This window comes from Ammospiza nelsoni, chromosome 17 (assembly GCF_027579445.1).
Source record: "Ammospiza nelsoni isolate bAmmNel1 chromosome 17, bAmmNel1.pri, whole genome shotgun sequence".
Classification (NCBI taxonomy): domain Eukaryota; kingdom Metazoa; phylum Chordata; class Aves; order Passeriformes; family Passerellidae; genus Ammospiza; species Ammospiza nelsoni.
In genome coordinates this window covers 8,575,486-8,800,453 of record NC_080649.1, presented here as the reverse complement: position 1 = coordinate 8,800,453, position 224,968 = coordinate 8,575,486, and the positions used below count along the sequence as shown (strand labels likewise).

The following is a 224,968-nucleotide window of genomic DNA, read 5'->3' as shown; positions in this document are numbered from 1 at the left end:
AACAAATGAGCGAGTGTTTGTGTGCGCGGGAGGCAGGAACACGCCTGGGGCGCTTGAGAAAGTCCCTGCTTGTCCCGGGTCCCTTGCTATCGATCCTGCCCGGGATTCCCGGGCTGCAGCCAGCTCTGCCCCATACCGCAGTTTCCTGCAATGGTGACATCATGCCGGGAAGGGGATGAGTGGAAGTGTCTAATATTTCATAGACTGCGACACAGACACCTGACCTTGGCCGGGAAAAGGGCACTTTGGGCTAAAGATGTTGGGCTGGCATTAAAAATAGATACCTGCGCTGTCTCGCTGCTTGCTTTTGCAGCAGAGGTTTTTTGAATTGAGAAAAAAAAAAAAGGATGAATGTAAAACTTTTCCTCTTTTAGACAATTTTAAGGTCAATCACGCCTTTAAAATTAAGGAGCGTGCTGGCTTACACGCTTAACACCTCAGAAGATGCGGAGCCTTGTGCATGTGACTGTAGGTGCTTGAACATGGACAAGGGGGTGTTTAGCAAGGCAGACGGGGAACAGGAATAGGAACAGGACTGGGAACGGGAATGAGATCAGGACCGGCAATAAGAACCAGACCGGGACCAGCCGCGGCCGCCGCCCCCCGGCGCCTTTTGAAAGTCACCAAAGTTTCCGAAGCGCGTTCCGGCGGCGCTGATTGGCCGAGCGCCCCGCCGCACGTGACCGGCAGCCAATGGGGCGGCGGCACCGGCCGGGCCGGGAGCGGCGGTGCGGGCGCGGCGGGAGCGCGGTGAGAGCCCGGCACGGCCCGGGGCAGCGGGACCGGGACGGGACCGGGGGGACACGGGACAAGAGATCAGGGACACGGGAACCTGGCCGGCTGCGGCCCCGCGCGGACCTGAACCTCCTCCTGCTTCGGGAGTTCCTCGTGCGGGCGCAGGTGGGGCGGGTAGTAGAGCGTAGGAGCCGTGCCCGCCGGTTGAGCCCCCGCCCGGGAATGGGACTGGGGAGCGCTGCCCCGCTGAGCTCTTGGCTTGCAGCTGGAAGCACCAAGGTCAGGCGTTCCAGCGCAGAACCGTGTGGGGTTTCCTCAGGAGTCACTGGAAAGTTGGAAGTTTGGGAGCTGGGCTGGTTACTGAGGAGGGGAGGGTTTTGCTGAATTCAGCCTTTTGGTAGAGAAGCCCCGGAGAAGCCGATAACTCTTTTCAGTGCTGGCTGTGGGATTCTGTGGTAATCCTGGTGCTCCCGTGACCTCTCCCTTTTCTTTCTCTTTTGTGGTGATTTTCTTTTGTATGGCTTAAACAAAAGAAAACAGGCCCATGTGTTACAGGAGGACCCTTTCAAGGGGAATATTTTAAGCAAATCTGAATTTCAGAGGATGGGAAAGCTACTTTTCAGGAGCAAAGAGCTGGTTTGTTTTGGTTTATATTTAGGCAAATAATGTCTAATAGGAGCTTCATCATCTCTGTCATGGATAATTCAGTAGTATTTGTGGTACTGTTTCACTTTTTTATTACAATACGAATTTCCTTGACTTGGACCATTAGGCATTGCTACATAAGTAGGCCAGCATTGTTCACCGAACAAAATGTTTTGTGAAGGAAAAAGTTCAGTATCGGGGTCGTTTTGAGTCCTTTGTTCTAGGACTGAAACAATCTAGGGGCCCTCATGAGTTTAGGTGAATTCAGACTGATTCCCAAACTGAAGTTCCTTCGATAATTTTGTCTGTTGTTTTTCTTGATGTTTGCTTTTTCCTGAGGAGTTTTGCAATTCTGCTGTCGCTGGTATGAAATTGTTTTCTGCGACGTTTATGCTGCCGTGCTTTATTGCAAAATTCCAGTCCCCACCCATGTTCGCTTCCACTTCCTGCATGATGTGGAGCTCAGTAATGCCTGTGACCGGGCAGGAGGCCTGGCCAGATGTCTGCTCTGGCTTCATGTGTGCGCAAACAAGCAAGGTGCAGCCAGTGCGTGCCTTTTACAGACTCTGACTTTCTCTCCTCATTTTTTTCAACCTTTTCCAGTGTTTAAAAAAGCATTGCTAAAACTTCCTTTACCCCTCTTTGCTCACCCTGCTTTTGTAGTGAGCCCAGACAACGAGGAGTTCCTGATTAATTTCTCTTCAGGCATTTTGCATGGTGTCTCCAAGTTGTTAAAAATCAAGGGGGAAGGCAGCAGGGGAAAACCAGTCATAGCCCTACCCTTTCTAAGGCAGTTTAACAAGACTTACATGATTTTTATTTGCTCTCTTCTTAGACAAATTTCAGAAAAAAAAGTTTGAAAAAGCTTTAATACTTTGTCTCAAACTTGGAAGTTTTCACTTTCAGTTTGTATTTTTCGTCTTTGGTTAGTTTGAAATCCCTTAGTTTGAGGTAAGGTGTAGCACAGGGACGGAAAGTAACAGGTCTTCCTTGAATATTGCAGCAACAAACATGTGCCTGTGGCACAGGACAGGAGCCACGTCGGTGGAATAAGTACAGGTCCACTGTCCTTCTGTGTATTTGCGGTTAAACAATTAATTTTAAATTATAAGTACTATTTAGTAATGGTGACCACGATGGAGAGCAAGCTCTTAATGGATGAATCCTCAGCGGGCCCACACCATAATCTCGTGTTCATAGAGACATCCCTGGTACTGAGGGGTGCCACCCCTTTGTGCTGTCTGAATGTTCACAGGGTTCTCTTGGATTGTGTTGTATCAGTTAAGGAAAGTTGTTCTCTATACACCCCTACAATCTCAAAAAATGCCAATTACTACAGTATTTCAGTTCTTCCAAAGTGTAATGCAAAAACACAGGAGCCAGATCTGCGTATTCAAGATTTTGAAGGTGATGGAAGCTGCCTTTTGGTTCCAAAGGGTTGTTTGAGAGCTTTTCAGAACACGATGTCTTGCAGTTCATCTTTATTTTTCCTGAATTATTTTTGTTGTTTGTCCAAACACAGATATTTGATTTATTATCATGCTTGTGTGAGAAAAAATCCTTTTTGGATTTTTTTTCTTGATGAGTGTGCTGCAAAGATCAGTATGTGTGTACACAGTGCCTTGAGCAGAAGGACATGCTTATTAACATCAAAGGCACTTTCAGTTCACTTAGAAATAACAGAGGAGATGTGACATAAACTATCCTAGGTCAAGAATGTTAATTATGCTTGGTCATGATTTTCTTTTTAATGGGCAAGAGTGCTATTTGGAAAATCACTCCTTACTCACACTCCTTTTCCTCTTTTTTTGTTCAGTGTGTTCTTCAGCCTTGAGACCTTATGCTGGAAATGTATCAATACATTATACAGTGCTTTTGTTTGAAGGAACACACAGCTTTGGCTAATGAACATTTTGTGTCAAACTCAGTTATAAAAACTAAGGTTTAGTAACTTTTCTCCTGACCTGGCAACTCCCCTTTTAAATAACATAGTAATTTCTGTGTTTGTGTTGCTGATACTGTGCACTGAGGTATGCAGGCACAGCCCACTCAGCTGTGACGCTGCTTACTCCTTGCTCAATAATCTGATAATTACTTGGGCTGTGAAGAGGAACTGGGCTTTGTGGCATTGCTTGGGTCTGTAGGAATTGGGCTTTAGATTGCCAGACTGCTTTGAGTGCTTTTGTCCATAGTAGAGGTAAGAGCTACTTGGGGTTTTCTCAGTAGTTACTAAGTAGGTGGCTGTTACTCAATCCTATTTATACCTGATAATTTTTTGGAGAGCAAAGTCTTGATGGAGGTTAAAGATATTTTCTTTCATAGAGTTCAATAGATGTGCAGTGTGTGCACATTTTCTTTAGCTAAGACATGCTGCTCAGTGGGTCTACTCCAGCATTTTATGACTATCATAAATAAGAGTAGAAGACAGGGCTGGCATCTAAGTGATGTCTTCAGCCATCCCTTCTTCTTTGTTCCATTAGAATTACCTCTAGGAAATGTTTTGCTCAGCAGAACTGGAATTGAAATTTGGTAGAACTTTGGAACTTGGTGTTTCTTCAGTTACTAGATTTCTGTGATGCAGTTTTGTGACAACTGTCACTGTCCTGAATTGTTCAATTCCACCTCTATTTGCTCTTCTTGATCTTATTTGGTTTCTTATTTGGTATCACCTTGGTTAAATTGATAATGTCAGAGTGGAATCTTTGCCTCACCTAGGGCTGGACATCGGCAGATTATGCAGAACATTAGGTTTGATGTTTCTCCATTGTCAAGACTAACTAGTATGAAATTATATTTGTTACTGACCCTTTAACAGAGAGTGTCATACACATCACAGGGCATTTATTTTATTTAATTGTAGTGTTTAGATACTTAAGTCCTCAAGTGGGAGTGACCAGCTTAAGGGACTTGATTCCCCTGTGGCTCTTTAGTGTGTCGTTCCCATTTGGGACTGTGTCCTGTGACTGGGTTTGTGCTGGCACAGGGACAGCTGGATTGTCTGGATTGCTGCTATCTTAACTGCATACCTATCCCAGCCAGTGGTATCCTGCTAAAACCTCTGGGTAGCTTTTACCCTCCCTTCTCCCATGGCTCTCTGAGGTATCCAGATATCTTGTAGCTATACGTGGATTTTGATAGTTCAGGTTTAAAGTTGGGTAGTTTTGTCTGCATTGACCTAGGAAGAAATTTTCCATCTGTCCAGCAGTTAAGTCCATAAAAAACTTATGTGTTCCTTTAAATGTTAACTCAAGAAATAAGAATCTTGAGTACCTAATCTCTGTCTCTTTGAAGTTTCTCTTTAATTTCATGCTAGGTGTCTTTAGGGTTGTTGAATTGCAGCGTGTTTGGAGCTGAAGTTGTGCCTGAGCCTTCCTTCCCTCGTGTTCTCTGTGCACTGGCACAGCTGCAGCTCAGGTTTGGGGTTTGTGTATCCAGAGTGCCAAAGGTGCTCACTGCTGGGAATGTGGTGAAAGCCTGCAGCAGCTTTGGGAGAACTGGGGAGACTTAGCAGGAATTCTGTCACATCTATGGTCTGTGTGACAGAGTCCTATCAAGGCTGGGTTTTAGTTTAGTCTCCAGCAGTGACTGTGTGGGAGGAGGGGTGTTCTGCTCTGCGGCAAGGAGGATGAGGCTGCTCACTGCCTCAGTTCCCACACTTGACCCTGTTATTTTTCAGGGGGGAAAATGAAACAGGAGTTTTAGACTTTGAGGACTCATTATGGAAGACTCAGAAGGACATCACTTCAGCTCAGTGGAAGAGGAAACCAAATACTGGAAGGAGTTGGCAATGAAATACAAGCAGTGGTAAGGCAGTGGCTTCATTCCTCCAAGTGGTTGGATAAGCTTCATAACACTTCATGCAAAGACACAGCTCTTTCATTGCTGCTTGTTTAGCTTGTTGGAGGATTATTTCAATAGAATTGTTCAAGAAAATAAAACACTTCCTTTAATCTTTCTCTCTGTTCCTCACTTTTTGTTATTAATCAATAACAGCTTTCTTTATATTTCCAAATAAATAATAGAATTGAATAATGGAATAAATATGAGATGGCAGTGAACAATTGGCATACTAAAGAGATGCCACATATCCTCAACATCTACAGTGTGAAAACAGACTCTGGGGTTTTTCTGTTTATTTGGACTTATTATTTTGCTATGGGGTGACTTCCCATGCATGGCAGGGGAACATTTGCATGTTTCTCTCTTCCTGTTGAATACAGAGAAGGGCATACAACCTTCTGTACTCAACAGCAGTGTTGTTTTTACCTTGAGTGTGCAAGAGATGTTGTTTCCATGGTTCATGATGATGAGTTCTGTTGCTGAATTTCTCTCCAGTGCTGAGAATACCCAGGAGGAGCTGCGTGAGTTCCAGGAGGGGAGCCGAGAGTACGAAGCTGAGCTGGAGGCCCAGCTGCAGCAAACAGAGTCCAGGAACAGAGACCTCCTGTCAGAGAACAACCGCCTGAGGATGGAGCTGGAGTCAGTGAAGGTCAGAGGGGCTGCTGATGCACCTGGGGGGCACATCCTCAGGGCAGGGGAGAGCAGGGCAGGTGTTTGCAGACTCTGCCCCATGGTGTCACCTCAGCTTTACAGAAAAATGGACCAGAAGACTGCAGAGAGGAAAGGCTTGAAAATAAAGAAATGTCAGCCTGTTGTGTGCTCTGAGGATTCTGTGTTCCTTGGTAGCGTTCCTGGAGCCCTGTTCACAGGTTGTGGCTCTGTGTCAGGATAGATTTCATTTGGGAGAGAATTGTCCACAGTGGAGTGGAGAGTGAGTGTGAACACAACAGAGCTGCTGTTCTATTCCTTCTTCCATCTATTTAGTGCTTTTGTTCATAGCTTTCTGCTGTCTGCATCATGCAGTCACAGATAATATTGCAGAGCAATCCAAGTACAAACACTGCAGCTGTGTTTTTGCATTACGTAAGGAAACTCAGTTTAAAACCCTTTTTACATAGTTGTGTATTTATTATCTGACATTTCAGATAAGCTGGGAAGCAGCAGCTGGTGGGTAACACATAGAATTGAGAGTCATAAAACAGTTTCAGTCCTGGTTTTGTTATTGAATCTGTCTGTCCTTAGGGAAAAATGAGTTTTTATTTTTGCACTTGGTTAGCATTCTATGAAAATAAGAACCAGCGGAAAGGCATTAACTTCCAGGACTATAAAACATAAAGAATATGAACTTATTGAGATGGGGCTTCTTAACATAGCAGCTTAAGAAACAATGAAGCTATCTAGAGTATGAGGAGTGATGAGATGGTACTGTGCTGATTGACAGGTTCAGGAAATACTGGTAAGTTCTCTTAAGTTTGGAAAAAAATCATCTCTGAAATTGGTGTGACTTTTGAAAGTTTTAATTTAGCCTTTTATTTACAGATGAGTTACAGTCACCCAAGAATACTACACTGTGTTTTGTAGGGCTAGCTCAGTCTCTGTGGAAGCAGAGGTTAATGTAATTACACTTCTTCTATTCAATTGGATGCAATAATGAGCTAATGGGAGTGAAGGTGTGATTAATCACTGGATGAATCCAGATTTGCAATGCCTTTTGTTTAAACTGTTGTCCAAATTACTGTCTTAAGGAAATACTCTTCTGTTCCAGGCAGATGTCCTGTCACTCTAGCACTAGCTTAGCCATTTCCTCCACTCCCTGCTTTTTGATAGCAAGACTTCCAAGACTTGTTTTATTGTATTTATGTTGCTTTAATCCCTGTTCTTGTTGTAGCACCTTAGAATTATTAGGGGTTGTGCATGTTGTATGCAGTATTGGTCTGCTGTTCCAGGTAGCCACATAAACCCATGGAAGTTGATGGGTTTGGCGAGAAGACAAAAACTTTACAAATAAAACCCATAGTTCATTTAACTGAGGAGTGTGTAGATGATTTACTTTATCTAGAGTAGTTGGGATGAGAGGAAAGGACAGTGAACCAGGCAAAACTGTGAGGAATGAAAATAGTAGGAAGCAATACAGAGCCTGAAAAAGTGGAGGGTAGCCATATTTTAGAAAATCTGAAATGATTCTTCACAGTAGATAACTTTCTTAAAATAAATTCTGCTTGAAATAAACCATTCAACAATTGGCTATTCATGCAGCCTGAAAACTGCAGCAACAGCCTGCAGTGAAGGAACAGAGCCACCATTGAGGGCCAGATCAGCTGATAGTTTATTACAATTGGCTAAAAACAAAGACTCAGACCTTGCAGTTCTGGTCTTTTATCTGAATCAATTCAAGAGCAAAGCATTAATCTTATGAAGCTATTGAGCAGCAGTGTTAACTGAGCCCATCAAGGGTTGGGATCTGCATCTAGGTCAGCACCAGTGGACTTTGCCAGGCCCACACAGCTTGTGGCTCTGAGCTGACCAGCCCAGTGTGTGTGCCTGCTCCCCCTCAGAAATCAGAGCTCACACTATCTAAAACTGATGGGAATGGTGCTTTGCAGAGTTAGAGAGTCCTGAGAAACTAACTGAAAGTAATCTCCCTCTTGGAGCTTAGAGGCTCTTAACTGTGTTTCAGAGATTTGAAATTACAGCAGTGTCACCACACTGCAGTCAAATGAGGATTTCTTAGTTCAGGATGGATATCTCTTCCCCTTCTCCTTGTCTATGCATTTCATGTGCTAAAATAGTTGTCTTTACATTATCATTCACACTAGACTACTTGCCATGGTTTTGAAATTCCAGTGCATGGATTTGTTTCCAGTGACTTCAAGTGTTTTGTACTTGAATTCTGTCTGGAGAGCACTTCAGGAATGTTGCTTACCCAGTAGTCTTGGAGTTTCCAAAAAAACCTGTGGCATATTGAAGTGGTCTGGTAGCAAGGTGGTTGAGTATAAAGCATTGTAATAGTGTGCTCTGGAGCTTTCCCTGTCACATACTGTGGAACTAACTCCACATTTAGTGGCAGTGCAGGAGAAGATGTGGCAGCCAAGTCTTCCTCCCTGCTTATGCCTGTCTTAAATGTACCCTTGTATATGTGGTGTAGAGGAAGACAGAGTTTGGTTCAGGTTCCCAAAAGTGTACCTGTACTTGAAATGTTCTAGAATTCTGAACCTGCTTTGGGCTAATAAAGCCACATGGGCAGTGCAGAATCTTGCTGATTCCACAGCAGCATGTAACAGGATCACACCTGGAATTTTTATTTTATTCTTCTTACTTTGGCTCCTAAATATTGCCTGACTTCATATTAGGGTTGAAAATAAGTGGCTTCTCTTGTGTGCTTTGTGTATTGCTTAGAAACTGTGCTGAGCCAGGCTGTCTGGTAGAGGCAAGGAATGGCCTTGTGCTGTGAATGTTGGGAACTGTTCCCCAGCACTTTTGTTTGATAAGGAGTGACAGGAAGAACTCTTGTCTGCTGGCAGCCCAGAGATGTGTGAGCAATTGAATTTATTGGCATTTTACTATACAGAAAATGATGTTTCTCAAAAATTTTCAGAGTGTCTGTCTTTGCCTTTCAAGGAGCTCAGACAATGCTGCAAAAAGAACATGTGTTGCTAAGTACCTGATGTGCTGTTTGATTTGCCTTTGAGTAGGAAAAGATTGAAATGCAGCATTCAGAAGGATACAGGCAGATCTCTGCACTGGAAGATGACTTGGCACAGACAAGAGCTATTAAAGAGCAGCTTCAGAAATACATTCGAGAACTCGAGCAAGAAAATGATGATTTGGAAAGAGCAAAAAGGTGATCTGCTTTTTTTTCCACCTCTATTGTGTCCTGCAAGCGCAGTGATACTGTGCTGTTTGTGACACTACTTGTCAGCATTGCCATTCTGAACTATCACTTGTCTGATGATTGTGTTGAAGAGATTTGTTGTAGATGGCAACGTGATAAATTTTTTTACCTCTTCCACTCCTATGACTGCACTCTTTGATATAATACAAGCTGGAAAAAAAAAAGAAAGCAAATTAAACAAAAATGCAAGTGTCCATTTTCTTGTGAGAGAGGGAGTCCTTCTACCTCGAGTCCTCTGGTAGTGACACCTAATGCACTCTTTTTCAGAGCCACTATAATGTCCCTGGAGGATTTTGAGCAGCGTTTAAACCAGGCTATTGAAAGAAATGCTTTTCTGGAGAGTGAGCTGGATGAGAAAGAAAACCTTCTGGAGTCTGTGCAGCGCCTGAAAGACGAAGCTAGAGGTTAGACAGAAGTTATTTGTATCTTTTCCTTTCTCTTCCACTGCCTTGTAGCTGTTCAGTCCTCTCCATCTGCCTTAGAGCTGGGCTTTTAACTTTGCTTCTTTAAAACTTGGTATCTGAAATGTAGAAACTGGTAAGGAAACTGAAGAACATTCTGACCCCTCCTTGAACTCCTGACATGATTCCAGAGCACTCACAGAAACAAAAGTCTGTTCCAGCCTTCTCCTAATCAGGGCTTCAGGGAATTGAGCCAGTCCAGCTGGGGCATGTGCTGGTGTCTACGAAGGTCAGCTCTAATACACATTAACCTCATTGTTTCCTGGGCTGTGGGAAATGCAGCCAGTGAAGCACTAATGGGGAAGTAAAACAGGTGGGCTGTGACTGACTTCTGGTTGCCTTGGAATGCACTGACTTTTTGCTATCTGTCAACAAGGCTGGGTGAGAAGAAAGACCCTGGAGCTGGATGAATATCTGTTTTCGGATCTTGGATTCTGTGCCCTTGAGTGGTATCCATAAGCTACAGCCAGGCTGTGGGACAGAAGTGCTCTGTCCCTGGGGTAGATAATGGTGTGGCTTCCACCTGGCCTCAGCTCAATTTCCTTCATGTGGAAACCAGGATAGAAAAGGATAGAACAGGTAGGATCTCAACCTTGCAGGGATCCAGAATGTAGCCAAGGTGTGCCAAGTTCAGATATGCCTGGAGTAAGCTTTTACGATGATCAGTGACTTTACCTCACCTCCACAAGAAGAAAAATTTTTTGACAAAAGTTTACCTATTTTGGTTTTTATCTTGGTGGCTGCATACTCCAGCACTTGCTTTGTGTTATTTCCTTCACAGATCTACGACAAGAGCTTGCAGTGCAGCAGAAACAGGAGAAGCCCAAAACACCAATGAGAGCTCCCCTGGAAGCAGAAAGAACAGACACTGCAGTTCAGGCCTCCTTATCTGTGCCCTCAACACCCGCAATGCGCCGGACACCCATCAGCATTCCCACTCCTGGGACCTTTAGGAGAGGTGACTGGCAGGGAACCAGCCCACAAACACCATTTGATGCTCTTGTTTTTGCTACAGTTTGCTCCCTTTTTTTCATTCCTCCTTTAGCCACAGAATCCAGTGTGTAGTGTAGTGTCACCTAAATCAAATCACCACGGTCTCAGTATTCATAGACTGGGAATTTTTTGGGTTTATTCTTAGTCTGTTCATTTCCAATTGACTTGAACTGTCTGGTAATAATGAGGGATAAGATGAACAGTTGGGACTTTTTATTAGTTCACAACTGTGTCAGAGGTGTTGGTCTGATTTAGGGGAAAGGTTTTAAAAACCTGTGTGATCTTTAGTCGTGTTCCTTGAATCATTTTCTCTAAGACAGTAGGGGCAATTTTATTTTTTTCTTTCCATGAGTAACATATCCTTCTTTAACCTGCCCTGCAGGTCTTGAGGACAGTTATGGTGCAACCCCTCTCACACCAGCTGCAAGAATATCTGCACTTAATATTGTGGGAGACTTGCTGCGAAAAGTGGGGGTGAGTGATTTTCCAAAAGCCAGGCAATGCTTTTGGAAAGCTGGAGCTCTTGGAAACTGCAACCAGCACTACTGTTCTGAGAAGACTGAAAAGAGTCTCTTGCCCCCAGGTTAGCTAAGTGTGGCATTGGGCTTGGTCTGGACTTCAAACATTTCTGACCAACTCCCAGATAAAAATGGACCATGCTTGTTTTTTAAGTTCTAATCCAGATGGGGATAAGATCTCCCTCTATGAATTTCTGGAAGTGCATGTGCAGAAAAAATATGTCAGCATGAGTAAATTGAGATAGGATCTGTTCCCATGAAAGGCAGAGAAGTTAGCAGGGTGGTACCTGCTGTCCAAAAGGCTTCTGGTTAAGTTTGCCTTAAGAGTCCAGTGGTCTTTTGAGCAAGGCCTAATGTCCTGCTAAGCTGTAGTTTGACATTTAAGTACTGCTGATGTTGGGAAAGTTATCTCATGACTTGTGTTACCCTTCTTATGCCTTGGTGCTGTGTTGTTACAAACATTTGTATAGGGCTTTGATGGGAGAGCTGCAGAACTGATACAGCCAGAAAGCAACTCAGTAAAGGTGGAGTGATTTAGAATGGGAGCATGTGATGGAGAATAAGATATCTCTGGCTCATTCCCTCTGGTGTACCACCTGATACATATCTAGGGAAGCTGATATCTCATGAATTTCTAGTAATCTGTCCTCTACTGGACAGCTCACTCTTAAAGAAAGAAAAATATCCCAAACCCACACACTTCAGTGCCATTTTGGTGTGGCACTGCCATCTTCTGAAAGAGAATGGTCAGTCTGACACTTACCTTGTCTGTTTACTTCAGGCCTTGGAGTCCAAGCTTGCATCCTGCCGAAACTTTGTGTATGACCAGTCTCCAAGCAGACCTTCAGTGTCCATGTACATGAACAGAGATGTCTTGGAAACACGTCTGAGTCCTCATCAGCCTCTGTGTGACACAGGGTGAGTGCTGGGCTCTGCTGGTGTCTTAGTGACAGCTGTTGGTGTTGGATCTTGGGGACTGATATTTATTTGTTTTGGTAGAGACATTTTCAAAGTATGTGAAATTCAGTTATTCAGAATTATGATTTGAATGTTTCAGGTCAGTTTAAAATCTGGAGTCACTAGCTGCTGAAATTCGAAGACTAGCTTCAGTCAAGTTTTGAATACCTCAAATCTGGAGCAAGTGCAAGATGTATTTTATTATAAATCAGTTTAACTGGGACAAAGTACAACAGTTTTTGCTTATTGGTTCAATTTGTTTTATGCTTCATGTTCTTGTACAAGAGATGTCTCAGGAGTGTTATGGCATGTAGGGACACTTCGCTTATCATAGTTAAGATTCTCACATGTGGGAGAACTGGAAAAAAGGCGAATAGTGGGTCCACTGAGAATGAGAGTTGCTAAAGATGCTTTAGCGTTGCTAAGATGTGTTTTTAAATAGCTATTGACAAGAAGTTACCTTACTCAATGTACACATTTCTCTGAATGTTTGAACCAGTTGTCTTTTTGTAATCAAATGAAGAAAAACCAGCAAGGTTATTGCAAATTGCCATTCGGTATCTGCTTAAAGTCTGCCAATCCTGCACTTCACGTTCTTTAGGTTCTGTGTTTAGGTAAGTGAAGTGCCCATAGTACACTTTGTTTCAGACTTAATTATTTAGCCAGACCCTTGTGCTGGTTTGTCCTGGTACCCAGTGCCCAATGGTGTTGTTTAGAAGGAATGTTCCACGTTGTACTTGCTCTCCTAGAAACTTCATGAAAGCTTCTGCAAGAAAGCCTCAGGGCCATATATTTCCATATGCATGAGCTGATTATCTGTCTGCTGCTGCATTGCTAAACTGAAATTCCAGCACCTGTAAAAGATAGTGTTCATTACTCAGAGTGAAATGGAGCCCTGTGTTACAGTGAAAGCTCAGCCCAGTTAGGCGGTGAGTTCTTGCAGTGCTCAGAGTGCTGTTCACTCATCTCAGCTGAGTGGATTGTTCTGGAGGTGAGCAGTTATTCTGAGCATGGTTACACTGAGTGAGAAATGCCCTGACTTCAGTTTTGCACTTGCAGGTTGGTGAAACGCCTGGAGTTTGGAACGCGGCCGTCACACGTTCCAGGAGCCGTGAGCCATCCCTCACAAAGTGTTGTCAAGATGCTGCTGTGAAAAGCCTGGCTGGCTTTGGGAAAGGAGAAGAAATGTGTATTTCAAACTTTAGTTTTAAAGAGAATATCAGTGAGCAAGCAGACAGCAGTGTCAGGGTAGGTGAGAGCTGAACAAGCAGTCACAATTTGCAGTGGCTTCCAGTGTGGCCTCTGGGCAAGTTCTGTGGGTGACAAGGTGTGACAAAGCAATGCTGACTGTGTGAGTGCAGGACTGGGAATTCCTTCCTGCATCAGCTACTGTAAATAGCTCCTTGAAGGTTGCTTCTTTTGACACTACCAAAGCAATTGTCCTGCCTACAACACAGCAATATTCACTGTGCAGCTCCTCAGGCTTTGGCTTTTGGTGTTAATACACCACCAGTTCTGGCTGGAATTCTGCTTTCTACCATGGGTGTTTTGTGCTGCAGTCACCCAAATTAAAGAGATGTTTTTATGTGGTGAAAGGTGTATTTCTGCAGGGAAGCTGCTCAGCTCCCCATGGGGTGCTTGCTGACCAGAATGTTGCTGCACAAAAACCTGCCTGTAGTGGCAAGATGTTTCTGTAAGCAATGATTTCTCATTCAGAACAGGTCATAGTTAAAGGTGAGACATGTCTAGTGCTGAGAGTGCTCAGGAGATCCCAGAGCTAATAGCATGTAGACTTTTTTTTTAACCCCATAGTGGCTTATAAAGCCTGGTGGTTGTAAGAGTCCAAACTAGATCAAGTTTCTAGTTCTAACATCTTGATAGGTGGGGTTTACTGCTTTATAAACCTCCCTTCACTAAGGTGCCTTGGGTGTTAGTGATTTTTTATTTTTCTATATGAATATGTCAGCTGTTACTAATTTAGAAATGCTTTTTTAACCTGAAAAGCCCTTTATGCTAGAGAACTGTATATGAGTAGAGAATGTTTTTTTTAAATAATTTTACCCCCTGTAGAATATTACTGCATTTGTTTTTTAAATGGAGGAGATTCATTCCCAGTGTTAATGTATTTTATGGGAGCCTTTACTTGCAAAAGTAATCATGACTGAACAATTTTTATGGATTTTTTTTTTTTTTTTGTGGCAGGGGATGGGGAGAGCTTACTTGACAAAAGAATACATAAATGGGTTTGATGTTTTTTGGTCTTTTTTTTTTCTTTTTTTTTGGGTTTGTTTGTTTGTTAACAAAATGCTGTGAAAACAGTCACTGAGGCATCTATTTCTCTAGAATATGTAAATCACAGATGATTTTCATTTCTCAGTCCATCTATGAAGTTGGTTAAACTGGGGAGCAGAATAAAGCTTATTTTGAATTCGAGTTGTTGATGCATTTTGAGTTTTTTGGCAAGTTATTACTGTGGTTTATACATGTTCAATTTGCTGGTTCTGCTCCAAGCATTGGTGCTTAAAACCATTTAATATGGTCTGACTTGCTTGTCTTCTGGTTCCCACCCATGCAGGCTCACAGAGTGGGTTGACAAGCAGCTCTTGAGCATCTTTACAGCTCTGTGCCTGATCAAGCTATGATCAATTCTTATCCAGTAACTCCTAACCCCTGTCTGCTCAGCTTGTCATCTTTATTGCTCTAAATGGTTCTTCCTTTACTCTTTCATGAGGAGAGAGAATTCTCTGGGCTCTGGTTCTGCTGGCTGAATGGTGCCAAGTCTGAATCACCAGTTCTTGATCTCTGCACTTGTGAAACAATGCTTAGATTTAGAAGATGATGGCTTTAGCTGTCAAGGTGGATGTTTGTGCATGATTTGCTCTCCCTGTAGTCACACTGCTTAAGGTTCACTTGCTGTTCAATCAAAGGCATCAAGTAAGCTCTCTGCACTGGATTTAGAGTGATTTAGCATCCTGCTTTGCTGGGCATGGCTCCCTACTGCCCCGGTGTGACCACAGAGCTGCTGCTGTCTGAAAGTGCTTGAGCTGCAAGGGCTTGTGGTAGGTCCTGGTAGCTCCCAAGAGTAGGTTGTGGTCTTGCTGGAGTGCTCCAAAAATAAAAAGTAACTGCATGCTGCTCCCTTAGTGCAGAATAGCTTGGCTTGGATCCCTGCATTCAGTGTAGGCTGCTGTTTCTAATGGTTTCAGCCTGCTCTAGAGGCTTGGCTGGAAATATTTCTGCATGTAACAGACATCAAAGGCTGGGTTCATTGCCCACAGACAGACAGGTAGGGCCCCCACTGCTTTCCAGCTCCTGCACCTGAGTGCTGTGAGTCTCTGCAGGTCCTGTGCCTGTCAGCCCTTGGATGCATCCCAGGGACCTCAGCACTGAGTGTCCCTGAGGGAATCAAACCTGTTCCTGTGGTTTTGCCATTTTACTTCCAGCTCAGACTTCTTTGTATTTCTTCAAAAGCATTACTTTGAAGAAAATCAGGGTTTTGTTCTAAAGATTACAGATGAACTTTTGTAAGAAGTATTTCAGTTTTAGAGAAGCTCTGCTGCATGCCCCCTTCCCTTCAAGTGGCACCTGTACACAAGAATAGTGAAGTCATTTTTATAGCCTTTTATTAGTGTGTAAGCACATCCATGGTGCATATAAAACTGTAACAGTTGACTTAATTTGAACAAATGATATTTTTCAGTAAGTGATTAAAAAGGCACTTCCACCTTGTGAATTGTGCATCAGGGGTGTAGTAACCAGGAGAAAACCCTATATTAATTGAATACTCAAAACAAAATGAAAGTTTAAAAAAGATTAACTGACCAATGCCTTTTTTTCCCCTGCAACAATCTCACAAATCCTCTGTAGACTGTTAAAAATCCCCACCTTTTCAAATATGCTTCATGGTATGAAGAGTTTTGGAGTACTTTTAGTGTCAATCTATACATTGGAGACAAGGCAGTTGTGCTTTTATCTGTCAGAGGAGTGGGTGTATGTGACCTTGACACTAAGAGTAGACTTATACAGTGCTAAATATCATCCTCCCTCCCCCCCCTTGCTGCAGTGCAATTTTTGAAGCGTGTTTATTCACTGGCTTTTGTTCCATTGAAATCTGCATCTCTTGCATCCATTTCATTATCGATTCCATCTGTTGCATTCTCAATTACTCTTCTGCCTCCAGATCTACGGGGTGGGGCAAAAGATGTTGGCTCATTTCCCCTCCTGCAGTAAGAGGGGAGAAAAATAGAAAAAGAAAATCAGGTGCTTGGTCATTTGGAATCCTCACAAATAAGTAGAATTTTGTAACAGGACCTGTGGGGCTGGTGGTTCTAAATGCAGAAAAGCCAAGAGCTGTGGGCCTCTAATTCCACTTTCTGTCCTGTAACTTGTAATTTGTGAACAGGTTGAGACTTCAATTGCTTGGAAATTAGATTGGTTTCTTGTTCTTGTGCTTGTGTCTTTTTCCTCCTCTAAACATCGGCCCCAAATCACCCCCACTCTTCCCCTCATTTCATTGTTTTCCCCTAAGAGAACTGCAACTGAAGGTACTTGAAAGGAGTGAAGAAGGGAGTGCTCACACACCACAGCAGAGGAGTGTCCCTCCTGTCCCTCTGGAGGAGCAAGCAGGCAAAGCAATTTGTACAGAATTTCTGGCCCCAGTTCCTGCAGGGCCTGGGGCAGTGCTCTGGATGGCAGCAGACATTTCTGAGCCCACAGTGCACAGGCTGCACTGGTCAGAGCACCACAGGTGCTGTGACAGGAGTGACACCCAGGCTCTCAGTCACTCCAATCTTTCCCAGCAGAGAGAGGAAACAGTCATTGCTTTGGAACTGTTGTAACCCAGGGACTGATGCTTAGCAGTGCAAGTGTCCTACAGGAAATGCTTTTCCCACTTTATCCCCTTTTCCTCTCCCATCTCCCTCCCATCCCCATATATTTCACAGGCACATCCCAAGGCAGGGACACTTTGGTCCTCAAGGTTAATTTTTGGGGAGGTGTGAGCAAGTGAGACAGACAATGGGTTTGTCCCATGGCCTCCATTGCTAATGTGCTGTAAAGCATTTCAGTTTTGTGACATGGCGTCTCACTTGCCCCTCATTAAGCAAACCTTTGTAAAGGCTTGAGACCACAGATATAAGCAATAAAATAAATTCATGATTACTGGATATTGTGCCAAAAATACTAATTTGGTGTTAAATAGATCCGAGACTGCACTTTTGGGTACAGCAATCATGCCTAAATATTTAAAGGCTTGTCTTGTCCTTGCAGAAGACTAAGCCAGTGCCCTTTCTGAAGCAGCTATTCAAGTCCAAAGTTCCCATATGAGGGAAGAGGGTAGGAACATTGGTTGGACTAACTTAGTTCAGAGGCATGAATCTGCATTTCCAAGATGGAAATGTGACATGTAGTCTGTTTTCCATAATTCTGCCATAAAACTTACTTCAGTGTGAGCAGGCAATTAGCTAGCTAATAAAGCTTCGTGTAAGACCTGCTGGTAATTAACCATGGTTGTGTTCTGGTGCTGATGGCATGTGTTGAGCACAGGGGTGTATCATTTCTGTCCTGGTGTGTGCTTGGCACGGTCTAACAGCACAGTCTCTTATTTTACAGCACCAGAGATTTGTCATTATTTAGCAAATAGGTTCTAATTAGGTTAATAGATTTGTTAATTCTTGTTAATAAAGGAAGAGGTCTCCACCCCCTTGGACTTGTTTTGTCTGTGGACTTGGTTACCCACAAGTCATTTGTGCTTCAGTAATTCACTGAAGTGCTGTGAGAGAACATGGGACTGGAGGGAATGACAGCAAGAGTCTCACCAAATTATGCACTACAGTTATGGCTACAAAGTGAACTCTTTATCATATACTAACTACTTATTAAACTGTTGCAGTATGCATAAACTTACCAGTTCTTTAAACTGGTATTGGCCCTGTGGATAAACCATTTTGTTTATATCTGTTCCTCTTCAAGAAGTTTATGTGTTTGATAACATTCAGGTGGTCATTGGTATTAGTACCTTTAGAACAGTGTGTGTATCTGGGATGAGCCTTCAGCACCAGTGTTTGCTCAGCACCTCTGTATTTAGTCTGCCTTTGAACTGGTGCTGCTGGAGTGGTGCTTGAGTAACAGTCTGACTGGAAATATTAGGCTGACTAAAAGGCACATGCAAGGACAAGACATCATCTTTAAATATTTGTGTATTCATAGCAAAATCCAGCATATGTAAAATAGAAAGTATACAAATATTACAAGGCAATAGCTCTTTATTTTTTGCAGTGCAGGTATTATTCCTGTGTCCAAAGAATGTGCTAATAAGTATAACATAATGCTGTGCTAGGTTACAGTGTCAGCTTTAATGTCTGTGTCCGTGCTCTGTGTTTTAATACAGTAAACAAGCAATTCAATGTCTGTAAAACAGCTCTAAAGGCCTCAGTAATAACTCTCTGTAAGCAATACAGGCACAGAGTGCTATGTAATGAAAGGCAAGGCTTTCTCTTTTGTCTGTGATTGTGTGGTGTGTGATAAATCACATGCAAGTACGGTCTTCCCAAATCTCAGGTGCATTAGATGGGCTCTTACCTTAGGTCAGCATTACAGTAGGCACAAGAAATACTGTGAAATTCTAATGACATGCTGTGACACTCCATATTCATTAGTCCTTTTAATCAATTTTACTAATCAATGGTGTATTTTATTTGAAAAAAACTTACTTTTCATGGCAGTGCACAAAGATGATGTGCAAAAAAACCATTCATGCAAAAAAAATCAGAGTACTTGCTTAGGTACTCTGGTGGTAGAGCTTGTGAGAATGCAACGTTGGTAAGTCTATGTCAGTACATAACCTACTTGTAAGAAAGATGTATCACTGATGAACAGCTGATGGTAGCTAAATTATTGTAATATTTGTCTTTTTTGATAAAACAGATTAATGCCAAGATATCCAAGCCTTCACAGTTTGCAGAAACCTCACATAATTTTAACCAGGGCCAAAGAAAATGGAAATTTGTGCAATACAAGCTAGCTGCAAAGTTGAAGGCATGGTACCTGCTTAGTCATGCGAAGGTTCCTGTGTCCCTCTGAAACAGAGATAAAGAGTCCTGGGCAGTTAAACTAGGCACATGGTCATGATCAGAGGTAGGTAATTACTTTTAAATAATTAAACAAAGTACATTACAGCCAATTACATTACATTTAGATAAAACAAAAATGAGCTATATAGTGTTCTATGTAAAAGGGCTGGACACAGCCACTGCTTCATAAAGCAGCCAGGAGCATGTAACTACCCAAGGTGGTGCTAGTGGAAAAGGCTGCTACATCCATAACCCTTCACTTGGAAGGGAATCCACATCCAGGAACACTGAAGCACGTTACTGGTAAGTAGTCTGGCAAACTACTTTGAGAACACAGGTAGCCAGGTTCTTGTGTTTCATCTGATGTACTATTGGTCTTAGGTAGAAGGCAAAATTTTATCGTGTAGTGATGCAGATAGAGCAATTTCTTTATAACTCAAGTCAGCCTCTATTTCAGTGAGCTCATGTTTTCAAACTCAGTGAGTGCAGAACTCAGGGATGTAGCTGACTGATCACAGCTTTATCTTTTTGTCATGTAATTTTAACAAGAAAATGCAAAGGGACGTATTAATCTTTTCCTTGGTCTGATGACACTGAACCCCATAGTGGTGAAGTCCAAAGAGACTTTGGAATAAGAATAATTTAATGTGCTTTGCTTTTTACTGCCTGTGATGTCGAAGACTGTTCACAGTCATTATGTGTGAGTTGCGCATGTGTGAAAGTGTGAAAAGCACAAGCATTTCTACACTTTTGTGACTGCTTCTGTACAAATAGATACAGCCATTATATAAGGGGTGTTTTCAAAAGCAACCAAGCCTAATTCTTTTCCAATTGAAGCCAAAAGGATTTTGATTAGAGCAGAGTAAGGCCTGTGCCATGTTATCACAGTTCATCTCAGCTGAAATCCTGATGCTGCTGCAGTCTATGAAATGCACTCCACTCCTGACTTGGGCCTTTTGTTCTGAGTGCCAAGCTAGCACAAGGAGTGAGTAACTTTGCAGCATTAGCAGTGCCTGTTCCTCACCTCACAGATTTTTTTCCCACTTTTGTAGTTCAGCTCTAAATGTCAAGGCTCTCAGTGAGTGGGAAGGGCTATCCCAAACAAAGGTACTCTACCTGAGCTTGCTCTTTAGTGCTGCAACCTCCCTGCCCAGGGCTTCATTGCTCTCATTGGCTTCGTCCAGCTCCCTCTGCAGCTTCCTGCGGTTGGCGTTGATGCGCTGGGACTCCTCCTCAGCCTCCTCCAGCTGCCTTTTCAGCTGCTTGAGCCGTACGTTGCCCTTCTCGGCCTAAAGGGAGATTTCAGAGTAATGCTTTAATTTGTAATACTTTATATTCCTTGTTTTAATTTCATGCTTCCATTGGGAGTTGTACTGAAGCATGACCCAAATCAAAGATGGAAGCTTATAGCCTGAAAATAACTTGGCTTTGTGGGAGTTCATTTTGCTGATAGCTACTGTATTCAGACACAACCTCATTGTTTCTTTCTCTGCATAGTCCTGCCTCTGATTTTCTGGCTTGCAGATGGATTTGCATTAGTGAAAGCTAAAATTTTAATGTAAAATATGTTCAGCCTCTCTATTCATGTTGCACCAAGAGTGTTGTGCACAGTCCTGTTTGCTGTGCAGTCAGACCGTTGTATCTGGCTGATTACAAGGACTGTGCTTTGGCACTTGATGTAGCATGGAAGAATTATATTGTCCCATCTTTTAGTAATGGACTGTATGGCTCTCCCAGCATAGAATCCAAGCACACAGTCTGCTTTCCAGAAGGGCATTTGCCTGAGGCACAACATAGAATCTTCCTTTCTTAGGGCAAAACCTAAAACCTCCTGTGCCCTTGTGACATGGTCTGTACCTGATCTTTGTACTGCTCTGCTTGCTTCCTCTCGTCCTCCACCTGCAGCAGTGCATCCTTCAGCTTCTTGTCCTTCTGGCGCATCGTCTTGGCCACTGTCTGCTTGTCTCTGCAATGATAGGGCAGTGTTTGGTGATGTGGAAGCTCTGTACTCTCCACCTGCCTTGGCCTTGTGGTTCATGAAATCAGCACCAAGGGCCCCTGTGTTAAAGGTCCTACTGAATTTAACAGGTGAATTTGAATTCTAAGGAAAATTTTAAGGCATATTCTTCTGAGCAAAACAAAACCAAATATATGTCTCTGCTGTATGCTAGAGGTGCTCCAGGAGATGTGTTCTGAAACACAGGGTGATTTCCTGAAGGAATAATCCAACAAGTGGCACAATTTGTTATGGCAATTAATCTACCAGAGTCATAGGGCAGTTACTCTAAAATGTAGGGGAGCAGATCCTTGCCTATGGTACCAGAAGAACTTTTCAGCAATAAAATGGATCTTAATCAGAAACTGTAGCAACTCCAGTTACTTGCCATATGTCTCAGAAATGTTAAGTGAGAGACTTTACCAAGTTTAGTGGCACTGAGAGCCTGCTGACACAAATCCTGCTTGCCTTTGTTTATTTTCTCTCTGGAGACCAGTACCTGGCTTCCTGTTCCAATTGCTCTTCGAGAGAAGAAATTTTGGCCTCCAGAGCAGCAATTGTGGCTTTGAATTTGTTCTTCACAGCTCCCTCCATCTCCTGCAGCTTGCTCTTTAGCTCTTTGTTCTGCCTCTCCAGTTGCTGCCGAGCGTTTTCGTTCTTCTGTGCAGTTGAGCGCTCTGTTGCCAGCTCATTGTTCAGCTGCTCTGCCTGCAAGGAGGAAAAGGATGCTCTCACAAGTGCTGCATGCTTTCAGAAAAATGACAGGTGGCAATTTGGGAAGGCAGTGCTTCAGATACTGAGAACCACAAGCAGCTTTTGCTGGAATATGAACAGAACTGTGTGCTGGAATGAGCTGTACCTGCTGTACTGCTTTCCTCATGCGGTCATTCATTGCCTCTATGTTGCCTTGCTCCTCTTCCAGCTCTTCCTCCAGCTGAGCAATTCTTGCCTCCAGGCGCCGTTTCTCATCCTGAAGGCTTGTCCTGGAAATGTAAATTTGAAAAGTGAGTAGTTCTGGCTCTGACCATATGTTATGATTGTTTTATGAACTGCCAATAATTCAGAACAGAACTAGATATTTCAATGGAAGTAGTCGTATGTGTGCATGTTGTCTTGTCAAGGGCAGATGGCTGTTGGGAACAGAGCAAAACTTCTCTTGGCAGCATTAATAGCACATTCAGAGCCTTGTGTGTAATTTGGTGTGTTCCTACCTTCCAGAGGCAGCGCTTGCAAGTTCCTCTGCCATCTCATCTTTCTCCTGGTCTGCTTGTTTGCGAGCTCTTTCTGCAGCAGCCAGGTCCTAGAGAAATGGAAAAAGCAGCATAGTAAGGAAATGAGTAAATGTTCAAGTAGTTATAGCATGATTCAGAGGACTGTAAATTTTCTAAAGCTGGTATGAGATGGATTGTCTTGTTAACAGAATAAATTCTTGTCATGTCATAAATCCTAGGGAAGTACCATGAAATGCACTTTATCCAGCCTGTCAGCGGGTTTCTGTTTTATTTGTTTTAGTCACAAGATGGCCATTTAATACAGGTAGGAATAATAGCACTAAGCCCTCAAGAATTTACTGCTATTGAAAACAATTTGTGTTGGATCATACAGTTCATTTCCCTTTAAGGCTGGGGATCTGTACCTTCTTCCAAGGTGATTTTTTTCAGCTCAGTCTGGCTGTGCTCAGATGTAGATCCAACAGCTTTAGTGGAGTGTGTGGAACACATGGAACTTGTTACAAGTTCGGTCCCTAAGACCTGTTAGATTGCTTCACTGCCAGTTCTGTTTTGCTACTGAAGGCCATGTGTAATCTCCTTAATTCTGCTGTAGGTTTCCCACTTTACCTCCTGAAGCTGCAGGAGTTCTGCTTCCAGACTCTTTGCTTTCTTCTCATTTTCTCTGGCTGTAGAAAATATTTCTTCTCTGGCAGCCCGTGCATCATCCAGCTCTCGTTGGTAGTCCTTCATCTGAGCCTTGTTGAAAATAATAACAAATTTGTTACAATTTCAGTTGAAAGAAATGTGGATGGAACAGAACACATACACAGTTACATTGTCATAATGCTGCTGAAGTTATTTTTTTGTAGAGATCTGTTAGCACATGTTGGAAAGATCTGAAATGCTTTTCCAAGGAGGGCAATGCTGCCACTTGAACACTGCATCTTTTGTAATGCCTATGGTCCTCTGAATATTTGAGTACATGTAGAGTCTTAATGTTTCTGATTAAGAAAATTTTTGTTGTTTAGTTGTTAGCATGTGACAGAACAGTTGATATGGAGGTTTAAAATATAAACAGGAACATGATAATTCAGAGACAACCTGATTTCCGAACATGCTCTTTTATGCTCAAGAGTCAAGTGTTAGAGCCCAGATTGAAGCCTTGTAATAAATTTTATCTTACACTCCTTTCTTTTCACGTGAATCTTTGTTTTCCTCCATATGGGTAAGTCAGAAGCATGAAATTCAAGATTTTAATCATTTGCCCTGTGAATTTTTCCACTGTCATTCAAACTGAGCATTCAAATACTGACATTTGAATGTGGCAGTCTAGTTAAAATTCCCCTTCTGACCAATCATCTGTAATGGGCATCAAGCTCACAGATGTCACCCAACTTCTGTATTCTGGCTGTATAAGACACAGCAGTGGCAAAAACTGTCTTTTTGGGGTTACTTACCTGTAATTTGCGAAGCTGTTTGATGGCTTCTTCCCGACCTTTGTTGGCAGAGTCAGCCTGGCTCTCCAGGTCTTTAACATCCATCTCCAGCTTCTTCTTGGCAGCAGCTGCCAGGGCACGTTGCTTCCGCTCATCTTCCAGTTCAGTTTCATATTCATGGAGCTGATCATTAAGGAAAACAAGTTCAGTTTAGCAAAGTCCTCGGGGACTCTTAAACACTCTAAATAGTGGGTACAGACCCCATATCTCTGTTAACTGTGACTTCCCTGGCAGTTAAAACAGATTTCCATTTTGTCCCAAAATTAAAAGCTTTTGAAAGGACTCAGCAGTTTGGGTCCTGTATTCATGGAAATGTGTGTATTATAAGATGATGACTACAGCAGTTGTCCTTGCTGTCACAACACTTCTGTACGAATAAGTTTTATCCAATAAGTTTTATCCAAATAAGTTTTATCTCCAATGCTTTTGTATGCATCCAGTGTACCTTGGGGAAGGCAGATCTATTAGAAGTTGTCTTTATTCACTTGCACTGACAATACAGAGAATGTAGTTCTGACTGCCAGAAATAGTGATTCATATGTTTTATACTATATTGATTGTAAAGTTAAATAGCTACATTTGTTGGTAACTGTGCATCTGCTATTGAAAAAGGAACCCTCCCTGCCTTCTTTAGTACAATAACCCTTTTTTCCTTCTTTTTTTTTTTTTTTTTTTAATCACCATATGTTCAAGGCAACATAATGTTTTGGGTTTTTTTCATTATAGTTAGTGAAGTACTTTAATAATGGCACTAGGTTGGGGCCTTTCAACTGGCTTGGTTATATATTTAAGTTGGGAATGGTACCTGTCTGAGGAGTTGTCTTTTCTTCTCCTCATTCTGTTCATCTCTGGCTTGTAAATCTCTTTCAAACTGGCCTTTCAGAGCCTGCATGTTAACTTCCAACCTGAGTTTGGCATCCTCTGCAGCCTGTAGCTCATCCTCTAGCTCTTCTAATTGTGTCTTCATCTCTTCTACTTGCTGTTCCAGGGTCCGTTTAGATTTCTCCAATTCATGGACCTTTCAAGCAATGAGAATTTAATATATTTGTTATGACAAATAAGAATAATTCTAGTTATACACAGTACATCTGCAGTGTAGGCCACATTTGAAACTATCAGGTGTGGACAATGAACCATCTAATTTACACTGAAAATGCTAAATTAGTTTCATTTTGTACTTGCAAAACTATCTTAAAATAATAAGATTCTCTTTATCCCAATCTTTCATTTTTCATCTAGTCAAATATCATAATTTAATTTATTTAGTATTAGAAGTAATATATATTTGTAATAAAAGTAGTGATTGACAATGCAGAAGTGGAAATTTGCTGCAGTTATGTAAGTAAATATAAGCCACGTGGCAAAGTCAAATATAACTAATAAAATAAGATTTGCAGAGTTTACCATTTCAAAGAAGTGTAATAAACTAATACATTATTTAGAAATCAGTTAGATTCGTCTTCATGCTTGAAGTTATGTTAAAAATAAACATAGCCTACAGTTACTTTGCCAAGTCCCTTGAAAGTTTGGACACAAATGGAAAAACCTTTGAATTTTTTATGAAATATCTGATCTTGCTGAATGGATTTGTGTACTGCAGAGAATTTCCCACACTGGAAACAATTATATTTTCTTTTAGCTGCTATTTTAAGTTATTGTTGTGGAGATTGTTCTAAGGCCAAAACTTACATTCTTGCCAACATCATCTTTGGAGCTAACGAGATCTTCCATTTCAGCTTTCAACATTTTGTTTGTTCTCTCCAGTTCTTCTTTGGCTTCCAAAGCCTCTTCAAGTGCTCGAGCCAAGGACAGAGCCTTTGTTTCCTTTTCTCTAGCTTCAGCTTCTGCTCTGTCCCTTTCATCTGCATATTTTGAGGAGATGTTCTTCTCTTCAGCTAGCATCTGTGAAAAGGTAGTGTGAATACAGGAGGTCATTAATAACAGGCTTTTCTATTGCAGCTGTTTTGTCAGTTGTTAATGACAGAGAAAAATCTCTGGTTTTGATAAAGGCACATAAATACAAAATTAAACATTTCTTGTATAATTAAATTTTAGTTAATTTTTTTGTCCCCTTGTCCCAATAGACTTTCTGTGAGTTCCAGACAGGTGATAACACAGCAAGGGAGAATCTGAAGTCCATACCTGATCAAACTTCTTCTGTTTCTTCTCCAGGTTAGAGACCAGCTGACGCTGGTTGTCCAAGTCCACCACCAGGTCATCCAGCTCTTGCTGGAGTCTGTTCTTGGTTTTTTCCAGTTTGTCATAAGAAGCAGCCTTTTCCTCAAACTGTTGTGTGAGACTTTCAATTTCTTTCTGAAGTTTCTTTTTGCCTTCTTCCATGAACTCTACTGTGGTGGTAAATTCCTGTATCTTCTTCTTAGAGTCAGAGAGCTGAAATTTGAATTCAGAGGACAAATCTTTGTAGCTGTGACAACAAAACTTGGTAGACAGACAAAAGCTTGGCCAGGAGACAGCTAAGACCTGGAGCTTTCCTAGTCTGACCTTTGTGAAGTTGGTGGCAGTTACCCATCACCAGCCTCCATAAAATGAGGCAGAGCACAGACCTAGGATGCACATAGAGGCCTTGTGTGCAAGACTATGTGTGGAGCTACCTTGCATTTGTACCTGTCCTAGGGATGATATTTTAAAGGACAGGGGGACTGCTGCCTGCATTTTGGAGCACCACTGGTGCCATCTGGGCTAACAGCACAAATTCCCTGAAGGTCCGTGTGCTGTGCCAGGATAATTCTACAGATCCTCTGCAACTGCCAACACAGCTCTCAGTGATGGAGCTAATGATTTCATTATGGCACTGATACCTGTATTGTCAGTGTTGAAATATGTCTCTCCACGTTTTGTTTTGCTTCTGTTTCTTCATCCAACTGCTCCTGCAAGCTGTTCTTTTCATCCTCCAACTGGCGGAGCTTGGTGGACACATTGAGCTTCTGCCGCGTTTCTTCCTGAAGCAGCTCCTGCAGTCACCACAGCAATTGGCAAGACAGTCATTAGTTTAGGTCTTTTTATTGTGCACTTTATGAATCTTGTAGGTGAGCTGATCTTGGATGCAAGTTTACCTGTGTATCTTGTAGCTGAGATCCTAAGGCTGCAACATCTTTGGTCAACTTGATATTTTTGCTTTCTGCTTCATTGAGCAAACTGGTGACATTTTCAACCTCCACCTGTGAGATGCCACAGAGAATAAACTCAGTTATTTTGCAAAGCTTCAAAATCTTCCTTAAACTTTAGTTTCCTTGGGTTTGTCTGAAATCTTATCTAATGCCATTTTTTGCCTATTTACCATAGTATTTATTTTTCTATATCTAGTCATATTCATAAAGCAATAGTAGTATGTTGCTTTCAATGAACTGCAAAGGAGAATGGGGTTTTTTGGTGGATTTCCTTCCTCTTCCCAAGTTTGACAGAAGTTGGTGCACTTGATTATATTTTCTTATTTATCCACCAGCTTAAAATAATAAAGCAAAGCTTACTGCAGCTATGAGCAAGATGTAACAATAAGCTTGAGTAGTATATCTGGACATTGAACACCTACCAGAGAACTATTTAAAATGATCTTCAGTTATTTCTTAAACTGTAGCTAAGTGAGCATTCTCCTTTCATTGTCATCTTTAATGAGCACATGTGTTGAATAGCTATCTAATACATTTCCAAAAGCCACACACCTGTCAATCTTCCCCACCAGCCAGAAATGAACAAACAGAAAGAAACTGTCAGATCTGCATCATGGTCAGTGAATCAGTGATGGCATTACAGACTGCAGCACGTACAGAAGGGTGGTGAGACTAAAAGCTCCCAGTTTCATGAGATGGAGTAGTTTTTAGCATGTAGTAGTTTTTAGTTTTAATCAACACAATTAGTTGATTAATTGTGTGGTAATTGAGGTAGGAGTTTAAGGTGACAAAAAATGAGCATTTTGGCTGCAGGGCTATAATTCCTCTAGATAAACTGGGCTTCTCAGTCCCACGATGTCACAGCAAAGCATCAAACTCCTTCCTACCTGTAATTTATGGACTTTTTCATTGAGTTCTGTCCGAACACGCTCTCCCTCAGTGTATTTGGACTGTAAATCCTGCAGCTGTACTTCCAGCTTCTTCTTCTTGTGCTCCACATCTTGTTTGGCCTGATTCAGGCTCCTGACTTCATTAGCCAGATCAGCATTGTCTTTCTCCAGTGACTGTTTGGCCTTATCCAAGTTTGCTTTAGCCTACAAGCATGTGAAGAAGTGAATAAAAAAAGATGCTTTATAAGAGGAAATTGTGTTATCTAGGAGGTGGTTTTCAATGAGATGGATTTCTGTTTACCCGTTTAAATTGTTCCAGCTGGTCTGTGAGCTCTTCCACAGCCTGAGTGTGTTTTTGCCTCATCTCCTGGACCTGGGCTTCATGGGTTCGAGTCTCCTCCTCCAGGGCTCTCTTCAGCACTGTGACCTCCTGCTCACGCTTTGCTCTGGAAGGTGACACACATCAGTGGAGCAGCAGCAGCAAAGAGCATTCCAGCCCTACTGCAATGCCTGTAAACTGAGCTTGGGGACATCCCTTTTTGTCCTTTGTGCTACATATCCATACCTGAGCTCCTGCTGGGCGGCTGTGGTATCCAAAGTGTCCTCAAGCTCTGTCTTAAGAGCCTCCAGCTCTTCACCGAGGTCTCTCTTTTGCTTTTCTGCTTTGTTTCTTGCAGCTTTTTCAGACTCCAAGTCTTCCTGGAGATCAGAAATTACAGATTCTAATTCACGGATCTTCTTCAGGGCGTTGTTCTTGTGAGTAGTTTCATCTTCAAGCCTTTTTAAAAAAAGAACATTTCATTTTAGAAATTTAAAAAAGTAATAACAAACTATTTCACTTTGAGGAAGTCAGTATACACTGAAGATTTATAAGTTCTGTGCAAGAAAGTGCCAAAGAAAGGGAGACTGATGCAAAAAAGATCAGGCAGCTGTACTTCAGCTGGATGCAATGTCTGGAGATGCTAATCAGTTGATTCAGCAAGTTTTGGTGGAGTGTTTTCCCTCTTAAATTTATTTTAAAAATCCACAGAGATTCTGGAGTGGTTCAAGATCAGGCTCTTAATTAATTTTTGCCTATTGCCTATGAATTAGATTGTTACATTTCATCATACTTGACAGCACTGCCCTTGCCTATGGGAAGAGCAGTTTTCATTGATACCTGGAGGTAATTCAATAAAATAGATTATTTGTCTATGGAACAAGCAATAGCATAATTATTTTTCACAAAAGGACATTTGAAAAATGGGGAAGCACATGGAGGGGATGAACTGAGAGATGAGATTGATGGCTGCCCCTTCTCTGGGGAGGGGCAAGATAAGTTCCAGCCTGGGCTTTCCACCGTGTGCAGACCCAGGAGTGAGTACCTGGCCAGAGCAGCCTGCAGCTCCTCCTCCTTCTTGGCCAGTTGTGCCTTCAGGTCAGCAATTTGTGCCTGGAGCTCTGCAATCTGCTCATGCAGATCATTTGCCTCCCCTTCCAGCTTCCTCTTTGCTTTGTCCAGTTCTTGTCTGCTCTTCTCTTCCTTCTTCAGCCGCACTGGAAAAGGAGGGATTTTGGTCACCAGACTGTGGTAGTGCCAGGAGTCCTTAACCTGGTCTCAAACCCAGGCAACAAATGGTTCTGGTCTCCAGTGTGGCCATGCAATTAACTACAGGTCACTGTGTTTTTGGAGCAACATGTAATGCCTTATTTCTAGCCATCCTGAAGAATAATTTCTTTATCTTTCTCCAACATAAGCATTTTTCCCCTCATTTTCTCTCTACTCTTTTATATATAAGGAATAAAAGATTTCTGTTGTTTGGCAGTGTGGAGATTTGGTGATTATCACCAAACTGGGTTCAGCATAAAAAATTTGGAAATACCCCACACAATTTTAAAAATGTCTCCAGATTGTTGAGGTTTTTTTGTTCTGTGCCAAGGAAAAAGAAGAAATTCTACAAACCCCAATAGACTATTGTTCATATTACCTTCAAGTTCAGAAATCATGGATTCATGTTTGTTCTTGAGCTTTGTAAGATTTTTGGCTTTTTCTTCTTCTTCTGCAAGATTTGTTGTTAGATCACTTATTCTTTCCTCAAGTTGTTTTCTTTCCTTAAGAAAAATAGAATATTTCTGTTAGCAAAAGTGTCTGTCATTGGTGATTATAAATCAACTCTTTGCCAACCAAAAATGTCGAAGAGAGTGTCCTTTTATGCTGTACTTCTTGAGATTGAAGTGATACATTTCAATTTTTCAGTTACAGACGAGCTATGGAGGGGTGTCTATGACTTTTATGTTCTCTAAGCTTCTGTTCTTAGAATCTTGGGCTCTCTCTGATGGCTGCTAAGTACAGGGCCAGCTTACAGGAGCAATCCCTTTTAAAAAGTACTGGAAGACATTCTTATTTTCCAATTTTAATCATGAAGTTTTAGTGAAATTAGTTGAAAACCAAGAGAATTATTTAGTCTGCTCTTGGATAGAAGATATGTCTTCCACTGATTGTGCATGACTGCTGTAAATATTTTGCTTGAAAATATTGTTGCTACAACAGAGTAGTTTTACACAATTTTGGATTGTTTAAATGGGCACAGAAAAATAATCAGAAATGCATTTGATACAGGCAGGACTGATGGTCTGGTGTAACTGTTTCTCTCAACTGTAAAGTTGAGAGAAAACCTTTTTCTCCACTAGAAAACCTTCTTTTCCATGAGATTAGATAGTCAAGAGTGTTCCTAGTGTTCTAGTGGAAAAGAAGGTTTTCTCTCAACTTCCACTGTTTTCAGAGTAAGAAAGTGGACCTAGAACCCACCTTGCTTAACTTGTTATTCTGATCTTCCATTACCAGAATATCATCTTCCATTTTCTTTATCTTGCTATCTGCTGCTACTTTTTCAAGTTGCAGTTTCTGCCTTGCTTCCTCTTCTTGTTCCAGCTGTTCCTCAAGGTCCTTTAGGGGGGGAAAAGAAACCCACAAAACATGAATTCTAGAAATCAAATACTACTTCTACAGTTCTTAAAAAATGCTTAATGCTTATTACTGCATGTTGTAAACTGTGTTGTTTTTATAAAGAACTAGACAATCTGTAATACTTGACAACATAGCAGGAAAGATTTGTTAATGTTTTAGAGAAAATGTTAGGGTTGAGATGAGGAAGAAGAGTGCTCTGGAGGAAAGAGCATCAATTGATTGTCCTTCCTTCAGTAGCACAGACATGCATCCTACAGAGGGTTGATGCAGCAAGCACTGTCCTAGGATCTGAGGTTTTTCTGCCTCTGTTGTGTCCCACTGAGGTCCAAGCTACTGTTTGTATTTGTCACTTATCTCTCCTTACCAGCATTTGTTGTTGCATCTTTTTCTTCTCTGCCTGCAGCTGCTGGCTGCGTTCCTCCTCCTCCTCAATCCTGGCTTCCATCTCATGCAGGACCTCTTCCAGCTCTTGTTTCTTAGCAGCTAAACGGACTCTCATCTCCTCAGCCTCAGCATACAGCTCAGTTTCTGCCTGAAGCTTCTCTGCCAGGAGGTTCTTCTCTTCAACAAGCTGCACAAATAAAATGGAGAGGAAGTTAAACTTGGAGTGCAAGTTGGTTGTTTTCCTGGACATTGCTGGGGTACAGGCAGGCAGCTCCACCACACATTCTTGTGTGGATGTTGGGCCTTTACTGAAGGGACTGGGAGCTTGTCTGCACTGACCTTTTGCTCTGCACCATTGCTATGAAGACAATCACAAGTGCAAAGGAGAGAGATACCTTTATTATAACAGCTTCTAGACATGGTCAAAGAACAGCTAGTGGCTCAGAGCTGTAAATCACCTGTGAGTGTTTCTGTTCCAGCTCCTTCAATTCACTCTCTGCTTTTTGTTGTTTTTCCTTAGTTTTTTGTAACTCTTCATCCTTGGCCTGCATTTCTTCCTCTTGGCGGGTGACTTGCAGCAGTGGTTTCACCTGGAAATGGAAAGGTTTTTTAGAATGTTTCCTGTCAGTATTTGTGTTGCTGAGCATGGACTCAAGGACTGACTGGCACTAATGGTAGTGCTGTTATTGCTCAGGACTGGACAGATGCTGTCCAGCCAAGCTTGATGGGAACATCTTTAAAGCCCCAAGCCTTAGAAGTGTTGCTCTTGGCTGTCTCTATTTTAATTCCTGGGGCCTTGTGAGCACCTCTGCCTCTGATAGAGTCACTTTTGAAATGTGTCCAGGTTATTTTCATCCCTTGACAATGTACAAAAGTTACATCTGCATGGGAAGGCAATGTGCACACACAGCTGTGTGTTACTGCCTGTTTCTGGTTGCAGAGGAGATTGTTATCAATCCAAGTAGGAAAAGTTTTCTGAATCCAAACTGAAGGCCATTCTTGAGACACCCAAGCCTCTTTAATAGGAAAATAGACTTAATTTGCATGGGTTCCCAGCAGGAAGATGCTTAGTGTCCCAGTTAGGAATTCCAAGCTACTTGGTTCCCCATAGATATATCACTCTGGATGTTTGGAAAATTCCATTTTACTCGGTATTCTCATTATCCACCCCCATGAAATTATTTCATGTTGTGGCAATTAAAAAAGTCTCCAAGCATGCAAATGAATTTCTGCCTTTTTATGAATTTCTGCCTAACTAGGTTGTTTTCTTCTCAAGTTAGAACCAGCTTTAATGTTAATGGTATTATAGAACTATCCAGGGTGTCTCTAACCCCAGATTTTGTGAAACTAATGAGGCTCTTGACACCAGCTGCAATGGGCTTTGGAACAAGGAGTGTGCCTGACAAAATGTATTTTGGTATCATGTGCATTTCTTTTGGAAAACTGAGGAGAAATAGCAGTCACTCACTTTAGTAAACAGTCTCCACCACTGCCAGTTCCTCAGCTTCAGGTAGGCAGCACAATTTCTTTGGATAACCTTCATTGCAGTCAACTGTTGCTGTCTCTTGGCAAAGGCTCTGTGATTAAAAACACAAAGCAAATTGGTTCAGTCTGAGAATAGAAGGTGTTTGCAAGGTACAAAGCAAACTCTGGCATGAGACTCTGCTGATGAGCAGAGATTGGGGATGGTTTGGGGAGTCTGGCACAAATTCTTCTGTCGCTTTAACAGTGCCTGTGCTTTCCTGAGGAAGGGTGATAACTGGTTAGCTGTCTGATATTTTATTTTAGTTTTTTGGCTGTTTGCATTCCATGGGGAGGCACAGATGTATAGATCTAGTAGTTCTGGGTGTGAACACCTTTCCAGAGTACACAGGCACTCGGATCTTGCACTGATTATCATTCTTGAGACATATTTCTTTGTCTGGCAATTTGAAAGCCTTGATAGTATGCAGATAAAAAAGGCATTATTGTTGATAGTTTTGTGGTGTACATTAACTCAGATCATGTTAGATAATCAATGCACCACACTAAAGCTGTGGAAGAAATTATGTTTTATAGATGCCAAGGGTGCTGCTACTTGTAGTGCATATGACTCCAGTAAGAGCTTAGAATGCTCCTTTCCTGCTGGTAGATGTTTAAATGAGGGGTCATTGTCAGCTTATTGTACAGAGGGGTGTGAGCAGCCTCACAGTGTAACTGCTTCCCTGTCATTACACTGATCAGCCTTTTCCGAGCTGGAGGTGAAACCTTCATTGGCCACAAGTTCCAATGCAATATAATAATGAAATGTCTCAGTAGCTTCAGTTTGTTCTATGGAACACTAAAGGCCCCTGCAGATTCCCTGCTGCAGAAAATATTCTATCTGTCAGCATATTTTCTTACTTTCTTGCTAGGTAGCCTCGGGACATAGCCTGGAAGGTGATAATAACATCTGTGATCTTCAGATCTCTTTCTTCTTCCAGGTGAGCCAGAACACCAGTTCTGAAGAAGATTTTACTCTGTCCAATTCTGTACAAGTTGGGATCAAGCTCTAGTGCTTTTATCTGCAGGAAAACAGGGATATTTTTAAACTCCAGTGCTGAGGTTTAGGGTACTAAAAATCACTTCTTGTTTCTGTTCAGTCTCAACGCTTTTATATAAAAAGCATAGGCCTGATTATAGTAGGATCAAAAATGCTTTCCTCACCATGAGTATGCAAGCCTGCTTCCCATCCATGAATCCTTTAGGAATGGCATTTGCAGCGAGAATTTCATATCTGCCAAAAGATGCTTATGTTAGGGAGGCTGAAACACACTGGGTGGTTTGGTACAGACAGACAGACAGACGGGTAAAGGCAGAGCTGGGGCTGAGGGCTCGTACCGCTGGCGGAACTCCTGGAAGACGATCCTGTTGGGGAATCCCTGGCGGCAGATGCGGATCCCTTCCAGGACACCATTGCAGCGCAGCTGCTCCAGCACTAAATGGGCATCCAGCTTGCCAGACTGAAAAGGGAACAGAAGGTATTTTTAACACAGATTTACAAAAGTGTTACCATCCATGTGTCTGTGTTTGAAGACATTGTTCAGCTGTGCCACGTGCAGCGAGCAGCTTGATAGGAGTAACATGGCAGGAATCTGAAAACCGAGCATCTGAAACTTACCCTTTTTTCATGATTTGGAACTTACCCTTTTTTCGTGATTTGGAATGATGCAGCGGACAAAGTTGGGGTTGGTGTTCCTTAGGGTGGTCATCAGTTTGGTCAGCTGCTCCTTGTAGAGCTGTCCAACGGTACGGAACATGCCTTTCTTGGTTTTTGAGGCACTGGGGAGTGAGCTTTCACTACTCATCTTGGCCATTTGGTCCAGCCCAACAATGCGGTCCACTGAAATAGAAAAAGAAGAATGGAACAGTTTAAATAAACTCTCCTTGCCTCACATCACACTCGTCACTGCCATGGTTACACTGCAGCTTGCCAAAGAGGACAGGTATATTTTTTATGCAATAGAAGCATTCTGACAAATGTACTAGAAGTCCTTCTGGGTAAATAGTCTACTTCTGTCAAAGATGAAAATGTGGATTTTGTTAAGTAGTGACAGAATGGAGCAACTGAATACCTGGAATATATTTTATTATGTCCATGAATTAAATAGAACTCCACAGATCTTATATGAAATCCTTCATAAAACCTAACAATAACCTCTACTAAGTGAGGTCTACAATTTTACACGTTCAGCAACATTTTAATAGTGTAATGAATAATTTTTATTTTGTTGCTGAATAATATTAAGGAAATTTTTTGATAGTGCTTAAAACTCTCTAATGAATTTTTTCATTAATGATGTCTTTAGAACACATTATTCTTATGTCTTAGCTCAGTCTCTTCTATGCTTATCACGTTCACAGTTGTGTGCTACCAGCAAGGGATGGCTGTCAAAAATTCTGGTAGGAGTTTCTCCCTTTAAACCCCATCAGTGATTTAGATTTGTGATTCATACCATCCTTCCAAAGGTCTGCTACAAATTTGTCTGAAGACTGGTTCAGCAGAGAAGTCACATTGTCATTTAGTGGATCCATGTTCTTTGTCAGCCAGGCAGTTGCATTGTAGGTAACCTGCAGGGAACAGTGAGTGCTACATCAAGAATTTGTTCTTGATAAGAAATCTGGAGTGTCCAAGAACACAGGGCACTCTATTAACACAAAATCAGACAAATAATGTGCAAAGGTTTCTAGGGTTGAGGGCTGAGTATTTATTTCACATGTACTGATGTCTTTAAAAAGTCTGCTTTCTTGAAAATGTTCCAAATTACTTGGATTTTCAATAACCTCAGTGATGGTAATTTTTGTTTTCTTGTGAACTTAGCACAACCATGATTTGCAAATCTTATTTCATGTGTTGTGTAATTAAAACACTTAATAAGCACATTTCATCATTAAAGCCATGTCTCATCAATGCAGATACCAGAATGTTTCTCTTTGATCCTTTGGGTATCAAAGAACAAAAGGTCCCTAAGTCAAAACAGCTCAAGCTGTCCAGTACCTTTCCTGCATAGTGCATTATACAGAATTCTGTTTTGTCCTTGAGTTGCTTGGGCTTCTGGAATTTGGGATGGTTGCCTTGTTCTGCAATTAGTTTCTCCACAAAGGACGTGTCAGTAGCCTTGGGGAACCAGCACTCTTCATCCAGCAGAGCCAGGACACCAGGAGGGTTGGTCTGCAATGGCAGTGGTGTCAGATCAGAATCATCACAAACAGAGGCACAGACAGAGCACCACCTTCCTCACCCCTGAGGTTACAGATCCTTCCAGGCAATAAAGGATCTCATGTTGCACTGACACATAACTGATACCTCTGGAGGATCCCACCCACAGAGAGAGAATCTTACTGGTCTTTCGATCAGCTCAATGCAAGGTTGCAGGTCCAGGCCAAAGTCAATGAAATTCCATTCAATGCCCTCTCGCTGGTATTCCTCTTGCTCCAATATAAACATTGTGTGGTTGAAAAGCTGCTGAAGTTTCTCATTAGTGTAGTTGATGCACAGCTGCTCAAAGGAATTGATCTGTGAAGAATAAAGAGGTGAATTCTTAACATTAGAAAGAGACCTTCAAGTGTGAACTTAAATGACAAGATGGGATTTGCTATTTTGTGTTTCTTTTTGCATATTAAAATAATTAACATTTAAGGATCTATATGGGTTTAATCAGCTTGTGTTCCACAGTACATACCTCAAAAATCTCAAATCCAGCAATGTCAAGGATCCCCAAGAAAGAAGCTCCCTGTCTTTTTGTTTTGTCGAGAGCTTTGTTCACACGAGCCAGGATCCAACGGAACAGACGCTCAAATTTTGCCTTGGCCAGAGCTTCTATGGCAAAGTCTGCCTGGAAAAGGTCAGGGGAGATTTTAAGTGAAAGAAGAAACACACTTAACTGTTAATTTCTGTAGAAATGAGAGAGAAAACAGATATTTCCCTTTAGACAAGATGTAAGGAGAAATAGAAATGGGAAAAGGGAGAAGAGCTTCAGGAGAGCAGAGCAGAGTGCGTGTGGTACCTGCTCTTTGGTCTGAGCTTTCTGGACAACATCTCGTCCGACCTTGATCCTTGGGGTCAGAATAGATCTTGTGAAATCTGTCACATTAATTCCCATCAGGTGGCACACTTTTTGTGCAGCTAGAATAAAAAAGTGAGATTTTATTTCAGACTGAATTGCCTCTTAGCTGATCACTAATATGAGTAGCTCAGCAAGTATGCAGAATTATTTATCTTCCTTAAAATCTTCTCTATTGTATATACAAGAGATGATACCATAAAAGTAACATTTGTTACTTTTATGATCCAAGCAACAAATTCACCATTCATCAATTTATGTATTCAAGATTACCAGAAAAGGTAATGATAACTGAGCTGATTTTAAGCATGGTTTATATTTTAAAGCCTGAGAGCTACACAGATAATAGCAATTAAATAAAAAATATTGATAAAGAGTACTTATTCAGTTACTGTTTTATTAATTTTTTAATATTAACTAAATTTTGAAGTGGAAAGTCATACCAGTATCGTCTGGCATAGAAGCTTGATCAGTATTTCTCTCCTTCTTGAAGACAATATTACCCAGTTGGAGGACAGATGAAACAACTCTCAGAATAGCTGTAAGAGAAACAGATAACATAAATGAGGAACAGATTGGCCATGTTTTGAAAACTCTGTCATCTGCAATAACATTCTAGTGCCTCTGATAGTCTGTACCTTTTTGGAAAGAGTAAGGCTTGTTTTAAAGGCCTGTGCCATAAAACTTGAGGAGTTTGAGAACTGATTTGAGCAAAAATCTTCACAATCTTTGCAGAGGAGCAAATGGGCCACTCTGGGAACACCAGCACCTCAAGTAAGTTATGCTGGCTCCCCAGGCAGATCCCCACATCTGAGGAATTTGTCTCCCACTCACAGTGTCTGCAGCATCCTCCCTGCTCAGTCACTCAAGAGTCTTTAAAATAAAAAATAAATCTGAATTACCAGCAGCTTCAAAAATGTGTGGCACTTCTGAATGTCCAGTTATTCAGGGACATGGGGATATTTAGTTGTGCAACTAAAATCAAATGTATACATATCTTTAAAAGGATTAATGTCAAAATCCAGAAAATGTATTTATTAATGTTTGATAACTAAAACATACATAAATATGATACCACCTAATCTCAGGTAGTAAAATCTACTGATATGTTCCAGATGAGGTTGTATCAATTTGGGGAGTTCTATTTGTTTATCTGTAAATTTATCTAATTTATACAGGAGAAGAATATTGTCCTAATGGGCTTCTTTTTTAGAGCACGAAATCAGAGGGGCTCAGACAGCAAAGTAATGACTCCTGTTGCTGCAGTGGAGAATGCTGCTGTCCATGGCAGTACTGGCAGGAGAGCAGAGCAGTGTGCACCAGCACCATCATCCAGGCTGAGCAGGGCTGGGGTTCTGCTCAGCACCCCTGGGTCACTGATGCAGGTGAGGGATGTGCTCTGCTGCTGCTGCAGCTGCTGCAAGGCTCAGCAATGGGAGGACGCTGCTTTTGCCACCAGGTGTCACTTGGGACATGGCAATGTGCATCTGAGAGCCCTGCACGCTCCCAGCAGCACTGAGAGGCAAAAGCTGTGCAGGTGGATGTCTCTGTGGAACGTCTCCACAGTTTCAGGACTCTTTAGCTGTTGTTTCATCCTCTTTGTTTTTATTTCTCTTTTTTCTGAATCAGTGAGTACATATGAGCTATTTGAGCCTGTTCTGTTTCGTTCAAAAACAAATCAGATTATTTTGCAACTTTTTCATGCTAGTTGGAAAGTTCTGAAAAATGGCTTTAAATGGTCATTACTGTTGAGCTGGCTTAGTCTCAGTAATCTCTTTTTGGATATGTAGGGGTTTCCAATGGGAAATATTCCCTTTCAGAAACACAAATTAGCTTTGCGAAGTGATTATTCTGGGCAGAACTAACCTCTGCATTTGCATCTCTATGTGGTGTCACTTGCAGATGTAAATGTTGAATACAGTGTTGACAACAATTCTCACCTGTCTGCTCCTCATCAGTAAAGCCCATAATTTTCATGGCTTCCAAGGTCTCCTGGAACATTTCATCATCTTGTTGAGAAGGAATAGGCACGTAGCCACTGGATAGAAAGGTGTAATTGTTGAAGTTTTCCAGCAACAAATCATCTAAAAAGAAGAAGAAAAGCTTTATTTAAGAGCATTTACTTAATGCTCTTGGTTCATGAATTCTCCTAAGGAACAACAGAAAAAATCCCAAAATTATCACCAAAGGAAAAATCTGCTTGTATGAGGAGTTTAGGGTTTTGTCAAATATTTTCAAAATAACTATTTAACAACTGTTTTGATGGCATTAATTTTCTAGTTTTCATTAGTGACTGGAGAACATCTCTGCACTTTGGGGCAATTTTGTTTTGTATGGACTCAAATCTGAGCCATTCTTCCCAAAATGCTTTTATTGAGTGCCATATGTAACCTACTCAGAATTGTGCCTCTCCCTGTGGGGATTCATATCCTATAATAATAAAAATGGAAAAAGGTAACAACCAAAGTGGGCCAAACTAACAGACTGTTCAACCCTATTCTATGGCCAACAACAGATTCTTAGGTAAGGAACATAAAAGCCAGGGGAAATACAGAGTAACCCATTGCTTTGTACATTCTTTAGCAAAGAGTGATTTAGGGAAATATGTAATATTTGAACCATGTTCCAATACATCTGAAGCTGTGGCTTTCACAATGTAATAACATGCTGTGCCAAAAACATTCTCTTAATTTATATTAAAACTATGAGCTGATATTCTTGTTGGAACCCCCAATCTCTTTTTTTCTAAAGGAGTTAATAACTCTTCCCAATTTATCTTCTTGATATTATTCAGGATGGGATCTGAATGGGTCTACATCTCCTGTAAATTAAAATATCTTGTAAACTACAAACAACCTGCCTCAAACAGGTGGACATGAATCGAGGCTTTCTTGTAATTCACTTGAGAAAATTTTCTCTAGCTAAAATACATAGCTATTTATATTGCATTTATTTATAGTAAGGATTGAATGACATGTAATTACAGAAATTAAATACTTAGGCAAGCCATTGCTCAGACTATTCAATGAGATAAGAGAATCATTAATAAGGAACTTACTTCTCATCTGTTCAGAAGCTCCAGCAATCAAATAGTAAAAGATGTGAAATGTTCTTTCATCTTTAGCCTGACGAATTGCACGGGATTTTTCAAGCAAATCTGTTTGTAAAGTGTGTTAAAAAAAATCAATAACGTGATTCAGTCCTTTCTTAATTGTGCCATCAGCCTCAGAACCATCAATAGCATTGCTGAAATATTTGCCATGTACTTGTCTAACATGAATATGTGTCTAATTCTGTGGCAGGAGCTCTGGTATTGGTATAATGCTTACCACAATAAGCAGATCAATCTCCTACTTGCTGGTGCCGGGTAAATGCTGGTAATCATGGCAGTAAGCAAAATAGACCTAAATTATTCTAAAATCCAAGATCTAAAACTAATAGTCACAATATAACTCATACCACTTTGAAAGTGAAGCACCAGTATAATTCTTCAAACATACGGTGGGGGCTGCTTGAAAAAAGAGTTCTTGAGGTGAGTTTTGTAGGTATAAAAGTAATAAAATCAAGTTATATTTATGGACCATTTTTGTGACTATAAGCTAATAAAAATGAAGTTATCAATAATGTAAGTATTTCGATACCAGTCAGGGATTCACTCTTTAAAAGCTAAAGTGCTGTAGATAAAACTTCAGTTAAGACCAAAAATGTTAAAATGTTAATGATTTTCTCTGAAGATCAGTTGTCAAAATAAGAACAGAATGATAAACTGTTTGTTGCTTGATGCTACACTTAAGGGATAAGGTACTTCTTTATAGCTGCATCATTTTTTCTCATTTATTGGAGCAAGAAGCTCTTTCTATATGCAAAGATGAGCAGTGCAACACTGAGGAAACCACCTGCATATTCATATGTTCATTAAAATATACTAGCTCATAAACATACCTAGGGAACAGGCAACATGCCTGACAAGTGAGGTCAGACTGAGCTGAATTTCTCAGTCCACTTTCCCTGAAAAAATACATTGAGGTTATTATTGATACACAGCTCACTGCTCTCTGGGTGTGTCATTTGACACAGCAGTTAGTATTTAGCATCCTGGCAGGACAAGTCCTCTGGGCACAAAAACATCCCTTGTCACTGCCTTAGGTATGGGCTGTCCAGTTCCTGAAGCTGTATTTGGGGAATAGCTCCCTTTCCTATAGCTGAGAAAACAGCCCTGGAAACAAAACTGAGAGCAGGACAGAAGCTGATATCAGCACAAACGGGGCCACTTCCTTCCCTCTTTGTTTACAGCAGCCTCAGCAGTGTTTGCCTTAGACATGCAGTGAGCTTGTTTATGTGCCTTCCTCGCAGCCTGGGGCAGTCACTGCCAAGGATACAAGTCTCTATGTTTGCTCCCACAATGTAGCCCGTCACGTCGAAGTTGATGCGGATGAATTTGCCCTGTGAATGAAAAGAAGATTTAATTGGGCTGTTCTCTCAGGAAGTGCCAGGTTTTCCAGTATTAGCCAGTATTTAGCCTGTTCCATAAGATGTGTACATCACCCTCCCTGGAGTAACATGCTTGACTCCCTCCTGCTGGGGTGACCTGTGGAACAGCCTGAAAGGAAGTGACCTTCTCTGATATTCCCTCTGTACAGATTTCCCCCACATTCTCTTCAGGCACTTAGAGGGAAAGGGGTTCTCCCTACTGGACTAGGCTTTGGAAGCAGGGGTAGGACAACATCTTTGTTCCACTTTGATTTCCACAAGGTCAGTGAGGGAACAGGGTTGGATCTGTGAAACTCTCTCTGCTAAAGTTGACCCACAGACCACAGCATTTCTCCTACTTACAAATCTGGAGGAGTTGTCATTCTTCACAGTTTTGGCATTTCCAAAAGCTTCCAGAATAGGGTTAGCCTGGAGAAGCTGTTTTTCCAGCTCACCCTAAAATTCATTCAGAAGCAGTTAACACTAAAATTTGTAATTACTTAGTTGAAACTAACACTCGCACACGGCAGAGAAAGGTGAGATCTAATTTAAGTCTCTAATTTAATTTTTTTTTGTTGTTGAATACTGCATTTAATGTGGATTTGTTTTCATTATCTATTAAACTTTGTATTTATCTATTTGTGTAATTAACTGCTTCCCTGTATACATGACCCTTTTCCAGCTTTGTTGCCTATGACAGATCAAACTCTATTAATTGGTTTAGCATCACGACTGGCCTTCCTTAAAAAAGGGTCATTCAATGTCAATTATTTTTTCCAGTTTAATGTAATTTTTTAGAGGGATATTCTTAAAGGAACCTCTAGCATGTCTTTTCCAAGTTAGTTTATTGAGACCCTTTGCTAGCAAATGACAATGTAATTAGAATAACTTGCTGAGAATAATTTTAATGTAATGCAGCACAAAGCTACAAAGCAGATTTTATCAGGTCTATTAATAATGATCCATGCAAGGCTATGTAGGTTAAATATGGGTTTGCATTGATTTATTTCAAATTAGGATAATGAATTCTCATGCAAACACACAATCTTCATATTATATTGTTAATTGTGGTTAGTAATTGCTAAGGAAACAAATCATGCAATGAAACAAGCATGCATTTAATTCTATATATTTACCTAATCCTATTTCTAAGCAAACCAATGAAGTTGAAAAAATACTTTGCATATGTGTACAGCTTGTCAAAACTTTTCATTCAGCTCTGTCCTATGAGATCACTTACATTCACATTTACTTTGCCACACTATTCTTTGAGTATTACTCTGTAGTAATATGAATTATTTCAAATAACTCACCCTGAAAAGGAAAAAGTCCTTGATAGATAATAAGATAATATTTAAATAATTTTAAATAGAAATTAAGGCAGTATTTCATTTGAATCTATGGCATCTACAATAGAACCTTGTCTGTTAAAATGAGACAGACACCACCTGCTTCTACTGAGAACTGAACTATGCCACAGAGCTGGGGATAAAACTTTGGCTCCAGCACTTTGTGCAGCTGTAAGTCCACCAGACTCTACAAAGCTGCCCATGCCAACCATGAAATAATTTTTATTTTCAGAGAGATTGTCAAAGGAAGTACCAAATTAACTAAGGGGCAACACTGTCACAGCTGAAGTCTGAGAGGCAGCAGTCAGAACGGGGCAAAAAAGACTGCATGAAAGAAAATAAATCTCATTTGCCTGGCACAGGAACACCAAGAATGTGCCAGCAAACCTGCCTGTATTCCCAAAGCATTGCTATGTGTATGGCACATGGAGAGGAGGGCCTGTAACACACCTGCAGACAGGTGCTGCAGTGGGAATCGCTCTGGTACACGCCACAGCTGCAAGATGAGAACATGCTAACTCTTGTGGTGGTGAACAATTCTCAACAGTTACATGGAAATGGAAAATTCCAAGCAATAACACATGGAAAGCATGCCGCCAAACAAATCAAACACCGTGAGGTTTAGCAATTATTTCACAACAGTCCTAAAAACTTCAACCTGAAGCACAGAAAGCATTTGGGTATTTCATTGAGAAACCACACTGTTAAATTTCAGGCTGAGTGGCTCTTCCAGGATTGTGGGAAATTGAATTCAAACTATGGCAATTTGAACACACACAGAGATATAGAAGAGAGTGATATTTGAAAGATGACCCTGCCTGTGTCAGACCTCATTCTTTACCATGGGGCCTGACACAGTTAGGGTTGATTTGTGAGAGCATTTGGTGCTATTGTTGCTTTTTATCATATCATACAACATATTTCAACAAAATCTCTCTTAAATTTTTGGGGTGCAACAATAGCATGCAGATCTACACTCAGTGCCTTAAACACACACCAAACAGTCTAAGTTACTCACGTAGGCAAAAGATGGACCTTGCTGTGTTGAATAACATGGTATAAAACAAGTGTCAGTATAATTTCCATTAGACAGATATTTTTATTGTTTTTCCTGTATTAAAATAACCAGTACAGTTTCCATGCAAATAAACCAGGAATACAGATATGAACAATCTATTGCAAACATACCAAGGGTATAAATACCATTAACATACTTAGAGCATATTAACTGAAGAAAATATCCTTAGAGCATATTAACTGAAGTAAAGAGATGGGATTTGGACCCAGTCTCAGGTGAGTCTCTCAGGACCAGACAAGGGCAAATATTGTTATGACATATCTCTAGTTCTTCTCTGGTGCATTTTGTTATTCATTATATTTTAATGACTGAAATTGCAGTGTACATAGTCCCAGTCACTGAATTACTATTTGTCAGCATGATATTGAACAAATTAGACTTTTTCTCAGCTCCTCTCTGATAGGTATTTGCCTTCAGGTCTGTCTCAGAGCAAATTTGGTCCTGAGGCTTACATAATTACCCAGAGCAGTCTGCAGTTAGGGATGGCCTTGGCACCCCAAGTTCATTTTCCTCAGCTACTGAGCAGGGACTCAATAGGAAGAATTTTTTTTTTTTTTTTGCATAAACTTTAAATATTAAACATTAGTCTTGTACTGTTTCCACTAAATTAAATCACAGATTTCTAGAAAATACTACTCAAAAGGACATCTACTCCCTCCCCTACTCCCAGTTAGAATCCACTGTACATAAAAACCCAATTATCTGTGGTGGAAGAGGGAGGGCTGAACACCTCGTGCTCTGCTGACACATGGGCAGGGGCAGCTGTGAGAATTTTACATTATTTCCCACTTCCCTACTAATTACTTATCTTGTACCCAATCTTGTATTTGTGACACAATGAAATGTTGTCCTGAATTAAGCCTGTTTTGTGATGAAACTGAATTGCTTCATTTTTTTTTTTGCAGAAGTTTTGAGTCACAATTGAAAGGCTGGAAATGATGTAGGACCTGGAGTTGTATCACTGAGAAGAGCAAAGACAGCTGAGAGCCTCAGCCATGGTAATGATCTCCAGGAACTGAGCAGGTATATGGTTCAAAGTAAGAAAATGGACTTTAGTCTCTCAGGCAAGACTATTCACATTTTGAAGGAACAAAGCACTTAGAAACAATTGTGCCTTTCAGAATTGTTACCTCTGACAGAGCAGTAAAAAAAAAAAGACAAGTTTTATACTAGGACTCTTTGCTAGTTGGTAAGAAAACTTACTAACAAATCCAGTTAAAACTTTGGAAGTTTAAATGCTGGCATCCATTTTTGTGATGCAGTTGGACAATGTGTTTGTTACAGGCTTTCCCAAACTTCTCAGTTGGCAGAGGTCAAGGGTAAAACAAGGACTTGAGCCCTTGCAGACTTCAAGGCCTTCATACTGGGATATAAATAGGTACTCTGCCTATGGAAAACTATGAATATTTCTGTTCTCCCTCAGTACATTCTGATTTGATGCCTAAGATGGTGTCAAACAATTTTTTCTTCCATAAACAAAGGGCTGTGACGTAATTGTGTACTCCTAATATGCCAGTGCTTGACAAGCCCCAGTCCCTGAGCTGCAGAGTGACCTCAGCACAGCCCCAGAGGCTGGGGAGAGCTGGGGATGGAGGAGCTCACTTACAGTGACACTGGTGTCCTTCTTGCCCTTGTGTGATGAGGCGACAACAGCCAGGTACTGAATGACCTTCTTGGTGTTCTCTGTCTTGCCAGCACCAGATTCACCTCTGAGGGGAGAGAAAATAACACAAAAGAAGGTAGGTAACCAGTGGAGTCCTTCTGCCATGTACATAGTGTATAAAAACAGGGCTGGAAACTGCCCAGCTCAGTTCTGATTTACCCCAGAGCAGCACCTTCCAAATGCACCTGACTTCAGCCTGCAAAGAATGCATTATCAGAGTTATATCTCTGTCCTCGTAGTATTTTGAGTGCACATTGGGCCATTTAAGGGAATTCTAAAACATGATGCATTTTTGAAGAGCAGTTCATCTTGCTTTGGCAGCATCTGAGAAGTGGAGTTGGCAGGGAGTCTGCTTATATTTTAAGATCAAAAAATACGACATTAACTATGATGTGATACAGCAGTAAAAGAAAACATCAGCAGTAATACAATGGTTTTCTCTTCTGAAACTCTGGCATTAAAGTCTCTGACTTGATCCTGCCTCATCTGAATTTTGTATTGAGATGCTCCTTGAATTCAGTGAGACCAGGAATGGAACTGCCTGAGGTGTCCTTGCTCCCTGGGTAAAGAGGAAAATGGTGGGGATTTGTCTGAGCAGCAGAACTGGCACCCCAGCTCTGCCCATGCAGTGTCCCTTGGGAAGCAGGAAGGCAGTGGTAACTTTTTCTCTCTTGGAAGACTTCCAGGTTAAGTTTATTAACAACTTTTAACCCTCTCTTAAAGTAAAAGAGTGGTTTTCAAACTACAGGTTGACAGAGTCTTTTCTCAGTAGAAATTTCCAGCCAATTTTCCTTTCTAATTGCTACATTACATCATTTTATGCCTTTCAGATACCTCTGGTTCTGATGATTACATGCACAAAAATATTATTATACTGTCCTGCTTAGCAGTCAAAGTGGGTGTGGATCTAACAAACGAGGTCTTTCAACTGAGCTGGGGCTGTGAGGAGGGCAACCATCTAAATTGGACCTATTTTTCTTTGGATCTATAATAAAATGTATTTTAGAATAATAAAAGAAGAATACATTCAAAAATCCCAGAGATATTTGTCAGCTTTTTTGAGTCTGAAACTGTTTAGCTGAATCCACTGCAGTTCTGCTTCTTTTCCTAATTAGGAAATACAGAAATTAATTTTCCCTACTAAAGGACCAGTGATAAATGGACATAAAAATATGGAGAAGTGTTGGACAGAACTTTCAATACAGAATGACATTGATATAAACCTTAGAAGACCAGAACCAATTCCTGCCTGAGGTACAACATGATAAGAACTGTTTCTTCTGGCTTTTAGCATTTCAACCACAAATAAGTGAGATTAATAGATTCCTTTTCACAAGACCTGAGTTAATTTGCACAGTTTAGAGATTGGATTCATCTCTGTCTGGACTTCAGTGCTAAAACACTTCTATGTTTTATTGATAAAAATTAAGTGTCCTGGGAACAATTCCAAACCAAGCACACCAATTTGAAGACCTATGCATACAAACTTTTCAAATAAATCTACCTTACATCTTTGTTTCTTTGGAAAAAAAACAACCAAAACAACTTTCTTCAAACAAACCCTGGGCTTTGAACTATTCCATTTTATTAAGGGTTATTTGTAGTTCATCACATCATCATTGCATTTCCTTTCTCCCAGGGCAACAGTGCCCATCTTTTGGCTTTTCCCTGAATCCCTGTGAGTATTACCATATATGGCATCATTTTACTTGTAATTATCCCATCAAACTGTAATGCTCCTTAACTCTTTGCTTCGGCACAGGCTGAGGGCTTTCTTCTTTTCTGCAGACAGATTTTGAGGCTTTAACTTTCTTTTGAAATAAACAATAAAAAAGTTCCTCAGCGTGAAATAGAAAACACACAGAACTGCTTTAGGTTAATTAGGAGGAAAGTCTCCAAGGTCAATAAGTAATGAAGAGTAATGTCTCTAGCTGATATTTTCAACATATCAGATCAGTCATAAACGTCCATGACAACAGACAGGTCTGACAAACAAGTATCCATTTAACATTAGTAGCCCTGAAACTCTGAAGGATGTATCACAGCCATATGGTGTCTGGTTTCCCCTCAGTGATGAAATGCCATGTTTGTAAATGTACCAATGGGGAGGAATGGCTAGGTCAGGGCAATGCCTCTAAATAGCAATAAGTTTACCCAGGGAGACCCAGAGGAGGAGAGCATGTGAATATCTTAGTTCATAGGTGGATAGCTTCCTAGAGCTATTGAGTTGTAACAGAATTGGTCATCCAGAACAGGCTTTCCCTCTGCATCTGCCTTTAAGTACTATCATTTCTGAGGGGGTAGAAACAACTTCCGTTGTGAGATGTATGAGACATCCCACCTGTTTTAAAATCTGCCTTCTCTCTTGAACTCTGTGACTGAATTTTTAAAGATGGGTCTTTCTTCCCGCAGTTCTTTGCACCTAGCTCAGATGGCCAATGCAAAAAAGAAGATCAAAAGCAAGTTGCACAGTTCTGAGCAGCCCAACAGTAGTACTTCAGCTGCTTCCTATGCAAGTTTTCCTCCTAAGAAACTCTTTGGCTTTCCCAGATTAAAGGGCTCCACTAGACTAACAGGCTTGCTCTCTTAAAAATACCACTCTCACAATGTGGGGTATAACTTCAACTTATCCTTCCCTTGTTGCTTGCCAGTCATTGTTTTAGGACCTCAGCAAGGGATTTGAAGCACATAAACTCACATATACAGTGCTCAGCTATAACAGAGTTTTTTGTACCTCTTGAGCTACAAAATCCTCCATGACTCCATTACCTTCGCCTAAAGGAAAATTATCCCAGCTAGAATAGGTTTCCAAAGAAGAACAAGGTGACACTAGCAGGTTGGCCCCCTTGTTGGGGTTGAGCCTGCAATGTAACTAGGACTCTTGTACATTTGAGAACAACTGAGAAAAATGAGTTTTAAAAGTGTATTTTCTTTTGTTGTTGTTGTTGAAAATTTGAAAGCTTTCCATGTTAGTATTATGATATGAGACTTAGCTTAATTCCTCTTTTGGAAACATCTGCAAAGCAACAGCAGAATTTATTTTCAGCGTTTGTTCAGTAAGCAATGAACCACAAGAATTGCCCGTTCACACATCCCTTAATCCCAATGTGCTGGCATTGTGGGAAGTCCCTGTGCACAGGGCACTCAACGAGGTGCTCTAAATCACATTAGGGCTTGGCAGCCTTTGTCCTGCAGTATGAGATGTGCAAACATCATGAAAAGCTTTGTCCCAGACCAGCTGTACCCCACTGGAGACTTGTGTCAGAAGCCAGCCCACTGATCCTATGGGTTTACTTACAAAACAATTCCCCAAGGACTCAGAGCAGGGTCAGCAGCTCTGCCTGGGGCTGGAGCTCCACAGATATCTGTGTGGGACAGGGGCCAAGCAGCAGCCACTGCCAGCTCCAGCCTTGGAGATTTACTGAGCTGGGAAAGAGGAGTTCAGCTCTCTTGTGGAGGAGTCTCTTGACTAATGGGGCTTTGCAGTTTGGAGATGTTCTGGGCGATTTTTGCGCGTCAGGGAAGGAAATGGGCTGGAGTCCCATGGCTTGGTGAGGCTCTGGAGGGTTTGTCCAGAGAGAGAGAGGGGAAGAAGGGGAAAAGGGCAGGGCACTGCCCCACTCAATGTTTTGTCTCTTCCCATATCAAATTAAGTGGAAATATGACCCTGCTCCTTTCCTGTTTTTATAGAGACTATTCAAACTGCATGCATGTTTTAAAAACCAGAAAGGTAATGAAAAAGTACTTGATTATAGGTACAGGTGTTTCACAAGTACTTGTTTCCATGGGTTTCATAATACCCCAAACACACAGAACTTTCATCAGATTTTCTCTTTCATTTAAGGTAGCTTTTTTAAAAAACTGAAAGTTGTGTACAGTCCTCTAAGCCACATTTGCTTTCCAGAAAATACTCTACCTTCTCTTTCCAGAAAATGGCTAAAATATGATAACCCCAAGATCAGACAGGTTTATGAGGAAATTGTTGAAACTCTCATGGTTAATTTTTAGTAAAAAACATTTTGAAAACTCCAGGAGAATCCACTTGTGTCTTTAGAAATCAAACAAGAGGCCAGAAGTCTCGTTTGAGGGTTTGTGCCTCTACTATCATGGAAGAAGCTTGAAAAGTCACAAGTCTGGTCACTGGCCATGGCCTAGGTCAAGTCATTGCTGATGCACTGAGCTTGCTCAGGTCTCTGAGTACCTGGACAGATTTCTTGGGACTTTTCCTTCAGCAACATCTGTGTTCTGGTCAGTATGGACTAAGAGTGAGTACAGACTATTCTGTGGCCAGCTCAGAGGTGAAACAGGAGAGAGGGCACAGTGGGGAGGCCTAAGCACAGGCAGGAATTCAGGAAATCCCTACAGCCAGGCAGAGCAGTGAAGGCTGCTCAGAACAGTAGAGACCAAGACACAACAGTGGAAAAGTCTTACTTGTCCTAAGTTTCAGACACATAAAAGAGTAAGATTCATACCTCTAGTGCAATATTACGTATTGTGTATGTATTATATATGTTATGCTACGTTGCATTATGGTACGACAATGCAACCACAGATATATTAGTAAACACATGGTATAAAGTTTTTTGTGCTGTAAATGTGCATGATAAGATTTGTGGGATTTTGAGGCTGACTGTAAAGGGCCAGAGAGCAACAGGCAGGGAATGACACCAGAGGATGTTCAGTGATGCTACCCATGGGAAAGAGCTAACAGCAAATGGATGTGTGCGCACAGAGGAGAGGAGGCCAAAGGCAGTATGAGTGTGGTTATTAATGAAATGCAGAGAAAATAATGAAATCTGGAAAGACAGGGAATTCTGAGGAAACACTGGAACCCATGAGCATTGAAGACAGATGGAGATTTTAAACATACCATGGTTAATCACACAAATGTAGGGACTATAAAAGAATGCAAACAGTACTTAACCACATGAGGATAGATTTAATGAGGGTAAAGTCCTGAGAATGGGTGTATTTATAGTCAGAAACACAGAATCAGGCTCAGTTCTCAGATCTGCTCCCCTGCCTGTGTCCCAGGAGCATTTCAGGGGTTCCATATGAATCCTTACAGCTATTCTTTTACAATTTAGGTACCAGGCCTTGGAAAGTTCAAGCCTGTAGCTATTTCAAGAAAAAAATCCTGTCAGATCAATGCTATAAAGTCTTCAGTTATTTTTACATATTTTAGGCCAGAAGACAATTTCTTATAATTTCTAACAATTCTATAAAATACTGCAAATTGCTTCCACTTGACAGCTGCCAAGCTGCAAGCCAAGTGAACTTTCTTCTTTCTGCACAAACAAGGCAAACAAGAATGTTAAACCAGTAGTGGTTAAAGTTGTGTACATTGGCTTTAGCTTGGCCAGTCTTTATGCTTTAGAAGACATGTTAGGACAGTTTTAAGCTATGGGTTATGATGCACATCCAACACACAGTAATTACTCCAACCATCTTGGGGAACCACTTCCTGTGCTGTTTTCAAAATGTGAAAGGCATTTTGTTCTCTCTATTTTAAATATTACTGGATGGAAAAACATTTTATTTTCTCTATTTTACGTATTACTAGTGTGAAACAATTCAGATTTCCAGCAAGATGGTCAGGTAATTTCAATAAATGGTAGCTGCAAGAAGTGGATCCTTTAATGAATTTTCATTAACAAAAAGACATAGATTTGCAAAAGAAAGTCCCTTTCTTGAAAGTACCAATTTTCCAAAGTTAAAAGAAGATTTACTAGTGGAAAAATAAACTAAAGTATAAAAATAGAAGATGGAAATGCATATTGTAAATTAGTCTTAATAACCATGACATGTTTCATCCTGGGAAGAATGTGATGGTCAATTTTTACTTGATCATTGCAGGAATTTTATATTTCTTTGAGTATTAATGCATTTGGGGGCAGATTTTTGATTGGTATACTTACAAATACTGAAGTCTTGTTGGAACAGAGGTTAGAGCTATGGTAGCCCTTGTGATACCAGACACAGGGTACAATTTTTATTTGGTGATAATTTTTTTCCAGTCAGCAGTAGCTGTCAAAAGTAATGTTATGGCTGGTGATCAGTTACAGTGCTTTTTTGAGGGTAAATATATATTCAGCCAGTAGCCACATTTTCTCAGATAACCTAAACCTGACACATTACAGCATCATTGCATGAACCTGCTATAAATAATACACATGCCGGCTCTGCCAATGTGTTAGCATTTACATAGAATCAAATCTAATCTTTTATCAGGAAAACTGGAAAATGCCAAATTTAATAAAGACAAAATTTTGTCAAAAGCATTCTTGATGACATTCAAGCAAATAAAATCAACTAATAAGCAACAGAAGGATGGAAAGAGAATTAAAACTGAGGGTCAAGCAGGACATCCTTGTCCAGTTCAACATTTTGAGTGATTTTTCAAAACAGTCAGGAATGAAAAACCAGTGGGATTTTGTGGAGCACTAACCACACTCCCTAGTAGTTCACTGTAAACTGTTAAATCTCCAAGTTCAGAAAGTCAATTTAAAGAAATAATTTTATGCATAAAAGATTTCCTGTGACACTGATACCTGTTCTTTATCTTATGAACAGATCTATCTAATGAAGTAGGTTTGGGACTGGAGTTCAAGCTTACTGAAGGTGAGGAGAATGTGTCCATTCCATCAGAATTTGAATCAATTTTGAATAAAGATATTGTGACATTGAGATGTACAAAAATAGATGAGTTTGCTTACGTGCACAGGATAGACTGGTCTTCTCTATCTGTGAATAAAGAAAAAAGAATCCATTAATTAAGGAGAATGGCTTTTCTGACAGAAGCACTTATGTTTATAAGGATTTACATTGAACAGCCTAGACCTTCTAAAATCTGGCCAACCATGATTAGTAAAAAGTACTGGGTTCACATCTTATTTAATTTGCCCTTGAATTTAAATAACCATCTCTAATGGAAATATTTTGTACAAAAAATGAACAAAAGGTTAAGAGGTCAAAAATATTTTTTGTAAATTCCATTAGAGATGAACTGTAATGAGGACAGCAAAAAGATCAGGCTCTCTGTAAGAAGATTATAACAAAATTTCAAACCTGAAACTCAAGTTTTTACTATGCTTATGAACTATGGCCAGCAGCCCACTTGAAACAAAGTCTGGACAGATAAGGCATCAACAACTAAAATGTTTTAAGCTGGTCATGCAAAGCTTTGACTTTTGAAAGCAAAGCAGTTCAAATACCTGAATAATTTAGCCTGTTTTTCATTTCAGACTGAGAGACAATTTTTATCAAGAGAACAAGTAATTTCTTTGGGAGATTTTCCAAAGAATAAGACAAAACAAGATGCTTTAGATTATACAAGAGCATGTCAACAATATGTAAGTATTCTTCATGTTTTTTTAGTATGAACAGACCATCAAACACATTTTGGATCAAGATTTATAAAAAGGAGGAGCAAAATTTCCATTTCTGCTAGGTGAGGCATGTGAGAGGTTTCAGCACACCAGTGTCCAGAGTTCTGTAACGCTGCAGGAAGGGTGAGGATTGCAGCCCATCTCCATGACCTGTTCTTGGAGCAATCCTCCCTGCTTATTCATTTGGAGTTGGAGTTTCTCTCTACCTTCAGAACTTTTACACAGATTTTTCTGCCAAAAGGCATGATGAGCATGTTTGCTGAAATCCATTCTAAAGCACAACTGTTTCCTTCACTTGTCAAACACCAGGGCAAGTTTCCCAGAGAGGTGTGGTGTTTCCAGCCCTGGAAATACTTGGAAGCAGACTTAAACAAGGCCTTGAGCAATCAGCCCCAGCCCTGAAATTTGCCCTTCTTTGACTGAGACTCTCAGTTTGCCTTTACAGACTGTAAAAATAATTATTCTGACTTAGGAAAATAATTCCCAGGCAGGTCAAATACATTTTTGAAAAGTGTGCTCAGTTTACACATCTGAGACTTGAGGCAGATAATGAGGCAGAATCCAGTGCTTCTGTATGGTCTGGCATTATTTATCCAAAGCAGAGCCAGCACCAATCTTTGCTGAGAGGTTCAGACATGAGCTCCTTTTGCTCAGTGTGTGGGGTCACTTGCAGGAATACCTGTCTGGTTGCTCACCCTTATTGCTGACCCTGAATATCATAAATACCATGAGATTGTTTAAACCTATTTAAACCAATTGATTAAGCTCTCAAGTTGTAATTGCTGCCTGGCCCACAGCCAGTCTAGGAAAAGCATTAGAGGATTCTGCAATGGCCTGGATTGATATTAAACAACTGTTATACTTCCAGTTCCTCAATAGCTATAACATTAACTGCTTTATTGATCACCACACAACAAATGGTGCCACTTAACTGCTTTGTTTGGTAAATTGGTACAAAATGACTCATTGCTCATTTTTATTGGAGGTATTTGTCAGCAATCAGCACTGCAGGACTCTTCCACATAAACATTTGGGAGGAGAGGAGCTGTGAGCCATGTTTGTTTTTCACTGCAGGGTATCAGCTAGGCTTTCTTTTAAGTTAAAAAAGTGAAAGCATGGAAGAACTTCTGCTAAAAATACATTGTTGGGTAAATAGAAACCATGAGCATATATTGATATTGCATCACTAACCCATAAATATCATAAAGAAAATAAAAGTGACTCTTGATACTGAGTTGCCAGTGGAATTTCTGAGCTCAGGGAACATCAGAAAAAGCTGGTCTCCAAGCCAAGTATTTTCTCACTACTCTTTGCTGCCCATCGCTGCCCTTCTTTTGCTCCTCAGAAGGGGAAGGCTCCCAAAGGTGTCTCACAGACTGGCCCACACAGGGGTTTGTGTGCAGGGGCAGCCTGGGGATGTGTAAAGCAGAGGAAGGATGAGGAAGGTCAGAAGTGGCACCAAATGTCCTCAGGGATAGGTTAATCATGGGAGAAACGCCGTGCTGGCAAACTGTGCTGTGCACACTCACAGAGGGGAAATTCCAGATGTTCTTCTGTCTCCTGCATCAGTTCTAACTGCACCTCTAAGGATGTCCAGTCCAGTCCTATTCTGTTATGGCCTGAGCTGCAGATACTGGCCTCATTTACTTTCAAAGGCTATCCCATTCAATTCATCCTATTTCTGTTCTGGAATGTTTCATTCTGTATAGAAAAGACTGTGACCTATTTGTGAGTCTGCAACTTTATGTGGTCTATCTATCAGAAGAGAAAGAGCTGTAAAAATAAAACTCCTTAAATATAATTCCTGGGGCTTAAAAAGCAACAGAATAGGTCTTCTATATTCTAATATCTTTTTGGTTAATGCCTTTTAAGAAAATTTGACCCTACCTGGAAGAGTATCATCTACCTCCTATATGTCTATATTAGAAATTGAAACATTTATTTTTAATTTTCTCCTCCATTTTTAATAGAGACCTACACTTACATTATAAATCTCACCAGCTTTCCTAAACATGCAGCAGAGTTGTTTTTTTTTCTTTCTGGAATCTGCTTACTTTTTCACCAAACACCTCCAGTTTGCCTGTAAGATTTCCTGCCCCTCTGTTCTTGATAGACCAGTTAGCTCTGCTTAATCACAAACAAAATCAGATGGTTTATCACAATGAAGCAGCAAGTTGGCAGCTTTACCATAAAAGGAAAAAAATACTGAAACCACATTCCCCCACTCACTTACTGCTTCTTTACATTTGTTAATAACTGCACTGCCTAAAGGGGACATTTCTGCACAGTCCTGCTGAGGACACAGTAAACAGATGGCTTCTCACAGCAGCCTCCTTTTCTAAGACCTTGGGAACTGTGTTTCCCTCCCATACCTCTGAGTAACTACCAGGTTGTTTGTTTTTCCATTTTTAACTCAAGCTTGCATAAAAGTGGCTCCACAGAAAATAATCTCCTTGAATCTGCAGAAAGCTGTAATATATCTTCTCCATGATGATTTACTGCCAGAAAACTTAATGAAGGCCTAACCACCTACACAAAAACTTTGTTACTACTTCTGCATAACATGACTTTTCACATTTGTATTGTCTACCACTTATTTTTTGTTTCTGCAGGGAAGATGACAGAAGGCAGCAGAATTGCTCCTCCTTACAGAGCAGTGTCTCAGCTTCACCATCACTGGAGGCTGGCAATGCTGCAGGAAGGGCCATCCAGCTGCAGCTCCTCTTCCCTGGAACGGCCTCTTCCTTGCTGCTGTGACCAGCACTCACAGACCTCACTGTGCCCCAGGAGGGGGGACTCACTTCAGCACAGCCAAACCCAGGGGTGGCTTTCACCTGGAGCAGTTTTGCATCATGGCTGCAGAAAGGATCCTGCTGGCAGTGCAAGAGTTGGGATGGGGATCAAGCCCTCTGTATGGAGCTACTTCATCCCAAACACAGAGAGAGCAGAGGGTGCAGGAGCAGGGGGAAATGTTTTGTGATTGCAGTCTCCAAGTGTAGCAGTAATCATCCATAGCTAGTCTGTAAACTCAGCCAGGAGAGCCCAGTTCAGTGTGGCAACTCCTGGGGACACACACACAAATGCTCTTGTAGAATTCTCAGCCTTTGAGATTAAAGAAAATTACAGTTTATTCTCATTTTGGCTGGAAATGAGCATCCATGGCTGTGCCTGGGCACTGATCAAACTGCATTAGTGACATGGAAATCAGCAGATTCAACAAGACACCCAGCACTCCTGGCTGAGCATGAGACAGCATGACTGTGATTTGCAAAAGGGTTTTAGGTGCTCAGAACCACTTGAAACAAGTGGAAATTTTATCTTTGCCCGGCCAACATCTTTGATAATTCCTGTGACCTGTGAGATGTTAGCTTTTCTGCATATTTGGAAGAAAGTCTGATTATCTGATTGCTGATAGCTGTGGCTAAGTGTTTTTATCAGAAGAGCTTTGATGGGAGTTAAACATCATCCCTAATGAATACATTAACCAAGTAAGTCTCTGAAGCAGAGGAGGAATGCAGTGTGCACAGCTCATGTTTTCTGCTGGATGTTTGTGCCAACACAGGGGAGGGTGAGAATGCAGAGGGCTGTGATTCCCAGCTGATGAACCTGCAGTAGGACCAGGGATCTGCAGACATAGAGGCTTGGCTCACCAAGAGATAAAGGATCCCTGAGACATCTGAACAAGCTGATTGCTCTGGGCCAAGTGGCCCTGGTCATGAAATACCAGAATATAATTCCTCAGTCTCATGAATCTACGACATATTTTACTTTGGCAAGCAGAAACTATGCAAGTTTCCAGATAAGGAGCAGTACTGACTTTTCACAGGGAAAACTTTTAGTGCTCTGATTCATGTTTATGGGTAAGAACTTTTGTTTATATTCCATTAGAAAATATGCTCACAACCCCCTGAAGCTCTCTGTGCCTATATGTGTAGCAGGGCTCACTCAGAACCGTGCTGACGCCCACTTTCAGCACCCCAACGTGAACAGAATTTTGGCTGAATAACCAGAGTTATTTTGAGGGTTGGTTTAGTTTCATGCACAAAACACGAGTAGGTTTTTACAAACAAAAGCACAGCTTTAAAAGCAACTGGGGCCCTGTTCAGAGATGGAGAGACTCCAAGATGACATGTGCAAGTGAAACGTGGGTGTCCTGGGCTTGTGCTGGGAGCTCTGCTGGTTCCACTGCTGGCTGCCGTGCCAGCTGTGCGTGGTTGGGGTGGGAAGCAGTGAAAGAGCATCCTCTTAAAGGTTCAGCTCATCACCTACTCCCTCCTTGTTCCTTTGCACTTGCTCTCCCCCTCCTCTCTGCTGCCAGGAAGAATTGCAGTGGGGGCACATGAATAATGAGGAGTAACTTCCCAAAAGCTTGTAGGGCCAGGAAATCATTCTGAGCACCAAAAGAAGTGAATTGATAAAAACCTGCACTCTTGCTGTGTCCTCCCTCCAGCCATCCTGGGAGGTACACCTGAACCCATGCTGTTCTAAGTGCAGTTAATGGCCACAGTGAGGGCAAACCAGATCCAGTGGCTTCCCACTGCTCAGGAGAACATGCTGGGAGGGACAGGAGACAGTCTGGGTGACATCCCTGTGCTGCTTGGGTCAGGCTCATCTGTGCTTAATTAGTTTCACCTTAGGCAGGAAACTCATGGATTGTCAGGACAAGACAATTCTGTTTCAGCATAGGCTGCAGTCAGTTTTTCCCCCTTTCTTACAGATAGCTTATATTCCTTTTCTATTTTTTCCCCCACCTCATTTCTAGAGACAAGTAAAGGACCCTGCACAACTGATGGTCTGCAGGAGCCAGGAGCTTCTTCCAGATCTCCCCTCAAGGTTTGCTGCTTAAATAAAGGATCAGAGGGAGGAATGGCTTCAGGAGCCCTGGAAGCAGAGCACGGGGCTCAGGAGGGAAGCTGGAGTGCAGATATGTGACTGTGGCTTAGTGGGATGACCTTCTGCCAAGTAAGTTTTTTATAGCTATGATTATATCACATAGTGTGTAGGAAGGTCTGTTTTCAGGATATTTTTGTTGCTTTATTGGTCCTCCTCTGCTGCACTGTAGGTCTGCTTTCTGGGATCCACTTAAATAAAAAGATTGAAGTAGCTCCAAGAAAGAAATGTCATACAAGCCATAGGAAGGGAAAAAGTCCTAATCCTGGGAAGCCCTAAACTTTAGGGCCAAGCCTGTGAATCTTGCTGAGGCATAGTTGTCAGCCAGAATTTCTGTAGGGTCAGGGTCCTTATGAGGACATATAAATTTAAAAGTATTTTGTAGAGCTCCTGGTTTCCTGTAGCACCCAAGGTCGATGTGAGATGGCACCTGGTCATACCCTATATTCTGGAGGTGTTACAGCCTCCTTTATCCATCACTTTAGCTTTTTGATCCCTGAATGAAAGTTTTTCCTTAGGATGAAATCCCCTCAGTCTGTCAGAAGTGACTGCAGGAGGAGAGCTCTAATTTTGGGGATTTGTTTGCACCCTTTGGGGCCCGACTGCTTTCCCACTGCCCATTGCCATCCCTGTTGGGAAACAGCACATCTCAACTCAGGGTTCAAGACATCGGGCTGTAGGGAAAGGAGCCCCAAAACCCTGTTTGAATTTGCTTTGCAGCAATGCTGACAGATCCAGCAGCGCTCACAGCTAACTTTGGAATAGTCTCCACTAGTGGAGAGGGAGCATTTTCCATGCCCGTATTTGCCAAAACTATTTGCTTGACTTTGAAACCTTCCCACATGCCTCCACACAGATGGGTGAAAGGATTGTTTTTCCTTTTTGAGTCACAGCGTTTGTGGACTGCTGCTCCTGCCAAAGAATTCCTCTGAAACTTCTAGAAAGGCAGCTCTGCTCTGTGTGAGAGCTCTCTCCTGGCTGGCTGATGGCAGGAGCCCACGTGGAGCTGCCAGGTGTTTGTGGCACCCAGGCAGGGTGGCAGGGCTGTCCTACCTTGCAGCATGCTCCTGTAGGCATTGTCAGCAATGGCGTAGATGTGAGGGGGCATCTCGTGCCTCTTCTTGCCCTTGTACATGTCAATGATCTTCTCTGAGTAGATGGGCAGCTGCTTGTAGGGGTTGATCACAACGCAGAAGAGACCCGAGTAAGTCTGCAAGGGAATTCAAATAAAAGCTGGGCTTAACATCACCATGTGCCATGTCCAGGCTGGGAAACACAGGCAGGGGCTGCAAGGAATTAATGGGATTTCAGCAGCAGTGCTCCTTTGTGTTCTGCCCAGGGTAACAAAGGAAGCAGGTTTTCTGAATGTATGTGCATGGGTGGTTTCTAAGTGCACAAATCATTATTGCTACAAAGTGAGCTGCTGGAAGCAGGTGAATTCTGCAATCTGTACAAACACCATGACCTGATGTTAGAGCTCCTTAACTTCAGTTATTTTCAGTACATAATCCATGCCCTTATCACACGGAAGGGTATGGTGATAACTGTAATAATTAATATTTATATGTGCATTTTCTTATCAGAATATTATATAAATAACTGCTCAGGTAGGCATCAAATTTTGTAAACTGAAATCCTAGGTAAGAAGATTAAAGGGTTTTTTTAGAAAAAGCCTCCGTGAACACCACGTAACACTGATGACTGATGAGAGTCCTTAAATAAAATTGCTCAAGTTCCAAATAGATATCTTGAGAGACTAATCATGCCTTCACTGCATGACTATTTCTGCAGAAAACTTCAGGAAAAATGTGGTTTGTTTAGAATTTAATGGAGGTATTAATATAAAAATAAATACATAAACAAGAATAGTGGCTGCCAGCTGATAGGTGTTCATCCGTTCTGTCTTGGGTTTTTATTTATATATTTTAAATTTTTCTTTATTTCGTAATATTCCAGCTCTTGACCTGGACCAGAAGCAATACCATACGATACCAGATGAAGAGCCATATTTCACAAACAGTTGCTAAAAGAAATTTCTAAGGGTATTTAACTTAATAAAATTTAAACCCACAAAATAAGAAAATAAAACAAAAAAAACCAAACCAACAAACACCCAATTCTCATATTAGGAGAGAGCATCTCACATTAGGCAGGAGTATTGCAATACTTTAACTGGCCTATGGAAAAAAAAGAAATAATGGAACTGTGCTGTTCCTGATATATGCAGAAGTGGGGTTTTTTTGTTTGTTTTTTAAAAAATATTTATTGTTATTAATTTGATTTTGTTGCTGTGTGTGTGAAGCAGAGCCCTGGGGGTGCCACGCTGAGCCCGGGGCTGTGTCCCATCATGGCCGGAGCTGTCGCTGCTCCCCGGGCGCAGGGATTTCCCTGTCCTGACCATAATAGGGCACAGCCCGGCACGGCCCGGCACAGCCAGCACTTTATATGGTATCAGCACCCAGGAACTGAGCCTGGCACGGCACAGTCTGGCTGCTCCGGGGGCTGTGGGGAGTGACAGCACAGCCTGGGCCTGTGGGAGCCTGGCCCAGGAAAACCTGGCTCAAATCCCCCCTCTGGATCTCAGCATGCCCAGCCTGGCCCAGGGAAACTCAGCTCAAATCTCCCCCTCTGGATCTCAGCATCCCCAGGCTGGCCTAGGAAAACCCAGCTCAAATCTCCCCCTCTGGATCTCAGCATCCCCAGGCTGGCCTAGGAAAACCCAACTCAGGGTGTCAGCACCCCCAGGCTGGTCCAGGAAAACCCAGCTCAAATCCTTCCCTCTGGATCTCAGCATCGCCAGGCTGGCCCAGGGAAACCCAGCTCAAATCCCTGTCGGGTCTCAGCATCGCCAGGCTGGCCTAGGAAAACCCAGCTCAGGGTCTCAGCATCGCCAGCCCAGCCCAGGAAAACCTGTCTCAAATCCCCTCTGGGTCTCAGCATCGCCAGCCCAGCCCAGGAAAACCCAGCTCAAATCCCTGCCGGGTCTCAGAATCCCCAGGCTGAGCCCCTCGGTGGGGAATGGCTCAGCTGGATTTTCATTGGGATGTCAGAATGAACACGTGCTGCTCATGTCAAAATGAGTTTTAGTGTTGCCAGAGTAACACACCTGAAAAGTGACAGTTTTATCCTAGAATGGCCTCCAAGGCCCTTAGGGAAAGGACAGCAAGGCATTTTTTAGTAGTAAAAATAGATTTACTGTACACACTTAACTAATTGTCCCCACCCAAGTAAAAAATTAGGAGAGGAAATTAAGGAAATTATTTAGGCCTCCCTTCCCTGAGATTTTGAGGCATTTCCTGCCTTGCCACATGCAGGGCTGTTTGCACACCCAGGCACACAGTAACACAGCTTTAAAGAGCTAATTTTGAGGCACAAGAAGCAGAGTGTTAAGGCAGAGCAAAAGCTGGAGCTGATGCAGTTCAAGAATCCTCATTTCTAACTGGACTGTGATCTCCTCAGCAGATTTAATGAAGCCCTCTTCATTGAATGAAGCCCTCTTCACCTCAGGAAATTTAATGAAGGCCTCTTATATTGGCTGATTGTAGCTCCAGGTGTATGCTTTGCAAGGATTTGGGGGAGCTGGATTAATATAGATGATATTTTGACATGGCCAAGTGTATGATGGAAAGTGGGGCACTGAAGCTTCCATGCCTTAAATCCTTCTCCCTGGGGCACAGCCTGTCTATAGAGGGGCTGAACCTCTCCACAGAGGGTCTGGAGGAAGAACATAATCTGAAATATCTTAGGGATACTTCCATGGGAGTGCTGAGCTTGGGTGTCCCTCAGATTGCTGCTGCTGGGTATTTACAAGAGATTGGCACAAATACACATCTGCATTGTGAATATCTAGGTTTGGGCAGAAGAGTCCACCTCAGTTCCAACATGCATATTTAGCTCTGGGCACTAAAGACAGCATTTCTCACTGTTAAGTGAAAACTGAACAAGTAGTGCCTATGAATACAAGGAATTTGATTCTACTCTCAAATCCACTGAACTTGCATTGATGTGTTCTTCATGCTTATATAATAATTTTTGGTGTAATTTGTATGTGGATAAAGCAGATTCTTTTTGTTCTGAGCAATGTGAAACATGAGTTAGTGGCTCAGGTTTCTTCTTGCCCTTCTATCTTAATTATCTATGATGAAGCAAAAGGCCAGGGTGTTTTTCTTCACCCTGTGAATTTCTGCACTGAATCCTTTTATTTAATATTATTTAATGTAAATGCAAGGGGGAGATGATTTTTTTTCCAGCTGGATTTATTATTTTTCTTTAGATTTGGGAATCCCCATTTGCATCACTGATGCTCTGGAGAGAAAAATGCTGAGGTCATGTTTTCTTTGAATATGTGGGACTCCAAGAGATGCAAATTAGGCAACACATGGCAAAGTCAGGAGATAGTTGTTTACAGTTAGTCTTGCAAGTGGGAGAGACTCAGATTCTCTTTAGAGGCCCCCTCTGTTTTTAAAAAGTTATGGCAGCATCTAGTAGGGCAGCACTGTGTAAAGCTTGGCAGTTTCAAGCAGGTTTTGCATACTGAAAATACAAATAACTTGTTGCACTACAAGTCAAATTATTGTCTTTGAAACTTTACCATCTTAAAATTTAGTCTCTTGAGAAAGAAACCTTAATTTCAGATGTGCTTCAATTTTTGCCTCCATAAAGAACTCTTTGATTTCTAATTGCATTATCCACTCTTGGAAATTAATTTCCCCTTTCTGTAGAAAATGAAAATTCCATAAAGTAAACATAATGGAAACCCTGGAACAGCTATGCAGAGTGTTGCTGAGAACAACAACAAATACCCAATCCCCCATTTTATCCCACTAACCTTCTACTAATTATTTAAATTCTTGTTACAATGCAGAACACTTTAAGAAAAAGTCTATTTTAATCATTAAGGCTGCATGTTCTGCTATTATAGCACGTGGATCCACATGTTCACCTGCAAACCTAAAATCCAATAAATTCAAATAATGAAAAGATAGGTACTCTAGCTTCTCTCAGGAACTTGATAATGTGCATTTTAGTACATTCCTGAAGGAAAGATCTTGAGCTTAGCTCTTTGAAGTTGCACATAACAAGTAAGCAGTTTCTTTGTTATAGTTCATATAACTATCTTACTTTTTGCTTAATTTCCTACTTTCTAATTCAGTATTTCTCATAACAAGACCTTGACTACTGTTTCTCCTTAAGCTCTGTACTTTCTTTCACTCATCAGTGGTCTGTCATGCAAGTAAAATATTTCATGGATTGTAACTGTAGATAACTTCTGCAGCACAGCAGAGGGATCCTTCATGTAAAATCAAAGATAACAGCTAAATTCCTTGGAAAAGTTTTAGGCTTTCTTACTGTGCTGTTTGCTAACTGTTGATGTGGATAGATTACAGGGTTATCAATATCAAAATATTGTTGTGTTAATGTACTTGTGAAGATTGAAAGACAGAATAAAATAATTTCTCATAAGTCACATGAACATAGACAAATTATAATTTATCCAGCTTGTCTGATCTGTAACTTGATCAACATGAGGGACAATAAGGTTTACTGGATGCCTGACTTTGCTTCAGTGACACACTGGTACATGCAAGTACTCTTGCCTGAATTCCAGTGGGTTTGTCCCTTTATCCACACATAAGGTTTAACTCCAGCATCAACAAACCAGAACTCTTCAGCTACGTTTCAGTTTTGGCTGAGTTTTGCCTGAGTAAAACTGCATGATTTACCTTTTCTGTATGCTCTTTTTGCAAGCTGCTGGAAAATTGTTTAGGTTTGCATTGGATTAATTTAAAAGTCCCTCTCAAATTTTTTCCCCCAAACAGTAGGACTCAGATTTTGTTCCCCTATCAGAGAGTACCTTCCAAGCCAACAATATTCTTTCGGAATCTGTAAATTTTGTGGAAGAAACCTTCATATGTTTTAATTTAGTTAAGTAATGAAGCAATTATCAAAGAAGCAGGAGAATCACAGGGAATAGAGTGAATTTGGAACATTTTTGGGTTAGGATGCCATTGCTGGGGGTTAGTACTTGCAAGGCAGTGTTACACAAGGCCTTTATCCCAGACAGGGGCTGGGATCCACCTCGCTGTCCATGGGGTGTGGTCACATGCAATGGGAAATGCTCTGTGTGGGTTTGGGTCTACTCACATAAATTAGACCTGAGAAGTATCTCTCCCTTAGATTGTGCAGCACTGAAGCTTCATTGAGGCAAGTCAGCTCTGCCATGTCCTCCACTTTGGAGAACTTTGGAGGGTTCATCTTCTGGACGTCATCCTTGCTCAGTGTCACTTTCTTTCCATTTTCTGCCAGTTCAACCACCACCTCATCCCCTTTCTCTTCCTTGATACTCGCTGCTTCAAATCCATGTTTCTCTGATGGAATCCAAACCAGTTTCTTTGCTGACCAGTCAGCCTGGGCAAGTGGGTTGTTGATGAAGTTTTTGTCCACAAAGAGGAATTTCTCATCATCGCTGAGAGGTTTTTGAGCCATTTTGACTCAGCAGACACCTGTTGAGGAAGCAAAATATTCTACTTTAAAGGGATAAAGGAAGGCAAATGTGGAGGTGCTCCAGACAAAACACATTTGTCAAATCTGCCATGCAGTAGGTCCAAATGTGTCATATCTCACATTTCCACGTGGATACTTAGTCCCTGTGCAGTGAGACAGTCAGAACTGCACCAGGGCCACCAGCTGAACTCCTTCCTGCAGCCTCAGCTCTTGCCCATCACAAAGTTAATTGAATTCAGACAAACACAAAATTTCCAATCACCCAAATGCGGTTGGGCGCATACTGAAATATCAGTGCAATAATGAAATAAGCAGTAGAAGGATGATTCCCAGGCTGTGTTCCAGCAAGGACAGAAATGAACCTTTCTTGCAAAGGACTATTTCCAATCACTTAATAATGTTTAATTTGGAGAAGACTATGATTAAGACAAGGTCAACAGAAAAAGCAGAAAAATCATGTTGTTGTCAATACTGCTGGTGAAAAAGAAGTAATTTAGAGGTAGCCCCTCCCCGTGGGTCAGAAAGTAGGAGCTGGTCATTTCTGAAGGGTAAATGTCTATCACATGAGAGAGAGAAGAAATGAAACAAGCCTGGAATTGCCGCAGCTAAAAGATACTCTGAACTCTGACTGGAAGGATGATGCAGCTATGCCATGCAGTTGCACAGGGAAAAAGCAGCTGGATGTATCTGCCCATAGGTGAGAGCCAGTGGGGACTTTAGGCTGCTTTGCATGGTGCTGAGACACCAGGGAGCTGCTCTCCTGCTCTGCCACTAAAATTTGGATGTGCTGATAGTGCTGGAGCTTTGCATGTGCTCTGCTCTATCCCTTGGGAACACAGGTCTAAATGCAGCAAGGAGTACACAGAGGATTTGTGGTTTGCTCCAGGGCAAAAAGAGTGTGCTGGTTGGGAAACCTGCTGTGCAGTGGAGCAGAGAGGAGAGCTAGGGAGGAGCTACAAATAGTGTGTGCCCAAGAAAAACATCTCTAGGAGACAGAGGCTGTTTCATTTCCTTATTGAGAATGAGTTTAATATTTACAGCATTCAAAAAAACATGAATCTGGAGGGAGCTTGGAGAACTGACTGCTAAAGATGTCAGCAGTCAACCCATAAGCAGGACAATATTTGTAAGGACCAAGCTCTGTGGTATGTAGCCAAATGGACACACTGTGCTCTGGGAGTACCAGAGCTTGCTTTCCAAATATTTGTCCCTGAAGCCTTCCCACAGATTAAAGTTTTTTTACAAGGCCACACTGTATGAGGGGTCTGAGAAGGAAACATGTATCATGTGGAAGGTGACATAAAGCTTAAAAACAAAACCAGGATTTTTAGAGGTGCCTAAGAAGGTTAGGTGATATCCCACTGAAATCCAGCGGAAATTAGACGCCCCAGCTCTTTAAAGTCCTGCAACAACAGTTGTCTTAAAAAAAAAAGAAAAAAAAAAAAAAAAAGGTGCTTGCTCTAGAACCTTGCCTGGAAATCCCAAAGAGGAAAATTTGTCCAGATAATCCATGAAGGTGCAGTCAATGTGTTAGGGAGACCTGCTCTCTGCCACTGGCCCCTGAGCAGTGCTCCCTGTGGTCGAGGCTCTGTGAGGGAGCATCTGTAGGATGTGTCCCTCTGCTCGCTCCCAGGAGATTCTTGGAAGACAGCAAGAGGAAACTATTTGACCTCTGTGTGGATTAAGGCAGAAAATGCTCTCTGGCTGCCAAGAGGGCTGGTAGAGCTGCACAGTTCCAATAATGGAGATGGTATTCTCTCCTGCTGAGCCCTCCAGCTGGCGGCTGCGGGGGGAAGCTGCTCACAGGGGAGCCATGGAAGCTCTGCCCATCCCAGAGCTGCAGCTCACAGGGCTCAGGGAGCAGCAGGGGCTGCCCTGGCCTCTCCCACTGCTGTGGCAGCAGGCAAGGCATGTTCTCCACCCCACTGCCCCAGCAGCACGGCAGGAACTGCTGCAGCAGTGGAGACAGGGGTTTCAGCCCATCCCATGGCCAGAAGAGAGCTGCATGGCCATGCTGAAGCAGCAGAAAGGTTGGATAGTGCTGCCTGAGGCTAAATGCCAGGTGACAGCACTTTTATATCAATAGGAATTAGGTACTGCTCTCAGAAACACCAAAAGTGAGACTGAACTGCAGAGCTGAGCTTCATGGGGTGAAACCCTGCTATTCACAGACACCCTGCTGCTCACAGAAAATGATGATGGAAATCAAACTGTCAAATCATCCTGACCATCCACCTCAAAAACCCAGCCATAGCTAAAACTACTGGCCTGTTACAAAGCATGTCACAGTGGGACATCCCAGAGGTTTGTCTGTTCTGCTGCCCAAGGACCAAGGAAAAGTTCCTTTCTTTGTTACAGGCTAAGTCAAAAACATCTTCCACAGATTCTAACATGAAACTCAGAGCTGGTCTGTCTGTATTTGACTATGTTCTCCTACTTCTTCCTGTATGTACAGGTGCAAAGTTTTTAATTCAATCTTTTTCAAAGCAAGATCCATTTGGAAGGTATATAAGGTGGAAAGAACTGCAGAACTTGGAAATACAGATTCTTATTCCCTAGATCCAAACACTAGGACTAGTTTGATTATGGCAAGAATAGATCCCCTACAATAACTAGTGAATAGAACTGGATCCCAGAACTACTCTGAAACACAATGAGGAGAAAACATGGATTTATGTGAAAAGAGCTTTTTGTGACTGAACCTCTGGAATCTAAGGATAAAGTTTTAGCAGCTTCTGACTATCACTGTAGTAAAAAAGGATATGCAGTTATGAAGTGTGGATTAATGGCTATTAATAATTGAATTTTTTTATTAATGTGCACTATTAATTTTCATTATAAAGGAAAGTCTTCCATCTGAATGAAAGGGGTAGAATATAAGCTCCACAAACTCAATTAATTTGTCCTGGTGAGGACTAATGAGCTGCTAATGAGATGCTGAAGGTGATTAATAATTGGCACTATATCTTCTGGTCCATCTCTGATCAAGACTGCACTGACTGATACTGGGAGAATGGGCTAAGGGGAGAGAATCCTTGCAGCCTGCTGAGAACATTCCCTGGGAAGGCACAATTGACCCTTTAGCCAGTTCCTGGGTTTCACCCACAGGGCTGGCTGAGAGAAATGCAGACCCCAATCCATGTGCAAGAGTTGGTCGGAGGTTCTCATCCATTTAGCCCAAATCATGTACAAGAGTGTACACTTTATACCCAGAGATGAGTTATCCTGAGAGTGGGAGGAGGAAAAGCAATCACAAAAATACCACTGCTGTGAAGTTTCTTGCCTTAGAATTGTGCCAAATTACACCTAACCTGATCCATTTGTTGTACTTGTTGAAAACACAAACACACATGGATGCTTCCACAGGTATTCCTCTGTCTGCTGTCCCACTATGGAGATATCTGCCTGACCTTCACTGTCCTTTCTCTTTCCACGTTAATGACAGAAGCTGAACGCTGTCTCTATAACTAGTTTGTCCTGAGTATATTATTTCAAGAATGAAATATAAATATTCCCAGGAAGTTCACTTTAATTAAAAGGTTATTGGCCAAGCAGAATTGCCTCCTGAGTCAGAGCTTGGAGGGGCTGCTTTTCCCCTAAGGAAAAGATAAAGGGCACTTCTCCATTCCTCTGCAGGATGTGCATGTCACTATAAAGCCTTATCACATCTGCACAGGGAATAATTATTGCAACACAGGAACATAGAACCTATTATTTAAAAAAACCAAGTCCTGCTCTCAGGAGTAGTTTCTGATGGAAGAGTGTATCAGTAACCTGCTCTTGACTCAAACTGCATTTCTTGGGCTACAGTAATTCTTGCCTATGATCTTTCCAGTTTCCTTATCTTTTACCTTTCCAGTGCTTAACTGAATCATCCAACTGAGCACTGCTTGGAAAAAAAGATAACCAAAAGATAATCTAGGGGTGAATCCTAACCTTGTGACCTTCATTTAGGAACTGGAATTGCCCAGCACTGACAGCTTTATCATGAGCACTGCTATCAATCCCTCCTGGCCTTTCACCTTTTTTTGGTAATGCATTCTCCATATACTTCAACGTATTTTCTGTGAGTACCTTATTTTATAATAAAGTCATCTCACCTTTTTAATGTGATTTACTACATAACTCTGACTAAACACTTGATTAATTTTCTAATTTTCAAAAGAAATTTGCCCTAGTTATTGCCAGTGTTATAAACTGTAAAAATCAGAAAAGAAGGGGAAAAAAGAGCTAGATTCCCTTTATCTGGAAAATAACAGCTACTTCAAATTCTTGTAATGTCATTCTATTAACTAAATAAAATTCTGTATGTTGATTGTAATTCACAAATAATCCATAATTTTAACTGGATTTTGCACACGCTGGAAAGCTGTCTCTAGCTATTGCCTTCTCCTGACATTAACATACTTAAAAGCCATCAGATTTGCAACTAATAAGTCTCTGTGATTTCCAGAGCATTGGGATCTCTGCATACATCCCCATGCTGCCTTTTAAGGAGATGTTCTGCTCAATACTCTCTGTTCCACAAAAATGTAACGATAACAAATTCAAAACAAATACCTTTTAGGGACTAGTGTGTCAATTGCAAATGAGATAATAAAATTCATTGTTTACATCCAAGTGAACACGGCCAGGGCAGAATTGGGCACTGAACTGAAGTGACAATTTAATCAGAGCTTTGCTCTCGGGGGCTTCATCAACTCAGCCCTGCCTGAGAGGCTGGAGGGAAGGGGGACTTGGGGAGTTGAGCCAGTCAGTCTATCCACACAGTCCTGCTGCAAACTGCCTGCCAGGGCAAGGCTGGGAGTGAAGGACAAGGTGGGCTTGTCTTTCAACAAGTGTAGTTTAGAAAAGGTTTTACTGATATGAATGTATGAGATAGTGACAAGCCTTCTGATTTCTCTTATATTGAAAATATCTCATCATGCTTCTTAATTATGCAAACATATATGCCTTTCACATAAATACCAGCATTTTTATAGGTGTGCATGCACACAGACACAGACACACACACACACATAGGTGAAAGAAGCCCGTGAACCTGTGGGATGGCGCTGAAGCTGCTTTCTGCACTGCCATCTACTGTCGCTTTAATTTACTAACGGGAGATTTTCATAAGTTTGTTGCTTTATTTTCCATTTTAAAAAAAGGCATGTCACCTTTGAAATTACTGTAATTCAGTAAATTGTCAGATTAGTTTTGCTTCAAATTTGTTCCCAGCATATTAAAAACATACATATGTACTGCTGGGGCATTTATGTAAAAGTGATTCTAATTTTTAAGCATTTTTCCTCTTTAAAGAATAAGTTACTGATGAACTGATTATTTTATTTGGTTGCAATTTCTTTCAGCAGTGCTTTATTAGGACTGAGAGTTTAGGAACCTCAGCAGCTCAGGTTTTTCATTCCCAAATGCCCGAGTGATGGTTCCCTGCAGCAGCTGCCAGGACCACCTGCGCTGCTCTGCACCTTGTGGGCTCCTTCTCTGCAGCCTTTCTGGTGTCTTTCAGGCTGGACCCAGCAATGGCAGTGCCAGCAGTGACCTGAGGCAGGCTAGAACACCTGTGCCCACTGTCAGCATGCACAGTCCCTATGCATTTTAAGCAGAACCCAAGCAGTAACACAACCCAGGACGAATTGCCCGAGCACATCTGAGAGGTCTGTTCCCATGCCCAGGTTAGGGCTCTGGATGTGTTTGCAGAGCAGAGTAAGAGTTAACTTGGCAGAGTCCCCCCCCCAAAGTGTGTGAGCCCCCAGCCCTGTCCCCAGCAAGGACCTGGCCCCCCTGGTACTCACAGGTGTCCAATGGGGGGAGCAGAGTGAGTTGCAGACACAGCCACCAGCCGGGACAGCCCAGTCCTTGCTGCCTTTGCAGCCTCCCTATATAGAGGAGGAGAATCTTGTCAGTGGGGAGGGGCCCTGGAAACCACGTCCTGCTGGAAAATCCTTTTGGTACCTGGCTTGAAAAGCACAGCCTGAGCCAAGGAGCTCGGGGCCTAACCCTGGGCTGTGGCCCCTGCCCCAAGCTACTTTTTAGGGAAGAAAGCTGGTTCTGGCTTTCAAAAAGACGTATGAAAGGGGTGCCCCTAAATCACAAGTTCAGGGTTTCACCCTTTTCCCTGCTGTTTGACAAAGCAGATGGACCTTTAACTCCTTCCTGCCTTGGCAGTATCCCTGCCCCTCATGGCCCTATGCCTAGAAGGGCAAAGGACAGGTCATGGCCTGTGTGGCACAGGATGTTCCTACCCACTGTCAGTGCATTTTGTTGGAGCTAAGTCTCTGAGTTCAGGGGTTGCTTGGGCAAAGAGGGCTATTCCTAACACAGCAGGACTGTGGCTCTGGGTCTCTCTGTGTTTATGTGACATTTGGAGCCTGGGGCTGGTTTAAGCCTCCTTTGCCCCGGGAAACAAGAGGGTTGTTTGCCACCTTCCCAGCAGATTTGCCAAAGTTTCTTTCCAGTGTGCAGCTCAGTTCTTGAGAAAGAATTGTAAATACTTGTTCATATTTAAGAAATACCTAGAAATACCTCCCTGTGCCCGTAAATGTAGAAGAGAAGTGGTGGAGAGCTGGGGGGGCACACACAGAACAGGGAGCAGCACCGTGTGCTGGCAGCGAGAGCAGGACAGGCCGCTGGGAGCCAGAGCTGCAGGGGTTAGGGACTGCTCTGGTCCTCATCAAACCTTCCTCACACCCCCCAAACCTGCAGTCCCAGCTGTCCCCCCTCCTTCCTCCCCTAGTAGCCAACAGCCTTGTGCAGTAGGACCTGTGGATGGAGATATCCCAAAAAGGGAAAGCTAGGATCCTCTAGGAATTCCCATGGACGTGCCAAATACAAAATACCGAAACAACCCCCTCTCAGCAACAGACTAAATATGGTGTATACCCAAAGGATCAGAGCACAGGCCTGAGTGAAATTATTTCTCTTAACATCAACAGCTCTGTCTTCTTTGGAAAATAAACCCTCCTGGGGAAGATGGATGGGGCTCATATTGGTCTCATCATCTTAAAAAATACCTATGAGGGGAGGCTGGGCTGAAACCCTCTGCTGTCACTGGGTCAGAAACTTGCAGGTGGGATAGACCTGTAGCCCCTTCTAGTTCTGGCAAGTGGTGAAAAAATCTGGGCAAAGAGGAGAGAGGGAAAGAGCCCTGGGGTTTCTGCTCTGCAACATTTCAGAAATATCAGATGCAGGGTCAAGTTTGGGCCTCAGCTGGAGAAGACCAGATTTGCCAGGGCAGTGACACAGTCCCAGAGGTCACAGACTGTCCTGCCAGAGGAAGGGTTGGTGTCTGCAGAGGTGTGGGGCTGCCACGGAGCCAGGCAGAGCCTTCCAGGACCCAGCAGCGCCATATCAGACCTCTGCATGTGTGACTTTGTTGGAGCAAAGCCAGGGAAATTATCACCACCACATAAATCCAAGAAACTTGTCCTTGTTAGCCAAATGAATGTTCCTCACAGGGCAGGGTAGTTCCCCCATCTTACTTTTTTCCCCTGCAGTTTCTTGATTGCAAACTTAGCTTTTAATTAGAAACACAATGAAATGCAAGGGAATCCTCTGAAAAGTATGATCATTTTAACATTCATCAAAGTTATTCTAAGAAGTTCCTTTTAAACACATGCAGCTGTTTGACAAAAGCAGACACATTATAATAGTAGCTTAAAAAGGAGTGGAAATTATTCTGGCTGCTCTGCAAACCCCTGCACACGCAGGCTTGCTGCCCGAGGAGGGAGTTTAACAGCAGCACTGCTGGAGGGTGATATATGATGTGACATTAAACGGAGCTGGAAAGTCCAAAAAAATATTACTGCTTACTGCTGGGACTGAAAGAGTTTCACTCCCAAGCCATGTGGGGTAGGAATTGATGAGTATAAGCATGGCTTCCACCCTTCACTTAAAAGTTAATGTAAGAATATACTAATCTGACAGCCTGCCTGGGGGTTCCTGAAAGTTGTGGTGTTTGCTTTAAACCAAACTTGCCTCTAAATGAAAACTGTGGATTTCCAGAGGATGATTAGTTTGTTACAAGAAAATAAGCTTTGTTTAAACCCCCTTGATTTGTTTATTTATTTGTTTTAATTACTTTTCTAGAAAGAAATAAAGCATTAAGAAGCCTACCCTTAAACATCTCCTTACTGAATTTGCACTGTAAATATTGTACTTGGGGAAAAGAAAAGAGGACCCAAGAAGGAAAGAAGTGAACTTTCAGCTGCCTTACCATGATGTAACCTGAACACAAGAGAGGGGAAAAAAGAAAAGCACAGATAGTGATGTTAGTTTGTTAAATAAAGCATCAGGTAAGCAATTTTTGTTTTGTTTAAAAATGTTTTTACTCAAGTTTTACCAACCATGTTTCTCCAAGATGACAAATGTAATTAGAACAGGAAATTGTACTTGTGGATTATCCCCTGTGTCAAGCTGTGCCCTTGCAGCAGGAGGGACAGTCTGTGTCCAAGCCAGGACAATCAATCTTGAGAACAGCCTGATGAGGGAAAGCACTCACCAACTGCTTGGTGTTTGTGCTTCTCGCTGCTGCAGGTGTCAGGTGAAGTGTGTGAGGTGCACAGAGCAGGTCAGAATCAGCTGCTGCTGAAAGGGTGTGTTTGCAAGAGTGAACAAAGCTTTTGGGGTTTCTTTTCCTAAAGGTGATTACCCAGGGCTAATCAGTCCTCCGGAAAACTGATCCAGTGACACCGAGATTGGGAGCCTGACATGGGGGTGCTCAGGAAGGAAAATGTAACTGACTCCTCAGGGGAAGCTGATAAAGCTTCAAAAAATCTCCTCTGTGCAGGACAGAAACTAAAACCTCTCAAACAGTACGGCTGCCCTGCAGTCAAGAGACACAATTTGCTCTCCTTTGAGGGGAGAGCAAAAATTTGGTCTTGAAGAATTTTTTATTTTTAAAACTTGTAGGTTAAGTTCTTCCAAAATGCTTTCCAGATCTGATATCCACACCAGACTTCACTGGCTCCTTGTCACCTTCACTTGTGATAATGTGCTGAGACAACAAACAGCCTCTTTTAATGGCATTTCCTCCATAATGCTCTTGGTTAATGTTCAATCTCCAACAAAACTCACAAATGCATTTTGCTGTTTAAAGACCCTAAACTTTAAAAGACTTCTTTATGCTTGTATTTTTTTTAAATTTTCTGTTGTCAGCAGAAAGAATAAGGGCAGTTAATACAAGACATCCCAGGCTGCAATTATGCAACTTCTGAAGTTAACAAAATAATTTTTGTGTATGCTCACCTAGGTGGCAATTTCTTCTAAAACCTGAACCTGTGACTCTAGGCCTGCGAAATATTTTGATCTAAATATTGATCTCACCTTAAAAGTTTAAGGAATGCTAAGTGCATTCATGTGGGAAAGATTTGCAATTCCTCTTCACCCAGTAACAAGGCAGGCAGTGTGACATTTAGAGGATTTGCTGTATGTCAGCATCTTGAAAGATACTCTCATATTTCATGTACTGACAAGATAAGTGCTAGATGATTAATAATATTATTAGACCAGTATACTTTCATAGACATATTTCAAAGCTTTCTTGTAAATAAACATCACTGGAAATATGTTTTAATTTGCCTTTAGTTTGCTTGTACAATGATTATACTTTGAAACAAGAGATTGTTTCTAACCCCCAGATATGGGCTGTGAGGGTATTGGAGAATTAGATGAAATTCAAGTTACACCCAGAGCAAACAGACCAAATTCACCTAGTGTCCAACAGTGTCTGTACAATGGGTGAATCCCCAGAGAAAACAGTCCAAGGATTCCCTTTGTTTCAAATGCATTTTATCTCTGATTTCAGACATACATCTTTACCTCAAAGCTCAGTGAAGGATGCCTTTGTAGCAGCCTCTGCTTTCCTGACTGTGGAGAGAGAGGAGCCTGCTGAGCTGTGTGCCTGGGAAAGGGCAGGTACCAAACATCCTTTTGTCTTCTTCAGCCTAGGCAATTTTTTAAAATTTCTATCACCAAAAATTAATTTCCCAGGGACCTCCATGGCACCTGGGCAGCATCTGAATGATCTATGGTGGGAAGACAGAAAGCAGTAGCAGTGGCTTTGCTTACACCGAAACATTTGCACAGCAGAGAAGGATTGAGCTTTTGTGTTTTCAGAGCCTTTCTTCGCCCTTGAAAAGACAATTCAGAATCCAAATACACATAACGATTTGATCCACTGTTTCATGGAAAACACGGTCTAGCACTGAACTTCCAGAAAATCAAATGAAAAATTCAGGGATGGCTCTTCAGCCCAGCAGCTGAAGGTGACAGAGGTGTGAGCACAGAGCACACAGACATTGCCTTGTCTGATCCAGTGGTCACTGCCACTGCTGCAGGGGACTTACAGACGGATTTGATTGAGGTTTATTTGCAAACACACGTCCTCCCCTCCTGGCAGCACTCCTGAGACACACACATCAGCCAAGGAGGAGCTGCCAGCACTGCCAGTCACACGGAGGAGATGAGCTCACTGCTGAGGCTTCAGATGGAACTGCAGCCTCTGCAATCCCACATCAGAGTACGGGCTGCTGGGAGAAATAAAAAGTAGCCCTGCAATGCTAACTGGCTCAAATCAAGATAAAGGCAAAATTTCACAGTGTGAAATTCACAACTTGGGGTCCTTCACAAACTGCAGGTTCTCCTCCTCTCTTCCCCCCTCCCCACTACCATTTATCTAACAACAAAGGTTTCTAAGGACCTGACTCTAGAGATTTATTTATACAAAACTCCTCTCAGTACCACTGGATGTATTTAAAATTTAGGCATTTTGGTAAAATGAGAAGAGAAAAAAATAGATGTTATTTTTTAGGTATCCCTGCAAGTTTGGCTTTTAAAATAAATTACCATTTCAAAACATGTAAATATCTCAGCTAAAAAAGAGTTCTGGGAATCAGTTATCTACTATCAACTTTATTTTTAGCTTTGCCCAACTTAGAGTTTCATGTTGTTTGGGAAAAAACCCCAGAAGTTCCTTCGCCTCCCATATACCCAGTGTTACACTGCACAATTTATAGCAACTCCAGATGGAAAAAACTTACCCTTGTTTGTTTGCTGGAATGAAGATAAATATAGTCCCCATTTCTGGAGAATTAAAAACAACTATCCCTCTAAATCACTTCAATTCTTCTATTAGAATTTCTTTTCCCTTACTTATCTGAAAGTTACAGCTTCTTTTTAAAAAGAATGATTAAAATGTTTAGTTTGAACACTCTCAAAATACCACACAGAATAAAACTGAAAAATTTTATTCAGAAACACAGGAAAAACACACAAAGATACAAATGTAAGAATTATAAGTTATTATATAAAAATTTATTGGATAAACTCAGTATATTCAGGTGCAATTCTGGACACAGGATTCACTAATGTGAGTTCCTATACAGTCTTCCTTCTATCAGCACTGGGGAAAGAGAGCTTTGCTACCATTTTTAAATTGACAGTAAGCATGACCTTGTCATCCTGTCTCATGAGCAGATGTTACAAGCTAAAATGGTCCCACTGGATTTATTGGAGAAATGTATGAAATGAAGAATGTCCTAAATTAAATCTGACAGACCTTGAAATGAGAAATTAGAAAATGAAAGATATCATCTCTTTATACTTTGTAAAATAAGAGGCTCTTCGATGCTTGTGCCAGCCATCCTTCCTGGTTCTGGAATTCTGTCTGAAAATGAAACACAGACAAAAATACTCTCACGATCTGGAGCTCCAATGCCTGTTATCTTCTACTATTACCAACTTGGATGCACAATATCATTATAGGGGATTTAGGAAATTTTACAGATTAATGTTTCCATACAGCTGTAGGAGATAAACACTGTATTTCACACCTTTTCTCAGGATCCCCAGTCTGCTGGGATACTCATACATCTAAATAAACAAGGTAATTTCTAAAGTGAAAAGCAAGTTAGATGTTAAATAAGAGACTTGGCAGGTTGAGTCTATGAATGGACTTGATTACCTGAATATGCAGCCTAACGAAGAGTAGGATAATTAGTATTTTAAACCCAATGCCTTTAGGTCTCTACTAACATACTCCTCAAACACATGCAGATAGTAATTTCAGAATGTATTTACTTAAAGGTTCAAAGCCTTAAAAATGTAAGTTTTTGCTTAGTTCTAAAAAAGCAATGTGCTGTTGTGTCTCATGATTGATCCTGATTTCTGTAACTAACAGTAACCAATTAAATCTCCACGTGAAGTTATATTGGAGTCAACAGGGCAGGGTGACCCTGCAGAGTCAGCAGAAACAAAAGTTACTTTAAAAACAATTCTCCTATACACTCAGTTTGTTTTAAAAATGAAGAATTTCTGATAGGAATAATTGTTTTCTAACAAAGAGGTAATTTATAGTAGTTTTGCTATGGAAATTTTGTTTCTTCAGCCCCCTCTTCTGGCAGAAGAAAAACATCATTGTCTCAATGAATTAACTGTTAAAAAACTGTTAGTACTTCTCACCCTTTTTAGATGTCAGTAAGATCTCAGGCTTCATACTTTTGAAATTTTTGGATACAAACCAGACAGTTCACAGTATTAACAGGAGAATAATAAATCTGCACAGTAAAAAATGAAGCAATATGCCCAACAGTCTCTTTGAAGGAAAAAGCTGGGCCAATGAACCTTTTCATTCTCTAGCTTGGGTGGTATTCATTGTAAGCAGTCCAAAAGCAGACCAGAAAAGGCAAGTAAGATTTAGCAGTGTTTACTGTAGAGCAATGAACTTTGGGCTTAAGCTCTTGTGGCAAATAGGATCTGAATTATGTTCTCAGAAAAGGTTTATGCCCATGTAAAGAACTGACAGCTGAAGAGTTAAGAACTTTCTATAGAAATTGGGTTAGACCAGATAAGAAACAGAGATATGCCCATTTTTAAATATATTTTATTGAGAATTTAGGTTAAAATATTGTGCTGAATTCCCAGTATAGTGAAACTGTCTCTAGCTGACCCTTTTCAAGTTTATAATAATATAAGGGAGCACAATTTGGCCAGCTGAACATTTAGGGAAAAGGCATTTGGTGTCAGATGAAAGCACTCCTTGCACAGAGGAGGAGGCACACAGTGTCCAGCTGCATGGTTATGCTATTATAGACATATCCATGGTCTAGGAAATCTGGTCACAGATAAAAGTTCTGCAAAAATAACAATGCACACACCTTTTTGATTTCTCTCAGCAAGTGGTTTGCCAAGGTTCTGCTTTGGATAATTCAGCAAGGATGCTTTTGGAAGGATATTCTGGGTACTTTCTTCTTTACCAGCATGTAAGAAATGAGAGAGAATTCCATACAGGAGAGGTCTGCTTAAGGGAGAAATTCAAAAGTAGTCTGTAAAGTCTATAAAATACTGAGCAGTAAAAATACACCCTTCCCCCAGGACTTCTTAGATCTTAATATTTACTTCTACAATATGTACATATGTCTTTAATGACTTAAAACCCATCCAAGAACCATTACGTAAATAAGCACAGACCTAAGCTCCTCCTGAGCACCAACACTGCCCTAAAAAGCTCAGACTAAGAGACACTCCCCACTGAACTTCAGCTCCCCTGGCAGGTGAAGAACTGGAGTGTTCAGCAGAGATGCACACTCTCACCCATGCATCAGAAGGATCCACACACTCACAACAGATCAGACTTTGGTGGGCCAGTCCACCATGGCACATCTCAAACCTGGCTCTTCCTAAGCACTGACAGGTTCAGACAGCACAAGCACAGAGAGTGCTGAACGTGTCTGAACCTGCCTCAGCCTCAGGTCATTAATGCAGTTTTATTGCAGCACTCTGATTTTATATCTGATCTTTCTATTGCTCCACACAGCAACTCACAGATATGCAAAGAGCAGATCTGCTTTCTGTAGACTGTACTGGTAAGAGAGTTGTGTTTTGGTGCACAAGGGCACTCTGGGGAATGCCACAGTGTTGGCAGAATGCAGTGTTAGTTTGGAGTATGCCTGAACACGGCCCCATGTTTGGCATCCTGAAGCTGAATCCAGCATTTGAGAACATGCGTGGGAGCAGCCACATTTTAATTACTGAGAACATCTATATGTGTTTTATAATTACACTAAAGAGAAAAATATAGTGGCATACAGAATATACTGTGATTCCAAAATTCCTCCTTACACTGATTTTCCGCTTGCATCTTCAACTATATTCAGCTCTTTGGCAAGAAATTGTCTATCCAAGGGCACTTCAGGCTGGCCGGATTCTGGAAAACAAAATCCCTGGATCTTAAGACCGGTAAGAAAAATGTCACCAATTAATAGAAGACTTCAAAAGATCATAAGAGCACACACCTCCCTTTTAGACTATTAATAAGTAACAGTGTATTGTAATTCAGGGAACTCAAGCATTAGTGATTCATACAGGTATGATTTACAATAGCACATTACAGTTTTTATCTTCACTCTTAAAGAATGTAAGAAAAATATTAAAGAAGTTTTACAGTATAAAGATAAATTCATCAGGCAAACAACTCTTTCTCTAAACTACTACTCTCAGGCATGTCAAGAAATTTGAGTTTGCAGGCTGTTATCAAGTTTTCTTGAAAACGAATGGAGTGATTTGGCTAAATGCTGCAAATAGAGCTGTGGAGAGGTTGTTTGTACCCCGTTAATTCCCAAGGGAAGACAAGATTATGCAGCTTGTCACACTTACTGATTCCATAATATCAATGGAATTATTTAACCAAACAATCACTGATTATTATTACAGCGATAAGACAAATTCATGGCCAATACCTGCCATCAGAACAGATGCTGAGTATTTATACTTGTTGTACTCCAGGTATTCCCGAATGAGCTCATTGATCAGCAGGTTCTCCCGGGACAGCGTGGGCCGCGGCTCGCTCTGGTCATCCAGGGCATTGAACACCTCAGCTCTGATCCTCGCTTTGATTTGGGCAAGAGCTCCTCTTTTTTCCAGTGTGTCCTTTAGAACTACCACCATAAAAAGGCGCGTTAATTTAAAGCCGAACGCATTCCAGGAGCAGCAGCAGCATTAATTAGCCCCGATACAAACGGAGCTCTGGCGTGTGCCAGCGCCACAGCGATAAGGTATCGGCACCTGTGCACGTGCCAGGACCCACCAGCCAGGCACGTCCCAGATAAAATTCAGCCTTCAGAAAAGTCACAAATACAATTTTTTATTTTTTTAGTCGCAAGCATACATTCTGGCAACTTAAGAAACAGGATGTTACTGCACCAATACTGAAATATACGGAAATATACAGCCCGCAGTACATGACGGGGGGGCAGTGCCAAGGGACGGGGCCCCCATGAGCGCCCGCGGCACCTCTGAGACCCATCCGGGTGGCCGCGAAAGGCCGATCCACGCTCCTGCCCTCCCGGCAGCCCGAGACATCCCCGGCCCCGGCCCCGACCTGCTTTGAGCTCCGCCACCGTCGCCATGGCCGCCGGTACCCGAATGGCGCCGTGCTCACTGCGCAGGCGCGGAGCCGGGCGGCGGGAGCTCCCTGAGGGAGCTGCGCGGGGCCGAGAGATCACTGAGGGGACAGAGCGGGGCCGGGCAGGAGCTCCCTGAGGGAACAGAGCGGGGCCGAGTGGTGGGAGCGCCCTGAGGGAACAGAGCGGGGCCGGGAGCTCCCTCAGGGGACAGCGCAGCTCCCGTCCGGCCGCTCAGGGAGCGGAGCCCCGGGGGATCCCTCTGCTGCCAGCGGCCCCCAGGCCGGGTCGTGCAGGGATAGAATAACCAGCATCAGCAGCGCCTCCGTGCTGTCCGTGGAGCTACCGCTCGGTGTCTCCTGCTGTCCAGCTCCGTCAGCTGGGCGCAGTGTCAGGGGTGCCACGCTTTCTCCTTCTGTAATTTCAGAGGTTGGCAAAAATCGGGGAAGGAAGCATGGAAAATGAGCGAGAATTTCTTCCATGTGTGCAGCGGGGGAGTTCTACACGGAGGCCCTGACAGATGTACTGTTGATTAAAAGGACTCGCCAAAGCTGAGCTTCTAATGAGAAGGACTTGCCAAAATGTAACTGTATACGGGGTGTTTTGCAAGCCTGAGGATCCCTGGCGTGACTGGAGGCTTGTGTGTGTGCTCCGTGTTGCTGGGATGAGTCAAGAGTGTTTATTCTGTCAATGCATGAAGCATTTCCCAAAGGAAATGCAGCCGGGGTGGGTGAACAAACTGGATTTGCTATTGTCTGCTGGGGCTTGAAGGAAAATGTGAGTTGTCTTAGGCAGTAAAGGCTAAGACAAGGCTTATGTCTGGGAGTTGGGGAGTTTGTTAGGATTGTTTTGTTTTGTTTGTTTTTACATTTCCTCTCAAAGCAAATATTTATATGACAGTCTTCCAAAGCCTCTCTGGTAGAGGTCAATAAATAAAATTTAGGAAAATCAGAAGTGGTGGTGACGTCATTGTGTTTCCTTAGCCCAGCAGTCGCTGACAACGAGTCAGAGCAGTGCTTGCCCCATGGCTGCCCTGAGCCCGCTGCCCGGATCCCCAGGGCGACTCCAGGGACAAACAGCTGCTTATGTTTAATGTTACGGCATTTTCAGTCTAAACATGTTTCTCTGCATCCTTCCAAACTTCTTCATTACTTTATGAGTCACTTTTCCATCACACCTGATTTCTCGTTGATAAGTTCTTGCAGTTTTCCACACTGCTTCAGTTTTGTGTGCTGCTTCAATTTGTATTCTACCAAAAAAATAATATAGAATTTTGTGTAGTTCTTTTTTCTGCTTACAAGGGAATCTCCCTTTTAGACAAGATTTCAGTTTCTATTTGTTGTATTAATCTGTGTGTTAAAAGATACTGTTTACAACAATGGTTTGTGAAATCTATGTTCAGTGACTTTCTGGTACTCTGAGATTTGATTCTGTATTTCTAAAAGTTTGGCCTCGTGTCAGCTCTAGTTTTTCTCCTCCACAAAAAATATTCTGTTACATTTTTTTCCTGAACTCTTTGGCTTCCTCTCACATTAATTATTTACTCTGTATTTTGATCGTGTTCTGGTTTACAAGGAAATAGAATTAATTAGAAGAGAACTAGTTTGATGTGGAAATCCAAGAATAATTTTTTGAGGAGAAACATCATTGACATGAAGCATGGCAATTGTGACATTGGGACAGTCTGGGGCTGAAAGAAAAGTATTTGGAATGCGAAACTTAAATTTTGTTAGTTTTTTAGCTTACAGTAAACATGTGGGTAAAAAATGTATCTTTCTAGACACTCCTTACTTCATGCTTATTTACTTTTGGATATAAAAATAAAGGGAATCATACTTGAACATTTAGCTGTTCTCTTGCAATACTATAAAGATTTTAACATTATATGAATTAAGGTATGGGTTAAACTGACAAACTCCTAGGACTTCTGACACCCAACGTGTGTGGTTTGATCTTTCTGTGAAGATTCTGCTCCGCTCATCAGCGCAGACGGGAGCTGGGCGGGCTGGACTCAGCTGCTGCTGCTCTTCGACCTGACACCCTGAGAATGCAGGATCCAGGGGGACAGAGCAGAAATATTGCAGCCAGATGGACAATCTGGCCACCACTAGCACAGCTCTGAAACTGCAGCTCTGCAAGGGCAGGTGAATAAAGAAGCAGTCTGTGATATATTTTTTGTGTGTGCGATTCCTGCTTTCAAGTTACACATTAAACAAACAAGACCTGTCTCTTATTAACAATTTTGTCTGTTACCATGATTGCTTTGGATGGACAAGAACATTTAAAATTGAGGTTTGTGTGATTAAAGATTTCAGATATTACTGTAGGGTACTATGTAACCACCCTGCTATTTCCTGCAGCGTGTAATGCCATTCCTACATATGTACCACCATACTCTAGCTGGGCTATTCTGGTACAGTAGTCAGGCGAGCTGACTGCGGATTTAACTGGTGCATTTTAAATAGGATGTAAAGACACCGTGAGAGACAACCCAATGCAACCACATGGCTGTGCAGTCAGCTCAACTACTGCGTATTTTGATGCAAACCTGGTTGTGGACGAAGTTGTTTTGGTTCTGTTCGTGCTAGTCAACTTGAACTAGGCAAGGGCACTGAAACCCGTACAGCTGGTTCACGCTGAGAAGTGAACTATTTGAAGGTGAGCTTAGGCTTTCCCTGGGGCCTTCCCCTGGGATCCTGCGGGGCCGGGGTGCCAGCGGGGCACTGCGGTGCCTCTCCCCGGGGAACACGTGGGGACTCTGTTCCCAGGGGCCGGAGCAGCGCCTCGGAGAGGGCGATACCGTCGTGCCCACCGCTGCCTCCGGCCCAGCCCAGCGGGCAGGTGCGGGTGCGAGGCGCAGGGCCCTGGAGCCTGCTGGGGCAGCAGAGCCGGGCAGGCGGGCGCGCCCGCGGGGCTCCGGGGGCAGCGATTCCGCCCCGGCTACGCTGCCGGGGGCGCGGGGCATTTCTGCGCTGTACAAAGGCACGCGTCGGGCTCCGGCCGAGGCTCCTGGGCCCGCCGCCCGCCCTGATGCGGAGGCGTTGGTGGCCCCGCGGGCCGCGCCCAGGCCGGCGTTGCGGGCGCACCCGCGGTGCCGCACGCGGCGCTGACGGGCCGGCCCTGCCCGCCCAGGCGGGGCCGCGCAGCGCGGGCGGCGGCGGCCGGGGCTCGGCATCCCCGTGACGCGGAGCCAATCAGGGCCCCGAGCTGCCGCTGCCGGCCCAGCCCCGCCCGCCGCCGCTCGGCCGGAGAGCTGAGGACGGGAAAGCTCTGCCGCGGGAGCCCGCGGTCGCTTCGCCGCGCTCCATGGGGATCGAGAGCTTCTGCAGCGCGGACGCTTCCGAGCCCTTCTGGGTGAGCGGCGCCATGGGGCCGGGTGCGGCTCGGCGGCGGCGGCTGCCGGTGTCGGCACGGAGGGATGGTGGGGAGCCGGGTGGGGCTTGGGTGGTGACGGAGCCCGGCAGCGGGGGAGCGGGAGCCGGCAGCGGGAGAGCGGGAGCCGGCGGTGCAGGCGCTCTCCGGCAGAGCGCGGGTGCTGCGGTGCGCCCCGGCCGTGCGGCGTGTGAGCTCCGGCGCGGAGCGGCCGCGGGCCGGCGGGGCCGGGCTGGGCCGTGCTGTGCCGGGCCGTTCCGGGCCGTGCCGGGCCGGCCGCTCGTGGTCTCCGCCTGGGCGCGGTGTCCCCACGGCCGGGTCGCGGAGCGGGCGCGCCTCGTGTGCGGGGCTTCCGGCAGGGGGATGCTTGGAGGGGAACTGGCCAGGGGGTGCCTGCCGGGCGCTGGGAACGAGCTCCGAGTGCCGGGACAGGGCTCTGCCCACGCGTTCGGCCGCTCGCTGCGTTCCTCGGGGCGTGCGGGTAACAACAATAACGGTGTCTGACGGCTACTGGCACACGAGAGCGGCTGGAGGAGGCTTCTATCGCACCTTTTACAGCAGTATTTTGGCTCTTCCTTAGCGAAGAGGGGTGAGCGCAGGTGCTGTGCTGTGCTGTGCGTGACCTAGGCACAGGTGAGCGGTGCGGGCACGATGCGGTGCCTCTCGCTCGGCTGAGACTCGGGTTCCTGTGCGGGGACACGCCGGTCCTGGAGCAGCACCGGAGGGAAAATTCATCTCAGGAGCAAACTGGTTGTGTGTAGAAGGAGGTTGCGTGGAGGAAGGGAAGAGCTGGAAGTTAGGAAAATAAATCTGGAGTGAGAGCTACTGAAGTCAACATAAGAAGAGAACTACTTGTGTATTCATCAGATGTTTGCCAAATAGTTTTGAGCTAATGAGCTGCCTTAGTAGTGAAAAAATAAAACAGAATCAGATGTCTCAATAAATACCATTGTACTATTTATCTCAAGAACAATTAGGATATTACTGAGTAGTTATCATCATGTTAAAATCATCATGTTAAAATCAAGACTAAGACAATTAGTTTTTTTCAGCTGATTAGAAGTGACTGCTAACTTGCTTTTATATTGCTTATACTAATATCTCTTTTCTGCTATTTCTCAGGTTTCTCAGAACTGCCTTAATTATGAACTGTCATTATACGTATTTTTTTTCTCTTCCCTAGAATGAGACTTTTCATTTGAAGGGCTTAGGAGAATGCATGTTTCAGAATGAGTTTATGGAGAAACTGACTGGAGAGAGTAGTAGGGTTGTGACAAAGAGTTGCCAGCTCATTCTTTGAGCTGTGAAATTGTAACATCAGGTAGGCACAAGAGAAGTTGTGCCACACATAGGAAGTTGGAAGCAACCAGTTTATATAGGATTTTTCACAGCAGATTCTTTTATTACTAAAACTGTTCTCATGTTTATTATAGCCATTTCTGGTATTTTTGTAAAAAACTACTCCATACGTTTTTTTCCACTAATTGCATTGATTCACAGTGTTTGGGATTTGACATCCTTCTCCAAATCACATGGAGTCTGCCTTTCATTTCTTGCAGCTAAAGATCCTGTGGTTGTTTGATTTCTGGGCTCTTCTGATCCTGCAGAAGAATAATTGTGCATTTGAGTGAGGGTTAGATGTGCCTGGAAAAAACTTCCTTCATGCTGACCTTGTCTTCACAAGTAACACTCTGTTTCCTCTTTGTTGCATCATTCCCAGTAGGGGAGAGTAGAAATGCCAGTTTGGGTGCCTTTGGGTACTCTGGCTGCTGCTTTTTCTGACATTTCCATTATTGCTGCTCTTTAAAGCTGAAGCTGTAGTGGATTTTCAGAAATTGTCTAAGTATATGTAGAGTTTAGTGGGCTTTTAGGTATGTCCTGTGGTTGGGCTGCTGTTCTTCCTGGCTTCTGAACAGCACTCTTGTGCTTCTCAGAGCTGGGTGATAGCTGGATACACAGTGGCACATGTTATTGCATTCTTGTGGCTGCATCAGCTGTTTTGGTCCTGGAGCCTTGTAGTGGAGCTGAGGGATTTCTGGCAAACTCGGCTTCAAGGAGATGATGTGTTTTCTGTCAAAGGTGATCCTGAGTTATGGGCAGGTCAGTTTTAAATTGTGGGGGAGACTGTGGCTGAAAGGACCTAATGGACCCTTAAAACTGTGTGCTAATCTTCTTAGGCTTTGCTGGCCAGGATTTTTCTTGTTTGCACGCCCAAGGAATGTTATTGTTGAAAGTTCTTGTCTGAGAATTAAACAGATTGGTTTTATTTAATACTTACTCTGCAAGGTCAGGAACCCAAGGAAGACTGCCATCTTCATGATGTTTTTTCCTTTCCTTTCTCACTGTCTCACCTCTGTGGCCCTACTTATTGCAGCACAGCAACAAGTTGTCCTGGGATTCCTGTTGGGAAGGGTGGGTACTAACAAATCTTGAAGTTACTGCTTAGCTCTAATTGCAATTCTACTGTTTCTAAGACCTACCTGTTACAACTTTCCCAAAGCCTTCTGAATTTAAGGATTCCCATACTACTCAGTGTGTTAACTGTGCTATCAGATTTTACTGTATATAGTTCTCTTACGGAACTTTACTGCATCTTGCTTCCTTAAGACTCCCTTTTTGGACAAGTACAGTTAATCCTTGCTTGCTCTACCATCACTGAGTGTCTTGGAACGAATATTCCATCCATAATATAAAGAAAGGTACAGCTTGCAAGATGAAGTTACTATTTACTAATAGTTGTTGATGACAATAAAAGCTTGAAAAAAGTAGTGCACTACTAGCATTCCAGTTCAGTGAATTTAAGGGCCCGTTCAAGCTGTAAAACTTTGTGACCTGACACACTGAGATAGCTTTGGCTAGAATATCAGTGCTGTCTGAGCACAGCCTGCCTTGTTTCAATAGCAGCACACAGAGAGGCAGAGGTGAAGCAGGGTGAGGAGCACTGGCTCCAGGTAAGCAGGATAAATGTCCCAGCAGATGTAGAACTCACTGTACACTCTGGCCTCCTGACCTGCCTGTCTGGAGAGAGCAGCACATGCATAGTCTCAGTGCATGTGCATTTTGAAATAATCTGTTTTTTCTTTGAATAAAATCTTGGTTTCATTTTTTTTTTCAGAGCTTGTAAACTCTGTGGTATCATGCTTAGAGAAGTCTTTTCATGTTTGAAATTGCTAAAGGAAGAGGTTAACAGTTTTTGTGATACTTTGAGATTTCAAACCTCACAGTAGTGTTTTATGAAAAAGAAGTGTGAAATATGCATCTGAAAATTTCGAGTTTCTTGTTAATACTTAGGGGAATGTGACATAAATGGTTTGTATAAATATAAGTTCCTATCGTGTTGTTCACAGGCAGACACTTTGTTTTTTTAAGTTAATTTCAATAGAAGTTCTTTATTTCAGTGGAAATTTAGCAGAATTTTTTTCCAGTTTTTTAGTTGGGCTTTTTGTTGTTGAGAAATGATTAAAAGTGAGTAATTGCATTCACTCCTAGGAGAAAAGCAAGTTTTGAGATTCCCTGTTTTGTTTTGAAAATCCTATAATGATTCAAGCTGTAAATCCTGGCCTGTTTCTTCCCTGTTTGTTCAGAAGCTTTTGTGAAGCTTCTTCACTGTTAGTAAAGACGTGGTATCCATACACTCTGCCAGATTTAGCTCTTTTTGTGTGAAAACAAACTACAGAAGAACAGACTGAATGAGTGAAGGTGAGGCAGAGCCTCATACACAAAATCTAGGGACCAGCTGGGAGGGCTTGGGCTTTGCTTCCTTTGCCATTGTGCAGAGTTCTGGCTGAGGCTTTTGGGCATGTTTGTCTGCCTAAATAAAAGTGTTTTCTTAGTGTTTGTCAAAGAGGTTTTGTATTTGGTTGACCTTGTTGTAGTGAGAGAGATCCATAATGTAGCTCGATAGAATTTTATTAAGAAAAAAAAAGTATTAATATTCTTTAATGCATTGCGGTTATTAACTGACATTTGTGAAGTGATACTGTGTGACACAAACAGCTGCTGTGCTTATGTTATTTATGAAGACACCGGTAGTTTTACCAAAATAGACTTCTGAAGAAAAACCAGTCTTCTTATGTAAGGAGCAATTTCATGAAGTTCTGAAGATCTGTGGCTGTCACACATCAGATAGGCAGTAAATTGGCACAGCTCTCGGAGCCCTGCAGCTCTTTCTCTGCGATATGTCTTTAGTGCTCTTCTGTGTTCGTGGCAAGCTGGGGAGGGACTTGGAGGTGCTGTGGGAGGGTCCTGGGTGAGCCTGATAAAAGCCATGAGTTTAGTCTCTGCTGAAGAGTGTGCAGGTCACAAAATGCTCATAGTCACTGACACAGGAAGGTCATATGTGCACAGCATTTGGAACAGAGGAGGAGCAGAGTGATAAACAAGGAAGCCTTTACACAAAATGGTGCTTTATTGTGATTAACAGCAGATTGCATGATTCTCATGCCTTGGCTGTTGCGTTTTTTAGCAATGAAAGCCAGAGGGTTATTTGTCAGCTTTCTTCCATTTATGAACAAGGGTGCATAGAAATGTGCATAGAAAATTTAAATGTGCATAGAAAAATTAAACTTAGGTTTATATTTATTTCAAGATATCCCTTGATCCAGAATAGATCAATTTAAGGGAAAACCAGGGAAATTAAGCCTGATAATCTGTTGTTGATGGGGATTTTCTGAATAGATCACCTGCCATTCTACAGCTAGCAGTTCAGAATTGCTCAGAAAAGTTAAAAAAGGCAAAAAAGGTGGCAAAATGCCTGAGTACCTTGTGCCATTTCATGCAATCGCAATGCAGTTTACATTGAACACTGAGCTATACTGGGAGCGAGTGAAGGTCAGCTGGGGTTGGCTGGAGTCACTCTGGGTCACATCTCTAAAAAGCCTCCTGCCGGGTTCTGACCTTTACTTTTAATAGAGTCAGAATTCCTTGCATTACTGTTTCCTCACTCTTTGCACCTGTGCTGCCTTCACATACAGTTTATCCCAACTTAAGCTGTTACCTTAGTCCCTTGGTAGGATTGTTTCCCAGGTGTGTTCAGACTTCTCAGTGGTCTGAACTCAAGGTACAGGCTGTTGCATTATTGAGCAGAAGTTGCTGTGTTTGGTGCAAGAAGGAGATGAGAGCAGGAATCTTTTTCTTGTATCCTTTTAGGTAACAGTGATTTCAGTGAAAAACTTTGCAGAAAGGTAAAAATCATCCTTAGGTTCTGAAACTAGAAGTGGTAAATATTTTGTTGTCAAGTGGCCAAATGTTTTGTCGTGGGACTTGCAGATATGGCAGGGTATGGAAATGCAGTGTCTGTAGACAGAGGCTAAATTTTAATTTTGCAAGTTCTAATATAATCTGTTATATGTTTCTCTGACACAAAAAAATAGCCATAGTTTGGTGGCTTTTAGCTTCTTAGGTTACAAACTCAGCTCCTGTAAATGCCACAGCTGCAGGCACTCCTTTCTTTGGCAATTTGTGAGCACCTGCCTCTTATTTTAGGCTAAAGGGAATAAAAAAGCAAAATATGCTTTTTCTCCTTGGAATTTAACACAGTTCTAGCTGATTCAGTGCTTTCTATAATAAAGGATCTAAACTTTTTGTAAATATTAGGAGATACTCATGTGGGGGTTTGGGGCAAAGAGGTACAGACACCTGATTTAACTTCAGGACCAGTTATTGGAAGATAGAGGCTTTTTCTTGTCTGTGTTAACAAGTCAAATCTGCATTATGTAAGTAATTACTGTTGAGAACTTAAACCAGTAATACCATTTATAACTTGCTAAAACCATTTCTAATAGAAAACATTATGAAAAATTAAGGGCATTTTCTTGTCATTGGAAACACTGGTGTTCCCCCCCCAATATTCTTTATATACATGATAAAAAAATTTAGGACCCTTGTTTATGATATGATTATTGTATTTTGTAACTTTTCCACCTCTTGCTCTAACAATCTTGTCTTTGACAACATTAAGATACTTCAAGAACAAGCTTAGGTCTCAGAATTTGAAGTGAAGGAGAGTCATGGTGTCTTCCCTTTTCTGAGGTCTCAGTCTGCACATGGTATTTTGGGAAGCTGGGCTGGAAAACTTCTGCAGGGATTCTGGAGTACTTTTCTTGTACAAATATCTGTTGCTTGTCTTACCAGCTTTTCATTGCCTGTGATGTGGGCTGAGCACAGCAGAGCAGGTCTGATGCTGGTGAGGATTGTGCCATGATCATTGTGATTGTTTAGGCTCCATTCTGAACCTGAGCCTCAGCACCGGTTTCAGATCTGACTCCAAAACATGAATGGCAGAACAAAGATGGCATATCAGGTATCAGGGACTTTTTTAAAGCAAGGTCAGGGCTCCTTTAAAGCAGCCTAAAAGAGAGAGGTCCTGTTCTGCACTTCCCTTACCCCCTCCCCCTTGTGTACTGATGCAGCCTCTCTGAAGATGAAGGCTGAGCCAGATCTGCCAAATCTCCTGTCTGGGGAGAGGCAGGAAATTTGCTGTCCTAGATAGGTGCCATGAGGCCACTGCCTTTTAGCCTACACTGAGAGAGAGAGGGGTTCAGTCAGCTCATGGTTTTATAGGTGCTACACTGGGACATTTTTCAATCCTGTATCTAGAGCTGGCAGATTGTAAGACTTCCAATTTCAGTGGGAAAGTGATGATCCTATTATAATGAAAGTTGTCAGCTGCAATTACAGTGATAGTGCGTGAGAGAGCTAATTACTTTCAGTCAGCTAAACGTAAACATTGCATTAAACAGAAGTCTTTTTTATTGTTGGGGAGATAAGATTGAGAAACTTTATCTTGGTATTACAAGGGAAGTGGTTCTTCTGTGGGTGATATTGAAGAAGTGGGTACACAGTGTCAGTGTCAAGCTCCATTTGAGGGAGTAAGTGTTTACCATGATGTTAAGATTCCAGTGTGGTTTTGTAATTTCATTTTTTACATAGCTGTGTGCTAATGTTTTAAGTCACTTTTCAGTCACAATTTGGTCCATGCAGGTGGATTTAACACTGTGGCTGGCAGCCTGCATCTCTAGCACACTTGCACACAGCAGGCATGAAACCAAACAATTTGGGTCTCTCCATTTCTGCCAGTGAGAATTCTGAAATGTGCTGTGGGTCAAGTGGGATTATTGGTGTGAGAACAAGCAACCCCTGGCTGTTCATTTTCCAGCCTTTGCTGCTGCCAGGAGAGGCAGCCAGCCCCAAATATTGATATTCCTCAGATTAGCCATCCAGGAGGCATGCAACTATCCTTGGTGTGTATTCTGCCCCAGCAAAGGCACAATAACTGGCCTTTTGTGTTGCAACCTTGTCTTACAGTTCTACTGCCAATGCTTTTATCTTGCCTGTTCCTGAAATTTTAGACAGGAGTTAGTATAGCTCTTAATTTTCCTAGGTTTTATGCACTGTTACGTAAGTGGTTTACCTGTGAATGGATCAGTTTGATTCTGGGAAATGCCAAGCATTTTTGTGCCCTTCTTGTAGACAGAGGGTTTCATTTCAGATGTGATAGGAAGCTTTCTGTGCCATGAGAGAAAAAATGCTACAGGGAACTAGAACTGTGGACTGGTATTTTTGAACCATAGTGCTGATGATAGAAATGAAAACTGAGAAATAGGTCAGGTAAAATTAAAAATACCCATCTGCTGTTCTGGGAAACTTTGAAATTGTTAAGGAATTTTTGAAAAGAAAAGAAAAACGAACCTGGAACTATTTAACATCTGTTATGGTTCTTCTGGACTGCACTTACACTAAGCCAACAGTGTATCTCTCCCAACATCTAGCAAGAAAGGAGCAAGGATCAGAATGATTCTTCTCCAGTGGGTTCCTGCAGTCACAGCTTAAAATAAGGCTGCTTCCAGATTATACAGTCTAATAGCTGTAGACTTTACCTTGTTTTTTCCTTCTCTTCCTCTATGGCAGGAGGCTGCTAGTTTATGTAGGCTTTCAGTAGTTATATCTCTGCTATTTGATGTGACTTTGCAAAGCAGAAGAATTAACTGATGGGTCAGAATGAAAATGGTTAATCTTTGAGCTGAGAAAAATGGAGTAATTTCATGTTTTAGAACAACTTGCTAAACAATGTTTCTAAAACTTGACTCAGAAAAAAATGTCATTAATTTGCTAATGAATGTCTGTTAAATACAAAGGTCTGCTTCAGTGAGTGTTTCTGCATTTTGTTTGTGATGGAAAAACCCAAAACTGAATCTGGGTTTATGTAAAGCAGAGGAGAAGTATGTACTTTCCACTGGCACAACTAGTCTAGACTTGTGTAACTGAACCTATCATTTGAATGTGAATGCATGCTGGTTTCATGATGAGAGTGACACTTTTTCCAGCTGCAGTGGAACCTCCTGAGGCTGTGGTGTCCTCCGTGTAGAACCCATCCTTTTGTAATGGATTGGGTTCCTCTTGATGGTGATCCCAGCTGGGTTCAGGCTGAGAGCTGCTGCTGCTGCTGTGTCCTGCAGACATCTGCCTGCTCGGTGTGTCCCTGCAGTGTGTCCCTGCTGAGCCTGTCACTGCAGTGTGTCCCTGCTCGGTGTGTCCCTGCTGAGCCTGTCCCTGCTGAGCCTGTCACTGCAGTGTGTCCCTGCTCGGTGTGTCCCTGCAGTGCCCCAGTGCCTCTGGGCTGGGGTTAACGGGGACCTTCCCGTGGCTGCTGTCACTGTGGGAGCTGTGACCCCTCACAGGTGGCCCTGTGAGCACATGGGGTGCCCAGAGCAAGGGTGGGTCTGCCCCTCTGCTCCTGTCTGTGCTACACAGCTGAGGGGATCAGCAGGAAAATGCTGCTGTGTCTCTCTTCACGTGTTCCTTGCCTTTTGCCACCTGAAATGAATGTAAAATGGAAGTGGCTTCTGCATCCCACCTGTGTGTTGCCATTTCTTTTGTACAGATAAGTGTTTTTAAAGCTGAGCATGTTCCTATTTGATAGCAACAGCGTCTGGATGAAATCCTGGAAACATATGAAAGAGAGGACTGATGTTGCTGTTAACTTCTAGCAATAGTCTTGCCCAAAATTGTCCATTTGTCCCATCTTTCTGTTCTCAACCGCGAAGTACCATTGCATTGTACACTCTTGCCTTTTATGGGGAAACAAGCACCTCCAGATGATAACTTGTCAAATGGAAGGTTGCATGTTTTTAGAATATCCTCCAGCCAGTGTGCATAGCAGTCATGCATACAGCACTTCTTGCTCTTATTTTGCCACGTGGCAGTGACATGTGTTACCTGCCCTGACTTTGCTGGTATTTGCCAGATTAATTTTATAGAAAGCATTTACAAACAGGGAGAAAGAAGTTAACAGCTTTCTAAAGGGTGTGTAGATCTCCTGAAGTTTATTCAATAAAAAGATGTCAGTGCTTTTGTTTGTTCCTTGTAAAGCTGATTGCATCTGGTTGGTTTACTTGTATAATCTTATAACTATCTTAATTTGTGAATTGTAAACTGTTCTGCAAAGTCAAGAGCCTTTCTTGGCTGTTGTGCTGGAGTAGTGCTGCTGAGACTTAGAAAGCCAAAAGCATTTGTGTGGTGGCTAAATGTAAGGATGACTCAGCTGAAATTGCTGATGAGTTAAGCAGTCAGGAAACTCAGTAAGCTGTGGCTGGCCACAGATCTCACAGCCACTGCCTTGTCACGAACAGCTTGTGACCCCTCCACAGGCACAGTCAAACATAACTGGGCATTCTTGTGTTCTGCCAGTGTTAATGCCCTGGAATTGCCTCAGAGATTTTCTAAAAATGAAAAATTAAAAATTATACATAGTGCGGAGGATTTTTAGAGTGCTGTGGAATTAGAGGAGAAAAATAACACTGAGTGTCCTGTGTATGCTGTCTGTTGTATCAGGTCCTACATTCTGATAGAAATTGAGGGAAATGGGGAAAGAAAATGTATCTTATATCCCTCTTTAAATCTATGTTCTCTTTGTAATTGTGTTTGAAGCTGTTTATTCAGTGGAACATGGGGACAAACAAGGATCAAAGTGTGGTGATTTGGGCAGTTGGATCTGCTTTCAGCTTTGTTGGAATAGAGGGAACAAGCACTACAGCTCCTTTTGGGTCTGTTTCCTCATCTATAAAATATGGATGATGGCACCTGTTTCAGTGGCCAGCTCAGGCTTTTATAAAGGAGTGGGATTACTGACATGTCCCAGTAGTGGTACTGGTGTTTTGTGTAGTGTAAGCTGTGCAACTGCCTGAAAAAATGCTTTGCCACTGAAAAGTTAACACTACAGTCAACGAGCCTTTGGGCATGGGACTGCTGCTCTTGGCTCAGTGACTTTTAAACAGAAGCCTGGGAGCAATGCTTTGGCTGTTGACTATTGCAGTCCATCTACAGCTGCAATGTTGTGCATTGCATTGTTCTGTTGGAGAGTCAAAAATCTACAGCACTTGAGAGAAAGTGTTGCATGTGGTAAGTTTTCAGGAAGGTCAATGACTTAAAGGTAAAATTTGCTGCAAGAGATTTTCCTAACTTAGAGCAATCTTAAATATGGTATGAAAGCTCATGTTACTACTAAATAGTCTGTCATTGTGAATAGTCCTTGTGCCAGTAATTAAAATGTCATGGTTTTATTACTGTGAGCATCAGTTTTGGTTTGATTGTATGGTGATTTACCTTGGGCTTGAAAATTATGTTGAGAGAAGTAAAAAAACATTGTATCATGTCAATTTCCATCCTCTTCTTATTGAGGAGGAAACAAGCTACAAGGGTGAGCCTTTTACTTGGTTCTATGCCTTGTTGTTGTGGATTCTTTATGCTGAGCCCCTGTTTCTGATTGTCAAATACTGAAGTTCAATATCGGCTTTTTCTGTAACTTAGCCTGTTTTCTTGCCCCAGGATTGGAATCTGACATGGCACACAGAAGATCCAGACTTCACCCCGTGCTTTCAGAACACAGTCCTGGTGTGGATCCCTTGCATTTACCTGTGGCTCTGCTTCCCAGTGTACTCGCTGTACCTTCGCTGGCATGACAGGGGCTACATCCAGGTGTCCAACCTGAACAAAGCCAAAACGGTGAGTGTCCCTGAAACCTCAGCTCAGCAGCCTGCTCTGCAAGTGCAGCCCCTTTTCAGCCCTGTTCTAGCATCAGTCTTGACCTATGTGCACGCTTCAGGGGTAACTTATTTGTTCTGCTTGTGTTTGATTTCCCAGCCTTTCCTGTTTCCTTTGCCCTTTTATCAGACTTTCTGAAAGTTACCCTGGCACAGCAGCAAACATGCAAATCCTTTTAAAGAGCAGTTGGAGAAGACTGTTTTAAGGCAACTCAATCTCAAAGCCCTTATTTCTATCATAGAAAGAATTTATTATCCTGTCAGCTTCTTAAGTTACACACCATACATTTCTAGAGCTGCTGCAGGTGTTCCATTCCACTTCTATTGTCAAATAGGTATTTAATGGTTTTGGTTTTTTTCTTCCCTATAGAATAAGTGCAAAGGTTAAAGAAGGGCTGTAATAACATGGTATATTGGAGAGGTTTTTTTTTTCTCTGCAGTCTATTATTCAGGAGACCAGCTTTCTGCTTCATAATAGACTGAATTACATGCAATTAAAAACCAGTAAACTTTTTTCTTCTAGTAGGAATTCAATAATTAAAGCCAAATTGTTTTTTTTTGGTGCATGTGGTAGAATTGCCCAAATGATATGATCTGATTATGACTCCTGCTAATACATAAGATCTAGTGTTCATGTAAATATTGTGCTGCATTATCTTTGTGAACTGATGTATTAAAGGCACTTTTTTTATTGCAGGCTTTGGGCTTAATACTGTGGATAGTCTGCTGGGCAGACCTTTTCTACTCTTTCTGGGAAAGAAGTCAAAATATTTTTCGAGCTCCATTTTTTCTCGTTAGCCCTACACTATTGGGTATAACAATGGTAAGTTCTCCTGCACAGCCCCTGTCCATGCAAAGCTGTAAGCAATAACACAGTCTCTGTGCTATTCACAGTGCTGTAACCCTTTGAGCTGCAGCCTTTATTTACAGACTTACTCTGTAGTTGAGCTGTGAAGTATTGACTCTGAAATACCTGCTTTCTTTTAATAAAAAAAGAGAAAAATCAGACTCTCATCTATCTGTGTTCAGTGTGATGCACATCAGCACACAAGGCAGTTTCAGTTGTCTTATTTTGGTACCATCCTTTGAATAGTTTGGCACAGGCATTGGGTAGAGGAATCAGCTCAAGAGAGCTGATTCAACCTGGATAATACAAACCCCTGAATCTGGGGGAGATTGTGGAAGTATCTCCTTACAAACTGTCACATAACATTCTGAGTGTGTTGTCTTTGTTACTCTTGAGGACACAGTGGGAAGCCTTGAAAGCCACAAGTGGCAGGTGTCCCCAGCTGCCTCCTTTGACCTGGATTTTTCTGCTGGGGTTTTCTGCTTTCACACCAATAGCTCTGCATTTCAAGGCAGATGCCTTGCTCTTCATTTGCTGTCAGTTGCCTTAGGTTTATTACAGAGTTGGAATGATTAAACATGATGCTCAAGGGGACACCACAACCTCAACAACAACAAAATCCCCAAACAGACCTCAAACATACTGACAAAGGCAAGAGCTGTTAAGTAGTTTGTGGTCATTTAGTAATGCAACTGTCAGGCTGATTGAAAATGCTTGTTGCAGTAGATAAGTGAGATGTAGAGCTTCCTAAAGGACTCTGAAAACACACACGATACAGAAATAGACTAATACTTGGTTGGTGTTGTGTGGTGTTATGGCTTGTCTGGAAAAAATCTATTTATTTTAAAAAGAGCTAGTCAGGAAATGCCTTAATTTCATGTTGATTTGTGATATAGAACCAGAAAAGTAAAGAAGTAAAGGTTGGCAGTACTTTTGTATATGTGAATGTCTATTTCTATTTAATACATATTCCTTTTTCCTTTTTTGTCTACTCCTTATCTTTACTGATACAGAGAATTTCCTATTTAAATGTATTTTTTAATTACACTTTAAATTTCAGGGATTTAGAAGGTCTGGGAGATACTGGGTTAGAAATGTTAAATAAGCAGATTTTAGCACAGTACCTTTTACATATGCATACCATTGTAAAACTTAATTTGTGAATATATTTTCATTTTATTTATCTACAGTTGCTGGCCACATTTTTAATACAATATGAAAGAATAAAAGGAGTCCAGTCTTCTGGTGTAATGACAATTTTCTGGTTCATCTCATTGTTATGTGCCACAATGATTTTTATATCCAAAATAAAACATGCCTTAAATTTGGTAAGTGACTTTTAGCCTCATTCAGTTGAAAATGATCCCCAATGCTGCAGTGATAGAATAGTTGCTTGGCAATTACACCAGTCAAATCAGTTAATGATTCATTTAGTGTACCTGCTTTCCTTGGGTTGCAACAGCAAGAGAAGCAGGAATTAATGTCTTCTGTTTTGAAATGCTCACGAAATTCAGAGTGATTTTAACTGCAGCAGCAGTTGCCAAGAGAATTGGGCTGGCTCTTGGGGAAGGCGGATGTGTCTGCTCGAGGGCTCTCAAATTCTCTGTAATCTTTGCTATCAAGCTGCTCGGGCTGGGTGCTTGTCACCTTCCTGTTGACTGAGCAGTGGATTTCCTGAAACGCTTTGTTCAGTGCTGCTGTGGTCTCACCTGCTTGGACAGAATCAAAGTGAAATATTTTTATGACAGTTTGTCCCTGTAGTAAGACCGCCTCAAGTATCAGACTAATTGTGGAGCTGCCTGAAAATGGCATTTTTATTTCTTGAAACCTTTAAGCTGCATTGGCAATTTTGAGAACTTTCACCCAGCTTTTGTCTTTAGCTGCTGGGAATGGGATTTTGCTGGGGGTGTGTCCCCGTCTATACCTGTGCTTTGATTTCTGTGGTTTATGTGTATGCATCAGTCCCAGTCTTAAAAACTGAAAGAACCTCTGAATTTTGCACTCAGTAGAACAAAATGTAATGTAAATTCTGCTCTCTGTAATTTTTTCAATTCTGAGAATTAAAAAATTTGCTTTCAATACTCCTTGCTACCCAGTGCATAAATGTCTTGCCCCTGTAAGGAATACACTTATTTCAGACTGGGGCTGTGTTGGCAGAAACCATGTGTTAAAGAGAACTTTTTACATAAGAAATAATGCTTGTATTTTAATGGTAATGACTGAATAAAAATAAATGTGTCTTTCACAGCCTCTCCCCTCTCATTACCTTCCCTTTACCAAAATAGACATTGACTTTAATTTGCATGGGGGGGTGAGTGGTGTAACACTTAGTTTCAGAACTTACAGTAAGGAGCTGTTTTCTGTTTAATCATAACATGTTAATTAAAACAAATTCCTCAAGCCTTCTAACTGGAATATGTCCTTCCTTTGCAGGAGGATCCATTTCGTTATGCCACCTTCTGTATCTACTTTGTCCTGGTATTAGTAGAGCTCATCCTGTGTTGTTTTCCAGAGCAACCACCTTTGTTTTCTGAAACAGTAAATGATCCTGTGAGTGAGTCTGTACAGGGTGCCAAGTATCATATGTGCAATATTCTGTGTATTGAGCTACAGGGCCATAGTCTCCAAGATGATAAATAATTAAAATTCTGCTTTTTATTTGGTGATGCAAAACAAGCCCATAACATGCAAAACTGGGGGAAGGGAGGGGCTGTATGTAAGAAAAAGCACAAAAATACAGTTGCCCTTGTTGCTGAATAGAATTCCTGAAGGATAAGTTCTATGTATTTATATTCAGTAGTGCTGCTGGCAGTCAGTGGGAAATGGTGATTTGAAATGCTGTGCTCCTGGTTATCTGATATGTTCAGCAGGCAGTAGCATGTGGATTCACTTTCATTTGAACACAGGGAAGAATTTAGATCTGGAACGATTTTCAGCTTGGGCAGATGTGTTTGATTTCTGTTTTTATCACTCTTGTGTCAAGTAAAGATTTAACCAGCTCAGACACAAGAGCAGCTAATGCTAGAGGGTGCATTGGATGTAGATATTTGATTTTTCCTAGACATGATCGGTTTGGCTTGTGTTCTTAACTGTATGTATGAGCTTTATGGCATGAAATTCCAGTTTTATACAAGGTCTGATTCTGGTGTGATGGCAGTTCAGTGGCACTGACTGATGAAGGAAGGTGTGAAATGTCTGAGGAGGGAATAAATACTGCCTTTGTAACTGTGGCAAGGGTCCATGGGCACTTCCTGAGTGCCACAGGAACCTTCCCCAGCAGTGTCCTGGTGCCAGGGTGCTCTGCCTGCCCGTGGCAGTCTGTGTCTCTGTGCCTGGGAGGGGGAGCAGATTGCTGAGTCTTTGGATCCTCTTCATCTTTTGGTTCTTTTCATCTCATTCAGGGGTTAAATATACATGACAGGATACTGTGGGTGTGAGGAAACCTTTTCTTTGATCATGGCTGGAATAATTACAAGGTGCTTTGAGACCACAGTTGTTTTTCTGTCCTGAGTATTTCTAGGAATTTAGAATGTCTTCAGGAAATAGGGTAGACCTCAAATTTTAACCTTTCATTTTGTTGGGAAAACCAGCAAAGAAGTCATGTTAGTTAGCTTTAAATTCTGCTTTATGCCCTTTTACCAAATATTTCCAAACCAGAAATTCCTCTAGCTGTTTGTTGTGCTGTTGATGTGGAGCACTCTTGATTGAGCACTGCTGTTCTGTGTCCCTGGTGCAGCCTGCTGACAGCCCTGAGGCTGGGCTTGTGTTTGCTCTCAGCAGCATGAATGGCAAGTTTTAGTCATGTGAAAAAAAGTACTGTAAAAAAAAAGGAATTTCAATAACATCTTTTCTGCTTTGCTTGTTTCTTTTGGCCCTGCAGTCATTTTGTATGTGGATTGATTTCTTTTTCTCTCCTTTAGAATCCATGCCCAGAGTTCAGTGCTTCTTTCCTCTCCAGAATCACATTCTGGTGGATCACTGGGTAAGATCAAGCTGTTGCATAAATCACCAGTTAAAGACAGATGGCACTTTGGGGTCCTGCTTTCAGAGCTAAATTAGCAATAATCATGCAACAATAATTATGGTTGGTTGTTTTGTAGATAGCTTAAATTTTTTAAAAGCTTGATTAATACTTTTTTAACTTCCTTTGTAGGGTCTTTGTATTTTTAAATCTTGCCAGTCTGTATTTAATATGTTTGAAGGAATATAATTTAAAAAATCCTTGGGAAGTATAAGAAAGGAGAAATTGTCTGCTGTATTTAGAAACTAAGGCATTGGAAACTATTACATCTTTTTGTCCAATAGGCTCTTTTTTTTCCCATTAACTTAATTCTACTTATGCTGTATGATTTGTGAGTTAAATCACAGAAGCATGTAAAATAATATTGGTGTATAGTTGTGGCTGGTACTTGGCCAGAGTTCCAACAGAAAGCTAGATGAAAGAAGTTGCTTTGTGAAATTAAAGGCTAATAAAGATTTTGAAACTTACTAGGCATGGGAATATTAATTGCCTGGCTGATTTTCCAAATGAGATCACTTCATCCTTTCTTTTATTTTCCCTGGAATTTGAATTCAGTGGCATATCCTGGCTCCTTAGCTGTTTTGGTGTCTAGTTCTCCCAGTAAAGAAAGGAGGATGTATGTTTTAGCATCTGGACCTGTGTTGCTGCAGGCACTAATACTTCCTTGCATCTTTGTGGAGAGCTGGCTCTGTTCTGGGGCTGGATGCAGCTGTATCTATATATCTGTCTATATAAATACATACATATTTCTGGTGCTGTTAAATTTATATTGCTGATTCCTTCTCATGCAGGCTGATGATTCAGGGTTATCGGAGCCCTTTGGAAGCCAAGGATTTGTGGTCATTAAATAAAGAGGACAAATCAGAGGAAATAGTGCCAGGTTTGGCTAGAAACTGGGCAAAAGAGTGGTCAAAGACCAAGAGGTAAGTTCAGTTACCCTGGCTTTCAGTTCTGCCAAGACACAGAGGTTTAAGAGCTCAAGTGACTCAGCCTCTGCTTAGAGGTGTTAGTTGTTTGTTACCAAACCTGCTTTTGTAAGGCTGCCCCTGTTTGTCCTTGGGTGCTCAGAGAGCTGGAACCAAGTGGGGCATTTATTTCTTCTTTATGAAGAGCTGCATCGACTTTCCCTTCATATTTCATGATCCAAAACTCATTACTGTGACTTTTGATGTGTGGTTTTCCCCTGGGCAGGGAGTGTTTGCACACAAACTTCTGCTGTGTGATTTAGGAGCTTGGGCTCCCTCTGTAGTTGGCAAAGCCTCGGGAGGGTAGTTCAGGGCGTCAAAGTGAGCAGCTTATTCCCTTCTTTTGACTATATAGGGAGTCTGAGCATCTCAGCCAGATGACTAAAATTAGAAAGCCTGCATGCCTGTGGTCCCCATCCTACTTTCATCATCCTTGGCTGCAGCAAATAGGAGCACCTTTTCATTGAAGGGAAATGGTGTGCTTGCTCACACAGTGTTTTACATCCAGCTTGTCCTCAGAAGTTCAGAGCATGCTGTTTAGCATAAGCCAGATGTGAGAAAAGAGTGTGTTCAGTCCATTGGGGATGTCTTGGCATTAACCTGGCTTCAGTCTCTTAGCTCTGGTGGGACAGTGAAGCGTTGGTTTTGATGAAAGTTCAGCACACTGGGTTCTGGGATAATAATGTCCTCTGCTCTTTAATGAGTTGCAGCTCTATTCCTCATTCCCCAGGGCAGGCTTAAGGGAGAGATTTCCAGGAATGTTACCTATCCAAGCAAAGAACCGTTTCTGAGCAGCCAGTTCATTTAGTTGTTGTATGATTAAATACATTTGACAGTAAAACTCAGTTCAGCTGTTAAGAATCACAATAAGCAGCTCATTTACATGTCATTTGTACAGGGAACCTTTTTCCAGTTGGCTTTATGCTTGAATAAAGGCTACATTCTTTACCTGATTTTTTTTCAGGCAACCACCAAACATGTTATATGCACCCAAAAAGCAGCAAAAGTCAGGGGACTCAAATGGTGATGTGACAGAAGAGGTTGAAGCTTTGATTATAAAACCATCTCAGAAGAGCCCTGAAGCATCTTTATTCAAGGTGTTATATAAAACCTTTGGACCATATTTTCTGATGAGCTTCCTTTTTAAAGCTGCACATGATCTCTTGATGTTTGCAGGCCCAGAAATTCTGAAGTAAGACCTTATATTTTTTATTGTATTAAAAGTATATAAATAGGATTTAAAACATGCTGGTATTTCACTCCCCAAACGGCTTTGCCTTCAGCTGATACAATGAGGAAGACATGTCATAAAAGGGAGAAAACATGATTTCAGTCCATTGGTTTTCAAATAACAACATCATGCAATAAAAGTTTAACTTCTTTTCCTTTTCAGCACTGGAGAGGAACACAATCAGCTGTCGCAGGAGAGTTTGCTCAGTGCTAACCTGTAATTATTCTGTGCCTACACATCAGAGTGTGTGGTTCCACAGAGAGCTGAGGAGCTGGGAGGGTTGTGTTGCTTTGAGCTGAGAAGTAAAGGAGCTGCAGGGGCTATGAGGCTTCTCAGTGTAGCCCAAGAGAATGCTGTACATGTGAGCTATGTGATACTTGAGGTTTCACACTGGTACCTTGAGGAGGGATTGATCTATGCTCATACCAGGGGATCTCCAGTTTCTAAGAAGTTTGCTGAAGTGTTTTGTCTAAGTTTGGTACTTCAGGTGCTTGCATGACCTGTGCAATGTTTGGGATAACCCAAGGCTGCAACCATGACATTTGGTTTTGTTTTCCATCTATCAAGAGAACTCATTTCTCTCTCCACAGATTGCTGCTCAACTTTGTAAACAACAAGGCTGCCCCAAACTGGCAGGGCTACTTTTATACAGTACTGCTGTTTGTCTGTGCCTGTCTTCAGACACTGATCCTTCACCAGTATTTTCATATTTGCTTTGTAACTGGAATGAGGCTCAAAACAGCCATTGTTGGTGTAATTTATAGAAAGGTAGGTGTTTCTTTAAATATGTAACAATACTGTGACTACAAATATGCAATATCTGTGACTGTGAGAATGCATCACTTAAGTCTGAGTAATAAGGTAGAGACTCTGGTATGCTGATTCCTAACTCTTAATAGAAATAAGAGCATGTCTGATTTATAAATAAAAGCCTTTAAGCCAGGGCAGTTTTCTAATTTGCTAATTACCATTCTTCTTCTCACTGCCAAATAAGAAAACTTTCCTGATTTAGACTTGGGGTGTGCAGTGCTTCAGTTGGTGCAAAAATTAAAGATGCATCCACATTTACAGCTTCCTTTGGGATTTACCAGCACTGCCATCTTAGAATAAGCTGGAACATTTTAGAAAGCTGTGAACTGATAGATGTGTGTGAGGAAAATGTGTCACAAGAAGTGAAGATTCCACTTAGACTAAAATAAAAATAAGTAACAAACCAAGTAAACAATACCCCCAACCAATAAAACCACCAGTCCATACTCCAAAGTTTGCTTATTAGCTTTAATCCTATATTAGCTTAAACCCAGCTGATTGATTCAAACTGTAATACTTGTATTTTGCAGGATGTACAGGTTAAACAGAATATGAAGGAGGACAGTGATTACTTGTGATTTAAAAGATGCAGTTGTGTAAGGCACTTGACTTCTGTGGAGAAAATACAAATGACTAAGTCTGTCCTCATGTTTTAATTGTTTTTTGTTTTTTTACCTTCATGTAGGCTCTTGTTATCACAAATTCTGCTAGGAAGACTTCTACTGTGGGTGAGATAGTGAATCTGATGTCTGTGGATGCTCAGAGATTCATGGACTTGGCTACCTACATCAACATGATCTGGTCTGCCCCTCTGCAGGTGATACTGGCGCTGTACCTGCTGTGGAGGGTGAGCACTGTGTGTTGTTCCTTGTGTTGGCTTTGGCACTGTGCTGCTTCCCTGATTCTGTGCCCACACACACCTGTTGTTCAGACCTTTGTGTGCAGCAGTGAGGAGAAAATGCTGTTTATTAAGAAGCCATTCAGAGCTGCTTTTGTCGCTGCTGTCAGGAGGTTCTGAATTTGCACTTCTGAGTTCATATGGGGAGGATGCAGAGGGGAACTGTTATCTCTGGGGGACTGCAGCACCTGGAGGATCTCACTTGTGCCTTGATTTAAGTAAAAGTGGTCTTGGCTCTGTGCTCAGAGTAGCATTTGAGATGTTGCTGTTTCTGGTTCACACAGCACTGGGCTGACTCTTCAGAAGTCAGACAAATCAGCAAAAAGTGCTAAGTGTTAAAACATATTTGTGTGTGTGTAGAGATACATTTGGAGAGATTGATCTGGATGTACTTCTACATGAGGGCTATATATATGTGTGTGTTTGTTTAAGGAGTCAAAGTATATAGATATTAACCTAAGCCTCCACTTGATCCTTCTCTTCTTCTCCCAAGCTGAAAACCAAATTCAGAATGATTTTCTGTAATGTATGCAGTGATTTGAGCCAATATTTAAAAAAATAGTTTGAATAAATGCTTACAATGATGTACTTTTCAGAATTTAGGTCCTTCAGTACTGGCAGGTGTGGCTGTCATGATCCTTCTGGTTCCAATAAATGCTGTGATGGCAATGAAGACAAAAACCTATCAGGTTAGCATCTCTATAGAGTGCTTTTAAGATACATCTATTCTTTGACTTGTTCCTGGAGGGTTTTCCTTATTTTTTTTCCCATCCCTCTAACTAGCCCTTGAAAATGAAAGGGAAAGAAAGGTCAGAGGGGTTGTGTATTCAGAATAAACAAACTCGTGTAGTTTTCAGCCTTACAGCTTATCTGTATGTAATAGTCTAAAAACCTGCAGTAGTGAAGACCAAGGCAGCACTTCAGACAGCTTCATAGTATGTCCATTGATTGAATTATTAGCAATTACTTCAGTTTTTAACTTGCCTTAAAACTAAAGTGCAAAAGTAAACTGCTGTCTGCCTAATGAACCTAATGGCCATAAATGAAATATTCATGTTTCCAGGATGTGTGGCGTGTTCTGTTTTTTCTTTGTTTCCTGGAGAGATGAAAAAGAAAAAAGCCATTGATAGTGCTGAAAATAAAGCAAAATTAAGTTTGGTCTAAGGTTAGAAGCAAGCTGCACATCTTACACTGGTTTATTTTTTAACTGCATATTGTACCTGAGTCCCAGGGCTCCCTGTTGCAGGGTTAATCACACTTAAACCAGTGCCACACTTGTTTTGATCTTGCTTTGGATTTGTAGTTACATGAAGCATTCTTTTAATTGGTTTAAAACATCTTGTTAATTCTGCATATTTGTTTGTTCAGATAGTATCTCAGATTTCCTGCTTGGGAAGCAAGTAAGCTTTTGATGATAATGAGGTAAATTTGCCATTGCAAAATAGAAAGCTCAGAACTTTGAGGTTCTGCCAAGTATTGTGCTCTGTTAATTATTTTTTGCAATGTTGTTTTTAGGTGGCTCAAATGAAGAGCAAAGACAACAGAATTAAGCTGATGAATGAAATTCTCAATGGGATTAAAGTTCTGAAACTTTATGCTTGGGAATTAGCCTTTAAAGAGAAGGTATTAGAGATCAGACAGAAAGAACTCAAAGTCCTAAAAAAATCTGCTTACCTTGCTGCAATGGCAACCTTCACTTGGGTTTGTGCTCCGTTTTTGGTAAGTGAAACAAATCTGGAAGTCTTCTCTCCTTTTTGGGATTGTGCTTTCCAAGGCAGCACTTGAGGGCTACTTTTGATTTTGTTTTTTTAATGAGTTGAGCCAAAATGCCCTCCAGAATGGGGGGTCCTTGAACACTTAGGGGTCCATTTCTCTGTGGAAAGGCACTACTTTTTTCGTTGAAACTCACTAACAGCCAGGTTGGATGTGTTCTAGAAGTTAATGTCCAAGTATTGGAAATAAAAACCTCCTCTGCATCCCCTCCTATTTTTAGTAGAGTACTTGAGGAATCTAAGATGAAATATATGGTCATATTTAGGAGAATAAAAAAATCCCTTATTTCAGTGTGTTTCTGAGCAGCAGCAGGTCCTTCCATAAGAGCTCCTGGCTGAATGGGGTGTTGGGTTCCAGGAGTGCCTCTGGCTGGGATTCTCCCAGCATCTCTGTAAAACCATGTGCAAAAGGAAAAACCATTGTGTGGCCTGAGATGGCTTCAAATTCTTACTTAAAACAAATAAAAATCCATGATATGCCAAACATCCCTCCTGTGTTTGTGGTTAGCTTACATTTCAACTAATGCAAGGGAGAGAAGAGTGAGATCACATCAAAATGGCTTCAGGCCCTATTAGAACGAGGGGCCATTGCTCTTGTCTGCAGGAACAATTAAAAGCCATGACTACATTAGGATAAAATATGTGCTGTTCCAGTTGGAGGTGTTTAAGTGTACTTTCCAGTCTCAGATTCCTTCCCTTCAAACATTTTTAGTGTTTACATTATGCTCGGGGCGTGATGAAAGGCAGAGAAGCGTCAGCCACATTCTTGAGTGAATGCTTTTCTAAAAGAAGTCTGGGATTATCTGAATATGAATACATTATTAAATGAAATTTCTAAATAAAACCCTGCAGGTGGACTCCCCAGTGCTGATGGTGGAGCCTGGGGGGGCAGACTGGTGTGATGTCCCAATACACACAGGGGTGGGTGTGTGGCATTGGCTCTGCAGGGGCACAACCCGGAGGGCAGGGCTGCTCTTCAGCATCTTGTTGCTTGGATTTTTGGGGTTTTTTTTGTATGTTGTCCTAAAAAAAAAAAAATTTTTGCCTGTTTGGAAGCACTTTTGACCTTGAAAACTTTTATTTCCTCTACTTCTTCCCATTTCCAAGGCCAGGGTTTTTAGTCATTGTTTAGTAACAGTGTCAGGCACTGCTGGTTTTGCAGTGCCTCCCCTGCTGCCCTGTGTGCTGCTGAGGGTGAATTTCAGGCTCATTGCTGCTGACACAAGAGTGCAGACATGCTGCTTGGGAGGTTATTCTTTGGCCCTGTCTTGTTTTTGATCTCCATGGGAGGGCTTTCTCCCTGGGACAGGGTTGTCCAAACTAAGGGCTGTACAAACAAGCTACTGTACAAGGCACAGCTGAGTCAGCTGCTGCACCCAGAACAATCCATGTCTTCACAGCAGCCAGATTTGTTAACAGAAACTCTGATGTCTTCAGTGGATGCTGTGCTTAGATGACACTGTTACTTAGGCAGAGAGCTCATTATTTCAAGTCTTTGAGGAGGGAGGATGCCAGAAGTTTATCTACTTTGATTTCTTGTTTTAATTGGCAGTCTGTGGGAAAAAAACAGCTGGATCTTGTGATATCCTGAGGTGTGAGGGTATTGTCGTGGAAGATAAAACTATGAAGGGAATAGTTGTGAAAACAAACATCTGATTTTACTTAGTTTGCTTTATTTTACTGTAATATTTTCAATGCATTTTAAAAAATAAGTGTATGGATTTTTTGAGTTATTTTTATAGCTTATGATTCATGATAACAGTGGTTCAGTGTAATTTCCTTGTTCAGTATGAAACTGAAACAGTTCACAACAGAAAAGGCTTCATCTTTGTAATGCAATAACATTGCAAGTTTCTTGTCCATGATAAAGTGGGCTGTATTTGGAAATCTAGGGTTGTGGTAGTCTATACAAACTATAAAACAGGTTAGTAGTGGGGTGCTGTAGGGGCCTGAATATATGTATTGTTATAAAGGAGTCCTTGTGAATATATATATATGTAGTGAGAGTCCTATGTATTAGATAGGTGGGTCCTGTTGCTCTGGATGAGCTACAGCTGTGGGATCCTTGGTTGGGTAGCAGCTGTAGCTCATGAAGGGCTCTGGGATAAAAGGGGGTTGGGTCGAGAGCCCAGGAGGAGCCCCTATGGAAGCCATGAGGAACTGTGCTGCAGAGAGGAGCTGCATAATAGGACCAGCAAGAAGGTATGGACTTTAAGATGGGACTCCAGAAATATGAAATACAATAAGATAACAACAATAATTGGTGACCCCGACGTGATGGAGGTATGCAGCCTGAAGAGCTGTGGAAAATAGGACAGCCTGAGAGCTGTAGCAGCCTGAAGAGCTGTGGAAGATAGGTGTAGCAGCCTGAAGAGCTGTGGAAGATAGGTGTAGCAGCCTGAAGAGCTGTGGAAGATAGGTGTAGCAGCCTGAAGAGCTGTGGAAGATAGGACAGCTGAGAGCTGTGGCAGCCGGAGAGCTGGGACAGTGGAAGATAGGACAGCTGAGAGCTGTGGCAGCCTGAGAGCTGGGACAGATATGGATATTGTAACTGTGTAATTGAGAAATTGTGAAAAGGGGGGAAATGTAGGGGCCTGAATATATGTATTGTTATAAAGGAGTCCTTGTGAATATATATATGTAGTGAGAGTCCTATGTATTAGATAGGTGGGTCCTGTTGCTCTGGATGAGCTACAGCTGTGGGATCCTTGGTTGGGTAGCAGCTGTAGCTCATGAAGGGCTCTGGGATAAAAGGGGGTTGGGTCGAGAGCCCAGGAGGAGCCCCTATGGAAACCATGAGGAACTGTGCTGCAGAGAGGAGCTGCATAATAGGACCAGCAAGAAGGTATGGACTTTAAGATAGGACACCAGAAATATGAAATACAATAAGATAACAACAACAATTGGTGACCGCGACGTGATAAAGAACATGCAGCCAAGGAGAAGGTATGGAATCCCCCGGACAGCCGAGAGCTGTGGCAGCCGGAGAGCTGGGACAGTGGAAGATAGGACAGCTGAGAGCTGTGGCAGCCTGAGAGCTGGGACAGATATGGTAACTGTGTAATGGAGAAATTGTTAAAAGAAAAGGGGGGAAATGTAGGGGCCTGAATATATGTATTAGGTATGGAATCCCCCGGACAGCCGAGAGCTGTGGCAGCCTGGGAGCTGGGACAGATACGTATATTGTAATTGTATAATTGTTAAAAGAAAAGGGGGGAAATGTAGGGGCCTGAATATATGTATTGTTATAAAGGAGTCCTTGTGAATATATATATATGTAGTGAGAGTCCTATGTATTAGATAGGTGGGTCCTGTTGCTCTGGATGAGCTACAGCTGTGGGATCCTTGGTTGGGTAGCAGCTGTAGCTCATGAAGGGCTCTGGGATAAAAGGGGGTTGGGTCGAGAGCCCAGGAGGAGCCCCTATGGAAGCCATGAGGAACTGTGCTGCAGAAAGGAGCTGCATAATAGGACCAGCAAGAAGGTATGGACTTTAAGATGGGACTCCAGAAATATGAAATACAATAAGATAACAACAACAGGGTGCTTCTAACCTTCCTGTCAATATATGTTACTGGTCCAACATCTGATACTTTGAGGAGTGTCTTAAAACTGAAAGAGATCAGGAAAAAAGATAATTTCTCTACTTCCCTTCTGCTGCTGTGTGACCTCAAATAGCCTGGGATGTTTGTGATTTCACTTCTGCAGTGTGAGGAAAGTGAGCACTTGGCTCTTTTTAAAGAGGAGCCATCAACTTCTTACGACAGCAGACTTTAATCATATGTTTGTTTTGCAAAAAGTGTTGTCAGGAGCAAAAAGTTATCAGAACATTGCTCTTTCTTTAATTTTTGGTTAGATTGCAGTTGTCACACTGTGGTCCTGACCTGGTGGCTTTAAGACACGACCCTCACTGTGGCCTTTGTCCTTGGTTTCAGGTGGCCCTGTCCACGTTTGCTGTGTATGTCACCATAGACAAGAACAACATCTTGGATGCTCAGAAGGCCTTTGTTTCCCTGGCATTATTCAACATCCTCAGGTTCCCACTGAACATGCTCCCTATGGTCATCAGCAACATAGTAGAAGTAAGATTTCAGTCATTACAGGTGTTCTGTGTGCAGGAGGAGGCCCTGGGTGGAAAGATAACATCCCCCTGCTTGGAGAACGAGCACAGGGGAAATGTGGGCACCTCTGGAAGGGACCTTGGCAGTTCCTGTGTGTGAAGTGCTGTGCTGGTGAAATAATCCCAGTTATGGTGGAAAGTTGTTCCTTCCATCACCCACATTTCTTGTGGGTTGGGCAGTGAAAGTTTGGCTATCCAAGCAACTGTGCAATGGATTTAAGGAGGGATGGGGGTGCATAATAATGGTATAATGTGTATGTGGCACAAGACAGTGAGCACATAAAGGTAATGAGCAGAGTATAAAGAGTTTTGCATCCTTTTCCACGCAGGCCAGTGTCTCCCTGAAGCGCCTCAGGGTGTTCCTGTCCCATGAGGAGTTGGATCCAGACAGCATAGTCAGGGGTCCCATCAAACAGGGTGAGTTTCTTTGCAAATCACTTTGTGCAGGTTTTGGGTGGTTTCTTTTGCTTGCTAAAACAAATTTACTGCATTTTTGGTGGGTTTTGCTGATAAATTTGAGACAGAAAACAGAGAAGAGAGTTTGTAAAATGAAAATTATGTACAGGTTCTTCTTCCTTCTCAGATAGTTTCTTTCCCCTCCACAACTGATTTGGCAGGGCTGGAGATGCAGCTGAATTAGTTGGTATCTGTGTGTGTAGCTGATATTCATGTACCTCCTGATTCCTCAAAGGGTAACCTGGGGACCTCTGCTGTCTTGCCAAATTCAGTAAAAGCAGAACACAAGTTTTTGGCAAGCAGTGTGTTGTTGTTCTTCTGAAAAAGTAACTTTATACCTCTGCCCATGTGTGTTTGGATTGACTTTGGATTGTGAGCACACAGTGTAGCTGCTTGTATTGGTACTTTTATGAGTATGAGTTTTCTCTTTGCAGCTGAAAGATGCATTGTTGTGAAGAATGCAACATTTAGCTGGGCCAAAACTGATCCTCCTTTGCTGAACAGGTAAAGATTGGTGCTCTTTATTCCATTCCATAATCCTGCTGCACCACAGATGATCTATACTTGAATTATAAAGTACATATAGAGAAGAATTTGTTGCCGTAAAGAAAGAGAACAAATAACATCAGTTCTGTGTTTAAATTGGGGCTTTATGAACTGGAGGGATTTACAGTTTATTGCATTTATGTAATGCATGAGGGGAGGTCGCAGGAGAGGTAGGGATCAGGGCAGAGAGAGCTGCAGGGGATTTCAGCTGTGGCTGTTGCTGCAGATGGGCTGAGCTCCATCTAGAGGGTGCAGCCAGCTCAGCCCCTCTCAGCCAGCTCTGCTCCCTCCTGTTGGTGTCCTCAGGCTCCATTTCACAGCTGATTCTCACTGCACTCTGCTGTCCCTCATCCCGGGTTGCAGAAAGCAAACAGTGATACAGCCACAGGCTGTGTCTGCCCTGGCCCTGCTCCCTTCCTTAACTTTGACTGCTTTCACTTGGGCCCTAAATGGCAAATTCTTTGGGACAAAACTTTGCTGTATTGACATTTGTGTTCATAGAACACTTGAGAGAAATTCTGGTGAGATTGGGTCACAGTGCTTTGTTTCTATTTTCTTGCCCTTTAGACTAATTACATATTATGTTCTGTATTCTAAGCTTGAGGAGTGCTTGGTGCTTTCTGAGTGAGAGGTTTGGGTTTTAGGCAGTTACAGCTTCAGTGCTGAGTCAGTGTTTGCAGAGGGTGTTCACATTGCACCTGATGGTTTGTGCTGTAGATGGGCTGTTCAACTGACTGTTTAACTACTGGGGAGTGCCAGCAAGCAAGGCTGAACTGTGTGCACTTTATTTCAGCATTAATTTCACTGTTCCTGAAGGCTCCTTGGTGGCTGTTGTTGGTCAAGTTGGCTGTGGAAAGTCCTCACTGCTGTCTGCATTGCTGGGGGAGATGGACAAGAAGGAAGGCTACGTGGTGGTCAAGGTGTGACACATCTGCAGAGTTGTTCAGCTGTTTGTGGGTATTGCCAGAGGGATTCTTGATTTCCAAGAAAGTGTGAGGAGGGAAGAGACTTGCAAATAAATGCACTTCTTAGCCTGCTTTCCTGGCAAAGCATGTATATCCCTTAGCCTGCACTCTGTGTTATTTACCCAACAGTATCCAAATCTGTCGGTGTCAGATTTAGCCCAATAAAAGAGTGGAGCACTCAAAGGTGAGTGCTCTGGTGAGTCTGGGTATGAGATGGGGAGACCCTGTTACGTATTCTCTGAGGAAGAGCAGTGTTGGGTTCTGCCTTCTCAGACATCAGAGAAATTACGAGGAGAGGGTGCCCCCAGACACCTGAACATGGAAAAGCTGCTGCTGCAGTTTGTTCTTTCCTAGACATCAGTGCTGCACAGAGCTAACAGAGAAAAAATGACCTGGAAATAAAATTACTTTTAAGAACAAAACAAATCTGCTGCATTTAAAAGTCTGTAGGCTTGGCCACCTTCAGAATTATTGTGGAAAAATAAACTAGTTGAGATCTGAGTCACTAATTATGAGTGCAGAAAGAGAAGACAGAGCTGATACACAAAGCAAAATACTCTGCTTTATCTCAGTCTCCTCCTTTGAAGTGACTTTTATATGGAAACCACTTCCTCTGCTTTCTACAGAAATCTCTTGGCAGGGGTGCATTTGTTAAACACTTGCATACCAGATTAAACTCTTTTGTGCACAACATAATTTATAATTATATGAAAGAAGTAATGACTTTTGACATGCAGTGATTGTGCAAACGTCCTCTAAACAAATGTTTCCTCCAGGTTTATGTTAATCGTATTTTGCTTGAAGCCCTTTATTTTCCACCAGTGCACTTTGTTACATTCACTTGTAGAGAGGATTATAAAAATAACATTTTGGAGGAGGCTGGAGCCCAAGAAAGGCTTTGTTTGGAAATGACCGTAGGTAATTTGTGGGGTGATTAGCACTGCCTGCCTCACAAAGCCCTGCTGTGCCTTGACTCTCTGTGCAGACTCTTAGTCTAAAGTATACTGAACTTTATTTTTCTTGCAGGGCTCTGTAGCCTACGTTCCCCAGCAAGCCTGGGTCCAAAATGCAACTCTGGAAGATAACATTATCTTTGGGAGGGAGCTGAGTGAGAGCCGCTACAAGCGTGTGATTGAGGCTTGTGCCCTGCTGCCTGATATAGAGATTCTTCCTTCAGGAGACAAAACAGAAATTGGAGAAAAGGTATTTCAGTGCCCACTGCACCATAACAGTGCTATTGCTTGTGGCTAAGGCTGTGTGACTCTTATTTTACTTTATCTCAAAGTTGTATTGAATTTTACAACTTTCAGAGCAGGAATCCTCTAGAATAAGAGGCAGATTTGAACAGGGTGTTTTCCTTCTCCTTAAGCCTGAAAGGGGAGGAATCCTGTGCTCAGTTACAAATATAAAGCCATCTTGTAGTGACAGTTTCTAAGTTGCCACGGTTATAGAGCAGAAAAAATATACAGAAACAAAAAGACAAAAATCTTCTGAACACTTCAGTTTTGTTCAAAACAAGCAAGCAGGTCTCCAACCCCAGCCCTTCTAAAAAATCCAAATCTCAGTCCACAAGAACACCATTACCCCAAATCTGGCCCTTGGTTACCAAAGCAAGCCTGGTGTGGGCTTTGGAAGCATCCATGGATGGTGCAGAGCTGTGGAGCAGGAAGGAGCTGCTGTCCCTGTGCCAGGGGTGCCAGGGGCTGTGGCTGCTGGGGGCTCTGAGCTGCTGCTCTCCTGCTCTGCTCTCCCAGCTGGGCACAGAGCTGACAGCCCCACCTGCAGCCAAGGTGCAGCTTTACCTTGCTGGTCACCAGGCCAGTCACAGTGTGCAGTGGGAGCAGAGTTTGTTTCTTAAATCAGAGGCAGCACTGCAGAAATACAGCTGAGAAGAAAAGCAGCTCTGAATGTACTGAGCTAGGCAGGCCAGTCAGGGTTAATTGCTTTTCAGGACTAGCAAACAGTATTTTTTGGTTTGGCCAGCCCTTCACTGGCAGTGAGAGCAGAAAAGATGTGCTTCTCTGCAAGAGGATTGTGACTGATTGCTTATGCTATTGTGGTAGTGAAATTATTTGTGAAGATCTGTTTCATGCAATGTTGAATTTCCTCTGATTTAAATAAACCACCTGTGACTTGTGTCTTTTATGAACTGTAGCAAGACATCTTCTTTCACCTGTAAATAAAGGCTCCTGTTTTCTTGTTTCCTCAGGGGGTGAATTTGTCTGGAGGACAGAAGCAGCGAGTCAGTCTGGCTCGGGCAGTTTACTGCAATGCAGATGTCTATTTACTGGATGATCCTTTATCAGCTGTTGATGCTCATGTTGGGAAACATATTTTTGAAAAAGTTATTGGACCAAAAGGACTCCTGAAAAATAAAGTACGTTATAATGTCTCTAGAGAATGCTATTTCTTGGCTGAGTTCAAAGGATTCCAAGTTTGTCAAGTTGCATATTTAGATTTGTTTCTAACAGCTGAAAAATGAAAGGATCCTTTTGCAATTTTTAGAGGACTTTTATAAAGCACTGACATTTTTGTAGTGAAAGGTGCTTTGGTTTCTGTAATTCAAAAATATTTGACGGAAAAATCAAGACAACGTTCTCTTAAAATTCTGCACGCCTGTCCCTCATTACTGTTCTATTATACACACAATTCAAGTAGTAAATAGCAGTAGTCCAACCATGGTATTCACTAATTTGAGATTACAGAAACCCTTTATTTTTCCTTTGCCTTTCAGACCAGGGTTTTGGTAACCCATGCAATCAACTACCTGCCTCAGATGGACACAATTCTGGTAATGACTGATGGAGAAATCTCTGAGATGGGCTCTTACCAGGAGCTGCTGGAGCAGGATGGGGCCTTTGCTGAGTTTCTCCGTACATATGCTAATGCTGAACAAACCATGGAGAGCAGTGGTAAGCTCACAAATAAACTCTCTTGCTGTCTGTCATGTTAATAAGGGAGTCCTGTTGCAGGAAAAAGAGCAGTACTGATAGGAAAGTTGAATTACTGTTTCTTGTGATTGCCTGTATAGGTAGAGGTGCTTATTTCTTGAGGGTGTTGAAAGTTGTGAGGTTAAACACACATTCTTTCTTAAAATCAGGAAAATGTGTAACAGATCTGTAGTAAAATTTCCTCTCAGTGTAAAATTCAGATGGTAGTGAGACTGCAAAAGGCCAGCTGGGGTTTATACATCCTTCCTGTCTCTGATAACATGTGTCTTCTTTATGCAACTGATTCCTTTGGGGATGGGGAGGAGGAGGAAGCAGCTCAATGTTCTAGCTGCTGTCCTTGACTCCTGCTTCTGCTTTACAGAACAGTTGTAGAGCTGCCCTGGTACAGGAATGCACTTCAGATTTATTTTTCTTTTATCTACAGACAGTTACAGTATTGGATTTTAATAGGGGAACTTAGTCTTTGCCTCCAGCCTGTTTTCTTCATGGCCTGTGGTGATTTCCTGACACTGAGATGTGCCAGGGGTGCCTGCACTCTGCTGGCTGGGGTGAAGTGTGACACGAGTTTGGGGACAGCTTAACTTCTGGGTGTTTTCTGTAGGTGCTTTTGTAGCTGCTTGGGGCACAGTCAGACTTGTTACAGTCTTCAGCCTGTGTGAAATTCATAGGCAAATTAACTTTCTCTGTGCTCCCTTAGGCAGTTAACAAGTTCACTTTAATGTGAAGATTTGCCTCATTTAATAGCCTTGTTCTCTTAGTCTTTGTCTCCTCCCATTTTCAAATGTGGAAAAGTAGGTTTTGAAATCCTTTTCATTAAACTAAATTATTTTTCCATTTAATTACTGAACCTTCTTTTGGAAAGTGAGCCAGTGCTTTAACTTTTGCCATGGTTCTCTGCAGTTTTCTCATAAGAGGCACTTCTGACTTCAGTGCCACCCTGGTGATCTGGAGGGGATTATCACAGGCTTGGCCTCTTTGCAGTGAATTTGTTCATCAGTTCTAGTCAAGTGATCTTCTGCCAGTGGTAAAAAGTGAAAAGCAGAGGCATTGTTTGTCTGATTCATAGGGATAACATGCATGTTTACTGAATGTGTGAAAGGTCACTGCTGCTGGGAGTCCCGGGCTCTTGGAGGAGCCCAGCAGTGTGAGATGGAGCCAGGCTGAGCTGGCTGGAGGGTATCTGCCCTCCCACTGTCCAAGGGAGGCTCCCTGGTGTCTGCAGCTCTGTTGGCAGCCTGGGAACACAGTGGCTTGGTGCTTTCTGGCTGCTCCAGGGCTGGGAAAGCCTCTCCTCCCAGCCAGCCCTGGGTCTGGCTGCAGCTCTGGTCCCTCCCAGCCTCCCTCTCCCTTTGGGCTTCCTCATGGCTCCCCGTGCCTGTGTGCTGCCTTGCCATCCTCACCTTCATGGGGCTCTTCTCTGTGTGGGAAAACTGTGCTTATGGTTTGGGATTAAAAATAGATCCATTTCAGCAAATTTGGTTCTGCCTTGGGTTCTGTGGTTTAGGTTATTCTGCTTGGATGTGAGGTTGTAAAGATTGAAAATGGTAGAGTGTGTTAAAAAGTTAATTATATGTGCTTTTAGAGTCAGATCCTTCATTAGAAGGAACGATTCAACCTCTGGAAACAGGTAACTGTTTGCCATGTGGGCTTTGTGTTAGTGCTTGCCTTGGAGTAACATGAGTACTGCAGTTTATTTACAAGAGCCTGAGTCATTGTTAGAGGAATTTTATCAGTGCATAGGAGGTATCTGCATGGTTTGCCTGCCCTTGGTTGTGTGGCAGCTTGTAGGTAACTCAGCAGCATCAATTCTGTGTCTGAGGCTTCCATGAGGAAACCTTAAATTAGTTTTATAGGTACACCCTGGACTTAGAAATGTAGTGAGTGTACCAAGAGATGCATCAGTCAGGATTGAGCCCTGAGGGTCCTTTTGTTCTCAAATGTGTATTCACTGCTCACTGCTGTTCCCTTTCATCATTTCTGGGTACTTTTTTTCAGCAGAACCCTCACTACTGGGTTTATATCCTGAGTGCATATGTCAGATTTACTGTGGCAGTCTTGAGCATTTTTTTGTTCTCAGAGCTAAATGCAGTGTAAGCAAGAAATCTTCATGGCCTACAACATGAAATCAGATTTGAGCTTTTAGGGGGAGGATGGTTTATTTGTGGTTTTGTTTTCTTCAACAATGTTCTAAAGCAGTATGTTGCTGGAATGCTTGCTGGTTTTCATATGGGAACCTTTCAAAACAAGTGCTGTCAAGGGCTTAAAATAACCAGCAGTCCCATCTAGGTTTGATCTTATTCACATAAATAAGAACTAAATAATTGAACTTTTTCATATGTTCTGCTTTTTGTCTTTTTAAGACCACACTGAACAATTTATTTTTGGGTTTTTAAAGTAATGAACCAATATTCAGTTTCCAGACACAGAAAGGAAAGCGGTCCACAGTTAATGTGTGGATGATCTGTTTTATGCATATATTTTGCTTTTGTATAAAGACATGCAAATGTCAGACTCTAGATTTGCACAAATTTTCCTGAATATCTTTTGAGTATATTTAGGTCAATACCTTTGCATGAACTATACACAGATCCTTCAAAAACACAGAACTCTTTGTTGCAAATTCCAAATTAACTTCCATACATGAAAATAGAGTTCCATTTACTGACAGATAACTTTATAGGAGGCAGGCATTTAGTTTTTACAGGGAAAATTGACATAAGCTGAACCTAGTTTTACTCATGGCACTCTACTACACTGAATTAAATTGCTCAGAAAAAGTTCCTGTTTCAAGCTGACATTTTCTGGAGTGTTTTAGACTCTGGTCTCATGTGTGCTGCATCTTGGTACAAGCAGGATGTTGTGGGATAACAACTCATGGAAAGATTTCTTGCTCAAAGTCATCTGATTCCTACAGTTGCCTGAAACATCAGGATTTTGCCTAAAACACCAGGATTTTGCACATTTCTTCTTGTTCAGCTTTGCAGGAAGACTCAAAGTTACTAGCACATGGCTGCTGTTCTTACAGCTTCACTCCATCATTTATAGAATGTCTTCTCATTGCTTTTTAAAATAAAAATAATTTATAACTAAATGTGTAGAAGCTGTGGTTTGAAAAGGAGTGGCTGGAGTGTTGGGTTTGTTTCCATGGAGTGGGTCACATGTGGGTGGGTATTGCATGTTTGAACATAAAATATGTCCTCATAATTATGTTACATTATTACTGACCTACATTTGCTAGAAAAATAAATGTTCCCTGTCTTGGCAATTAACCTTGTTGGGAGTTTAACTAAACTGATTTGTTCACCTGGTCAATTTTCTGTTATTATCTGTAAATAACTTGTGCTCCCTGCTTTGTTTGCACGTTAAGACTGTAACAGGCAGTCAGGATTGAAATGAAATGCTTGTCTCTTTGCCTAACCCATTTCCATGTTTACTTTTTCACCCTCTCAGATACAAACAGTCCATCTGCAAAGGAAGGCAAACCTATAGAAAATGGAGGCCTTGTGAATGAAGCCCCTGGAAAGCTGATACATAGGTGTGTGGTTTTAGTTTTGCTTTTCCTCTTGCCCCCCATCCATTCAATCCAGTCACTCAGATGTGGATGAACAATAATTTGATGGTGATGGTGTTTGTTAGAGGGAAAGTATATCCTGCTGGATCCAGCAGCCTGAGGAAGGCAAAGCTGTGCTGCTCTGTGGTTCCAGGTCCAGCAGGCACCTGACACCCCACAAACCCAGCACCACCTCTCTGCCTGGGCAGGACCGGGTCTGCTCTGGCATCCATTCTGTGTGTCCATGCAAGGTGCAGCTCTGCAGGGGCTGGGCTCAGTCCCTGCTGTGCCTGGGAGCTGCCCCTGGCTCCTGTGGCATTCCAGGCCCCCTGCAGCTGCACACACCGATGCACACTCGTGTGTGCACACACACAGCTCTTGTGATGTTCTTTCCATGGGAAGAAACTCCTGTGTTGTAGCAGGATATTGTGGGTTTGGCTTGCCTAAAAGGGAGAGTGTTTTATTGGCCGGTGCAGCTTTGGTGTGTGTTCCTAAGGCTTCTGCATTTTACTGCTGTCAGATGGGATGAAGTGCCAAGGGGACCTTTAGTCTGACCTAATGCAGCTGCTATTCTGCTTGCAATCACTCTGATTACACCTTTCCAAAACCATCTCCTGGTCTATGCCTCATTCTCACTATGCTCTAATAGTGCCTCTGTTCTTATGGTGCCCTAGAGACTCTATTTCTGGAAGCTGATGAGTGCCTGGGAGTTAAATGGCCTGTTTTGAGGGGACTGTGGATACCCTTTTCACTCTCCAGCAGCTGCTGAGCTGATGATGGGGTTTGGAAAGGCTGGTCTTGATGGTCACAAAGCATTTTTCATTCTGGAGTGATTGTGCAACCAAGACTTGTTTATCTGGTGACTTACTTGCGCCTGGACATGGGCACTTGGGACCTGAGTGCTATCAGGGAGGGGTGGGACAGTGCCTTGAGGGACAAGGGGGCTTAAGGAACCTCTGGCCCTGTGGTGGGGTTAGGACATCTCCATAGGAATCTAAACCACTGGCTTGGAGCTGTGGAATGTCAAAGCCTAGATGTGAGGTAACACCTGTCCTGTGCCAAGCTAAGATTAAAAATTAAATGTCTTCAAACAGGCAGCTCAGTAACTCTTCAACATACAGCAGAGACACTGGGAAGCCACAGAGCAGCACAGCAGATCTGCAGAAGCCACTTGCTGAGAAGAATTCCTGGAAACTGACAGAGGCTGACACAGCAAAGACTGGGAGGGTAAGGCTCCAGTTCCCACTTCCTGTGGCCTTCTTCAGTTTTGGAAAAATCTATTTCAGAAGAAAATAACTTCTGAAGACCACATAACTGTTGTGAGAACGGGCTGAGTGAGTTCTTGAGCTTGCTGCTTGTTTTGTAATGCTTGATGGAAGTGTTGCTGTGCCCTCTGCTCCCAAACCTGAGCCCCACGTTTGCCTGCAGGAAGAATGCCAACACAAAACTTGTTGGCAAGTGAGATGAGATGATGGGCCTGACCACATCAAAGTGTAGGAGGAGGAATGAAAACCTTGCAGCTATTTCTTGGAGAGAGGTTGTGACAAATGAGGTGACCTAATGAAAACTGCCCTTCAGTGAGGAGCTGCATTGACTCAGATGAATTTAAGCCAAGTTTCCACTGTAGACATAAGTGTCTAATCCCAGGATACCCAGGGCTTTTTGAGAAACCTGAGACTGAGGTTCCTGGGAAAGCGGCAGCTACAGCTCCTAGCAATGTTGCTTGAATCCAAGCTTGGGTTGCTTGCTGTTGGTTAAAGATAGATCACGGGATAGAAGCCATGTGGAGCAAGGGTTGGTTTGAAGGCTTTGTAATCTTGTGGTACAGAGAGCCAGAAGCTGGAACTGCTCAGTGAGGTTTTTGGCTCTGCTGCTGATGCTGTGTGGTACTTCAGGCAGGTCCCTCCCTACTCCTCCCTTCCCGTGGATGACAGGGCAGGGATGATGTGTGCCTGCCCTGGGGCAGTGTTGGGTTTGGCATGTCTCCACTGAATGCTTTGCAGCCTGTGTTCCCAGGCTGTGCCTCTCTGGAGTGCAGCTGCTGTGTTTTCATGGCCTCATGGAGGGACACTGGCTTTAAATAGGTGTTGGACAAGGGGGAGTTGCTGCCTTTGAAACCTAGCTGCAAAATGAGTATTTCTTTTTGTCTTCTTTCTTCAGGTAAAGGCATCAGTGTACTGGGAGTACATGAAAGCAATTGGACTCTGTATGTCTTTCTTGGCCATTTTCCTCTTTATGTGCAATCACATAGCCTCCTTGTCTTCCAACTACTGGCTGAGTTTATGGACAGATGATCCTGTTATCAATGGCACACAGCAGAACACAACTCTCAGACTGGGAGTGTATGGAGCATTGGGAATTTCTCAAGGTTTGCCTGGTTTTGTGTATTTTAAGATTTGCTGGTTCAGTGCTTCTAATGCTCTTGGTCTCTGCAGCAGCATTTTGCTAAGGATTTGAGTGTGTGTTTTCATAGAAAAATGAAAAAACTTGAATTTAAAAAAAGCAAGCAAACCAACCTATACAGCTATTCAGTAACAAAATGTGTTTTTCCTTTCATTTGTAACTGAAATTTCTCAAAGTGAGAAGTGTTTTGCTGGCTAATGAGACAGAACTGTTGACAGCATGTCTGATCTGAGCAGAGCCTCCCTGGCCTGTCAGCAGCCTGTGCTGCCCCTGCAGGGCAGTTTGTCACAGGAGGCTGTGGCTGTGCTGGCTCCCTGCAGCCCAGCCTGGCTCAGCGGCCTGTGCCTCCACGCAGGGCACTGTGGGGAGGCTGCTGCAGTGATGTTTTGTTTTGTGTCCTCTTTGTGGTTTAGAGTTTGTTTGCCGTGAAACCCAACACCCCAAGTACCCCGCTTCAGAAGTGCCATGAAAATCCCACAATAAAAAACAAATGCCAAGAGCAAATTTGGTGATTTTTGCTCAGGGAAAATGTTCAAACATTACACAAATTTTTGTAATGGAGAAGCAATGAAAGAAAAGTGATGTCTTTACTGGTTTTATTTTTTTTAACTACTTGACATATTTGCTGAGTCTGGCTGAAGTGTAACCAAGTTTTCAGGATTATTGCACTACAGACATACTGTCACCCTGATTTTTTAAAGATTTTCTAAGCCTTCTGATGTTTACATTCTTGTAATGTACTTTCTCACACACTTTCTGTAAATAACTTATTGGTTTGCATTCTTTTATAGAAGAAGAGAAATTCAATGGACTGTTGGTTTGTCCAGTGTGATTGGAGAGGTGGCACTTTCACCCTCCAATCCACTGTCACTTTTAGAAATCTATAAATGTTAAGAGTCAGAAAACAAACTTCCCTTTTTTCACCTTGAGAGCAGCGGTATGTTGTTCCGTGTCTTATAGTGACAACATGCTAATGCTAAATGATGACAAAATGATGAAAATTATTTATGTGAGAGGTGGCAGCAGTTAATAATGAGTCTCCTTTCCCAGGTATTGCTGTGTTTGGCTACTCCATGGTTGTGTCAATAGGAGGAATCTTTGCATCACGGCACCTGCACCTCAACCTGCTGCACAACGTGCTCCGGTCCCCCATGAGCTTCTTTGAGCGCACGCCCAGCGGGAACCTGGTGAACCGTTTCTCCAAGGAGATCGACACCATCGACTCCACCATCCCACCCATCATCAAGATGTTCATGGGCTCCACTTTCAATGTCATTGGGGCTTGTATCATCATCCTGCTGGCCACACCTATAGCTGCTGTCATCATTCCACCCCTGGGACTTGTCTACTTTTTCGTGCAGGTAAAGGGTGTTCCCTGGGGGAGCCAGGACCAGCAGGCACATGCTCTGCTATTTGAGGCTGTTCTTACCCTGCATGAGGAAGGATTTTAATGTGCTGGGTTTGAGTCACGCTTGACTGACTGTGCTTTGCATGGTTTACTGATAATCTGATGTTAGCACAGCATTTCCTTCCTCTGTCAAGTGCAAAATGACTTCTGTGCAGAAGGTAATCCTTTAATACCTACTTGATAAAAATGCCATTAGATTTTGTGGCAAATTTTGCACAGCTTGTTGCTCAGAGCCCAAATATGGAAAGTCTTTTCCAAGACTTCTTTCCAAACCTGAGAGTAGCCTTTAGAGGGGTGTGTGTGTGTGTGTATTGCTCATGTGCCTGTTTCATCAGAATGTTGTTTGCAGAGCAATAGAGTGGGTGTCAGCCTTTCATTCATTCTTACCCTGTGTGGGCAGGGGGTGCTTGCTTCACTCTGCCTTCACTCCTAGAAACTGGAAGAGCCTGCACAGTTCAAAGAGAAGCAGCTGGGGTTGACTTTGGCTCTTGAATTTGTAAATCCTTTTGGCTCCATTAGTGGTGATATGTGTGTTTTATGCTGTTGAATTAAATTTGCTGGTAAAAGAAAGAGGAGAAAATGGCATGAGATGGGTTAGTTGGCAGTTGTTTAAAGGCAGCACAGTGTATGTCATGGTCCTTCAGCCCTGAAAGTGCTGGAGAAGGTCTGTATTCCCACGTGTGAGTTGAATCTCTGTCACTAACAGCCCAGATGGCAGGGAACTGTTTATGATTCCCCTTGTCTTTCCAGACACAATCTGGATGTAACCTGAAGTAGGAGTCTCCTTGAGGCAGGTCTCATAAGCTCTTGGACATGTATTTCACAAGCAAGATAGCTCAGCTACCTTAGAAGGCATAAAATCCGCAGGATGGCTTCTGTGGCAGTGTTGGAAACAAAAAAGGTTTAATAAAAGGCACAATAACAAACTCTTTACAGAGAAAAATTGATCCAGGTGCAGGAGGCCCTCCTGCCCCTGGTAAAAGCCGTTAGTTTCTTTGTTCTCTTCTACTAAATTGCCCAGGTGGGACTTTTTGGCTCCTGTCCAATTAGCTATCCTTAAGTTTGAGGTGAAATCCCCCAGATCTATGAGGTGGCTTTTTCACCTAATCCAGGAGAGAAACTTCTGGGCTTCTTTCCTTCCTAAGGGGACAGAGGACAGTTTTGTCACTCCCTCAGGAGGGGGCACATTCCCACAGTGACCATGGCTCTGGTGCTCTCGCTGGCAGAGGTTCTACGTGGCCACGTCGCGGCAGCTGAAGCGCCTGGAGTCGGTGAGCCGCTCGCCCGTGTACTCGCACTTCAACGAGACCCTGCTGGGCGTCAGCGTCATCCGCGCCTTCCAGGAGCAGAGACGCTTCATCCGCCAGAACGATATCAAGGTGGACGAGAACCAGAAGGCTTATTACCCCAGCATTGTGGCCAACAGGTACCACTGGGGCTGCACAGTTACCGGGGAGGGCATGCTCCTTGTCTGTCACAGCTCTTGGCATGCTTGGCTCCGTTTCAGATATGTTTTGTTCAAACTTCTGTGATGAAATTAAAATTACTTCTGAATCTTTCACCTTTCTGAGAGTTCCTGCCTTGCTTCTGGGTTATATTATTTTAAAAGTTTTTGTTTATCAATCCCTGTGTTCAGAAATAGTTGTAGTTAAGAGAGGAATTTATGCACCCGAAAGACTCATTAATTTGGATGCCTCTAGATTCACACACGGCTGAAGCAGAACCTCAAATGTCTTGCAATGTCACTAGCAGGACACACGTGCATTATGATTAATCTTACAAAATAAAGATGTGTAACAATTAAAACTACTTTTGAATCTCTTACCTTTCTGACAGTTCCCGCCTTGCTTCTGGGTTATATTATTTTAAAAGTTTTGTTTTATTGATCCCTATGTTCAGAAAGTAGTTGTCGTTAAGACAGGAGTTGATGCACTTGAAAGACTCATTAATTTTGGATGCTTCTAGATTGACACTGCTGAAGGAGAACCTCAAACATCTTGCAGTGTCACTAGCTGGACACACATGCCGTATTATTAATCTTACAGAAAAAGTTGTGTAACAATTAAAATTACTTCTGAATCTCTCACCTTTCCCAGAGTTCCTGCCTTGCTTGTGGTTTATATTATTTTAAAAGTTTTGTTCCATTGATCCCAATGTTCATAAAGCAGTACTAGTTTTAACTACTACTACTGCTTTATGAACATAGGGATCAATAGAAAGGAATTTATGCACCTGAAAGACTAATTTTGGATGCCTCTAGATTCACACACTGCTGAAGCAGAACCTCAGACATCTCGCAGTGCTTGTGTCACTAGCAGGACACACATGCCATGTCATTAATCTAACAAAAAAAAGATGTGTAACAGCATTTGTTGTCCACATGTCTGATCTCTGTGGGTGAAGCACTGGAGGGATGTGTTTGTGCCTTGCAGGTGGCTGGCAGTCCGTCTGGAGTACGTGGGGAACTGCATTGTCCTGTTTGCAGCACTGTTTGCAGTGATTGCACGCAACAAACTCAGTGCAGGCCTGGTTGGCCTCTCGGTGTCCTACTCACTGCAGGTAATTTTGCCTCTCCTAAAAAGAGCAAAACCTCTGAATCCTTAGACTGAATCAGAAAGTCAGAGCCTTGATAGGACTTTGGATGGAAAACTAATAATAAAGAACATAGAAAATAATAATTACAAATAGTATCTGAGGAGATGCTGGGAAGTTTCTTCTTTGCTTTCCCTCTGTGAGGGGATATGGCTGAGGTGTCTCATCCTGTGCATCTTAAAGGCATTTAGGCTTTCCTCCTGTCCAGCACTGATTAGCCAAGATCTTGCCTGAAATTGCAGTGCTTTGTTTGTTCCAAATAAATAAGTTTTTCATTTACTGCAGGTAACCTGTTCAGTGTGACCTTCTCTCTGCCTGCTTTCCCCCTTGCAGATCACAGCGTACCTGAACTGGCTGGTTCGCATGTCCTCCGAGCTGGAAACCAACATTGTTGCTGTGGAAAGAGTCAAGGAATATTCTGAAATGGAGAAGGAGGTAGAGTGAGCTCTCCACCACCCTTGTGGGAGCCAGTGCCCTGTTCTGAGGTCTCAGCTGCCGCCTGAGTGGTTGGAGGGTGGGACAGAGCTCAGGGCTGTGGGTGCCTGCCAGGGATGGTCTGGGTCCCACTGGGAAGTTCCTGTTGGTGCTTTTATGGTGTTCCCACTGGTATTTACACAGTGCTGTTTAGGAAATGTGCTCTTATGTTCAAGGCTAAGCAGTAGGGTAGCACAAATATTTTGGTTTCCTAAAACTTCAAACATAATGTTATGTGTTTCTCTTTTTGCACTCAGTGTGGGGAATGGAAAGGTTTTACTTTTTTTTGTTTTGTTTTGATTCAAATCACATTATTCATTTAATGTGTAATTGTTCCCTTTATGATTGTGGAGTTCCCTGGGTTTTCTCTTTGCCTTGCCTGTCACTTGAACCTGATCTAGGTTATTATTTTTGCAACCAGACATTATGAAGACCCTTCCTAGATTTTTTTTCCTTAAGTTCTGGTAGCAGACCAGTGTTTATACATGCAAAAGCCTTTTTATTTGGCAGTGGCAGTGAATGCAGTGTATTCTTTCCTTTCTCACCCCTGTGGGAGGTTGAGGCAGCAGCTTTTTACCAGCTTATGGATGTTTTAGTGCCGTCTCAGCCTAACTGCCTCTAGTTGCACGTGTGGCTGCCCCAGAGGTGTCCTTGCCTCTGGGGTGTGTAGACAGCTTGTCTGAATGTGTGCTGCCTGCATGATTCTGCCATTGGCAAGAGGGAAGTTTATCCAGCAAGTGGGACTTGAGATAGCCAAGCCCTTGGCTACTCACACCATTTCATCTGTCCTGAGACTTCTCACCACAGTTCCTTTTGCAAATGATCCCTGAAGAAGGATTGCTCTTAATTGCAATCTGAGTCCCCTGAGCCTGTGCTGGTTGCAGCAGCTGATCAGGGGTGTCTGTGTGGCTCTTGCAGGCTGAGTGGAGCATTGAGCAGACAGCCCCAGGCAGCAGCTGGCCCCAGGAGGGGAAGGTGGAGTTCCGGGGCTACGGATTGCGCTACCGCGAGGACTTAGACCTGGTCCTGAAAAACATCAACGTCACCATCAACGGGGGGGAAAAGGTAATGCCTGATCCATGGCAGGCTGCTGAGCTCACAGGTCTGCATGAGAGAGGTTAACCCTGTTCTGTTCTGTGTCTGGGGCTCTTAAGAACTAGAAAAGCTTCTGTGGAATCAGCCCTGCAGGTGTTGTGGGCTCTCAGCCTTTGCAAGGTGTGTTCTGCATCAGAGATAAGGAGACACTGTTATGTGGGGCTGCCAAGTATCATTTGGCCTGGTTTCATTGGGAGGTGAGGTTTATCCTGTCTTGTCTCTCCTTCCCAGGGAATTTTGCTAATTTGTTTGCCATAAGCAAAGAGGAGTAGGTTGCAGAGAGATTAAGTTAATTATAATCTCAGGAAAATAGCCTACAGTCAAAGGGGAGGCCTGATCTAGTGAGGCAGAAGTTGCAAGGTGAGACTGCAGGAAAAAATGGGACTTGAGAGCAGGTTCTCTGGATCTGTGTGTTTCTCCTCCTGCTCCCTTGCCCAGTCCTGTGTAGATTCTCTGATGTCTATTAATAGTGTGGCCTTGCACAGCAGCATAAAAGGTAGCTATGAAAGATCTACTACCCAGCTTCCTTATTTGTGGTAGCCAACTGGGCATTTGTTTTCTCCTGAGTGCACACTTTGTACCTACACATATGGGCAGAATGCTACCTCAAGTGGTTAGAATGGACAGATGGCCAGAGGTGTATCAGCCAACCTAAGCAACAATCTTTTATATTTGAAAAGAATTGATCAAGACTTCAGTCTAGCTGGGAAGTAAAACATACAATGTGAAACTGAATGCCTTTGGTGTGTGGATAACTTCAAAAGTTTGACAATGTGTTGATTTCAGGTGGAAATGCTTTGAAATTATTTAACTCTTTCCCAGAGTAAGTTGTTCTTGTATTTCTTCCCAACAGATTGGAATAGTTGGGAGAACAGGAGCTGGAAAATCCTCACTTACTTTGGGTTTGTTTCGGATTAATGAAGCAGCTGAAGGTGAAATTATCATTGATGGGGTTAATATTGCCAAGATAGGACTCCATGACTTGAGGTTCAAGATCACTATTATCCCTCAGGTAGGTGCAAAATCCTGCCACTACCTAAACTTCTTTGCTTTTTGCAGTGCTCCTTCCATAAAGCACTGAGGAGAAAATTGTTATTCCAAATTGTTATTCCTCCTCTGATGTGTGCTAAGAAATTCAGTCACTTCAGCTTGCCCTTTCATGGACTTGGAACCAGGCTTTTTTTCCCTAGGCTGGTTTCAGTTTGCCTGTGCCAGGTAACAAGTAGGAACTTGGCTGAGCCTTGTTGTGAAGCAAAACCTTGGCCTGTGGATTCAGGAGCTGATCACTTACAGACTACAGACAGCTCAGGCTGAGTGGGAAGGGCTGATCCCAGCTCAGCACCTGCTTGGGATCCCCTTGTGCACTGGGCAGTGCTGTCAGTGCTGTTCTTGCACAGAAACCATCCCAGTCTGGCCCAGCCAGCTGTGGGTTTGATAGTCCTAAACATTTGGAAATACAGCTTTATGAGCATTGGATTTAGTCTCAAGTGTTTTTGTTCTTACTCTGTAGCCTTTATTGCCTGTTCTGATTCAAAGTAAGACCATAAAATGTGATGTTTTCAATTACCATTGCAGCACACTGGCAAAAACAAGTGAGCTCACTGTAGAAGGTTTTCTGTATCACCTCTTTTGGAAATCTGGGGGTGGACTTTGCTCTCTCCTTTTGATTGTTTTGCATCAATATTTCCAGAGTAGTATTTTTTCCTGTCCGGGGAAAAAAAAGGAGTAATTTCATTCAAACTGCAGCTGAAGAGTTTTGAAATATTTACAGATGGTTAATTGCCTAAGAACTGAAAAGTTGACCTGGCAGTCCCTGCTGAAGGTTGAGCAGGGAGGGCCTCTATTTTAGCCTAGAGGTCCAGTAAAAACAAAGTTGGCTGGGGTTTGGGTGTTTTGGTTTGTTTGTTTTGTTGGGGTTTTTTTCTGCATTCATGAGTTATTGACTAATGGAAAGGTCTGGACTGCAAGAATCTGCAAAGGGAAGAGGTCAGGCCCCCAAGAAGAATAAGAGTGAGGGAGAATAACTTTTTATTGGAAAAAAATGAGTCTTCACTCCTCAATTCACTATATTAGCTTGCTTGCAACTGCATCTGTACATGTTGTTTCCTTTTGTTTTCTAAGAAATATTTGTGGAGCCTTTGCCATGTTCTGTGTCCATTGTCAGTCTCCTCTCTCTATGGGCAGGATCCAGTATTGTTTTCTGGCTCTCTGCGCATGAATCTCGATCCTTTTGACCGACACTCTGATGAGGACATTTGGAGGTCTTTGGAATTGGCTCACCTGAAGAACTTTGTATCATCCCTTCCTGATAAACTGAATCATGAGTGTGCTGAGGGTGGTGAGAACCTCAGGTGGGTCAAAGTGTGTGCTGAACTGAATCATGGGTGTGCTTGTGCAAGTTGTAATGGCCCAGCCCTGTGTCACAATCTGGGAAGGCAGCTGGAGAATTCTTAATATGTGACCAGGCAATCAGACAACTAGGTTTTATTCAGCATGTTTTCAGCTCTTGAGTTTGAGAATTTAAAATAATTTTAAGAAACACTTTGAGTGCAAGGCAGCTTGGGCAGCCTTGGAAAACATTTAAGCAGCAGCATTATTCTAAGGAAGCTGTTCACTTGCTATTTGCACCTTATCAGGGTTTTATATGTTCAGCTTGTAGAAACCATTTAAAGTGCAGTCCTCAGCACTGCCCTGATGCAGTGAACCAGCCCGATGCAGTTATGCTGAAACCATTTGTGTTCTCCTACTGCATTGCCAGGACCTCCTTTGAGGGGGTGTAGTTTCAGATGCTGTTAGATATTCTGCAGGGAAATAGTAAGACCCACCTTATCTTCAGAACAAGGAATTGCCAGGTTTCAAAATGAGCACCAATGAATTCTCTGAACTTGTTCTAACTTTCCTCCCCTGCTCCATCCCCTCTGTGCAGCGTGGGGCAGCGCCAGCTGGTGTGCCTGGCACGAGCTCTGCTCAGGAAGTCCAAAATCCTGGTTCTGGACGAAGCCACAGCTGCTGTTGATCTTGAGACAGATAAGCTCATACAGTCCACTATAAAGTCTCAGTTTGAAGAATGTACTGTGTTAACTATAGCACATCGTCTGAACACAATCATGGACTACACCAGGTGAGCTGGTGCTGCTCTTACCTTGCAGACTGTGTGACCTGCACTGTGCTCCACTTAAATGGCAATCTGTGTTTGTTGGGTGGTTACTGGTTCCTTTCTGGCTCCCTATTTTGAGGGCTAGGATGTGTGTGTGTTCTGCCTCATGGTGGCTGTGCTTGCCCTGTGGAGCCCCTCTGGTCCCTCTGTCACTGCTGTTGTGCTGTTCCTGCCTGGGCAAACTGAGAAGGGGAGAAGGCAAGGACAGGAGTCTGTTCCTGTGTCTTGCCCTAATTTAGGCACAGAGAGCATAGGGAGTCCCAAGGGGCAGATCCTGCCCTCTGAAGTTCATTTGGTGTTCCACTTTCCCTCACTTCTGGTTGTAGTTCATAGAGCCTCCCTTGTACTGGCTGCCTTGCTGAGGTGGCCTTGAGGGCCAGGCTGTCTCATATTTCAGTTTTAGGCTCTTGTCCCTTTTATCACAGGATGGCAAAGGGAGTACTGTCACTTTCAGTGTACCTTTGTAAGTACATCTTCTTGTGACTATTTTCCTTTTTTTTTTTTCCCTTTCCTTGTTTTACAGAGTTTTAGTCCTGGAGAGAGGAGAAGTGGTGGAGTGTGGTACCCCAGACCAACTACTTCAGGAAAAAGGCATTTTCTATAGCATGGCCAAAGATTCAGGCTTGGTGTAGCACTTGGACTTGGCTATTTACTGTGGGGAAGAGGGAGGTGATACAGTTCTCCAAATGTAACTTCCCCTGAGCTGGACTGAACCACACAGCTGAGTTTCAGGCACAGTGAAGTTAGCCAGAGCGTGGCAGTGGAAGCAACATAAAGATGCAATTTTTCCTTATTTTTTACTTCTCCTTAGTATTGATTTTAGCCACCTTTAGGAGAAGCTCCTACACTGTGGAAAACACTTCAGACACTCCTATTTTTTGCCTGAAATCTGTCATTATACACTCAGATGTACAGCCGAGTGACTCATCAGAGAAATTCAGAAAAGCTTTTTCTTCTCATCTCTTTTATGTTCTGAAGTTCCCTCCGTTTTTTTTGTTGAAAACATTTTTGCAAATGCTAGTTATTTGCTTGTTTGTGGATTTCTCATTTCATGAGCCATCTATTGTGGGATGCACTTGGAACATTTTGTGGCATAAAGTACTATAGTCCAAAGATTCTTCTTCTTGTGAAATAAAACATGTGCCAGACTTTCTCCTGATGGCATTTACTGTACATGGTTAATGCTTTATGCATTGTCCTAAAGGTTTCATGTGTTTACAGCACAGAGCAGCAAGTTCACTGTCATGTCAGCAGTGCTGATGTGGAAAAGCACAGTCAACTTCAGAGCAGTGTCCCAGCATGTCTGGGATGACAGTCACTCCAGAACCAAACTGTGCAGCAGCTGGTGTGTTGCTGTGTGCTGATGTCACCCCCAGCTCCCTCAGGAATTCCCACTGGGGTGCCCAGTGCTGGTGACACCTGTGGGGACAGGGCCCTGCAGGGAGGATTTGCCTGACCTTGATTGTAACACCCTTGGCTTTGGTAGTTGTGTGCTTTCACAGCAGCTCTGCCACATCAAGGACCATTAGCCTTATATCAAAGAAACATGCCCTTCATGCTGCTGCTGTTGACTCTTACATTTTTGTGGGGAAATGTTATGTTGCAGTTGTTTAAAAAAAAAAGGCATTTTTAAAGTTTTGTGTCGGAAGGGTCTAACAATTAAAATGGCAATGGAGTCTGGTTTTGAAGATCTATGTTGAATTTTCAGCTTTTTGTGGTAAGAAAAAAGTTACTTTTCTAATGTTCTGATTAGTCTTATTTTAAAGGAAAATGCTGGAAGAAAGCAAACTAAGTCAGATGGATCTAGATACTCAGCACTGAGAATGTGGACTTCTGTGATTGTTATTGCTGACCTTAATACTAGACAATTGTCCTTAGAGTAAAACTATTTATTTTTTTGTAAATTATGACACTCTGAAATTGAATAGACTGAAAATTTGTTTGGTATTTTTTGTAATGACAATGCAAATATTTGCAAAGAACTTGCAGTAAAAAATTGTTTGAAAGAACACGTGTTATTTCTTGCCTTGTGTTTGACAAAGGGTTTGCTTTGTCAGTTCAGATTTTTGCCTTGCAAGTAGAAATTAGTGGTACTGATCAGGTGATAATGAAGGCTGAGCAGAGCAGGAGCCCCAGTGCTGAGGACTCTGTCACCCCCATGGTGTCTATGGGCTGTGGCTGCCACAGCTCCTGAGCTTGTTATGAATTTTCTCTGTGGAAATGGAAGGAGCAGGGGCTGACTGGGGAGCTTGGGGATGAGCTGTGAGTTACAGTTTTCACATCCCCAGACACTGGTGCAGCACTGTGGGGGGCAGAAGGTTGGGATGATGCCTGGAGCACATGGGTTATAGGAGCAGAGCACAGGGGCTCTGTGCCGAGGGCTGGGCTGGGGTGGCACATTCAGGTGGAGATGGAGCTCCCTGCAGAGACCCAGGGAGGAACTGTCAATGCCACTGAGACACCTTTCCTGCCTGGGAACAGTCATCCTCCAGGAACACTGTGATCCTCCCCTTCCACCCCATTGCTGGCAGGGAAGAGGGAGAGGAGCTGCTGTACAGTTGAATTTACTGTATCTGATTTCAGTGCACATTGATGTCTCTGGGCTGACATTATTTACTGCAACGTGGAAGATTTCTCACATCTGGAAAAGCTGATTCTGCCAAAGAAACAGCTCAGAATTTTCAGAAGACCTGCAGAAACCACCCTAATTGATGTGTGTGAGCAGAGCTCCTTCTGTAAGGGCTCCCAGTCCTGACCCACCCAAAGATCCTTTTGCAGTGTGACAGTGATGTGGCACAGCAACAACTGTGCTTGGGGTCACTGACACCTTTAACATTTTGGCATTCCTGTGTGTCTTGTGACCATCTGGGGCACTGGGAGTGTGACTTGCACAGTACATGTATGGCCTGAACTTGGTGTAAATCAGTGCATGACATTTTGATTTGTTTTCTGGCTTTAGCAGTTTCAGTATTGCCTTCAACTTGGAATCGTGGGACAAGGATTTTTTAAGGTAGCATTTCTCTCCTACATGGTATCTCCAGGTGTTAACTCCTTTATATATTTTGCTTTTATCAACTTCCAGATAACTTCTGTGAGACTTGAGCTCTAGATTCATCAAGTACTTGGACAGAGCCCTGGGGACTCCAGCACACCTGAAACATGGATTTTTCATATGTAGTTTGGGGAATTGCTTTTCTTCTGTCTTTGCAGCACAACTTGATGTGTGAAAGCTGATGATATTTTTGCTCGCTCTTACTTTGGGTTAGCTGACAGCAAAACTGTGCCCTTTCAAAGGTTACCAGTGTGAAAGGATGTTTTGATTATTGTCTCCTGTTGCCTTCCCTCTTTACCTTAGGAACAGAAAATGAGCATTTAAAGATGTTTATATTGGAGATTATGGAACGTTAAAAGGTGTCTGATTCAGAATTACCCAGCAACATAGGCAATTCTGTTCCTCTTTGCCTTAGTTAAAAAGGAAAAATACCTGACTTTTATCTCAGTATTTCTAAATGCTCCTGGTTTTGAGATCCATTGATAACCCTTTGGAGTGCTCTTGTATCTGGGTTTGGAATTGTTTTGTTTGTGTCCTCAAGTATGAGAGCTGGAGAGAGTAGGGGGGAAATAATTCTCTCCTGATACCTGAGCAGCAGCAGGCACTGGACCTCCAGATCTCTGGCACTTGTCCAGCAGAAACTCTAAACTGTTCTTGACTTGGGTGCAGAAGCTACTGAGCAGCTGCTGGAGAAGGAACTGCTGGGTTTTGCCAGTCTGGGTTGATTCTTGCAGCTAGATCTCTCCCATCCCCTCCCCACTGCCCCTTTCTGTGTTATATTTGCTTTAGTTACTGAAGAGACCCATTTAAATACTTGATTCTGTTTTTATTTCAGCTCTCTAGAAAATGGGTGCTTTAACGAGTCACAGTAAAGAGCAGTATCTGTGTGTGCATTGGACTGTCACATTGTCATCCTGTGATTCCTGAGGAGAGACCTGGGCACAGCTCTGCCACAGACACTGTGGGAAGCCCAGGAAGCTTTTGCTTCTGTTTTGGTTTGTTAAAGCAACACCTGACAGGTGACCATGCCAGAGGCTCTGCAGCACCAGGGTGGCACATGCAGGAGTCAACTTGCACTCAAGAGGAAAACCAGGAATGAACCATCAGGTCAACAGGTGAGATCCTGCTGCTTTCCTCGTGTGCTGCAGGGATCAGAGAGGTGAGCACTTCCAACCTTGCAAATTCCTCATGGCCTAATTCAGTTTGGAAATGTTGGTGTCAATGTTTGGACATGCCCTGATGTGAGCACCTGGCAGTGGGGATGCTCCAAGCCCTGGGCAGGAGTGATGGATGCTCTGCTGCCATTCCCAGCCATGGTCCTGTCCTGCAGTGCTGAGCCCTGCTGGAGCTGGCTCTGCTCTGCAGAGGGAGGGGTGGATCTGATCCCCAGGGTGACAAAGGCAGCCTGTGCTCTCCTGCCCCAGTGTTTGTGCACTTTGGATGATGAGCTCCAGCTGCCTTGGAGTCCACAGCTGTGTAGGAACAGTGCCTGGCTGAGCAGTCCTTAAGACATTGACAAAACACAACACTTGTTCTGCCTGGAGCTTAGCATCAACTGCAAACAGTTAAGTTTCCTTGCTACCAGTTAAATTCTTCCTCGCTGTCCATAAAATCTTTTTGGCTTTTAAAAATAATCTGTGTAATCTTGAAGTATGATAGATATTTGGGCTCCATTTACAGTATAAATCAGGAATGCTGTGGTCCTTCTCTTTTGACTTGTTTGCTTTTATACCAGAAAAGTATTTAAGTCCCGACTGGCTTGTTTTCAGCAATCAAGTGAGGTTTTGGTATCTGGAAACATAATGGATGTGGAATTGCTGAGTTTCCTATGGAAATAACATGTATCCCAAGTTACCCCTTTCCATCTACTCACTGCAGTTCTGGCTCAAACAAGCTCTGGTTGAGTGTCAGGCATTTTTGAGAGAAACCAAAATAACTCAATTATGAGGTCAATTATTCCTGCTGGTGGTGGTGCTATGGGTGAGTCATGCAAGGCCTGATTCTTCCATCAGTCTGTAGAACAGTCCCTTCTGAGCTATTAAGTGTTCTGGAGTATCAAATTCTGCTATCCGGCCATTTTCCAAGACTAAAATCCTGTGAACATTAAAAGAAGTGTAAGTTTGGGATTACACCAGCACCTATAATAAATTTACTAATTTCTAGTTAGTTTTAAAATAAATTCTAGTACTTGCTGGTTATTCAGCCAAGTTTTCCAACAGCTTTTCTAGCTGGGAAACAGTGCTGGAATGGAAAGGGGTTTCTCATGAGTGACTGTTCAAGTGCTGAGTTTGGGAGGAGGGGTTTTTGCAGCTGAGACTGGAGTGAGATTTGTGAAGGGGTATTGGGTGTTTTAGTGTCACATCTTTCAGGTGATCAAGGAGGTGCAGTCATGGTTTTGCTGTCAGTGGGGGGAGAGGGCTGTGACACAGCAGGAAAAGCTCTGTGTGGGAGTAAAGGATCTCTGATTGACCTGCTGCTGCCCTGCTGGCTTAACAGAGATCCTCCAAATGCCAAAGCAAAGCTTGGAGGTTTAAACATGAAGAGGACAGAAATGGAGTTGCTGTTCAGCAGCACAGTAGGGTGTCAGTCACAGCTGCCTGAGTGCTCCCCTGCTCAGAGGTGTCCTCACCTGTCACAGTCCAGGACAGTGTTCACCCTGTGAGCCACTGTCAGCACGGTGCTGTCCCTGAGCTGAGCCCTCAGCATGGACTGAATCTGGGCATCAGTCTCTACATCCACTGCTGCTGTGGCCTCATCCAGAACCAGGATTTTGGCTTTCTGCAGGAGTGCTCTGGCCAGGCAAAGCAGCTGTTTCTGACCAGTGCTGCAAGTAGGAAGAGAGATGGTAAACTGAGGCCAGTAGTCACTTTTCCTTGGGATCAGAACAGATGATTCATTTGAAATCAGCAATGAAAAGGTGATTGTTCCCTTTCTCTGAAAGGGTGATTGAGCTGGTGGCACTGCAGGTAGGGAACAGCATGAAACAGCCTCAGGGAGGGAGGGGAAGGTATTGCTATGGCACCCAGAAGAGCTGCACTTGGAACAGATTGTAGGGTTTTAGGTACTGCACAAATAGAAACCAGCACAATTATTGGGTCTGAAAGGTCTTCCTGAGTGTCTTAGGATTTGATTTCATGCTGCTAAACAGGACAGTAAAGCAGCAGTTTTCAGTCTGGACATCATTAATGATTTTTTTTTTAGGAATTAGCCTCCTTATCCAACCAGCTCCGTTCTCCTAGCCCAGGGGCTGGCACTGCCCTGCCACTGTCCTTCTGCAGAGAAAGGTACCTTAGGTTTTCCCCTTGGTCAGTGCACTTATATTCCAGCTGCTCTGGCAAATCTGCAACAAAGTTCTTGAGCTGAGTCAGTTCCAAAGCTGTCCAGATGTCTGCATCAGTGTATTGGTTTAATGGGTCGAGATTCATTCTTAGGGAGCCAGAAAACAAAACTGGATCCTGAGCACAGAGACAGTACAAACAACTCCTGAAATGAATTATAAAAATGAGCTTTTGGGTCCTGCCTCCTGGGTGGGAATCTGTGGCTGTTATATTGAATAGCAGATGAACATGGCATAGAGGTTATTTCCAACTTGGGAATTGCTCAATGTCCCTCTTCTCACAGAATCTTTATAAACCCTCCCCAGGTGTTCAAGACACTGTTCAAATATTTTGGAAATGAGTTTCATACCTGAGGAATGACAGTGATCTTGGTCCTGAGGTCATGCAGACCTAGCTGGGCAATGTCCTGTCCATCAATGAGGATGGCTCCTTCTGCAGCTTCCACCAACCTCAGCAAGCCCACAGCAAGGCTGGATTTCCCTGCTCCTGTTCTGCCAGTGATGCCAATCTGAAAGTGCAATGGGAGGACTTTAGTTTGGATGTTGATTGCTTTCTCACAGGTGGACAGACATGTTGTGTAGTTCCTCTTCGCCTTCTGATGGGAGAGAGCTTTGCACAGATCAGCTCTTTAGGGCTGTTTGTGATTCACAATCGGGCAATACTTTCTTTAAATGGAATCATTTATAGCTCACAATTGTTTGGTAAGAAAGGAATCACAAAAGCCTTTGAAGGGAAGAATAATTACAAGACTTAGCAGTTTGAACAGGGCCTTGATGTGGAACTAGACTGAAAAAGTAGAATTCCTTTGCTGTAATAAGCTGGACCAGATGTGCAGTGTGGGAGATGGGCTCCTGCTCCCCTGCAGCTGCCAGGCTGCTGTAGCTGGGTGCAGGCAGGGGCTGGATGCCTGGATCTGGTCAGAGCCCAGCTCTGCTCACACTGCTCCAGGAGTGGTTTTTACCTTCTCGTGCCCGTTGATGGTCACACTGACACGCCTCAGTGCTAACTCCAAACCTGGCCTGTAGCACAGGCTGTAGTTCCTAAATTCAATCCTCCCCTCAGTGGGCCAATCTTGCCCTTGAAGTTTGCCATTCAGAGTCCAGGGTGCCTGAAGAGATGGAAGAAAACAGCAGTGTTGAAGGCTGATTTAAATTACCCCATCAAGGTGTCTTCATGAACTTCCCATTCCAGCATTGCCTATCAAGTGTCAATATTGGAATGGGAAGTTCATGAAGACACCTGTGCCAACTGCCCCCCAATCTCTTTGCAGCTTCCAAACCAAAAAAAGGCCTCTAACTTTCATACTGCAGATGTTGTTTGTACTTTATACCAAGTTGCTGGTTGGATTTTCTTTACTGAAAATGGGGATGAACATTTGCTTGCATGTCAGAGTTCTGAAACTGAGTGGTTCGATAAAAAAAAATTATATGCCCCTATAAACAGGGCTGTGAAAGCCTCCTCTCTCAGGGCAGCATATGGAGATATAATTTTAATGATTACAGAACAAAAATTATTGCACTGGAGACTTTTAGCAGTTAAAAGGCTATCTAGGAGCCATTACTTATCAGTGAGTTGCATCTGAAGTCAATAAATACTCCAAATATGGGCAGGAAATGTCTCATTCCATGAGTGTTAACAAGTGAAGCTATTTTAATGGCAATCTAGTGCATAACTGTCTTAAGGAAATAATGATCTGAGGTTATAAAACAAGTCCAGTCAGTTGGATAAACCCCAAATGCTGCAGTTCTCCAAAGGAAACATGACTGGCCTTTTAGAAGGGGAAAACTGGAGGTTTTTCAGGTGGAACAGAAAAGTTACTCATGAGTTTGCAGAGATTTTTCAGCCCCTTCTGGTAAGGTCAGCAGTGGATTAGGTACCTCCTTAGGAGTCCTCAGGTATTCCCTCACTCTCTCCACAGCAACAGAGTTGTTCTCTACTTCTGTCCAGGAGCGAACCATCCAGTTCAGAACACCAGTTATCTGCCACAGTGGAACACAAGCATTAGGAAGACAAAATGAGCCCTGACCTGTGCTCAGGAGATACCTGGTACTTTGTCTTAGTGTTTATTTCTAAAGATCTCCTCATCAGATAATTATATCAGCAATTAAATTACATCAGAAAGCCTTAAAATGCTAAAGTGAAAGCCAGGTCCTGCCATAGCCCTTTCAGCATGTTTATAGAGAATGAAATGCTACTGACTTGGATGCTCAAAGATGGTGTAGCTATTTCTTAGGCTCTTGTGCAACTAGTCTGCAAGCAGGTAAGACAGGTTCTGAAGACCTTGCTTCAGCTGCCCAGGGCTTGCTTTGACTTATTTTGTGAGTTCAGGTGTAGGAGGAGGAAGATGGCCCATATATGTGTGTATGAGGTTCTTTCCCTAAGGGGCCATGTGCTCCAGATGCTCTGGATTTCAGCTATGACAGCAGGATTTGGTAGGAAAAGGCATCTAAAAAGGCACAGAAATAGTTCCTAACAGAAATTAAAATGCAGTTGCTTTTGATAAAGGCCAGCAGGGTATTATTTCCCCACTGGGTTACCTGGAGAGCAGAGGAAAGGGAGAAGCCAGCAGTTCCTGGGCTGAGCTGTGTCCTGCCCATGGCTGCAAACAGGGCTGCAAACAGCACAATGCCATTGCCCAGGAACTCCAGGTTTGTAGCAAGCCACCTGCAGGAGGAGGGAGCACAGAGCTGTTGCTGGGTACCCTCTCCCTTTCTCCCAAAACAGGATTTCTCTACAGAACACTCATGGAGCAGATTTGTACCTGTCAGCAACAGCTCCAGGGAAGCAAATTCGCTGGTTCTCATCCACTAGGAAATTGCTCTTTGAAATAAACCTGTGCTGGTCTCTGTGAGCACGGATCACACTGCTGCCTTGGACGGTTTCTGAGATGTGGGAGTAGATGGGTGACCTGCTGGCAGCCTCCAGGCGCCTCAGCTGGCAGGAGGTGCTGACATAGAAGTGCTGGGACAAGGGGAAAGGAAGGGACAGTCATTAGAAGGCTTGTGTTTCTATGGAGGTACTCCAGAGGAAATTTGGGAAGGCCTCAACAAGTGCAATAGTACTGTCCTTGTGTTACAAAACCTTATGTGCATGCAGGATGTGCCCCTAAAAGATGAGGCAGTGTTCCTACCTCTGTTATGTCCTGCCTTTATTAGGAATAATCCTAACTATTTCTAATTCCTAATACTCCTAATCTGGTTGGGGCAAAGGAGCCCCAGGGTGCTCTACTCTGAGTTCCTCCTGCAGCTGAGCCCTTTGCCCCATGGAGAACAGAGATGCACTTGCCCTTCCCTAATGCTCAGTCTTGGCTGGCAAATGTGGATATATTAAAAAGTAGTGTAAGAATTCTGCAGGAAAGGAAGAATGCTTTTGGTCTTCATGTGATTCATATTAATGGAGATGAGGGATATAGCCTAGGTAGGATTTGTTTTAGACATCAGAAAAGCACAAGCCTGTTTGTGAGGGCTCTGAGGTGATGTGGGAAAGGGACTGACATTAATCTTGTTCAGATGCAACTTGAGACTATGAAACTGATTTCTGCATGCCTTCCCTCCTAAGAACTGGAAGGAGGCTTTCTGCAGGGCTGTGCTGCTTCAGCCTCTCCTGTGTGTACCTGTGAGCTCCTACCTGGAATGCTGCATAAAGAACAGTCAAGGCTACTATGGCCATTGCTGCCCATGGTGTAGCCACCACAATCACCAGGTAGATCTCCAGTAAGTTGAACAAGAATCCCAGCACAGACTTGAGCTTGTCAGGGATGACAGAATCAACAGCATCCATGTCCCTGGAGAAGCGGTTCAGCAGCTGTCCAGTGGGTGTTTGCTCAAAGAAGAGCATTGGGGATCTCATGACATTGCTCAGCAGCTGCAGGAAGAGCTGGTGTGAGGCCAACACACCCCCCAGCAGCACTGCTGCTGTGCAGGCAAACCTGCCAAGGGCTGTAAGAGAAAAGAAATTATTATTTCTAGGTCTGAATAAACCCACCTTGGAGTTCTTAGAAGGATGGTGATTTCCCATTACTCCTGTGAGTGTGCATTCAGGAAGGTGCAATAGGAATGAAACCTCTCTTTAGCAGGAATTAAACCAAGCCTCAGAGTTGCAGGGTAAGCTGCCCTTTCTGTAGGGTAGTTACAGAGTGGCCTTCTAAGACCTTCAAAGACCTTCTAAGCCAGCTTGATGGGGGGCATGGATTCAGGAACTTAAAACATGCAGGACAAATTATTCATTCATCACAAAATAAGCTTGACTGGGATTACTTTAAATTACTCAGTGATATTTTTTTCTTTTTAAATAGAGTGACCAAAAGAATGGTGGCTATTTAAAAAGGAAAAAGATAAATGTAGAAGTCCAGAAGCTTCTCTTCTTTTGTCTCTTTTATGTGAGCTAAGCCAAGATTTCATTCATTGTAGCAGTGTGAGGGGCAACAATTCAGCATGGAGACGAGCCCCACTTGAACTTTGACATGATTAATTTTTGCTGGAAGGATGAAAAGAGATAAAAAAGAAAAACCTTTAGGGTTGGGACTAAAAGCCCAGGAAGCTGAAAGCCCAAGGGTATGCACTTGTTTATATTCTGAGAATGCATCCAGATATGGGACAGGGAGCTGGGAATACAGAATTAGCTGAGCAACTTCAACACACCTTGAACCACTCCTAAAGCACCAAAGACTCCAAGTCTGAGCTCTGTGAGCTGCTGTGTCCCATTGTGCACGGGGTCATCTGCCCAGAGGCTGAGCCAGTAGCCCCTGGAGAAGGCCACAGCCTGCTGGCAGGTGAAGGACAGCAGCACATACACACACAGCACCCGGCCTGCTGCCTGCAGGTAGGCTCCATACACCCCAGCCCTGACCTGCAGAGACACGTGGGCAGACAGAGGAGAGGAGGTTGTTAGCTAAAATAGCAGCTCTGAAGCAAGGAGTGATTTATAATGGGATTTCTCAGTGATGTGTCACAGTCACAGCAACCGTGTTGATTCTTGTTTTGTTTTCCTCATGGATGAGTAATGAAGGCATGAAGAAATCACTGATGAATGATTATTATCAACTGGTCAATGTTATGCAATAGGCTCATGTTACTTCTGGAGTACATGCAAGGCTTTCTTTATGTCAGGCAGTGGTTTTCCTGTGTGCTGGTGTGAGAGAGAACTGCCATGTTCACACTAGGTGCTGGTGTGGGGAGAGGAGATCCCAGTCTGGCTAGTGCTGGGGCTCCCTGAAAAAAGCTGCCTCTTTTGGGGTTTCTGAATTCTTGCTCTCATTTCTTCTCAGTATGATATGTCCTTGTCTCCATTACAGGGCACACTGGAACAGCCCAGCTGCCTGCCCTGGCTGTGTTTAGCTGAGGCAGGGAGCTGGCCTGCCTGCCCTGGGTGTGTTATCCCCATGGAATGTGTCCTTGCCTCTGCAGGAAGGTGCTGCTGTGCTTACCCTGCCGTGCTGAGTTCTCTCTGCCTTGGTTAATCCTCCACTGCTGGCTGCAGCACTGGTGCAGGCTGGGCTCACAGGAGTGCTCTCCCTTCCCACAGCAGATTTTACTGAATCACCACTTGATGAAGAAAACAAAAATCCTTTTATATTTTAGCCACCCATCCACCCTTAAATCCATGCCTATTTTGAGGGCTGCAGTTTTCAGGCTCCTCCAGAGTGTCCCCAGCCATGGTCCATGTTTGTCACAAGGACTGGGCTCTGTCAAGCCATTGAGGAGCAGAAAAAAGCATTCACTCTCAGGCTGGTGTGGGATCAGTCTGGCCTTACAGCCCCACAGGGAACCAAATGTATCAAGGAGCCTGTACCTGAGCTCTGTTGTGCCTCCCTGTGAAATACAGAAGAATTGTCAGTCAACTTCTATACTCAAGAGCAGGTTTTTAGCTATTCTTGAGTTTTGCTTGTTTGCTCATGTTATTTATTTACAGATCAATCCCAAACCTCTATCATACTCAGTAAGACCCTCTATGTAGGCTTTTATGGGCTTTTGGAGTAAGTTCTTCAGTATCTGAGATTGCTTTAAGCTTACCTGAGGGGTTTCTGCTGAGATGGACCATTCCCAGTGGTGACAGTGCCTTTGGTGTCTCCCATAGCTGTGAAATAAGTGTATTTCTAAATGCTTTATAATCCTGTTTTGTCCTATACAGCCTTTGAAAGACTCGTAATATATGGAGGAAAGATTCATTTAAAAATTGTTTCTAAAGGTAGAAATATCAAGGTGAGGCTCAAAGAATAGCACACACAGTGGGTAATAGTTTACTGCTTAATTATTGTCTACTAATATGGATTCATAATCAATTTTGAGGTGATGAGTCAGCTGATTTGACAGGCATGTTTTTCCCCACACAAAGCAACACCTTACTGTGATTGGATCTCTGTTTTAAATGTCCATAATAAAACAGATGTGATATGAAGGGAACAATTGATTGATAGACCTAGGAAGAATGATTCCAACCCATCTGGGTTACCTGGAAAACCAGCAGGTGCCTTCTCTTCTGCAGTAATGTGTGAACGAAGAAAATCTGCAAACGCTCCATTTCTCTGTAGAAGTTCTTGGTAGGAACCAGATTCTGAGATCATTCCATCCACCAGAAAAACAATATTGTCCACTTGAGGCAAAATGTTAATTGTGTGAGTCACCAACACACGAGTCTGCTTGGATAAAGAGGAAGCAGTTACAATTGTTCTGTCAGTACTGGTATTAGTATTTCAGGATCAAATTTAGGCCTCAAAAATTCATCAGCCTGAATGGATTTAAAGGGTATTTCCTTTTGTTTACATTTCTGAGCATATTTGCACACATAATTGGAGGAAAGGATATAAGAAAAGTAATTTTTTCCTAGATAAATTGGCATATTTTGCATTTCTAATATACAGTCAAGCCCTTTGAGTACACCTTATGTCTGGTACATTGTTCTTAGAAAGTCATTCTGTTTCAATACAATAATTATTTTCTGATACTTGCAACTAATCTCATGGAGAGAAAGGTATTTATAATTATATATGTTTGTTTTAATTGGACTTTGTAATGCCATAAATTGCCTTCTTCCTGTTTCCCTTCCATAATAAACACTGAATCAAGTGTTTCTAGGCAATTTATAGTATGAATCCAAAAGAGCTGCCCTAGCATTCCTTCTCATCTAACCATGTTTTGTTTTCCAGATACCTTGACAGCAGAGGAATATCACGGAAAAACAAAACACAACCAGTGCAAAAAGAATGTAGAAGTGTTTAAGTGATGAGAACTGTAAAGGTGCCACTGAACTATTCAAAAGTAATGAGATTAGACATGATGGTGATAGAGCTTGGAAGAGATCAGGTAGCTCCTCTAAACTGTGCCAGAGGTAAATCTCATAAAGGAGGGAGGATGTGGACAGAAGACCAAAGAACTGTAAACCTGCAGTGAAAGTAAGGCTGGCACCAGGCATGTGGTTTGCATGAGGATAAAGACAGCCTTCCTCCTCCTAAATGAGATTGCCTGCAGAGAGGTTCCCCAGTCCCCTACAAAACAGTGTTTGTGAGCCTTGATAACCTGAGCAACCCACCCTACTGGAAACATTTTATGAGAGACATTGTGCAAGTGTTTACAGTTCAGGTTCATACACACCTTGTCCTTCAGTAAGCCATTGGGTCCAAGAACATGTTCAAAAATGTGCTGCCCAACGTGGGCATCCACAGCTGCCAGGGGATCATCGAGCAGGTAAATGGCAGCCTGCTGGTACACGGCCCGAGCAAGGCTCACTCTCTGCTTCTGCCCCCCAGACAGATTGATTCCCTGGAAAAGACATTGACTCTGCTCATTTCAAAGCTACAGCATGTTTCCCAACTGCTGACTTCCTTTTACACTGATGTTTTATGACTTATTTTTAAATCAGTGCACCTCCCTCCCTCTCTCCCTCCTTCCCTCCCAACAGGGCTCTTGCAGAGGCAGAGTCTCTTGAACAACTCTTTCCTGCAAAACAGCACCCAAGAATGACCTGGATGTGTTGATTTTTCTCTTAAACATCTCTTATGTCTCTTTCTAGGCTGTCAGAAGGTGGGCTTAAATTAAATTAAATCATGGCCTAATTTTCCAGAAATTCCTGGGCACCTGCCTCTTGTGAGTTTAGGTTTTTTGTGCTTTCATCACAGCTCCCAAAGTTGTAGTTACTCAGGGGTAGATGTTTTAAGCAGGACACCTGAAGTTGTAGCTACTCAGGGAAAAGTTGGCCAAAACATAAAGCCAAGGCAGTACCTTTTCTCCTATTTCACTCTTCTGCCCTGCAGGGAAGGTCTCCAAATCAGGGTGCAGTGCACAAGCCTCTGTCACTCTATTGAACCAGGTTTCATCCATCTCTTTCCCAAACAGAATGTTATCTTCCACTGAAGCATTTAGAACCCAAGCTTGCTGGGGCACATAAGCTGCAGTGTCCTATAAAAGTGGAAGAATGTTAAGCAAACTTTTCCATAAGCTCAACTTGACACTGTGAGAACCCATCTTTGAAGAAAAGCTCTCTCAGTTGTGAAATCTGGAATGATCATCAGCACTGACAATTCTCAGAAGGCTTTGCAAAATATGAGTCTGCACTGTTATTACCTTACAGGGGAGGGAACAGAGGTGCAAGTACAGGATGCAATTTACCAGGATGACACTTCAGCTCACTGTCAGAGGGAGAAACAGAACTGGATCTTTGAAGTGTTGTTCCAGTTCCTATTCACAAAGTTCAGGCTCATCTGAGAAGTCTGAAGTGCATTCAGATAACTAAATGTGGACTGATACATACAGCCTGTGTTAAAATTCAGCAGTAAATGGGTTTTCCTGGTAAGTGATGCTGTGGTTCACACCTTCCACTTCCTGAGAACAGCTTGATTAGAAGCAAATGCTGAGGGGAAAATTCACCTTGATGGTCACGCAGCCCTCGGTGGCCTCCAGCTCGCCCAGCAGCGCTGCCAGCAGGGAGGATTTGCCAGCACCCACCTGGCCAACCACAGCCAGCAGAGAGCCCTGGGGCACACTCAGCTCTATGCTGGGGGAAAAGATAATCTCTTACCACATTTAAGATACACTTTCTGAAAGCAAATAATTGTGCTTATTATCAAAATTTGTGCTGTTGTCGGGTATGTATCGAGTAAATCCCCTGATTTCATCCCTTCAGACACCTCCAACCACAAAGTCTTCATCCACATCCCCATCTGAGTTTCATACCCAGATCCTCACTCTGGAGACAGGCTAGCCCAAAGCCCTGGATGTAGAACACTCCTGAACATCAGAACATTTCAAAGCTTTTCTTTCACAAAATGTCAATGCCTTTAGAAATAAGCATGTAGTGATGTCATATACATCTGCATTCCATTTGTTCACTAAGCATGTAGTGATGTCATATATAATATCTGCATTCCATCTGTTCTACTTTTTTTGCCTTAAATCACTGTAATTGCATATTTGGACAAGAAAGCTGTATAAAGAAAACAGTCTCCATAAAAATAAGGCAACAACCACATACAGGTACCTTCCCATTTATGTGCTCCTCAACATAAAAGCAAAATTATGTTTTATCTGATTTTATAATTTTCAGAATTCAACACTGAATGTGAAGCAAACTCAGAAGCCTCTGGATATTCCACCCTGGTTTCACTTAGGCCCCGAGGACTTAGTTCATCCAGGATCCACCCTGACCTACAGTATTGAGGGATGACTAAGGGTAAGTCTGTACCTTCTAAGACAAGGAGAAGTTTCTTTGCTCCAGGAAAAAGTCCCTTTTCTTATGGTGATACTTGCCTGTACTAAAACATGAAGAGAGATAGACCACTTGTAAGTGCAGAGATAGCTACAGAAATGTCCCAATTTATGTGATTTTATGTTTCAGTGTGTATTTATGTTACAGAAAATCAACTTTTATTATGAAAAGAAGGGGTAAATCACCAGATTACATTTCATTGTTAGAAATAATGAGGCCAGAGAGATAAAGTGACAGTAAAGGGCAAATATTTTTCTCTTGACTATGATAGACAGCCTGAGTAGAAGCTGAATAATGGAAATTACTCCTCTTATAAGACAAAAGTGCTAACATAAAAGCTCACCACAGCCAGAAGTGTTTCTGCTTGAGCTCTCAGGATTCAGTTCTTCCAGATTCAGAAAAGCTGCTAAACGGTTTAAGGAAACTTTGGCCTGAAATGAAGCAGCACACAGAAGAAAATAAGATTTAAAGTAGAAAGGGAGCAAAAAGCCAAAGTAAAGACTCAGTTTGAAGACCCACTTAGAATATTGACTAGTGCTATGCTGCAGATGGCCAAAGGCAGCTCTTCCTGTTACCTGCCTGTATTTCCACTTAGTTTAGCAAAACCTCCATACCCTTCCCCGTGCTTCTGGTTCAGTGAAATTGGCACTTTTTCTTCCAATTCTTCCTGCAATCTTTCCAGTGATTGCTTTTGTACATGAAAATCTGTGACAGTCTTAGAGTGTAAGAGGGAAATGAATTTCCTAATTTCTTACTGAACAGTGAATTGCTTTTCTCTCTGGCCTGGACTAGCAGGGTCTCCCCTATGGAGATTTTGTTCCACCTGTTCTGATTTCTGTGATTAAAAACAGAACTGGAAGCCCCTCTGAGATCTAATGGTGCTTGTGCTGAACTACTAAAGACGTAGGAATAATTCTTGTTGACTATTTTGTCAATATAAAGGAGACTTTCTGAAAAGCAATGCTACAAAGTACCTTTAGCTGCAAGCCCTTGCACATCACTGTTTCACAGTGGCAATTACACAGCTGATGTGCAGAGCCCTAAGAAATCCCTACCTTTACCTGATAAGGGGGATATGTAAAAACCCCTTATGGCCAAAGGAAGAGGAACAGGGCCTGCAGTTAACCTGGACAGCAGCGTTGATGGAGAAGGGCAGGAAGGAGTGGGCAGTGTTGAGGATGTTGATCAGTGTCAAGGACACAAAGGCCTTCTCAGCATCCAGCACGTGTGTGTTGTCCACCAGGGTGTAGACAGCAAACATGACAAATGTGATCTGAAAGGGAGCAAAGGACAAGCAAAGCACTTGCTTCAGAATGGTTCAGGGGTGACAGGCCCTTCAAGACTCTGGGACCCATCTGGTTAAATCCAGGTTATCCCCTCGAGGGATAAGGTGTGGTCTGGTGTGTTGGTGACAGAGCCAAGTTGGATCACTGGATGTTTGTTCTGCTTTGAGGAGGTTTTGGTGCAGCAGCCACAGCAACTCCTGTGACCTCCAGGCAGATATAATCTTTAGCTGTCCATAGGAAAAGTCTGTCCAGGCAGGAGTACAAAGGAAAAGGGAAGTAACAGCATATGTTTTATGTAGGAAGGTGATTCACTCACCAGGAAAGTTGATGAATGGAAAGAAACTAGGGATGCTGAGAAGAGAATCTGAGATCTTTTTAAGGCCTGAAGTTCTTGCTTTCGGATTCCAAATAATTTCTCCATAAAGGTTTTCTCCCAACCATACAGTTTGATTACTTTAATGTTACTGAGAATTTCATTGGTGAGTTTGGCCCTCTCATCCTTAAGTTTCATCTGGATGTCCTGTAATAAATGTTTGAGTTTTATCATTTAATAGGTTGAATGTTTAATGGTGCAATTATTCTGAAAAAAATACCTTATTCCTGCCTCCAAGTCCTGAATAAATTTCCCTGCAGTTGAGCTGTGTATGCTGTTTTGCTTATGAGTCTTCTAAGCTGGGAAATATTTTACTTATCATCTTGAGAGCTTTGTTTTTACTGGCAGTACATAAAAACAACAGAAAAGTAGGGCAAACATAGTGAAAAGGCTGACCATGGAGGAGCTTATTTTAAATTTCAAGAAATTTTGCAGGCTTCAAATCTTCCTATGTTACTTCAGGCAGTTGTGGTAAGTGTGAATAAATATAAGTCATCTTATAACTCAGTAAACCATTTCATTTTTGTGAAGCAAAATGTACCTGAAACTGACTCCTCTTCTTGGTGATCACGAAATTCAGAGGCAAAAGAAAAAGAAATACAGCAATTGCAGTCAAGGCAGATGGCCCTAGAAGCTGCCAGGAGAGAAAAAAAGAGAAGGAACTTCTGGTGATGACTAGGCAAGATTGCTTTTTGTTCCCTTGCTTACCTTCCCTCTTATTTGAACTTGTGCATAACATCCCTCTGGCTAAGCCTTGACTGTAACCTTGCCTTTGCCTTTCCAGGGAGTTGTGCTCCTAAGCACTGTGGATTGTTAACTCTCCAAGGCGGATAACTCCTGTCATCAGGCTGTGCTGAATTTATTCGCTCCCTTGTTAGGAGCTGGATCGGTGCTGAAGGCGATCCAGAGGCACGCTGGCAATTCAAGCCATGCCCGGCTCTTCTCGTCCCTCCCTGGATGCGCTCAGAAGGACATCGTGTGGCTGCCCTGAGTAAGTGACCCCAGACAACACCAGGTTCTCCTTAAAAACAAACCCAAACCCTCAACCAAGTATTCCTGCAGCATAAATAGCCCAGCTTGTCTGCATGAGATGAAATGGTGGCATTTTGCTGTGCCATTATCTTGGGACAGCTCTTGGATCCCAGGGTTCATAACAATTATGTATGAGCACTTGTTTTTTATGGGTTAGTTACATCTCCCTAGGGATGGCTGGAGAGGGGAGTAACACACAGAGTTACAGGTATTGTCTGCACCAATGATCTGTGAACACCAGCAAAGAAAGTGTAATTATGCTACAAACACATTCAACTTGGCATTAGAAAAGGGATGATGACTTCACCACAGTCTGTACCAGGGCTACTGACTTTCACATTCACAGCATCCTGCCAGGCATGAGGCACAGTCCAGCCTGGGTAGTAAAGGAAGGCCTCAAAGGCCTCTGGAAAGCTCCTGTGAATCACTTGTCTCTGTACTGCTCGTGCTTCCATTGGCCAAGAACAGGGACTAAACAACAGGGCTCTGTACTGCTGAGAAAATACCATACATTGATTAAAAATGGATCTTTTACATTACCATCCATTATTTCTAATTCAGGTTTTGCTCTCTCCTTGCTGAACTCAATACCTATGAAATTCAAAGTATCCAATAGTCTCTCTGAATGGCATGTAACTTTGCTTCAAGCTGTTTCACTGATCTTGTGGTAACCAGGCTTCAGGATGAAGTATGTCAAGTTGCTATTTCAGACCATTCCCCATTATGTTCTGGGACTGTGCCAAGGGGCTGGAACTGGACTTTCAGCCTTCACTGGGCTACCACCCAGTGGTTGTAAAGAGAAGTGACAGGAAAATCTGAAGCAGAAGTTTATCAGTCAGCTCACAATAACCATACTCACAGACTCCTAAAAGGGACTGAATGCTGAATACACAGGGGAGAAGATGAACTGTAGGATCAGACAAGGATTCTGTAGCAATGAAAATATCTTTCCGAAAGAAAAGTGAATCCACTGTGCTACAGAGCTAAGAAAAATACGGCAATTTCATGTAATTCAAATTAGTAAGTATGATTTTGAAACCTCATTTTCCTTTGATATTTAGACTAGAAAGGGAATGATAAATACTGTCATATATTACCTGCCACAAGAAGACAAAGCAGATGATAATCCGAATAGGAGCCAGCCAGGTCCCATTAAAATAGATAATCAGATCCATTAGCTTTTGCACATCAACAGATACCAGATTAACAATTTCACCTGTGGTTGCTGCTTTCCTTGACGCACTTGTCATAACCAGGATCTAGACAGGGCAGAGAAGAAAGAAAAGGCATTATCAAACAACTGCTTTGGTCCAAAAGTCAAACAACATTCTTTTCCTCACAGAGAACAAAATGTCAAATCCCAGGTATTGAAACCATGCTGCTACCTGGGCCATGTGACTTCACTTCAAGATGAAGTATTTACTCCTTTTCCCCAGGCATCACAAGAAATACATGTTTTTTATACATGTACATACAGCATAAGAAAGTCCATGTTGATTTTTGCTCTTTCCTTTTCTCGGCTTTTCCTTCATAGGGAAGCTCTAAACAATGTACCTGCCATGTACTGCTCAGAGATGAATCTACATCCTAAAATGAGTTTCTAATGACATCTCCCCTGATACTGCTATGGACAATGTACATCATTACTGCTAAGGTAGGGCTAGAAAAAAGCAAAGCTACAGAAGGAGCTGCAGGCTCACCTTCCTGTACACAAGGCCTGTCAGGGCAGTTCTGAGCCTCAGCCCCAGCACAAGGCACATGTACATGTAGCGCTGCTCAAACAGAGTCTGCAGACAGCCCAGCAGGAACATGCTGAAGGCATAGAGGTAGCCAAGCCAGCCTGGGGCTGCCTCATCTTCAATGAACTTCAGGAAAAGGCTGCAAGACAGGAGGCAAATGTTGCAGAATCTACACAGTACTGATGAAATATCAGACACAAAAATAAACTGGCAGAAATACTGGTGATTTTTCTGTATTCTCTCTGGCTGAGGTTTATCAGTGAATAGCAGAAGAATTGGAATATATAACATCTTGATTTTGGAAATCTAGCCACTCATGTTTTTGAGGCAATCTCTGATCTCAGCATCATCTCTGGGTAGACCTCATTTTCAGTGTTAAGGATGGCTCCTGATTTTCATGAATTTGTCAGAAATATGCAAAGTGGTAGCTGTAATCTAAGGGAGTCATTGGCATTTCCAAAACTTCTAATCTGGACTAGGAAAGGATTTTGCCCATGAAAATATAATGTAATGCAGAACCCACAAAGCATTTCATCAAGTAACAAAGTTATTTAAGATGTGCAGGATGCACAGGTGTTCTCTTTATTAGCCAGGGAACATGGAGCCTTAAAACTACAGCAAGTGGCAAGTGATGTGATATACAGAACCATCAAATAACTCCTGTTCTAGTGAAGTTGTCCAAGGGCTTGGTGCATCCTGTCCTTCCCACTGCGGGAGCACAGCAGTGCAGACAGTGTGCACAGCTTCACACAGGGGCTTTGTGTCTTTTCCTCCTGACGTGACAGTGGGTTTAGCACAAATGACACCTGAGCTCCCTTCATCAGCAAGAGAGAACTTCAAAATGTCATTGTTTTTATGCTGACATACACATTTCTGGGCTCATGCACACAGCAATCTTGTTCATGTGACAGAAATACATCTTATATGTGCACATACCTCAGTACCTTTGGGGTGGAGAACAAGAAGACATCACAGATAACTAAGCAAACAGTGCTGAGAAGGAAATAAGTTCCAAACATGCTCCAGAACATTCTCAGTAAGGGCCCGCTCTGACTGTGCTTGGATTGTAGTAGAGCCTCTGTCTCTCCAGCTTCTGCTATACCAGTTTTAGTTTTCTGACCCATTTTAAATGTGGCAGACTCCATTTTCCTGAAGGAAGAAACAATGAGAAAGTTACCTACAAGTGGAGAAAGCTTGGGAATTTTGTATCTTCAAAAAATCACTAAATATCTCACACTGGATCTCATACCATGTCCAGTATAAAAGCTCATCAAAAACTGACCCCTCTCACAGAAAGTTAGTTCTGTGCTTCCAGGAGGGCAAGGATGTTCTCCAGCAGATTTTAACATTTAAAATCAGATTTTGCACAAAGGGACTCACACAGCAGTACTTGTGAGTGTATTTGCTTAGATCATCTAGAACTGCCCAGCTTAGCTCATGATGTGCTCTCCAGATCAAATACTCACTGCTGGCTTCTGCTGTGACACTTCTTCCACTCTCTTTCTGCCCAGGCAACAATATCTTCAGAGCAGTCCTGTTTCCTCACTGGCCACAAGTCATCCACCCCCAGGGCCTGCTGAGAGCCCTTCCAGAGGAGCCTGGAGGACACAGAGTGCAGTCAGGGGAGCAGAGCAGGATCTGTGCTGTGTGTGACTCTTTCAGAACACAGGGGCAGCAAGGCAGTGCACCACAGAGAGCACTGACATCACACCACCACTCAGGACTGTCCTGTCCCACAATGAATGCCCAGGAACAGCAGCTTTGCTTTAATCCCTAGGCTATCTTCTGTCAGCACAATGGGCATTTGCAAGTCAGCCCTAATTTCTAATCCATACTCAGAGTCTTGGATAGTGGAGAAGAAAGTTCATTTAACTTTCTCTGGGCTCCATGAGAGGCAGATGAGACTAAGGTCTGGCAGGAAGAGAGGGCTGTGGCTGGTGTACAGTGATCTTCTGAGATTGATGAGATCTATTTCAAGATTGGGAGGGCACTGGAGGGGTAGTTGGGAGGCAGAAGAGAATTACCTAGAATCACAAATTTGTGTTTTAAACTATTTGGAGAAAATTAAATTAAATTTTTTTAATTTGATCTTGTGAGAATACCTCACAAGAGAAATAATTCAAAGAAATAATTTAAATCCTCACTCCATGAGGTAACTCAGGGGCTGAGATATTTCTTACTGGCTGCCATCTACACCCTCTCTGATCTCTGATGCTGCTGCTTTTTTCTGCTATTGTAGCAAAAGCACATCTTCTGTTTTCTTACCCAGAGAACCACCAGTATGTGATTTTGGAAAGAAAAGAGCTGCTGGCTTCTGGGCACTGATTCTGATGGGAGAGAAAACACGTGTGATATTTATATGTAGAAAAGGGCATGTGTCAGATGAATGCAGTTCCCTTCTGTGCTTCCCCAGGAAAAGCAAGCAGAGTTATCCCCCTCTCCATCCATCGAACCAGAGTAAGTTATTGTGGAGGCTCAATGGGATTGGAAGATTTTTGAGAATTTGACTTTGCATAATGTCTCAGATGGAAGAACAAAGAATATAATTCTTCATACCCAAAGACATTTATTTTCTTAAGCACTGAGTTTTTCATACTCAATATCACCAACAGAGTACTGCAGCACAGGAGAGCAGCACCAGGGGAAGCAATAGAAGCCCTATCCACTGGTTTCAGTGACAAGAAACATGAGTATGGATAGGCTTTTAGTTTTGAAAAGCTTACATAGAGAGACAGAGTAATGTTATCCCAAATTCTGCCAGTTACTTTTTAAAACTGTCAGCTTTTTTACAGAATGATGCATCTTACATCACCCAGATACTCATGTGCCTGTGGATCCCCATATATTTAAAATCCTGTTTTAGCAATGAAGCAAAGCATTAGGAAAAACTACCTTGTACTTACAGGATTGTTGTCAGCTTTAGAGAAAAAGGGAGGGTGATCAACTAAGCAGAATAACACAAGCTCTCCTAGCACCAGGCCAGCATAAAGGTAAGTGGTAACATGGTGGAAATGGCCTTCCAGGAAGCCCTAAGGAACAGAGCACTCGTGAAAATGAGGTAAGAACCTCCATGTTTGACCAGCAGAGAAAGAGCTTCTCATGTTCTACCCATGCAAATAAACATCCACCACAAATATAAAGTGTCATGAACCATTTTTCTCAGCACAAATTTTAAAAGAAGAATTTGATTCTCCCCCTTGCAGTCAATGAGACAAAATCATCCCTGTTGTTAAGAGACTTTGCAGTCTGCACATTAAAGGTATGGGATCTCACTTACTCTTTCCAGGGCATGCTGAATTTTGGAGCTAAACATCACAAGTGCAGCCACAAATGAGAGCAGCCAGTAAATCAATAGGACCCCTGAAGACTGGATGCCCATCATTCTTTCTGCTTGGGTAAGGAACAAGGCAAGGACCTGTGAGGAAGTACAAATTTGTCCAAATAAATACCTGGTAATGGAATGCCAAACATTGTTATCAAATTAATGAATACAATAGAGAAAAATCACATCTTGCCCAAACATTTCAAGATGTTCAGAGTTGCAGTATTGTTCCTAAGAGGCTAACACTGAAAAGCTTTGTGTGCAATTTTGCACTCAAGAATGTCTACAGAGAAGGCAAGTAATAAAATTACAATTGGGCCAACAGGCTGGAAGGACTGAGGCTATGAGGATGCAATAACAGAAGGGGAGAATAGGCACTGATTTATTGAACAGAAATCACATTTCATTCTAAACCATACTAAATCACATACTGTGGTTATGAGAAATGAAATCTTGTCTCATTGTTGTGAGACCTCTTTCTAAACCTTACTGAAACCTCAGCTCCTGCCAGGTGTGCTCTGCCCCAACTCCAACCCCCTGATGTGTCACACAGCAGAGAGGAACAAAGTGCATCCCACCAGCCAAATTTGTGCTCAGAGACAGCAACAACCATGGGAAACACAAGCTCTGTCCCAGGAGGGCTAAGCTTGGCCAACTGCAGACAAACAAGGGAGGAATTACCGTTGTGATTCCCACCACAGCAGGGCTAATGAAGAGTGCTGGGGTCCGTGGGATTCCTTGGCTTTTCTCCCACACCATGAAGAAGACATTAGAAAAACACAGTATTACCAGGATGAATCCAAGGACCTGGGGCAGAGACAAGAAACACACACTGGGATGAACTGAAATGCTGGGACAATCTACCAAACTGATCCAAGCTGCCTGGGAAGTAAGACTGGAGGGGTGGAAGATCAAGTCTGGGATGGAGAATGTTATGGAAGTGTCAGGGAATCAAATGGAAATACAGGAGAGAAGATCTTATGACATGTCTTCCCAAAACTTTACTTGATTTATACTGGGTATTGATTTATACTGACCTGAGCTGGTAAATGTCAAAAACCCCAGCAGAGATGTATCATCAGGACAGAATTAATAATTTAGGAAAGTTAAGCTCTGCATCACAGTTGAAACAATTTTAGGACCAAACCCCGTGGTTTACCCCTCACCATTTTGGCTTTGAAGATGTGGGACATCCTGATGTAGCCTTTGTTTCCGTGCCGAAGGTACCAGTAGTAGAAAGGAAAACAGATCCAAAGATAGGCACAAGGGATCCAGGCAATGATGGAGCTCTCGAAGCACCAGGGCAGTCCTGGGATGTTTGTATGCCATGTCTGGTTCCAGTCCTGAAACAGAAACAGTGCAGAAGTGAAGGACGTGATGGAAGGCTGGGGACAGGAATCCCATGTCGGAAAGAGGAAGCAGATACTGACTCGCAAACTATTAGGGGAGTTTATCAGCTTTGGGGATGGAAATCTACGCGAGTCCGGACTGATGGACTCGCTAGAGCCCTTTTAAAGGTAAATCTGTGGTGGGTCCGGGCTGGTCCTCATTCGCAGCTCAGCACATTTACTGAAGCCGAGCGGTCTGGGCGGTCTGTCCGGGCGAGCACCGTCCCGGGGAGGCAAAGTTCGCTCCGCGGCCGCCCCTGGCGGAGACAGCGCTGCCCTCATGGCGGAGTGCGGGCCGCGTTCCCTCAGCGCCGCACCCGCTCCGGCCCCGCGGGGCTGCCCGGTGCCGCGGCCTCATCCCTTCACTCCTTCATCCCCTTATTCCCTACCGCTCACTCACCCGGGGCGCGGCGGGGCCGTCCCGGGGCCCGCACAGCGCAGTGTCCGCACCCATGGGCGCTCCTCCCGGGACCTTCGGCCGGTGCCCGGCGCCGTTCCCTCGCTGGGCAGAGCTCCGGTCCCGGCGGGCGTGGGAGCGGCCGCTCAGAGCCCCGTCCGGCCGCGTTTGCCCCGTCCCGCTGCGGCCAAAGTCCGGCAGCAGCAGCAGCAGCAGCAGCGCGCTCCCGGAGCCCCCGGGATCGTCGCTTATAGGAGCTCTCTGAGCACAGACACAGCGTGAATTTTAGAAAGGATTTCGTTTATTCTTTCCACAAATTCAGCACGCCAAGGGGGTAGCACCAACATTTTTTAACACAGTAAAATTTACATGAACACGCCCACCTAAGACATATTCTCCTCCTACCTGATGCATATTTATATTAATGAGATACAACTTTACGCAGTGCTTGAAACACAAATTATTTTCTTTATTGAAAAGAATTTATTTTGTCAAAGTGACCTGGCACCAGCTACGCCTACAAAGGGTGCGAAGGGGCAGCTGGGGACGGATAATCCCGATTGGAGGCATCACCGGGACGGGACCGGGATGGGGCCGGGATTGGGGCCGGGCCGGGGTGGGTCCAGCGGGGCGTCCCCGGGCAGCGCCCGGAGCCCTCCGGACCGGCAGGAGGCGCTGTGGCGGCCCAGCCCGGCCCGGCCCGGCCCTTCCGGCAGCGCTGGCTGCGGGCGGTGGCGGCGCTGAGGGGATGCGGCCCCGGGCTGCGGCCGCGCTGCTCTGCGCGCTGTGCTGCGCCCTGGCGCGGGGCTCCGAGGACATCGTCGTGGGCTGCGGCGGCTTCGTCAAGTCCGACGTGGAGATCAACTACTCCCTGATCGAGGTGGGCCGCCGCCCCGCCGGTCCCGGCTGCCTGCCGGGCGTGCCGGACGCTGCCGCCCGGGCCGCGGTCACCGGTGGCGGTGGAGCTGCGGCTCTTCCCCGCCCTGGCACTCTGCAGCCTGCGTGCCATAAACTGTGTCCTGCTGCCCCCTGGCACGGCTGCTGCTGCTGTGTTACAGCACTGGGTTAGAAAGTGCCTGGTTCCAGCACTCCTCGCCTTTTTAAAAAAATATATCTTTGTGTCTGTTTTGTTTGTTTCTTTTAGATTAAATTATATACAAAACATGGTACTCTGAAATACCAGACAGACTGTGCTCCGAACAATGGGTATTTCATGATTCCCCTCTATGACAAGGTAAGACACAAATACCCCACAAATATTGCACTGTCCCCTCTGAGCTGGAGGCAGCAGCTGCCTCCACCTCGATCTGCCGGCAGATTCAATCTCAGAGCAACACCCACCCATGAAACATTTGAATCAGGACATCACTTAGTTTGGTTTGGATCAAAGTTTCAGCTGTTTCTTTTTGTAAAGCAACGACTTCGTTTCCCAGTGCTAATTATGAAGAGAAAAGGCTAACTGTGGCTGCAGTATTGGGTTTTTGCTGTTTATTGGAATGACTGCAACATTGGGAACCTGAATTCCTGCCAGCAGCTGTGTGCTGTAACTGTACAAATACTGCACAAAAAGTACAGGTTCCTGCAGAGTACAGATAAAGCTTTCAGATTTTATACCTATAGAAATGGAAATAAATGTATATGAGAAGGTGTTTTGGTATGACTGAATTGAAACCTGAATGGTTAATTACAGATATTAAAAATGTTTAATGGAAATAATGATCCAGGAGACTCAGGATGTGTCAGTAATTTGATGTCTGCTTAGATTGGAAAGGTGTTTACATTCAAATTAAATAAAATACAAGCCAAGGTGTTTTTGCTCTTTTAAGGAGTTAAGTTAGGCTTCAGAGATAGAAACACAAAACGGTTTGGGTTGGAAGGCACCTTTGAAGGTTATGTAGTCCAGCCAACAAATAATTCCTTCCCTTCCCAATCTAAGAATGTAACATGCTTTCTGATCCTGGTGATTTCATTCTTGGGCCTTTGAGCCTTTCCAGGGATGAACTTCAGAATATGTGTGGCAGAACACATGTGGTGCTCTGTGATATGAATAGGATCCCTGTATTGATCAATACCCTTTTGGATCAGAGCTTTTAAGAGGATTGGAATGTTGATATCCCATGTTTGGGCAGAATGGTCGAGGATGACCCAATGGAAATATCAAAGGCTGATTTAGAGCACATCTGTTGGGGCAGGTGGAGGTAGATTTGAACACTTTCTAGCCCTGAGCTGCTTGACTGTGAGCCAGGTTTGTGCTGGAAGCAGGATAAACATGGTGATACTTAATTTCTGCTCTTGGCTGGATGTGAGCCCAGCATCCCAGCCTGTCTGGGTAGATATGGCAGCTGCTTTGAACATAAGCAGGAGAAAAGGAGAATGGTGGATATTGGTGCACCTGAGTCTTGTGTTCCTCTCTGCAGCATGATGCTTGTGTTCTGACTTTCTTTCTCATTTGTTAGCTAAATTAAATTTAGGTCAATAAAGACAGTTATTGCTTTTTATTTTTTCAGGGGGATTTCATTCTTAAAATTGAGCCTCCCCTAGGGTGGAGTTTTGGTAAGTGGTTGTATGTCTTCTTACAATAGGACTCTGTATCTGCAGTGTGGGACTTATCTCTAACGTGCAGCTGGCAGGAAAAATGGAGCACTTTTCCAAACCTCTAAACCATACTGCATGGTTCAATAACTGACATGTGCTTACTGTACCTGGGGAAGGTAAAGCTGGGTGGTAGACACTGACAAAGTAACCCTTGAACTGATTTGAAGGAATGTGGGCTTTTGACAGAAATGGCTGCAGTGGGAGAAGGGAAGGAGGATTTTCAGAGTCAGGATTTGGGGCTGCTTTACCTGTGCTGAAGAAAGGCTTCCAGAGCAACACTTGCCATGCTGGAATGAATAAACTTCTGTGGCAGTTGTGGAAAACTGAAGCAGAGTTTCTTTGTGGTTGCTCTCTCACTAACTCTCCTGCTGTTTCATCGTTCTTCTCTTCCAGAACCAACCAGTGTAGACATCCATGTGGATGGCATTAATGACATTTGCACAAAGGGAGGTGATATTAACTTTGTGTTCACAGGATTTTCTGTGAATGGAAAGGTGAGACTCCTTTATCTTCATTTATTCCACTTTATGCTAATTCAACCTTCATAAACACATTCAAATTCAGCTCTACATGTTATTTTCATTCATTTATACTTCTGTTTCTTTTTATTTTGACAGGTTCTCAGCAAAGGTCAGACATTAGGTCCTGCTGGAGTTCAGGTTGTACTGAGAAATGCTGGCAGTGACATAAACATACAAACAACTATTACACAACCTGGAGGAAAGTGAGTGTGGGTGGTGCATACTTAATTCATCTGTTAATTTGCACAAAATCCTTTCAATTCTGCCATACTGGCTGGGACTGTAAGAGTTCTGAAGTATTTTTTCTGACATGTGAATAGAGTCTGAATTGTTTTTCTGTGAACAGATGTTTGTGGCTGTTTCTGAAGAGATAATCCCTTTCTTGCCTTGCAGGTTTGCTTTCTTTAAAGTGCTTCCTGGCGAATACGAAATCTTTGCATCACATCCTACCTGGATGCTGAAAGAGGTGAGAACCTACACAAGTTCTGGTTTGCCTGGATAGAGAGGATGGATCTGCTAGACCTTGTCTGGATCAGTTAGAGTGAGGAGGGGGCTTTGTGGGTGGACAGGGTTACTGGAGTTTTTCTACATCTAATTCAGGTAGTCAAGAAACTGCTTCGTACAGACTCAGTTTGGAGATAGTGAAGCCAGCCAGGGAAGGACAAAATGAGCTTTTGCTTTTGCTTTCCATCTTCTATCCCATACATTTTGCCAGAATATTGTAGCTCAAATCGTTCCCTCCCACGCTTCTTGCTTTTCGAGGAGCTCTGATATCCTGACCATTTCCTAAATCAGTGATGCAGGAAAAACAATGTTTTAGAAAGTATCTTTGCTTTAGTTTCTTGAGTAGCCTGGAGACCCTCTTTGAGTTCTGCTGCTCTGGCTTCTGTTCCTGTTGTTGAATGTGCAGTCTCTGATTGTTTTTAGGTGCTGCAAATGAGACCTGATGCCTGCTTTTGATGAAAATGTTTGTTTCTGTATTTCAGGCCAGGACAGTGGTGCGGGTGACAAGTTCCAATGCCTACGCTGCCAGCCCCCTGATTGTTGCAGGCTACAACGTCTCTGGGTCTGTGAGGAGTGATGGAGAACCCATGAAAGGGGTCATGTTTCTCCTTTTCTCCTCTTCAGTCTCCAAAGAGGTAATGGTTGATCAGTACCTTTTCAACATGAGTATGGCTATAAATAAGAACCAAATAGCTTTTAGATTCATATTGCCCTGATACTCATCTCTCCTTCACTGGCTTGTACAGTCTCTTAAACTGTATTTTTGTGTTTGGTTCTTTTGTGTGATTTATTTTTTTTCCCTAACAAGGCCCTTGTAATCCAACATGACCTCCATGGAATTATTTCATAATTCATTGTACAGTAGCTGTAATTTGTCTTCAGAATGACATCTTTATTACTCTTTGCCCTTTTGATGGGAAGACAAAGTTCCACAGCTTCTATTGCCACCTTACAAATGCATTAAGAAATGAGTGTGAAACATTTGGCCATGTAGAGCTGAGCTCTGTTCTGCAATGTTAACCCTGTCCACAGCGCCGAAGTCACTTAAGACACATAGTACAGTTTTGGGGATGTTGAATTTTCCAGTTGTCTGTCCTTGTTACCATAAAGTTGATTATTTGCTGTTTTTTCCTGTTTTACCTATACATTAATTTTAAGCCATGTCATCAAACTTTGCCTCTAAAATGTTTTTATACTTCCCATCAGTCTTTCACAGTTGAGTGTTTTGAACCCTCCTGTATCCCTCTTCCTCCCCAATTACTTTCTGTATTCTTCTTTGAGACAGAAGGTTGTATTGCATTTATTACTACAGGATGTTGTGGGCTGCAGTATTTCTCCTGTGGATGGGTTCCAATCAAGAGATGAGTCTTTATCCTATTTGTGCAATGTTGTATCAAAAGAAGATGGATCTTTCAGCTTCCTTTCTCTGCCAAGTGGGAAATACACTGTGGTAAGTAACTAGAAATTCACTGCTTTTCTATTGAGTGGGTTGTTAACTTTAATTTTCTAAACCAGAATGTGCTATTGGTACCTCCTCCCCTTTAAGCTGTTTCCTTTTGTTCCCATTCTCTTTCTTACATCTGGATGTGGTGGGAGCATGTTCTCTGTGCACTGCCTGGAGTGATGCTCCTGCATTCTCAGTCTGTGCTCTACAAATGGGATTCAGGCTTCTCTCATTCCTTTAATCCCTCTAGCAATCATACAGTCTCCTATCTGTAAGCTCTTGCACATCCAAGTATGCTGCATTCTGACTAGAGAGTTACTTTTCCTTCTTTTCTGATAATTTCATGGTTTCCATCAGTCTTGAAATATTGCCCATATTTGTGTCTCCATGCCTCTGAGTAATTTCCAGGAGGTCTACAGCTCATTTGACCCTTGGTAGAGGTGCCTGATGTCAGTAAGAACATGAAGCATTATAGAGGAAAACCATTCTGTCATCACAGCTTGGGAGTCAAAGCCATGTGTCTTCTTTCAGATCCCATTCTACAGGGGAGAGAGAATCACCTTTGATGTTGCTCCATCCAGATTGGACTTCCTTGTAGAACATGACAGTTTACAGATTGAGGTAAGGCCTCCAGAGGGAATAATCATTTTGTGCCACTCATTCCTGTAAAAGCCTAACTGATTTTAGCAGAAAGCAGCTAAATTGTGGAAAAACTTTGTAAGAAGTTGAAGGCACTTGTTTATGCACAGCAGGTAGAACACAGTTTCTAGTACTGTGCTGTGTTTCTGTACTTTGGTCTCTTTTAGCAGGAAGAAACAAAATAGGGCAGAGCTGTCTGCTGTGTTCACTCTCATGTCAGTGTTGCAAACAGGCAGTAATCTTCCAGGCTGCCTGTATTTCCTTGTTGAGATTGTCACATCTCTGGAGAAGGGCCTGTAGGTTTTCCTGGTTTCCAGAGTGCCTTGTGTAATGGCATTATGATCTGTGACTGTGGCCCTCTGGGCTGTACCAGTGCAGATAAATTGAGAATGTGTGTTTTGTACTTAGGGGAGCAGTTTGCCTGGAGATCACTTTGTACTTTCACAGTGATTATCCTGGTACATTTTTTTCCTAGAGCTGTAAATAAGTTTCCTTTATATGTGTGTGGGGAGAAAACGGTGTTGATTGCTGTAGGTGTGTGTTTGCATTTCCTGAGTAAAGAATGATGTTGATTTTTTCCCATTTCAGCCTGTTTTCCATGTGATGGGTTTCTCTGTCACAGGCAGGGTGTTGAATGGTCCTGAAGGAGAAGGAGTTGCTGATGCCACTGTCACTCTGAACAATCAGATTAAAGGTATGCAGTGCTCTTTGTTACTACAGGGAAGCCTTTATAAGACTCAAGTACAGGACTAGTGTATGATGTGGAATTAACCCTTCAAGACAATACACTGCTTTTGTTGCAATTTATTTGAAATATTAAAGTGCATTTCATGCAGTTAATAAATTTTGCATTTTCTGGTTTAGATGAGAGCATTAAATATTCATTTGTTTGGCAGTTGAAAATTTCTTAATTGCTTTCAACCATATGCCAGATTGTACTTTAAAATACAGAAATGAAGGTTCATCTAGTAAAAAAGCATAAAACTATTTTATGTGTAATATGAATTACAAATAGCCTAAAGCAGTGCATGTCCTCTGGATCTGTTGATACATAAGGTTAACATATGCTCTGGTTTTTAACTCTTGTTGTTTGTTACAGTGAAGACAAAAGCTGATGGCTCTTTCCGCCTTGAGAACATCACAACAGGTACATACACAATTCATGCCAGGAAAGAACACCTGTTTTTTGATACCATTACTGTGAAGATTGCACCAAATACACCTCAGCTGGCAAACATCATTGCAACAGGGTAAGGACTGGTGTCAGGATGAAAATGCAGTTTGATGTGTGGATGAGGCTGTGAAGATGGGTGATCATTTCCATGCCATGCCCAGAATTGTGTTGTCAGGAGCTAAATGTTGCTGAAGAAATTAAAGGTAAATAGGGCAGCATGAGTGCATGTTTTGTATGCAGTATTTTGCTCAATAATAGGTCAGGTTTAGAGCATCCTCTTAATAAGCTCTTCCTTGCAAGTGAAGACACTAAGGCATGGGTAAATTAGGAATTTTAGAATGTTATGTGAACCAAGAAAGCAACAGAGAAGATTTCTGCCACTTGACTCTTGCACAGAAGGAGGGTATCTGGAGTCACACAGCTGTCTGGTGCAGTGCTGTACCAAACCTCTGCGTTTTACTGCTCACTCTCAAGGTCATTGTTGCCTTACCTGAATTGTTTTTTTTTTCTTGTTTGATGCCTTGACTGTGTGTCTAAGGCTGTGCAGTGGTGAGAGATACAGCCTGAGCTGAGGAAGATGAAAGGGCTGTGGTTCTGTGTCCAGGACTTCAGAGGAGGAAATAGTGGCACTGTTCTGGAGAAGTGAAAACTTGGAATTTACTGAGTCAAATAGCTGTCAGCTCGTACAGACATAGTCAGCCAATTAGAAAAAACCCTGTGTGCTGCTCAATGATGGGGTACAATTTATTCAGTAATTAAATATGTTGTGCTGTTGAAGGCAATGAACAAAAACTTACCAGCTTCTAATTTGTCATCTTGTCTTGTGCTTTCACAAGTGTAGGTGTACCAAGGTTGTGTTCCAGTGGATTACCTATTGTTGGAATCCATATTTTAAGTTTTTGTCACAGAACATTTGAAACTATTTAAAACCTGAGGGGAGAAATCTGTTGCCTGCCTAACACAAAATCCAGAAATCCATTGCCTGCTTAGCACAAAACAAAAAAAAAAAGGAAAAAGGGCTTGGGTTGGGGGCAGGGAAGATTGAAGCAAGTTGCTTGCAAATCTCTCTTTCAGGAGAAATCCTTTCCAATTCAGGTGTTATTACCTCAACATAGTGAGGTTTACTTTTAAGGAAGTTCTAAAACAAGGGTTTTTTTAATCATCTTTGTCAAATCAAGATACTTGTTCTGATGAGTGGCTTTTATGTAACAGGTTCAGTGTGTGTGGCCGCATCTCAGTTACTCGATTCCCTGACACAGTCAAACAGATCAGTAAATACAAGGTGACCATGATACCTGAAGACAAAGACAAAGCATCACTGGTTACAACAGAAACTGACTCTCATGGAGCATTTTGTTTCAAGGCAAAATCGGGTGCATACAATGTTCAGGTGAGAATGAGCTTTCATTTCTTCATTGTAGGACTGTCATGGTGTTTTAGAAGATTTTGAAATTTTGGAAAGCATGTTGGAGAGGCTGGTTTTGCTTTGCCTGGGATTTACAGTAGATTTCCATTTTTTAATTTCTGATAAATGCATTGAAGACAGCAGAGTGGGTGTTTTTGGACTGGTGTCTGCAAGGTGGTGATGCCTTGATGTCATGTACTCCACAGGTAATTATTCCAGAGGCTGAGACCAGAGCAGGGTTGGCTTTGAAACCCAAAATGTTCCCTGTCACTGTTACTGACAGACCAGTGATGGATGTGACCTTCTCTCAGTTTCTGGCATCTGTCTCAGGGAAGATCTCTTGTTTAGGTAAGTCCATTGTGAAAGTGAAATGGCAATGGAATGGAGAACTTCAGCACTGCATGTGTGAGTGAGTGTTGTTGACATCAAGGCCCTTACTATGGTTGGTCCCATCAGCAGATAAGTAAATGTAACTTGCAGCACATAGAAAAAGCAACTCTCCTTGGGAGATGTTGTGGCCTAGTAAGTTTGGAGTAAAGTTATGTACTTCCTTTTGATACTTGCTAGGGATAAGCAAGTCTTCCTTCCTCAGAAGATGGGTGGGTTCTGGAAGGAAATGGTCCTGACTGCTGCTTGGGATACATCAATCAGGGAAATACTGGAGGGGAAAAAGAAGTTTACAAGAAAAAGAAAAAAGCAGTGCACGTAAAAACTGTAGGATAGATGCTGAAGCTGTTGGTAGAAGCTTTCAACCTCTGTTTCTTTCATAAGCTTTTTGTCTTATTTTAGTCTAAGGTTCCTCTCTCCTGCTATTTTCCTTGATTACCCACTGATTTTAGCAGATGATGATTGGAGCCTGATTTTTGTCATTTTTACCCTTCCTTTTTCCTCTCTGAATCCTCCTGCACTTTGTGTTCTGCCTCTCAGGTGTTTACTCAGCTCTTAAGTCTCTGCAGAGTGAGGTGAACCCAGGGATTTCATGTTGCTCTCAGGTTCATTTTTTCCATTAGATAAAAGAGTATGATTAACAGTCTCAAAATCTACAGAATGCAAAAACCCATGATATATGCCTAAGAAACAAGTTTTAACAGGAAGCATGCTGTGCTGGGAGGGGGCTAACATTTCCTTTGGGTGTGGCTGGCAGTGTTTGGGGTGCACCTGACGGGCTGTGTTCCCTGGCAGACGCGTGCGGGGACCTGACGGTGACGCTGCAGGCCGTGAGCCGCCAGGGGGAGAAGCGCAGCCTGCAGCTGCAGGGGAGCAAGGACTCGGTGCCCTTCACCTTCGAGGGGGTGCTCCCGGGCAAGTACAAAGGTAGGAGCAGGGGAACTGCTTGGGGGCACCTTGGCAGCTCAATTTGTGACCTAATCTGAGCACTTCTGTTATCATGGACACCTTTTGCAGCATGCCCAACACAGTTGTGAGACTTGAGAGAATCTGGAAAATTACCTTACAACAGTGCATCAGGTTTTCTTAATGTTGGATGTTTAACACTGTGTGAGCCCAAAGATTACTGCTCTCCTGAGTTTTAGGGTCTGCATGGCTGGTGTGGGGGAAGTGGGCATTATCATGAACTAGCTTGTCCCAAGCCTAAGAACAGGGACAGACTCTAGTTCTGCTTCCAGAGTGCTGCTCCTGAGAACAATCTGTATTTTGGCCAGCCTGCCTTTGCCTGTGAAAATAAATTGTTTTCCAGGGAAAGGTGTAGAAGGAGTATATAGATTGCACTCTTTGTAAGGAGTGGGAACATCTTTCCATCAGATTAAATTTGAGTTAGGTTGTGATGTCCTCTAGGCTGCTTTGCCTGTCAGAATGGTAGTGCCCATTGAGGAGCCTTCCAGGGTGGCCAGGCTTCATTATTCCTTTTCATAGCACAGCTTTCCTGATAAATGTGTTGGGTTCCTGGTGATGCTGCAGTGCTGAGAGCCAGGTCTGTTACTACAGGCATTGTTGTGTATTTACCTTTGCAGATTATTGCCAGGGAAGCTAGAGAGACACAAATTTCTCATATCCCAAAACCTGCCCCTATTTGCTCGGTTTTACATTTCTGAAATGCTTTGTGTGCTGTATATTCCAGTAAGCATTGCACATGAAGACTGGTGCTGGAAGAATAAATCTTTGGAACTGGAAGTGTTGGAGGAAGATGTGTCAGGAGTAGAATTCAGGCAGACTGGATATATGCTGAGGTGTTCTCTTTCTCATGCAATCACACTGGTATGTAGGAAACAAATGTTCTTGTATGTTTTTAATGACCTTCTGAAGGCAGGTTGGGTTATGTTTGGAATCAAGGCTTTCTCCTGTCTCTAGAGGGTCACAGAGCGTGGAACATTGATGTTTAGAGTGCTTCAAGATTTGTCTTTTAAGTAAAACAATCTTGAGATGTTAGGTGTTACAAAAGAGATGGCATTGATGTATCTTTAGGCAAATACTGTGTTCATTTTGTTGTTTGGTACTTGTTAATAGTGAATTGTGCTGTGGCTTCACAGGAATTTTATCAGGATGGAAATGGACCAGAGAATGTTGGTGTTTATAACCTGTCCAAAGGAGTTAATAGATTCTGTCTTTCAAAGCCAGGTAAAAGCTTAAAAATATTAGTTTTAAAATGAAAAGTAACCAGTTAGCTAATACTACTGGGAACTAAACAAAAAATTTGTTGTGGTTTCTGAAAGGCATTGTTTTAATTATATCTGTATATAAATAATCTGTTCTAAGTTTTTAGAATTCTCCATTTCTTCTGCTATTTAGTCCTTCACCAAATCTAGATTCCAGAAATAAAATGTTGCTATTTTTTTTTCTTGGTGATGGAAGTATTTAATCTTTGATAAATGAAGGTCATGTTAAAATAATCTCATTCATATAGGTTCTGTTTGTCAGACACATTATAAGGTGTCTGTGTGAAAGGCAGCAGATACACAGTCAAATTTTGCAGTTGTTTCTATACCTCTGCTCTAAAAATTGACTTTTTCAGTGGTCATTGTTTGCCTTGCTGTTTGTAGGTGTGTATGAGGTGACCCCACGCTCCTGCCACCAGTTTGAGCACGAGTATTACACCTATGACACGTGAGTGTGACTGTTCCTCCCCTTCACCTACAGCATGATTCTCCATAAAGCTCCCTTCTCCTGCTTGCTTTCAGCAGGGCAGCATGTGTAGAGGGAAGCTCTGGCAAGGTGTCTCACACGTGTTCTCTTGCCCTTCCTATCTTAAAAGTAACAAAAATCAACTAATGAGAGAGTTTAAAGAGGCTTTAGTTATTTTAGATGGGTGTTTTTGTCAGCTTTCTGTTTGTTTAGTGTTGGGTTTGCTTTGTAACACAGAAGAGTTATTTCAGTGAAAATTGTTGCTCACTTCTGAGAGCTAAAAGGCAAAAGATAGGACAGTAAGATTCTAAGAGGCCCTTGCACTCTTGCATGTCACTGGTGCCATGGCCTTCTGTTGGTGAGATTCTGCTCACCCCATTTTTTGCTGAATAAATGTTCACCCTTATCACAAGTAAGCAGCGCTGATCTTCCTTGGTCAGGCAAATTTATTAGTTATTTATAGATTATGGTCTGGTAATGTGTTTGATGACAGTTTGACATATGAAATCAATCAAATCAGCTTTAGCTTGAGAGGAAGCAGAAAGCTCAAAGGAAGGGATTGCTTTGTGGCTCAAATTAGGAAATGCTCCCTTTCCAAGACATGACCATCCCAGCACTACAGCTTTGCTGTGTAATTTCTGTAACATCTTTTATAAAGCATTTCAGTCTCAGGGGTGAGAGCACAGACTCTGCTAAGTAAGATTTGTTTATTTGGGAAGGAGATTTTGAATTCATGTCTTTGTTCCTTCGATGTGCAGGTCCTCTCCCAGTATCCTGACGCTCACTGCAGTTCGCCACCATGTCCTTGGCACGATTGTAACTGATAAACTGATGGATGTGACTGTCACTATTAAGTAAGGACAAAGAAATCATGGGGCTATAAAAAGTGGAAGAAAAAGACATTTCTCTCATAAAACTTTACTCCAGTTTTAGTGCTGCAGTGGCTGCTTTCTAAGGGGATGGCATCCTAGCCTAGGCTGCAAGAGGTTTTTAATGCTAAGATGTGCTTTGAGTTCTTTGGAGAGAGATAAGTCCAGCCTCATTTTGAGCATTTTCTCATCATTTGAACATTGCTCCTCCCTACATTTGTGTCTTGGTTAAAAGGAATGATTTTTTGAGTTTTTATATACTTCAATGAACTGATGTTTCAGAATTCAGGGAGTATTGTTTTAGCTTAGGTCTGAGCTCTTTAAGACACTGGCATATATTTATTCCCTTTTTTCTTTACTCAGAATGAGAGTCTGCTGCTTTAGAGCATTGTAACTGGTGTGAGGAGGGTTATAAAAGGAAAAACATGCAGAGTAATTGCACACTAATGCACCAATTTATGTTTAGCTGAACAGACAGCTCACTAGGGAGCACTGATTTGTGAACAGCTTTAATTGTATGAGGTGCCAGATCTGCCTGAAAGTGTCTGGTAATGATGAGTGTTTTTATTGATACTCTGCTGGTGTCTACTTGTTCTAGGCTATGGATTCTCAAGCTTTTTTGAGTGCAGAAAACATCTTTTCAGAGAACATTACTTGCAGAGCCTCGAGTTCTCCAACATTAATGACCCCATCACTGCAACTGCTGGGCAACTCCAGCAGCTGCAAAGGAGACAGTGAGACAGCAGAGAGCCATTAGGATTCTAAAAACAACTCAATGAGGAGGTGAATATTGTACCAACCTTCTCAGCTTGTTGGCTTTTTGGAGACTATTGGCCAGTGCTTTGAAGGCAGCTTAGTTGTCACAGATATCTCTGATCAATCCTGCCTCAAGCTTTTCAGCTGAATTCCAGTTTGTGAAGTGCCATCAACATAAAGGGAACAGCTCTGGGTTTAAAAGCAAGCCATGTTTTTACAAGTCTGTGTACCAGATCCATGGCTGTGACTCTTTAACTTTGAGTTAACAAAAAAACCCCAACCAACCTCAACCAAAAGCAAAGCTGATTCTCCTCAGTTCTTGATAATGGCTTGGTATGTTTTAAAAATAAGACTATAGTAATGTATTATGTGTATCTTGAGATTGTGTGTGCCTGTACAAATTTTTAATAGGCTTTCAGACAAAAAAAAATTACATCTTTCTGTATTGTGTCTGGACTGCAGAGAAAGAATATGAAGCCTGGATGAAACTTGGTGTGATAGAGCAATAATAACTATGTCTCTTAAAAAGAAACCCTGTAATATGGGTGAAGGCTGAAGCAGGAGACAGAAATATCCTGGTAATCTAAAGTGCCTGTAGGAAAAGTGATTGTGGTCATTTAGGTTCAGTCCTCACTGAGAATTCAGACTGTTGAAGAGTGTTGATAAGATACAAAGAATGATTGGAGTCTAGAAGAAAGTGCTAGAAAAGAGAGGATGCAAGATCAGAGAGAGTGAAATAAAATGCATTATTCTGAGCTGATTCCGAGAACTTAGTTGAATTTATCTAGTAATCTGTTCAGTGGACAGTGACAAAATAGCTGGGTAGTTGAAATGAATAGGGCAGATAGGTGATTTTCCTGGGAATTTCTGGCTCTTGGAAGTATTTATGTGTGATAGAAGTTATTGTCTCCTTGTATTCTCTGCTCGTGAGAGGTAGGTTCTGAGACAGAAGTTCCTAGTTCTGGAAAAAAACCAGGCTTAGTAGTATTTTTATTTATTTTGTACTTTCTGTATTAAGCTTGTTCTCAGATTTGACATTCCAGCCTTTCTCTTTTAGTGTAAGTCTTGGTTAAAGGCACTGTTGCAAACTGATCCTTTTGCCTAAAAATTTACCATAGGTTAAATAAACACCCTGGGACTTGTCTGTAGTGGTGTAAAGGCAGTAATTAACAGACACAACAAGCTCTTTTCTCATATAGGGCAGGAGATGATTTTGTTTTCTCCATATTTTCAGGTCCTCCATTGACAGTGAGCCTGCCTTGGTGCTGGGGCCCCTGAGGTCTGTCCAGGAGCTGCGCCGGGAGCAGCAGCTGGCGGAAATCGAGAGCCGCCGGCAGGAGAGGGAAAAGAAGGGGCAGGAGGAGGAGGGAACAAAGCCACCAGTGCAAGAGATGGTGGAGGAGCTCCAAGGACCTTTCTTATATGAATTTTCATATTGGGCAAGGTAATACCAAGCTCCAGTAATGGACAAGGTGTGTTCTTAGTACTGTTGTGTGGTGTTTCTGTCAAACAGGACAGTGACACAATGAGTGCTGCTAATTCAGTTTTCCTCTAATTATATCTTATTTGTGTTTTACAGGTCTGGAGAGAAAATTACTGTAACACCATCATCAAAAGAGCTGCTCTTCTACCCACCTTATGTGGAAGCAGTTGTTAGTGGAGGTAAATAATTTATTGTTTGAAAAGATTGGATTTTTATGATTGAAATGTATGTAGATAAACATATGAATAACTCGAAAAGTAATGTTAGGGAAGTTTCAGTTACAGCTGTTTCTTTGAGCCAGTTTAATTCTGGAATTTGGAAGTTATTTAATAGAGGATGCAAGTACAGTTTTTATCAGCAGAATATTCTTCCAAGTGCTGAAAAACCACCTAGCACTAGAGGAAGGCCAGGATTCTGGGTATTACACCAAATTCTCAGAATTGTTCATAGTACTACCACTTAGAAAAAGAGTTGTGCAAAAACAAGCTTCCTATTTTGAATTTGTTAGCAAATTCAAGTTTCTCTTAAAGTTTTTTTTTTTCCCCTCACTATATTACAGTAATAAAAATATTCACAAAAAAAGATAAACTTCAAAATTGTCAGGGTTATCATCAGTTATTGATGCTGCTTGTTAGGTCAGTGTCCATCATGTCCTCAGGTTCTTAAGTGAACATATTTTGTTTGAAATCACAAGGAAATGTTAAGTGTCTCTTTTCATGTGACTCGACCTTTTTTTTTGTCTTAAATCCCCTTCACAATGACCAAGAGAGTTGTCCTGGGAAGCTGATAGAGATTCATGGAAAAGCAGGCCTATTTCTGGAAGGGCAAATTCATCCTGAATTGGAAGGTGTTGAGATTGTCATTAGTGAGAAGGGAGCAACTTCTGCACTTATCACAGTTTTCACTGATGACAAAGGCACTTACAGGTAATGTGCAGATTGGTTTTGAACCTTGGATTCTTTAGTTAAAATGCAGTGTTACTTGACAATGTGTATGTGATATCCAGGTGTTCTTTCTGAAACAAGTTCTGTTCTCCTTTTATTTGAAGTGTTGGGCCACTCCACAGTGACCTGGAATACACAATCACTGCTCAGAAGGAAGGTTTTGTTTTGACTGCAGTAGAGGGAACAGTTGGAGACTTCAAAGCTTTTGCTCTTGCTGGGGTGACATTTGAGGTAATGTTCTGAACATTTTGGGTTCTAAATGAATAGTGTGTGCAGTTGGAGCTGGACAGGCAAAAAGTTAATCCATGTCTTCCAAATATAAATAGGTGTGGGATTTTGGGATAATTTATTATTATTTGGATAATAATTTTTGTCATGAGGAGACAAATCTCAGTGGATGAGCTCAGTTGTAGACCATGAGTTGCCATGCAGAAGATACTTTACAAGGTTTATAGATTCCAAATTTGCTTTTATAGAGTTGTACCACCGTGTTTTAATGAGTTTTATCCCTCAAGGTGTAGTCTAGTCCAGCTAGGGCTTGGCTCCAGTGTTTGGGGTGCTTTGTTGTGGCCTCCCTGTGTGTTCTTTGGAGTGGTAGAGAATGGCTGCACGTGGTGTGCCATGGGCTGTGAGTGCCCAGGGCTTGGGAGCAGGGGGTTCTGCAGCCCTGTGGTCTGGCAGGAGGGGCAGCACAGATGTGGTGAGTTCTGCTCACAGCTGAGTGCTCAGAGCCAGCCCACTCTGTGTGCACTCTGCAAGGGGCTTTACACTTAAAATTACTGGTTTTTCAAAAACAGATCAAATCAGAGGATGACCAGGCTCTTGCTGGAGTTCTCTTGTCCCTCAGTGGAGGGGTGTTTCGCTCCAACCTCCTCACACAGGACGATGGCATGCTGACATTTTCCAATCTGGTGAGTTGAAATGATTCTTCTGCCCATGGCTGTGTGTGGGGCTGTGTCACTCTGCCCTCCCAAACAGGGCTCTCCTGAGTGCCAGGTGTCCTTTGAAACTCTAACCACCATGAGAGATGCAGATCCCTGAGAATAAACAGCGCTTAAAATCTTAGCAAGTGAAAGATGTGAAATCTAACATGGTAGGAGGTTTCTCCCCAACAGGTTGTAGATGATGTTGATTGATCTCAGTTACTAATTTGCAGTCTGTAAACATGAAACAAGCCAATTTGTTGAGAATCATTGGAGAGTCTTTAGGGGGAAGGAAATCTAATTACATTATTGATCTATATGTGCATAGACATGCTTGAATGGTTTCTTTGCAGACATCCTTCTTTTGTGGTCACTTTCCTGTCCTTGAGGTCTTGTGGTAACGTTTTAGGGCTGTAGTTTCTCTCTTTACACTTTGTCACCAGGTGGAATTCCACCAGTTTATTGTCCAATGTGCTCCCTGTTTTTGCCTGCTCACATTTTGTGACAGGTTTAACCTGTGGTTGGAGCAGAGCACTTCATCTCTCCAGAGAGCTCTTGCAAAGCATATTTGTTTGGAGTTGGTGAGTTTTTGCATCACTGTGAGTAAACAGATTGCTTTGTGCCTCTTTGCAGAGCCCAGGGCAATATTACTTTAAACCCATGATGAAAGAATTTCGGTTTGAACCATCATCACAAATGATTGAAGTGCAGGAAGGACAAAATCTCAAAATCCAGATAACTGGTTACAGAACAGCTTACAGGTCAGTGGAGCTGGAATCCATGGAAAATCCTATGGACTGTATCAGGATGTGTTATGCCAAATGTGTTTCCTCCCAGCACACCTCTGTTCTTGCAGGTTTGGAAGAGACTTTCCAAGTCTCAATTTATCTTAAGTATGCTGTGTATAAGTACTTTTTTGGCCTTTTTTCATGGTTGTGGATATATAGCTAAGCCCAGATGGCAAAGCTATAGGAGGAACTATGGCTATGAAAGCATTGTCTCAGTGGCACTGGGAGTGGTTTGTGCTGCCTCCAGTGGGAGAAGAGAGGACTATTCTGGATATGGTAGACCAATTCAGATATCTGAATCAGGATCCTTGCTTTCCTTACCCTCAGGGGTAAGAAACAACTGCTGTTGATGGAGTCCAGGAAACTTGGATTCTTAAAGTTGTCTTCTGAACTGCAGCAGATTCTGATGATTTAAACTGTTTTACACATACATTATAAATACCCCTTTTCTTCTTCATGCTGTGGTAAATACATTAAGTACTTTTACCATCAATTATAGCACTAAAATATCTTTAAAATATTTATTTAAACCACATCTGCATATCTGTAGCAACTGTTCTCTTTATACCTCCAGCTGTTATGGCACAGTTTCCTCTTTAAATGGAGAGCCTGAGCAGGGAGTGTCAGTGGAAGCTGTGGGACAGAAGGACTGCAGCATCTATGGAGAGGACACAATAACTGATGAGGAGGGCAAATTCAGGCTCCGTGGCCTTCGGGTAAGGAGGAGGAGGGTCTGTCATTTCTTTGTCACTGTGACCATGGAGCAGTGAAATGGGTTCTGTTCAGTAGCCATTGGGTTCTGTTTTCCCATCGTGTTTGCTAACTCAGACTGCCCTGAGTCTCTCTGTGTGAAGAAACACTGTCAAGTAGTGAACATTGAGCCTGAGAAAAGGGGAAGAGAAAAGCTTGTGGTGTAAGTCTGTGAACTTGCTGGCAGCATACTGTGCTGGGCTCCACAAACACTGAGCAGTTGGTGTGACAGGACACAATCCCCTGGTCAGTGCTTGGGTGACCAGCAGGGAATTTTCATAGGCGAAAGAATTTGGGGAGGTGTTTAGTTTCTCCTGTGAAGATACCAACAGCCTGTTTTTAGCAGGACTTTGGGTGTGTGTGTGATGTTGGTTGCACAGCATGTATGTGAAGTAAGCTGTTCTTCAGGGAATGGGGAAGCTGAATTTATGGCACTATTATGGAAAGAACCAACAATTTCCTAAAGTAAAAGGCAATGTTTGATCAGATTTTAATCCTGTGTTTTCCTTCATCACAGCAGATGATTTAACACTGTGATGCAACAAAGTAACGAAAATTCTGTAGAGCATTTTCTTATTTTCTGACAGTAAACACTCCTAATAGTGTTATTGAGCTGAATTTTCTATTTGAGATAAGGAAAACTTTAACTGCATAGAGTAAAATCTGTTTGGGTGGTGTATCTTAAATGGAGTGTCAGAAAATCCTCTTTACTGCTCTCTAAAATTAAAGTATGTATTATTCAGTGTGGGGATTTATCATCTGAATTTTGCTTTCAGCCTGGCTGTGTGTATCATGTCCAACTCAAAGCTGAAGGCAATGATCACATTGAAAGAGCTTTACCACAGCATCGAGCAATTGAGGTAATTTTTTCTCTTTTTTTGTAGCATCACTTAAATATGAAATGGGTCTGTCTAAGGCATTCTGTCTGTTCTGTCAGCAGCAGTGTAGTGAAGGCATTCTGTTTAGACAAGTGCTTTTCAGCAAGTTAGCTGCCTAAAAACAGACCTCATATTGTGTGTCAGCACCATAGCTCAAAACTGAAGTGAGATAAAGCCCAAACAGTAAACAAGTGAAAGGGATTCTTTCACAGTCATGAAAACTGTGCATCCAGAAACAAGAGAATAAATGTATGGAATTCCTTTCAACATTTCTTTTTGATGTGGAACAAAGCAGTGGTAGCTTGAGGATGTCATAAATTGTCATATTGTCCTACAGTTGTATTTAGTTATGGACAGAGAAATATTGTTATGTTTTATTTGGTCCAAATCATGCAGTCTTGATGTAGGTGAAATTATAATTTGGACTAGCACTTTTATCTTTATAAAATGTAGTAGTAACTTTGCATTGAAAACTGGTGGAATCTTGTTAAATACTCCACATGAATCAACTGTATAAACATCTCTGTGCATTTCTCAGCACAGGTGCAAAATACTGAGACCAATGTTCTGAGATCAGGCAGTCCTGCGGATGTACCCCAGCCTTTTCCAGAATAGTTTGTGCTTTTGAGACTTCCATTTTTAGTTTAGCTTAATGTCATGAGCCTCATGCTGCTAATGCCCAAGTCTGCAATTGCAGGCTGTGCACTCTGGAGAGCAGGGACTTGCAGTGAAAAAGCTTTGAGCTTCCATATGGTTAGTATAGAACAAAATCCACTTTTTATTTAAAATGATCAGCAATGTTTGTGCTATGTTAACAGTTGTGTTGCTGTCCTTTGTTAACTGTCCTTCTTTTGATGAAAACCAAAGTTTTTGGTGAAAACCTGAGTGTGTTTTCTGTTGCAGGTTGGGAACAGTGACATTGATGACGTTAATATTATCGCGTTCCGGCAAATTAATCAGTTTGATTTAAGTGGAAATGTAATTACAGCCTCTGAATATCTCTCCACTTTATGTGTAAGTTCAAGCCTTTCATCTTTGTCAAGTGTATTTGTTACTGCTTTCACAATGATTTTTGTTTTGCAGGGTCACTGGAAATGGTTCAGTAGCCAGAGCACACATTTAATTCAAATTAGAACTAATAGTTTAATGAAGGTGAATTTGAATTCCACATTGAATGAAGATTGCAGTGTTTCTGATGTTTTGCTTTAATGTTTCCATTTTTCATGGGAATATATTTAAGAAATACCTTCTCTGGTTGGCCTGTACATTTTGGGATATATTTCCCTGATTAGGGATGCTCTCTGTAGGGGCATCAAAACAGCAAGGGTTAAATGAGTCCCTTGTATCAGAGAACTGCATTAATTCCTGAAATACCTGAAATTTTTGACCTTTATGTCAAAACCTGAAGATACCATGTGAATTCAGTGATACCACAAGACATGTGAATTTAAAAGTACATTATAATAGGCAGTATGAGACAGATAGGAAAACTGAAATTTTCAAAATTCAGACACTGTGCTGTGGTCTGAAAAAGCTTGCTAATACCTCTGATCCTTTTGGCTTAGGGCACAAATGCTGGAAGTGTCTGCAAGAGGTGTTAGTGGGGTAGGAGTTACAGTATCATTTCTCAGGTTTAAAAGCTCCATAAAATGTTATCTACTAATATAAATGCAGTGCTCGGATTTCTTTCACACTAGTTTGTTATGCATCTCACCTGCCAAGATCTCATTGCTAAGCTGTTGGGTTTTTTGGGAGACATCCAAAGGATCCAACACTCAGAGCAGGTGTGAAGGGAAAATGTGTCACCTTACTGAAAGCCCCTGAGCTTGTGTCCCATCTTCCTGGGGAAGTTTAAAACCTTGCAATTCAGCCTAAGCAAGAGGAATTGATGTTAAAATTTGATTATATGGAAGTTATCCAAGCCTGTGCCTTCTTCATATTAGGTGGGGTTTTGTGTTGCATGTACTGCATGTGTGCTGTCGAAGGGTGCATGTCATCACCCTGGCCTCCAGTGCAGGCATTCTTGTCTCTGAAAGTTGTGCTAACACCGGGTCCAGACACAAGTGAGTGAGAGCAGTTTTGTGCTCCACAGCACAGACTGCTTCTCATACACTGGCTGTGTGAAAATGTCAGCAGCTGTTCCGAAATTATTTCAAGTTCTATAAAAAGACTCTTTTGTGACTTTTCACATCCCAGATTAGAACATTTCCAGGTTCTTACTTGACAACTTTCTGTTTATAAAAACACATGATGAATTTGGAAATGCTTTTATCCCTGAAAGTGTGGGATGTCTGAAATATCTATTATGGTGCAGGCTTGAAAATGCTTTGTTTGTGCTTCTTCCTTCACTTACAGGTGAAGCTCTACAAAAGTGAAAATCTTGACAACCCAATTCATACAGTCAACTTAGGCCTATCCCTGTTTTTTCATTTCCCACCACTACTCCGAGATGGAGAGGTAAGAATGTTTCTGGAAAATTAGCTGAGATCACTTTATTCTTTTCCCTAAGGACACTGAAGTGTAATTTGTGCCTGCAGAGCTGTATTCATGCTGCACTAATCAGTGTCTTGGAAGATTTGAAGCCTGTTTAACTGTCCTTTGCCTTTAAATGTGATTTTATCTTGGACTGCTCCTGATGCTGTAGCCTGAGTGTATTTTTTACTCACAGAATTATGTGGTGCTCCTGGATTCTACATTGTCTAAATCACAGTATGACTACACTCTGCCTCAGGTTTCTTTCACTGCCATTGGATATCATAAACACATTACACTGGTCTTCAGTCCCACTGTAAGTACTAAATATTTTCATGTTCCAATGTTCACCTTGGGAGCAGTATTTGGTGTTATAACCTGCATGTATTTTGTGCTCTTGGCCAAGCTTAGTGTTAGTGTAACTATAAAGAGGTTTATGAGTGGCACTAATTTAGATTTGCTGTGTGTTCAGTTGCCAGTGGAATGGGAGAGGGATGTGAAACAGCAGCAGGAAATGAAGGGTGCAGATGTGCCTGAAAGGTTCTGTGCTGGCATGGCTGCTGTAGTGGGGTCACAGAGGTGTGGGCAGCATGGGACAGGTAAACCAAAGCACACCAGGCTGACTGTCAGTGGAGACTGACCATCAGTGAACTGGCTTTACGAAGCAGACACCTCAGAAGGGGTAATACATGAGTGACTGATCCAGCGGTGGTTTTGAAGTGGGAAGTAAAGCAAATCCTAGAGCAGCACTTGGAAGGAGGTGAGATAAGAAGGGCTGGATGTGCTTCATGATCCTATTGCTGATGTTTCTTAGAGCTGAGAGATTTCACAGTCAACTTAAAAAAAAAAATAAAATCCATGATCTGCACTGTTTGCAGAGAAAGCTGCCTGAACAAGACATTGCCCAAGGGTCTTACATCGCGTTACCGCTGACGCTGCTGCTGCTGCTGGCTGGGTACAACCACGATAAGGTGGGTCAGGACTGCTCCTGCTCCTGCCCAAATGTTACTGTCCTGTCCATGGATACATGTGCTCAGTGAGGTTTGTTATCCAGACAGAGGTGCAGTCACAGCCCTCTTATGGGATATAAGAAAAGCTGCAATGTAGATTTGGTCCATATTTTTGGACAATTACCTTCCTTTAAAAAAGCTTAGTGTGAAGGTGAGTTCCTGTGTTATGGCTGAATTTTGGTTTCCCATTTGATCACTCTGAGAAAAAAACAATACAGCATCATTAAAATTCAGATAACCAGACTCAGTGATAATAGGAATGAAAATAATTGTTTTACTGGCTTCAGGCACAATCAGACTGGAAGAGGTCTTGCAAGTCTTCAGGTCTGGTCTCTTTAGCTTTATACCCTCCCTGGTTCAAGAGCTCTCAAGAGGAATACAAATACCTGCTATACAACCCCTCTGTCTTCGTTATCAAGCTATCGTTGTCTAGTCTTTTCTGATATGACTGGATTTGTGTTTTACCAAAAAGAGAAATAAAATTTGTCTGTGCACTTTGATTTCCTCTCACTAAGAACCTAAAGTGATTGTTTATCTGAAATTCCCAGAAGTTTGGTTTGATTCCTCCCCAAGATTTGCTGCCATAGATGTGCCATTGATGCAATAGAGTCTGGTTGGGGCTACAAGTCTAGAGAGCCACACCATTCAGCCCTTACATACCATTGTAACCACAACTTGCTTGCCTTTTTCTGTTCCCCAGCTGATTCCCTTGCTGCTGCAGCTGACAGCCAGGTTGCAGGGGGTGCGTGCCCTGGGCCAGGCAGTCTCTGACACCGGCGGCTCCGAGGACGCAAAGCGACAAAGCAAGAAACAGAAAACGCGACGGACGTGAGCTGCAAGGAGGGACTGGCTGAATGGTGCTCTGACAGACTGGAGCCTGAGGAGGCAAAGCCACTAAAACACATCTTTGTTGAGTTTGCAGACTTGACGTTTTCTGGTTTTGCTACATGAGCACCATTTGTCACGTTAGCTCCATTTTGGCTGTAAATTTTATGGAGTCTATAGATGTCCGTGTTGTAAAGTGATTAAATGAATGCCTCTGCTGTCACTGTGAGTGCATCTCTCATACTTGAAGACAATTAATGTTGTTTTTTTTCTTTTCATTGGAACAGGTCATGCTGTCCTTATTAATGATTTATAAAAACAGTGGTAATAGATAATACTTTATTTCAATTTCAGTCTCTAGGTTTTGGAATGATTTTTCCTTACCTTTTGAAATACTCACTTTACAGAAGCAGCACACAGGGATTCTGCTAAATCAGTGTTGCTTGAAACAGAATTTTAGGGGACATAGGTGGGCTGGTGACTTATGTCATTGTCACTTCCAGTTCAGCAGCTTGATTGAAGAGTCTGTCTGATTTCAGTTCTTGTCCAGTGATTATGTTATCTTTGATTAAGTTTTTGCCCAATGAAGACAAATTCTCCATGTCAGGTAAGGTTAGTTGTTAATATCAGGTAAGTTCTGATGTTCCTACTGCAAAAGCAGTGTTTCAGTTTTAGTTTCCTGTCCAGTGTGATCTCTTTACTCCTCCAGTGTTCCTGAGGTGGCTCCAGCTGGCTGCACTACTCTTGCCAAAGCTGCACTACCCTTCCCAAAGCTGTACTGTGTTCTCTGTGTTGCCATTCACCCTTGGTGGTCACATCTCCTGCTCAGGCCATGCTCAGCCTTTTCCCAATCAATGATTGATATGTTTTTTAACCTTTTTTTACCTTTTGGGTTTTTTAACTATAAGGAATGTGACTTTCTTTGAAATCTCCAATGTGTACAGTCCCAATAATGTAGTCTGTAATAAATAACCTGTTTCTTACAGGTTCTCTTTTGATTCCTGCTTGAAGACATACACAGTTTAAATGTTAATGGGGCTTTTTATTGACAAATACTATAAAGGTTAACAGAGCATTTGAAGATGCACATAAATGCCTGCAAATAGTGCAAAGGCATTGGTACTGCCAGTAAGTGGCAATGTTTCTCTTTTGCAGTACTTGAAATAAAAGTCCCCTTACATTTAAATGTTTAAGCTTACAAACCCTACCTTTCTTAGAAATTTGGATGCTGAAGGTTTTACCCTGATTTTTTTTGCACTTTGTGAGAGTTTGGGGCTAAATAATTAAAACTTCATTTGGTGATGATTCTGTCTCTCAGAGGGAAATTAATCAGGACCATAACAAGAATGTAGAAGGTTGAAAAAGCATTATGTATAGAGCTTGAGATGAAGCTCTAATAAATTGTCATGCTCTCCTTAAAGACTTTGAATTTCATATTGCTGTGATGAAATATACGGGGAAAAGACAAGGTGTTCTAAGACTTATGATAAATTGTACATTTTCAGTACATTTCTATTTTGAGCTGGTGAATGTTAAGAAAGTTATTGCTACTTTGGGGAATGTATGAGGAAGAAATGCACATATCCATGTGCCTCAAAGGAGTTCCAGGTATTCTGATCTCCGAACTGTGAGACTGACTGATGATTGAACTTAAACATTGGAACTGCTGTTAATAAAAAGAAAATAAGAAAAGTGACAGTTCTTGCTAATTTAATGTTTGATTCTAAATGTAGAATTTGCCCAGTGTCTCTTCTCAAAATTGTCTGTTCTTTGCCTTCTGCATCACACTTGTGGCTGACTATGAGTCCCATGTTTTGGGGTTTAATCTGCTGTTGAAATGTTAATTCCTACAAAAACTGTATCTTGAATTTCCTCATTTGGCAGAGAAGTTGTGCTCTGAGAAAACAGGGAAAACTAAAATATGAGATAATTTTCTCAAACAAAACTAAATGCCAAGGAATCAGTATCTTCAATTATTTGTAGAAACCAATAATCAGATGCACAGGCCCAAGCAGAAAGATGAGTGTGGCCTCTGCAATGCCCAGAGCCGGGAGCACGAAGCAGGACAGACAGACAGGTCTGTGTCTGTGGCAGTGCCAGACCCTGGGGGTGCAGGGGCTGTACCTGGCCCCTCTGCAGTGCCCCCAGCCCCTCACCAAGCCCTGGGGAGAGCTCTGGAGCACAGACAGGATCTGCTGTGGGCAGCAGCACTCCGAGCAGCAATGGGGGATTGGGGTCAGCACTGCCTTCTGTCCTCTGCTGCCTGCAATGCTCACATTTGACTCACTCTGCACATCAAGGTTCCAGTTTGTGCTCTTAAGACTCCACTACTTGGCTGGACTGGCCCTGTCCAAATTATTGAAAACATCAGTTAAAGCTGCTTGTTGCATCTTTGATTAATTTATGTGAATGCAAAGAATAAATGCAGGCTGGGACTAACACGGTATGTTGACTTACTGGAAATCTTTCAAGACTTAGTGTTTATTATTCTTTTTTGCAGGAACAGTAGTGAAAAAATGATTAATTTATTTACTTGGTGAGCTAAATATGGGCAAATGGCTGAATTCTGTGGGAAATGAGAGAAAGGCCCTCTGGATAGAGATTGCATATTACTTGTTTTTTCTGTCAAAAGTAACAATGAATATTACATGTATTTGACTGATTCATCAGTGATGCATAAAAATCTATTGTTTAAGATTGAAATGGATCATTAATATTGAATTTTTATAGAATTTCTTTATAGATGGTTCAGCCTAATTTCTATATTTCTTTATTAGATGTCTGTCACACTCCAAGAACAAGTGTTTTTGATTAGCATGAGCATTGCCAGTGTTAAAGATACAGCAATTAAAAAAAAAACAACAACAATGTGCTTTAAAGGCAAGAAAACAAATACTTAAAATAGAGCTCAGTGCTTCTCTTCCCACTGAGGGCAGAATTTCAGGAGGAAATCTCTCAAATCTGTGTTGCTTCTTTATGTGCTGATAAAGTGACCAAGGCTTCCCCCTTTCTACCAGGTTACTTTTTACTCAGCAGAATAGGAACATTGCCAGCTTCTCTAATCTACCAAGGAGAGAGAGAGATGAAATTTCAGCAAACAGGCCATCCTCTGCCATGGCACTTCAGTGCTGTGGTGTTACCCTTTTGTGTTTTCCTTTGTTATCAGAAAATGTCCATACTGGGAAAATAAATAGGCAAATCTGTGAGCCTTCAACATTGTCCATCTGAGGCAGCACTTTGGTTCCTGCTGCTGTTCATCTTCATGTGAATTTTGTTCCTCAGACAAAGACACTTGAAGTGCAATTGTAGAATTAGCAATTCTATTAAATAATGAGTACCCCTGTGCTGAGGAAATGTGCACTAAGCAGTGAGGCTTTTGAAGGTGAGATGGCTTTAGAAACTCTGCCAGAAATCTGAGTAACTGACTTGTCTAGAAAAGCTGAGTGTGGAATTGAACCCTGAGATTACTGGTGTCTAATTTTCCTGCTATTGAGTATTCCTTGCTTTGTACAGCATCTGTAGTTCTATTTTTGTCCATTCTGAAAGTAATTTAAATTTGGCTTCTTGCAAAGGTAAATGCAGTAAAATGAGTGATGTAGAAAAGGCCTGAAAAGGCAGCAAATTTCCTGAGCTGAGCACAACAGCACTGGCCCACATCACACCCAGTGGTGGGTTCACTTTATGTGTGGCAAGTCATGTTTTCCTTGCAGATAGATTAGTGGCTTTAGAAAAATCTCTGAAACTCCAGTAAATCTATTTCTGGTGCATTATTGACTAATGCCAGAATTCTCTTTTTTTTTTTTTTTTCTTTGAAAAGAACGTCAATGAGTTTAATCTCTGTCATTCAGTCATTTATTTAAACCTGGAATTGGCCCATATGTCCTTGTACAAATGAAGAACAGCTCAAGGATGATTAGTATTCCCTGAGCTTTCATGGATTATTATTAACAACTTTTCCCCCTTGAATGTTTACAGAGCTTTTGTGAGCTTTTTACATCAGTTAGCTTGTCCTTTCAATTTTCTATTATACCTTTTGTAATTGCTTTCTGTCTATATTTGATATGTTGTTGCTTTACTCCAATAACTTCCATTATCACTTTCAGCTTTGCTGTTGCTGGGATCAACCTGATTGCATTATTTACTCTGTTTGCTTTAAATATCACTTCTTCCTTGTTCTCCCCCCTCCTCTCCCACCATCTTTCTGGGAATATTTGAGCTTAGCAACATAATGCTGTCTGAAGTCTAATTTGTTAGCTTCATAGCCTAAGACTGGTGGCTTGAAGCCAAATGATATGTTATCATAAAGCACTAAACACCCACAGACCATTATTGAATTTATCATAGCTACCAGCTCAATACACAGTGAAAGATAAACTTGTTTTTTACTGCCTGTGGAAGTCGCCAGGTTGATTCCTCCTTTAATTCTCATCTTTGTCAATACCAGAATAATTAAACCCCCATCAGTAAGACCAGTTTATTCACAGCTCTCTCACCACAGTGAGTCCAACTACTTTTTTTGAGGATAGGGTTGTGGTAAAACACAACAATCCCCACTCCAAGCCTTCCCATTGTCATAACCATGGAATGAGAGTGATGGTGGAGAATAAACCAGCTCAAGGCACGTTCCCAGCAGTCCCATCCCATTTGTGATTTGTACAGAGACCCAGGCTGGGGATACTCCTGGACAAAGGCTCTGCACGCTCCTTCAAGGAGACAGCCTGGTGCTCCTTGGAAAAAGGGACTGACAGAAAGCATTTCCAGCACTGAAATCCTCAGTTCTGGATCTTCTCCTAAGGCCAGGAGCATGAGCTTTATTGACTGAAGATAGATCAGAGAGGCTTGGTCTTTAAGACACTGTGGCAATGCAGCTCCTGAGCACCTGACAACTTTCTCAGTTTCCTCTCCCCTCTCATGACCCTTTTTAGGTGTATTGGATCAGTTTTGTTCACACCACAAGAGATCATTGAATTACAGAATCACAAGGTTGGAAGAGACCTTCAAGATCATTGAGTCCAGCCCAGCCCTAGCACCTCAACTAAACCCTGGCACCCAGTGCCACGTCCAGTTTTGTGCCACATCCAGTCTTTATTTAAACACATCCAGGGATGGTGACTCCACCACCTCCCTGGGCAGACCATTCCAGTACATCTTCCAGAAGAAGAGCAACAGATGTGCTTCTCCATTTTCTTCAGGGTCTTGCAGACCTTGCCTGGGGATATTTGTTAGTTTCTGGTTCCTTCTAATTTCCTTCTGCTTGAAAGAATAAGACGTAATAGGCCATCTGCATATTTGTACTTCTCAGATGAGGATTATTTCATTTGCAAGGAGCTTAAGAGAATTCTGAAGAGTCAGCTTTGTTTATCATTTTAGGGAATGGGACAACAGTTCTGCTTAAAAATTAATTACTAGGACATAACTCAGTTGTGAGACCTTGTCGGGATTGAGAAAAATCCCACATTCTCAGGAGAGCTGTTGGCCCTTTTGTCATTTGTAAAAGTGACTTTAAAATGATAGCATTAGTGATTAAAGACTGAGAGAAAGAAGTCTCAGAATAACCAATGGATTCTCAGGCATATGTTAATATATTCTGTTGGAAAGGTTACTTCCATTTATATTCCAGATGAAAATACTTGGTGACTTTATTGCATGTAATCACATTTTTTCCTACAGAAGCTGAGTACTCTGGTTAGCACTGGGAATAATAACCCCAAAAATGGTGATGAATTAAATGAATAAAGAAGCATTGGTTTCAATAAAAACACATTTAAAAAGATTAGAAATAGACATACTGATATATTTATTTTTTCTTATGTATAATTTTCTTTTGATTATATATTTATTAATGTAATAATTTAATTTATATATTAATATAAATTAATTTATATTTGCAAACCAATTATATTATATTTATCTATATATAATTTATATTACTGTATATATATTATTTTTATTTATATATTTATAGATAATTATATTTATAAATGAATATACACTAATATATTAATATAAATTAAATAATATTAAATAAGTAAATTTAATACTATAATGTTTTAAAAGGAATAAGAAGTTCCAATTTAATAAAAAAGTCTGTAAATTGCTGATCTAAACTATTTTGATTTTTATGGTTATTTCATTTAATTTGGTGACATTCAAAAATTAAAAAATAAACAGGAAAGACAGGGATCTGTTGAAATGGGCAGAGGAAAGCACTGGGCTGATGCCAGGGCTGGAGCACCTCCCTTTTGAGGACAGCCTGAGAGAGCTGGGGGGCTCAGCCTAGAGAAGAGAAGGCTCTGGGCTGAGCTTGTAGCATCTTCCACTGCCTAAAGGGGCTACAAGAATCCTGGAGAGGAACTTTTGGCAGGGGCATGTAGTGGACAGGCCAAGGAATGACTTTAAACACACAAAGGGTAGATTTAGATTAAATATTAGGAAAAATATTTCTTCCCTGTGACCTTGGGGAGGCCCTGGCACGGTTGCTCAAAGAACCTGTGGCTGCCCCATCCCTGGAATTTTCTAAATCTCTAGAGTGGTTTGAAGCTTAGAATTTTTTCCTCCTTTTTTAGGTTAGGAAATAAATGAGACCTTTCTCAGTTTTACCTGAAATCTTCTCCACTTCTTTACACTCAGTGCCACCTTTGTCACTTGAAGCCCTCATTTGGAGATAGGACATCATTCAGATTCCAGTCACTCCTCCCTGCTAGACTGGGTGAAGGGATCTCAGCGTCTCGAGAAGGTGTTTTAAACATAGAGATAGGAGATCTGGGCTGTGAATCAGCTGCTGCAGCGTTTAACTCAGCACAGAGAAACCTGAATAAATAAACTGAGGGTGGCAACTTCAAAACACCCTGCTAAAAAGCTGCTAGCACTGGAGGGAAGCAGATTTAGGGAGCTCAGGTGGCTGTGATCCTCCCCAGCTGACAGCAATAACATCTCCTGCAGGTAACAACAATCCCAGCACTATTTGCACCTAGGGGTGGGACCAGCAAAACCCAAATCTCTCAACAGCCCAACTAGCTGGGGCCGCAAGGATGTCTTAGCCAGGGAAAGAAATCAGTGGCCAGATGGATTTATTGCGTTTCAGAACACGTAAGTACCTGCCAGGCTGCCCCTGAGAAACTGTGACAGGCATTGCAAGGACAGTGCACCTTCCCTGCTGCAGGAAAGTTTCCCTGATTTTTGATAAATATCTCAGACAGCCATCACCTGTGCCCTCCTCTTCCTCACTTTTAAAAAAAAACTGTTTTTCATGGCTTCTCAGCTTAAACTGGTGCTGGCAGCAGCAGCTTTGCTGGACTGCTGAGGTTTGAGCAGGAGGCTCCCAGGCCTGGCTCATCAGTGGGATGGAGAGCAGGGGCTGGGATAAAAGGGTCAGCTGGTGAGAGGAGCCTGCAGGGGAAGGGCTGGTGAGAGGTGTTGGAGGTTTACAGCAGTGGAGGGACCCAGCCATGACCAAAATCCCTGCAGAAAGAGGTGCTGAGGAGCTCCCCTGTTATGGCAGGAGATTGTGCTGAAACCCCCAGGAATATAAAGCTATGAACAAAAAACCCCTTACAGCCCAGCTGCTAAATGTTGTGAGATGAGATGAGATGTTTTCCATTTGTGTCTCCCAAAGAAAGGCTTCACCCTGGAAGGCTGCAGTGCACCCTGAGTTTGCAGTGAGGACACAACCTACAAACCTTTCTCCTGCTCAACCAGGTAAGCTCTCCCATGAGGAACTTGCTCATTTTTGGGATAGCCCTGAGCCTCAGTGCTCCTGTGTGGCTTCCAGCTGCTGGGATGGTGTTCACTGGTGTTGGTTCTGCCTGCTGTGGCCAGGCAATTACAGACTTGCAGCCTTGCATGTCTTGCCCTGTTCCAGGAGTGTGCTGTGTTTGCCTGGAGGTTTGTTGGAAAGCAGGGAAGAGCCTGCAGCAACCTCCTGGGCTTTGTGAGCCTGGGGAAGCTTGCTCAGATGTGTTCTGAGGGCCCCTCTGCTCAGCCTGGGCTCTGCTGGTGCTGTTTGGCACTGTGTTACAGGTGCTGTAAATGAGTGCTGCTCTGACCACTGCTGCTTCTGACTGGGGATCTAATTATTGCTAAACTGAAAATGCACTTGCAAGGGAAGTGTTTGAGCTTGTGGACTGCTTTGGAGTTTGAAAAATCACTTTTCTCCCCTGATATTTTTTTTTATTTTAATATTCTTGTTCCTCTCCAAGTCTTTGTGCTCCTGGGAGGACTGAGGAATAGATTGTTTTCATTATCATTATTTCAGAATGGGGGGCAGGAGTGGATAATGATCCTATTTCACACTTCCATGAGTTGCCATGTGGTGATGACATATGCCCTCCAGCAGGAAGTACTAACAAGTGGCTCTTAATTTGCATTGAGCCATACTGCCATTCCCAAAACTCAGTGTGTTTTCTGCAGTATGTATAACCTGGTGCTCCCTAGACCTTTGTAAATATTGCTATGCATGAACTTTTTAGTGGATTTTTAGTGACATCTCTCAGGTTTTCTGCCTTCTACTTCCTCCTCCTTCTTTTGGTCTCAAAGCAGAAGAGGTATTCTAATAGACATCCCCAAACAGAAACAAAACTAGGTCTACTTGGTAGTTTAGAGGACTCTTAGCAGGATATAATTATGGATGGATCCCAGGCAGCACACAAGAATTGAAATGTAACTTGGAAATGAAAGTTAATATTTCACCTTGACCTGCTGTGATCTAAAGGAAGATCATCTTCTGTGTGTCATGTGTGATCTGGAGCAACTTTTGCCTCTGCTGTTGCTTTGGATGATCCTCAGTGTGCCCATGTCCCTCTCAGGACTGCAGTCTGAGAAGGTGTGGGCCAAGCAGGATATTTGGGGTTGGATGCTTGCAAGGAAGGAGAGCAAAGCCTTGATGATAGAATGGGAACGGAAGTATTAGAACACATCTGAACCTTCCTGAAGCAGGAGGAGGAGCTGTGGGATATTGGAGTGGGACTGTGCTGGAGCACACATTGCTGCTGCACAGACTTTGGAGGTTGTTATGTGTGCAGAGCAGAAAGATGAAGAGCAGTAGATCATGTAATGAGCTACAGTGAAGAGCCAGAGAATGGATTAATTTGGGGGCAAAACCAAAGGTGCATCACCAAATTCCTGTTTAAGGCATCCATTGCAGCAGTAACATGTCTGCAGATAGCTCTGGAAGTGAGATGTACAGATGTTATGTCACACATAAAACAGACTCAGTGTGTGTCCTGGGCATGGGCCAAAGATTTTTCCCTTTCCTTTGTAGTAAGGAGAAAAGGTACCATAAATAAATCAAACCTGAGAGGAGTAATTCCTACTCCTCAAGTGGCTCATCAGATCTGAATATGATAAACATAAAATGACAGCAATTTCAGTATAAATTCAATTGTCTATGCATAGCAAATTAAAATTAGACACATCCTTTAGTCTGGAAATTCATCCTAATGGAGATACGATTCTCTTTCTCGTGAGGAGTGGAGTTCCTTGGGTACAGCATCAGCTCAGGAGGAGCATTGACATGGGAGGCCCTGGCTCTCCCCTCCCTGATTCTGCTGCAGAACTTTTAAAGGAGTGAGACACCAAGACCTCATTACTCTGGATGTTGACTGAAAGCTCTGAACCTTTACAGGATGATCAATGTGGCTTTTTATTTTTTTCAGAGCTGTTAGAATTTCTCTTACGCACTTTTCAACAAATAGTGCAACCAGAAATAATGCAGAATTACTGGAATGCCTCCTTTTAAATAATGGAAACAAACAGGAAAAGAGTTCAGAACTGCCAGCTGGTGGTGTTTTCCTCCTCTCCTAGAAGCAGAGGAAGGAGTTGGCTTGAAAAAAGGGAGGCAGGTTCATTAAGAGTTCAGAATAGGGACACAGATTTTTGAAAAGATCTTTGGTAATATTTCTGCTCTCCCATATAACCTGAACTGGCGCCTTCACTTCTCTCTGCTGTTTTCCCTTGTGCTTTACCTTCTTTGAGTTTTGTGTCACTATGTTGTATAATGTAATTTTTGCTTTTTTTTTTTTTTTACTGCTCTAAGGCACTTGAATATTGCAGTCTTCCATCAAAAGAAAAGCATAAACAAAAATGTCTTCAGTTTATTAAAAATAAATTATTAATTGTACAGAAAATTTATGAGAAACCTGGAAATTTGGATGTCCAGTCTATTCCCCCACTCATCATGACCTTCATAATCAGCTGGAAATAAAGTTTGAACCATTTTGAGGATGGGGAATGCTGTGTGGATCAGGTTTTACTAAGATATATTCTGGCTCAGAGTGTGAGAACTCCTTCAGAGGTCCCTGCTTGTGATCCTTTGGCTCTAGGTCACTTGTATTTTCAGCTGCTGGTGAGGATGTGGTTTCCATGGCAGGGCCTGGGCAGCAGTGCCTCTGCATGGCTGAGCAGCCCCTCTCTGTGAAAACTGGGGAAAAAATATAAATCTGTCTTGCAGGAGTGGAGCTAATGTGCAAAATTACTGTATTAGTTCACTGATGGATTTGCCTCTGCAGAATGAATAACTGGAGACTAACATCCAATTTGTTTAATGGGAACATAGGAAGAGGATAAATCTTGAAGTGGGATCTTAATGACTGTAATAATTAATGGTTCAATCTAAAGCCCTTGGAGGGTGCTCTGTGAATGTCCCAGTGTCACACACTGGGGGTGGCAGCAGGGTGGGGACTGTGGGGACCCACGGGGCAGGATGAGCAGAAGGACAGCCTGGTCTGGCTCCATGTGAGGTTTGCAGGGAGAGGTGAAACCCCTCACTGGATCAACAGGTGAAGCTGGGAAAGGCAGCAGGCTGCAGGGTGTGTGAGCTTTTCCCTCATGAAAACACAGAATATTCTGAGCTGGAGGGACCCACAGGGAACACAGAGCTCTCAGCCCTCCAGAGAACATCCCCAAGCACATTTTCCTCAGGTTTGCACCTTCCCCTGTGTGGGGGCTGCTGCTTCCCATGAGATGCTGGGATGTCTCCTGTTGTCCTTGGGGAGGTGTGGCTGCCACCCTCCTGCACAGTGTACACCCCTGTTAAGGCATTTGGTGACCCTTCAGGCTTTGCAAATACAGCTAGTTATATATTTGTGTGATATTTTCCTTAACCCATTCCCAAAACTATGCTTTTATTGCTAAGAATATTTAAATTGGTTGGGGAATTCCTGTTCTATCCTGACATTTATTCTTCAGCATCCAGTGGCTCCTGCCATTCTCTAAACATTTACCTCAGGTATTGCTTTGCCTGGTGAGTGTTGGTGCTCCTGGGCAACCCACATCCCTCCAAGTGTTTCTATCACATGGATTTTTGCTTAGGATGGGCTGTTCTGCTTGCTGCAAGTTTGTGGTGTTTTTCCTTCCATTCCTTCCCAGTGCAATCTGGTCCCAGCCAGGTTTTCTGTGCTTGCCCACCAAACCTACTCATTATTGAGCAAAACCCTGTACCAAAATGTTTGGTTTTCCTCCCTGCTGCAGGAAGAAAGCTCCTCCAGTGAGCTGAACCTGGGAATCTTGTTCCTGAAAGGTTTCCTGTGCTGGTAGTTCAAAGGGTGCTTGAACAAGGTCACCTCTCCTTTCTGGTGGAGCTCTCCTAGAAGGAAATGCTGCTCAAAACCCAAGGACTTCACCTATGTAAATCTATTTTACTATTGCACATTAAGGAAGCAGTTAACCTTAAGTTGTCCTCCTATTTGGAGAGAGCTGCTGTTAAGCTTTTCTGACCCGTGGGCTTTTAGAAGTTTTAAGCACGTTTTAACAAAATGTGCTCTCCAGAGGAATGCGAGTCCCCTGCCAGGCTGACAGGGCCCTGTCACTGAGTGACACTTCCTTTGGGGAGGGGAGAGGCAGAGATCAGCAAAGCCTTTCTCCTCCCTGAAGGAGCCCTGCCAGCTGGCAGGGGCTGCTCAGCAATGGGAGGCTTTGGCAGGCAGCAGGGTGAGCTGTGGTTAGTGAAAAACAGGCTGAAGTGGCAGCAGCTGGCAGCTTGAAGAATCCCTGACAGTGTGATGATAACCTGTCTAGTACTGTCATCATCTGAGCTCAGCAGGACCAGAAAAAATCCCGATGGTCTAGGGGGTGATATGGAAAAGCTGTGAGTTTTTTTCTATTTTATCAAGGAGTGGTTTTTTTTTTTACAGCATGAAGGATTGTTTTAGCATTTGCAGAAATAAAGCTGGAGCATCTTAACTGGCCTCTAAGGCCCACCTGACCTAAGCTTTACAGTTCCATTTTTAGTGGGAAAATAAAAATGAGTTTGAGCATCAAGTTTCTTTCCTTACTGCTGCAGCACACACCTTTTCCCTTGAAGGGGATGGAGTGGGTGCTGTCCCTCTCCCATTTATTGAGTGATTTCAGCAGTTTCAGCTTGATAAAGTGGGTAGGGGATCTGCAGTGTGACTGGGAGAAGAATAGATGAAATACTAAATGTCAGTGGATGATTTTCCATGATTTCCAGAGGCAGGCAGTGCTCCCCAGTGACAGGGAGCTCTGGAGGCACAGCAGGGACAGCATTTCCCCATGAGCCCACTGCAGGTGCCCAATTGCTGTTTGAAGGAGCACCTTAAGTGCCCAGCAGTGAAGAAATCAGTGTTTTGGTCTGGGCTGAAGGCCTTTCCTCCTGTCTCTGAGAGTGTTTGGCTGAGATTTGAGAGAGCAGCATTACCAACTGTCCAAATGAATTATTCCACACAGCCAGACTGAAGCGAAATAGGCCCCAGTTGTCCCTTCTGGAAAGGATTTGTGCTGAAATGAGGGCTGCTGTGGTGGTCATGGGGAGATGAGGATGCCAGACAAACTCATTCCAGTATTTAGTCTGGAGAGAAGGAACAAATTTGTATTGAAAAATGAATGAAGCCTGTCTGTTCCTGGCGAGTGGAAAAGGTGGACCAGAGAGATTGGTATATCCATACACAGAGCACTGATGTGCTTTTGGGGCTAATCCCAAGACAGGGTATTGTCCTAAAAAACCCCCATATGTATGGCAGAGTTCTTTTATCATGAGAACCTTGATAATCTGCACAAGGTATGGGCTGGAGTGAAAAACACTCCTGGGAATCATGGGCAGCTCTTGAATTCTAGAACAAAGCATTGGATTTCAGCTCAGCCCAATGCTTTGCTCAGGCAACCATTATTTCTCATTAGCAGGTACCTAAAATTGCTCTGGAAGCTGTCTTGTGCAAATGTAATAAAGTATGTTCTGAGTATTTATACAGTGCCAAGTATTAATTAACATGAAAGATACCAGCAATTGACTGAACCCTCTGCAAGTAATTTTATTAATGTTTAATCCTTATTAATGACTTATTATAATTATTTGGGTACATGTTTTCCTAGCACATTTAGCGCTCTCAGGCTCCATCATTTCCTTCACAACAGAGATAAGCTAAAGCTCAGGAACAAGGCTGAGCTCCAGATTTCCAGCCTGCAGCTCAGCCTGCAAGCACTCCACTGAGCAGGAGCTGCTGTGAAGGGATGGCAGCACAGAATCCATCCCTGGGGAGCTTCAGAGTGCAGGTATGGATTTGGTGCTGGGGAGGGAGCCCAGTGCTTTCTAATAAAACCAAATCCTGTGTGAAGGTGTGTGCCTGACTCCTTGGAGCTCTTGAAAATCCCACTGGGAAATCTGCCTCGGGTTGTGTGTAGCCAGATTTGGCGTTCCCAGCAACACGCTCGATTAAATTTGTGTGTTGGAATGAAAGGATTCTCAGCACCCGATGAAAGCTGTGATTGTCTCAGTAAATACCTGAGCTAAAGGGCTGAGATCTGCGGCATACAGGCCAGGCTGGCAATGAATTATGTTTTCAAATGGCACAATTCCTTTTCCAGCCCCTCTCTGCCCCCCAGCCCTGAGATGGAAGCTTCACTGAGGCTGTTATCAGCAGCCTGGCATGCTCTGAATGGTGGATGATAACGATGTGATGACCTTCCAGTGATAAGAGTTGCAAAGAAAAAAACCAAGGGGCAAAGAAGGTAATTTACACTTGCAAGGACAAAATGTACAAATAACACCAGAGATAAAGAAATGCCCAGGTTTCTGATGATGCTGTTTGCTGTATGTGATATTATCACAATATGCTGTAGCTACTTTATCTTGCATCTAATAGGCAGACTAGATGTGACAATTAAAAAAAAATTCCAAATCAAATCAACGGAGCTTGTGGGAATTAGTTTTGCTGTGGGCTTTCTTCTTTTCTTAAATGAAAACAGTAAGGGCCAAATCAGAGTAGTGAACTCTCTGTAGCCTGGTGGCAGCTGGTGCCTTCCTGGTGGTTTTTTGTCCTTCCTGGTTGTTGATGCAGGAGCAGAGAATTTCAAGCAGTTATTAGCAATAAATACCTTTGGAAGTGTGCAGCTCTACAAATGCCTGTTTATCGTTTCAGTAAGGGTAAGAGCTGCACACTGATAGAATAATGTTCTGGTTCTAGAATAATGGCTTGTTAATCTGTGGAATGAATAGGAGTGGAGAAAAGAAATGAGCAATGAGTTTGGTTCCTGAAGCAATATTTTGTTAACTGGGGGAAAACCTAACCCTGCATAGCTGCAAAGTTTGCCAGTGCAAGCAAATTATTACTTTGCTTTCTACCAAATATATTTTGATTTTCAATAATTACAGAAAACACAGAAATGTTTCTTCTAGGAATTGTTTTTTTTTTTTTTTTTCCCATTGCTGTGTTAGTTGAAAATATTTACTAATGGCAAAATATAATGAACATTACTTTTGACTGTCTTAATTTTCTTTAAATGGAGCTTGCTGAAGGCACTTCTAATTCATCCCAATTACTGCATCACACAGTTCCTGTGAAATTCATAATTAGACATGATGCTTTTCTGAGTGCAGAGCAAGGAGCTTGCTTTGCTAATAAGGTGTGATTTCCCCAGCCACCTTTTTAGTGACAGATGTTTATTAGCACAAGTTGTGAGAGCATGCAGCACGAGAGTTAAAGGAGTTATTTCTGTGGTGCAGGGGGCTCCTGGCAGAGCCCTGATGGGAGGAACTCCTTGGCTGATGCACCAAGGGTGGCTTCTCCATGAAGAATATGAAGGGTGTAAAGCAGTGGATAGTGATCTAAATGAAATTAGCTTAACAACCTGAAATAGTTAGAATAACAAATATCTCCAGCCACAAGAGGCTCATAGTGCTTAATTCAGAAATATTAAGCAGTTTGTGTAACTGTACTTTGAGCACATTACAAAGAATGCATATAGAAATGAGAACAACACCCTTGCTAATCTGCTGAATTAGAGTTAGAAGTGTACATCAATACCTCATATCTGGGTTTTTTTATTAAAAACTGCAGCCTTTTGCTGTCTTCAGCTGGAAATTATATTGACCACAAAATGGAATAAGGCACCTAAGTCTGTCAATAAAAGCAAAAGACAGGTTAAAATGAGATATAATGATGAGGAGTATAACAGAGCCTTTCCTGGCTGTGCAGCCATAAATCCACTCCTGCTGCTGCCCATGGGATGGTGTAAAGGGAACTCAACAAAATGTGTGCAGTGTCTCTGGACATGGGATGGTGTGAAAGGAGAGCTTTGCTAATGGCTTGGAATTCTGCTTAGTTACCCTTTCAGCTGCTTGCCATGATGGGGAGGATGTTTCACCTGGGTAGATTACTGGGGCTAGTAGGCTAATTTTGCAAAAAAACCCCATTGTCAAGTATGAGGTGATGACAAAGTTGTTTCTGTGCACAAGTTTGATAAAGAATAGATATTCTTCCTACTAAATAAATAGACCAGGTTGGCTTAGTCTTCACATCTACCAATTTTTCCTTTGTTCTAAAAGCTAGAAAAATAAATTGACACTTATAAAATAAGCATTAATATCCTCTTTTCTCATCTTTAGTGCATTTAGATGTCAAACTCTTCTCTTAGCATATAAATAGTCCCTATGGATTGCATTGTAGTTTTTATGGGGGACTTTAAAAGGTATGGATTAACTATTCACTGATCCCAGTTAAATCTGTTATGGGAATTAAAAGAAGTCATTACTAACTATTCAGTGTGTAAAGGCAGGGAGAGATAAGATCTTCCTAATTAATTGATCCTTGCAGTGTCACTCTCAACACATGGGATTATCAAGTAAAAAGGAGGGCATGATTTCTTTTTAGGGTACTCATTGGCAGAGTTGACAATAAAAACCCCTCCTGGTCCTCAAAAGGCTCCTGGTGTTTACTGGACAATGTAGGCAGGGCCATCTTACCCCATTCTGGCCACCCACTCACTGTTGTGGGGGGAAGATTCACTTGTTCTGTATCCTGAAATTCCTGATTGCACTGGATTTGTGTGAAACTGGAGTGAAGGAAAGAACAATTTGGATATTTCAGTAGGAAAAATTACATAAGATTCTTAGATCCTGGCTTTTCATATTAATTTTTTTTTTAGTCTACCCATGTAAAATGTCGTTTTTCCTCTGTTTGGCAGCCCAGAGCACTGTGGCAGTCGGGGACAGACCTGAGCGAAGCCCGGCTGCTCCCCAGATCCTGGGTCCCTGTCACAGCAGTCTCAGCTTTCCCATTTTGGGAGGGGGCTCCGTGTTGAGCCTGTGTGCTGAGGAGCAGGGCTGGAGCTCTGAAAACAGCTTCAGTATTCCAGAAATCCACATGGAAGTTTCCCCTGATACCGAAGCATGCACAGACCCCATGAGCCTTGGCATCAGCAGCAGTGGGCAGGTGCCAGGTGCCATCCCAGTGCCAGGCTGAGAGGAGCTGCTGCTGCAGGGCAATAACACCCACTCCAAAAATCTGAGCCTTTTACTGAGGAAGGAGAGTCCCAAACCATTGTATGAACACAGACTATTCACAGTTTTAACTGGAAGCATACCAAATAATTAGATTTCTTCCACTTATTGACTGCCAGCAATGCTCTGATCCTCCATAAATCATAAACCAATCAATTTAAAATACTTTTATTGTGTTAATCTGTCTCAAACAGGGGTTACCCTGGCAGAAGTTTATACAATGGCTTTAAATGGGAGCTGTGAATGCAGGAGAGGAGGACTGTTAAGAAAAGTAATTAACGTTATTGAAAATAGAATTTGTTCCTGTGAGGTGGGAGTGCTGATAGAACACATGAGCTCCACTTAGGTTTTGTTGTGTGATAGATTACATTTTTTTTAATAATACTGCAGGCAAATTGTGATGGAAAACAGAAAATCACTGGAGTAGAGATGTTTTGGAGTGTTTTATTTATAGTATCTTAGGAAAGATGCAGGGTGGGTTCTATGTGAAATACCCGCTCTGCCATACACTTCCAAATTATGGAAGAGAAAACCTCTAAGCTGATGCTGAAATTAAATAATATCTGTTTGGGTCTACCTTTATTTAAAGAAGAGTAAAGTAACCCTCTGCTGTTAGTAAAAGCTGAGTTTTTTTGTTCTGTCAGTGAACCAAAAGAATTAATTTGCTTGTACAGTTTTGCTGTCGAGTGGTGTGCCATTTTTTGAGCACTTGCATTCTTGTTTGGAATGCATTTTAATTCTTTTAACATTCTTCTGTCTTCCAGGGTTTTTCCTTGCTGCTTTTTATGTACAATAGTTGAATTACATGGGCAAGATAAGGATGCTGCTCATTGAAAAGTGTGACAGGCTGGCATTAACCTGTCCAGAACTGTGCCTGATGGAGCAGATACTGGTTAGATGAATTGTGTATTTAGTCTCTGAAAGCTTTTCAACACTAAACCAAAGCCTTTCACATTTTCTAACAATGATGTAGCTCGAGATCAAAATCCTTGTGCTTTTTCAGTAAACCATGGTCAACAGGAAGGCACCAGGATTACACAGGGGTTTTGTGCCTTCTCGAGGGATGGAATGAGCGGTTCTTGTTCTTGAGCTCTGGTTTCAGGGCTGTTCCCTCTCCCTTGCTGCCTGGCTGGTGTCCCAGCACTGCTCTGGTGTGTGGCCACATTTACAGAGAAAAGCAAGGCACAACTTCCCAAGGATATTTTCTGGGAATCGCAGTGAGGAACCTCAGAGAAAGAAAAAACCAGTTCTTCTCATTTGCTGTGCCTGTGTTTGTGCCAAAGTAGAATGCAATATGGAGATTGTTTACCCACAATGATGGTGTTTTGTTTCCTTGGCCCATCAGGGCCAAGCGTGTGTGCAGAGTGTTGGTCAGCAGTCATGAGATTTTGTTCAGTTGAGTGCTTGTGCAGATTCAGTTTAGATGTAATGTAATATAGTATAGAATTATATAGTAGAATAAAGTAATTAATTAGCATTCTGATATTGATGGAGTGCTCCTCATCATTTCTCCCTGCCACAGGGGTCGCCTTGCTTTCCCACACTGGTGGCTGAGGACAGACTGCATGGAGGATGTTATCCTCTCTGGCCACCCAAGGACCCTGCTCTGGGGGCACCTAGCTGAGGCTTTGCCCTGTCCCCTGGCAGAGGGTGATCTCTGATCCTCACTTCAGTCTGTCTGTCCCTCAGGTAACTGATCCTCCCAGGCAGTGCTCATGATTTTGGTGTGTAGGAAGGAGAATACCCAGAGAAGGCCAGGTCCATTTGGAGATGGGAAGCAGAGCAGGGATGATTTGCAGCAAATGTTGCTGCCAGGGGATGTTTGCTGCTTTTTGGGAAGTATTTTCCCTGGAGCTGCTCTGTGGGACACTGCAGTGAAGGGGATTGCTGGGCTCCCTGCCAGCTCCTGGTTCTGGACATGATGGTCCAGGGGCCTGGGGCAGAGCTGCCCCTCTCCTTGTGCTTTTGGAGAAAACCCAACTGCTGGGCTGAGCTGGGCACCATGAGCTGCCAGCTGGTCCTGCCTGGAGCCTGGAACAGCTTGGTGACCAGCCAGAGCCCCTCTGAGGGCTCAGGATGGGGACAGGACACAGCCCCACCAAAGGGGCAGAATGGTTTGCAAAGTAGATCTAAAAGGCTTTTATAGGTGTTAGTCCAGGGGTCACTTGTGCTCTTTATTGTGTTTTTATTGAAAAATCCTTAGCAGAGGATCACAAGTGATCACTAACTTGTCAATGCATCCTTTGAGCCTCTTAAAAGATATTTGTTTCCAGATCTGACACAGTGGAAACCTACAGATCTGAGTTCAGGTTTTCACTTGCCAATGCCCACTGGCAGAAGGCCAGGGCTCTGAAGCCAAGACATTTCTCCTGAAGATCTGAGGCCATTTGGTTTGTGATAAATCCATTCTCTTAATTGTTTGCCTTCACCAAATCAAAGTCTTTTTTTCTGCTCTTGATCCCATCAATGGTTGGGACTCCTGGAACCCTGCTGGGTGGCTGAGGTTCTGTCCAGGATGGAGTTTTCAGCAAGGAATTGAATGGGATTGTGGCCTCAACAGCCCAAGGGTGTGAAACTCCACCAGGAGCTGGGAGGGGCAGTGCAAGGAGAGGAGGGTGGGAGTGAATCACAGGAGACAGACGCTGTGTCTCACTCAGGGGTGGGAGAGTGATTAACTGAGACAGAGATGGCAAGTCCCTGCCCTCAGTGGAGCTCTCACAGCTCCTTTGCTGTCTGCTGCCCCTCACCAAGGGTGGGATCTCCCTAATGCAGATGGTGGGGGAGGAGAGGGCTAGACTGGGCTCTTGGTTTGAATCAGAGCTCCAGTTGTTGCTTGCAGAATTAATTTGGCCTGGTGAATGTCATATTAGCACATTCTGAGCACAAACTGCCCTTTCTGAAAATTTCTATTGATTTTTGTGACAAATGAAATATTGCAGAGTATGAACACAAATGTTATTCCTGCTCAGCAGAGACATTACAAAATTCTGTGTCATTCTAGTGAGACCACTGCTACAAAGGGACTGGTGGAGTCTTTTAAGTGTGGAGGGGCCTGATGGTAAATCTCATTCATGGGAGTTTCAGAGTGAAGATATTTCTGTTTGAGCAATCTGAGCTTGGGTGAATCTGCTGAATGCAGACATCACACTGAATGCAGATGTCAGAGGTTTCAGCAGGAGGAAGGGAATTGGGAGGGAATATGTAAAACCCATCTGAGTGATTTGGCTTGAAATGTGAGACAGCTGAAGAGTTCTAGAAAGATCTGGGTAGGAAGGTGATGCTCAGAGAACATCTTGTTCCAAAGCCCTGTCTTGGGCAGGGACACCTCAGGTTTTGTGAAGGTTTTACTTAAATGGAAATTCTGTGCATCTAAATTGCAGCCTCTGATGCAAACTCTGCAGTGTCAGACTTTGGTGACTGTACATGATTGGATTAATCTTTGCCTACAATAAATTCATGAAAATATATGAAATGTCTGCATCTATCTTGCTGCCACCTCATGGCTCTCTGGAGATTGACATAAATGCCCAGAAAAGATGGGGAGATCAGATGGAGCGTATTGCTGTAATCTGCTGGGATGGTTTCCCAGGAAAACTTGATTATTTTACATAATCTTGTCAAAATGCCTCCTAAGGTAAAGTAGGAATATAGCAAAAGTGAATTTTTTGATGTCAGTCTCTCCCTGTTTAAGCTCTCCTTCCCTTTTTGTACAGCTCTTGAGCTAACATCTACCCCATCTGTTTTTTGACTCAGATGTTGTTTACACTTACACAACTGCATTTTAATTTTGATGTCAGATCTTACTGGCAAGTGCTTATGTGTATGGAATAACTCTAGCCCTTCAAGAGGTGAACTGTAAGATATCAGAGATACTGCCAGGATAAATGCACCTGCAGTGAAGTTTCCTAGCCTCCAGACTGTGATAAATGATGCCTCCTTCTAAATTTTTGATGCTAGAAGAAATCTTGAGGTTATATTAAATTGTGCCTTAAAAAAAAAAAAAAAAAATTAATTACACTTCAAAGGCTGTGTCTCCTGCCAGGAGATGTTTAGAATAAATAATGCTTAGCCTTCTAGCCCTGCCTCATGATTGTCCTGGATGGAGATTAAAGAACCTGAAGTCTGAAAACTCCCCTTGCACCATCCCCTGCTGCCCTCCCTGAGTGTAAATCCCAGGCTTGCTCTGGATGCAGTCTGGACTGAGATAAGTTAAGGGATGTCAGATGCTCAGGATTCCTGTGGCTGCCTTGCAGGAGCAGGGTGTGCAGTGTGGCCGGGAGAGAGCTGTGCTGCCTGCAGTGGCACCTCAGAGGGTGTTCAGCCATCAGATGTCATAATTCAGTGGTGCTTAAATGCCTCAAGCAATTACCTTGTTGTCCCATTTATTTATGATTCTTTTTTCTTTTGTGGAAAAGCAGTTTAATACTCTTCTCTAAATGAAAAACCATGTGAGATCTTTGTGTTGTTTGGGTTACCCAATAAATGTACTCTACCCATAGCAGTTAATTTGCTTTGCTTCCCTACCTGCAGCCAAGTAGGACAGAGGAGGTTGTACAGGGAGCTCCTTGAGAGCAGCATAAACTCCTTAATAAATTCAATTTGTCTGCAGAATTTGTGATTTATGTGTTGCTAGGAAAGCTCAGGAAGTATGAGTCTGTGTTTGACTGACTTTGACAGATATGGCTGTGTAGTGAAAGGGAGGTGTAAGCTGTACTTGCAGAAATATGGATGTGTAAATACGGGGCAATTCATGTTGGGAAACATTCTTGGCTGACCAAGAAAACTCCCTATACTATTTAAATTTCAATTTTGAAGCTGTATTTTTTTAGTTTTTGGTTGAAGCATTGTAAACCAAACGAGGTGGCAGTTGATTTGGAGGACAGCATTGTGAGTTATGTTTCTGTTGGCAAAATGCAATTTCCTGGCAAGAGTGAGATGCTTAAAAATGAATGAAGGCTGCTAAAAGTACTAGCTTTGCAGTCCTCCTTTGTTCATAAATAACCCAAAATAGTATTGTGATTTGTATTGGCAAGACATCAGTTCAAGAGAGCAGTGTTTTGGAATCTGAGTGTTTAGAGGTAGATGGTATAGATAATATTCAAACAGCTTTGTGGCTTTTTTTTCTTTTTAAAATTAAATTTTGGTCACTTTAAATATACTCTTTCAAATCTCTGGCTTAAATATTAGAAGTAAGTGAAAAATATTGTGTTTGCTTTTACAATCCTTACATAATATCCAACAATGATGTTCTGTGATTCATCCCAAGGAAAGCTTTATGAAGAATCCTCTACATTACAGCAAGGTTGGTCAATAGATAACCTGGAATATTTCTGTGCTGTTCTTTTATACCAGGTACAAAGCATTAGAAATGCAGTCTGATCTAGCTGTTTTAGACAGCAATACCTTTAAGCAGGGAGGGTGTATTGTTATTGGTTCCAATATTATGCCCATAAAGTTAAATAAGACAGACCCTTTTTAAAGAAGCCAAACAATAACGCAGAACACCACACACTCAAAGAGCCCACATAATTCATGGTAAACTTTAAAGAAAAAGTATGAGCAGAAAAGCCCCTAATTGTATGGATGAGATTAACTGGTAATTAAAAAGCTAACAAATTTGAGTTGAGAGGTGGATTAATTGGATAAAACACCAGGAAATCTAATTTGCTCAGTTATTTGTTTTTATTCCAAGGAGATTTTATCCTGGCTTTTATGAAGCTCATAGGAGCCCAGTCAGATTTAACTATTCTCCTGTGTAATGAACCACATCTCTTAAATTTTATGTGTTATAATTTATTTTATTTATAAATAAAAATACACTTAAGATCTAAAGAGCGTATCAAGACTGTTCATTGGCAGTTTGGTGCATTAATGCTGAAACTGCAGAAGGAGACAGTTTCAGGTCTCATCCCTGAAATACACCTGGTGACATAAAGCAGTGCATTTTCATAGTTCCCTACTATTTGTAAAAAATTTATTTCTCTGTTTATGAAATTTGAACTGGGTTTTCCCACTGGGTACTTAACTCTTTACATGATGCAAATGCAGCTGCCCTGTCTGGTTAAATATGCTTTGAAAGCTAACTGTTGTTCTAAGCATTTTTCTTAACAGACACCTTAGAAAATCCAAATATCCAAAAGTAAAATTGCATGGACTGAAGCAGGGTACCAGTGAAGGCTCTGCTGATAACCAGATTTGTGTGGGATTGGATGGTGCTGTCAACAGGGGGGAGCTTTGTAACGTGGGTGCACAGGCAGAGTTTTACTGGGTGTCCCTGTGCTGGAAATGGTTTTAATGCTCTGTGTGAACAGTCTGGCATTGATTGAGCTTTATCTTGTTTTATCAAAGTCCATGAGCACTGAGAAGCTGCAGCCCTGTTGCCTGGCTGGCTGCAGGGATGCTCCAGGCTGGATCCTGGGCTGGATCTCTGCTTCCCATCCATCCCACAGGGCACTGCCCAAGGGCAGGCCCACAGCTCCTGCCCACACCTTTTATCATTGATAAACCTATTTCACCTTTTAGCTCTGCCCTGACATTTAAAAGCAGGGACTCAAGCAGACCTATGTGCAATTAGGACTGGGGGATTTTTTTCAGGAGAAGGAATTTGCTGAAATTTTGAGGAGACAGATCACTTAAACTTTGGTTGCATCTTTTTCAGACCTAATCCAGTATTCCATAAGTGGCAGAAAACTTTTCAGGAACGTTGGTTGTTAAACTTTTGAAATGGATATTTGCAATTAGGCTGTTCTTAAACTTCTGGTCCTCAAAAATCCTTCAGAAGTTGATCTGAAAAAGGAATTTACATTTGTAGTCCTTTAAAAAGCCTTAACATTTTACTTTTTGCATGAGTCAAATGAACTTCTAATACACATTTTGGTTCTGTTACGAGCCCAATACATACATTATTCATGCAGATCTGCATCTCCAGATAATTACAAGGAACATCCTGAGTAACATCAGAGGTTTCTGTGCTGGTGTAGGGAAGTGACTCAGGCAGCAAGAAAAGCTCCTCCTGTTTCAGCCTGTGCAGAATGGTACCCTAGGAAGGGCTTGCATGACCAAAGAAGAAACTGTTGTGAGGGAACTTGGTTGAAAAAGGAAATTCCTGTTCTTCCAGAAAAAGCTGCCTTTGTAGGTCCACTCTCAGATTTTGTTATTGAAACTACAGATAAGACCTGAATGTTCTTATGTACAGCAGATTCAAGCTGATAAATGTAAATTAAAGGTTGAAAAAACTGTTAAAATATTTAAAGGAGAATGTGGAAGGGAAAATAGAAGCAAAAGGGGAGAGTCCTTCAGTGGTGGGTGGTACAAGCAATAATTTTTGTTTCTAGGAAAGGAGGAGTTGTAAGCAAAACCCACACCAGGTTCAGGTACACAAATGATGGCCATGTGCTCTCCAGGTCAGCAGGGCTTGTTGAGTGAATAAAACTGTTTTTTACCCTTCTCATAGTGTTCTGGTCTTTAGCTGAAGTAGTAAATAGCAATCAGGTGTTGAGCTAATAAAAATATTTATCCAGGGTTAGCCAAGTCTATTGATGCAGAATGTCTGCAGTACCTGCTAGTCTGCTCTGTTATATTTGTCCAGTTTGGACCAGAATTTTCCTCTTCCAGCAGATTAGATCCAGCAGCATCCAGAGATTAATTTCCATGCCCTCTCAGCCTCTGACCAGGTGTTACCTTGCTCCTCTTGATTGAAATCCTGACCTTAATGCATCTCCCACCCTCTGTGGAGTTACCTGCTGTTCTACATTTGGAGCTGTGTAACCTTGCTGGTCAATATTTCTATTCCTGTCTGCAGACTTTTAATTGCACCTGTGATCCCTCAGCCTTCCCAGCTGGGTGCCTGCTCTCTGTGCCTCAGATCTGCTCTGTTTTGCCCTTTTGCTCTTCCAGCTCATCAGTTTGCTCCTGCTCAGTGGCCTCTGTGGGTGGCTTTGCTGAGCAGCTACAGCAAAATCCTTTGTTGTGATATCCAGGCATCTCCCTCCTGCCAGCAATCAAGTGTTTGGGTTAGAAGGTATTTTATAATAATGTTTTAGGGGTTTTTTTTTTCCTCCTAATAACCCTCTGATTTACCTGCTAGCATTTCTGTCCTGCTGCTCCTGGTCTGTAAGTGCTGTGTGAGTCAATTATTTTGTGCATCATCAGTATTACAGAGCCTCTTGGCCACACCAAACCTCTCAGGAGCTGCTTGAACCTACATAAACACAAATCCCAGCTGCACCTTTGGCCACAAAGGCACTGAGATTCCTTTTGCCCTTTACCAACAGGGTGCATGTTTTAATCCATCCTCTTCTCTAAACATTTTAGGCACTAAACTTTCTGCTGTAGCCAGAGCTCCTCATTCTTCAGGTTCATTTGGCTACAAGCCTTGTCCTGCCTGGTTGTGGGTGTGAATGTGGATCCTCAAGAGCATGAACTGAGTCAGGTCCTGAAGCCAGCTCAGAAGCTGGTGTGTTTTACTCTGTAGTGATGGATTGCTCTGTGTAATTTTGTATTAAAGGACTGCATGTATTAAGGCAGTTCTGAGGTGGGCAAAACTGCAAACTGAGGCACCAAGCTTCTTCCCAGCTCTGGCTGGTTTGCTACTAGAATGAATAAGTTCCTTTGCTAATTCTGGTTTCAATTTACTTCACTAATGGCAGAGACTGGATGGAAAATTAATGGATAATTAGCAAGTTTGCTGGTCATTGCAACACATTAATTATTTGTTATTTGTAATTGTAATATTGCTACTGCCATGTACATTTTGGACAAAACCGCATGGAAAGAAGGTTTCTTATGTCACCAGGTAGATTGGATGACTTGGTTTTGTTGTTGGTTTTGGTTTTTGTTTTTTTTTGATTCTGTCTGTGGTGCTTTGGCAACACTTTCAACATTGGCAGTCGGGCTGAATCCAGGAGTTCTGAATGAAGAAACTTTGACTTAATGTCTTCAGTAAACATGCTTGAGCCCCAGGGATTTTTTTGTTATGCAATTGAAATCTAGATTACTTTCTGATAGCTTGCAATTGTTTCAAGTAAGTTTTTTCTAGTTTCAGAGAAGGCTATAACTGACTTAGAACTCCTACCAAACTCTGGCAGAACCTTGCTGGGAGGGAAAGCTCACTTCTATTTACAGTGTGTGGTTTTTTACTTGAATTTAAAGAGAGATCTTTGGTCTTACTCTCCTATCTAAGAATGCTTCTCTGTCTTTACTGGTTCACTAACAAATACTGTCAGTGCTGGAAAATAGGTTAAACTAAATTAAGAACTACCAGTACTTAGGCTTAGCTTATTATGGTAATTCTTTGTTTACTAATTGCCAATATTTCTACAAAACACCTGTGATGGGTATTTCTGTAGCCAGATTGAGAGACAGGATATGCTCAGGAGCCTGTCTGCTGAAATTAAGTAATAATAGCATTTAGCAGCTTTTCTACAGGTTGGCATTTGTGTCCAATATTGACTATTAGGATTTTATAGAAATAGGTGTTAAAAATATTTTAAGTAGTCCTATTTTATCGCTAATGTAGGTAGGGTTAAATCTGTGAAGGGTATGTGGGAGAACATGAGCAAAAACATTTGCCAGGTTAAGTTAAATACAATTTTCTGTTAATTTGCTGTAATTTGATATGAAAGTGGTGCCCAGTGGAAAAGAATTGGATCCATTTAGAGGAATCAAATGTATTCTTCATGGTGGCCTGTGAGACAAAGGAATAATTTTCTTCAAAGGAATAATTTTCTTCAACTTTAGAGAGAAAGCTCTAAAGTTCTGTCAAGTCCTGCACTAAGAATTTAGAGCATTCTTGTTCATCTGTCCTACTTTTGCTTGAGAGCTGATTTTGGCTTCATGTGCTTGTAATAGAAATTTGATGTTGTTCATATTATAATGTCGTTGGTATGCAAAATGGCACACACTGAATGTTTGATTTGTAAATGGCTGCTTTAAAATGGATGATCTTGAATATTAATGAAGCAGGCTTTCAAACAAATTGCCATTTTCTTCTCCTTCTCCTGTCCCTTTTTTTGATGTAGGTGGAAAGGGTTTGACAGTATGGAAATTATGAAAATAAGCAAATTCATTTCATCAAGTGAACCATTAATTATTCATTAACTGTTTGAAAAGCAGCATCGCAGCTCTGTTTGTGTATATATATATAGTGTCATTCACCATCTACTCTATATAATGTTCTCTGTCTTGGTTTCAGTAGGTGTTCATTATTAATATTTATCATAACATAGCCAAAAGACTCTGGTTCCCTTCATCAGATGCTTTTGGGCTGATAAGACCATTGCTGCTCCTGTTCCAACCACATGGGCATTTTGAGTGATGTATTGTGTGCAGTGCAAGCCTTTCATCAAAGCAGGATGCAACACAGCTTTACAGCTAAATTTAAGTTTCCTTCATACTTAAACTGAACATTCAGCTCATCTTGTGCACCCTGTTCTGTAGAGCAGATTTGTTTCATTTCACATTGATTTATATTCTCAGAAATCTGTATTCCAACCCTGAAGAAGAGGTTAAAAATTGCATTGCAATGAACTTCTTCGAAAAGGCCAAGTTCTCTCATGTAATGAAGTGAAAGAAAAATATGAAGTAGAACTTGTTTAAAAGCAAATTATGAAAGAGTTGTGAAGGTTATCCTGTCATTACTGATAATAAGGTATAAAAATGAAAAAATCAGCACAGCAAATGGCTTTCAACTCCTGGATGGGTTTCAGTAGACAGTCCTAGGCAGAACCAGTGTTGCTTTGACTGTAAATCCATGTGTGAGATCTAATGCTGGGATGTCATTCTGGGAATCTTTGTCAGCTGGTTGGCTTTACTTGGGCACTAAAAGTATTATGTACTTACAAGTGCATACGGGATTTATGGAAGTGGGTTTTCTGACTCTTGCTGGACTTCCAGCATTATGGTTTTGACCTCATCTCACAGAATATAAAACTTCTTACCTGTGGGTTCTGACTGTCATGCAATTAGATTCAATTGAAAATCAATAATATCTGAATAAGTGATGTTGAAAAATTATCAAACATCCAATCAGTGAGACAACGGAATCATGCACTGTGCTAAGCAGGAGGAGGGGAGGCCATTATCAGCAAAAGTTGTGCAGCTTTCAAAGAGAACAGATGCCCAAAGACAAAGTTGATAATAAAATCAGAAGCATCCCAATCTATATAATTTATTCACTTTAGTAAGCTCTTGATCCAATTTGCCATATGCTATGGGATATAAATTTTGAGTATATGTTCTGTTTTCTCTTATGTGCTTATCATTACAGAAAAATATGGAAAAAATCACCAGGAGAATGTTGAGGATCTGGTGGGGGCAAGGACATTCCAGGGGCTCCTCCTTTGGTTGCAGCGTGGTTGTAACGCTCCCACTGAGTGTGGGCTGGGCAGCTGGGGTGGGTGATGTGCTCCTCTCTGGACTGGGAGTGCTCAGTAATTTGCCAGAAAACGGCACTCTCATGACCCTGAGAGCAGCAAAGGGAAAGGAGGCTGGGATCTGAAGTGAGAATTTGGTTTTCCTGGTGAAAGCTCTATGGGGAGGTCAGAGAAATATTGGCTGCAGTGTTTTGCCCTGGGCTTGCCTGTGTGTGGTTCTGGCTCTGTGGGGCTGGGCTGGGGAGGTGGCAGAGCTGATGCACCCACTGAGCTCTGGGGGGAACTTTGTGGCCATAAATGAACATTTTTGACATAGGAAGTCTGGAATCATGGAAGTAGCAGGATTTTTGGGTAGTATGCTGTTCTGCCAGCTGGAGTCCCCAGACCTTTGCAATCTGTGCTCTGTCCAGATGTGCCCTGCTGCACTGCCAGGGAGGTTTCTATCTGCAAATAAATATTTCTAGATTGTAATTCTCCAAATGCTAACTGGGGACAGCAGAGTTGCTTTGTGTTTTGTGTCCTGGAGGGACCTGCCTGCCATGGGTCTTTGGGAGTATGGGAAAATCATGTAGGAATGGCAGGGAGCTGGAAGCTAATAGTGAAACATGTTTATTTTCAAAGAATAACAGAACACTCAAAGTCAGACAATCTAGAGATGTGTTCAGAATGCATAATTCAGCAAACACTAAGGAATAAGACTTGAAATATGAAGAAACAAAGCCTGCAGTTAAGTTAAATATGCAATTAAGCTATCTGCTTGGCTGCAAAACATCATCCTGACAGACAATTTTTTCTGGGCAAGTCAAACATTTCAGCTATGAATTTATACAGGGCAATTAAAGAAACTAATCTATATTTGATGTGAAGAAGTGGTAAATTGGAAAGCTTCAGAATTAATATGGAAGTTTAGACTGTGTGGACTCCCCTGCAGCCTTGCCCCAGTTTGGGGAAGGAAGCAGTGATTTTCTAGATGACCCTGTAGTGCCATTATTCTCTGTAGAATATCTCCAGCAGGGCAATGTTACTGATTTCTGATTAATACTGGAGGTGCTGAGTGCCAACTCAGCTTTAATAGTCAGACACAAAAGAAGTATGCACAGGGTTACAGATAATGTGGGGAATAGACTTGCAAATTGTTTTCCTAAAATGGAATGATGAAAACTCTTGGCTGAAAGATTTGCTTTGTTGCTGGATCCTGGGAAGGGGTTCTTCCCCTGACTGTCATGCCTTAGGTTTTAGCTTTTATATTTTTCAGATTCTGTTCTGCTTTAATGTGTGGGTCTGGGCTTCATATTAGGAGATAGTGAGCTCTCTTCATAGAGTGGGGAGACAAAACAATTCCTTCTCTAGCTGGGGACCAAGGACAAATGATCCAAATCTCAGGCCCAGGAGCACAAACAATGTGGGCTGAAGAGAGAAAACAAGAAGGATGGGATTTCATGGGCTAAAGCTGGAATTGGACAATTAACTCCAATATGCAAATGGACCAGAACTTACAAAAGTGAGAGACCCCGTGACTGGTTGTGCATTTTGGGGCATGCTGCCCAAAGTGGATCTATTTGAGGCATCTCAATAAATTCCCACTTTATTCTTTAGCTCTGTCTAGTCTCTGTTCTAGGTCAGCCTTCCCAAGCATCAGCTGTAGGATGCTCCTGGCTCTCAGATGTGCAGCTCAGGTGGTGGCTGGGCCCTGGCTGGCCCTGCTGAGGTCCCCAGAGCCCCTTCCCTGCAGCTGGGGAAAAACTTTGGGTTTTGCCATGCCAAGGCTGATGGTCTGGGGCTGGGCTGCTGCTGCCCAAAGGAGAGGAGCAAAGGGAAAGGTTATGCTGAGGGAGGCATCCCAGAGCTGACTCTGAACCTCCAGCTGCTGCTGAAGGAAGCAGAAGCAAGGAACAATTGGAGGAATGAGAAATTACAGCATCTGTTTCTGTAGGACTCATTTCAAAAACTTGGAGCTTATCAAGTGTTCAGCCTGAATGCATGTGTTACTACTGTCTCATTTGCATGCTAAGTGTTACAGAATGCTCCTAACTTTCCCTTGAAAAAATGCCTGTTATTAATTTTTATGAGATTACTGTTTATATGAGGATTCTGATATAGAGCTGAGAGCCTATTGGTGCTTTTAAGGATTCTTTTTTCTGCTTCATTTGTCTCCTCTTTTGCTTAAGAAACTGTTCTCAATTCCTCAACTTCTAGTGAATTAAAATTTTGCACATATGGGAAATCCAGGGCATGGCCTGTCTAAGCTGTAAAATGGATGGTACAGAATTTTTCCTAGCACATAAATATCTGGGCTTCCTCTTTCTTCCCCACTGCCCCTACTTTTGGCTCCATGGGCTTTACTTTAACCAGCCTAAGGATGTGTTCCATTCCTTATCCCTGCAATGCCAGAAACACTGAGAACCTGGAAAGGCTGTTATATTTCTATAGCCAATATTATCTTATTGTTCACTCGTGTTCCTGGAAGCAAACCTTCTACCCCAGACTCCCTCTCCCCAAATATTTCCTGATCCTAAAAATGGATTTTAGCCATTTGAGGTGTGGAGAACTGCATTTGTGCTGATGACTTGTCGATATGGCAAGTTTTAGTTTAATACAAGGTGGAATTGCTGTGCTCTATGAAGGTCTTGAAAAGCAGAATTTATAATGGAAGTGGCAACTGACCAATAGGTAGTGAGGTTATTGAGGTACTGCTATAATAAATTGTTTTGACTTTATGAAATGGTGACATAAAGAAAGCCCATTTGGTTTTAGAGCATAATTATCTCATTATTCTACTCTCTAAATTTTGTTTTACGGCTTTCTCCTAAAATAAATTTTATTACAACCATAAGCATATTAAGCCATAAAGCAGCCTGTCCCACGGGCAAGTGTTTGCAGTTCTGGTGTGTGCTTTGTGTGTGTAAGACAAGCCATATATTATGGGACATGTGCAGGGACCATAAACTCCCCCAGTGACTGAAAACCTTAATGTGCCACCATAATCACAGTTCAGGAGTTTGTACAGGTCTGCCCATTAAACCATTGCTGAGCAAGCATACTGAAAGTACACAGAGCACAGCTGGAAAATCTATTTCCCTAAAGTTTGGAAAAGGAAACAACTGTGGAATGTTTGTTTGTTTGTTTTCCTTTTTAGTTTATTGAATTAATATTGGCTCTGTGAAGCTGCATCCACAGTTCCTTGAAATAGCAAGTTTGATGTTTTAATTTGGAATGGCAGTGAGCTGAAGACCTGAACTCCTTTGGAACTGCCCATGGCAATGAAGTTGCTGGTGCTTTACCCTCCTTGAGCACCACTCAGGCTGGGTCCATGAGCTGCTGTTTCCACTGTCTCCTGTTCAGGGGGAAATGTTCATTGGGTGTAGGGGGGTCAAACTGCTAAACCAGAGCAGATGCCCAACATGCAGGCAGGCAGTCTGTCAGTGGGTGAACCTGGTGATGTAAAGATGTGCACCTACATTCTGTTTTGTCATGACTTCAAAATGGAATGTTGGTTGTTGAGGAAATACTTCCCATTCCTGTGCACCTTGTAGCAGAAGTTTTTACCCATTTTTGAGAAAATTTATAGCTAGTGCAACTTGTTTATTCAGTATGAATCTTCCTCTGGTTTCCTGATTTTTAGCTGTTTTTCTTTGATGGATGTGGTTTAACAGTTGCAGGTGCCAGCAAGGGTTGAACCCTGTTGTGACTGGAGCTGTGCCATTAGCAAACACTGCTTGTCACTTCTTTCTGTTTATTAATTTCTGACTCACTGGAATGATCTCTCTGTGGGTAAGGCTTATTTTAAAACAATGAAGATGGGCAATAATGTGCTTGGAAGACACAGCCTAGTTATGCTCATCCAAGCAGGGAAAGGCAGATAAAGAATAATAAGGCTCTGCTGTAGCAAGAGGCTGAAGTTCATGATTAGCTTGGCCACACAAGAGCTCTGAGGTGAGCTCCCAGCCCAGCTCTGCCCTGGACAGGCTCTGTTTGCCATCAGGCTCTCAGCTCTGTCCTATTCCTTTGCCTTTGTGCATAGGGTGATATTAGTTATTGCTTTCCCCACCAAGCTCTGCCTTGGGAAAGTATTAGTGTTAAATGTTATTCTGCAGCAGGCACCTTCTCATTGCCAGCCTGCCTAATTTCCTTTATAAGGAGGTGAGAGTGACATCAATCTCTGGCTCCTCCAGTGCCCCAGCCCTCCTCCCTTAGATCTGTTTTCCAGGCTGCATCTCTACACGAGGATGCTCCACCATGAGCACCCCTGCCACGTGCTGCATGCCCTGGGCTGTGGCTGCAGAGCTCTTCTGTGTCTGTGCCACTGAAATACCTCGTGCCCACAGTGCTGCCAGTGTGTGAGCACTCAGATTGATTGGACAAAATGATGGAGCAGGGAGGAAGAAGGAAAGAAAGAGATCTCAGAGATGCCAGCTGTCTCCTGGGTGTGATGGAACACACTTCAGAGCTCTTCCCCTCTCCCTGGTCTCCAAAGGCATCAATTAAAAAACAAATCACAGGCAGCTCCTGCACTGCACCATCTACAGAAATAACTTTATATGCATATATAACTTTCACATATATTGTGAGAAATATTTATTCACTGTTCTGGTGATTATGAATTCGTGTTGTGATGGATTCTATGCATCTGAGAAGGAGTTGAAGTACATTGATATGAAGTGTATATTTAAAGCCACTATTAATAACAAGCAATAAAATCTTTGTAACTCACCAGGAAAAAAAAAAGGAGGGGATTGAGGTATTATGGAACATCTATCACCTAAAGAAGATACCCCCCCTTTTTTTGTATAAATTGAGCCTACCTAAAGCTTGTTTGCTCAAGTTAATTCCTGTGAGGTGGGGGAGAACAGGCTGCATGTGGACCACCTCACCAGGCAAATCCATTATTCATGGTTTGGTATTGACTTGTGCACTCCACTGCCTGTGCTCTGCCTTAAATCTGGAGAGCCATCATTTATCAGTTTGACATTTTCTGACTCTTACCAAGCACTCTAATCACTGGTTGCCTGCTCTCACTGGGGCTAAGCTGGGCATTTGACCTTGCCAGCATTCCTGGCTTTCTCTGTCAGGAGATTGTGTTTGAGAGGGGTGATCTGGAGCAGGTATCCTTTAATGATTATTGTAATGGAAAAAAATAATGGAAGGTTCTAGGGAATACATTCAACATTTTCAATTAGGGAACTGGTAATGTTTTAATTAATTATCAGAAAGTCACTCCATTAGGTGTTATCCCTTCCAGGGATGTTAGGTTCCCATCCCTCTACTCCCTGCTTTCACAGGTTAATCTGGGGAAATTGATCTTTCCTGGGCATTACAGTGGATGCACCCCTGACAACATTTTCACACATTTGGTAAGGGTGAAAGCAGTGAATTCCCAGCTTGGATCTGCCTTGTGCAGTTTGTGCAGGTGGAGCCTGCTCACCTGAGGGCAGCTTTGGGGAACTGGAACGTGGGGCAGAGGTCAGAGACAGAGGGAACATCACCATGCTGAAAACCCATCCCTTCAAGCCATGTGGGCTTCCTTCTGCAGCAATCCTGGCTGCTGGAAAGGAGTGGGAGCTGGAATGAATCCTTCCCATCCTGTCATGCCCTGTCTGGAAGGAAGCATTTTGTGTAGAGACCTCAAAATTTATTTAGATCCAAGTGGAGTTCCAGATTCTTATCTCCCCTTCTTGAACAGTTTCATCCACTGTTTGTTAGGGTGCGATGTCATCTCTTAATTATTGTAAGAATTAATGTAAGAAATGAAATTACTTTGATTTTTTTTTTTTTTTTTTTTGTTAATTCATGCATTTGCACATATGAAAAAGGTTTCCAGCTAGGGCTGTCCTTATTCTCTTATGTCTCATGTTTTATCTTGAAACACAACATTTGTCTGATACACACTTGGAAGTGGAACATTGCTTGCTTTTTTCCCCTCCATTTGGTTGCTTAAGGGGAAAAGCATGCCAAGATGATCTATTGTGGGCAGTTAAGGAAATCCAGCACCAATTTGTATTCTGCACTTTTATCAGTAGAACATTTCTCATGGCCTTATCAGGGCAATTTAAAAATATGCAAACTATTGTCAGGTTCCATGGAGAAGAACAAAAGGATTGCTGAATAATTCAGAGTGGAGCTCTGGTGGTGGGTCTGTCCCCAGCTCTGTCATTTTTCACCGTGCTGTGTGTAAATGCCTGCTCAGCCCTAGCCTGAGATGTTGACCTTCCTGTAGTGACACAGAGATTCCCTCCTCCTCTGGCAGTCACCTTTCCAGTGTGATCACTCCTGTGCCATGCACTATTAATGCAGCCACCATGAATAGTAAATGCATTTCAGGACAGCCTGCTTGTTTCAATTAGCTCATTGCATGTCCCACAGTGGCTCCCATTCATTGCCAGGTGTGGTGTGGGTGCTCGTGCTGGCAGGGAGAGGAGAAGGTGAATGGCTTTGCCTGAGCATCAAGGGACACTGTGGGACAGGGAATGAAGGTTTTGTGGGTTGATGCTGGCCGTGAGATGTACGTTGTGTAGTGTAGGATGTGAAATAGAGCAGGGATTTTGGACCAAATATGGGTGGAATCTCCAGCTGAACAGTGTTACCCTTTGTACAAGGTAGCTTGGACCTGAGCCTCTGGTAGTGTTGAAGATGAATAAACTCAGAGTTGTTTTGTTTTGGGCTTTTTTTTTTTTTTTTTTTAGGTTTTTTTTTGGGTTTTTTTTTTTTTTTTTTGTTTTGTTGGGGTTTTTTTGTTTGTTTTTTGTTGTTGTTGTTGGGTTTTGTGGGTTTTTGGCCTTTTTGGTTTTTTTGTGTTTTTTTTCTTTTTGTGGGTTTTGTTTGGTTTTTTGTTTGTTTTTTGTGGGTTTTTAAAGTTATTTTTTAGTTTTTTGTTGTTTTTTTGTTTGTTTGGGATTTTTTTGTTTTTGTTTTTTAGTTTTTAGCACTACAACAATAATTTCAGTAGATAGGAATAATCCTACATTTAAAATTGTCAGGAACCAAAAGCATTCATAACACTTTTTCCAGCTTAAAAAAAAAGGACTTTCTCAAAGCCTTTATATAGACCCTAAAAAGCTTCAACCTTTTTTTTTTTTTTTGGACATATTTGAAGGAAAGAGGAAAGGAGAAATGTTTTGAGGTTAAAATAAAATTGAATTAGGATGTAGATAATAGAGAGAACTGGAGATGCATTAATAGAAGCTGTGAGGGTTGTGGCTCCATTGCAGGGCTGGGCTGCCTTGAGGAGCTCATCCCACCAGGCATTTCCTCCAGGGCTTTGCAGAGGTTTTGTGTTCCTGGGCAGCTCCCTGGTCCCAGCACCATGTGGGGGTTCAGGGCTGCAGGTGAGAACTGAAATTTAGCTGAAATGATGGGGGAGGGACTCAAATGTTATCCAACACTTCCAACACTTCAGCCTCCCAGCTGATGTGGCTCCACACCAAAAATAAGTGATGTCTGGAAGTATGGCTGCCTTTTCTGTCCACAGAATCATCCTTATGATGTTTCCATCAACAGACATAGGGCAGAAGGGTGAAAATCTGTGCATCTCTTACCTTGCTTTAATTTTGGTTTGATTTGGATTCAATTACTTATGCATTGCTATTAAACTATGAGAAGGGAAAATTTTCAGTCTAGTTTATGTAACTGAATGAGCTATGGCCATTTATGACTTTTTTTTTTTAGCTAATTATAAAATCTGACAAACCTATTAAGAGGAAATTTAAAATGAAGTCCCTCTGATGATAGTTGAAATATTGTTAACAAAACCTCCTGCAGGATTCCTGTAGGCATTTCTCACAGGGTAATAAGCAACCCTGATTCTCCTCCTGTGCAGCAGAACAAAAGCTCTGTTTTTATAGCTTTATGCAGAGTTTTATGCTTGGTAATAACATGAATTTGTTTCCATTGATGAATTATGTCAGAAGAAAAATCCCGTTTTCTGGTATATCTTGCCTAAATACCTTGGCTGGCTGACTGCCCTGCAGGCTGCCTTGTAGGGCAAGAGAGTCTGTAAATGGACTAATCACAGTATTTGAGTGAATTTAAAATTATTTATTTTCATTTTTTTTCCTCTCTCAAAAGTTTCTTGCAAAGGCAGTCAGTGTATTTATTTCTTGTGACTCTCTGCAGGGTTTGTTCAGCCTTTTCATGCTTCAGCCAGGGAATTGCGTGTTCTTTATAGAAAGGAGAAAGAGCCCTGGTGCTGAAGCAGAGGGAAATGACACAGACTGGTGCCTGAGTTCCTTTCTTTGTCTCCACCCTTCCTGAAGCTTAATTGAATAGAACAGCACGTGTCCCAGCTAAGGGCAGTGTTACGTGTCTGACTGGCACACAAACCCAGGTGTCTGTGTGTCTGTGCTTCCTTCTGAGAGCAGCACACCCTGCTCCTGCCCAGACCCTGCTGCTGGATGTGAGAATTTCACTGTGCAGGGTCAGAGCTCCTGGGCAGCTGCTGCACAAAGAGCCTCAGTGCATCCCTCACCCTGCTCTGCTCCTCCAGAGCACTGCCCACTGCTGGGAATGGGGAACGAGCAGGAATGGGTCAAGAGCTCTCTGCACTGCATCTCCTCTGGGACCTCAGACTAAACTTTCTGAAATGCTTCCCCAGTGGAAGCCCTCAGGGGGATGGAGGCAGTGGTGGAGCTGAAGCTGTGGGAGATGCTCTCACCTGGACACGTCTCCATCCCTGGCTCTCCCTCCTGCAGCTCCAGGGCTGGGCACCTCTGCCTGAGGAGAGGGAATGCCCTGGTTCAGAGCCCTGAGAGCCTCTGCTTTCCATCTCCCCCGAGGCTGGCAGCCAAACAATGTGTTTCAAAAATGTTCTGTACACTCCTTAAATGTCTGAGAGCTGTAACGTGAATGCACTGAACTGTGCCCTGCACTTCTCACAGCATCTGTCCTTACCCCATTAGATCCTGAATGCTGCTCCTGCAGGATAACTTAATTGCTTAATGCCATCTCCAAGGTCTGCCTCTCAAGGAGTGAGTGTTTTAAGTGAATATGTTTTAATATGAGTGTGTTTGAATGTGCTTTAACTGAAAATGTTAGATTTGTGAGTGTAGCTGGGTTGTGCAAGCGCAGATTTCCCATGGAGGGAAAGGCTGCTGGATCCTGCTCCCTTAGCTGCTGTCCAGTGGAACTGATTGATCCAGTGAGAGATTTCTTTTTCAATGGTTGGCAGGACAGGATCAGATCTGATAATAATCTAATAACACCAGCACATCTCTGACAATACCTTGTCATTGTGGTGTTGTGTGCACCTGTAACAACATCAGATATTCTCCCAGCCCTGCAGGTGTGAGGGCACCACAAATCCAGCAGCCCTGGAAACATCCTGACCACAGCCAAGGCATCCCCTGGGCTGCTCTTTAGGAAGGATCAAACAGGAGTGATTTAATAATCCTTAATCTGTGTATGGTTTAGTGGAACACAAAAATGATTCTGAGGGATCCAAGGATCCACAGGGATAACAGAGGACAGACTTGGTATGTGATTTCCCTTTCAGTGATACCAGGGCTGCAGTGATTGACATAAACCTATTGCTGTCCAGAAAGGTGCCTTAATTAAATTTACACTGAAAATTTTACAGAAGAAAAAAAAAATTAAAGTATAAGCATAGAAGAGTTTGAATTTTATCTTTTGTCCTCTCTCTTCTTCTTCTTCTTTCCATGTACTTTCTTGTGGCTATTCCATTCTTCCTGGAATTTATCCCAAATTCACTTTAGCCTATTAAGTTTGTAAACATTTACTCAAAGGGGTGATGCAGCTTTATTGGGAGGAAGGGAAGTGCCAGGGTTGTTTGCAAGGTTGTTTTTGAACCAACCAGCCTCGTGTTTCTGTAATGAAATAAACCCCAACCAAACAAAAATAAAATCCAAAATGGAGTGGCTTTAATTACGTTGCACATAGTAATTTGGCAGGGAAATAATTTTGAGGAAAAATCTACTCCCAGAGTGCCAGTGAGCCAAAAAACCAGGTAATGAGGAAAGAAGATTAAAAATGAACATTGTTGGGAATATTCTTCAGCTCCTGCATGACAAAAACCAAAGTGATGAAATATAGATATCCAAGCAGCTGAAGGCAGCTCACAGCATCTTTAGGTGTACATCAGGCAGTCTTTCTGTCATAAATTTCACAGCACCTTTTGCCACTCTGGATATTTAACTTGCAGATGAATTACTTTTGCTTGCATCAAATGCATCATATGTGGATAATATTTATGCAAATCACAAGCTGGTTAAATATTTGAAATAATGTCTTTGTATGGCTTTGATTTTCTGCCTTTGACTTGGTCCCATTCTTCTGGGGGAGAGGGAATTGGATGCATTTTGATAAACAATGCTGAAATGACAGATTTAGGCTTTAAATGGAATTGTGTTCCATAAACTGTGAAACAAAGAGTCATAACTTACCCTTAGCTACATACATTTCAGGGAAAATTATCTTTCATGCTTTGATCTACACTGTATCATTTCACTGAGTGGCCTCATGTGCTGTATCAATCAAATCCACTGAAGATGGGTGAGAATCTCATTTAAAATCGGAATACAAATCATAGATTCATCTGCCTGGTGGAAAGGAAAATGTTCCATGAATCCCAGCTTCTCCAATTACAACTGAATTATTCTTGTAAAACTCCAGAGAAGAAAATCCTGCAGTCTTGGTTCTCATGTATTTATGTGTTTGCTTTGACTGCTGATGAGAGCCCTGGTCCAGGGCTGTCTAAGAGCTCTTGGCTCCTGCCCTGAACGCCTCCCACCCTGCTTGTCCTTCTCCTGAGTGCCTGAGCCTGGCAAAAGCAGGATGGCAATGCTTGTTTCTAGCTTGGTGGGTGTTTTAAACATCCTTTGCCCCAGGGTGGTGGTGCCAGACAGCCACAGCCCCTCCCAATGTGCCCAAGGGGTCTTGGAGAGGTCACAGAAGGAATCTCTGTCGTATCCATTAATTATTGTCACTCACACCAGATCCATTAATTATTGTGGCTCACACGCTGGGCTGGGGCTGGATCCACTGATAAGGCTGGGGAGGTGTGAGAAACATCTGCTCACTTTGAAAATTTAAAAAGGTTTATTAAACCTTGACAAAAATGCAACAAAAGGACTACATAAGGGAAAATTTGCATTGCTGGGAACTGCCCCTTGTGCCTACCATGTGGCTGGTTCATCTCCAAGATGAATGCTCATCTTTTATACCCCTGGGGGGTGCATCAGCCAGCCCTGGCCCCTCCAAAGATCAGGTGTTGCCATGCCCACCCCCTAAGCACCCCCGAGCTTTTCCATTCCCAGCTGCCCCATGCAAGGGACACCTGTGCAGCTTCTTTGTACCTGTCCTGGACAGCCCAGGCTGTGTGATGGCAGCAATACAGGGGGGAAAGGGAACTTGGGGAGAACAGAGGGCATCTAAACTACAATAACCTAACTGTACATCACTAAAACTTTTATTAATATTCACATAATAGTCATCCCTTAATTGTGAGAGTCAATAATCTCATTATCCATCTCTAACTGGAGAGAGGAGGCAGTGAGGGAGGGATGTTGCTCCTTACCAAGCCCACTTTTTTGCTGGTGAATATTTTCAGGGAGTTGCCAGGAGCTCCCCCCGAGCTCTGCAGCTGTGCTGGAGGATTGTCCTCAAGGAATGCCTGCCAGGGGAAGGGCTGTGGCTTCAGGAACCCTGTTTGTGTGACAGATGTCCTGCAGGATAAACTGGACACTGCAAGAGTGTGATCCCCCACTGACCTTACCCCAGTCTGTGAAGAAGCTGATTTAAGGAAATCATACAAAGCTGTCCTTTGACATTTTTCATTCATTTATTCATTTAATTTAATATTTTTAGGAGAAGGTTTATTTCCTGTCCTTGATTTTGGACTTTCAGGAAGAAGGCTGTTCCACCCCTTCTGTTCTATCACGTTTCCAAATGTCATTTTATTTTCTTGTCTAGGCTGCAAGAGCAGTAGGGGAGGGCTGTGTGTTGCTGATTAGCAGTGGCTCTGATTTTGGCATTAAGCATAAAAAGCATTAAGTTTTTTAGCAGTCTGAAACCTCCAAGGATGTGTCCTTTTTCCCAGTGCCAGTGTGGGAATATCAGCAGCTTTTAGCCTTACCTGTTTGTTTTGGAAGCTCCTCCTGAGGCAGGTGCAGGCTCTGTGCTGAGCATAGTGCAATGCTCAGAACCAGGAGACCCTGTGCTCTGGGGCCTTGTGGAATTTTGCAATATTTGTAATAAATCCCACAATTTTCACTCCCTATGGAGAAGATCCATCACTCATGTCCTCAGTTACCACAGGAAGGCTGCAGCAGCCTGGGTGGGGCATATCCACCTGCTGTGGGCGCAGAATTCCTTTGCTCCTGGTTCTGGCTGCTTGTGCAGGTACCACAAAATGTGCACACAGCTGCCTGCATTTTGGCATGACAACGTGGATTTTCAGAGCTGAGATAGAAATCCCATTTAAAATATAGTAGGAGGGGAACATCTGTGAAAAATCACAGGAACAACTTCAACATCTGCCCCTCTAGAGGGAAATTGCCTATTTTCTCATTTTATTTCAGATAAATCTGTGAGTGCTGCACTGTTTGCATATGCAAATACAGATTTGAAATGGAAGAAGTGACTGATTAATTTAGCTCAAACTCTTAACATGTGCATTGTTTTTAATGTTAATTGAACATTTTGTTCACAGGGTTACTGATTTTTACCTATACCTTTAGGTGGTTTTGTATCTTATCTAAACCTGTATCCTGTTTTGCCTCTGATGTTTAATAAGTTATTCTTAATTCAGGTGAAGGGCACCTTCTCTGTTTGTTTTCCAGAATTTTTCTCGGAAATTTTCCAGGAATTTTCTGGGAATTTTCCCAGGAATTTTCCAAGAAATTTCTGAGGAAATTTCCAGAAATTTTCTGGATTTTTTTCCCTAAAATTTCTGCGTGAGGTTTGTCATACGTAAGAAGCTTAATTTGATTACACCAAGCTTTAGAATTATCAATATAAGTTTGGTGTTTCTGGCGGGGAGTCGGAGATACATGTAAAAAATTTGGGATTTGAGATAAAAAAATTCCCAAATTTTAGGGGAAAAATGCAGGATTTTGGGAATAAAAAATTCCTAAATTTTTGGTGGAAAATTCCCAATTTTTGGGGTGGAAATTCAGGATTTGGGGCTAAAAAAACCCCCCAGTTTTTGGGGGGAAATCTGGGCATTTGGGGGTCAAAATCCTCAAATTTTGTACCTGAAACCCCCAAATTTTACCCTTAAATCCCCAAATTTTGCCCCTAAAGCCCCCAAATTTTGAAATAAAAAAATCAAAATTTCTCATTAAAAACCCCAAATTTCACCCCCAACAATGGTTTAAAATCCCCAAAATTCGAATGAAAAAAACCTCAAGATTTCACATCAAAACCACCTCAATTTGAATTTTAAAAAATCAAAATTTTGCCTCATAAACCCCCAAATTTTGATCATCCACACACACCTGGTCCACAAATGTGGTAAATATTTCAGAAATCTGTCCCAAACACTGGGGAGACTCTGGAGCTATTTGGAAACAGTTTTTTATTTAAATTCTTTTGTGTTGGGACCACAGGGTTGGCATTTGCAGGGATGAAAGAATTCTCTGTATTTATTAAGGCAGCTGTCATATTCCACCCTCCCCGTGAAAAACGCCAATCACTTGTTTTTAAAATGTTCAAAGTTTCATGGTAGTAAAATGGTTATAAAAACAGGAATACAATTAGAGTAATAATAATTTGGACAATTTGAATTAGGACAATATGAGACAAAAAGTTACGGACGTCCGGGTACCTTTTTCTGGGCAGCAGGAGCCCAAAAAAGAACCCACGTTAACAGAGGATTAACCCTTAAAAACATAAATACGATAACCTGTTGCATCTTCATACACATGATGATGCATAAATTCCGTTCAAACGCAGGATTCTGTCTGGTCATCAAATAATTCTCGGTCTGTGCTGTATTTCTTAAAGCAGCTGTCATATTCCAGCCTCCCCCTCCTCGTTGCATGGCTGTGGCTGTGCAGAGAGATTATGACACAAAGTAGTTCCGCTCGGTGCTAGGAGTGTGGCAGGCGAAAACGCGGAGGCACATTCGGTATCGGTTGTGCAGGGTTCTGCGCTTTACAGCCGATTTTACGACAGTCGCGCTTTATGGACGATTTTACGACAGTCGCGCTTTACGGCCGATTTTACGACAGTCACGCTTTACGGCACCTTCTACGACAGTCGCGCTTTACGGCCGGTTTTGTGACAGCCGCGCTTTACGGCTGATTTTGCGACAGTCGCGCTTTACGACACCTTTTACAACAGTGATGCTTTACGGCCGATTTTGTGACAGTCGCGCTTTACGGCACCTGTTGTGACAGTCGCACTTTACGGCTGATTTTGCGACAGTGGCACTTTTTCTCCAAAATTTTCCTCATTTTATTCCCATTTTCCCCATATTTTCCCCCATATTTTCCCCCATATTTTCCCCCATATTTTCCCCCATATTTTCCCCCATATTTTCCCCCATATTTTCCCCCAAATTTTCCCCCAATTTTTCCCCCCAATTTTTCCCCCCAATTTTTCCCCCCAATTTTTCCCCCCAATTTTTCCCCCCAATTTTTCCCCCCAATTTTTCCCCCCAATTTTTCCCCCCAATTTTTCCCCCCAATTTTTCCCCCCAATTTTTCCCCCCAATTTTTCCCCCCAATTTTTCCCCCCAATTTTTCCCCCCAATTTTTCCCCCCAATTTTTCCCCCCAATTTTTCCCCCCAATTTTTCCCCCCAATTTTTCCCCCCAATTTTTCCCCCCAATTTTTCCCCCCAATTTTCCCCTCAATTTTACCTTTATTTTTTCTCATTTCCCCTGCATTTTTCCCTTATTTTTCCCCAATTTTCCCCCCATGTTTTCCCCAATTTCCAAGATGAATTCCAGCCTTGGCTGAGTACACAGTCATGGGAATTCTGCAACATTTTAAAAGCCATTGCCCTCAAGTTTTAAGGGGAATCAAAATAGAAGCTTCCAACCTTAGACCTTTTCCATTAGTTATAAGTGAACTTGTAACTGGTGCTTGGTAATTTTGTCTCTTCAGCTGGGTAGTGACTATTTTGCACAAGCAAAAAGGGGGCTCAAATTTTCATTTAACCTTTCTTTTTTCATTAGATAGTCTATAACTAAAATAATTTCCTGCATATCCCAAGGTGATTTGAAAGTGGGTCACCACAGCGCAAATGTGTGATTAAATGATGGAAATACTGTGTTGCTGTATCTCTCTCCTGTACTTTTAGCAGCAATATATTTACAGGGTTTGTTGTTTCCTCAGTCTGGGAGGAGACATAGATTGCTGTGAGCAGATGACAGGGTGTCTCACTGGGTTTTTGTTGTATGAAATACAACATATTGTTAAAATTATGTCTTTAACCTTTGTCTGTAACTAAATTTCAATTATCTTACAAACACTGCTCTTTGTTCAGCTTATTCTGCCAGATGTAGAGATGTGCAGGAATACTCCTCTTTCAGGAGAGACAGCCAGAATTGTCGTTTTCTTGCAAGCAAAACAATTCTTTCAATTTTCCAGTATCAGGTTTTCTTAATTAGAGACATTGCTGGAGGTCATAGCCTGTGACTCCCAATTTCACTCAGGCTGGGTGTTACCCCAAGGATTCACCAGCTTCAGCTGTCACCAAAATGCTTTGGCAGTGGAGGCAGAGCTCCCACTTTGTGTGCATCGGAGAAAAGAGGTATATCACATTTCCCTGAGACACACTGTGATTGCTGCCTGTGCTTGGAAATTCTCACTTTTTAATGATGAATGTTTGGATTTTAAAGGATGTGAGGATACTTGTTGTTGTAGTTTTAAAAGTGGGAGATTTTTAACTTACTGTTTTGTCTGTTCTGTAGCAAGACCAGCCATTATTAGTGATCAAATCCATATATGTAGTTTGTGTAATACTGTATGTGGAGTGCTTTCATGGAAGTTAAACCTCTCCCACTAAACTTGGGTTTGAGGGAAGAGATATGTTTGCACCATAATAGGATGTAGAAGGTGAAAGCAGAAGTGTAAGGTGTGTGCAGACCTTGGAAATGGGAACCTGTAATATGTTGGAACTTCTATGGACTTGGGAGCAGCTTTGTCTTCACTCCCAGTGCCCATCTAACAGGAGGGAGCTGCAGCCAGGGTTTGCCCAGGATGGATGAGAGCTTGAGCTGGGCTGAGTCACACAAACTGAACCAAAGACAGCTCTGTCTCTAGCTGGCATAGATGTGTGTTGGTCCATTTTTGTCTCATTAGGGTAAACGTTGTGTCCTCAAACACCTCCATAGTATCCCATTGACAATTTCAATATTATAGTTAGGAGTGTTTGTTATAATATAATCTTATAATATTTATTAGCGTAATAATATTTATTATTATATTTATATATTACATAATAATATATTAAACAATAATAGACAACTATATAATTAATATGTAATATATATATAAATTAATAATTTAGAAACAACATTTATTATTATATTTATAATCTTATCTATTTATTCACTCTTTGTTCTGTTTGGCTAAGTCTGTGCCATCCACCCACCCAGAAAAAAATACAAAAAGTGCACCTCTTACTTAAAAAAATTTTAAGCATCCATCTTGTTGTAGATTAACCCCAGATGGCAAATACCATGCAGCCACTCACTCCTCTTGTGCTTCCTGTCACCCACTAGGGAGGAGCACTGGGTGTGGAAGACGTAAAACTCATGGGTGGAGATAAGAACAGTTTAATAATTGAAACAAACTGTAAGAACAATTTAATGGTTCTGAAGGAGTTCTGCAGTGGGGGTGTGTGCACCTGGGCCCAGCTTTGCAAGGTGACAGGATCAGAAGAAATATTTGCCATAGGACTTTGTATCCTTTTGAAAGTGAAGCTTGAAGGAGGTGGAAAGCTTGCTTTCTGTTAATTAATTGCCTGTGCTGAAGTCAGTAATCACTTCCATGCTTTTAAATTTCTTTTCTTCCCCCCCTCAACTTTGTAATTGAAAATTTTCCCAGACATCCTTGCTTTGTAGGATTTTCTTTTGGAGGGAAGTTTTCATTGCAAGCTTCTCTTGGAAATACATTTTTGCTATGATCTCTAAATCATTTGGCATGTTTCTATCCTACTGTCAAAAGCAAAAACTTAATACAGATCTATCAATCTTACTTGTCTACAGTCATATATATATATCTCTATATCTATGTATGCCAACTCATTTCTAGCAGCACAACTTTCATCTTGGAAATTGCTCCTGTATTTCTGCATCTACTGTTGCATTTCTTTTGAAAATGTGGCAACTATTTAACCTGCTTACTACACCTAAAAAAGCACTTAAAGCTTTTCAGGGTAAGGTGTGGACTTTATAAATATGAAATATATCTACATAGAGAATAAAGCAAACATTTGAAAATTGTATTCTCTGGAGAAAAGACAAAACTTTACATCTTCATTATTTGAATTTGAGTCTGTCAGTCAGTGGCAAAACTTGTAATTAAGTTTTTTAGGCACTGTCAGAGTACCTCTACTTCTGCCATTCTGGCTTTATTGAAGAGCTGTAAATATCAGCTTAATATCCACTCTTCTATCATATTTATGAAACTGTGAGCTCATACACAAAGTTCCTATTTGTAGCTTTATTGCTTGTTTTCCAAGATGTCTTTTAATCCTGCCAGTAGGTGGTCATAAAAGGTATATATTCCCTTTTGCCAGTGAGAATTCCTGCAGCTTTAGTTTTAATAAAATGTATAAACTAGAACAATATCAACAATATCGGTAGGTTTAGTATTGCAGCACACACTTGAAGTAAACATTCCAGGTATGAAAGGCACAAACTTCATGTACATGTATTTGTATTTAAAATGTCCTTGGAAGATAACCTTTGAGGAAAAAGTTGTTTGTGCAGTGATTGAGAAGCAGCCTGACTTTTTCACACTGACTCTTGATGAAATTACTTTTTTGCACAACACAGTGAACAAAAACCTAATTTAATTTGTTTTATGATGCATAGAGATGAGCTGGAAGTATTTGTTTATTTCCTTTCCTGGTTCTTGACCACAGATGTATTTGGAGCAGTTAATCTTCCTTAGTTTCGCTGGACTTGTCCCTTGAACACAGGAAAGCTTTTAATGTCATTTTTCTCTGGTTTTTACTTCAGAGACGTGTGTGTATCTTCATTTTATGCAGAAGTCTTTTTTCCTGTTCAGTTTTCATTTTTTGGTGGAAGCTGGTGCTGCTGAAAAAAAAGTGAAATGGAATTATAATGTTGTGTCAAAAGCTTCCTCCTTGTTTCACTGTCTGCACAGAAATGGAGAACATTTATGCATGCTTATTGGTATTTTGCATTTTCTTAGAAAGATGTGATATTTAGCATTTTCAAGTTAAAAATCTTCTAAGTGTTGGTGGTTTCCCATATCTGATCCTCATAAGGAAATGCCTTAAATCATTTTCCCAATTCCCAATTCCCAGTTTTGTTTTGTTTTTTGTCATATTTTCAGGTGTAATAGGACGATTTTGTCCAAACCTAGAGCATTTCTGGGTGCAGATGCCTTCATGCTTCAGCATTACCTACATCACCATTAGTCAAACTTTAAAAATGTTATTCCACAGCTACTCATTAATCTGGCACCGAGCTGGAGATGTTATAATTAAGGTGGTGGCAGGATTTCCATTAGTGACTCTTTTCTCCAGCAGAAGGAACAGTCAGTGCTTGCCAGCAGAGGAAATAAATTCTCTCCAGGCTGCCTGGTGCAGCCATCAATTCCCAGTCCTGTCTCCCTGACCTCCAGCCACGCTCCCGAGCTCATCCCTGGCAGGCACACACAGGCAGGGCAAGCTGATTATTAATTATCAGTTTTATATGTTATCCTGAGTGCCCTGAGGAGTGCAGGAGTTTGGGGATGGAACACACAGGGATCCACTGCTTGCACCCTGCCAGACCCTCTCTGTGTCTGAGGTCCTCACTCACCCCTGTGCTGGGGAGGTTTTGGGGACTGAGTGCAGGTGATGCCTTGAGAGGCTTACCTGAGACAGAGGCTGGGCAGAGCTAAAGAATAAAGTAGGGATTAGTTAGGAGGCCTCAATGATACACCTTGGGCAGCACAAGAGCCCAGCCAGGGCTACACCCAAGGTAAACCCAGAATGGTCACAAAATGGATGGCCAGTCACAGGGTCTCTCACTTTTATGAGTTCTGGTCCATTTGCATATTGGAGTTAATTGTCCAGTTCCAGCTTCAGGTTATGCAGTTCCATCCTCCTTGTTGCTCACTTCATTTCTCTGTGTTTTTTACCTTTTGGGCCTGAAACTTGTAACGTTTGTCCTCAGTCTTAAACTGGAAAAGGATTGTTTTGTCTACCTGCCCTGGGAAGAGAACTTACTGACACCTAGCATGAAGCTCAGAGCTACACACCAAAGCAGTGCAGAATGCAAAAAATATGAAAACGAAAACCCAAGGCGTCACAGGACAAGTAATTTTTAAATAGGTATTTTTTCAGTTGGTTAGAATTCAGCCCTCCAAGGAAATACACTTGTAGTATTCAAAGGAAGTGAATTGTGTTCTAAAAGAAGTGAAGCAAACCCTTGTAAGACAAGCATGGCATTTACCATCAACATCGCAAGATATAGATTAACTTAAATCACTTTGATTGGTATTATTTACTAGAACTGAATTATGTAGAGAAAGGAATAGAGAGTACTGATGAATGCCTTTTTGTTCACGACATAAATCAGTAAATAAAGACGTGAAAATTTGGAGTTTGAAGCATATTTCTCTTGCCTCTTCTTAACTTTGTGTTTTCCCTTGCTAGGTATACATGGTGTGTAGAGCACACCTAATTCCTGGTCTAGTTGATGAACACCAGGCAGAACACAATTGTAATTGGCATGATGTGAATGTTTTTAGGAGGATCACAAAGTGGTATGTGTCAACAGGATCCTCTCTCTGTGTGCCACAAGTTTCCATAAGGTCTGACCCACCCCCATGGTGTGTTCACACACCACTGGAAAAGAGTTTGGGTTATATATATCTATAATAACAGATT

The 224,968-nt window shown here is 42.4% G+C and overlaps 6 protein-coding genes across 14 annotated transcripts; 3 read left to right on the top strand and 3 right to left on the bottom strand.

Moving 5' to 3' along the window:
* The first annotated feature begins 757 nt into the window (after positions 1-757).
* Positions 758-14,472, top strand: NDE1 (nudE neurodevelopment protein 1). Of its 3 annotated transcripts, none has more exons than XM_059484625.1 (9): positions 758-900; positions 5,057-5,184; positions 5,716-5,869; positions 8,913-9,061; positions 9,380-9,516; positions 10,355-10,531; positions 10,949-11,040; positions 11,866-12,002; positions 13,101-14,472. In XM_059484625.1, the coding sequence occupies exons 2-9, from the start codon at positions 5,099-5,101 to the stop codon at positions 13,192-13,194; spliced, it is 1,026 nt and encodes a 341-aa protein (XP_059340608.1). In that variant the 5' UTR covers positions 758-900; positions 5,057-5,098; the 3' UTR covers positions 13,195-14,472. The 3 variants fall into 3 exon arrangements, with proteins under 3 accessions (XP_059340608.1, XP_059340609.1, XP_059340610.1); XM_059484626.1 differs by having other exon boundaries at positions 781-1,014; XM_059484627.1 differs by lacking the exon at positions 758-900 and adding an exon at positions 1,190-4,479.
* A 1,170-nt stretch (positions 14,473-15,642) lies between these two features.
* Positions 15,643-69,946, bottom strand: MYH11 (myosin heavy chain 11). 3 transcript variants are annotated; one of them, XM_059484175.1, is made up of 43 exons: positions 69,883-69,946; positions 63,728-64,086; positions 58,637-58,793; positions 52,022-52,049; positions 45,249-45,351; positions 43,583-43,603; positions 41,579-41,671; positions 41,125-41,188; positions 39,804-39,902; positions 38,686-38,829; positions 37,189-37,284; positions 36,689-36,807; positions 36,365-36,517; positions 36,025-36,198; positions 35,680-35,853; positions 35,138-35,252; positions 34,328-34,524; positions 34,023-34,144; positions 33,849-33,918; positions 33,546-33,706; positions 32,632-32,740; positions 31,622-31,753; positions 31,144-31,350; positions 30,621-30,758; positions 29,800-29,923; positions 29,197-29,368; positions 28,398-28,610; positions 28,134-28,278; positions 27,830-28,036; positions 26,889-26,993; positions 26,634-26,786; positions 25,957-26,205; positions 25,504-25,716; positions 24,620-24,832; positions 23,776-23,937; positions 22,946-23,074; positions 22,319-22,407; positions 21,967-22,090; positions 21,607-21,815; positions 20,969-21,077; positions 20,228-20,400; positions 19,086-19,117; positions 15,643-16,262 (listed from the first exon to the last, which is right to left on the bottom strand). In XM_059484175.1, exons 2-42 carry the CDS (start codon positions 64,067-64,069, stop codon positions 19,090-19,092), a joined length of 5,835 nt encoding a protein of 1,944 aa, XP_059340158.1. In that variant the 5' UTR covers positions 64,070-64,086; positions 69,883-69,946; the 3' UTR covers positions 15,643-16,262; positions 19,086-19,089. The 3 variants fall into 3 exon arrangements, with proteins under 3 accessions (XP_059340158.1, XP_059340155.1, XP_059340156.1); XM_059484172.1 differs by lacking the exon at positions 19,086-19,117; XM_059484173.1 differs by lacking the exons at positions 19,086-19,117; positions 43,583-43,603.
* A 5,371-nt stretch (positions 69,947-75,317) lies between these two features.
* Positions 75,318-79,515, bottom strand: CEP20 (centrosomal protein 20). Of its 4 annotated transcripts, none has more exons than XM_059484251.1 (5): positions 79,464-79,515; positions 78,823-79,020; positions 78,206-78,290; positions 77,242-77,384; positions 75,318-75,752 (listed from the first exon to the last, which is right to left on the bottom strand). In XM_059484251.1, exons 1-5 carry the CDS (start codon positions 79,489-79,491, stop codon positions 75,676-75,678), a joined length of 531 nt encoding a protein of 176 aa, XP_059340234.1. In that variant the 5' UTR covers positions 79,492-79,515; the 3' UTR covers positions 75,318-75,675. The 4 variants fall into 4 exon arrangements, 2 of the variants coding, with proteins under 2 accessions (XP_059340234.1, XP_059340235.1); XM_059484252.1 differs by having other exon boundaries at positions 77,242-77,381; XR_009419619.1 differs by having other exon boundaries at positions 75,658-75,752; positions 78,173-78,290.
* A 3,211-nt stretch (positions 79,516-82,726) lies between these two features.
* LOC132081226 (multidrug resistance-associated protein 1) lies at positions 82,727-130,164 on the top strand. Of its 2 annotated transcripts, XM_059484806.1 has the most exons (31): positions 82,727-82,839; positions 93,682-93,858; positions 94,594-94,719; positions 95,934-96,071; positions 97,177-97,293; positions 98,664-98,725; positions 99,556-99,687; positions 100,694-100,921; positions 101,551-101,728; positions 102,456-102,617; positions 103,265-103,357; positions 104,184-104,387; positions 108,374-108,520; positions 108,888-108,975; positions 109,449-109,518; positions 110,354-110,480; positions 111,552-111,728; positions 112,735-112,902; positions 113,260-113,437; positions 116,927-117,011; positions 118,121-118,253; positions 119,187-119,394; positions 120,480-120,790; positions 122,064-122,263; positions 123,270-123,396; positions 123,763-123,864; positions 124,822-124,968; positions 125,852-126,010; positions 127,183-127,349; positions 127,925-128,119; positions 128,679-130,164. In XM_059484806.1, the coding sequence occupies exons 1-31, from the start codon at positions 82,792-82,794 to the stop codon at positions 128,785-128,787; spliced, it is 4,563 nt and encodes a 1,520-aa protein (XP_059340789.1). In that variant the 5' UTR covers positions 82,727-82,791; the 3' UTR covers positions 128,788-130,164. The 2 variants fall into 2 exon arrangements, with proteins under 2 accessions (XP_059340789.1, XP_059340790.1); XM_059484807.1 differs by lacking the exons at positions 82,727-82,839; positions 93,682-93,858; positions 94,594-94,719; ... (8 more) ...; positions 104,184-104,387; positions 108,374-108,520 and having other exon boundaries at positions 108,897-108,975; positions 110,377-110,480.
* Positions 130,165-132,036: 1,872 nt separating this feature from the next.
* Positions 132,037-154,351, bottom strand: ABCC6 (ATP binding cassette subfamily C member 6). The gene is made up of 32 exons (XM_059484670.1): positions 154,283-154,351; positions 153,785-154,042; positions 153,163-153,339; positions 152,678-152,803; positions 151,952-152,089; positions 151,578-151,703; positions 150,940-151,001; positions 150,141-150,272; positions 149,611-149,823; positions 148,636-148,813; positions 148,033-148,194; positions 146,445-146,537; positions 145,847-146,050; positions 145,371-145,517; positions 144,588-144,675; positions 144,221-144,290; positions 143,407-143,533; positions 142,762-142,938; positions 142,135-142,302; positions 140,996-141,179; positions 140,557-140,620; positions 139,971-140,088; positions 139,186-139,393; positions 138,173-138,483; positions 137,307-137,506; positions 137,083-137,209; positions 136,423-136,524; positions 135,507-135,653; positions 134,895-135,053; positions 134,496-134,662; positions 133,837-134,031; positions 132,037-133,301 (listed from the first exon to the last, which is right to left on the bottom strand). Exons 1-32 carry the CDS (start codon positions 154,349-154,351, stop codon positions 133,193-133,195), a joined length of 4,806 nt encoding a protein of 1,601 aa, XP_059340653.1. The 3' UTR covers positions 132,037-133,192.
* Positions 154,352-154,504: 153 nt separating this feature from the next.
* LOC132080856 (BOS complex subunit NOMO1) lies at positions 154,505-178,535 on the top strand. Its single transcript, XM_059484216.1, has 31 exons — positions 154,505-154,661; positions 154,926-155,015; positions 156,289-156,334; positions 156,770-156,870; positions 156,994-157,100; positions 157,291-157,363; positions 157,884-158,036; positions 158,714-158,851; positions 159,377-159,466; positions 160,073-160,178; positions 160,584-160,734; positions 161,871-162,048; positions 162,270-162,411; positions 163,246-163,377; positions 164,141-164,277; positions 164,550-164,637; positions 165,060-165,123; positions 165,900-165,995; positions 168,001-168,210; positions 168,346-168,428; positions 169,016-169,175; positions 169,298-169,424; positions 169,991-170,104; positions 170,750-170,877; positions 171,479-171,620; positions 172,431-172,514; positions 173,436-173,546; positions 174,888-174,989; positions 175,201-175,320; positions 175,883-175,975; positions 176,715-178,535. The coding sequence occupies exons 1-31, from the start codon at positions 154,530-154,532 to the stop codon at positions 176,844-176,846; spliced, it is 3,630 nt and encodes a 1,209-aa protein (XP_059340199.1). The 5' UTR covers positions 154,505-154,529; the 3' UTR covers positions 176,847-178,535.
* The last annotated feature ends 46,433 nt before the right edge of the window (positions 178,536-224,968 follow it).

What these genes read in the sequence shown, in the direction of transcription:
- NDE1 (XM_059484625.1), top strand. Translation starts at nt 5,099, where the DNA reads ATGGAAGACTCAGAAGGACATCACTTCAGCTCAGTGGAAGAGGAAACC. An exon ending in TCCTGGGACCTTTAGGAGAG is followed by an intron (nt 10,532 to 10,948) that starts GTGACTGGCAGG and finishes CCTGCCCTGCAG; the next exon opens with GTCTTGAGGACAGTTATGGT. An exon ending in ACTTGCTGCGAAAAGTGGGG is followed by an intron (nt 11,041 to 11,865) that starts GTGAGTGATTTT and finishes TGTTTACTTCAG; the next exon opens with GCCTTGGAGTCCAAGCTTGC.
- MYH11 (XM_059484172.1), bottom strand. Translation starts at nt 64,069, where the DNA reads ATGGCTCAAAAACCTCTCAGCGATGATGAGAAATTCCTCTTTGTGGAC. An exon ending in CATGATTTCTGAACTTGAAG is followed by an intron (nt 29,369 to 29,799) that starts GTAATATGAACA and finishes CTCCTTTTCCAG; the next exon opens with TGCGGCTGAAGAAGGAAGAG. An exon ending in GCACTAAAGAGCAAGCTCAG is followed by an intron (nt 16,263 to 20,227) that starts GTAGAGTACCTT and finishes CTCTTACTGCAG; the next exon opens with GAGGGGAAATGAGCCAACAT.
- CEP20 (XM_059484251.1), bottom strand. Translation starts at nt 79,491, where the DNA reads ATGGCGACGGTGGCGGAGCTCAAAGCAG. An exon ending in GATGCAAGCGGAAAATCAGT is followed by an intron (nt 77,385 to 78,205) that starts GTAAGGAGGAAT and finishes TTCTCCCTTAAG; the next exon opens with CAGACCTCTCCTGTATGGAA. An exon ending in TGCTGAGAGAAATCAAAAAG is followed by an intron (nt 75,753 to 77,241) that starts GTGTGTGCATTG and finishes TTTCATTTTCAG; the next exon opens with ACAGAATTCCAGAACCAGGA.
- LOC132081226 (XM_059484806.1), top strand. Translation starts at nt 82,792, where the DNA reads ATGGGGATCGAGAGCTTCTGCAGCGCGGACGCTTCCGAGCCCTTCTGG. An exon ending in ACGCTTCCGAGCCCTTCTGG is followed by an intron (nt 82,840 to 93,681) that starts GTGAGCGGCGCC and finishes TTCTTGCCCCAG; the next exon opens with GATTGGAATCTGACATGGCA. An exon ending in CGGTGTCCTACTCACTGCAG is followed by an intron (nt 123,397 to 123,762) that starts GTAATTTTGCCT and finishes TCCCCCTTGCAG; the next exon opens with ATCACAGCGTACCTGAACTG.
- ABCC6 (XM_059484670.1), bottom strand. Translation starts at nt 154,351, where the DNA reads ATGCCTCCAATCGGGATTATCCGTCCCCAGCTGCCCCTTCGCACCCTT. An exon ending in CCATCAACGGGCACGAGAAG is followed by an intron (nt 135,054 to 135,506) that starts GTAAAAACCACT and finishes TTGCACTTTCAG; the next exon opens with ATTGGCATCACTGGCAGAAC. An exon ending in AGATCACTGTCATTCCTCAG is followed by an intron (nt 134,663 to 134,894) that starts GTATGAAACTCA and finishes CTCTGTGCTCAG; the next exon opens with GATCCAGTTTTGTTTTCTGG.
- LOC132080856 (XM_059484216.1), top strand. Translation starts at nt 154,530, where the DNA reads ATGCGGCCCCGGGCTGCGGCCGCGCTGCTCTGCGCGCTGTGCTGCGCC. An exon ending in CACAGCATCGAGCAATTGAG is followed by an intron (nt 172,515 to 173,435) that starts GTAATTTTTTCT and finishes TTTCTGTTGCAG; the next exon opens with GTTGGGAACAGTGACATTGA. An exon ending in CACTGGTCTTCAGTCCCACT is followed by an intron (nt 175,321 to 175,882) that starts GTAAGTACTAAA and finishes CACTGTTTGCAG; the next exon opens with AGAAAGCTGCCTGAACAAGA.